The sequence below is a fragment of the Oncorhynchus mykiss genome, chromosome 7 (assembly GCF_057628025.1).
Source record: "Oncorhynchus mykiss isolate SJ-2025 chromosome 7, ASM5762802v1, whole genome shotgun sequence".
Lineage (NCBI taxonomy): Eukaryota > Metazoa > Chordata > Actinopteri > Salmoniformes > Salmonidae > Oncorhynchus > Oncorhynchus mykiss.
In genome coordinates, this window is record NC_143028.1 from 32,878,554 (window position 1) to 33,166,911 (window position 288,358).

A 288,358-nucleotide genomic window follows, 5' to 3' on the forward strand; every position below is an offset into this window, starting at 1 on the left:
ACAGTGGTCCAGTGTTTTTTCAACGTGAGTGCGGCAGTCGATATGCTGATAGAATATAGGTAGTATTGTTTTCAAATGTGCTTTGTTAAAATCCACAGCTACAATAAATGCAGCCTCAAGATATATGGTTTCCAGTTTGCATGAAGTCCAGTGTAGTTCCTTGAGGGCCGTTGTGGTATCGCCTTGAGGGGGATATACATGGCTGTGACAATAACTAAAGAGAATTCTCTTGAGAGATAATACGGTCAGCATTTGATTGTGAGGAATTCTAGCTCAGGTGAACAAAAGGATTTGAGTTCCTGTATGTTGTTACCAATTACACCATCGATAATCATGAAACATGGCGCGATACACTGAGAATCCAGGTGGCTGTACCGACTCCGACAGCATATCCCGAGAGAACCATGTTTCCGTGAAACAGAGTATGTTATGATCCCTGATGGTTCTCTGGAAAGCAACCCTTGCCCTGATTTCGTCCTCCTTTGTAATCTAGGCACTGGACATTAGCGAGTAATATACTCTAAAGAGGTGTGTGATGTGCGCTCCTCCAAAGTCTGACCAGAAGACCGCTCCGTCTCCCTTTTCTCCAGCGGCGTTGTTTTGGGTGAACCTGTAAAATCAGTTAAAATGCCCTGGGTGGTGCGGACAAAGGACCTGCTTCGGGAAAGTCGGATTCCTGGTCGTAGTGCTAGTTGACGTTGCTCTGATATCCAATAGTTTTTCCCGGCTGTATGTAATAACATTTCCTTAAGAGTTTCTGGGTTAACAACGTAAGATTTTTTTTTTAAATAAGGAAATACATTTTTTTAAATACTGCAAAGTTTCCTAAGGACTAGAAGCGAGGCACCCTCTCTGCCGGCGCCATTTAACTTCAGTGTAATTGCAGTGGACATTGCTGCAATTCTGCTAAGACAGAGAAACTATAGCTAGTATTGCAAGGCTGCTGTAAGACAGAGACAGTATTGTGTGTTCTAATCATATAATTAGAACTCTTCTAACCATGGAGGAGTTGGTTTATTGGAATGTACCTCAGCAGTACACACACACACACACAGTACAATGATTGGTTGGCTGCCACAGCCTTGATGAGGCTCAAAGGGACCTTGATGGCAGGCAAACAGAGGCTGTGAGAAATAGAGAGAGAGATAAAGAGTGATTTTCAGTGTGGTATATTTTCAGGCTCAGTATACTGTCAGTGACTCAACTGTATCAAATAGAACAAGAACTAAAAACCCTTGAATGAGTAGGTGTGTCCAAACTTTTGACTGGTACAGTCAGGGTTTTTCTTTATTTTTCCTATTAATCTACATTGTAGAATAATAGTGAAGACATCAAAACTATGAAATAACAAATATGGAATCATGTAGTAACCAAAAAAGTGTTAAACAAATCAAAATACATTTTATATTTTATATTCGTAGCCACCCTTTGCCTTGATGACAGCTTTGCACACTCTAGGCATTTTCTCAACCAGATTCACGAGGTAGTCGCCTGGAATGCATTTCAATTAACAGCTGTGCCTTGTTAAAAGTTCATTTGTGGAATTTTGTTCCTTCTTAATACGTTGGAGCCAATCACTTGTGTTGTGACAAGGTAGGGGTGGTATACAGAAGATAGCCCTATTTGGTAAAAGACCAAGTCCATATTATTGCAAGAACAGCTCAAATAAGCAAAGAGAAACGGCAGTCCATCATTACTTTAACACATGAAGGTCAGTCAACACGGAAAATGTCAAGAACTTTGGTAGGGGTGGTATACGGTAGGGGTGGTATACGGTAGTGGTATACGGTATACGGTAGGGGTGGTATACGGAACTTTGAAAGTTTCTTCAAGTGCAGTTGCAAAAAACATCAAGCTCTGTAATGAAACTGGCTCACATGAGGACCGCCACAGGAAAGGAAGACAGAGATTTACCTCTGCTGCAGAGGATAAGTTCATTAGAGTTACCAGCCTCAAGAAATTCAAGTAACAGACACATCTCAACATCAACTGTTCCCGAGGAGACTGCGTGAATCAGGCCTTCATGGTTTAATTGCTGTAAAGAAACCACTACTAAAAGAGACTAATAATAATAAGAGACTTGCTTGGGCCAAGAAACATAAGCAATGGACATTAGACCGGTGGAAATCTGTCCTTTGGGCTGATGAGTCCAACCGGCGTGTCATTGTGAAATGCAAAGTAGGTGAACGGATGATCTCCGCATGTGTGGTTTCCACCTTGAAGCATGGAGGAGGAGGTGTGATGGTGCTTTGCTGGTGACACTGATTTATTTAGAATTCAAGACATACTTAACCAGCATGGCTATCACAGCATTCTGCAGCGATACGCCATCCCATCTGGTTTGCGCTTAGTGGGACTATCATTAGTTTTTCAACAGGACAATGACCTTCAGGTTGTGTAAGGGCTATTTGACAAAGAAGGAGAGTGATGGAGTGCAGATGACCTGGCCCCCACAATCACCCGACCTCAATCCAATTGAGATGGTTTGGGATGAGTTGGACTGCAGAGTGAAGGAAAAGCAGCCAACAAGTGCTCTGCATACATGGGAACTACTTCAGGACTGTTGGAGAAGCATTCCAGGTGAATCTGGATGAGAGAATGCCATGAGTGTGCAAAGCTGTCATCAAGACAAAGGGTGGCTACTTTGAAGAATCTCAAATATAAAATACATTTTCATTTGTTTAACACTTTTTTGGTTACTATATGATTCCATATGTGTTATTTCAAAGTATTGATATCTTCACTATTATTCTGCAATGTAGAAAATAGTCAAAATAAAGAAAAACACTTAAATGAGTAGGTGTGTCCAAAATGTGCACTGGTACTGTATATATATATTTTTTTTAAACTCAAATACACATACAGTGCATTCGGAAAGTATTCAGACCCCTTTCATTTTTCCACATTTTGTTACGTTACAGCCTTATTTTAAAAATGTATTTAAAAAATGTTTGCCTCATTAATCTACACACAATACCTCATAATGACAAAGGAAAAACAGTTTAAAAAAATCTTTGCAAATTTATAAATAAAAACTGAAATATGACATTTACATAAGTCTTCTGACCCTTTACTCGGTACTTTGTTGAAGCACCTTTGGCAGCGATTATAGTCTCGAGTCTTCTTGGGTATGACGCTACAAGCCTGGTCCCCCATGTATTTGGGGAGTTTCCCCCATTCTTCACTGCAGATCCTCTCAAGCTCTGTCAGGTTGGATGGGGAGCGTCGCTGCACAGCTATTTTCAGGTCTCTCCTGAGATGTTCCATCGGGTTCATGTCCGGGCTCTGGCTGGGCCACTCAAGGACAATCAGAGACTTGTCCCGAAGCCACTTCTGTGTTGTCTTGGTTGTGTGCTTAGGGTTGTTGTCCTGTTGGAAGGTGAACATTCGCCCCAGTCTGAGGTCCTGAGCACTCTGGAGCAGGTTTTCATCAAGGATCTCTGTACTTTGCTCATTTCATCTTTCCCTCGATCCTGACTAGTCTCTCAGTCCCTGCCACTGTCAATTTAGGGCCAGATAGCACTGCATTTTGCTTTGTGTTTCCCAATAAGCAATGTCGTTTTTTTTTGACTGTGTTGTAATTTGGTTTATTCTGATTGATTCGATGTTCTGGTCCTGAGGCTTCAGTGTGTCAGTAGAACAGGTTTGTGAACTCAGCCCCAGGACCAGCTGGATGAGGGGACTCTTTGCTCAGCTCTTGGCATTGCAGGGCTTGGTAATGATATGAGAGGGGGTCACTGTATTTTAGATGTTTTCAACTTAATTGGTCTTTTTTGAGTTTTTATTATTAGTGGACATTGGCCTAAATCTCCCCTGCATGCATTGTTTGTAGTTTTCCTCTGGACCTGTAGGAGAATCTTACAGAATTCTGCATGCAGAGTTTCAATGGGGTGTTTGTCCCATTTGATGAAATCTTGTTTTGTAAGAGGACCCCACACCTCGCTGCCATAAAGTGCAATTGGTTCAATGACATTTTCAATTAGTTTTAGCCACATTTTAATGGGTACTTCAATTTGAATGAGCTTTTTAATGGCGTAGAATGCCCTGCGTTCTCTCAGTTCATTCACTGACTCATTAAGGTGTCCAGTTGAGCTTATTTTAAACCTAAGTAATTGTAGTGTGTGCAGTACTCTATATATTTTGTACCAATTGAGAACTTTGGTCAAAATCCCTGAGATCTGGATCTTCTCTGGAAAATCATTATTTGAGTATTTTTGGGGTTTACTGCCAGGGCCCAGGTCTGGCAGTACTGCTATAGCAGGTCCAGGCTCTGCTGCATCTCCCTGACTAAGGCCCTTCTCCCCGATTGCTTAGTTTGGCCCAAGCGGCCAGCTCTAGGAATAGTCTTGGTGGATCCAAACTTTTTCCATTTACTGTGTACTTGGGGACCTTCAATGCTGCAGACATTTTGTGGTTCCCTTCACTAGATCTGTGCCTGTCTCGGAGCTCTATAGACAATTATGTCGACCTCATGGCTTGGTGTGGGCGCCTTTCCAAATCATGTCCAATCAATGGAATGTACCACAGGTGGACTCCAATCTCAAGGAGGATCAATGGAAACAGGATGCACCGGAGTTCAATTTAGAGTCTCATAGAAAAACGGTCTGAATACTTATAGTAAGGTATTTCTAAAAACCTGTTTTCGCTTTGTCATTCGGGGGTATTGTGTGCAGTTTGATGAGTGAACAAAAATATTTCATCCATTTAAAATAAGGCCGTGACGTAGCAAAACGTTGAAAAGGTCAAAGGGGTCTGAATACTTTCCGAATGCACTGGAAGTATACTAAAGTATATTAAAATACATGCTTATTTAAGTATTTGTATTTGAACCCAGGTCTGATCATTATGACTGCATGAAGATAACGTCTGATCCTCAGTACTTGAAACATGAAATCAAGTTTTCACAGTGCCGTAAAAGAGTTTACTTTGGACCTTTTCTGATCAACAGTTAATTCCCAGGTATCCTTCCATTTGGCTCATTGTGTGAACACACAATGTGTAAACCACACGCATACAGAGTAATTAAGCCACAATTCAAAGAGAGGAAGTGCTGTAGGACACGCCCATGTTATTCTGCGGATATGCTCGGCCTTTGTTCTCTGCATAAACCCATGCAGATGTACGGTATGTGCCTATAAGACTGATTGTGTTTGATGACGTATTAAAGTCCCTCTGTGAACTCTCACTGTCCTTCTGCTCTAAATCAATCTTTATCTGCCATGGTTTGGCTCCCTCTGTCTCTTTAGACTCTCTCTCGCGCGCTCTTTCTCGCTTTCTGCCTTTCGCTCCCTCTCTCTCTCTCTCTTTCACTCTATTTTTCTCCCACCCCTGCCCTCCCATCTCTGTGGTTGTCCATGTGGCTTACAGGACTAATCAGTACAGTGGTGGCAGTGGTGGTTGTACAGAGAGTTCCCGTGGTTCTCTCTGTTTCTACTTCTCTCTCGCTTTATAGTTCCCTTCTGCTTTCAAATTAACTCCCTTCACTCCACCACAGAGCACTGCCTGCCTCCTCTCAAGGCTAAGGTGTCTCCAGTACTATCTCAGTTCTCCTCTTCCTCTCCATCTTCCATTCCATCAACCCTTCCCCTCCACCCCCCTGTTCTATTACTCTCCCCGTAACCCTCTCTATCCTCCTCTACCCCCTTTCAACTCATCATTTAGTTATACCACCCTTGTATCTCTTTATCTCTCTATCCCCCTTTTTTTAAATTCCGTATTCCATCCCATTATCCCTTTTCCATCCCCCTTTCTGCATCATAAAACTACCAGTCTTTATCATCCATCTCCAAACCCCTCAGACCCAGGGGAGGAGGACAGGACAGGAAGTCAGCTGAGAGAGAAAGGCACTGAGAGCTTTCTTACTACTCCAACAAGCTATCTCCTGCTGTTACCTGCTCAAAAAGGGCAACACTTCCAGGGAGAATTGGGATGTATAGCCTACTAGTCAAGGACCAATGCGATGTTCAAGGTAGCTGATCTGTAATTCATCTGCTCTATGCATTATATTTCTATGCCTGGCTTCGTAAGAGGTTAACAGGAGAAACGTGCGAGTGCAAACAATAGACCTGGGGCTCCATTCAATCCGACGTTCAGCGTTACAGGGTGATTGAAATGTAAAGGAAAAGTTTCCGCGTTAGCGGAGACCGCATTCATGGGAAGCACCTTTTGAATGTATTATTGATGGAAGGGAAGAGAGACAAAGAGGGAGTGTGTGTGGCGCGTCTATTTACGAGCACGCGTGTGTCTGTTTGTGGGGGCATCTGAAACAGCATAAAGTGGTTTCCTCCTACTCTCCAGCTGTAATGGCTGCGACAGACCCTCCAGTGGAGCACCCTCGACCAGCTCTACCCAAACCAGTTAACGGTCACAATCTGCACAGGAAATGAAGATGCTGCCGCCGCCTCCAAGATGCGACTGCAGAGGGATGGGAGAGGAGAAGAGTGATCTCTCTCTCTCTCTCTATATATATATATATATATATATATATATATATATATATATATATATATATATATATATATATATATATATATATATATATATATATATATATATATATATATATATATATATATATACACATATATATATATATATATATAAAGTAATAGTGTTCTCATCCACCCACATCTGTTGTATTTCACCGCAGAGCTGCTTTGTTTCCACAAACTGACAGCTGACTGCATGAATAAACAATTAGTCATTCAACTGAAGTCCAATTGAAGTTTACTTCAAAAAGACAACTTTCAAGACTGAAGATTTGAGTACTTTTGAGACCACCGATTTTATTCTTTGAAGTTGTTTTTTTTAATTGAAGGAACATTTTATTGATCCATCATTAAATAATAAATCTACTTACAGTTTTTAAATGTCAAGGTATTTTACATGGTATTTGGTCACATGCACATTGTAAGAAAAAGAAACACAATGTTATCTGTACAAACACTTACAGTAGTCCGTAGGGGGAGGAGCCTGTGAAAGAAAAAAAAAGGCACCTGGTATGACATTTGACCCTGGTTCACAGATACCACCAGATACACGTTACTGTCCACTTTGCCTGTGAAACAGAAATAGAGAGAAACAGAGCTGACAACGGGACGCCATCCCTCCGTGTGACCTCTAATTGTGTGCACTTCTGAGCAGCAACTCAAAATACACAAAATACACAAATGACACATACCAGTTATGGTCAGTGTTTGAATTAGGCCTAGATATCAGAACATATTAGATACATTTCTTACAATGTATCTTTAGTAGACAAGGTGTTTCCCAGAGCCTTCGTGAGCAACATGGCTCTTAACAATCTTAGCACATCTACAGTACGAGTGATCCAGACCACTAGTAGAGCAGCCAAAGTGCACCGTTAGACGCTTTTGTTGTTTGTTGCCATTCCGCGTCACGTCACTTTATTCACAGACCATTTCCGCCCCCAAAAAAATAGAATCACTGGTGTTTAGAGCCAAAGCAGAGGCAAGCGGCAGAGACGTGGAGCTGATAGGCTGAGTGGTTCATTTTCTAATTAGGTGAACGTTTAATCTCGGGTAGATATACAGACGGTCATATCTGCACACTGGGTAGGAAAGTCAGTCGACTTTTTGTGGGGGCGCCAGATAACCAGGAAGTCAATAACTGTGCCCAAATCTCACCTCCGATACACAGCATAATACACCTGTATACAGGTGATCCAGCCAACTGAGAGGTACCGATGGAGACGAGAGAAGAAGCCTAGGAATCTATAGCGAGTGGACATGGCTGTCAGACATGCTTGGTCAGTAGCAGCTCTTCCAACTGGAGAGGAGAGGGGTTCTAATTTGGCTGTGTGGTTAACCCTTTGCGACTACGAGGTGAGCATTTTGATTGTTCTCATCGGCGTCCTGTTCCGGAATTAAAACAGCACCTTTGTGACGTCATCAATTAGAACATTCGGTAACACATTATTTCGGATAGGCCATCTGTAGATGATCAGTAACTATCTAGTAGCTGTCTAGTAGCCCTAACCCTTAACCTAACCCAAAAATGAACCCTTACCCTTATTCTAAACCTAACCTTAGCAAGGAGTTGCCGGTCAACAGATTATTTGTTGATGGTATGACCACAGACGGACTATCCGCACTATCCAAATACAGTGTGACTGAACATTCGGTTGGAATATTAATTCTGCTCATGGTTCTGAGGCTTCCTCCTCTCCTACCATCACAACCGCTATGCTCGCGCAGCTCTGTTCTACAGCAAATGCACAAGCAGGGGCACCTTTAAGGTACCACAGAGCTTCCTCGAACAGCTACTGCGAAACACACTGAGCGGAGAAGTAGAAAGGCTGATCCTGGAACAGTGAACAGAGTAGAGCACCACATAGTTAGCTAGCTATAGGTGATTGGCACAGCTGTGGGTGTTCAACATCCTTCATGTTAAGCCGGGTCCTCCAAGGGACATAATAGAGGATTTGGAAAATACAATATTAAAAAGGGAGTCGACAACAACAACAACAAAAAATGCATGATAGTTTGACGTTATTAAAGAAGTCCTAAAAGTCGATGGAGATTACATAGATATTCCATAGATATTCCTCTATGACAAAGGAACATCGATTGTACCTTAAACACATTCAAATGGCTTGAAAAACAAGGCGTTATGGGCTACATACAGAGACTGTAAAACTGAATCTGTGTATAGTATAAACTCCCTCTACCTTCAACTCAAACCTAAACCTAGGCTCAGAGTAACGTGATTGTGTCATCTTATGTCTTGTGTGTTTCTCTTTATCAAACTATTTACATCATGTTAGCAGCATCCGCATGTCTCGTAAGAGAGACACCATTGATTCAGTCTTCAAAGATAGCTCTACAAAAGACATGATTTGAGATTCTCATTGCAGTAGATTTCATTTGGGATACTTTTCTTTTGCTCTATTGGACTCTAACGGCATCAATTTGATCACAGTGCAGTGCACACGTTTCTAAGTCTTTACCAGATAAAGTGCACTCAATAACGACTAGATATATTCACGGGAGAAGAAATGCTGTGAGTTACACGTGGCTCAGTCGCTCACTAGGCATCTAAAGATATTTCCGATCCTCAGGGAGGAGTGTGAGAATTTCACAATTTCTTGGGAATGTTCTACGTTGTGACATTGTCAGTGGGAATTGATTAGAATGTCCCCTTCTAAAAGGGTTAGGAGGGAAGATTCTCTGATCACCGGTGCCTGGAGATAGTGGTTAGCCACATGAGTGTGTGTGTGTGTGTGTGTGTGTGTGTGTGTGTGTGTGCGCGGGAGGGCTAGAGGACAAATATGTTTAACTTAGCAGACAGTAAATCTCAGAGCTGAAGGAAGCCAAGCCCTGCCAGGCAAGATGGATAACCTAAAAGCATGTGTGTGTGTGTGTGTGAAGCCAGGCGTCGCCCCCACACTACCCCAAAGGCACACACACAGCAGGGAAGGGTTCCTTCTTTAAAACTACTGAACGGAAGAAATAAAGATCTGGTAAAGTGTGCGTCCCAAATGGCACCCCATTCCTTATATAGTGCACTACGTTTGACGAGGGCCCATAGGACTCTGGTCAAATGTAGTGCACTATGCAGGGAATAGGGTGCCAATAGGGACGCAAATGCTCTTCTTCTGTCCTGACCTACTTAATCAGACTTTTGCCCATCATGCAGCATAACTCATCACCACCTGCTAACACAGCAGCCAATTAGCCTGGCTAGCATCACCATCCCTCCCACCACTGTCTCTGTGGCGCAGAACTAGAGCTATATCTGTGTCTGCAGTTACAGTTATCATCAGTTCAGACCTGGGCTCAAATACTATTTGAAATTCCAAATACTTTATCGGTGCTTGATTGAGCTTGCCTGGCATCATGGGCCACGTCTGGCAAATCCAGGCAGGCTAGAAAAAATGCTGACAAATATTTGAAAGATTTCAAATTGTACTCAAACCAGTGGAGGCTGCTGAGGGGAGAACGGCTCATGACGGCTGGATCGGTACGAATGGAATGGCATCAAACCATGTGGCTTGATGTGTTTTATACCATTCCACTTATTCCGCTCCAGCCATTACCACAAGCCCGTCCCCCACAATCACAGTGCCACCAACCTCCTGTGATTCAAACCCCGTTTTGCAGAAGTTACAACAGCTAATAAGCTCAGAATGGAGTCGCACAGCATACCAGACTCACAGGGTGAGAGGAGAGGAGCGGTTGAGATGGTGACTTCCAGGGGGGCACTTATTGAAGCGCTTGAGAGCCTCAGTGAGAGAGAGAGAGAGAGAGAGAGAGAGAGAGAGAGAGAGAGAGAGAGAGAGAGAGAGAGAGAGAGAGAGAGAGAGAGAGAGAGAGAGAGAGAGAGAGAGAGAGAGAGAGAGAGAGAGAGAGAGAGAGAGAGAGAGAGAGAGAGAGAGAGAGAGAGAGAGAGCGAGTCCCAACTGGCACCCTAATCCCTGGTCAAAAGTAGTGCACTTCATAGGACGTAGGGTGCCAGTCTCCGGCCGCATAGAGACAGGAGAGATAACGATCTGGAACTTTGGCACCTGTGGAGATACCACTGTCCGGTGGGGTTGGTGTGTCTGTGCGAGTGTGAATAATACTATTATTCCTGCACTCCCACCCTGATAAGACAGCAGTGTGTGTGTGTGTGTGCGTGTGTATGCGTGTGTCTGTGTGTGTGTTCCTCCAGGACTGGTGTTAGTAGTGATGTTATTATTGCTAGGCTCTCTCAGTGCAGACTCAGCAGCCTGCAGCCAAGTTAGAGGCCACAGAAAACCCATCCATGGAGATGAAGAGACAGGGAATCACAAAGGGCTGAAAATGAACTCTCAGCAAACTGTCGAGTGGTTTCAACATACATACTGCATGTATACTGAACAACTCGCTCTCTCAGCCCCCTTTGCTATACATAAATTCCAGTTGGTTCATCTCAGCCCGTAGACAATCAAACACAGACAGCCCTGAAGATAGAAACATAGTCTTTAGTTGGCTCAGAAATTGTGTTCTCCAAGGGTCAGTTCACCTCTGGGAGACCTTGTTTTCATTGAATGACTAATAAATAGGAGAGTAGATGAATCAGTCAGTAGCTGTGTCTATGAACGTCCCATGGGCATTCTGATTTTTGTCCTCACACAGCCATTATCTGGCACAATAAAGGTTTTGTCTTGTCCAAATACCACCTCAATTGCACTTCCAGTTGGATTGGCAGTAGAAACAAGAAAAGGCTAAAACTCTCAAGCTTCCCGTTTTGCCTTTCAGTTGAAGACATACTCCTCATCAGGATCTTTCCGGAGGAGACTGAACTTTGCGACGACGTGTCATCCACACTGGTCGTCCCGGTTATGGTTGGTAACCGTGAAGTCCTGCCGCGTCACACCTGATTGGTTGAGGTGGTTGAGGTGAGAGGGTCAGAGGTCAGGGGTGAAGGCCCTCAGTAAAGATGGCCGCAGATAATGATGTCACAATAACGCTCCGACCGAACGTCACCTCTTCTTCCCCACCTTTGCTGACCAGATCTTCACTGTCATATCACTAGAAAGAGAGGGAGGGAGAGATGAAGCAAGACAGAGAGAAATAGAGTGGGGGTGGGGAGATGAAGGGGGAGAAAGAGAGCGAGAGGACCAGGGGGACACAGAGAATGAGAGCGAGAGAAACATTGAGAGGGAAGGAGAGCAGAAGGAGAAGACCAAGAGAGATAGGGAGAGACCGAGGAATACAAGGGGGGAGGAAAAGAACAAGAGCAAGAGGCGGAGAGAGAGGAGAGAGGGAGAAGAAAAGAGTGACTCAATTGCCAGCATCTTCAAACAGTTCCATTGTGACTCCCACACAGCACCAGAGAGACAAGACATCAAAACCTACAGTTCACAGAATGACACACACACACACACACACACACACACACACACACACACAAATGCTACCCCCTACTCCTTCACCAATTACGGAGCACAAAGGAATCAGCTCCAAAATAGACATCAAACATCGTCCTCCTCTGTGACACACAACCTCCCCTCAAGATAGAGCAAACACCAAAACCCTCATCCCTCTGTCCCTCTTTATGTCTCGCTCTATAATTCTCTGTTTTTCTCTCCCCTCTATCAAACACCACATGGCCCCTGTTATACCCAACAGAGCTCCAATTGAAGTTTGTAAAATACTATAATTGCATTAGGAAGTTAAGAAGAGAATCAACGTATCTTCTCTGCTGTTCTGTTCTCTTTTCCCCGTTTAGAAACTCCCAGCTCAGTTGACAATTTACTCTTAATCTCCTCTCCATTCATGACCTGCCGAGCACTACCTCCTAACTGCTGTCATATAAGCGTGTGTCTGCCGAGCTAACTGCGGTCTTAATACCCAGGATAACACTCCCTCTCCCTCCTCAATCCCTCCTAACATCAGGCTGCTAGCTGGGCTCACTGAAGTGTGTTGCAGAGGCACCATGTTACTGTAACATTAGTGGAAAATAGTAGGATGATTGACATGGATGATGTTGGTGAGGAAGGGTGTGTGTGTGTGTGTGTGCATGCGCGCGCTCGTGTGTGTTTGTGTCTGCTTGTGTGTGTGTGTGTGTGTGCACATGTATGTGTGTGTACTGTAGGTAGGACCCAATTAAAATAATTATTATTGTTAGTGTTACGTGCACTCTTACAAATAAAGGTGCAAGTTGGAACCAAATAAGATTCTTGAGAGCGATGCCATAAGGGAACCATTTTAGGGTCTATGAAGAACCATAAATTGGGATGGTTCTTTGAAGAACAATATAAAAATCCAAAACCAGAATGTTTCGTCCTTCCAGGCCAGGAAATGTTAAGTCCTGGTGTAGGGCTATAAGCCTTTTCCCAGGGTATTTACCAGTACCACACATGACTGTGTTTGCTATTGACAGAGACATGGTTGTTGCATTTGTTAATTTTCAGCCCAATGGACTGCACCAAGTGAGATCCTAAGCGGATATGTGATCATAAAATATATATATATATATATATATATATATATTTAACACAATACCATACGTAGTTCATCAGGCCTTATTTTGAGGGCCTAGTTTTACCCCAATACAGGGGCCTGAAACTCATATACATCACTTTGACCCAAAACCACACCCATCAATATCAAATTTCCCAGCATGCTCTACTGCAGGCAGATTTTTTGAATTGTTTGTTTCAATTTCTATGTTTGTCCATGTACATTGAGCGATTACTATACTGCTACACAAATCAGTTGGTACATTTTTTTGCACCTGTTACTGAAATGTTTGTTCCAGTTTAAATGCCGGTCAGAGGGTAAGGAACTAGATTTGGCCGTGGGAAGATTTTTGCCAGAGTGGATGGTCTAGGGGCCGGAAATTCATTTGAGTAATTATTAACACAGAAAAATGACCACCACTAAGCCCAAAAATAGATTATATTTAAAATATGCCATATAGCATATGCTTTTATCCAAAGCAATTTAGTTGTGCATGCATACATTTTACGAATTGGGTGGTCCTGAGAATCTATCCCACTATCAGGACCATCCACTACCAACTGAGCTACAGAGGACCAACTGTTGGATATTTGAAAATAATAATAAGTTCATACCTTGATGACATTGAGATACGATCACATAATGTCGTTGCCGACCCCTGCCTTAGGTAGTTTCCTCATAATGTGACTTTGCAGGTAAGGTTGCAAAATGTTGGTAACTTTCCGAAAAATTCCCAGGTTCTCCAGAAATCCTGGTTGAAAGTTTCCTAGAAACGGAACCAGGATTTTTGGAAAATCTGTGAATTTTGCAACCCTACTAGCAGGCCTGACATGGCCTGAGGTATGAACTGGGCTACAATTATGCACTTATAAATAAAAAGTTACAAAGGATGACCTTACAAGGGACCATTATAATGACAAGTGCTTGTACCCCTTTAGGACAAATCAAAACCTATTTTTCTGAAAGTGCAATATAATGGCCTGAAACGCATGGTTTTACAGGCCACATCAGGTGTGCAAGTCACATTATACTGGCTTGCAAAGTGATGTGTAATTCCTATTGGAAGTCAGCCAGAGTTAGGATGTACAACAGTTAGGATATTTATTCACCTGCAACCTGCCTGGGGTTGGAACATTGTAAAGAGACTACCTAAGGCGTTTAAACTGGAACAAACATTTCAGTAAGGGTGCAATTGGATACAATTGTATTTTCTCATCAATCTACACACAATACCCCATAATGCCAAGCAAAATATATAAAAACTGAAATATCACATATACATAAGTCTTCAGACCCTTTACGCAGAAGTTTGTTGAAGCACCTTTGGCAGCGATTACATCCTTGAGTCTTCTTGGGTATGATGCTACCAAGCTTGGCACACCTGTATTTGGGGAGTTTCTCCCATTCTTCTCTGCATAACCTCTCATATCCTGTCAGATTGAATGGGGAGCGTCGCTGCACAGCTATTTTCAGGTCTCTCCAGAGATGTTCAAGGACATTCAGAGAGTTGTCCCAAAGCCGCCACTCCGTTTTCTTGGCTGTGTGCTTAGGTTCGTTGTCCTGTTGGAAGGTGAACCTTCGCCCTAGTATGAGGTGCTGAGTGCTGTGGAGCAGGTTCGGTCTGGCCACTCTACCATAAATGCCTGATTGGTGGAGTGCTGCAGAAATAGTTGTCCTTCTGGAAGGTTCTCCCATCTCCACAGAAACACTCTAGAGCTCTGTCAGATTGACCATCGGGTTCTTGGTCACATCCCTGACCATAGCCCTTCTCCCCCGATTGCTCAGTTTGGCCAGGCGGCCAGCCAGCTCCAGGGGGAGTCTTAGTGGTTCCAAACCTCTTCCATTTAAGATTGATGGAGGCCACTGTGTTCTTGGGAACCTTCAATGCTGCAGAAATGTTTTGGTACCCTTCCCCAGATCTGTGCCTCGACACAATCCTGTTTCGGAGCTCTACGGACAATTCCTTCTACCTCATGGCTTGGTTTTTGTTCTGACATGCACTGTCAACTGGGGGACGCTATCATTTCCAATCAATTGAATTTACCACCGGTGGACTCCAATCAAGTTATAGATACATCTCAAGGATGATCAATGGAAACAAGATGCATCGGAGCTGAATTTCGAGTCGTATAGCAAAAGGTCTGAATACTTATGAAAATAAGGTATTTCTGTATTGTATTTTTAATACATCGGTCTTTGCTTTGTCATTCTGGGTTATTGTGAGTAGATTGATGAGGGAAAAAAGCTATTTAATCAATTTTAGAATGAGGCTGTAACATAACAAAATGTGGAAAAAGTCAAGGGATCTGAATCCTTTCCGAATGCACTCTACATATACACATAAATATTCTAACAAACATTTTTTGAAATGTACCTGCAATAGAGCATGCTGGTAAATATGATAATGATGGGCGTGGTTTTGGTTCAATGTGACATATACGAGTCTCAGGCCCCTGTATTAGGTTAAAACTAGGACCACAAAATAAGCCCTTATGAACTATGTATGGTATTGTGTTGATTACTCTTATTGTGTAACTGCTAAACTGCTTTCTGACTGTACACTGTACTGCATGATTGTAGATAGCGGGTTTACTAACGTGTTAGTTCTAGCAGCTACAGTGCCTTGCGAAAGTATTCGGCCCCCTTGAACTTTGCGACCTTTTGCCACATTTCAGGCTTCAAACATTTTTTTGTGAAGAATCAACAACAAGTGGGACACAATCATGAAGTGGAACGACATTTATTGGATATTTAAAACTTTTTTAACAAATCAAAAACTGAAAAATTGGGCATGCAAAATTATTCAGCCCCTTTACTTTCAGGGCAGCAAACTCTCTCCAGAAGTTCAGTGAGGATCTCTGAATGATCCAATGTTGACCTAAATGACTAATGATGATAAATACAATCCACCTGTGTGTAATCAAGTCTCCGTATAAATGCACCTGCACTGTGATAGTCTCAGAGGTCCGTTAAAAGCGCAGAGAGCATCATGAAGAACAAGGAACACACCAGGCAGGTCCGAGATACTGTTGTGAAGAAGTTTAAAGCCGGATTTGGATACAAAAATATTTCCCAAGCTTTAAACATCCCAAGGTGCACTGTGCAAGCGATAATATTGAAATGGAAGGAGTATCAGACCACTGCAAATCTACCAAGACCTGGCCGTCCCTCTAAACTTTCAGCTCATACAAGGAGAAGACTGATCAGAGATGCAGCCAAGAGGCCCATGATCACTCTGGATGAACTGCAGAGATCTACAGCTGAGGTGGGAGACTCTGTCCATAGGACAACAATCAGTCTGTCGTATATTGCACAAATCTGGCCTTTATGGAAGAGTGGCAAGAAGAAAGCCATTTCTTAAAGATATCCATAAAAAGTGTCGTTTAACGTTTGCCACAAGCCACCTGGGAGACACACCAAACATGTGGAAGAAGGTGCTCTGGCCAGATTAAACCAAAATTGAACTTTTTGGCAACAATGCAAAACGTTATGTTTGGCGTAAAAGCAACACAGCTGAACACACCATCCCCACTGTCAAACATGGTGGTGGCAGCATCATGGTTTGGGCCTGCTTTTCTTCAGCAGGGACAGGGAAGATGGTTAAAATTGATGGGAAGATGGATGGAGCCAAATACAGGACCATTCTGGAAGAAAACCTGATGGAGTCTGCAAAAGACCTGAGACTGGGACGGAGATTTGTCTTCCAACAAGACAATGATCCAAAACATAAAGCAAAATCTACAATGGAATGGTTCAAAAATAAACATACCCAGGTGTTAGAATGGCCAAGTCAAAGTCCAGACCTGAATCCAATCGAGAATCTGTGGAAAGAACTGAAAACTGCTGTTCACAAATGCTCTCCATCCAACCTCACTGAGCTCAAGCTGTTTTGCAAGGAGGAGTGGGAAAAAATTTTGGTCTCACGATGTGCAAAACTGATAGAGACATACCCCAAGCGACTTACAGTTGTAATCGCAGCAAAAGGTGGCGCTACAAAGTATTAACTTAAGGGGGCTGAATAATTTTGCACGCCCAATTTTTCAGTTTTTGATTTGTTAAAAATGTTTGAAATATCCAATAAATGTTGTTCCACTTCATGATTGTGTCCCACTTGTTGTTGATTCTTCACAAAAAAATACAGTTTTATATCTTTATGTTTGAAGCCTGAAATGTGGCAAAAGGTCGCAAAGTTCAAGGGGGCCGAGTACTTTCGCAAGGCACTGTATGTTGACTATGACGTGACAACGATGTAGGCTGTGTGTAGCGGTTAGCGATCATGATATGAAGGTTTGGCTTGGAGAGCTTTTTTCGCCTGGTCAGAGACAGCTGATTTGTTGTGCACTGAAGTCCACAAGTGAAGGAAATAGGTGAGAGGAGGAGAGCGCATAGATAGATGCGAGAAGGAATTATATATACATTGAGCAAAGTGATCACGCTGTTTTCATGTGGTTTCTTCAACGGAAGCAACCGGAATGACACGGGGATAAAAAACACCTAAATATGTCCAACAGAAATTCACATTTGCAACTGTTGCACTAATGATTACTCCCTAGATCAGCTAGATGCAGGCAAGAGTGTGCCAGGCGGTATTGAATGTGTCACTGTCTGTCACCTTGATTACTCAAAATTCTCTACGTTGTAAACTTTCATTCATAAGCTCGGTTGTAGCAACCTCATGATGGATACAGGGAAAATACAAGTATCATGTAGTAGCCTAAACCTATCGCTGTTAAATTGAACTGGGTGAATGGAATATGAATGATAGTCATCCAATATACTGTAATAGAAATAAGGCCATGCTCATGAAAAAAAAAAAATCCTCCCTCATCTTACATGGCACCGACTGCCAATGGGGCAACGGCATTAGCGAGATAAAGAGAGGGAGAGGAAGAGAGAGGGAGAAAATTTAAAAAAGAGCAAGAGAAAGAGGGCTCTAGAGAGATGACAGGGGACGGAGAGAAGAAGACAGGGGACGGAGAGATGAAGAGAATCAGAAAGAGAAAGCAACACGAATGAGTGAAAGTACCAGAGGAGAGCGGAAGCGGGGTTGTGAGTCGGAGTGAAGGCTCATGGGAGGCTTGTGGCACGACCCTTGATAGCCAGAACCCGTCGAGGTAGACAGGGGGTCAGACCTGGGACATAACTCCATAACTTCACCCTGCAGTCACTGTGGCAGGGCAGGATGAGGAGGAGAGGAGAGGAGAAGCGGACATTGTACAGAAGGCGAAAGAGAGAGAGAGAGAGGTAGGAGAAGGAAGAGAGGGGAAAAGGAGAGGTTAAAGTGGGTTAAGTACAAGATGAAGACAAGGTACTAGTTTAGTGAAGGTGTATTCAGATGGATCAGGAAGTGCATTAAAGCATGAAAAGTGAAAGGCGTTGGTGAAAAGAGGTAGGTATAGGGAGGACAGAGATTATTGGCCGTGCGAAGCAGATCCATGCCAACCCCTCTCAATCTACAATCCTAGTGATGTAGTACGTGCACTTCACCGCCGTACCATATGGTCCTGTCAGTCTGCTAAAGTTTTCCATGCCATGCCGGGAAGAAGAAAGACATCCTGCACATGCCAATGATACGCCTGGTCGCGTGCATCAAGCTGAGCTCTACCAAGCAAGTGACTAGTTGTGTACAGCTGAGTGATATCCGAAATATTTATCCTTGACAAGGAAAATGAATGCCTCATGCACCAGTCAATGTTTTGTGTTGCAGTCCACAACATTTTCTTGTTAGTCATACATAGCATCTTCTCAGAAAGAATGTACTGTTCCAGAGTAACTTTTTCTAATAGATTTGCTGCAATAAGTTCTATCATTAATGTGACAAACTCTCTAGCAGAGTGATGCCAAACAACAAGTATATTAACAGTCATCTAACAATAACCCATGTAATTAAATATATTTGTGAAATATGCCCCTGATAGTGCAGTTACATCCACTGAAAGCCCCCCATGTTTACTTTAGCCTTCCAGTGGTGTAACGTCATACCTGGATATGAAGTGAAAAATACATCTCGGAGAAAAGTTATAATAAGTTAGAATATGGTTCTAATCATGTGTTAGTCGTGTTTTACCTGGAAGCGGTGAAGATGTGCCGGGAGTTGGTGCAGATGGCATTGATGGGGCTCTCATGACCCTTGACCTCTCCTATGGGGGTGAAGTTATCAACGTTCCACACCTTCAGCATGCCTCCCCGACAGGCACTCAGCAACATGGGTCGCCCAGGAACGTATGCCAGAGCACACACCCAGTCCTTATGGGCGTTGGGGATTTGCTGTGGAGGGGGGTTCAGTTTAGTTTAAATATACAATTTCACCTGCACACAGTCACAGAAGTAGTGTCTTCAGTGCACATGATCCTCTATGGCTAAACTAGGCACAGATATCCTTTCCACGGAGGCTTACTGTGGGTGTTTGACTAAGATTACCCACTATTCAAGAGGATTTAAAAAGCATTACCGGATACTTACATGAATGCACGCACGCCCACACGGGCACATACCAGACCTGGGTTTAAATACTATTTAGGGTACTTCAATTACTTTCAAAGACAATGTTGGAAGTAAGTATTTTGATTAACACAAGTAGTTGAATATGGGAATGCATTTGGAATTACACTCAGAAAGTATTGCCATGTATTTAAAAATACTCAAATACACAGGCAAGTGTATATTCCAATACAAATATTGAAATAATCCAATGCATTTGAACCCAGGTCTGTTGGGTCATTGAAATAATGTTTTTCCAATAGAAGTAGTTGATTCGGGAAACATGATTTGAAAATACTGAAATACACTGAAGTTATTTCAATAAACAAAGGATCAAAGTAAGTATTCCCTAGCCCTACTCAGTAGCTATCGATATACTTGTCCACCCTGCTCTACAATGTTGACTATTCTCTCATGGCAAATAAAAAAACATTGGGATGACACAGTACTAACTTGTCCCTCAGAGCTAACACTTTGGCTGCCTCATAATCCTTATATAGTGCACTACTATGGCCTCTGGCCCCTAGTAGGATATCGATTGGGTTGTAGACCTTTGAGCTGAGCCGGTAAAGACATGGCCTATATTTTTAAAAAGGCAGCTTTTTACCTCACAGGATTCACTCCTGCCGCTATAGGCTGACCACATTGTAGACAGATAAGCATTCATCAACACGCATGCACTGTAGCAGTACGTTCCTTTTTCCCCAATACCGTCAGTATTGCTATCAATGACATTCAATTACCGCTGACACACAGTGCCATGACACACGCACAGTCCCCCTCCCTCCCTCCCTCCCTCTACACTCATAGAAAAAAGGCTATTCTGTGGAAAGGGTTCTACATGGAACCAAAAAGGTTCCTTCAAATGGTTCTCCTATGGTGAGGGCGGGAGGACCCTTTTTTTCCCCCCTAAGAGCGTACCTGTGTGAGTTCTTGGTTCTCCAGGTCCCACTTCTTGATGCCGTTGTCTCGTGATGCGCTGAACAGAACGTCTCCCTGGATGGCCAGACACTCGATGCCGTCATAGTGCGGAGGCTCAAAGTTGTGGGCGGGGCCTAAATTACCCAGCATGCCCTCTGCCACGTCAAACACCTGGCACAAAAAAAAACAGGACAGTAGACAGAAAACATGACCAAACAGCAGACAAACATGGTTGCTAACTCCAACAGGAATCCACAACAGGAAGTATGCCAGTTCACACCTCAGGAGAAGGGTAGATAATCAGGATATAGCCTGCGTAACGGGGTACAATGGAAATGCTTGTGTGTGTGTGTGTGTGCCACTGCACATAGCAGTGTGTCCAGTACCTTGACATAGTGGTCCTTGGAGCCAGTGATGACCTGGTCTTTGCCCAGTAGAGACTGACCTACAGTGAGACACATCACTGAGCCTATATGACCTGTCAGCTTCCCTAATGCCATCATCCTAGAGAAAGGAAGGGCAGAGGGAGAGAGAAAGAAGGGAGGGAGAGAGAGAAAAAGACAGCGAGAGAGAGAGAGAGAGTTTTTGTATTGCTAGAAAACTTTTATAGGCTCAGCTAATGTACGTACATACAAAGCTAAATCAACGCCAAAAGTAAAAATATATTGCTGCATAGCAGTGGTTACAATGCTAAAAACCAGTGTCCTTCTGTTACCTGTTGAGGTCCCAGGTGCGTACAGTGTTACCAGCAGCAGCATAGAGAACAGAGCCAGAGGGGTTGAGAGCTATCTGGTTGATCTGGTATTCACCCTGTGCCACCGTGATGGTACGGGTGGTGGTGCCCACACACGCATCCCCCGATACCACCTGGCCTGAAGACCTGGAGAGGGGACACACACAGAGACAGAGACAGAGACAGAGAGAGAGAGAGAGAGAGACCGAGAGAGAACGAGAGCGCGCGAGAGAGAGAGAGCGAGAGCGATGTGGGGGTTGGGGGGTAGAGTGAGAGAAAGAGAGAGAGAGGGATAGCGGGAGAGAAAGAGAGAGAGATCTTGATCTATGGTAAACATTGGTTCGTTCAGCTTGGCCGTAAACATGTCTGGACTGTTACAGAGTAGCACTGACTGATCAGTGAGGGTGGTTAAGGTGAGCTGTGATTGGTGGAAAGACACACAGCGAGCTACTCACGTGAGGGTGCGGACACACTTGGCAGAGTCTCGTATGTCCCAGACCTTGATGTAGGAGGTGGAGACAGAGAAGACGAGGCAGGAGGAGGAACAGTATTTGACTGAGACCACGTTATTGGGGTGCCCTTTCAGCGTGACGATTTCCTGTCCCGTCACCAGGTTCCACATCTTACACGTCCGGTCTGACGAGAAACGAGAGAGAGAGAGAAGAGACGGGTCAAAAACATCTAAAAACTGGCAGCACCACTTGCTTTTTCTATAAAGGGATGGGACTGGAGCTATGGATGCAAGGACTGATAGTCCATAAGGTTAAACATGATCGCTTTCACCAATTTATGTTTGTTTCCAAAGACAAAAGGCATCCCATGGTCCGAGTTAGGACATTGTTGTTGTACCTTTGGATCCAGTGAAGAGCAGTTCATCTGTAGCGTCCACACAGAGGACAGGTTTAGAGTGTCCCTCTGCTATGGCTGAACACTGGAGGGGCGCCGTCCGTCCCCCCTTCACTCCCCCCGTGGGAGTGATCACACCCCTGAGGGAGACGCACACACACACCGTCACACACACACACAAACACTAACACACAGACCACTAACCCCGCACAGATACAAAACAGCTCATACACACTTCATCAAATATGAAAAGATCGGCTCCACACCTCAATGAATGAACACACAGAACACACACAAATGTGCAACACACACACTTAGAAACTACAGCCAGGTCAAAAGGAGCACAGCTCTATCATGCCCCCTGCTGGAGATAAACAGGTATAACCACTCCCTCCCATTCTCTCCCTCTCTGTACCCACCCGTTCCTCTCTATCCCTCTCTTTTGTGGAAGCTCAATTAGAGAGCCTGGTCTAAAACCATCCATCTCCTGGCTGGCAGTGAAGAAAAAAAAAACTCTCAGAGATAAGGAGCCTCTTCCTCCCTTTTCCCTTTGTCTCTCCATCCCTCTCTCTTTAGCCTGGTCCTTTCTTGCCATCCTCTCCCTCTACCCCTATCCCTCTTTTTCTTTCCTTCATCATCCCTCTCTCTACCTCTGTCTCTCTCTCCCCCTTTCTCTCTATCCCTCCACATCTCCCTCTCTCTCTCTCTCTCTCTCCTTTATTCCTTTCTCTCCCTCTAATTTCTCACTGCCAGAGCACTCGGGGAGAGCCGGCCAAGTGAGACACAGGGATGGATGGAAAGAGAGAGGGGGGAGGGACTAGAGAGAGAGAGCGACAGGAGTGAGTGGGGATAAAGGGACCAGTGATTAAAGGCAAAACTGGGACAGATCTGTCTCCCTGGACCCCCCCCCCACACACACACACACACACACTTCCCTTTGTCCCATAGGGATATATTTCCCCTCTCTCCCTATGTATAGTAGTGGCGTGATTTGTGCGGGTAAAGCAGTTGAACAGCATGTCACGGCTGCTAGACCAGCCTAGGCCAATCACAGTGATGCGAGAAAGAGAAGCTGCATGCATGTCAGCTATAGTCTCGAAAACGCAAATGTATTGAAACACAAAACAACCCCCAAAAATGACAAATTCTACAGAAACACAGTGCAGCTCATTCAAATGATGATAGAGAATGGCGGCGGTTCACGGCGCCAAAGAAGAAGCAGAACTCAACGACAGCCCGGCAACAGCCAACTCAAAAAACAAAAACATCAACTTGTGGCATCTACAGTACATGCAGCATCTCCACCAATCAAGAGTGAGCTAGCTCGTGGTCCTTGCCCTTGCCCCTTTTGAGCCAATCCCAGTTCAGTGTTCAGGCGAAGGCAGAGGCAGAGGCTTCTGGGACAGGTGAGTGAGTGAGAGAATGGGGGAGGGGGGGGGCTGTCACATCAGACCCCCTCTCCTTCTCTGTCTGTGGCCTAGATCCATTCCAAATGGACTGTGAGTGGTTGATTGGAACCAGGCCTTTGTCTTGTCACAGAGGAGGGAGGGGGTAAAGGTAGGATGGAGGTTAGGTGTGACAGGGCTAGTATATCAACCCAATTCCAAATCAAAATCTGTTGGTTTGGAACTGGACACTGGGTTTATGGATAAGAGGGCTGTCTTCTGAATGAACCTTATGTCCAGGGAGAGCAGGGGAACTTTCACAAGTGAGCCAATAGGCTCTGAAAGAGTGCTTCTATTCACTATTCCCTTTGGTTAGATAGTTGTGTGGACACTCTGCCCAATCAATCAACCAGTGTCTTTTTCTGATCGCTCATTCCAAGGAGAGAACAGAGGATCTGACCTCAAAAGCCTCAAAAGCCTTTCCAAACAGGGTCCTTACATTAGTTATTCCATTTCTGCTATCCTGAAATAATAGAATGTAATGGAAGGTATTGCCTGTGTGGTTCTGAACGTTCCAAAACTGGCTTCCCATATAATGAGATAAGATGGAGATCCGTCTATGATAATGCCATTATCTATGTATAAATGTGATGAAAACCAGAGAGGTGTAATAAGACTGTCAGTACGATGATTAGAGCTGTGATAAGTGAGATTGATCTATTACGTCTATTTCTTTATCTCTACAATCTCTACGTCTGTTAGATTATCAGAGAGAGAGAGAGAGAGAGAGAGAGAGAGAGAGAGAGACACCGAGAGAGTTGACGGCGACAACCGGGTAAGAATAGCCTAGAGGGTTTTCAGGTTCGAAATATCCACATACCTCTTTTCCTTCTTTCCTCTCTCCCGTCATCTACTTGTATTATTGGAGACTTTCACCCTTTACAGACAGACTTTACGAATTGTCGCCTTTAAAATAAAGTAAAAATTAAAAATTGGGCAATGTGTATAAGAACCCAATTCAAACAGTCCCATCTTTACCACATTCTTCTTTACCACAGATTTTTTTGTTATAGGCAGCATATACCGTAGTCTGTCTGTAAAGGGTATTATACACATGTTGTGCGCAGCCGGCAATTTTGATCCTGTTGTTGTGTTCTGTTCACATATATTTAAAGATACTATTTATACAGAACATGTGTATAAAACTGTATAATAATTATATGACAATATTTTAGGTTGACAATAATTCTATTACACAATTTCTGATACATCACATGCACTACTTTTATTTTCTTGCATAATTAAAATCAGGATTATGCCTCTACTGACTTTCATTCCAATTAGACTGGTTCGGATTTCTCCCAGACCAATTACGCCTGCCACTTTCACCCCATTCTGGAACGTTGAACGGAGATAGCCCCTCTTGTAATTGAATAGGATCTTTATGCGTCAAAAAGGTGGACAGAATGGACTGTCTTGTTTTTTCCCCTCACATTCACAACCATAAGCTATTTTTTTAGCTCGCCATTCCTTGTAAACAATGACCATGTTATGACGAATAAGACGTTGGCTACAGTCAAACTCCAGGCTGCTGACGTCGTTTTTGTGTGTAATGTAACGTGTACAATGTGTATGATTTAATGCTTGCCAAAGCCGGAACGAAAGGTGATCTTTATTACTGAGGGGATTGGCGGGACTTTTAAAACACATTACCGCTATTATGATTAAAAGTACAGGCTTTGTTGCCGACAATAGAAAAGTCGGCAAAAATTTGTCGTCATTCTAAAGTTGCCGGATTTTCATCCTGGTTTGCAATGGGCAGGTTATTACAGGTTGAAATAGCTGTGAGGCTCAGGGCAAGTTGTGTGGTCCCATAACAAATCAAGGGCACTGCAATAACCACTGAACATATCAACTAGAGCACCCCCACAAGGGTTGAATTATTCATTGTGGGCGCAGCCCACTGTTTTAGGGCATTTCCAAGTGTCCGTATGTCATTCTGAACTTTCTGAAAGGGTTATTAAAAACAGTGATTGATTATGTCGGCGCGGAAATGCAATTCCGATTTTACAGTCTGGGGAAAGAGAGTTTAAACAGTGGCACTACACAGCAGTCAGAGCAGATCGTTGTTTTTAGCCATCCATGAGAGTAAATGTCATTCCTGTTTATCTGTTCTGTTGTATAGTTATCACATTTTTAGGTTGAACATTGACATTTACGTAGCTTCAATGAGGCCCACAGAAGTATGAGTTCCATAAAACACACAAAACATATTTTGGGATAGATACCACCTTCTTATAATATGTAATAAATAATGTTAATATTCTACAAGAAGGTGTAAAATGCAACAACAACAAAAATGTAAAGAAACGTTTTTATTTACAGTATGTGAATGTAACATGATGAACAGGAATGGCATTTACTCTCACGGGTGGACAATAAGATCTCTGAAAGCCACACCCCTAAAAAGCCATGGCTCCCGAAAATAACCTAAGGATAACCGTTGCAAAAGGCAGGTGAACCTTTATTCTCATGAATCTTGCCCTGGAGGCAGAACTGAGCGATATCCTCTAGATGGGCCAGCTGCAAAGTTAACATTGGTTATGATTTAAGATTAGGTTTAAGGCGTCCGCATGCTTCCCATCTAAAACAGTTCGTACGTATATTACAACGTTATTTTGTCACATTTTGTTTGATTTGTCCTTCGTAAGGTTCTTTTCAGCTGTTTTTAACACATCATTTTTTAAGATGTTAACAAGGTCTATTTATCTGCTGTCAATGCTTCATAGATGCTATCCTCTCAGAATCATTATCCTCTGTAGCCTTAGCTTGAATGAATGTAACTGGCCTCACCCAAAAGGGTTATTACTTAACCCAAGCTCTCCAGACGAAAAAGGTTCATTCAGATCCCATGAGTAGTGGGGAGGGGCACCACAGAAATAGAACACCACATAGGTGGAAGGGGATTGGAGGAAGGTGAGAGGGGACCGATGAGGTTAAAGCATGCTCCACATCGACTCTGCCCACCCCAGAAAAGGAGGAGTGGCCAACTGAGTGACTGGCCAAACAGGCAAGAGAAGAGACAGAATGACAGAGACAGACAGATATCTCTACCTGAGCACCTCCGAGAGAGAGGAGTCGCTGTCATCCGACCTGAAGACAGAACAGGAGCACGGTTAGGAGCAGGACAGGAAAGGAAAGGAGGTTAGGAGCAACGTCAACAGAGTTAGGAGCAGGGAGAGGAGAGGAGAGGAGAGGAGAGGAGAGGAGAGGAGAGGAGAGGAGAGGAGAGGAGAGGAGAGGAGAGGAGAGGTGTTTAGCTCTATGGCTAGAGGAGGAAGGGTTATACAGGTAAGGTTAAGATGCAGGTTAGGGTTAGGCTTGGGGATAGGGGTGGGTAAGGGTATACAGCGATTTGCCACCTAGACTATGGCTAGCCTGAGTGACAGCCTGTTTTAGAATGTGACAAGACAAAGTAGTAGAGATGGCATGGCACTCACACGGGGTTAGGATTAGGGTGGGGGAGATAAAAAAAAGTTGCTACAATAGGAGGGTTTAGCAGTTTGGGTCTGGATTAAAGAAGGAAGGGATAAAACTGAAGTGCAATAAGAGTGGGAGGGGTTACTGGGATAACCAGGAAGTAAAGGAGGAGGAAGGGGCAGGCCAGAGAGAGGGGATTGCGTTATCAGCAGGGAGAAGGCAGTTGATTGGAGGACAGGGTTGTCTTTCAGACTGGACGTCACAGGAGAACCCACCACTCTTGGCTGTCTCTGTGGGAAAGATCTGCTCTGGCGTACCGCCTATTCCCGGAGTTGTAAACTAGGGAAAACACTGCAAGCGCTGCAATAAAAGGCAGTTTTACACTATCATCCTGTCCCAAATGGCACCCTATTCCATTTGTAGGCCGTCATTGTAAATAATAATTTGTTCTTAACTGACTTGCCTAGTTAAATAAAGGTTAAATTAAAAAATGAAAAAAGGGCCCTGGTCAAAAGTAGTGCACTATAAAGGGAATAGGGTGCCATTTGGACGCACATTATAAATATTTTATTGCTCATTTCGCTGGATTGTTACTATGAGAGAGCAGGCTTTGTAATGCCAGTTGGGCATTAAAGAATGTCTGTAGGGAGCAAAGCTGTTGGAAGGCAACATAACAAAACCTTCATAAATTCAGCCATAGTATTTGATTTGTAATACTGTAAAAGGTTTATTGGGGTATGGTTATTAGTGGCCAGCATATTGATGCATGGCTTTTGTAAGTGCAAATGTGCAACTGTACTCCATATGAAAATCAGGCTGTCAGCAACGTCGGCATCCTTCCATCTCTGAGAAACGATTTTAAGAAGGTTTGTGTGTCATGGGTTTGAAATCAGACTACACCTATTCAGATTCAGAACCTGTTATCATACAGATGTCATTGTTTTGTGAGGACAGGAGCAGATCAGGAATATTGAGGAATATTCCTAATGAGGAAGATATCAGTAGTGCAATAAGATACAGTTGAAGTCGGGAAGTTTACATTCACTTAGGCTGTAGTCATTAAAACTCGTTTTTTAACCACTCCACAAATTTCTTCTTAACAAACTATAGTTTTGGCAAGTCGGTTAGGACATCTACTTTGTGCATGACACAAGTCATTATTCCAACAATTGTTTACAGAGATTATTTAACTTATAATTCACTATATCACAATTCAAGTGGGTCAGAAGTTTACACACACTAAGTTGACTGTGCCTTTAAACATCTTGGAAGATTCCAGAAAATGATGTCATGGCTTTAGAAGCTTCTGATAGGATAATTGACATAATTTGAGTAAATTGGAGGTGTACCTGTGGATGTATTTCAAGGCCTACCTGCAAATGGGTCTTCCAAATGGACAATGATCCCAAGCACACTTCCAAAGTTGTGGCAAAATGCTTAAGGACAACAAAGACAAGGTATAAGAGTGGCCATCACAAAGCCCTGACCTCAATCCTATAGAGCATTTGTGGGCAGAACTGAAAAAGCGTGTGCGAGCAAGGAGGCCTTCAAACCTGACTCAGTTACACCAGCTCTGTCAGGAAGAATGGGCCAAAATTAACCCAACTTATTGTGGGAAGCTTGTGGAAGGCTACCTGAAACGTTTGACCCAAGTTAAACTATTTAAAGGCAATGCTACCAAATACTAATTGAGTGTATGTAAACTTCTGACCCACTGGGAATGTGATGAAAGAAATAAAAGCTTAAATAAATAATTATTTCTACAATTATTCTGACATTTCACATTCTTAAAATAAAGTGGTGATCCTAACTGACCTAAGACAGGCAATTTTTACTTGGAATTAAATGTTAGGAATTGTGAAAAACTGAGTTGAAATGTATTTGGCTAAGGTGTATGTAAACTTCCCGACTTCAACCTTATGTGAAGAGGAAGACTTGGATAAATGAATAAACATAAGAAAACCCAAAGCAAAGTGAACCCACTCAGTGTGAAAAGAAACGTAATAACTTGGATCGATTCTTGTCAAAACATCCCAGATGGATGTAAAACTGTTCCAAAAACACGTTGATGTGAAAACCATGCTAAACATCATACTCCAATTGAAAAAAAATGCCCTTTAACTAAAACTCATGATAAACCCAACTTTCCAGCCTACACCTCATCCTCTACTGTCAAACACTCTGGGCCAAATTAGATCAACCTCCCAGTCTCGGCAAACATCAAACCAACAATAACAATAAACCATGTAACGTAACACATTTGTGAAACATGCCCCTGATGGTGCAGCTACACGCCTAAAACTGTATCCTATCCACCAGCACTCAACTCAAATCAGAACAAAATGACTGCCTGCTGACAACATCCCAGAGAGGAATCTAAACAAGTTCCTCTGCGCTCAATGGACTACTCCTGGGTGAAGATCGAGAGAATCCACAGGCGTTATCAGCCAGCCGTAGACCAACCTCCCTAGTACACACACGCACAAATGTGCACGCACTCTTGTTACCCGCCACTTACTACACCGGATCAATAAACTCAACAACCTATAGCAGGATTAATAAAGATGTGAAATTACACAAACAATTCAGAGGCTGAGAATTAACGGATGCCATTTCCAGGGCTGAGAATTAGAATTGATTGGAAAAAGAACGGAACACTACACTGTAAAGGGGTTGCCGGGAATTTGACAGTCATTTACAGGCAGCTCATTGGCAAGTGAACATTTTCCATTTCATATTACAGCACTATGTACTACAATGTAAATATGGTATCAAAGCGAGTACGGTGTACAATACCCATAACATTTCACGTATTATACAGTAAAAGCAAATGCTACCATAATCAGAATGAATTAATAAATGAATGGATGAATGACATTTATTAAGGGGAGGGGTTTTGGATTTCACAATATTTTACTGTAATTACAAGGGACTGGTGCAAGCAGGTTGGCTGGCACTTCTAGGCAAAGGCTTCCAAACTGACAGTGACCACAGACCTTCATGGACATGGTGAAATGCTCAACCATTTAAGACTTGCTGCCACTCTAATCTGTCCCCTGTACATTTTAAGTATTTTACTGTTAATAATATCCCAAATTACAGTATAATTTAGTTTTCTGTTACAGTGTAGAAGAAAATGGAATTTGCTCTTGGGGCTTATTTTGATCTAGGAGGAAAAAGTCTAACACTTAGATTGAACAAATAGAGCATATATTTGAATTATTTTCATAACAGCACTCTCAACATCATATATTTGAGTCATGTAGCAGACACTCAGTGTATACAAAACAACTTACAGTCAATGCATTCAAGGATGTAAGTCGACTTCCACAGCTGACTCGAGACTGCCTGAAGACTGTTATGAAATCAAAAGACATAGGGTGCGTTCCAAATGGCACCCTATTCCCTATGTTGAGGCGTCTCGAACTGACAGTGTGCGTGTGCGCGTTTGTGTGTGTGTGTACTTACTTGTCCAGTGCTGAGCCTTGGCTCTGGTTGCTGGTGAGCCTTGAAAATACATTGCGGTCGTTTCTGGTTCTGAGAGGGGGGGAGGATGGGGGAGTATGCCCATCAGCATTTCTGTGAGAGAGCGATAGGTGGGAAGGGTGCGGGGGAGAGGGGAGGGGGGGGGGGGGGGGGGGGGGTGGAGAGATGTGGGAGATGATGAGAACAGCTTGTTTTCCAGTTTTTGACTTTGTGTCTCATATTCAACAGATATATTGATTGATCATGTCAGATCTATTTAATGTGCATTTCACATGGGCCACATAATTAAAAAGGAATACAATAATGCAGGAACACTGGTAAAGGGATCTGTGGAGAGCGATTCAACTAAACAATGTATTGGTTACTGATTAGTTGAGGGGGAGAGTTAGCTACCTGTAAGACTGGCCTCGGTCATAAGACTTCCTCCTTGTTAGAGGGGAGGTGTCACCCCCCCGAGACTGCCGAGGACTGATAAACACACACAGAGCGAGAGAGAGCACGAGATAGAGCAAAAATAAGCATTAGCATACAGTAGCAGATTGTTAGAATTAGCATGTGACACTGCCATGTATAGCCATAGCAAGCTAGCATTGGCAAGTATTGCGACAATAGAAACAGATTCCCTAGATGGTTGACAAGTGGCGCTGTTCTGAAGCCACCATCTGCCATATTGGAACTCCTCATAAGGAACAGTGCACCATAGCATAAGACTCACAAGGTGTGTCCCCGGACAGGCAGGCTGATGGTCCTGGACACCCTGTCTCTAAAGATGGGGAGAGTGAGGCTCAGGCCACCTGAGCCGCCGTTCTCCTGGATGTCTGTTAGGGAGGCCAGGGACTTGGTGATGTTCTTAGTGGACGGGTCTAACATGGGACCCAGGTACTCTGCCGATACCGCTTTCATCTGGGCTGACAGACGGGGCTCAGTCTGGGGAGAGGCGGAAAGAGTAGGAAGAAAAATGTCCAATTACTCATTCAATAGAACAAACTATACCTTGGGATCACAAGTGGTTGGTGGAACCTTCATTCGGGAGGACGGGCTGGTGGTAATGGCTGGAGTGGAATAAGTGGAACGGTATCAAACACACGGTTTCCATGTTTGATACCATTCCATTCGCTCCGTTCCAGCCATTATTATGAGCCATCCTCCCCTCTGCAGCCTCCACTGCTTGGGATAGAGTAGTTTAGTTATCTTGGGGTTCTGTGAAGGCAACTATCATAGCCATAACGACTCATGTGCAGAGGCTGCCATCTCCTGGCAGCTGAGTACAACTACAGATATGATTTCACTGACAACAACCTCGACTTTGTTCAGTCGACGGAATCTCCTCCAGTGCTGTAACTGTATCCACAAACATGTCATACGAGTCAGCGTGAAATAAACAACAACAACAAATAACGGCTGACCAGAGGAGACAGACGCCATGCAGCCTACACCTGAAACACACGTTCACCTACCTGAACCTTCAGCTTGCAGTCATCCTGACTAGCTGAGGACTTCATCCGAGACACACTGAAGAGAGAGAGAGAGAGAGAGAGAGAGAGAGAGAGAGAGAGAGAGAGAGAGAGAGAGAGAGAACAAGAAATGTAACCGCACACGGAAAATGAGTGACGATGAGTATGTGGTGTGGGGGTTCAAGGGGGCCTCCTTTATAAAACGTTGCGAATGAACCACATATGCTCCAGAACATGGGTGCGCGCCAGTTGTCACGCAACAGTTGGCCATTTCTAAAGAACTGAACTTGACTTGAGAACGTGCTTATCCTCCCACAAACTGTAGACTGCGCGTACGCCCGGTTTCTAGTCGTTGGAAGGACTGCGTCGCATATGTAGCATTTTTTTTTTACGGTAATGTCCAAAATACATCAACATTTTCCCGTCCATTGAATTTCTTCCCACAATGTAAGATTACGGTAATCTACTGTATTCAGTTCATACAGTATGAATGAAGTCTGTTGATTATACAGCAATTTACCATGACAATTACAATATTGTTTTTAACAGTGTAGGAGATAGGTTCCAGTGTGTTTTTGTTAAACAGTTGATATAAACACAACTTTTTAAAAACTTTCTTCTGTTTCATAGTTTTGTGTTGGTTGTTTTATATTGTGTTTCAGTTGAATTATAACTTGGTCTTATAATGTACAATTACTTGTTGAAGAAAAGTTTAAAAAATATCTTTCTCTGACTCTCTCTCCCTTTAACTCTCTCTCTCTCTCAGGACCACCTCAACCAAAGTGAATGCAAACATTACTGCATTCAAACGACCGGTTTACAGGTCACCAACAATTTGAAAGGGTCAGATGAAGCAAATGTAACTGCAACAGAAGACATTTGATCAAGTTCACCGTTGCCATTTGCTTTAGATACTGTCTCGGCCTAATTCCAATACTTCCAAAGTGTAGAGCAAATAAGGGTGTTATTGTCACCATAAAAAGGTGATTTATGGGTGTTTTCAGGCGGAGTTATGATTGCTTGTTCACACGTGCACTAACGTCAGGTCTGATTTAGAACAGGAAATATGCCCATGTATGGTGTGCGCCAAATTAATAAATCTCCAGATTTTTGTGCGTGCACAGTCTTTTCAGAAATGGCGCACGTAGACATTTAGTGTTACATTTACGCAACTGCTATAAATGAGGCCCCAGAAGCGGATCACGTAGTCTTACCTGCCGTCAGAGGCCTGGCTAAACTCTGAAGGCTCCTCGTCGGTGCTGACATAACCATTCTCTGTGAACACAGATAGAAACATGAAGAAACAGTGGGTGAGTGAGTGAGTGAGTGAGTGAGTGAGTGAGTGAGTGAGTGAGTGAGTGAGTGAGTGTGCATGCTAGGTGCGCGTCCTCACCCTGCTGTACGTTGTGTATGAGTGCCTGTAGCTCGGGGATACACTCAGCCTTTTCTCTCAGCGCGTCCAGGATGATGTGGTTATGGGCAGAGCCAATCATATCTGTCTGTCTCAGCTGGCCCTCCAACAGACGGATCTGAGACTCCTTTTGAGCCACCTGTAAACCCTACACACATGCGCACACACACACGCACACACACAATAGTTACTAACACCATTACTACAAGTGATCTGAGCTTCCTGCAGTTCCTGGAAAGACCAGCAGAGGGGGGCATATATCAACTATATATCATCTATACAGCTATTAACTACTTCTGGCTAACCTTGTTTAACCCAGAACTTAATCGAGCAGCTGACCAATCACGCGAGACTTTAGTTCTGGGTCCATACATGTTAAGAGAAGAAATCAGGAAATACTAGAACGAGGAGCGGAACCAGAATGAGGAGCTCCACCCATCTCTTTTTTGCAAGTTACCAAGTTTTGCAAGAATGTCCCCTCCCCTTCAAAATCAAAAGATGCTAACACCTGCGAAATGGTGATTATTTGTCCAAATAACCAGTGACTGAAAAACCAAACACCGGAACTAATGCTGCTCATTCAGTCCTGACTGATTCTCTCAGCTTACATGCAGAATCTTTCCACGAGAGATAAACTACTGGCCAACCCTCCCTGAAACAGGTGTCCACTTGCACAACATTTGCCAAAATAATTGTAAACTGATGAGGAGCTGATAGAGACTATTTCCAAGTTGAGAACGTTCAGTAGACATTACTTTGGAGTGTGTGTTATGGTATATCTAGACTCTAAACTATGAACTACTGTAGCCACCAGATGGTCCTGGGTCGTGGCCCATGTTAGTTACCTTGTCAATGGAGGCCTTGAGGAAGTGGTCCAGGAGGTGTCGGGCCTCAGCCAGAGAGCAGGAGCTGATGACCACTGAGGTGTCCACCGAGTCCAGCTCATCCTGCAGGAAACACCCAGGCTTCAGTAGGCCGCACAGAGCTCCGTACACCAGAACTAGGACATTTTACACTAATGTGTGTGCGTGTGTTCTCACCTTGGTCTCCTCTATCTGAACGATGGTTGCCTGGCAGTCTGATAGGCTGTCGTTGATGTAGTCTATGTTTGCATTCAGAACCTCAATGTCCTCGTTCATTTCCTGGACTAGGCGGTCCTCCCCGTCAGGCCCCTCCCCCTCGGCCATAAGCACCTGCCTTTTACGCAACAGTGCCTCCTGCTGCACAGACAGCTCCTCTCGCTTCTGTCTCACACACAAGAGAGAGAAAGAAAAAAACATGTTAGCCAGATCATTAACAGACGGGGAGGAATGATGCATGTTGTGAAGGAAGTCAGCAATAATGAGTTCGCAAGTGCATCGCAATGCACTAAAAGTTAAGAGGAAGTCTCCCTAGAGTGCAAAGGAAGTGACATCACAGTACCTTGATGAGTCGGTCCATGTCGGCCTCGACGTTGGTGATGGTCATCCTCTGCATGACGATGTCCAGGATCCTCCTCTCTAGAGTCTGCCACTTCTGACGGGCCGCCTTGGAGAAACTACTGCTGCCCACGAGAACACCCTTGCGCTGCTGGACACGCGTCCTACTGCTGCACAGACAGAGAAAGATACAGTTTTGGACGTTACAATACAGGTCAACTGTCAATCATTTCACAGCTATATCAATCCTTAGTGCTGCTGCTGGAGTAGGGGAAGAGAGAGGAGGGGAGCAGGGAGTGAGGAAGGAAAAAGGAGAGGGGGCGGGAAAGAGAGGGAGAAGGTAGAGGAGCGAGGGAAGGAGAGGGAGGAAGAGGAGGAAGGAGAGAGATGATCAGACTAAGTAAGTCACTCCTGTCAATTCATTTTGAAGGGAATTCGATAAATGGCTTTGTAAAATTGAATAAAACTTTATTGAAGCTGATGAAAGCCTTGGCTAAGTAAATGTCAACAGAGTCATACCTAATCTCAATCTGACCTTGCAGGCTCGCAGGCACACACACACACACACACACACACACGTCTCACATTGACACTCTCACACACATCCTTTCTCTCACCTGGCGATGCATCAAAAACATGTACACACACCAGATACACACACACACCAGTCCCTGCTCTGCATCTGACCTGACAATCTACGGCACACACACTCCCTGCCATGACTTACCCAACAACCTGTGTCCCGTTGGTAGTAATCCCCTCGCTCTCTCCCAGGTAGCCATTCATCTTGGTGTTCCACTGTCTCACTATGTTAGACACTTTGGTTGAGGTCCTGAGAGAGAGAGAGAGAGAGAGAGAGAGAGGAGAGAGGAGAGAGGAGAGAGGAGAGAGGAGAGAGAGAGAGAGAGAGAGAGAGAGAGAGAGAGAGAGAGAGAGAGAGAGAGAGAGAGGAGTTATTTTTTACTTTATTTTGTAATTGTACATTATAAAACCAAGTTATAATTCAACTGAAACACAATATAAAACAACCAACACAAAACTATGAAGCGGAAGAAAGTTGTGTTTATATCAACTGTTTAACAAAAACACACTGGAACCTATTTCCTACACTGTTAAAAACAATCTTGTAATTGTCATGGTAAATTGCTGTATAGTCAACAGACTTCATTCATACTGTATGAACTGAATACAGTAGATTACCGTAAATTACATTGTGGGAAGAAATTCAATGGACGGGAAATATTTGATGTATTTTGGACATTACCGTAAAAAGAAAATGCTACATAAAACCCAGTAGCAGTTCACTTACTGTATTTGCCAATATTCAAAGCAGAACGCGACACTTAAAGCAAACGAGCAACCAAAACAAAGCACATACTCCGAAGCAAGATACTTTTTTTTTTTTGCTAATTATTATAATAAATGTAATATCTTAGTTAATTGCTGCCTGTTTGGTTATTTTATCTGCATTCATTTGTTTGTAGCACTTCATTTATATTATAAATGTACAGTCAGAAAGGCAAGTCATACAAATAAATCATTTTCACTTAGTGAAGGCCACAGAACTGAAAAATGAAGGAAGCCAACAACCATGTCTCTGTCACTAACAAATACAGTCATGGGTGGAAAGAAATGTAAACCGTCCCTGCTGCAAAAACAAGGTCCTATCTCGGAGCTTGAGTAAATGACGTTAATAAGCTGCTCCCGAATGTACTACGTCGGGACATAGAATTGATTTCCATCATAGTCCATGTGGGTTTTAATGACATGATGAAGGGCAGCTCTGAACAGTTTAAACTGGATTTTAAAGAGCTGATTGACTCTCTGCTAGACACTAATAGAAGACCCATCATATCTGACCCTGTGCCCTCTCTGAATCGTGGCATTGAACCCTTTAGCAGGATTCTTTCTCTTCACAACTGGCTACGTGATTATTGCAGCTCAATGGCTGTTGACAATTTCGATACCTTTTGGAAACAAAACACTTTTTACAAGGAGGACAGGATCCAACACAAATACTTTGGGTTCCTGATCCAATATTCGGCTGCGTTGTGACAATGACTTATCAATGACCCAAGCCCAGCTCAGCTAATCCCTACTATTGTGACGCAGAATTGTCATAATGCTTCAGCAAATGTACATTACACCAGGGGCATTGGTAGACACAATGTAAGTAACTTCATTTATGTCCATCTAACTGCTTTGAATGCCTCTGCTGATCCTACAGCTATTGTATGCAGTAATCATATGCCTACGAACCAGATCTCTACTATTGGCACTGAGGCGGTGTGGCCTAGGAGGATGTCCACTGTCTGCAGCTCACCCTGCACTAACATAAATAACATGAGCATATCTACTTCTACTAAGCTTCCCAGTAAAGAATGAAAATGAAAACAAGGAAGCACCCCAGTAGCATACCACCCAGCATACCACTGCTGGCTTGCTTCTGAAGCTAAGCAGGGTTGGTCCTGGTCAGTTCCTGGATGGGAGACCAGATGCTGCTGGAAGTGGTGTTGGAGGGCCAGTAGGAGGCACTCTTTCCTCTGGTCTAAAAAAATATCCCAATACCCCAGGGCAGTGATTGGGGACACTGCCCTGTGTAGGGTGCCGTCTTTCAGATGGGATGTTAAAAGGGTGTCCTGACTCTCTGAGGTCATTAAATATCCCACGGCACTTATCGTAAGAGTAGGGGTGTTAACCCCGGTGTCCTGGCTAAATTCCCAATCTGGCCCTCAAACCATCACGGTCACCTAATATTCCCCAGTTTACAATTGTCTCATTCATCCCGCTCCTCTCCCCTGTAACTATTCCCCAGGTTGTTGCTGCAAATGAGAACATGTTCTCAGTCAACTTACCTGGTAAAATAACGGATAAATAAAAGAAAAGTGCTCAAAATAGCCCATGTAAACATATGTAGGTTCATGAAATCAATAATTTGCTAGTAACAGATGACATTCATAAGGGGCGGCAGGGTAGCCTAGTGGTTGGACTATTAACCGGAAGGTTGCAAGTTCAAACCCCCGAGCTGACAAGGTACAAATCTGTCGTTCTGCCCCAACCCACTGTTCCTAGGCCGTCATTGAAAATAAGAATTTGTTCTTAACTGACTTGCCTTGTTAAATAAATAAAATATTCTGACAATCTCTGAAACTCACTTGGATAATATCTTTGATGATACAGTGGTAAAAATACAAGGTTATAACATTTATAGAAAATACAGAAATGCCAATAGTGTTGCTGTTCATATTCAGAACCACATTCCTGTAAAGAATGAAAGAGGATCTCATGTTAAATACTGTTGAAGTAATATGGCTACAGATTGATCTGCCTCACCTAAAGCTCATTCTGGTGGGAAGCTGCTATAGACCACCAAGTGTTAACAGACAGTATCTGGATAACATGTGTGAAATGCTTAATAATGTATGTGACACCAACAGAGACTTTATTTTCTGGGTGATTTAAATATTGACTGGCTTTCATCAAGCTGCCCACTCAAGAAAAAGCTTCAAACTGTAACCAGAGCCTGCTACCTGGTTCAGGTTAATAGTCAACCTACCAAGGTAGTTACAGACAGCACAGGAATGAAATCAACATGTATTGATCACATCTTTACTAATGCTGCAGAAATTAGCTTGAAAGCAGTATTCAGATCCATCGGATGTAGTGATCACAATATTGTAGCCATATCTAGGAAAAACAACGTTCCAAAGGCTGGGCCTAATATAGTGTACAAGAGGTCATACAATAAGTTGTAGTGATTCCTATGTTGTTGATGTAAAGAATATTTGTTGGTCGGTGGTGTGTAATGAGGATCAAACAGAAGCTGCACTTGACACATTTATGATTTTTTTTAAATTACATTTTAATTAACCTTTATTTAACTAGGCAAGTCAGTTAAGAACAAATTCATATTTACAATGATGGTCTACCCCGGTCCAAACCCAGACGACGCTGGGCCAATTGTGTGCCGCCAATCACAGCCAGATGTGATGCAACCAGATACTGCAGTGAAGCCTCTTGCACTGAGATGCAGTGTCTTAGACCATTGCTTATTCCAGTTACTAATAAGCATGCACATATTAAGAAAATTACTGTTAATTCCCTGTGGATTGCTGAGGAATTGAAAAATAAAATAAAAATGCAAATAAGGCTTTACAGTAAGAGTATTTGTTACCATAAAATGACTACAGTAGCATTATTGGTACTGTAAATCAATTACGGTAACAGTATTAGTATACCATAAAATATTATACCATAAAAATACTAACAGTATACTGTAAAATATGGTACAGTAACATACAGGTTTTTTTTTTTTACAGTAACTTACAGGTAAGTTAGTTGAAAAATAACAGGCCATTTTTACAGTGTATGTTAACACTATAGAGAATGGGGTGCCATTTGGGATACAACCTCTGTATAGCGGCACTACCTACCGGTTGGACTCTGGTTCAGAGGAGGTGGTGCTGGCAGACAGTTCTGCTCCGGAGTCTAGGGGCTGTAGTCGTCTAGCCATACGTCCAGACATGGGTTTAGCCAAACGTCGTAAGGCTGTCACCTCCTGGCTCTTTCTCCTCAGTACCAGCTCCTGCTGACGCTTCTGACTCTCCAACGAACGAATCTGGTACTGATAGGGGAGAGGTCAGTCAATATATGGGTGACTCTGTATATTAACCATACATGTCTCAAAGTCAGTAACCTGGAAATGGGTAACAGATAAACAGAGAGAGAGCGATACATTAACAATAGACAAAAATGTAGATCCGAGGGCAGCCTATGGATTAGAGAAGCAGGCTAATAGCTGAAAAGTTGCAGGTTCCATTCCCAGGGCGGTTGATAAGAAAGTTGGAGATCAACTGGTAACCAGAAGAGTGATGGCTTTAGAAACTGCAGTCTACTAGGGGGGTGATCATGTGAAGCAGGTACTTTCTTTCAGCACAAAAACACACACACACACACACACACATACTTCCTGTCGTCGCTGCTCCTTCTTGAGCTGAGCGATCTCTCTGTTCCTCTTGGCCTCCATCATCCTCCTCCTCAGCTGCTCCTCCTTCATCTGCTTCATCAGTGCCACCTGGAGACCGGGAGGACACACTGCACTTAGCTGGAGAGTACCATCAGTGCCCGGAGCGTTATTGAGGTGCAAGGAACAAATGTTGACCCGGATCTTCACGTCAGCATTTCCTAGATTTGACTCCTTTGTCTCACTTATTGGGTAGGGGACGGGCAAAGGTCTCAACATTGCATATAATAGAAATGCACTTAATGTAGCCTACAGAGCTAACATCCTTCCCTGCTCCTCCTTCTCCTCCTCCTCCTCCTCCTCACCTTGGCTTTCTTCATCTCGTTGACCTCCTGCTGCAGTTTCTTTAGTTCCTGTTCATAGCGTCCCTGGTTCTTCAGTAGCCTCGTGTGTTCCTTCTGTGCTGCCTGCAGTTTCAGCAGGTCTCTGTTCATCTCCTTCAGCCTCTTCTCATACTCGGATTTAATCCTGCTAGCCTTCTCCTCCGTGTAGTTCTCCATAGACACTGAAGGAGGAGAGAGGGAAGGAAGATAGATAAAGTGTGTCTGAAAGAGGTACAATCGAGACAGAGAGCAGCGTGTCTATTCAGCATCTATGCGTCGCTCCACTCACTGAGGGGATCCTGTGTGCCTACATTACCCATAGTTCTACTCACAGAGGTTGTGCAGTACTCTATCTCTCTCAAGCTGTGTGTCTCTGATCTTGTTCTGCAGCAGGATGAGTTTCTCTTCATACTGTAGCTTGAGCTGCAGCAGTCTCTTCTGACTGTTCTCCAGCTCATCTATCAACTTCTGCTTGATCTCAATCTCACTCGTCAGGTCTGCCAGATCCACCTGGAAATTAGCTGCAGGGGGTTAGAGGGCAGAGAGCAAAGAGAGGTCAAGGGTCAAGAGGTGAACACTGTGGCTCTAAGACAGACATGTTACAGTAGAGTGGGGCAGTTGCACATTTCAAATCAACTCCTAGCCCTAATGCTAATTAGGTACTCCTTGTAGATCTGAAAGGATTGGACAGGTTAAGCAATATGGTGAAAGTACCATACAGCCAAACAGAGGACAAAATTGTCCTTTCACCATATTGCTGATGCGCATCAATCCTGTCAAAGCGACAGTACACAACGGCAATAGGTTGAATTGGAATGGAGACACTTCTGCCGCTGCCATTGTTGTCATCCACTAACCTTTCTCATCAGAGTCCGAGTCGGAGTCCACCAGACTCTCATCACTGTCAAACTCCTCTTCGTCCCTCCCCTCCTCCTCTTCCTCGTCACACCCGCTCTCCTCCTCCTGCAGAGGTGACATCACGTCCTCTGTGTAGTTGTCATCCGAGTCCATCTGGCCGTTTTCTCCATTATGTCCGTTCTCATGAGAATGAAGCTTCGCTCGTTTCTTCAACCCTTTCTCTTTCTCTGGGCTGCAAGTAGAACATATTGACCCGGGATCAGAGTAGGACACACACACACACACACACAAAGTAGAGAGAGAAGGCACAGCTCATAACAGCTGTGACCCAATAAGCAGTTTATTATTTATTTACCATATTAATCTATTACTAATATTGTTTACATACCATGTGCCTTTGATTTGATTTGTCTGATTTAGTTTGGGACTCTTCCAAAAAAAAAAAAAATCTGCCATTGTGTTTTGGGACTGTTGCCAAGTGAACACGGAGAGCTCAGTTATTAGCAGAGACCTCTCACACTCCCTTTCTTGATCTCCCTCTATCCGTCCATCTCTCTCGCTCTCCCTCCCTCGCTCGCTCTCCCTCCCTCCCTCCAGTGGCAGTGAGAGCTGCTTGTCACTGTGCGATCATTACTCCACTACCATCCTTGTCCCATTCCTCCCCTCTTCCTCTCCTCTTACCTCATCCTCCTCTGTCTCCTCTCCTTCTTCTTCAGCCTCTCGATGTCCGTCTTGGCTCGACGAATCACGTCCGTCATCTCCGCCTCCATGGAAAGGGAAGGGGAGGAGCCTAAGGGGTGTGGCCCTGGGGTGGAGCTATGAGAGGAGGAGGTGGTGAACGGGGAGCGGGAGGAGAGACGGGTTACACTGCGACGAAGACACTCGTTCATCGACTCGCTCTCCAGGAGCTTTGATCTGGGGGGGGGGGTGTTGTAGAGAGAACAAGAAGACAAACAGATGTCATCAGTCAAACTTAACTCTTACGGTATATACAGAACATAATCTGAAAGTTCCTCAAACTACAAAAAGATACAAACTCCATGAACAGTGCAGTAACGGCAAAACACAGTGAGCTGCAACTCCGTGAACTGCTTTCCCCCCCGCTCAGTCTAAAGCTCATTACAGACTCTTACCTGAGCTCCTCGATCTCTCTGATATAGTTCTGTATCAGAGCACCAATCTCCTCATTGCCCTCACCTAGAGGTCAAAAGGTCAGAGTTCACAGTCAGGTCACCGTGAGGTCACATTGAGACACAAGAGATTAACACTTCTTAATTAACTACATGATATGGTCTGTGTCTGAAAGCCTTTTTAGTGGTCAAATCCTAGTCTCCTCAATTCCTCTCAAAGCTCATTGGAGGAGAAGGTCTAAGGGATGGATGGACCTTGGGTCCTCTCCTCCAATTCACCTTGAGAGGGATGTGTAGGAATTGATTAAACAAGGAAGGAGAGAAAAAGGATTTAATAGCTATCAATGTTTTCAGACAGCCACAATCTTCAACAATCAGCCAATCCCATTGGAGAGTCTCTCTCGGTCTTACCCGACTTGGCCAGCAGCGTGCTGACCTCGTTGGCGAGGAGCGTGGTTACCCGTGTGTTGAGGTGGTCGATGGTCTCCTGCATGGCTTTGACTCGCATGCGTAGCGTGTCGTTCTCTCTCTGTAACATCGAGTTCTCCTGGAACAGATCACTGAAGCCCTCCGAGCCGTCCTCACCTGCCACACGCTTACCCTGGGGAGGGGGACAATACACATACAGGAATATTTTATCTCCTCCAATGAACATACAGAACAATGACATTTCATTCAACCAACAAAGAGAATATTGATTTTTATATCACTTGTTGGTAAAAATTCCCATTTTCCATTTTATTTCTTTACATACTGGTTAACACCTCAGCCAATCATAAATGAGACAACATTATTTCAGCCAATCACATGCTCCATTACTCTCCAACTCCGAACGAATCTTTCCTACAACTCAACACGGTCATCCATTGGTTATGCACCATTAACTCTCTCTTAATAACATTATTGCTCTAAACCATCCCTATGCTTCCTGTAATCTTCTAGGCCAAAGGTTAAAGTTGCTTAACAAGAGGGAAGGGATATTTTTCCATTCCTTCTTTCCATCCCTCCATCCTCACTTCCTTTTGTCTCTCCCAAGTCCCGACATCCCTTCCTCTCTCCATTGGTCCCTCCTCCCACTTCTCCATCCTCCAACCTCTCCGCCCTCCTATATCTCTATCCATTTCCCTTCTTCTCTCCCTTTATCCATCGCTCCCTGACTCCATCCCTCCCTCATTCTCTCTACCCCCCCTTACCCCATCCCTCCCTCCCTCCCCCAATCCCAAACCTCTGTCCCTCCTGCTATCCCTCCATCTCTCCTCACCGCTTTATACTCCATAAGTTCCATTTGTAGCCTGGCAATCTCAGCCCTCAGGACAGACATCTGTTGGCTGGTCTTGTCTTGGTTCACCACCACCTTGTTCTTGATGTTCCTGGCTCTGTTGGCGTACTTCAGTGTGTTCAGGGTCTCCATGAAGTCCCGATCCGACGGACTCACACACGCGATCATCAAAGTACGACTGGAGAGAGGAAAGGAATACGACATGCTAGTGTGTGTGTGTGTGTGTGTGTGTGTGTGTGTGTAAGCGCATGCATGTACAGTACCAGTCAAAAGTTTGGACACCACATCTACTCAGTCAAGGGTTTTTCTTTATTTTTACTATTTTCTACATTGCAGAATAATAGTGAAGACATCAAAACTATGAAATAACACATATGGAATCATGTAGTAACCAAAAAAAGTGAAACAAATCCAAATGTATTTTATATTTGAGATTCTTCAAAGTAGCCAAACTTTGCCTTGATGACAGCTTTGCACACTCTTGGCATTCTCTCAACCAACTTCATGAGGTAGTCACCTGGAATGCCTTTCAATTAAAACTTCTTAGTTTCAGGCGAATAACTTCAAAAACTAATAAGAAATAACAGTTTTAGGAGAAGGACACAGTCTTGGAAATTCGTATTTGCACACACCATGAAGACATTTCGCACCTGCTTAAATTGGTTTCCTATCGAACATACTTCTTTCTGAAATAAATAATATAGTTTGATTACATTTTAGGGTATCTGAGGAGTAAATAGAAAAGTATTTTGACTTGTTGAAACAAAGTTTAGGGGTAGATTTTTGGATTCCTTTTCTGCAAGTTGAACGAGTGGATTACTCAAATCGATGGTGCCAACTAAACAGACTTTTTGGGATATAAAGAAGGATTTTATCTAACAAAACAACACTACATGTTATAGATGGGACCCTTTGGATGACAAATCAGAGGAAGATTTTCAAAAAGTAAGTTAATATTTAATTGTTATATGTGCTGGTGGAAAAAAACCTGTGCCGGTGGAAAAATATTTAGATGTGGGGTGCCGTCCTCAAACAATCGCATGGCATGTTTTAGCTGTAATAGCTACTGTAAATCGGACAGTGCAGTTATATTAACATGAATTTAAGATTTCAGCCGATATAAGACATTTATATGTACCTAAATGTTTAAAATCCATAATATTTATGATTATTTATTTGAATTGCACGCCCTCCAGTTTCACTGGAAGTTGTCTCGCTAGCGGGACACCGATTCTTGAGAAGTTTTAACAGGTGTGCCTTGTTAAAAGTTAACTTGTGGAATTTCTTTCCTTCTTGATGCGTTTGAGCCAATCAGTTGTGTTGTGACAAGGTAGGGGTGATATACAGAAGAACTTTGAAAGTTTCTTCAAGTGCAGCCTCAAAAACCATCAAGTGCTGTGATGAAACTTTCCACAGGAAAGAAATACACAAAATTACCTCTGCTGCAGAGGATAAGTTCATAAGAGTTACCAGCCTCAGAAATTGCAGCCCACATTAATGGTTCAGAGTTGAAGTAACAGATATATCTCAACACCAACTGTTCAGAAGAGACTGCACGAATCAGGCCTTTGTGGTCGAATAGCTGCAAAGAAACCACTACTAAAGGACACCAATAATAAGAAGAGACTTGCTTGGGATTATGAAACACGAGCAATGGACATTAGACCGGTGGAAATCTGTCCTTTGCCCTGATGAATCCAAATTTGAGATTTTTGGTTCCAGCCACCGTGCCTTTGTGAGACGCAGAGTAGGTGAACGGATCATCTCCACATGTGTAGCTCTCACCGTGAAGCATGTGTAAGGGCTATTTGACCAAGAAGGAGAGTGATGGAGTGCTGCATCAGATGGCTTGGCCTCCACAAACATCTGACCTCAACCGAACTGAGATGGTTTGGGATGAGTTGGACTGCAGAGTGAAGGAATATCAGCCAACAAGTGCTCAGCGTATGTGGGAACTCCTTCAAGACTGGCGGAAAAGCATTCCAGGTGAAGCTGGTTGAGAGAATGCCAAGAGTGTGCAAAGCTGTCATCAAGGCAAAGGGTGGCTACTTTGAAGAATCTAAAATGTAACACTTTTTTGGTTACTACATGATGTAGTATGTGTTATTTCATAGTTTTGATGTCTTCATTATTATTTTACATTGTATAAAATAAAGAAAAACCAATGAATGAGTAGGTGCGTGTGTGTGTTACCTGTTTCCTCCCAGTGAGTCCTGTAGTAGGCGCGTTAGTTTAGAGTCTCTGTAGGGAACATGTCCTCCTTTCTTAGCCTGGTCCCCCAGAGCACTGATCACATTCCCCAAAGCCAGCTAGAACACATACTCATAACCATCATCATCACGTTTCTCAGCACCAATTAAAACACAAACACAACATCATCACACACACACACACACACACACAGATTAATGAAGGGGCCCACATGGGGACAGAGGCAAAACAAATATTATTAAAAAACATATCCAGTCACAGGAGCCCACTCTCAACGTCCAAAATACACCAGAGAGCACAATTCAGGCCCAGGGGATCAATAATTTCAAAAGAATGACTGGATTAAAGGGATACTTCAGGATTTTGACAATGGTGCTCTCAATGGTGTAGCTGTAGAATGTTTTGAGGATCTGAGAGCCCATGACAAATTCTCAGTGTCCTGAGGGGGAAGAGTCGTTTTCATGCCCTTTTCACAGCTGTGTTGGGACTGACCACGATAGATCCTTAGTGATGTGGACACCAAGAAACTTGATCGTCAGTGATCAAGCCTACCACTGTAGTGTCGTTGGCAAACTTAATGATGGGTGTTGGAGTCATGCGCGGCCACGCTGTCGTGGGTAAACAGGGAGTACAGGAGGGGACTAAGCACGCAACCCGGCACGGGACCCCGTGTTGAGGCTCAGCGTGGCGGATGTGTTGCTGTCGACCTACACCAACACCTGTCTACCTACACCACCCGTCAAGAAGTCCAGGATCCAATTGCAGGGGAAGGTGTCCCAGGGTCCTGAGCTTAGTGATGAGCTTGGAGGACACTATGGTGTTGAATGCTGAGCTGTCGTCAAGGAACAGCATTCTGACGTAGGTGTTCCTATTGTCTGAGTGAGAAAGGGCAGTGTGGAGTACAATAGAGATTGCGTCATCTGTGGATCTGTTGGGGCAGTATACGAATTGGAGTGGGTGCAGGGTGTCTGGGATGATGGTGTTGATGTGAGCCATGACCAGCTTTTCTAAGCATTTCATCAAATCAAATTTTATTGGTCACATACACATGGTGAGCAGATGTTAATGTGAGTGTAGCGAAGGGCTTGTGCTTCTAGTTCCGACAGTGCTGTAATATCTAACACGTAATCTAACAATTTCCCAACAACTACCTAATACACACACATATAAAGGGGTGAATGAGAATATGTACATATAAGTATATGAATGAGCGATGGCCGAGCAGCATAGGCAAGGTGCAGTAGATGGTATAAAATACAGTATATACATGTGATATGAGTAATGTAAGATATGTAAACATTACTAACGTGGCATTATTTAAAGTAGCATTGTTCAAAATGTCTAGTGATCCATTGATTTTATTTCACTTTATTTAACCAGGTAGGCCAGTTGAGAACAAGTTCTCATTTACAACTGCGACCTGGCCAAGATAAAGCATAGCAGTGCGACAAAAACAACAACAGAGTTACACACAAACAAACATACAGTCAATAACACAAAATAAAATATAGAAAGAGCCATGTACAGTGTGAGCAAATGCAGAAGAGCAGGGAGGTAGGCAATAAATAGGCCATAGAGGCGAAAATAATTACAATTTAGCATTAATATTGGTGTGATATACAGTTGAAGTCGGACGTTTACATACACTTAGGTTGGAGTCATTAAAACTCGTTTTTCAACCACTCCACAAAAATCTTGTTAACAAACTATATTTTTGGCAAGTCGGTTAGGACATCTACTTTGTGCATGACACAAGTCATTTTCCAAAAATTGTTTACAGGCAGATTATTTCACTTATAATTCACTGTATCACAATTCCAGTGGGACAGAAGTTTCCATACACTAAATTGACTGTGCCTTTAAACAGATTGGAAAGTTCCAGAAAATTATGTCATGGCTTTAGAAGCTTCTGAAAGGCTAATTGAAATCATTTGAGTCAATTGGAGGTGTACCTGTGGATGTATTTCAAGGTCTACCTTCAAACTCAGTGCCTCTTTGCTTTACTTCATAGGAAACCAAAAGAAATCAGCGAAGACCTCAAAAAATAATTGAAGGCCTCCACAAGACTGGTTCATGCTTGGGAGCAATTTCCAAAAGCCTGAAGGTACCACGTTCATCTGTACAAACAATAGTACGCAAGTATAAACACCATGGGACCACGCAGCCGTCATACCGCTCAGGAAGGTTCTGTCTCCTAGAGATGAACGTACTTTGGTGCGAAAAGTTCAAATCAATCCCAACAGCAAAGGACCTTGTGAAGATGCTGGAGGAAACAGGTACAAAATAATCTATATCCACAGTAAAATGAGTCCTATATCGACCAATCCTGAAAGGCCGCTCAGCAAGGACGAAACCACTGCTCCAAAACCGCCGTAGAAAAGCCAGACTACGGTTTGCAACTGCACATGGGGACAAAGATCGTACTTTATGGAGAAATGTCCTCTGGTCTGATGAAAAAAATATATATAACTATTTGGCCATAATGACCATCGTTATGTTTGGAGGAAAAAGGGGGAGGCTTGCAAGCTGAAGAACACCATCCCAACCGTGAAGCACGGGGGTGTCAGCATCATGTTGTGGGGGTGCTTTGCTTGCAGGAGGGACTGGTGCACTTCACAAAATAGATGGCATCATGAGGTAGGACAATTATGTGGATATATTGAAGCAACATCTCAAGACATCAGTCAGGAAGTTAAAGCTTGGTCGCAAACGGGTCTTCCAAATGGACAATGACCCCAAGCATACTTCCAAAGTTGTAGCAAAATGGCTTTAGGACAACTAAGTCAATGTATTGAAGTGGCCATCACAAAGCCCTGACCTCAATCATATAGAAAATTTGTGGGCAGAACTAAAAAAGTGTGTGCGAGCAAGGAGGCCTACAAAGCTGACTCAGTTACACCAGCTCTGTTAGAAGGAATGCGGCAAAATTCACCCAACCTATTGTGGGAAGCTTGTGGAAGGCTACCCGAAATGTTTGACCCAAGTTAAACAATTTAAAAGGCAATGCTACTATGTACTAATTGAATGTATGTAAACTTCTGAGCAACTGGGAATGTGATTAAATAAATAAAAGATGAATTAATAATTCGCTCTACTATTATTCTGATATTTCACATTCTTAAAATAAAGTGGTAATCCTAATTGACCTAAAACATGGAATTTTTACTTGGATTAAATGGCGGGGCTTTACCTTGCAAAGACTTAAGGATGACCTGGAGCCAGTGGGTTTGGCGAAGGATATGTAGTGAGGGCCAGCCAACGAGAGCATACAGGTCGCAGTGGTGGGTAGTATATGGGGCTTTGGTTATAAAACGGATGGCACAGTGATAGACTACATCCAGTTTGCTGAGTAGTGTTGGGGGCTATTTTGTAAATGACATCGCCAAAGTCAAGGATCGGTAGGATAGTCAGTTTTATGAGGGTATGTTGGCGGCATGAGTGAAGGAGTCTTTGTTACGAAATAGGAAGCCGATTCTAGATTTAACTTTGGATTGGAGATTGTTAATGTGAGTCTGGAAGGAGTGTTTACAGTCTAACCAGGCACCTAGGTATTTGTAGTTGTCCACATATTCTAGATCAGAACCATCCAGGGTAGTGATGCTAGTCGGGCAGGGGGGTGCGGGCAGCGATCGGTTGAAGAGCATGTACTAGCATTTAAAAGCAGTTGGAGGCAATGGAAGGAGTGTTGAATGGCATTGAAGCTCGTTTGGAGGTTTGTTAGCACAGTGTCCAAAGAAGGGCCAGATGTATACAGAATGGTGTCGCCTGCGTAGAGGTGGATCAGAGAATCAACAGCAGCAAGAGCGACATCATTGATGTATACAGAGAAAAAAGTCGGCCGGAAAAGAGCCGGCCTGTTTATTAAAGTGTCCTGTGATTGTGTCTCAATACAGTATATACATCAGATATGAGCAATGTAAGATATGTAAACATTGTTAAAGTGACATTAAAGAACGCGAAGCAAGGCGACCATCTCTGTCGGCGTCATCTTAAATCATGGCTACAGATGTGAGTGCTATGGGGCGATAGTCATTTAGACAAGTCACTTTGGCAGTCTTGGGCACAGGAACTATTGTGGTCTGCTTGAAAAGTGTAGCTAATATAGACTGGGTCAGGGATAGGTTGACAATGTCAGTGAAGACACTTTACAGCTGGTCAGCACATGCTCTGAGTGTGCGTCCTGGTAGTCCATCAGGCCATGCAGCCTTGTGAATGTCCCTTTCTAGGGAGTTTTTCCTAGCCACCGTGCTTCTACACCTGCATTGCTTGCTGTTTGGGGTTTTAGGCTGGGTTTCTGTACAGCACTTTGAGATATCAGCTGATGTACGAAGGGCTATATAAATACATTTGATTTGATTTGATTTGATTTAATCTGTTTAAAGGTCTAACTCACATCAGCTACAGAGAGCGTGATCACACAGTCGTCCGGAACAGCTGGTGCTCTCATGCATTGTTCAGTTTTGCTTGCCTTGAAGCGAGCATAGAATAGGCATTTAGCTTGTCTGGTAGGCTCTAGTCACTAAGCAGCTCACGGCTTGGCTTCCCTTTGTAATCCGTGATAGTTTGCAAGCCCTACCACATCAGACGAGAGTCAGAGGCAGTATTGTAGGATTCAATCTTATTAATGCTTTGCCTGTTTGATGATTTGTCGGAGGGCCTAGTGGGATTTCTTATAAGCGTACGTACGGGTTAGTGTCCTGCTCCTTGGAAGTGGCAGCACACGCACACACACAAACACACTCCTCACCAGTCCACAGTTGATGGATATGCCCTCCCGAGCCCGTTCTCCCGTTGCTCCGGTGCGTTTGAGTCTCTCTGATCCAGCTAGGTCCACAAAGTGAAACTTGGCCATCAGAGTCTCATACTCAGGCTTGATAATTGACCCTCCATCTCCGACAACACCATTCACCTCTCCGTTCACCTCCCCAATCACACCTCCATTTTCATCACCGTTCACCTCCCCAATCACACCTCCATTTACACCTCCGTTCACCTCACCATTCTCCTGGAGAGAGAGAGAGAGAGAGAGACGGATAGAGAGACCACAATTAGTGAACAATTATCAACAAACACTAATTCAAACGTTTTAATTATTTGTATTACTGTCATTACTTTACTTGTCACTCGGTCTGATACGTTCATCTTTCTCCTCTTCACTCCTCTTTTCCCCTCTTCTACCTTTATTTATTCTCTTTGAGTCTCTCCCTAAGTCAATACATCAACAGTGCCTTTAGAAAGTCTACACTACCTTTCAAAATGTTCCCCTTTTGTTGCCTTATAGCCTGGAATTAAAATTCATTAAAATAGTTTTTCCCCATTGATCTACACATCCTACTCCACAACTTCCAAGTGAAAAAAAGAGTCCAGGTTTTCTTTAGAAAATCAAAACAGAAATATCTTGGTTGGATAAGTGTCCAGCTCCCGTGTAATAGTAATCCCAAATTAGCTCAAGTGTAACCAATTACCTTCAAAATCACACACCAAGTTAATTGGCCTCCACCTGTGTTAAATTGTAGTGATTCACATGATTTCGGGATAAATTCAGCAGTTCCTGTAGGTTCCCTCTGCTGGGTAGTGAATTGCAAAGCAAAAACTCAACCTTGAGCACAAAGGAGCTTTCAAAGGAAATCCGGAACCAAGTTCTGGAAAGGCACAGATCAGTGGATGGGTATAAAAAGATTTCAAAGGCCTTGAATATCTCTTAGAGCACGGTCAAGACAATTGCTAAGAAGTGGAAAGTGTATGGCACCACCGATACCCTGCGGAGCTCAGGCCGTCCCTCCAAACTGGATGACCGAGCAAGCAGGAGACTGATTAGAGTGGTTACCAAGAGTCAAATGGAAACTTTCAAAGAGCTCCAGGCTTTTAAGGCGAAGACTGGTCAAAGTGTGCATGTGATAACAATATTTCAAGCACTCCACAAATGTTGCATGTATGGTAGCGTGGCAAGAAGGAAGCCATTACTCAAGAAAGCCCACTTGGAATCGCATTTGAAGTATGTAAAAAAAAACACTTGATTCTGTAGCCTCGTGGCAAAAAGTGTAGTGTTCTGACGAAACAGAAATGTAACTGTTTGACCTGAATGTAAAGCGATATGTTTGGAGCAAACACAACACCTCACCCAAAGAACACTCATCCCTACTGTGAAGCATGGAGGTAGCAGCATCATGTAATGGGGATGTTTCTCATCGCCAGGGAATTATCAGGATAGAAGTGGAAATGAATGGAGCAATGTACAGAAAAGTCCTAGAGGAAAACCTGCTGTGCTCTGCAAGAAAGCTGTAACTGGGACAGCATTTCACCTTTCAGCATGACAACAACCCAATGCACACGGCCAAAGCTACAGTGGAGTGGCTAAGGAATAAAAAGGTAAATGTGACCCGTTTCAGGAAACTAGGTGTATGTTGCAAGTCACGACTTCACAGGAGAGCCATTTGAACGTTTAACAAATAATGCTTTTTTGGGCAGAAATGCCTTCTGGAACATGTGGACTTTTATGTGCCTTAATAACAAAATTCTATGCCATCTGTAAATACGAATAAAGTTGTTAAATTACGAGCATAGTTGGTTAAGCCAAAACCTGCTAGCCATGATTGGCTGTGATAATGAGTGTGTTGGACATGCAGAGAGATGAGTTTCAGATTGGTCTGCAGTGTAGCATCTTGTGTCTTTAAATGAGCTGCTCATTATACATACATAATCCTTTCTACTGCATTTTTTTTTCGAAAGATATAAAGTTAGCCATGGAGAACTGCAAATATGCTGCTGAATTTATCAGGCGCTATCGACAAAGTTCAGTGGGAAAAAGTTGTGATGGACTACTTTCTGGAGGACGTTTGTGCCATGCTGGCTCTCTCGGACTCTGAAAAATGAATCAGACGATGAGGAAATCCCTGATTTAGGCAAAAACATTTTCATTGAAGACATTGTAGTGTCTTCTGATGACAGTGATGGGGAAGAAACGGCAATCGACGTGTATCAACTGTGTGTAACGTTAGTGATGTTTTCTCAGAATGACATTTCGCATTGCTATCACTGTTAATACAGCATTATTTTCACCCAAAAAAATGCATAAATCATATGGTGTGTAGATACGTAGAAAAACAAAACGCATTTAAATGCATGAAACTGAGGCACTGACACAACAAAATGTGAAAAAGGTTCAAGGGGGTGTAGATTTTCTATAAGCACTGTATCTACCCTCTCTGATCCATAACTCCCTCCCTCGCCCTCCTCTCTCCCTCCCTCCAACCCTACCTCAGTTTGTTGACAGACTCTCATCTGACAGAGGTTGATGGTGAAGATGGCGTGAGATCTGGAACTAGATGCGTTCATCTGGGTACTGGCCGTGGTACGAGACAACGCTCCCAGCTTCAGACACTGTAACAGCTGTAATACACAAACTGTTAGTACTGTACACACTAGGGCTGGGCAATACATCACATTTGAATGTATGTTTTAGCGCAGTTTTCCAAATGCCTGTTTCGCAATACCCTAGTTTTTATTAAATGTTTTGTTTTTTTACGAGCATGAGTATTACGAGTATGTCCGCTTGTTGTCATGTTATCTTTTTGATCTCCTTCGCTCCTTCTGCTGTGACTGTGTACCTTCCCGTTTACACACACACACACACACATACACCAAGCCGCTCCCCCTGCCACTCGCAATAACAAAGATGAGAGATCACTTTTTTCCTCTCTCGCTATTTGCAATTTAAGTTTGGTCCAGAATCGGTCATATGGAAACCGAAACACATTATTATTTTACTGTGCTAGAGAAGTGAACCTTTCTAATGAGACCCTTTTTATGTCTCAACTCCTCATATTGTGAGCAGAGAAGACAATACTACAAAAAGGAGTATCAATGAACATTGAATCTGACAAATGTGTGCTCAGTTTGTTTCACGCGGCACTATGTACCGCTAGCAGCACTATGTACCGCTAGCAGCACTATGTACCGCTAGCAGCATTTAAGCCAAAGACTGTTATACTAGCTGTCTAGTCTGTGTTTTCTAAATGTGCAATAAGCATAAAACACAATTATATAAGGAATTGACAACTCGTTCTCATTCTGAGAAATAAGTTAGCAAATAGCAAATAGATCCAAGATAGAAAAACTTGAAATATAAAGATTAGCTGGCTACTCACTAGTATGTGGGCTTGTGCTTGAGATATTGTTTGAAACCTGTGTTCATTTTATATAATGCCGGCTGCAAGATTTTTCTCATTATTAGTGAATGTGCATTATGCATGGTTCTGGTGAAATGTGTAACAAAAAGGGCATTCTCATAGACAGACTTGAAAGCCAGATCAGTGATTACTGCAACAACAACAAAATCAGGTAAAACAATTTTGATAAAATCAGTGGGTCTTATGGTTCTGGAAGGCTTATATTTATCCTAGGTATAATTTCACAAGCCCTGAATTCATTAGGAAATTGCTGACTGTTAGAAATGAGGTGTATTTCACCTTTAACTGTACAACAAAGATTATTTTGAGAATATTCTTTTTGAAATCAAGATATACAGTGTATCGTGAATCTCCCATATCGTGAAGTTGTCCATATCGCCCAGTCATAGCGCATGCACACACACACACACACACACACACACACACACACACACCTCTTCCTCTGAGTTGACAAGTCGTGAGGTGACTCCGGTGGTGTAGATGGAGCCGCTGCCATCCTCATGGATCTTGATATTAGACTTCCTGCTCTTACAGTCTGGGTCTCTGGCTCCGTCAAACAGATCTAGGATCTCCTCATTGTACAGCTGGAATACACACACACATACATTAAATACACACAGTAGACAGTGAGCGATGAAAGGGCAAGGATCAAATGGTGTACTACATAACCTCTGACCTTTAGGAAGCAATAAGGTTAAAGGTTGTGAGAGGTCAAGAATCAACTCAGAAGTTCCCACTTCACAGGACACACACACACACACACACAGACACACAGACACACACACATTAACCCTGGCCAACGTCTTTTTATCATCAGTACTGATAACCCAATGACCGGACAAACAGCCTACACCTGAACTAACGACAGGCACACTTAACAAGGATGGCTACCACAGCATTCTGCAGTGATACGTCATCCCATCTGGTTTGTGCTTAGTGGGACTATCATTTGTTTTTCAACAGGACAATGACCCAAAACACACCTCCAAGCAGTGTAAGGGCTATTTGACCAAGAAGGAGAGTGATGGAGTGCTGCATCAGATGACCTGGCCTCCACAATCACCCGACCTCAACCCAATTGAGATGGTTTGGGATGAGTTGGACCGCAGAGTGAAGGAAAAGCAGCCAACAAATGCTCAGCATATGTGAGAACTCCTTCAAGAATGTTGGAAAAGCATTCCAGGTGACTACCTCATGAAGCTGGTTGAGAGAATGCCAAGAGTGTGCAAAGCTGTCATCAAGTATAAAATATATTTTGATTTGTTTAACTTTATTGGTTCCTACATGATTCCATATGTGTTATTTCATAGTTTCGATGTCTTCACTATTATTCTACAATGTAGGAAAAAAGTCAAAATAAAGAAAAACCCTTGAATGAGTAGGTGTCCAAACCTTTGACTGGTATTATACATATACTGTATATCAAATATTACTTCACTACAAGCCAGACACCTGAGTGTGTACCAGGCACCTCTTGCTACAGCCAGTTAATGTCAATGACACATATAAATAAGCTCATGTCTCCCAAACGTCTGTCTGTTCATATTCTCATTCTGGGTAACATCACAGCTGATGACCAACATCAGATCAGTCGTCAGGATCCTGTTTCAGCTGTCATCACAATGTCACGTCCTGTAGCTTCACCAGGGCTGATCCCTGCATCCCCTTCACATCTGGTTAAAGTTCATATTACCCTCACACACACACACACACACACACACACACACACACACACACACACACACACACACACACACACACACACACACACACACACACACACAATCAAAGGCAAGAATGACAAATGACAACATACAACGCATCCCTGGACGACAATATTTTATACTAAAGAGATTTTCATCTCCTCTGAACTGGGTGGGTGGCCCAAATAACTGGGTGGTATTTGTGTGTGTGTCTGTGCATGTCTGTGTGTGTATATGTTTGAGTGTGTATGTGTGAGCACATCTGTGTGTGTGTGTCTGTGTTGTGTGTACGTGTTTGTGCGTTTGTGTCTGTGTGTGCGTTCATGTGTCTGTGTGTGTGTGCGCGCGCGTCTGTCTGTGTCTGTGTGTGCGTGCATGATACAATATCCCACTCTAGGGGCTACTGCTGCTACTGCGTGTGTTTGAGGGTGCCTGCCTACTGTATGTGTGTGGGTTCTTACCTCTAGGAACTGTGCACTGACTTTAAACTCTGGAGGGTGTGTGCCCTGCTGCTGGGCCTGTGTCTTCCTCTCCTGGATGCCCAGGAACAGCTGACGAACAGCCCGCGGGATGATACCCTGGTCCTTCTCCTGCACGTTCATGTCAAACCCTGTCCCCATGGTATGGGTCTTCCCTGAGCCTGTCTGAAACAGAGAGAGAGAGACACACACACATTATTTATAACACACACACACAATTTGGTCACTTCAAGTCAGTGCATTCAAATCAAATCAATGCTTGTGTTCCTAGCTCCAACAGTGCAGTAGAATCTAACAATTCACAACAACACACACATCTAAAAGTAAAAGAATGGAATTAAGTAATACAGTTGAAGTGGGAAGTTTACATACACTTAGGTTGGAGTCATTAAAACTCGCTTTTCAACCACTCCATAAATTTCTTGTTAACAAACTATAGTTTTGGCAAGTCAGTTAGGACATCTACTTTGTGCATGACACAAGTCATTTTTCCAACAACTGTTTACAGACAGATTATTTCACTTATAATTCACTGTATCACAATTCCAGTGGGTCAGAAGATTACATACACTAAGTTGACTGTGTCTTTAAACAGCTTGGAAAATTCCAGAAAATTATGTCATGGCTTTAGAAGTTCTGATAGACTAATTAACATCATTTGAGTCAATTGGAGGTGTACCTGTGGATGTATTTCAAGGTCTACCTTCAAACTCAGTGCCTCTTTGCTTTACTTCATGGGAAAATCAAAAGAAATCAGCCAAGACCTCAGAAAAGGGTCGTTGTTCATCCTTGGGAGCAATTTCCAAACGCCTAGGTAGCACGCTCATCCACATTCATCTGTACAAACAATTGTACGCAAGTATAAACACCATGGAACCACGCAGCCGCTCAGGAAAGAGACACTGAGTTCTGTCTCCTAGAGATAAATGTACTTTGGTGCGAAAAGTGCAAATCAATCCCAGAACAACAGCAAAGGACCTTGTGAAGATGCTGGAGGAAAGAGGTACAAAAGTATCTATATCCACAGTAAAACAAGTCCTATATCGACATAACCTGAAAGGCCGCTCAGCAAGGAAGAATCCACTGCTCCAAAACAGCCATAAAAAAGCCAGACTGCGGTTTGCAACTGCACATGGGGGAAAAGATTGTACTTTTTGGGAGAATGTCCTCTGGTCTGATGAAGCAAAAATAGAACTGTTTGGCAACAATGAACATCGTTATGTTTGGAGGTAAAAGGGGGAGGCTTGCAGGCCGAAGAACACCATCCCAAACGTGAAGCACGGTTGTGGCAGCATCATGTTGTGGGGGTGCTTTGCTACAGGAGGGACTGGTGCACTTCACAAAATAAATGACATCATGAGGTAGGAAAATTATGTGGATATATTGAAGCAACATCTCAAGACATTAGTCAGGAAGTTTAAGCTTGGTCGCAAATGGGTCTTCCAAATGGGTCTTCCAAATGGACAATGACCCCAAGCACACTTCCAAAGTTGTGGCAAAATACTTAAGGACAACAAAGACAAGGTATAAGAGTGGCCATCACAAAGCCCTGACCTCAATCTTATAGAAAATGTGTGGGCAGAACTGAAAAAGCGTGTGCGAACAAGGTGGCCTACAAACCTGACTTAGTTACACCAGTTCTGTCAGGAGGAATGGGAAGCTTGTGGAAGGCTACCCGAAACCCGAAACATTTGATCCAAGTTAAACAATTTAAAGGCAATGCTACCAAATACTAATTGAGTGTATGTAAACTTCTGACCCACTGGAAATGTGATGAAAGAAATAAAAGCTGAAATAAATCATTCTCTCTACGATTATTCTGACATATCACGTTCTTAAAATAAAGTAGTGATCCTAACTGACTGAAGACAGGGAATTCTTCTGAGTTTAAATGTATTTGCCTAAGGTGTATGTAAACTTCCAACTTCAACTGTACATACATTTTTAGGACAATCAATGTCGGAGTGAAATTGACTAAATACAGTAGAATAAAATGCAAACATTATTAAAGTGGCCAGTGATTCCATGTCTTTGTATATAGTGCAGCCGCCTTTAAGGTGCAGGGTTGAGCAGCCGGGTCTAAGTATAGTAGTGGAAAAAACAACCACATATCACAGTTATAGACCTTTCTTTGAAATGGCCGCTCTCAGCAGTGTGTGTGTGCGTATTTATATTCGTCAAAAATGTGTCGTAAGATCTTTATTTCTTCAACATCAGATTTGCAACTTTTCTGTTTACACTATCCTTACTTTAGCCTTAGATGTGGTAGGTCCAAAGCTATATTCCTGCTTCATGTAGGTGAACAGATATTAGCATATAGTAAACACCATAGTATATAGACAAACAAAATAAGGCTAGCTATTCGAACTACACAGGAGCTTCTCATCTAAACCATATTGCACATAAAGTTGCACACTTGATCAATGCAACAATTCACAAACAAATATTTTAAAAGCCTTTCATTTTCAATATGGCTAACAGAGAAAAAAAGCTGTCTACTCCCTTTAATATTGCGGATAGACTGTAGCTTCCATCAATGTAACTGTACATTCTATATACATACAAGCATATGTAACGGATGTGAAACGGCTAGCTAGTCAGCGGTGGTGCGCGCTAAATAGCGTTTCAATCGGTGACGTCACTTGCTCTGAAACCTTGGAAGTGGTGGTTCCCCTTGCTCTGCAAGGGCCGTGGCTTTTGCTGCAGCGATGGGTAACGATGCATCGTGGGTGACGGTTGTTGATGTGTGCAGAGGGTCCCTGGTTCGCGCCCGGGTATGGGCGAGGGGACTGTCTAAAGTTATACTGTTACACATACATAAACTCTGCAAAAAAAAAAATCCTCTCACTGTCAACTGCATTTATTTTCAGCAAACTTAACATGTGTAAATATTTGTATGAACATAACCAGATTCAACAACTGAGACATAAACTGAACAAGTTCCACAGGCATGTGACTAACAGAAATTAATAATGTGTCCTTGAACAAAGGGAGGGGGGGGGGTCAAAATCAAAAGTAACAGTTAGTATCTCCTCATGGACTCCACCAGATTTGCCAGTTCTTGCTGTGAGATGTTACCCCACTCTTCCACCAAGGCACCTGCTAGTTCCGGGACATTTCTGGGGGGAATGGCCCTAGCCCTCACCCTCCGATCCTACAGGTCCCAGACATGCTCGATGGGATTGAGATCCGGGCTCTTCGCTGGCCATGGCAGAACACTGACGAACAGGGACGTTTCTTTTTTTTGCTGAGTTTACACTAGAGGTCGACAAATTATGATTTTTCAGCGCCGATACCGATACCAATATTGGAGGACCAAAAAGCTGATACCGATTAATTGGGCGATTTTTTTATGTATTTATTTGTAATAATGACAATTACAACAATACTGAATGAACACTTATTTTACATCAATAAAAATCAATTTAGCCTCAAATAAACAATGAAACATGTTCAATTTGGTTTAAATAATGCAAAAACTAAGTGAGAAGAGAAGTGAGAAGAAAGTAAAAGTGCAATATGTGCCATGTAAAAAAGCTTTTGTTCCTTGCTCAGAACATGAGAACATATGAAAGTTGGTGGTTCCTTTTAACATGAGACATCAATATTCCAAGGTAAGAGGTTTTAGGTTGTAGTTAATATAGTATTTATAGGACTATTTCTCTCTATACCATTTGTATTTCATATACCTTTGCCTATTGGATGCTCTTACAGGCACTATAGTATTGCCAGTGTAACTGTGTAGCTTCCATCCCTCTCCTTGCTCCTTCCTGGGCTCGAACCAGGAACACATCGACAAAAGCATCGACAAAAGCCACACCTTGCAGAGCAAGGGGAATAACTACTCCAAGTCTCAGAGCGAGTGACATTTGAAACACTATTAGCGCACACCCAGCTAACTAGATTGCCATTTCACATTGGTTACACCAGCCATTAGGCTGATAGGCTTGAAGTCATAAACATCGCTGTGCTTGCAAAGAGCTGCTGGCAATACGCACAAAAGTGCTGTTTGAATGAACGCTTACGAGCCCGCTGCTGCCTACCATCGCTCAGTCAGACTGCTCTATCAAATCATAGACTTAATAATAGCATAATAACACACAGAAATACGAGCCTTTGGCCATTAACATGGTCGAATCTGGAAACTATCATTTCGAAAACAAAACGTTTATTCTTTCAGTGAAATACGGAACCGTTCGGTATTTTATCTAATGGGTGGCATCCCTAAGTCTAAATATTATTGTTACATTGCACAACCTTCAATGTTATGTCATAATTACGTGAAATTCTGGCAAATTAGTTCGCAATGAGCCAGGCTGCCCAAACTGTTGCATATACCCTGACTCTGCGTGCAATGAACGCAAGAGAAATGACACAATTTCACCTGGTTAATATTGCCTGCTAACCTGGATTACTTTTAGCTAAATATGCAGTTTTAAAAATATATACTTCTGTGTGTTGATTTTAAGAAAGGCATTGGTGTTTATGGTTAGGTACAGTCGTCCAACGATTGTGCTTTTTTCGCAAATGCGCTTTTGTTAAATCATCCCCCAGCGTTGCATCGATTATATGCAACCCAGGACACGCTAGATAAACGAGTAATATCATCAACAATGCGTAGTTATAACTAGTGATTATGATTGATTGATTGTTTTTTATAAGATAAGTTTAATGCTACCTAGCAACTTACCTTGGCTTCTGCTGCATTCGCGTAACAGGCAGGCTCCTCGTGGAGTGCAATGAGAGACAGGTGGTTAGAGCGTTGGACTCGTTAACTGTAAGGTTGCAAGTTTGGATCCCCCGAGCTGACAATGTGAAAATCTGTCGTTCTGCCCCTGAACAAGGCAGTTAACCCACCGTTCCTAGGCCGTCATTGAAAATAAGAATGTGTTCTTAACTGACTTGCCTAGTTAAATAAAGGTATAAAAAAATCTAAAATCGGCGCCCGAAAATACCAATTTCCGATTGTTATGAAAACTAATTAAATCGGCCATTCCGATTAAATCGGTCGACCTCTAGTTTACACACACACACACACACACACACACACACACACACACACACACACACACACACACACACACGCACACGCACACGCACACGCGTTCAAAAGTTTGGAGTCACTCAGAAATGTCAATTGTTTTGTCCTTTAAAATAACATCAAATTGATCAGAAATACAGTGTAGACATTGATAATGTTGTAAAAAAAATGTTTTATTTAACTAGGCAAGTCAGTTAAGAACAAACTCTTATTTACAACCTAGGAACAGTGGGTTAACTGCCTTGTTCAGGGGAAGAATGGCAGATTTTTACCCTGTCAGCTTGGGGATTTGATCCACCAACCTTTCGTTTACTGGCCCAATAATCTAACCACTAGGCTACCTGCAAAACACCGGTCTCGACGTCAACAATGAAGAGGCGAGATGCTGGTCTTCTAGGCAGAGTTGCAAAGAAAAAGCCATATCTCAGACTGGCCAATAAAAAGAAAAGATTAAGATGTCCAAAAGAACACAGACACTGGACAGAGGAACTCTGCTAAGAAGCCCAGCATCCCGGAGTCGCCTCTTCACTGTTGACGTTGAGACTGGTGTTTTGCAGGTACTATTTAATAAAGCTGCCAGTTGAGGACTTGTGAGGAGTCTGTTTCTCAATCTAGACACTCTAATGTACTTGTCCTCTTGCTCAGTTGTGCACCGGGGCCTCCCACTCCTGGCATGGAATAGCCTTCATTTCTCTGAACAAGAATAGACTGACGAGTTTCAGAAGAAAGGTCTTTGTTTCTGGCCATTTTGAGGCTGTAATTGAACACACAAATGCTGATGCTCCAGATACTCAACTAGTCTAATGAAGGCCAGTTTTATTGCTTCTTTAATCAGAACAACAGTTTTCAGCTGTGCAAACATAATTCCAATTGATTTCTAATGATCAATTAGCCTTTTAAAATTATAAACTTGAATAAGCTAACACAACGTGCCATTGGAACGCAGGAGTGATGGTTGCTGACAATGGGCCTATGTAGATATTCCATAAAAAAATACATCTGCCATTTCCAGCTACAGTAGTCATTTACAACATTAACAATGTCTACACTGTATTTCTGATCAACTTGATGTTATTTTAATGACAAAAAATGTGCTTTTCTTTCAAAAACAAGGACATTTCTATGTGACCCCAAACTTTTGAACGGTAGTGTTTTTATAAAATATACGTACACACACACACGTCTTTAAAAAATATATTTCCTTTATTTTCCGTCCAACCCTACCACCCCTCCTCCAATTAAGGGATTAAGTTACCATCTCTGAAAAAAATAATCTAGAGCCATCTCTTTACACTACAAACATATATTTCCTGGGACTAGTATGTGTCATCAAAGTAGTGTAAAGAGGCCTGTGTGTATGCACATGTGAGAGTGTGTGTCTGTGTGTGTGTCTCTCTCACAGTACCTGTCCATAGGCAAACACCGTAGCGTTGTATCCGTCGAAACAGCCCTCGATGAGTTTGTGGACGCAGGCAGCATAGATCTGCTGCTGGGCTGAGTCGATGTCGAACACAAAGTCGTACGTGAAGGCCTTGTCTTTACCCAGCAACATCTGGGGCTCCCCGGGCGTGACCAGCGTACACACGTGACAGCCCTCAATCTTCTCCTTCGCCATCTGGGGACGGATCCTTCAAACGCAGGAGAGAAGAGAGACACGGGGTCAACGAGGGGTTAAAACAGTCATGGTCAATCTACAGTTAAAAGTTTCAAATGTTGTTCCAAAACAATCAGGGATTCAAACTGCTGAGGGCTCAAAAAGATGACACTGAAACATGCAAAAGAAAATCCCTGCTAGGGGTAAATGCAGGTTTTAACTAATTCAACAACAAAGAATATGATCTGCATGATCAGTCAGTGTGTGTAAAATAAAAAGTGGGTAACGTGAACCTAACTCACAGCTAAAAAATGTCAAGAAAGCAATCCAGTGTTATTTCTTGCCTAGACTTTACTGCAAATGACACTCAAGTTTTGGGAGAAAAAAAACAATACACTAATATTGCAGTTAGCCATTACAGCCTTTATAATAGAACGCTTGTGACCACACACTAAATACTGCACTTAAAGTAGAAAAACATGTTAAAGTAGAAACAGGCATTCTGTTTTTGCTCTACAGTGGCCACTATAGTAGACGTCGATCAAGTGCACAAGGCTACATGTGTGCAAAAATAACGTTCAGAGTAAAACATGTAATAATCCCCCCTCACTCACACAAGTGGTATAGGAAACATAAAAGCAATATCTTTGGGCTACACTGCACATTAGTACACTTTCTGCCTGTGGACATCTGTTCTACAATGTGCCAGCAGAGCATGATACCTTTGTTAGCATAATTGATCTCTTTCAGTATGAGAGTAACACCTGGCATACCCCTTTTAATCCACTATTGAAAAGTGAGAAAGGGGGAAAGTGTGTGGTGTTCCTTTCACCTCTATTGGCATCCAGCTAAAGTATTGCTCCAAAGTATTGCTCCAAAGTATTGAATCCAGTATTGCTCCAAACCCACATCACTCGTTCGCTTACAGCCATTTGTGATTCAAAGCCCCCACCCAAACTTGTCTCATCGGATTTACACAAGTCGCATAGGTCACATATTTTGGAGTTCAAAACAGCGAATTTCACAGAAAGGTGACTAGTTTGCATCCCTGAACAATTCAGGTGAGACACATTGTCAACTCGGGGTTCAAATAATGTCGTTATTCAAATACAGAAGAGGTATGGTCAATGAAATGGTAAGATGTGGGTACTTTGTTATATAAAACACATTTGGGAGCATTCCAACAAGCTATTACTGAAGATGAGCCTAAAACAAATAGATGAAGAACTTGAACTGAACTAGATAATGTGGAGTGCAGATCATTAGCTAATCATTTTAAATCTGGTCAAATCCATGGCCAAGCAAAATCAGTAGTGTATCTCCCCCACTAACCTCCTAACCCCCCCTTCGGGAGGTAATCCCCCCCCCCACACACACACAGAAACTCCCCCCTATAGAGATAAGCCCCCCCACTTGAGACCACACCAGTGTCTCTCTCCCATGTTCTCTCCATATGAGCAGCTGCACACACTTCAATTCACACGTGCCCCCACACACACACACACACACACACACACACACACACACACACCTTCCCCCAGTGCTGACTGCAGCAGTTTGTTGAGACTGAGGGCTCAGAAGACTGGCCTACAGACCTGCATTAGGGAGAGAGGATTAGAAAGTACAGTACCAGTCTAAATGAATCATACGGAACCGTTCGGTATTTAGAATAATAGTGAAGAGTGTGCAAAGCTGTCATCAAGGCAAAGGGTGGCTACTTTGAAGAGTCTCAAACATAAAATCTATTTTGATTTGTTCAACCCTTTTTTGGTTGTTACATGATTCCATATGTGTTCGAATAACAATGCAGACAACAGTAAAAATTAAGAAAAACTCTGGAATGAGTAGGTGTGTCCAAATGTTTGACTGGTACTCTAGTTGCATTAACAAACATTAAAATACACATCACATTCAAAAACACTACCGCCAATATATTTACATACATTAGCAGGCCTATTGGGAAGAACTCTTGAGAAGACAAAGAGGAAGCTGCACAATCAGAGACTGAACAGCGCGGCTCTTACGGCCATGCTGCCATTGGAACCCATCCTGTGTCTGTCTAGAGTATCTCGTTCTGAAACAGTATCTGGTTGAGTTTGAAGCCGACTACACAAAGTACTGCATGGATGTAGATGTGTTACCGTCATCACAACGTAATAGAAAACCAGGAGCGTTGATGATACAGCTGTGGACGTGAACGGACTGAGGGTCGTTCATTCTCCTCTCCTTGCGTTCTCTCTCGCTCACGTTATTTTTCCAGTTCTCTCTCTCCTTCCATCTCTGTCCCTCTCCTCCTGCTTTTATCTGCCCTTGGAGACACCCATCTGATAATACTCATAACATTCTGCGGTACTTACTGAGCACTCAACCACAATGGTTTTGGATTTGGTTGTAAAATGAGAATATTTTTAATTAACTTCTGAAAGTCAAAGCAGCAGTAGGTCAGAGAACACAATAGACAAGACGCTGGAGAGTTTAGTCACTAGACCAGACACGCCCCTATTCTCTCTCCATTCCATCTCTCCTGTATGACTGCATCTCTCTCTCTCTCCATTCCATCTCTCCTGTATGACTGCATCTCTCTCTCTCCATTTCATCTCTCCTGTATGACTGCATCTCTTTCTCTCTCCATTCCATCTCTCCTGTATGACTGCATCTCTTTCTCTCTCCATTCCATCTCTCCTGTATGACTGCATCTCTCTCTCTCTCCATTCCATCTCTCCTGTATGACTGCATCTCTTTCTCTCTCCATTCCATCTCACCTGTATGACTGCATCTCTCTCTCCATTCCATATCTCCTGTATGACAGCATCTCTCTCTCTCTCTCTCCATTCCATATCTACTGTATGACTGCATATCTCACTCTCTCCATTCCATCTCTCCTGTATGACTGCATCTCTCTCTCTCTCCATTCCATCTCTCCTGTATGACTGCATCTCTCTCTCTCTCCATTCCATCTCCCCTGTATGACTGCATCTCTCTCTCTCTCCATTCCATCTCTCCTGTATGACTGCAACTCTCTCTCTCTCTCTCTATTCCATATCTCCTGTATGACTGCATCTCTCTCTCTCTCCATTCCATCTCTCCTGTATGACTGCATCTCTGTCTCTCTCCATTCCATCTCTCATGTATGACTGCATCTCTCTCTCCATTTCATCTCTACTGTATGACTGCATCTCTCTCTCTCCATTCCATATCTCCTGTATGACTGCATCTCTGTCTCTCTCCATTCCATCTCTCATGTATGACTGCATCTCTCTCTCCATTTCATCTCTCCTGTATGACTGCATCTCTCTCTCTCCATTCCATATCTCCTGTATGACTGTATCTCTCTCTCCATTCCATCTCTCATGTATGACTGCATCTCTCTCTCCATTTCATCTCTCCTGTATGACTGCATCTCTCTCTCTCCATTCCATATCTCCTGTATGACTGCATCTCTCTCTCCATTCCATCTCTCCTGTATGACTGCTTCTCTCTCTCTCTCTCTCTATTCCATCTCTCCTGTATGACTGCATCTCTCTCTCTCCATACCATCTCTCCTGTATGACTGCATCTCTGTCTCTCTCCATTCCATCTCTCCTGTATGACTGCATCTCTGTCTCTCTCCATTCCATCTCTCCTGAATGACTGCATCTCTCTCTCTCTCTCTCTATTCCATCTCTCCTGTATGACTGCATCTCTCTCTCTCTCTCCATTCCATCTCTCCTGTATGACTGCATCTCTGTCTCTCTCCATTCCATCTCTCCTGTATGACTGCATCTCTCTCTCTCTCTATTCCATCTCTCCTGTATGACTGCATCTCTCTCTCTCTCCATTCCATCTCTCCTTTATGACTACATCTCACTCTCTGTCCATTCCATCTCTCCTGCATGACTGCATCTCTATCTCTCAATTCCATCTCTCCTGTATGACTGCATCTCTGTCTCTCCATTCCATCTCTCCTGTATGACTGCATCTCACTCTCTCTCAATTCCATCTCTCCTGTATGACTGCATCTCACTCTCTCTCTCAATTCCATCTCTCCTGTATGACTGCATCTCACTCTCGCTCAATTCCATCTCTCCTGTATGACTGCATCTCTGTCTCTGTCCATTCCATCTCTCCTGTATGACTGCATCTCTGTCTCTCTCCATTCCATCTCTCCTGAATGACTGCATCTCTCTCTCTCTCTCTCTCTATTCCATCTCTCCTGTATGACTGCATCTCTCTCTCTCTCCATTCCATCTCTCCTGTATGACTGCATCTCTGTCTCTCTCCATTCCATCTCTCCTGTATGACTGCATCTCTCTCTCTCTCTATTCCATCTCTCCTGTATGACTGCATCTCTTTCTCTCTCCATTCCATCTCACCTGTATGACTGCATCTCTCTCTCTCTCTCTCCATTCCATATCTCCTGTATGACAGCATCTCTCTCTCTCTCTCTCCATTCCATATCTACTGTATGACTGCATATCTCACTCTCTCCATTCCATCTCTCCTGTATGACTGCATCTCTGTCTCTCTCCATTCCATCTCTCCTGAATGACTGCATCTCTCTCTCTCTCTCTCTATTCCATCTCTCCTGTATGACTGCATCTCTCTCTCTCTCCATTCCATCTCTCCTGTATGACTGCATATCTGTCTCTCTCCATTCCATCTCTCCTGTATGACTGCATCTCACTCTCTCTCAATTCCATCTCTCCTGTATGACTGCATCTCACTCTCGCTCAATTCCATCTCTCCTGTATGACTGCATCTCTGTCTCTCCATGCCATCTCTCCTGTATGACTGCATCTCTGTCTCTCCATTCCATCTCTCCTGTATGACTGCATCTCTGTCTCTCTCCATTCCATCTCTCTTGTATGACTGCATCTCTCTCTCCATTCCATCTCTCCTGTATGACTGCATCTCTCTCTCCATTCCATATCTCCTGTATGACTGCATCTCTGTCTCTCTCCATTCCATCTCTCCTGTATGACTGCATCTCTGTCTCCCTCCATTCCATCTCTCCTGTATGACTGCATCTCTCTCCCTCTCTCTCTATTCCATCTCTCCTGTATGACTGCATCTCTCTCTCTCTCCATTCCATCTCTCCTGTATGACTGCATCTCTCTCTCCATTCCATCTCTCCTGTATGACTGCATCTCTCTCTCTCTCTATTCCATCTCTCCTGTATGACTGCATCTCTCTCTCTCTCCATTCCATCTCTCCTGTATGACTGCATCTCTGTCTCTCTCCATTCCATCTCCCCTGTATGACTGCATCTCTGTCTCCCTCCATTCCATCTCTCCTGTATGACTGCATCTCTCCCTCCATTCCATCTCCCCTGTATGACTGCATCCCTCTTTCTCCATTCCATCTCTCCTGTATGACTGCATCTCACTCTCTCCATTCCATCTCCCCTGTATGACTGCATCTCTATCTCTCTCTCTCTCTATTCCATCTCTCCTGTATGACTGCATCTCTGTCTCTCCATTCCATCTCTCCTGTATGACTGCATCTCTGTCTCCCTCCATTCCATCTCTCCTGTATGACTGCATCTCTGTCTCTCTCCATTCCATCTCTCTTGTATGACTGCATCTCTCTCTCCATTCCATCTCTCCTGTATGACTGCATCTCTCTCTCCATTCCATATCTCCTGTATGACTGCATCTCTGTCTCTCTCCATTCCATCTCTCCTGTATGACTGCATCTCTGTCTCTCTCCATTCCATCTCTCCTGTATGACTGCATCTCTCTCTCTCTCTCTCTCTATTCCATCTCTCCTGTATGACTGCATCTCTCTCTCTCTCCATTCCATCTCTCCTGTATGACTGCATCTCTCTCTCCATTCCATCTCTCCTGTATGACTGCATCTCTGTCTCTCTCCATTCCATCTCTCCTGTATGACTGCATCTCTGACTCTCTCCATTCCATCTCTCCTGTATGACTGCATCTCTCTCTCTCTCTCTCCCTCTCTCTCTCTCTCTCTCATCGGAGTGCATGCTGGGAGTGAGTCGTCAAGCAGAGTGTTTGCGAGAGCGAATGGAATTTCTTTTCACTCTATTGGGTTTTGGTATGTACATATATATATATTGATTAGTTTAGTTGTTTTAAGGGTATATTGTTTAATTATCACTAAGCACGTATAAGGGTGGTGGGATCTTTGAGGTTGGTTTTTCGCGAGGGCACAACCAGCGGGTGGGGCTGGTTGCAATGGCCACTCGCGGAAATGTAGAGTTTGAAAAACTTAGTCGGAGGCATGGAGTAAAAATTCCTGCTGCGGCTGGGTGTTCAGTGGAAGAATGTAGCTTGGCTGTGGGTGCTATCATTGGGTATGATAGCATCAAATCAGCCTCAAGGATGAATAGCGCTGTAGTGATATTCTTAGATTCAATTGAAAAGGTGAATAAGATAGTTGAGAGGGGTGTTGTGTTGCGGGAGACACAGATGCCGGTATTTCCGCTTATGAATCCTGCGAAGAAAGTTATGCTTTCTAACGTGCCACCATTTGTTAGAGATGAAGTGTTAGAGCGAGAGTTATCTCGCCATGGTCAAATCGTATCTACAATAAAGAAGGTTCTTTTTGGATGCAAATCTCCGTTGTTGAAACATGTCGTGTCTCATAGGAGACAAGTGCATATGATTTTAAAAAAGGAAGGAGATGAACTGAATTTAGCGTTTAGTTTTAATATTGATGGATTTGATTATGTCTTCTATGCATCTACTGAATCAATGAAATGTTTTGGATGTGGAAGAGAGGGGCATTTGGTGCGTAATTGTTCCGAGAATGAGCGCGCTGAGCCTGGTAGTAGCTTTAGTGCGGGTGCAACTGACGTACCACAGCGAAGGGATGAAAATACTACAGGTGTAGGGGAAGAGAGAAGGTGGGCAGATGTGGTTGGAAAAGTAGGAGAGGAAGGCATTGTGGATACGGGAGCAATTGTGGTAGATCAGAACAAAGAGGGAGGGGAAACAGTAGGTGAGATTGCGACTGCCGTCGCTGAGGTGGTGCTGGAAAATGAAATTGAAGGTCAAGAGGAGATTGAAATAACGGAAAAGGAAGCGGATGTTTTCAAAATACCGAGGAGTAAAAGGAAGAATTTAAGGGGTGGTGAAGGGTCTAATTCTAAGAGAAAGGTAGAGATGGATAAATCAGGTGAAGATGAACAGGTTGTAGAGATGGGGTTTTCTTCTGGGGAGGATAGCGAGAGTGAGTCATCTGACGCGTCACAACAATATAGTGAGATAGATGGGGTGGAAGGGAGGTATGGGATCGAGAAGATACGTCAATTTCTGAAGTTGACAAAAGGGAAGAAATATATGCAGGATTACAATGTAACTGATTTTTTCCCTGAACGTGAATTGTTTATTGAATCAGCAAAGTTTCTGATGTCAAAAATTACAGGGGGAGGTTTGAAAAGCCCTGAAATTGCTAGACTCAAGAAAGTGGTCACGAGAGTAATAAGTGATGTAAATTCTAAAGAAAATGAAAGAGTTCAGTTGCAGTTTTAACTCTGTAAAGAGATGTGGTGGCTGTATCTTCCTCTGTTTTTTTTTTCTTATCCATGAGCAGTTTTAAGATCTCTTCTTTAAACGTAAATGGGGCAAGAGATGTTAAAAAAAGAGCCATGGTGTATGAGTTAATGAGGGGAAAGGGAAGTGACATAATTTTTCTGCAAGAAACGCATAGTAATTTGGAAAATTAAGTTATGTGGCAACAGGAGTGGGGGGGGGACAGTGGTGTGTAGTCATAAAAACTCAAAAAGTGGGGGTGTGGTTATCTTGTTCTCAAAAGGGTTTTTGCCTTTGTCATACGAGGTTGAAGAGGTAGTTGAGGGGAGGTTATTAAAAGTTAGAGCAAGGTATGAAAATATCAATATGTGTCTGATAAATGTATATGCCCCAGTGGTGACAGTTGAGAGGGTATGTTTTTTAGAGACATTATCAAATACCATTGAGAAATGTAACAAAGAAGATTATTTGTTTATTGCTGGGGATTTTAACTGCACAGTTAGCGATTTAGATAGAAATCACCAAGAACCTCATATAGCCTCAAGGACGTTTTTAAAACGCCTTATTGTAACAAATGAACTGTGTGATATTTGGCGGAGTCAACATGAAGGAACAAGGCAGTACACCTGGGCGCATGTGAGAGAGAACATCATCTCTATGGCCAGGTTAGATAGGTTTTATGTTTTTGAGCATCAATCTCAGGTCTGTAAATCAAGTGTGATAACTCCAGTGGGATTTTCTGATCATTGTTTAATAACAGAGGTGGTGTTCATTAACGATGTAAAACCTAAAAGCGCATATTGGCATTTTAATATAACTTTATTGAGTGATGCTCACTTCAGGAACTGTTTCAGTTTTTTTTGGGAGAGGTGGAGGTCTCAAAAGGCCAGTTTTGTATCCCTTCAACAATGGTGGGATATAGGGAAAATCCAGATTCAACAATTTTGTAATCAATACACGAGGAATGTCACCAAGGATATCACCAGATCAATGAAAGCCCTAGAGATTGAAATAGTGGAACTCATGACGTTGGTTGAGACCACAGGAGATCGAGGCCATACTCAGGCCCTCAAGAGGAGAAAAGCTGCATTGGCAGATCTGCTGGGTATCAGAGCACAGGGGGCACTGGTGAGAAGTAAATTTCAGGGCATATCTGAAATGGATGCCTCATCCAAATTTTTCTTTGGTTTAGAGAAAAAGAATGGACAAAGAAAAATTATTCATTGTCTCAAATCAGCTGTTGGACAAGAGCTCACTAGCCCTAGTGAAATTAGAAAGAGGGCAGTAGAGTTCTATGCTGAGCTCTACAAGTGTGAGTACAAAGAGGACAAAACAGTGACACAGCAGTTCTTTGATGGGCTCCCAAAGGTGCCTGCAGAAGCTCAGGTTGAGCTTGAGCAACCATTGTCTTTGCAGGATTTATACACTGCATTAAAAGGCATGGAAAATGGAAGGGCACCAGGCATTGATGGGCTTCCCGTTGACTTTTTTAAGTCTTTTTGGGCTATGTTGGGAGAGGATTGGTTAGAAGTAGCTAATGATAGTTTAACCGGAGGGTTACTACCAATAAGCTGCAGAAGGGCTGTCCTCACCCTACTGCCCAAAAAGGGTGACCCGAGGGAGGTGAAGAACTGGAGGCCGGTGGCTTTATTGTGTACTGATTATAAGATATTGTCAAAGGCTTTGTCCAACAGGCTGAGGGAGGTGATGGGGCAAATCATACATACGGATCAGTCCTACTGTGTTCCTGGCAGGCAGATAGGGGATAACATTTCTCTGATTCGTGATTTTTTGGACGTCCCTAGGGCTATTGGGTTGGATGGTGGTCTAATTTCAATTGATCAGGAAAAGGAATTTGACCGAGTTGAACATCAATATTTATGGCACACGTTTGAGGCGTTTGGGTTCAGCTCTGGTTTTATTGCCATGATAAAGGTGATATATGGTGACATTGAAAGTGTATTGAAAGTTAACGGTGGTTTGAGTGCTCCTTTTAAAGTGTGTAGAGGTATTAGGCAGGGATGTTCTATGTCTGGGATGTTATATGCTATTGCTATAGAGCCACTACTAAATAGCATTAGAAGTCGCATTGCAGGGGTGTGCCTTTCAGAGGATATTCCTCCTATTCGTCTTTCAGCCTATGCTGATGATGTAGTTGTGCTAGTGAAAAATCAAGCGGAGGTGGATAGCTTGAGTCTAATGGTTGATCATTTTAGGGGAATATCCTCTGCAAAGGTAAATTGGGAAAAGAGTTGTGCTTTACAGATTGGAGAATGGTCTGGAGGGATCATGGCTTTGCCAAGGGGGCTAGAATGGTGTAAGGGAGGTTTTAAGTATCTTGGAGTGTATCTAGGAGATGAGGGGACTATGGAAAAAAATTGGAGTGGGGTGGTTGAAATGGTGGAAGGGAGGATGAGGAGATGGCGTTTGTTACTATCTCGTATGTCATATAGAGGGCGCACTATTATAGTTAACAATGTGATTGCCTCTGCACTGTGGCATCGGTTGTCAGTTTTAGAACCACCATCTGGCCTTCTGGCTAAGATACAGGCAATTATTGTGGATTTCTTTTGGGATAAATATCACTGGGTTCCACAAAGTGTTTTGTATTTGTCAAAAGAGGAGGGGGGACAAGGTCTTGTACATCTTGCTAGTAGGGCTGCTGCTTTCCGGTTTCAGTTTATTCAAAGGCTGCTTTATGGACCGGAAAATGTGGTGTGGAGAGGGGTGGCAGGTCTTATATTACAGCGGGTTGGAGGATTAGGTTTAAAGAAGGCTTTGTTTCTGGTTGATAGTAGCCAGATTTCTAGGGAGGGAGTACCTCCGTTTTATAGAGGCCTTCTCAGAGTGTGTCCAGAAGAACTTCAGCGGAGTCAGTGCATTGGCTGTTGGAGGAACCTCTGGTGTATGGGGCAAGACTGGATTGTACAACTGCAGCTGTTCCACATTTCTCCAAGATTCTGGTGAAGGGGAAAATCATCACCTTAAAACAGTTAATGGCCATGGCTGGGCCCGCCTTAATGGATGGAAGAAGGGTGGCAGAACATTTGGGGATGAGGTCGGAAAGGATTGTCGGACAAATGCTGGGGAGCTGTAGGAAGGCTCTGTCAGCGGAAGAATGGGATATGCTTAGTAGCCACAAGAAGAAGGTGCAAGATGAAGACGTCTCATTTCCAAAACTAGGGATTACACCAAATATCCCAGAGTCAGAAAGAAAGGCGTTATTGCTGGATTTGAGAGGGTTGGAGGAGGTGGGTTTGGATGAGGTGAATGGGAAGGAATTGTATAGGGGGTGTGTCAAGGTGTTGAATAAAGATAAATTTAAAAATAGAAAAGATACTCCATGGAGGGTAAAATTGGGCATTGATGACAAGGTAAAGCCAGCATGGAGAGCACTGTACAAGCCACCGTTACAAAAGGGTACTGGTGATATGCAATGGAGGGTTTTACATGGCATCATTGCAGTTAATGCTTTTGTATCTGTTATTAACTCAGATGTTAGAGATGGATGTCCTTTTTGTAATATAAGAGAAACCATTTTTCACTGTTTTATGGAGTGTGAGAGGATAAAACCGCTATTGGAAATGTTGGAATCTTTGTTTAAAGCTGTAGGGGAGTTTTTCAATAACACTGTTTTTATTTTGGGGTTTCAATATAGTAAACAACAGAAAAGAAAATGTCAAATGTTAAATTTTATTTTGGGACAAGCTAAGATGTCAATTTTTCTGAGTAGGAAACATAAGATAGAAACGGGATATGGGCAGGATGTAAGATGTGTTTTTAAAGGTTTAGTGAAAGCAAGAATAAAAGTAGATTTTGAGTTATTTTCAGCTGTAAAAGATCTCCTATTATTTGAGGAGAAGTGGGCTTACGAAGGAGCGCTTTGTTTTGTAGAGGAGGGGAAATTATTTTTTGCTGCTGAAATAAGTTGAATGTTTATGTTATGTATTTATTTTTGTTTAGGAATTACATTTGTTATTTCATTTCTGAAAAGGCAGTGTGTCATTATTTATGTTAACACTTGAGTAAAAAATAAAGGTTTTATAAAAACGCAACTCTATTCCATCTCTCCTGTATGACTGCATCCCTCTCTCTCCATTCCATCTCTCCTGTATGACTGCATCTCACTCTCTCCATTCCATCTCTCCTGTATGACTGCATCTCTCACTCTCTCCATTCCATCTCTCCTGTATGACTGCATCTCTGTCTCTCTCCATTCCATCTCTCCTGTATGACTGCATCTCTGTCTCTCTCCATTCCATCTCTCCTGTATGACTGCATCTCACTCTCTCCATTCCATCTCTCCTGTATGACTGCATCTCTGTCTCTCTCCATTCCATCTCTCCTGTATGACTGCATCTCTGTCTCTCTCCATTCCATCTCTCCTGTATGACTGCATCTCTCTCTCCATTCCATCTCTCCTGTATGACTGCATCTCTCTCTCTCTCTCTCTATTCCATCTCTCCTGTATGACTGCATCTCTGTCTCCCTCCATTCCATCTCTCCTGTATGACTGCATCTCTCTCCCTCTCTCTCTCTCTATTCCATCTCTCCTGTATGACTGCATCTCTCTCTCTCTCCATTCCATCTCTCCTGTATGACTGCATCTCTCTCTCCATTCCATCTCTCCTGTATGACTGCATCTCTGTCTCTCTCCATTCCATCTCTCCTGTATGACTGCATCTCTCCCTCCATTCCATCTCCCCTGTATGACTGCATCTCTCTCTCTCTCTCTCTCTCTCTCTCTCTCTCGTCGGAGTGCATGCTGGGAGTGAGTCGTCAAGCAGAGTGTTTGTGAGCGCGAATGAAATTTCTTTTCACTCTATTGGGTTTTGGTATGTACATATATATATATTGATTAGTTTAGTTGTTTTAAGGGTATATTGTTTAACTATCACTAAGCACGTATAGGGGTGGTGGGATCTTTGAGGTTGGTTTTTCGCGAGGGCACAACCAGCGGGTGGGGCTGGTTGCAATGGCCACTCGCGGAAATGTAGAGTTTGAAAAACTTAGTCGGAGGCATGGAGTAAAAATTCCTGCTGCGGCTGGGTGTTCAGTGGAAGAATGTAGCTTGGCTGTGGGTGCTATCATTGGGTATGATAGCATCAAATCAGCCTCAAGGATGAATAGCGCTGTAGTGATATTCTTAGATTCAATTGAAAAGGTGAATAAGATAGTTGAGAGGGGTGTTGTGTTGCGGGAGACACAGACGCCGGTATTTCCGCTTATGAATCCGGCGAAGAAAGTTATGCTTTCTAACGTGCCACCATTTGTTAGAGATGAAGTGTTAGAGCGAGAGTTATCTCGTCATGGTCAAATCGTATCTACAATAAAGAAGGTTCTTTTTGGATGCAAATCTCCGTTGTTGAAACATGTCGTGTCTCATAGGAGACAAGTGCATATGATTTTAAAAAAGGAAGGAGATGAACTGAATTTAGCGTTTAGTTTTAAGATTGATGGATTTGATTATGTCTTCTATGCATCTACTGAATCAATGAAATGTTTTGGATGTGGAAGAGAGGGGCATTTGGTGCGTAATTGTCCCGAGAATGAACGCGCTGAGCCTGGTAGTAGCTTTAGTGCGGGTGCAACTAACGTACCACAGCGAAGGGATGAAAATACTACAGGTGTAGGGGAAGAGAGAAGGTGGGCAGATGTGGTTGGAAAAGTAGGAGAGGAAGGCATTGTGGATACGGGGGCAATTGTGGTAGATCAGAACAAAGAGGGAGGGGAAACACTAGGTGAGATTGCGACTGCCGTCGCTGAGGTGGTGCTGGAAAATGAAATTGGAGGTCAAGAGGAGATTGAAATAACGGAAAAGGAAGCGGATGTTTTCAAAATACCGAGGAGTAAAAGGAAGAATTTAAGGGGTGGTGAAGGGTCTAATTCTAAGAGAAAGGTAGAGATGGATAAATCAGGTGAAGATGAACAGGTTGTAGAGATGGGGTTTTCTTCTGGGGAGGATAGCGAGAGTGAGTCATCTGACGCGTCACAACAATATAGTGAGATAGATGGGGTGGAAGGGAGGTATGGGATTGAGAAGATACGTCAATTTCTGAAGTTGACAAAAGGGAAGAAATATATGCAGGATTACAATGTAACTGATTTTTTCCCTGAACGTGAATTGTTTATTGAATCAGCAAAGTTTCTGATGTCAAAAATTACAGGGGGAGGTTTGAAAAGCCCTGAAATTGCTAGACTCAAGAAAGTGGTCACGAGAGTAATAAGTGATGCAAATTCTAAAGAAAATGAAAGAGTTCAGTTGCAGTTTTAACTCTGTAAAGAGATGTGGTGGCTGTATCTTCCTCTGTATTTTTTTCTTATCCATGAGCAGTTTTAAGATCTCTTCTTTAAACGTAAATGGGGCAAGAGATGTTAAAAAAAGAGCCATGGTGTATGAGTTAATGAGGGGAAAGGGAAGTGACATAATTTTTCTACAAGAAACGCATAGTAATTTGGAAAATGAAGTTATGTGGCAACAGGAGTGGGGGGGGACAGTGGTGTGTAGTCATAAAAACTCAAAAAGTGGGGGTGTGGTTATCTTGTTCTCAAAAGGGTTTTTGCCTTTGTCATATGAGGTTGAAGAGGTAGTTGAGGGGAGGTTATTAAAAGTTAGAGCAAAGTATGAAAACATCAATATGTGTCTGATAAATGTATATGCCCCAGTGGTGACAGTTGAGAGGGTATGTTTTTTAGAGACATTATCAAATACCATTGAGAAATGTAACAAAGAAGATTATTTGTTTATTGCTGGGGATTTTAACTGCACAGTTAGTGATTTAGATAGAAATCACCAAGAACCTCATATAGCCTCAAGGACGTTTTTAAAACGCCTTATTGTAACAAATGAACTGTGTGATATTTGGAGGAGTCAACATGGAGGAACAAGGCAGTACACCTGGGCGCATGTGAGAGAGAACATCATCTCTATGGCCAGGTTAGATAGGTTTTATGTTTTTGAGCATCAATCTCAGGTCTGTAAATCAAGTGTGATAACTCCAGTGGGATTTTCTGATCATTGTTTAATAACAGAGGTGGTGTTCATTAACGATGTAAAACCTAAAAGCGCATACTGGCATTTTAATATAACTTTATTGAGTGATGCTCACTTCAGGAATTGTTTCAGTTTTTTTTGGGAGAGGTGGAGGTCTCAAAAGGCCAGTTTTGTATCCCTTCAACAATGGTGGGATATAGGGAAAATCCAGATTCAACAATTTTGTAATCAATACACGAGGAATGTCACCAAGGATATCACCAGATCAATGAAAGCCCTAGAGATTGAAATAGTGGAACTCATGACGTTGGTTGAGACCACAGGAGATCGAGGCCATACTCAGGCCCTCAAGAGGAGAAAAGCTGCATTGGCAGATCTGCTGGGTATCAGAGCACAGGGGGCATTGGTGAGAAGTAAATTTCAGGGCATATCTGAAATGGATGCCTCATCCAAATTTTTCTTTGGTTTAGAGAAAAAGAATGGACAAAGAAAAATTATTCATTGTCTCAAATCAGCTGTTGGACAAGAGCTCACTAGCCCTAGTGAAATTAGAAAGAGGGCAGTAGAGTTCTATGCTGAGCTCTACAAGTGTGAGTACAAAGAGGACAAAACAGTGACACAGCAGTTCTTTGATGGGCTCCCAAAGGTGCCTGCAGAAGCTCAGGTTGAGCTTGAGCAACCATTGTCTTTGCAGGATTTATACACTGCATTAAAAGGAATGGAAAATGGAAGGGCACCAGGCATTGATGGGCTTCCCGTTGACTTTTTTAAGTCTTTTTGGGCTATGTTGGGAGAGGATTGGTTAGAAGTAGCTAATGATAGTTTAACCGGAGGGTTACTACCAATAAGCTGCAGAAGGGCTGTCCTCACCCTACTGCCTAAAAAGGGTGACCCGAGGGAGGTGAAGAACTGGAGGCCGGTGGCTTTATTGTGTACTGATTATAAAATATTGTCAAAGGCTTTGTCCAACAGGCTGAGGGAGGTGATGGGGCAAATCATACATACGGATCAGTCCTACTGTGTTCCTGGCAGGCAGATAGGGGATAACATTTCTCTGATTCGTGATTTTTTGGACGTCTCTAGGGCTATTGGGTTGGATGCTGGTCTAATTTCAATTGATCAGGAAAAGGCATTTGACCGAGTTGAACATCAATATTTATGGCACACGTTTGAAGCGTTTGGGTTCAGCTCTGGTTTTATTGCCATGATAAAGGTGATATATGGTGACATTGAAAGTGTATTGAAAGTTAACGGTGGTTTGAGTGCTCCTTTTAAAGTGTGTAGAGGTATTAGGCAGGGATGTTCTATGTCAGGGATGTTATATGCTATTGCTATAGAGCCACTACTAAATAGCATTAGAAGTCGTATTGCAGGGGTGTGCCTTTCAGAGGATATTCCTCCTATTCGTCTTTCAGCCTATGCTGATGATGTAGTTGTGCTAGTGAAAAATCAAGCGGAGGTGGATAGTTTGAGTCTAATGGTTGATCGTTTTAGGGGAATATCCTCTGCAAAGGTAAATTGGGAAAAGAGTTGTGCTTTACAGATTGGAGAATGGTCTGGGGGGATCATGGCTTTGCCAGGGGGGCTAGAATGGTGTAAGGGAGGTTTTAAGTATCTTGGAGTGTACCTAGGAGATGAGGGGACTATGGAAAAAAATTGGAGTGGGGTGGTTGAAATGGTGGAAGGGAGGATGAGGAGATGGCGTTGGTTACTATCTCGTATGTCATATAGGGGGCGTACTATTATAGTTAACAATGTGATTGCATCTGCACTGTGGCATCGGTTGTCAGTTTTAGAACCACCATCTGGCCTTCTGGCTAAGATACAGGCAATTATTGTGGATTTCTTTTGGGATAAATATCACTGGGTTCCACAAAGTGTTTTGTATTTGTCAAAAGAGGAGGGGGGACAAGGTCTTGTACATCTTGCTAGTAGGGCTGCTGCTTTCCGGTTTCAGTTTATTCAAAGGTTGCTTTATGGACCGGAAAATGTGGTGTGGAGAGGGGTGGCAGGTCTTATATTACAGCGGGTTGGAGGATTAGGTTTAAAGAAGGCTTTATTTCTGGTTGATAGTAGCCAGATTTCTAGGGAGGGAGTACCTCCGTTTTACAGAGGCCTTCTCAGAGTGTGGAGCGTAATGAAGGTGTCCAGAAGAACTTCAGCGGAGTCAGTGCATTGGCTGTTGGAGGAACCTCTGGTGTATGGGGCAAGACTGGACTGTACAACTGCAGCTGTTCCACATTTCTCCAAGATTCTGGTGAAGGGGAAAATCATCACCTTAAAACAGTTAATGGCCATGGCTGGGCCCGCCTTAATGGATGGAAGAAGGGTGGCAGAACATTTGGGGATGAGGTCGGAAAGGATTGTCGGACAAATGCTGGGGAGCTGTAGGAAGGCTCTGTCAGCGGAAGAATGGGGTATGCTTAGTAGCCACAAGAAGATTGTGCAAGATGAAGACGTCTCATTTCCAAAACTAGGGATTACACCAAATATCCCAGAGTCAGAAAGAAAGGCGTTATTGCTGGATTTGAGAGGGTTGGAGGAGGTGGGTTTGGATGAGGTGAATGGGAAGGAATTGTATAGAGGGTGTGTCAAGGTGTTGAATAAAGATAAATTGAAAAATAGAAAAGATACTCCATGGAGGGTAAAATTGGGCATTGATGACAAGGTAAAGCCAGCATGGAGAGCACTGTACAAACCACTGTTACAAAAGGGTACTGGTGATATGCAATGGAGGGTTTTACATGGCATCATTGCAGTTAATGCTTTTGTATCTGTTATTAACTCAGATGTTAGAGATGGATGTCCTTTTTGTAATATAAGAGAAACCATTTTTCACTGTTTTATGGAGTGTGAGAGGATAAAACCTCTATTCGAAATGCTGGAATCTTTGTTTAAAGCTGTAGGGGAGTTTTTCAATAACACTGTTTTTATTTTGGGGTTTCATTATAGTAAACAACAGAAAAGAAAATGTCAAATGTTAAATTTTGTTTTGGGACAAGCTAAGATGTCAATTTTTCTGAGTAGGAAACATAAGATAGAAACGGGATATGGGCAGGATGTAAGATGTGTTTTTAAAGGTTTAGTGAAAGCAAGAATAAAAGTAGATTTTGAGTTCTTTTCAGCTGTAAAAGATCTCCTATTATTTGAGGAGAAGTGGGCCTACGAAGGAGCGCTTTGTTTTGTAGAGGAGGGGAAATTATTTTTTGCTGCTGAAATAAGTTGAATGTATATGTTATGTATTTATTTTTGTTTAGGAATTACATTTGTTGTTTTATTTCTGAAAAGGCAGTGTGTCATTATTTTATGTTAACATTTGAGTAAAAAATAAAGGTTTTATAAAAATTCAAACTCCATTTCATCTCTCCTGTATGACTGCATCTCTCTCTCTCTCCATTCCATCTCTCCTGTATGACTGCATCTCTGTCTCTCTCCATTCCATCTCTCCTGTATGACTGCATCTCTGTCTCTCTCCATTCCATCTCCCCTGTATGACTGCATCTCACTCTCTCCATTCCATCTCTCCTGTATGACTGCATCTCTGTCTCTCTCCATTCCATCTCTACTGTATGACTGCATCTCTCTCTCCATTCCATCTCTCCTGTATGACTGCATCTCTCTCTCCATTCCATCTCTCCTGTATGACTGCAACTCTCTCTCTCTCTCTATTCCATCTCTCCTGTATGACTGCATCTCTGTCTCCCTCCATTCCATCTCTCCTGTATGACTGCATCTCTCTCCCTCTCTCTCTCTCTATTCCATCTCTCCTGTATGACTGCATCTCTCTCCCTCTCTCTCTCTCATTCCATCTCTCCTGTATGACTGCATCTCTCTCTCTCTCTATTCCATCTCTCCTGTATGACTGCATCTCTCTCTCCATTCCATCTCTCCTGTATGACTGCATCTCTCTCTCTCTCTATTCCATCTCTCCTGTATGACTGCATCTCTCCCTCCATTCCATCTCCCCTGTATGACTGCATCTCTCTCTCTCTCTCTATTCCATCTCTCCTGTATGACTGCATCTCTGTCTCCCTCCATTCCATCTCTCCTGTATGACTGCATCTCTGTCTCTCCATTCCATCTCTCCTGTATGAGTGCATCTGTCTCTCTGGATTTATGGCATAGGAAACATGAGAAGGAACACATTTTACGTAAACCAAAGAAAATAGAAATGAATAGTAAATATTGCACTCTAAAAGGTTTTTTAAAAAGTTAGACATTTCAAGTGTTGAGCAAATAGTTGTTGTATAAATAGTGTGGGAAGATAAATAAACAGATAAATATTGGTGGTATTTACAATGTTATTTGTGTTCCACTGGTTGCCCTTTTCTCATGACTCAACTGTCCACAAAAGTTGCTCAGCATTGTCCAGAGAAACCTATTGTTACACTCCAGAGGGGTGCATGGTTAATTCACGTTAATTAATTCATTTTGCGAGATGGTGGATATGGAGTTTGAACCTCATGGGAAGTGGACATAAGGATGAATGGACTTTGGTCCAGAAGAATGGAAAAATTGTGCAAAATGAGTGTGGGGAAAATGAAAGGAGAAAGCTTTGGGTAAAGTCAAATCAGTGAAGATCGTGATAAAAATGGGCTAGTTCTGATATCTTGTTTTTTGGTTGATGGATAATATGCATCATGCTTTGAGCTACGGGGCAGGGCACCTGCCAAGGGAGTCTCGGAGGATGTTGACACTGCTCTATTTACGGAAATTCCAGGAGTGGTTGATGCACGGAGGATGAATCGTGGGGTTAATGGCCGGAAGGAGAAAAGTTACTATTTTCTAATGTGGAGTCTCTCCCTACTCGAGTACAGCTGGAATATGTGTACTATCAAATCCAAATCAAAGTGTATTTGTCACGTGCGCCGAATACAACAGGTGTAGGTAGACCTTACAGTGAAATGCTTACTTACAAGCCCTTAACCAACAACGCAGTTTAAGGGCTTGTAAATAAGCATTTCACAGTTGTATTCGGCGCATGTGACAAATACAATTTAATTTGATTTGATAGTACACATATTCCAGCTGCACTCCTGTTAGAGCTTTTGCAAACCGGCATGTACTATGTTTGGACATATAACGTGTCTGCAGATGGGAGAAGCTGAGATGTGGGATGTGTGGGAAAGACCACTATAAAGGAGATTTCACATATTTAGTACAAGACAATGGCCAAGGAGAAAAATTATGTCATTTCTGAAGAGCTTCATGGAGTACTGTCTCCTGCGGTCCCACCCTTTCAGGTCCCAGAGCCTGAGCAGGGTATTTGAGTGCTTGAAGAACTGAAGGAGTGGGAATGTACATATGTTTGTTAATCATTTTTTGTAGTGTATGGGGATTCATGTTAATTTTCCCTTCCCTGCAGGGAATGCATTTTTCTTTTGTAAATGTTTAACCTCCGTCCAGTTGGTGGCGACACTACACCTTTTGAGTGTAGTTCGCCATTAAACCCAAAGAAGAAGTAGGCAACGCGCATTCCCCCTATCTGTGCATGTCCGTTGCTTGCAGCAGTGGCGGCTGGTGGGAGAAGCTATAGGAGGACAGGCTCAGTGTAATGACTGGAAGGGAATAAATGGAACGGTATCAAGCACATGGAAACCACGTTTGACTCCGTTCCATTTCAATGTGCCCATTCCTCCTTGTCAGCTAGTCATCAAGCCCTCAGTGAGCGGAACGAGGTGTATTTGTCCAGGGCAACAACAAATATGAGTACTGTTGAGGGGAACTCGAGGACCAGGGTTGGGAAACACAGCTCTAGGGCAACGGTGTCTAGTTCTCTCTCCTTTTCTGCCTTCCTTCTGTTTCTCTTATAGACAGATACAGAGTAGGATTCATGTGAGGGTTGACCCGCTGTAAATCAGATGAAAATGGACCCTGAGTGAACACACACACACACTGTCACGTTCGTCATAACGAGGAGACCAAGGTGCAGAGTGATATGAATACATTCTTCTTTAATGAAAGAGAACACTGAACAAATTATACTAAACAACAAAACGAACGTGAAGCTATATATAACGAGTGCTGACATAGAACTAACCATAGACAATACAACAACTAAACCAACAACCCTTGTCCAACCAAAATAATAAAGAAAACAAAGATAACTAAGGTCAGGGCGTGAAACACACACACGTTTTGTTCATCCATCCTCGTGGGGACCTAATATTAATTTCCATTCAATATTTTCCTTAAACCTTAACCTCTAACACTAAACCTAAACATCTTACCGTAATTCTAACCCTAACTCCTAACCCGAATCCTAACCCTTTACCCTAATTGTAACCCTAACCTTAAACCTAACCCCTAAACTTAAAATAGCCTTTGTCTTCATGGGGACGTGGGAAATGTCCCCGCGAGGGAAGAAGAACTAACCCACGATCACACACAAACTCTGATCCCCGGACAGGAAATGCCACACCCATAAATAATCAACACTCAAGCACATCTTACCGTGACTGAATGCTCAGGGGTCTAGTAAAACGGACACCCCTTATACAACACACACAAACACACACAGGGCTCAGCTGGACCCGTGTAACAGTGTCAGCTCAACCCTGCTGCTCCAGTCGAAAGGCCTGATCCATAACATTGATTACTACTGAAAATGTCACACCCTTAAAGACACAGACAAACAAGCACACACCCGAAGGTATGCTCTGCAGCTAATAGAATAACCTATGATAAAAAATATTTTAAAAATAAAGATTAACTGTGAGGGGTGGTAGGAGGCAGAGAAAGATAATTCAATCTCTGTCTATCCTATCTGAGTCATGATGTGGATGCCTGATATAGACTAACTAATCCATCTATCGCTTCATCTAGTGAGTCTATATCCCCAAGCCAACACCACTCTGGCACTTAACAAACTGTATGGGGCCATAAACAAACAAGAAACCGCTCACCCAAGGGCAGTGTTTCTGGTGGGTGGAGACTTTTTACGCGGGGAGACATAAAACCGTCCTACCTCACTTCTACCAACAAGTCTCCTGTGCCACTAAGGGAGCTAAAAACTCTACACCACTTTTATTCTACTCACAGAAACACATTCAATGCCCTCCCTCTGCCCCCCTTCTGCAAATCTGACCACGACTCCTGCTTCCTGTTTACAAACAAAACAAAAGCTCAAAACAGATGAGTACCAGTGATGCCCTCAATACAGAAGCGGTCAGATGAAGCAGACGCGAAGCTACAAGACTGTTTTGCTAGCACAGACTGGGATATGTTCCGGGATACATCTGATAGTATCAAGGAGTTTACCACGATAGTCACGGGCTTCATCAATAAGTGCATAGAATATGTAGTCCCCACAGTGACTATAAGAACGTATCCAAACCAAAAACCATGGATTACAGGCAACATCCACTCTGGGATAAAGGCTAGAGCTACCGCTTAGGAATGGGACACGGACTGATAAAAGAAACCACACTACGGGCCCTCAAAAAGTTATACAGCTGCACCATCGAGAACATCTCGACTGACTGCATCACCGACTATTGCTTCCAGACAAACTAAACACCTTCTTTGCCCGCTTTGAGGACATTACAGTGCAACCGATGCGGCCCGCTAAAAAGGACTGCGGGCTCTCCTCTCCTTTTCCATGGCTGACGTGAGTAAGACATTTAAATGTGTTAACCCTCGCAAGGCTGCCAGCCCAGACGGCATCCCTAGCAGCGTCCTCAGAGCATGTGCAGAGCAGACGGCTGGTGTGTTTAAGGACATATTCAATCTCTCCCTATGCCAGTCTGTTGTCCCCACATGCTTCAATATGGTCACCATTGTTTCTGTACCCAAGAAGGCAAAGATAACTGAACATAATGACTATCGCCTCGTAGCACTCACATCTGTCATCATGAAGTGCTTTGAGAGACTCGTCAAGGATCATATCACCTCCACTTTACCTGCCACCATAGACCCACTTCAGTTTGCATACTGCCCAAATAGGTCCACAGATGATGCAATCGCCATCACACTGCCCTATCCCTTCTGGACAAGAGGAATACCTATAAAAGAATGCTGTTCATTGACTACAGCTCAGCATTCAACACCATAGTACCCTCGAAGCTCATCAAGCTGGAGGCCCTGGGTCTCAACCCCACCCTGTGCAATTGGGTCCTGGACTTTGACGGGCCGCCCCCCAGGTGGTGAAGGTAGGAAACAACATCTCCACTTCGCTGATCCTCAACACTGGGGCCACCACAAGGGTTTGTGCTCAGCCCCCTCCTGTACTCTCTGTTCACCCATGACTGCTTGGCCATGCACGCCTCCAACGCAATCATCAAGTTTGATAACGACACAACTGTAGTGGGCTTGATTACCAACAACGACAGGGAGGTGGTGAGGGCACTGTGTGGTGTCAGGAAAACAACCTCTCACTCAATGTCAACAAAACAAAGGAGATAGTCGTAGACTTCAGGAAACAGCAGAGGGAGAAGGTGGAAAGTTTTAAGTTCCTCTGCGTACACATCACAGACAAACTGAAATGGTCCACCCACACAGACAGTGTGGTGAAGGCGGCGCAACAGCACCTCTTCAATCTCAGGAGGCTGAAGAAATCTGGCTTGGCACCTAAAACCCTGACACACTTTTACAGATTCACAGTTGAGAGCTTCCGATCGGGCTGTATCACCACCTGGTACGGCAAATGCAACGCCCTCAACCGCAAGGGTGGTGGGGTCTGCACAACTACCTGCCCTCCATGACACCTACAGCACCCGATGTCACAGGAAGGTCAAAAATATAATCAAGGACAACAACCACCCGAGCCACTACCTGTTCACCCCGCTACCATCCAGAAGGCGAGGTCAGTACAGGTGCATCAAAGCTGAGCCCGAGAGACTGAAAAACAGCTTCTATCTCAAGGCCATCAGACTGCTAAACAGCAATCACTAACTCAGAGAGGCTGCTGCCTACATAGAGACTCACTAGTCACATTAAACAATGCCATTTTAATAAATGTTTACATATCTTACAATGTATACATATGAGATGAGTAATGTATCTTGCCTATGCCGCTTGGCCATTGCTCATCCATATGTACATATTCTTGTACCATCCCTTTAAATTTGTGTGTATTAGGTATGTGGGGAATTGTTAGATTATTTGTTAGATCCTACTGCACTGTTGGAACTAGAAGCACAAGCATTTCACTTCACTCGCAATAACATCTGCTAACCATGTGTATGTGACCAATAACTGTTATTTGATTTGAAATGCACCGCCCTTGCAAATGCGCCAACCTATTTATAGAGACTGCTAAATAGTAAATTAATTGTACCCAAACTACCTGCATTGACTATCTTGCACTGACCCTACGCACACTCACTAGACTATATATATATACACAAACCATATACACACTCTCACCAGACAGTTGAAGTCGGAAGTTTACATACACTTAGGTTAGTGTCATTAAAACTCATTTTTCAACCACTCCACAAATTTCTTGCTAACAAACTATTGTTTTGGCAAGTCGGTTAGGACATCTACTTTGTGCATGACACAAGCACTTTTCCAACAATTGTTTACAGACAGATTATGTCACTTATAATTCACTGTATCACAATTCCAGTGGGTCAGAAGTTTACACACACTAAGTTGACTGTGCCTTTAAACAGATTGGAAAATTCCAGAAAATTATGCCACAGCTTTAGAAGCTTCTGTTAGGCTAATTGACATCATTTGAAGTGTACCTGTGGATGTATTTCAAGACCTACCTTCAAACTCAGTGCCTCTTTGCTTGACATCAAGGGAAAATCAGAAGAAATCAGCCAAGACGTCAGAAAACAAATTGTAGACCACAAGTCTGGCTCATCCTTGGGAGCAATTTCTAAACGCCTGAAGGTACCACGTTCATCTGTACAAACAATAGTATGCAAGTATAAACACCATGGGACCACGCAGCCATCATACCGCTCAGGAAGGAGATGCATTCTGCCCCCTAGAGATGAGCGTACTTTGGTGCGAAAAGTGCAAATCAATCCCACAACAACAGCAAAGGACCTTGTGAAGATGCTGGAGGAAACGGGTACAAAAATATCTATATTCACAATAAAACAAGACCTACAGTGGGGAGAACAAGTATTTGATAACCTGCAAAATCGGCAATGTTTCCTACTTACAAAGCATGTAGAGGTCTGTAATTTGTATCATAGGTACACTTCAACTGTGAGAGACGGAATCAAAAACAAAAATCCAGAAAATCATATTGTATGATTTTTAAGTAATTAATTAGTATTTTATTGCATGACATAAGTATTTCATCACCTACCAACCAGTAAGAATTCCGGCTCTCACAGACCTGTTAGTTTTTCTTTAAGAAGCCCTCCTGTTCTCCACTCACCTGTATTAACTGCACCTGTTTGAACTCGTTATCTGTATAAAAGACACCAGTCCACACACTCAATCAAACAGACACCAACCTCTCCACAATTGCCAAGACCAGAGAGCTGTGTAAGGACATCAGGGATAAAATTGTACACCTGCACAAGGCTGGGATGGGCTACAGGACAATAGGCAAGCAGCTTGGTGAGAAGGCAACAACTGTTGGCGCAATTATTAGAAAATGGAAGAAGTTCAAGATGACGGTCACTCACCCTCGGTCTGGGGCTCCATGCAAGATCTCACCTCATGGGGCATCAATGATCATGAGGAAGGTGAGGGATCAGCCCAGAACTACACGGCAGGACCTGGTCAATGACCTGAAGAAAGTCCAGGCCTGTCTGAAGTTTGCCAATGACCATCTGGATGATCCAGAGGAGGAATGGGAGAAGATCATGTGGTCTGATGAGACAAAAATAGAGCTTTTTGGTCTAAACTCCACTTGCCGTGTTTGGAGGAAGAAGGATGAGTACAATTCCAACTGTGAAGCATGGAGGTGGAAACATCATTTTTTGGGGATGCTTTTCTGCAAAGGGGACAGGACGACTGCACCGTATTGAGGGGAGGATGGATGGGGCCATGTATCACGAGATCTTGGCCAACAACCTCCTTCCCTCAGTAAGAGCATTGAAGATGACAACGACCTGAAACACACAGCCAGGGCAACTAAGGAGTGACTCAGTAAGAAGCATCTCAAGGTCCTGGAGTGGCCTAGCCAGTCTCCAGACCTGAACCCAATAGAAAATCTTTGGAGGGAGCTGAAAGTCCGTATTGCCCAGCGACAGCCCCGAAACCTGAAGGATCTGGAGAAGGTCTGTATGGAGGAGTGGGACAAAATCCCTTCTGCAGTGTGTGCAAACCTGGTCTAGAACTACAGGAAACGTATGATCTCTGTAATTGCAAACAAAGGTTTCTGTAGCAAATATTAAGATCTGCTTTTCTGATGTCTCAAATACTTATGTCATGCAATAAAATGCAAATTAATGACTTAAAAATTATACAATGTGATTTTCTGGATTTTTGTTATAGATTCCGTCTCTCACAGTTGAAGTGTACCTATGCTAAAAATGACAGACCTCTACATGCTTTGTAAGTAGGAAAACCTGCAAAATCGGCAGTGTGTCAAATACTTGTTCTCCCCACTGTATATATCTCAAATAGCTTTATTATTATTATATATCCTGATGCCTAGTCACTTTACCCTGCCTTCATGTACATATCTACCTCAAATACCTTATTATCTATCCTGATGCCTAGTCACTTTACCCTGTCTTCATGTACATATCTACCTCAAATACCTTATTATTATTATATATCCTGATGCCTAGTCACTTTACCCTGTCTTGAAGTACATATTTACCTCAAATACCTCTTCACATTGACCTGGTATTGGTACTCCCTGCATATAGCTCCATTCTCATGCATTTTGTTATTCTTCTTGTGTTACTATTTTATTTTTCAACTCTGCATTGTTGGGGAGGTCTCATAAGCATTTCACAGTAAAGTTTACACCAGTTGTATTTGGAGCATGTGACAAGATTTGATTTATATAGAAGAATGTTTAAACAACCACAGAGCCTCAGCTCTCCCCAACACCACAGTAGGACGAGGACACACTTAGAAACTGATCCAAGGTCAGTTTTGATTTCCCTCCCTTAATAATTATGGTTGGGATTTGGCAGGTGTTGCCTAAAGGCAACTTCTACCCCAAACACCCACCAGTCTGCATTCATTACCCAGTGATTTGTTAAACTAAAATCCCAGCAGACACACGTCGAGGGAGTTTGGAACTCATTACAAACTAGCTGTGGGGGGATTTTTCTATCAGTATAATTATCAAAACGCGCACACACACACGCAGCGTTATCTAAAATCCTCTCTAATCCCCCAATCGAGAAGATTAATCATCATCAAGTAATGGGTTTAGGGCTGAGATGAGACTGAAACACTAAATCTAAACCCATATAAAACAGTTTGGGCCTATGCATAAGGACTCTGAGTGCAACTGCGTCAGAACGTTTAGTCAGTTACTCCACTGCTCCACCGCGCAGAAGGGAATATGAGGGCAACTGTGAACCATGTGTGTCTTCCATTTGCCATTGTGGTTGAAATCAAATCTAATTGTGGATTACAACAGGTGTACCTTCCAGTGAAATGCTTACTTACGAGCACCTAACCAACAATGCAGTTTCCAAAAGAATACGGATAAGAATAAGAGAATAATAAATAAAAAGGTTCTGCCAGTAGCACTTCTGTTTCCACTGTGTAAAAGGCAACTGTGAGCCATGTGGGTCCCTCGTCATTGTGTAGTAATGTCAGGAGGTAACGTCACTGATAAGTTAAAATGGTGGTCACATATAATCACCTCTAGTTGTCCTGATCAGAGAGACATATGAGGGTCAACCACATCCTCTACAGGACTGGGCAGGACAAGGTCAACAAGCACACACACACACACCGTGACATGCCGTTGTTATATTCACAAACAACAACATTTATTAAATCAGGGTATTTACCATGAGAGAGAGAGAGAGAGAGAGAGAGAGAGAGAGAGAGAGAGAGTGTGTGTGTGTGTGTGAGCGCAATGTCCTGTGTGTCCTCTTTAAAAACAGCCAATGAATCCTAACTACATTGGTATAGAGACTGTCTGTCGGCAACGATGGAACGGGGCCAAGCCTAACACAACGACACAGTGTCGACCACTGGATCAAGCCAGAGTGCACAAGACACAACCAGTGAAGACTTCAGAGGACAAACTACTGACTGAAAGAAAGGGGGGGGGGGGGGGGGAAGAGAGAGAGAGCGAGTCAAACAAGGGCCACTGGTTTCCTCGGTTCTCTCTTCCGTTGTCAGAACTCCAAACTGTTTCGAGTCAACAGTCAAAGGGTCAGGAAGGTTCTGTTTCCCTAGCAACAGAACCCACTTGTGAGGCCCTACGACTGGACAGCCCTGGCCAAATATGCAAATGTCCCAGCCATAGCACAGCCTATCATGACTCTGGTCTGACACGCAAACCCAGACAGCTAGCCAATCACAAGGCAGCATTCAGCGTTTAGATCAAGGATGCCAAGTCCATCTCAATCGAGCCCAGAGTTGTAGTAAAGTCAGCATTGTGCCAACAGCAGTGTGTGGGGAGTCTGTTTGCCAACAGGAGTGTGTGAGTGTGTGCCATCTTGGCCAACACGTGTGTGTGTGTGCGTGTGCGTGTGTGTGTGTGTGCGCGTGTGTGTGTGAATGCTCACGTTAACCCGAGCCATCATTAAAGTAAGCTCATTCACTCTCAATAAGTAAAGACAGAAGCTAGAATCAGTCCTCATTGAAAACCTTATTTCCATACTGTAAAACTGCTCCATAAAGTCTGATTTAAGACTCAAATACGCCCACTTCTGTGAACCAGCGGAAAGAGTAGAATGAAGAAAGAGAGAGAGATGGAGAGAGAGGGAAGACATGCCTGTCTTAATCCTATACCCTTCACCTGTGAACACCCTATAGAAAACTATTGTTCCTCTCCCTTTCCATCTTCTCCGACGAGTCCTTGTTTTCTTTTACAGTCAGTCCATCACAGACTGTGGCAGGAAAACAACAGTGCTCTTTTCTCCCTTCACCTCCTCTTCCCCACTACTCCCTGTCTCTCTCTACTCCCTCCCTCTCTTCTCCTCTCTCTCCCTCCTTAACCTCTCTCCTCCTCCTCCACTCTCACTCTCTCCCCCCCGGGGCCAGTAAAGACAGATCAGTAGGTCAGAAGAGGGGTGGAGAAAAAGAGGAGGGGTGGAAGGGAAGAGGAGAGGAAATAGGCCCATTTCCCCTTAGAATATGTGTGATAACAGAAGCCGACTGGACGATCTCTGTCACTCAATATCGGTCTGTGTCCACTGGTACAATGCAGTCAGCCTCGGTGGCTTATCACCAGCCAATGCACTAGCTTATATTGTCTACCTGTTAACGGTGAACAATCAGGAAGTCAACTAGCATAGTGTACCTTCAGTATATTATACGGCCCCTTCTCTTACTGCATCATGACACCATGACAGACAAACACACATATCGGTTTTCTCTTGTACACTTGTCCAATGGAAATTACTTCAATGGAGGTGAGGAGAGGTGAACGGCAAGGAACAGACAATTCCCCACCTCTAGCCTGGCACGGTGTCGGTGTGGCCCACATTGGCTTTCATTAGGGCCACAAAAAGAGAGAGGGAGAGCCAGAGGGAGGAAAGAAGAGCGAGAGAGATAAGCCTCATCCACTCTCAAGGCGTTCGCATGCTTCCCAGGCCAAAAACAGTTTGGAAAAGTTTGTGCTGTCCGGGCACACACAAAACAATTATTGAGGCAATGCCGAAGTTTTACGCCCCTTCGTCTGTGATTGGTCAACAGTAAGGATTCTTCAAAAATGTCTTTGTTGTCATTCAACGAGAGACGACTTGTTTTCACGCACATGTTTTCATTGAGAAATACTACACCAAACATCTTAGTTCGATGTAACATTGCGCGACTAAGATCTCCTCTGCAAAAATATCAAAATTAATGACAGATTTTTTTTGTTATTTTAAATTATTTCTGACTATTTTGAGGAAGTGTATACTGGCTAAGGCATCTCAAAATGAAGGTATTTAAGGGAGTACACCAGCATACTCATTCGGTTCGGTTAGCCAAATTCGTCTAGGCACCAGCCAAACTGAAGCATGCTAAAGCCTTTACTTGCTCGCTTGCCATCCTCTCCAACTATCCCTCACTCCTTCACGGTCTCGGTCTGTCTCTGTGTCCCTCTCTGTGTCCCTTGCCCCAACCAGGGCTCAAACCAGGGCCCTTCTGAACACGTCGACAAGTCACCCACAAAGCATCATTACCTATCGCTCCACAAAAGCCGCAGCTCTTGCAGAGCAAGGGAAACTACTTCCAAGGTCTCAGAGCGAGTGACGTCACCGATGAAATGTTTTGTCTGTGTGCAGGCGTATGGGGGTGAGAGAGAGAGAGAGAGAGAGGCAGGCATGCAGTTTCTTTGCATGCAGATGAAGAGAATTTGTATACTTTATCTGTGGACAACAGCCTCTCTCTTTAGAGGAAGTCACAACTGTAAGCTCTCCTTTACACTAACACACACGCACACGCGCACTCACACGTGCTGGCAGAGGCACAGAGGGAGGGAGTTAAGAGTCATGTTACAGGATAGTTAATATCCCCCCAGTGTCATCTTTCTCTCATTAATAACTACTCAGTAGATGGAGAGTTGTGGTGCCTGTCATCCTGTTTTGGCATGGTGCCCGTTTGGGACAGTAAGCGTCAGTCTCACTGAGCCAGTAGTGAGTTCTGGCTCCATCTTAACTAGTGACAGAGGGGAAAAATGTATACAGTTACATATCACAATATTATTTACAGTTCAAGTCGGAGGTTTACAGACACTTATGTTGGAGTCATTAAAACTCGTTTTGCAACCACTCCACACATTTCTTGTTGACATACTAGTTTTGGCAAGTCGGTTAGGACATCTACTTTGTGCATGACACAAGTCATTTTTCCAACAACTGTTTACAGACAGATTATTTCACTTATAATTCACTGTATCACAATTCCATTGGGTCAGATGTTTACATACACTAAGTTGACTGTGCCTTTAAATAGCTTGGAATATTCCAGAAAATGATGTCATGTCTTTAGAAGCTTCTGTTAGGCTAATTGACATAATTTGAGTCAATTGGAGGTGTACCTGTGGATGTATTTCAAGGCCTACCTTCAAACTCAGTGCCTCTTTGCTTGACATCATGGGAAAATCTAAATAAATCAGCCTCCACAAGTCTGGTTCTTCCTTGGGAGCAATTTCTAAAAGACTAAAGGTACCACGTTAATCTGAACAAACAATAGTACGCAGTTATAAACACCGTCGGACCACGCAGGCATCATACCGCTCAGGAAGGAGACGCGTTCTGTCTCCTAGAGATGAAGGTACTTTGGTGCGAAAATCAATCCCAGAACAACAGCAAAGGACCTTGTGAAGATGCTGGAGGAAACAGGTACAAAAGTATCTATATCCACCGTAAAACGAGTCCTATATCGACATAACCTGAAAGGCCACTCAGCAAGGAGCGGCCTTTGCCATTACTCCAAAACCGTCATAAAAGGGCCAGACTACGGTTTGCAACTGCACATGGGGACAAAAATTGTACTTTATGGAGAAATGTCCTCTGGTCTGACGTAACAAAAATATAACTATTTGGCCACAATGATGTTATGTTTGGAGGAAAAAGGGGGAGGCTTGCAAGCCGAAGAACACCATCCCAACCGTGAAGCACGAGGGTGGTAGCATCATGTTGTGGGGGTGCTTTGCTGCAGGAGGGACTGGTGCACTTCACAAAATAGATGGCACCATGAGGGAGGAAAATTATGTGGATATATTGAAACAACATCTCAAGACATCAGTCAGGAAGTTAAAGCTTGGTCGTAAATGGGTCTTCCAAATGGACAATGACCCCAAGCATAATTCCAAAGTTGTGGCAAAATTGCTTAAGGACAACAAAGTCAAGGTATTGGAGTGGCCTTCACAGAGCCCTGACCTCAATCATATAGAACATTTGTGTGTGTAAAAAGCATGTGCGAGTAAGGAGGCCTACAAACCTGACTCAGTTACACCAGCTCTGTCAGGAGGAATGGGCCAAAATTAACCCAACTTATTGTGGGAAGCTTGTTGAAGGCTACCTGAAACATTTGACCCAAGTTAAAAGGCAATGCTACCAAATACTAATTGAGTGTATGTAAACTTCTGACCCACTGGGAATGTGATCAAAGAAATAAAAGCTTAAATAAATCATTCTCTCAACTATTATTCTGACATTTCACATTCTTAAAATAAAAGTGGTGATCTAACTGACCTAAAACAGACAATTTTTACTTGGATTAAATGTCAGGAATTGCGAAAAATTGAGTTTAAATGTAGTTGGCTAAGGTGTATGTAAACTTCCGACTTCAACTGTACATATAGAAAATTGTGAGAGACGTAAGACATAACGTATCGGCACCTAAGTATCGTGGTAGTATCGTATTGTGAGGCCCCCTGGCAATTCCCAGCCCTAATCTTAATTCAGACAGTCTGATGGCATCAATACATCATTAAAGAGTCAGGTAGGATCAGGAAGCCATCAGTACATTGGTGCTACTGAGGAGATGAGGCTTGATTACCTAACCTGTGACATTGCATAGCAACCCACCTGACCCTCTCAATCCATCTGCTCTATAGCTCTGTGTCGCTCTGTCTTGCTCCCTCTCTCGCTCTTCCACCCTTTCTAATCTGAGTCAGTAACTCAGTTTAGTTGTGATGGGGGTAAAAATACATAGTTACATATCAGGATATTCAGGATATCAGGACTTAACTTGTTTTCCATCTTTTAAAAAAGTAAAAAAGTACATTTGTTTTCAGAAATTTATTTCCACGACTGATCAAAACTCGTTCTCATGGCTCTCTCTCTTGTCCCTCTGCAGCAGAAATATGCTGAGCAATATGTTTGGAACATCGAATCGCAATAAAATCACAGTATCAAATTGCAATACACGTAGAATTGTGAGAATCGCAATACATGTCGTGTCGCCACCGAAGTATCATGATAATATCATATCGTGAGTTCCCTGGCAATACCCAGCCCTACTAGTTTAGTCATCATCATTGGGATGGAATCACATTAGGATTAGCCTGTGCTGACACAAACAGAACACACACACAAACAGAACACACACACACACACACACACACAGAGAGACACCACTCCAGCACTTAAAATCCCCAGGCATTTCAGTATAATGAGCTTTGAATGGATGGGAATAGAGTCAAAACAAACACAAAATCTATTTATTTTCATCCGAAGTGATTTACACAATCGTTGTATTATTATTTTTTTAAGATTTTGAATTCGACAACCAACCAAAGGAAAGTATTTTCAGAGTTTTTGTTGTTATTGTGATTTCCCCAACTAGCCCTTTAGATTGTATCTTTATTATCAAACTGCACAGAGAACTGCAGTAGTGGCGTACGCCATTTAAATAAAACAAAATGACATTCAGCATCACTCCGTCAAGGCAAATATCGTATTTTTTCTAACAAAGTAATCTACATATATTTCAGGATGTTGTGTATCCCTGGAAATAAATCAGAATTCATGTAAACATTACAGTTTCGAGAACATAGCTTATCTTCTGGCACAAGATAAGCCGCCTACAAACGTCTGTACCGAATTAAAATATTACCACTACTTTTATAAATCTTTATTTCCCCAAACACAATTCAACACAATCGCAAATCGCTTGTATGTCTTTTAATCATTTGAAGCATATGTTAACACAGGCTTAACTCCTAACAAACACTTTGAACTTTTTAAACTCTTAAAAAATAGACCTCGTATCCCAGCAATAATGCCTGTGTTAAAAGCATGCTATCACAGAACACAAAGAGAAGACTTGATAAGAAAAGTGAACATGGGATCCTCTGTCTGTCAAAACTGCTTTGTCACGCTAGCTTCACCTGATATGATGGAGTACTTGATAGTCTACTTAGAAACTCTGTGGTGATGCACCTTTGAAAAGTCTCTCTCTAAGAAAGAGAATAATAACTGAATTCATTAAGCCTCCATCAGATGTTTGGATGAAAAGGCCCGAGAGTTGACTTGTCCCGGTTGGTGGTTCGTGTATTCTCATGGTGGGAGCTGAGGGCATATCAGTAACAGTGCGAAGGGATGAAACCGAAGAAGCCTTCAGTAGATAGATCACAATAGAAGCAGGACAGAACACTGACTGGTTGACTATAGAGGTCATTGTAACATTCATACCACACATGAACAGGAAGGAAGGACGGTTTCAGGTTTGGCAACAACAACAAAAAAAGCTTTGCTCTTACCCTAAGGTGTAGAAAAGTTCTTGTTCGCCCTGCCTTCTAATCGACATACCCTCAGCCTCAAATGATCCATCGTATTACTCAAACTGTCTATGGTAAACAGATGGACGGACAGAGAGAGACAGACGGTCATAGGGAGCCCCCATATATCCTGTGGAGAAAGCTGGCTACCTGTATTCAACATAGCTCCAGAGAGGCTGGCTAGAGAGACCGGTTAGAACTGCAACAGACAGACTGGCAGCCCAGCTAGCCATGGACAGGACAGACCCTTATTCATAGAAGTGGAATTGATAGAATGTTTATAGTGGTTCTATTAGAGCATGTAAGAGGGACCACAGCTGGGAGGCGGAGAAGGTGACGAAGGTAGGTGTGGAGAGGGACGCAAGTGTAGGTAACAAGGGTCAGAGAGGGACAGGTGCATGTGGGGGACAGGGATGCAATTGGGAGTTACAAGGGGAGGAGGTATGGGCACAGAATGTGTTGGGGACACAGGGGCACACATAGGGACAGGTGCAAGAGTCATGTGAGGAAATAGGGGCATAGTAGTGGAGCAGGGGGAGATACAACACGGGGGTACATGCGATAGATAGAAAATGGGGCAGTAGGTCAAGGGCAATGGGACAGTTGGGAGGGGGGGGGGGGCAGAATGAGGTAAAATGGCCCAATTGGGGGTTTATTTATTCATTACATTTTTTATTTAACCTTACACTAGGCAAGTCAAGGGTGACATTTTTAAAAAGAGGGTAGTAGAAAAGAAGAGGGGAGGAGAGAGTAAGACACAGAGGGGACATTTAGGATGACCATCTGGTACGGGGGAGCACCCTGGAGAGGTGACCTGCTGTCTCGTCTGCCACCATGGCACACTGCTGCCCCGTCTGCCCACTGCACCACAGACCTGCCAACGCCATTATTGGGTCAGTAGCCCCAGCCCATTCTTGGTATAGATAGAGAATATGCAGTGTGATGACACTGGGCTGTGGCTGTGCAAGGCTGTGCTGGGCTGGATAGGTTTGCACTTCTATCAGAGCATTTCGCTATGGCGTCCCCTTCTTAGGGGTTAGGTTGTCTAGGACTTTCTGTCAATATCAGAACTGCTTTATAGCCATACAGTCTGTGTTTTTCTACTGTACTCCACCCATGGCTTTGATTAAATGGAAGTTTATTCACACACACACACACACACACACACACACACCAGTCACTCTGATAGATACATGGCACTGCAATCTACAAAAGACTGACTTATGAACCCGATACACTACACACACACACACCAGTCAGTCACTCTGGTAGATTACACTGCCATTTATCTATCAAAAGACTGATTTATGAACACACACACGCACGCACACACACGCGCACACACACGCACACACGCGCGCGCACACACACACACACACGCGCGCGCACGCGGGCGGCAGGGTAGCCTAGTGGTTAGAGCGTTGGACTAGTAACCGAAAGGTTGCAAGTTCATATCCCCGAGCTGACAAGGTACAAATCTGTCGTTCTACCCCTGAACAGGCAGTTAACCCACTGTTCCTAGGCCGTCATTGAAAATAAGAATTTGTTCTTAACTGACTTGCCAAGTTAAATAAAAGGTCAAATAAAAAAATATATAAAAAAACACACCCACACACACGGTCCTGTGGGTCATTGTCTTGTTGAAAAACAAATGATACCCCCACTAAGCGCAAACCAGATGGGATGGCGTATCTCTGCAGAATGCTGTGGTAGCCATGCTGGTTAAGTGTGCCTTGAATTCTAAATAAATCCAACTGTCACCAGCAAAGCACCCCCACACCATCACACCTCCTCCTCTATGCTTTACGGGGGGAACCACACCTGCAGAGATCATCCGTTCACCTCCTCTGCGTCTCACACAGACACAGCGTCTGGAATCAAAAATATCAAATTTGGACTCACCAGACCAAAGGACAGATTTCCACTGGTCTAATGTCCATTGCTTGTGTTTCTTGGCAGAATAAAGTATCCTATTCTTATTGGTGTCATTTAGTACCTCTACAGCAGAGGTAACTCTCATTCCTGTGGCGCTCCTCATGAGAGCCAGTTTCATCAATGCACTTGATGGTTTTTGAGACTGCACATTTTCCGCATTGACTGACCTTCGTGTCTTAAAGTAATGCTTATTTGCGCTGTTCTTGCCATAACATGGACTTGGTCTTTTACCAAATAGGGCTATCTTCTGTACACCACCCCTACATTGTCACAACACAACTGATTGGCCCAAACGCATTAAGAAGGAAAGAAATTCCACAATTTCACTTTTAATAAGGCACACCTAATTGAAATGCATTCCAGGTAACTACCGCTTAAAGCTGGTTGAGAGAATGCCAAGAGTGTGCAAAGCTGTCATCAAGGCAAAGGATTGAACAATCTCAAATATAAAATATATTTTGATTTGCTGAACACTTTTCTGGTTACTACATGATTCCATATGTTATTTCATAGTTTTGATGTCCTCACTATTATTCTACAATGTAGAAAATAGTACAATTAAAGAGAGAACCCTGGAGCCTTTGACTGGTACCGCACACACGTACCCACCAAACTAATCTGGCTCTATGGACTGCAGTAAAAGCTATGTACTTTCTACACGCTTCATGTATGACACAAGGAATGCTTCACACACACACACTCCAGACACCCCATAATCTCCCGATCAATTTTCAGACCCTTCACACAACCGCTAGCTAACTAGTCTCTCAGAGACCACAGCCACACTACATCTTAGCGATTAGCACTGCTCACGCATTTCACTGTCGCCGTTAGGCCGCCACTGTCACTCTACATACAATACAGCGATTAGCCTGCATCCACCTACACTGGAATCACATAGAAGAGATCATGTGACCTCCCTTAGGAATGCATGAATAGACAGGCATGGAAAGAGATGGGGGCAGTGAGGGTTTGTCACTCTAAAGGACAGACAATAAGACAAGAAAATCAAAGAGAATCGTGCCAAAAACAAGAGAGAATCCCAGAGTTCAGAATCAGGCTAAACCCTCTGGGATAGTGGAGGTCTCTCTCACAGGTCTATGGTGACAGACAGACCGGGATGGGTGGGCGAGAGCAGGTTGGAATGCGGGCTGGGTAGAGTTCACACATACAGAGTAGACTGAACAGAAAACATGTGCGGATGGGAGGGAAAGGTGTGTGTCTGGTTATAATCGCTCTCACTAGGGGACTGAAAGAAGAAGAGATGGAATCACAAAAGGAGGTCGTCATCAATTTACTCCCTCGGTCTCTCCCATTTGCATTATCTATGCTCCCCCCCCCCCCCCCCCCCCCCCCTCTAAGTAAATGCTCAAACCACTGATCTGTAAATTAGCCAGCTCGACTGTCTGTCTAACAGCACTGATTAGGTAGACAGATGTCCAGGTCATCACTATCATACAGAAACCAGTGAAGCTGTGTATACAGCTGTAGCCCTCTTCACTCTTAACCCTATTAAGCCAAGTAGCATCCCAGCATCCAGGGAAGAGGATTTTATTCACATCATTAAGAGAGCTCTATGTGGGTTCCAAAAGCTGATGGCAACAAGCCATAGTTTTACTGTAGTGGATTCTAGAACTGCTGGTTCTATTCTATTCTCGACAGCTGGTTCTCTCTTTAGTCTCCAGCACTGATTTTGATCCATTAGGTGTCAATGACTTGATGGTGTAGCTGGGCCCATATTCAAGAAGCATCTCACGTAGGAGTGCTAATTTAGGATATTTTTTGTTGTTGTTTGTCGTCATAATGATTAAGACTACACAGACATGAGGGACCTGATCCTAGATCAGCACTCCTACGGTGAGACTGACTATGATTTTGGGCCCTGGTTTCCCTGGTGATAAATTCAACCCCGGTTTGAAAGAAAGAAAGACACACTCAAGCCCCCTGAGGAGCGGAAGGAGTAGCCCAACTGATCTACTGGTCTGTAGAGCCACAAAGCAACATCAGCAGATTCAGCCAGGATTCTGGGTCAACCCTTACACACACACACACACACAGTCACACTCCTCCGCCCACCCCCCTAGCCTCAGTCTATTACTCCTATAGGGGGAAGTGGGGAAGGGAGAGGGGGAGGAAGGGCAGTGGAGGGAGGGACGTTAAATGAGCAATCCTTCTACACAGTAGACAGACAGGAAGACCAAGTCTGAGTCTATGGCTGGGTCTCAAAAGACACCATACTCCCTGTGTAGTGCAATACAATTCAGGTGCGCAAAGCTCTTAAGAGTCTTACCCAGAAAGACTCACAGTTGTAAGCGCAGCCAAATGTTGATTGACTCAGGGGTGTGAATACTTACCGTAAAACTTCCAATGATAGCCCGGGTTTATATTTGCTTAAATCACCGAACACAACAGGCATTTGTATCCTTAATGCACACATCATTTGCATAGTTAATCGTTTAATTCCATCCGAAGTTGACTGTTTTTGTGCTTGCCAGTTATCTAGCAGTTCTCAGCTGTTAGCAGTCAATGGCTAGCAGTTTCTTACTGGCGATAAAAACGGATGATTGCAAAAAACATTTGAGTCATTACGGAATTATTTAATGTAACAAATCAAACTTGAACCCCCTAAACAGTTCATGGTTACCTCGTAAACAATTCATTTATAACCAGCGTTTATTTTAAACAGCCGTTAACTTGCTGAAATGTGTGCCTTTGTCCGGCTATTAAAAAAGGACAGGCGGCTATTTAAGACTCTGCGATTAATTGAAGAGTTACTAAATGCGCACACACACATCTAAATGAGATATCTGTGTGTGTGTGTGTAACAGAAGGCATATCGCTAAGATAGATGGAACACACACAGAGATCATACATTGCCCTATAAACTGTATGCCCTATAATGATCAGTGAATGTGAACAGTTAGGCACATTACATTCGGAAACTATTCAGACTCCTTGACTTTTTCCACATTTTGTTACATTACAGCCTTGTTCTAAAATGGATTAAATTGTTTTTTTTCCCATCAATCTACACACAATACCCCATAATGACAAAGCAAAAACATATTTTTTTATTTATTTTAGCAAATTAAATATAACTTTTACATAAGTATTCAGACCCTTTATTCAGTACTTTGTTTAAACACCATTGGCAGCGATTACAGCCTCGAGTCTTCTTGGGAATGACGGTACAAGCTTGGCACACCTGTATTTGGGGAGTTTCTTCCATTCTTCTATGCAGATCCTCTCTAGCTCTGTCAGGTTGGATGGGGAGCATTGCTGCAAAGTTATTTTCAGGTCTCCAGAGCAGTTCGATCGGGTACAAGTCCGGGCTCTGACTAGGCCACTAAAGAACATTCAGAGACTTGTTCCGAAGCCAATCCTGCATTGTCTTGGCTGTGTGCGTCGGGTCGTTGTCCTGTTGGAAGGTGAACCTTCGCCCCAGTCTGAGGTTCTGAGCGCTCTGGAGCAGGTTTTCATCAAGGATCTGTACTTTGCTCCGTTCATCTTTCCCTCAATCCTGACTAGTCACCCAGTCACTGCCTCTGAAAAGCATCCCAACAGCATGATGCTGCCACCACCATGCTTCACCGTAGGGATGGTGCCAGGTTTCCTCCAGACGTGATGCTTGGCATTCAGGCCAAAGATTTGAATCTTGGTTTCATCAGACCAGAGAATCTTGTTTGACATGGTCTGAGTCCTTTATGTGCCTTTTGGCAAATTTTAAAGCGGTCTGTCATGTGCCTTTTACTGAGGAGTGGCTTATGTCTGGACGCTACAAGTGCTGCAGAGATGGTTGTCCTTCTGGAAGGTTCTCCTATCTCCACAGAGGAACTGGAGCTCTGTCAGAGTGACCATCGGGTTCTTGGTCACCTCCCTGATCAAGTCTCACCGATTGCTCAGTTTGGCCGGGTGGCGAGCTCTCGGAAGAGTCTTGGTGGTTGCAAACTTCTTCAATTTAAAAATGATGGGATCCCACTGTGTTCTTAGGGACCTTCAATGCTGCAGAAATGTTTTGGTACCCTTCCCCAGATCTGTGCCTCGAACACAATCATGTTTCGGAGCTCTAAGGACAATTGCTTCAACCGCGTGGCTTGGTTTTTGCTCTGACATGCACAATCTACTGTGGGACCTTACATAGACAAGTGTGTGCCGTTCTAAATCATGTCCAATCAAATCAATTTACCACACGTAGACTATAAGTTGTAGTAACATCAAGGATGATCAATGGAAGCAGGATGCTCAATTCTGAGTCTCATAGCAAAAGTGCTGAATTCTTATGCAAATGTGATTCCATTTTTTATTTGTAATACATTTGCAAAAATGTCTAAAAACCTGGTTTTGCTTAGTCATTATGGGGTATAGAGTGTAGAATGATGAGGGGGAAAAAACAATTTAATCAATTTTAGAATAAGGCTGTAATGTAACAAAAATGTGGAATACTTTCCGAATGCACAGTATAACTATGATTGGCTTCATTAAAACTATCCATTGCCCTCATTGACTGGCTTCCATAACAGACACACACACACAAAGAGAGATACACACCGACACAAACGCTCAAATACATAGACACACACACACACACACACCGGCATGGCTGGAGGGCTGGTTGGCTGAGCAAGAGAATATCTCTCATCTCTAACAAACGCAATCACACTTATCTGCCTGAAAGCCCATCTGTGCGATAGTCACACACGCAGTAGTGTTTGTGCAGCTGTCTAGCCTGCAGTGACCCTTCGTAGCTTGAAACTCCGCTTGTTTGAACTCCACTTACTCTACCCCCTCTCCAGGGGGTAGAGTAAGTGCTAGCCTTCCTGTATATCTGCTTGTCTGGAGATTTAGCGTAGCCTCCCTCCCGGTCAGTGCCTAAAGCTGCATCGAACAGCACACACACACCTCCAAATTCAGCCCCTCAGCTTAAAATACTCACTGTCACACTCATCCGAACAGACATACACACAACTGTGTGTAATACAAACGTCACAGTCTGTCATAGCAAATGTGATGTCACATGTGCCGAATACAACAGGTATTGCACCTTGCAGTGAAATGCTTACTTACAAGCCCTTAACCAACAATTCAGTTCAAGAAATGGAGTTAAGAAAATATTTACTAAATAAACTGAATAAAAAAATTAAATAAAAAGTAACAATAAAATAACGAGGCTATATACAGGGGGTACCGGTACCGAGTCAATCTGCGGGGGTACAGGTTAATTGAGGTAATAGTCTGAGTGGCCATTTGATTAATTGTTCAGCAGTCTTATGGTTTGGGGGTAGAAGCTGTTAAGGAGCCTTTTGGGCCTAGACTTGGCGCTCCGGTACCGCTTGTCGTGCGGTAGCAGAGAGAACAGTCTATGAATACGGTGGCTGGAGTCTCTGACAATTTTTAGGGCTTTTTTCTGACACCACCTGATATATAGGTTCTGGATGGCAGAAACCTTGGCCCCAGTGATGTACTGGGCCGTACGCACTACCCTCTGTAGCGCCTTAGATGCTGAGCAGTTGCCATACCAGGCGGTGATGCAACCGGTCAGGATGCTCTCGATGGTGCAGCTGTAGAACTTTTTGAGGATCTGGGGACCCATGTCAAATCTTTCCAGTCTACTGAGGGATAAAAGGTGTTGTCGACTGTCTTGGTTTATTTGGACCATGATAGTTTGTTGGTGATGTGGAAACCAAAACTTGAAACTCTCACTACAGCCACGTCGACGTGAATGGGGGCCTGTTCGACCCTCCTTTTCCCATAGTCCACAATCAGCTCCTTTTCTTGCTCACGTTGAAGGAGAGGTTGTGGTCCTGGCACCACACTGACAGGTCTCTGACCTCTCCCCTATAGGCTGTCTCATCGTTGTCAGTGATCAGGTCTATAGCTGTTGTCGTCAAAAAACGTAATGATGGTGTTGGGAGTCATGCTTCGCCACACAGTCGTGGGTGAACAGGGAGTACAGGAGGGGACTAAGCACGCACCCTTGAGGGGCCCCAGTGTTGAGGATCAGTGTGGCAGATGTGTTGTTGCCTACCTTTACCACCTGGGGGCGGGCCGTCATTCTCACATAGGTGTTCCTTTTGTCCAGGTGGGAAAGGGCAGTGTGGAGTTTGATTGAAATTGTGTCATCTGTGGAGCTTTTCAAAGCACTTCATGGCTACCGACATGAGTGCTACGGGGCGGTAGTCATTTAGGCAAGTTACCTTGGCTTTCTTAGGCACAGAGACTATGGTGGTCTGCTTGAAAACATGTAGGTATTACAGACTCGGTCAGGGAGAGGTTGAAAATGTCAGTGAAGACACTTTCCAGTTGGTCAGCGCATACTCGGAGTACATGTCCTGGTAATCCGTCTGGCCCCGCAGACTTGTGAATGTTGACCTGTTTAAAAGGTCTTGCTCACATCGGCTATGGAGAGCGTGATCACACAGTCGTCCAGAACAGCTGGTACTCTCATTCATGCTTCAGTGTCACTTGCCTCGAAGCGAGCATAAAAAGCATTTAGCTCGTCTGGTAGGCTGGGCAGCTCGCGGCTGGGTTTCCTTTTGTAGTCCATAAGAGTTTGAAAGACGTCCCACATGTGACGAGCATCCGAGCTGGTGTAGTAGGATTCAATCTTAGTCCTTTATTTGATGGTTCGTCTGAGTGCATAGCAAGATTTCATATAAGCATCCGGATTAATGTCCCGCTCCTAGAAGGCGGCAACTCTAGCCTTTAGCTTGGTGCAGATGTTGCCTGTAATACATGGCTTCTGGTTGGGATATGTAGGTAGAGTCACTGTGGGGATGACGTCGTCAATGCACTTATTAATGAAGCCGGTGACTGAGGTGGTATACTCCTCAATGCCATTGGATGAATCCCGGAATATATTTCTAGTTTGTGCTAGAAAAATAGTCCTCTAGCGTACCATCCATATCATCTGAAAACTTCCGTATTAAGCGAGTCACTGGTACTTCCTGCTTTAGTTTTTTCTTGTAAGCACGAGGATAGAATTATGGTCAGATTTGCCAAATGGAGAGTGAGGGAGAGCTTTGTATGCATCTCTGTGTGTGGAGTAACCGCTTCTGGATGAGCATTTTCTTGTTTTCTTATGGTCTTATACAGCTTGTTGAGTGCGTTCTGTTTGTGGTGGTGATAGACGGCTACTAAAAATAGAGATGAGAACTCTCTTGGTAGATAGTGTGGTCTACAGCTTATAATGAGGTACTCTACCACAGGCGAGTAATGCCTCGAGACTTCCTTAATATTAGACATCATGCACCAGTTGTTATTGACAAATAGACCCCCCCCCCCCACCTTAAAATCTAATTTTATTTGTCACATACACATGGTTAGCAGATGTTAATGCGAGTGTAGCGAAATGCTTACCAGACGTAGCTGTTCTGTCCTGCCGATGCACGGAAAACCCAGTCAACTGTATATATTATCCGTGTCGCCACGACTCGGTGAAACATAAGATATTAGTTTGTAATGTCCCGTTGGGAGGATAGTCTCGAACGGAGATCGTCCAGTTTATTATCCAGTGATTGCACGTTGGCCAAAAGAACAGATGGTAGAGGCGAGTTATCCCCTTGCCGACGAATTCTCACAAGGCACCTCGATCTCTGCCCCCTGTATTTCTGTCTTTTCTTCTCATTAAAGAAAAAAATATTTGTCCAAGTCGAGTTGAGTAATCGCTGTTCTGATATCCAGAATATCTTTTTGGTCATAAGAGACGGTAGCAGCAACATTATGTACAAAATAAGTTTCAAACAATGCAAAAAAATAACACAGTTGGTTAGGAGCCCGTAAAAAGGAATCCATCCCCTCCGGCGCCACATCAGCATGGAAAAGGGACATATGAGCCATATCCAAAGCAAACAAGCAATTCAAAACCTACATGTAGGTATTGGCTACAAGCACCAGTATTGCAGTACTATTTCGGATCAGATGCTGGGTTTTAATCCCGTGTGTACTACAATGGCACAGACAGGATTTTCTGCTGAAATCAGTATTTTTCAAGCTTTGCTATAATATACACAAATATCTCTATCCCTCTCTATCACACACAATATCTCTGTCAGCTTAATACACAACAATCTGGAAAAAAACGCAGCACACTCAAAACCACACAGATACACAATAACTAAAAAACTAGCAAATACTCAAACACACAATAACAAAGAAAATGCACACACACACACACACAAATCCACATGCTCTAGCAAACAAGTAAGCTACTTAGCGCTGGAGGTGCTTATGGACCAGCTGGCCTCATCCTAACACCATGGTTGTGCTCAATTCTGCATTTTTGAAATGACAGGAACAATAATTGAATTCAGTGCAATTCAAATAAATTCCACTCAGTCATAGAGTTAGTTAGTTTGAATTGAATCTGACAAGTCACACTTCCAGATACCAAATAATATTTCACTTTTCTCTGGAAACAATGTTCATATACTCTTTTAACCTCAGTTGGTTAAAATAATCAGAATAGCTGATTATATTTCCACCAACCATTTGTTCAGCTTCTTTTTGAAGGCTTTAGGGTCAACTCAAGGGTTAAACTGATGCATTCTGGAAAATGCATTCTTCCCCATAACTTAGCATATTCACATATAGTTTTTATTTTCCTTGATCATTCATTTTAAGAGTTTGTCCTGAAAATCTAATTGTTTCATCAATATTTTATTTGCATTTACAGTATATAACATCATGTCTGATGCTTTATGTACAAGATGGAGATTTGTATAGGCTACACTCAATATATATTTGAAGAGGCATTTGAATTTCATTGGATCCAATTATATTTCATTTCATTCAAATTGCAACTCTGTGCCCTGTTGACTACTTCAATTCAAATTCAAGAATTGAAATGGAATTAATGAGGCATTCTCAATTAAATTCTGAATTGAGCACAACCTTGCCCCGCACACATTTTGTTAAAGTGTTTGTTACAGCCAGAGAGCCAGCTCATTCAGCCTACTGTCACACTGCTGTCAGACTACAGCTCTACATAAGAAACCAGTAGAAGATTAGAGGGGAGGGAGCAGTGGAGAGAATGGGGGAGGAGGAAGGGATGGAAGGGGAACTCGGGGTCTGCCTGTCTGGGTCAGGGTTGAGTTGGGGGAGGAGTTCAGTGGAGTGGAAAAAAATGCAGGCATACATACAGTTATTGCATGTGGTGTGTGTGTGTGCGTGCGTGCATGTGTGTGTGAAGATAGGCCAGAGAACAAGGGTGTGTGTGTGTGTGTGCGCGTGTGAGGCCAGGTCCTGCTGGGCCAAAAAAGTCCTGGTCAGTCCGGCGCAGTGCCAGAGTCACCCGCTCGAGCATGAAGGAGAGGTGTGTGTGTCTCTTTGAGAGTAAGAGAGAGACAGAGAGACAGAGAGAGAGAGAGACAGAAAGTGAGAGGGGGAGATAGGAGAAAGAGAGAGACTGCATTTAAATAAAAGGAGGGTAGGCCATTCAATCCTGTCCTGTCCTAGCAGCCCCACACCCTGTGAAAGTAACCCCTTACGTGTACTTCCTGGTCATGTCCCTTAATCTTTTAAATGGGCTTGACAATTATATCACCACCTTTTTCTTTCTTCTAAAAAAAGATAAGGATACAAATGATTGCCACCCCTGTTTTCAATACCTTTCAATACCTCACCATGTGAGGATAATGGCACTGAACCTTTTCCTAAACTGTTTCATGAGGTTGATCGTAGACCATTCCTCCATGCAGAGGATATCCTTTGTCTGCGCTTATGGATTGCCCTCTTACATTTTTACCCCTATCTTTTTTAGAAAAACAAATATTACTTGTTAAAGCTGCAATATGTAACTTTTGGGGTGACCAAATCAAATTCATTTAGAAATGTGATTTATAGAGCTGTCATTCTCATTGAAAGCAAGTCTAAGAAGCAGTAGATCTGTTCTACAATATATTCAAATCATGATTAACATATTTTCATTAAAAACATTATTTTGATACATTTATTCATACTATTTGATCCTTCAGCAAGATACAGTCCCGACACAAATCTAGGATTGCTACCCAACTCAGCTGGTCATTCGGTTCAGTTGCCAGAGACACAACCCAGTCGTTCAGTCTTTTTGTTCTGTATCTATGGACGCGACCCAGTAGTTTGTTCTAAAATGTTCCATTGCCATACTGGTAGGCAACGTTCGTATCCTTGCTTGCTAGCTAGCCAACTACGGCTAATTTACAGTTACGTCAAATAGTGCAGTCAGAATAACAGTAGCTGCATTTGCATTTGTTTCAGCTGTTTTCTAGTGACATTTATTTGGATACATCCATAACAAATGAGCCAATGAGGTGCGATTTTGCCTGGCATAGAAAATGTGCTCTCTCGTCAGGACACTGTTGTTCAGAGGAGCTAGCCAACAACATAGCTAACACAATCACTTCAAACTGAAGCTGGAAAGACAGCAAACTAGCTGCACTTTGTTTCGTTTGACTTGCTTACAAGTTAAATTTCTATGTATATACACACACACACAAAGTGAGAGAGGGAGATAGGAGAAAGAGAGAGAATTAATTTAAATAAAGGAGGGTAGGCCATTCCATCCTGTCCTGTCCTAGCAGCCCTATACCCTGGGAAAGTAACCTCCCCTTATGTTTACTTCCGGGTCATGTCCCTTAATCTTTTGAATGGGCTTGATGATTATATCACCACCTTTTACACTGCTCAAAAAAATAAAGGGAACACTAAAATAACACATCCTAGATCTGAATGAATGAAATATTCTTATTAAATACTTTTTTCTTTACATAGTTGAATGTGCTGACAACAAAATCACACAAAAATGATCAATGGAAATCAAATTTATCAACCCATGGAGGTCTGGATCTGGAGTCACACTCAAAATTAAAGTGGAAAACCACACTACAGGCTGATCCAACTTTGACGTAATGTCCTTAAAACAAGTCAAAATGAGGCTCAGTAGTGTGTGTGGCCTCCACGTGCCTGTATGACCTCCCTACAACACCTGGCCTGATGAGGTGGCGGATGGTCTCCTGAGGGATCTCCTCCCAGACCTGGACTAAAGCATCCGCCAACTCCTGGAAAGTCTGTGGTGCAACGTGGCGTTCGTGGATGGAGCGAGACATGATGTCCCAGATGTGCTCAATTGGATTCAGGTCTGGGGAACGGGCGGGCCAGTCCATAGCATCAATGCTTTCTTCTTGCAGGAACTGCTGACACACTCCAGCCACATGAGGTCTAGCATTGTCTTGCATTAGGAGGAACCCAGGGCCAACCGCACCAGCATATGGTCTCACAAGGGGTCTGAGGATCTCATCTCGATACTTAATGGCAGTCAGGCTACCTCTGGCGAGCACATGGAAATGCCACCCCACACCATGACTGACCTACCGCCAAATCGGTCATGCTGGAGGATGTTGCAGGCAGCAGAACGTTCTCCACGGCGTCTCCAGACTCTGTCACATGTGCTCAGTGTGAACCTGCTTTCATCTGTGAAGAGCACAGGGCGCCAGTGGCCAATTTGCCAATCTTGGTGTTCTCTGGCAAATGCCAAACGTCCTGCACAGTGTTGGTCTGTAAGCCCAACCCCCACCTGTGGACGTCGGGCCCTCATACCACCCTGATGGAGTCTGTTTCTGACCGTTTGAGCAGACACATGCACATTTGTGGCCTGCTGGAGGTCATTTTGCAGGGCTCTGGCAGTGCTCCTCCTGCTCCTCCTTGCACAAAGGCGGAGGTAGCAGTCCTGCTACTGGGTTGTTGCCCTCCTACGGCCTCCTCCACGTCTCCTGATGTACTGGCCTGTCTCCTGGTAGCGCCTCTATGCTCTGGACACTACGCTGACAGACACAGCAAACCTTCTTGCCACAGCTCGCATTGATGTGCCATCCTAGATAGGCTACACTACCTGAGCCAGTTGTGTGGGTTGTAGACTCCGTCTCATGCTACCACTAGAGTGAAAGCACCGCCAGCATTCAAAAGTGACCAAAACATCAGCCAGGAAGCATAGGAACTGAGAAGTGGTCTGTGGTCACCACCTGCAGAACCACTCCTTTATTGGGGGTGTCTTGCTAATTGCCTATAATTTCCACCTGTTGTCGATTCCATTTGCACAACAGCACGTAAAATGTATTGTCAATCAGTGTTGCTTCCTAAGTGGACAGTTTGATTTCACAGAAGTGTGATTGACTTGGAGTTACACATATACATATATATATATATATATATATACATATATATATATATATATATATATATATATATACATATATACATATATATATATATATATACATATATACATATATATATATATATATATATATACATATATACATATATATACACATATACACATATATACATATATACATACATACATACATATACACATATATACATACATACATACATACATACATACATACATACACACTGATAAACTTCAGTGTATATATACACGATAAACTTCCGTCTTCAACTGTGTGTGTGTATATATATATATATATATATATATATATATATATATATATATATATATATACACATACATATACACACACACACACACACACAGGTGAAGTCGGAAGTTTACATACACCTTAGCCAAATACATTTAAACTCAGTTTTTCACAATTCCTGATATTTAATCCTGGTAAAAATGCCCTGTCTTAGGTCAGTTAGGATCACCACTTTATTTTAAGAATGTGAAATGTCCAAAAAAATAGTAGAGAGAATGATTTATTTCAGTTTAATTTCTTTCATCACATTCCCAGTGGGTCAGAAGTTTACATACACTCAATTAGTATATGGTAGCATTGCCTTAAAATTGTTTAACTTGGGTCAAACGTTTTGGGTAGCCTTCCACAAGCTTCCCACAATTAGTTGGGTGAATTTTGGCCCATTCCTCCTAACAGAGCTGGTGTAAATTGAGTCAGGTTTGTAGGCCTCATTGCTCGATCACGCTTTTTCAGTTTTGCCCACACATTTTCTATAGGATTGAGGTCAGGGCTTTGTGATGGCCACTCCAATACCTTGACTTTGTTGTCCTTAAGCCATTTTGACAAAACTTTGGAAGTATGCTTTGGGTGATTGTCCATTTGGAAGACCCATTTGTGACCAAGCTTTAACTTCCTGACTGATGTCTTGAGATGTTGCTTCAATAAATCCACATAATTTTCCTACCTCATGATGCCATCTATTTTGTTAAGTGCACCAGTCCCTCCTGCAGCAAAGCTCCTCCACAACATGATGCTGCCACACCTGTGCTTTACGGTTGGGGTGGTGTTCTTCGGCTTGCAAGCTTCCCCCTTTCTCCTCCAAACATAACGATGGTCATTGTGGCCAAACAATTCCATTTTTGTTTAATCAAATCAGAGTAAATTTCTCCAAAAAGTACGATCTTTGTCCCCATGTGCAGTTGCAAACCGTAGTCTGGCTATTTTATGGCGGTTTTGGAGCAGTGGCTTCTTCCTTGCTTAGTGGCCTTTCAGGTTATGTCTATATATGACTCCTTTTACTGTGGCTATAGATACTTTTGTACCTGTTTCCTCCAGCATCTTCACAGGGTCCTTTGCTGTTGTTCTGGGATTGATTTGCACTTTTCGCACCAAAGTACATTCATCTCTAAGAGACAGAAAGCGTCTCATTCCTAAGCGTTATGGCGGCTACCTGGTCCCATGGTGTTTATACTTGCGTACTATTGTTTGTACAGATGAACGTGGTACCTTCAGACATTTGGAAATTGCTGCCAAGGATGAACCAGACTTGTGGAGGTCTACAAATTTTTTTCTGAGGTCTTGGCTGATTTCTTTTGATTTTCCCATGATGTCAAGCAAGAGGCTCTAAGTTTGAAGGCAGGCCTTGAAATACATCCACAGGTACACCTCCAATTGACTCAAATGATGTCAATTAGCCTAATAGAAGCTTCTAAAGCCATGACATAATTTTCTGGAATTTTCCAAGCTGTTTAAAGGCACAGTCAACTTAGTGTATGTAAACTTCTGACACACTGGAATTTTTGATGTATAAAAAAATATATTTGCGTTTGTGGATTAATTTACTTCTGCAAGTGCCCAACCTGAAGTATTTGGCTTGAAAACCGTTATGTTTTTGTCCATTGAAAAACATTCAAAAAGCCTACAAAGTTCAAAAACTACAAGGCTACTTCTTGGTAAATGGCTTGTCACTTTTATAGCATATAACAGAGTGACAGTCAGACACAGTAAAATAGAACAGAGGAGAAAATCATGAACCCATCTCTGGAAAATCATGAACCCATTTAAGTCTCCTGATACTTCTGTGGTTCTAGATTAGACTCTACACCTGAGGCCTAGACCCTCAAGAGGCAACTGTCTTTAATCTTTCTCTAAGTAGGTTCTCTGTTTGGAAGAACCAGCGATTGGGTGCAGCTGCGAGCCTCAAAATTATACACGCAACACATTGACGCTCATTCAATTGGCCGACACACGTACAACGTTAGCACACGTTGGATACAGAATGCGACACGCAAAGCACACCAAAAAAAAAAAAAAAACTGAGGACTGATGTTTACTTTCTACACTGTCCCCTTTGTGGAGGACACTTCCTTCTTTCTATCACTCTTCTATATTTCCCATTTCAAAAAAAAAATCTGTGACAACCAATCCTTTCTTCCTAACAGGGACTCGCAACCAAGAGAGCAGCAACAGTTACACAAAAGAGGACATCCACAATTGACTCTCTCTCCCTCTAACCTCCCTGCCCCGCTCTGTCTATTCTTTAAACACACAGTGCTCACTCTCCTCTTTATTTTTATTTCCTCTTAAACTAGGCAAGTCAGTTAAGAACAAATGCTTATTTACAATGACGGCCTACCGAAAGGCAAAAAGGCCTCCAGCGAGAATGGGGGCTGGGATTAAAAATGTAAAATATATATTTTAAAAAATATAGGACAAAACACATATCACGACAAGAGAGACACCACAACACTACATAAAGAGAGACAACATAGCATGGCGGCAACACATGACAACACAGCATAGTAGCAACACAACATGGCAGCAGCACAAAGCCTGGTACAAACATTATTGGGCACAGACAACAGCACAAAGGGCAAGAAGGTAAACACGAAGCAGCCACAACTGTCAGTAAGAGTGTCCATGATTAAGTCTTTGAATAAAGAGATGGAGATAAAACTGTCCAGTTTGAGTGTTTTTTACAGCTCGTTCCAGTCGCTAGCTGCAGCAAACTGAATAGAGGAGCGACCCAGGGACGTGTGTGCTTTGGGGACCTTTAACAGAATGCGACAGGCAGAACGGGTGTTGTATGTGGAGGATGAGAGCTGCAGTTGGTATCTCAAATAGGGGGGAGTGAGGCCTGAGAGGGTTTTATAAATAAGCATCAACTTGCAGCGTGTATACTGAGATGACCAGTTTACAGAGGAGCATAGAGTGCGGTGATGTGTCCTATAAGGAGCATTGGTGGCAAATCTGATGGCCGATTGATAAAGAACATCTAGCCGCTCGAGAGCAACCTTACCTACCGATCTATAAATTACATCTCCGTAATTTAGCATGGGTTGGATGGTCATCTGAATCAGGGTTAGTTTGGCAGCTGGGGTGAAAGAGAAGCAATTACGATAGAGGAAACCATGTCTAGATTTAACCTTTGCCTGCAGCTTTGATATGTGCTGATGGAAGGACAGTGCACCATCTAGCCATACTCCCAAGTACATGTATGAGGTGACTATCTCAAGCTAGTAATCACACTGGTGGGAAGAGGGGCATTCTTCTTACCAAACCACATTACCTTTATTTTGGAGGTGTTCAGAACAAGGTTAAGGGCAGAGAAAGCTTTTTGGAAACTAAGAAAGCTTTGTTGTAGAGCGTTTAACACAAAATCCAGGGAGGGGCCAGCTGAGTATAAGACTATCATCTCCATATAAATGGATGAGAGAGCTTCCTACTGCCTGAGCTATGTTGTTGATGTAAATTGAGAAGAGTGTGGGGTCAGGATCAAGCCTTGGGGTACTCCCTTGGTGACAGGCAGTGGCTGAGACAGCAGATGTTCTGACTTTATACACTGCACTCTTTGAGAGAGTTGAACAGAGCACCTCCCCACATTTTCACTCCCCCCGCTCACCTATTCTATTTCCTTCCCTTTATCACCCCCTCTCTCCTTCTTTTCAGGCCAGAGGGACCACAGCAGACAGTGAATGGCTCTGATGTCATTAACTAGCTGCAGTTCTTTGTGCTGAGCTAGCCAATCCACAGATAACGGTCTTCTGTCCTAAAGAACTGCCCCACCACCACCACCACCACCATGCTACACAGCTGGGTGTAACCTCACACTCATCAACAGGTCATTCAAATGCATACATCCTCTCGACAATATAAGTGATTCTCTTACATTCTGATAAGTGAGTCTACAGGGCATTTGGAAACTATTCAGACCCGTTGACTTTCTCAACATTTAGTTACGTTACGGCCTTGTTCTAAAAATGGATTGAATAGTTTCTCTCTCATCAACACACAATACCCCGTAATGACAAAGCAAAAACAGTTTTTTTTTTTCAATTTGACACACAAAAAAAATTAACCAACTGAAATATCACATTTACATAACTATTCGGACACTTTACTCAGTATTTTGTTGAAGCACTTTTGGCAGCGATTACAGCCTCAAGTCTTCTTGGGAATGGCGCTTCAAGCTTGGCACACCTGTATTTGGGGGGTTTCTCCCATTATTCTCTGCATATCCTCTCAAGCTCTGTCAGGTTCAATGGGGAGTGCCAACCAGCTAGTTTCAGGTCTCTCCATAGATGTTCGATCGGGTTCAAGTCCGGGCTCTGGCTGGGCCACTCAAGGACATTCAGAGACTTGTCTCAAAGCCACTCCTGCATTGTCTTGGCTGTGTGCTTAGGGTCATTGTCCTGTTGGAAGGTGAACCCTCGCTCTGGAGCAGATTGTCATCAAGGATCTCGCTGTACTTTGCTCCGTTTACCTTTCCCCTCGATCCTGACAAGTCTCCCAGTCCCTGCCACTGAAAAACATCCCCACAGCATGATGCTGCTACCACCATGCTTCACCGTAGGGATGGTGCCAGTTTTCCTCCAGACATGACGCTTGGCATTCAGCAGTTCACTCTTGGTTTCAATAAACCAAAGAATCTTGTTTCTCGTGTTCTGAGTCCTTTAGGTGCCTTTTGGCAAACTCCAAGTGGGCTGTCATGTGCCTTTTACTGAGGAGTGGATTCCGTCTGGCCACTCTACCATAAAGGCCTGATTGGTGGAGTACTGCATAGATGGTTGTCCTTCTGGAAGGTTCTCCCATCTCCACAGAGGAACTCTGGAGCTCTGTCAGAGTGACCATCAGGTTCTTGATCACCTCCCTGACCAAGGCCCTTCTCCCCCGATTGCTCAGTTTGGCCATACGGCCAGCTCTAGGAAGAGTCTTGGTGGTTCCAAACTTCTTCTATTTAAGAATTATGGAGGCCACTGTGTTCTTGGGGACCTTCCATGCTGCAGACATTTCTTGGTAATCTTCCTCAGATCGGTGCCTAGACACAATTGTGTCTGGGAGCTCTATGGACAATTCCTCCAACCTCATGGCTTGGTTTTTGCTCTGACATGCACTGTCAACGGTGGGATCTTATATAGACAGGTGTTTCCCTTTCCAAATCATGTCCAATCAAATGAATTTACCACAGGTGGACTCCAATCAAGTTGTAGAAACATCTCAAGGATGATCAATGGAAACAGGATGCGCCTGAGCTCAATTTTGAGTCTCATAGCAAAGTTTCTGAATAATTATGTAAATACATTTTTTTATTATTTTTTTTAATAATACATTTACAAACATTTCAAAAAACCTGTTGTCACTTTGTCATTATGGGGTATTGTGTGTAGATGTTAAATGTATTTTTTTAAACATGTTAATAAATACATGTTTTTCTCATCAATTTTAGAATCAGGCTGTAACATAAACTCTGGAAAAAGTCAAGGGGTATATATATATATATATAAACCAGGTAGTTTGGGTCTTCGATGCCGATTGGCTGAAACAGCATTTCAGTAGTGAGTATCTTAGACAATATATGAAGAGATGGAGACCCGCACGCTGTTCAAAACTGAGGCTTGAATGCAAAATAAAGATATTTATTAAAACATCATGGTGCCCCAAAATGCATAGTGCAAGAAAGTGCATAAATGAAAGGTGAAAACAAAACACAAATGTTTCACACAATTTACCATGGGTATGACGCAAAACTACTTGTTTACTGTTATATGTACAGTATATCACAAAAGTGAGTACACCCCTCACATTTTTGTAAATATTTGAGTATATCTTTTCATGTGACAACACTGGAGAAATGACACTTTGCTACAATGTAAAGCAGTGAGTGTACAGCTTGTATAACAGTGTAAATTTGCTGTCCCCTCAAAATAACTCAACACACAGCCATTAATGTCTAAACCGCTGGCTACAAAAGTGAGTACACCCCTAAGTGAAAATGTCCAAATTGGGCCCAAAGTGTCAATATTTTGTGTGGCCACCATCATTTTCCAGCACTACCTTATCCCTCTTGGGCATGGAGTTCACCAGAGCTTCACAGGTTGCCACAAATGCAAATGCAGCTACTGTTATTCTGACTGCACTATTTGACGTAACTGTAAATTAGCCGTAGTTGGCTAGCTAGCAAGCAAGGATACGAACGTTGCCTACCAGTATGGCAATGGAACATTTTAGAACAAACTACTGGGTCGCGTCCATAGATACAGAACAAAGACTGAACGACTGGGTTGTGTCTCTGGCAACTGAACCGATAGAACGAATGACCAGCTGAGTTGGGTAGCAATCCTAGATTTGTGTCAGGACTGTATCTTGCTGAAGGATGAAATAGTATGAATAAATGTATCAAAATAATGTTTTGAATAAAAATATGTTAATCAGTGAAAATGTCAAAATTGGGCCCAAAGTGTCAATATTTTGTGTGGCCACCATCATTTTCCAGCACTGCCTTAACCCTCTTGAGCATGGAGTTCCCCAGAGCTTCACAGGTTGCCACTGGAGTCCTCTTCCACTCCTCCATGACAACATCACGGAGCTGGTGGATGTTAGAGACCTTGCACTCCTCCACCTTCCGTTTGAGGATGCCCCACAGATGCTCAATAGGGTTTCGGTCTGGAGACATGCTTGGCCAGTCCATCACCTTTACCCTCAGCTTCTTTAGCAAGGCAGTGGTCGTCTTGGAGGTGTGTTTGGGGTCGTTATCATGTTGGGATACTGCCCTGAAGCTGAGTCTCCGAAAGGAGGTGATCAAGCTCTGCTTCAGTATGTCACAGTACATGTTGGCATTCATGGTTCCCTCAATGAACTGTAGCTCCCCAGTGCCGGCAGCACTCATGCAGCCCCAGACCATGACACTCCCACCACCATGCTTGACTGTAGACAAGACACACTTGTCTTTGTACTCCTCACCTGGTTGCCGCCACACACGCTTGACACCATCTGAACCAAATAAGTTTATCTTGGTCTCATCAGACCACAGGACATGGTTCCAGTAATCAATGTCCTTAGTCTGCTTGTCTTCAGCAAACTGTTTGCGGGCTTTCTTGAGCATCATCTTTAGAAGTGGCTTCCTTCTGGGACGACAGCCATGCAGACCAATTTGATGCAGTGTACGACGTATGGTCTGAGCACTGACAGGCTGACCCCCCCACCCCTTCAACCTCTGCAGCAATGCTGGCAGCACTCATACGTCTATTTCCCAATAGATATGGATATGACGCTGAGCACGTGCACTCAACTTCTTTGGTCAACCATGGTGAGGCCTGTTCTGAGTGGAACCTGTCCAGTTAAACAGCTGTATGGTCTTGGCCACCATGCTGCAGCTCAGTTTCAGGGTCTTGGCAATCTTCTTATAGCCCAGGCCATCTTTATGTAGAGCAACAATTCTTTTTTTCAGATCCTCAGAGAGTTCTTTGCCATGAGGTGCCATGTTGAACTTCCAGTGACCAGTCAGTATGAGGGAGTGTGAGAGGGATGACACCAAATTTAACACACCTGCTCCCCAGTCACACCTGAGACCTTGTAACACTAACGAGTCACATGACACCGGGGAGGGAAAATGGCTAATTGGGCCCAATTTGGACATTTTCACTTAGGGGTGTACTCACTTTTGTTGCCAGCGGTTTAGACATTAATGGCGGTGTGTTGAGTTATTTTGAGGGGACAGCAAATTTACACTGTTATACAAGCTGTACAGTCACTGCTTTACATTGGAACAAAGTGTAATTTCTTCAGTGTTGTCACATGAAAAGATATACTCAAATATTTACAAAAATGTGAGGGGTGTACTCACTTTTGTGATATACTGTATGTTGGTAACCGGTTTATAATTGCAATAAGGCAAGACACCTCAGGGGTTTGTGCTATATGACCAATATACCACTGCTAAAGGCTGTATCCAGGCAGTCTGCTTTGCGTCATGCATAAGAACAGCCGTTAGGCGTGGTATATTGGCCATTATAAACTGGGTGGTTTGAGCACTGAATGCTGACTGGCTGACAACAGTGGTATATCAGAACGTATACCACGGGTATGACAAAACATTTATTTTTACTGCTCTAATTACGTTGGTACCCAGTATATGGCCAATATACCGGGCTGACAAGGTACAAATCTGTCGTTCTGCCCCTGAACAGGCAGTTAACCCACTGTTCCTAGGCCGTCATTGTAAATAAGAATTTGTTCTTAACTGACTTGCCTAGTTAAATAAAGGTAAAAAATAAATACCACGGCTAAGGCCTGTATCCAGACACTCCGCGATGCGTTGTGCGTAAGAACAGCCCTTAGGCGTGATATATTGACCATATACCACAAAACCCGAGGTGCCTTATTGCTTAAATATACCACACCAGCTCGGACCTTATTGCTCAAATATCTAGGCCTGGGCTACATATATCGTGATCTGAAAGGCTACATTCCACATAACCTAATGACAACTGAGTCTGTGTGAATCAATGTAAAAGTCAGATCTGAATGTGAGATGGTCTGTAAACTGTATCTTTTAAGAAATTAAATGGCTTTGAAAAAGCCCTCTCTTTTTAGGTAACCTGATTGACTGGGATGACATCTGATATCAATAGGATGCAAATGATCCAACTGACTCTCAACAGACGGTCTTTCAAAACCTGTGAACATTCAAATAATGCTCTGACTGTGTGCGCACTGTTGCATGCGCTGACAACAGAGAGTTGCTCAGCAGCTTCAGAAACAGGAAGAGAACAGGAAGTGTGAGGGAGGCCCACGCGGCCTGACAGGAAGTTATTCTGCAACAGAAACATTGTCTGATGAACCCAGAGGAGTTCATTAACAACTACACTAACATAACACCTTGAGGGACACACACTAACAGAGAAATAAACACACACACACACACACACACATATATATAGAAACACACACGCAGAGAACCAAACGCAGAAAAATAAACTCACAGACACAAACACACAACACCTCCACTACACACTGAAACACACGGGTCATGTGGAATCTACAGGGAGGGGGAATTTGTTATCCAAACTGCTCACGGAGGATATTAAAATCAGACACATTACCACAGAAGTACGATAATCAACATCTCACACAGTATAGTTTCGGAATTGGCTAGTAAGCTGTCGTCCACAGTCCCTGGGCAGGCTATATATAGATCAAAACATACTGCATAAAATCAAACTAAATCAAACATTGACACATCTCCATATTCATAATCTCCATATTCATCTGATTTGAAATCATAGAAATATAGATAATATAATATACATTCCCATTGACCTTTGACAGTGGGTGGACCGGCGGCCATCATTGTGGTAGTAGTTGGAAGTAAAAATGTCAATTCAATTTAACATGTCAATGGCGTACCAGCTAAATCGCAGTGCTCTGAACGGATAGGTCCATTCTATGAACTATATTGAAATTACACCCACCCTGTATTTAAGAGTATGCTGTGTCTCAACAGTTGGCGGGCACAACACACGTACCTCAAATTATGTAAATTAGCGTTTTTAAAAAATTATGCAGTTTACACGTTTTTGGGGGGATAATTTAAGGTTAAAAGGTTTTTTAACTACCAAATGCAACCGTTAATCTTTTCCAGTGATGAAGACAGAAGTCTCATGGTATAGTAGGGTACGCATTAGACTTGGGCGGTATAATGTATATACCGTATACCAGGGTATTTTTAAATACCCACAGTAGGATTTTCAATAGCTCAAACAATGTTTAGCTTATTTTTTCATGAATGTGAATATATTGAATATTTTCAAATGAATCCCTGCAGTCAACTTGTGCCCTAGGTGAAAAGACAAAGCAGATCATGTTCCTCATTTCAGCTGTTGTGTCATTTTTTTTTAACTGTTCCCCAAAGCAGCTGATTGAGCCAGTCACATAGTAGGAGAGAAAGAGCACACGGTGCAAACGGAAGCTTTCATGACGTGATGACCCACTGTTGCGCAGCGCTAGAGAGCGGATCAAGTTACACTTGAAATTCACTACTAACGTTCGCCAGCTAAATATCTTATAACTATACCAAACAAAAACATAATTGCAACATGTAAAGTGTTGGTCCCCTGTTTCATGAGCTGAAATAAAAGATCCCAGAAACGTTCCAAATGCACAAAAAGCCAATTTCTCTCAAATTCTGTGCACAAATTTGTATACATCCCTGTTAGTGAGCATTTCTCATTTGACAAGATAATACATCCTGACAGGTGTGGTATATCAAGAAGCTGATTAAACATTACACAGGTGCACCTTATGCTGGGGACAATAAAAGGCCAGTAAAATGTGCAGTTTGTCACACAGCATAATGCCACAGATGTCTCAAGTTTTGAGAATGCATGCAATTAGCATGCTGACTGCAGGAATGTCTACCAGAGCTGTTTCCAGAGAGTGTAATGTTCATTTCTCTACCATAAGCCTCCTCCAACGTTGGTTTAGAGAATTTGGCAGTACGTCCATCTGGCCTCACACCCGCAGACCATGTGTAACCACACCAGCCCAGGACCTCCACATCCGGCTTCGTCACCTGCGGGATTGTCTGAGACAAGCCACCAGGACAGCTGATGAAACTGAGGAGTATTTCTATCTGTAAAAAAAGCCCTCCCAGAGTTTTTTTTTTTTAGGCGCCCACCCAAGGCGGCGCCCCTGCTCAGTCATGTGAAATCCATAGATCCATAGATTCATAATCCATAGATAATTTTTTTATTGTTGAAAATGCAAAATGGTTGAAAATGCTGCAAGTTCTGTTTATATTTTTGTTCAATATGTAAGTTTCACTATCTAAGATGTGCCAACAAAAAAAAGGTCTCCAGCAATGCATTTGGTTTGCTAACTTGCAAGATAAATCACGAGCTTAAAAGATAAAGCTTCTTGGTTACAGCAAGAGACAGCCAATCCACTCCTGGATTAAGTTCCCTGCTGTCTGATATTTGTTTTGTGAGTGCAGCAAACCATTTGAGATAGTTATACAACTTCATGAGCTGGGGTGTCTTTAGTCATTGCAATTTGTTTAATGTTCGCTTGCACTTGCTACCATTTAGCTAGCGTCTGCTATGGGAATTCAGTAGTACTTTGTTAGCATGCATATTTAAAAATAATAATAATAATAAATTTGAAAAGAAATACACTATTTATACAGAAGTATGTGGACACCCCTTCAAACACCCCTTCACCCCTTCAAAGCTATTTCAGCCACACCCATTGCTGACAGGTGTACAAAATCGAGCACACTGCCATGCAATCTCCATAGACAAACATTGGCAGTAAAATGGCCTTAATGAAGAGCTAGCTCAGTGACTTTCAATGTGGCACCGTCATAGGATGCCGCCTTTCCAACAAGTCAGGTCGCCAAATGTCTGCCCTGCTAGAGCTGCCCTGGTCAACTGGAAGTGCTATTATTGTGAGGTGGAAACATCTAGGAGCAACAACGGCTCAACCGCGAAGTGGTAGGCCACAAAAGCTCACAGAACAGGGCCGCCGAGATCTGAAGTGCGTAGCGCATATAAATCGTCTGTCCTCGGTTGCAACACCACCGAATTCCAAACTTCCTCTGGAAGCAACATAAGCACAAGAACTGTTGGGCGGTAGCTTCATAAAATGGGCTTCCTTGGCCGAGCAGCCGCACACAAGCCTAAGATTGCCATGCGCAATGCCAAGCATCAGCTGGAGTGGTGTAAAGCTTGCCACAATTGGACTCTGGGGCAGTGGAAACGCGTTCTCTGGAATGAAGAATCACACTTTACCATCTGGCAGTCTGACGTACAAATCGGGGTTTGGCGGATGCCAGGAGAATGCCTGCCCCAATGCATAGTGCCAACTGTAAAGTTTGGTGGAGAGGGAATAATGGTCTGGGGCTGTTTTTCATGGTTTGGATTAGGCCCCTTAGTTCCAGTGAAGGGAAATCTTAATGCTACAGCATACAATTATGTTCTAGACTATTTTGTGCTTCCAACTTTGTGGCAACAGTTTGGGGAAGGCCCATTCCTGTTTCAGCATGACAATGCCCCTGTGCACAAAGCGAGGTCCATACAGAAATGGTTTGTCGAGATAGGTGTGGAAGAACTTTACTGGCCTGCACAGAGCCCTAACCTTAACCCTATCGAAACACCTTTGGGAGGAATTGGAACACCGACCTCGAGCCAGGCCAAATCGCCCAACATCATTGCCCGACTTCCCTAATGCTCTTGTGTCTGAATGGAAGCAAGTCCCCGCAGCAATGTTCCAACATCTAGTGGAAAGCCTTCCCAGAAGAGTGGAGGCTGTTACAGCAGCAAAGGGGGGACCAACTCCATATTAATGCCCGTGATTTTGGAATGAGATGTCCACATACTTTTGGTAATGTAGTGTAGTGTGTGCACTGCCGCGAATACCGTATACCCCGGTAAGGTACAGAAACGGTATGAAGGTATGAAAATCTGGATGCCGCCCAACCCTAGTATGCATAATGGTTCAATTTTGAGCACCTCTATCTCCTGAATGTTTTGGCATTCTGATACCAAAAATGTCACTTCTGACCATTTCTACCGTGGGCAAATATGTATGGGAAGGTTTCGTTCAAACAAAAAGGGGTGCGGTCAAAAAGTGATTGAAATCAAATGGAACGACCTTCTTATAAAACAGCCAGGCAGTGAACAGGGCACCTACAGTCCTACTGTAATCCCCCAGGACTTATAATAACAAAATAATACTGTTGATTCCTGATAAATGCTACAGCTTCTGTACTGCCATGAGTTTGCACTTATCGATTCGACTGTATACCGTGGCATTGCATTTTTCCCTCGTCCTAATCACTGATCTAACACAGTAGGGATCCCTACTATATCCAATAGAGCCATGATAGATCAAAATAAGGATTCCACAATAAAGCTTTCACTATCCTGACAGATAAGTGGTTAGTGATCAGTGGTTACTTCTAGTAATGGAGGGTTAATGGGTAATAAACCCTGTATTCATATCAGCCAATATAAATGTGCCAATTGGGCCAGTAGTATACAGTATTAAGTAAGTCTGCGTTGAGCTAAGGCTTTTCTGTACATTACTGATCTTAACGGCACCGTGCTTTGTTGACTCTTCCATGCTTCGGTCTCTGCAACCTTCCCAGTTCCATTCGGGAAAGTCTTTCGTTCAGCACTCCCTGACAAATTACTTTCTCTAATGACTAGAGGTCAGAGACCATGTGACCAAGGTGAAGAGGCTAGAGGGTGTGTGTGTCTGTGTGTGTCTGGAGAGGGACCTCTATGAAGGTGTTGTTGGCAGATCTGGTGTCCTGGTTGAATGCCCTGGTAACACTTTCAGTTGCTGTTATACCGGTGTTGTAACACTGTAATTAGCTACACGAGTAACGACATTGTATTGCGTCCTCCCCTGCATCCAATCCCAGAAAGCGATATAGTTGAACACTTGCTTTCACTTATCCTATTATGTTCGATTGCTCATGCAATCCAGCTTTACTTCAGGGAAGGGTGGAGAGAGGGATGCATTTTATAGGCTACAGTAAGTATCTGTAGCCTTGAACAGCTCTTAACAGGAGATAACCATTAGGCACTGAAGCCTTATGAGGGGACAATGAGGGCAGGGGGCCAGTCACCCATTTGTGGTCGGTTCGGTTAGATTATTTTGGGGAGAATTCTCCACTTAAATGTTGCTTGCGTACAACATACAGCAACATATTTCATCCGAAATGAAGTGAAAACTATTTGAAAGAACAGCACAGTGCTCTCCAAAAAATCAGCCTAATGCTCGATGAGGCTACTACTGTAGCATCAGACTTCGGCTGGCAGATATGGATGTACCGGCAAACATTTTTGTTGATCTTGTGGAACTGGAGGACTTGTCAGCTGGGGGAATTGTCCGTAATCTGCATTAGAGGGTGTAAAGTTTACTGAGGACTTTCTCTCCAAAACCCTCATTGGAATTACGTGTGGTGGTGCGTCTGTCATGCTGGGACACAAGAGCGGAGTAGCAACAAAGCTCCAGGCCCTCTTCCCTAATATAACTGCTCGGCACACAGGCTTGAGCTCACATTCGGCGATGTGGTAAAAGAGATGGGAGCCATCAATCCTTTGAAAATACTTATGGACAAGATATATGTGCTTCATACCATATCCAATCCAAAAAAACGAATGGAGCTGAGGGAGTGCATAGAGAGTTTAGACATTTAGCTGTACTACAATCGACAGGATATTGGACACTAAGATGGGTGGCATCCAGTTTTAGAACTGTCGAGTCCGTGTGGAAAAATGACCCGGCTCGTCACAAGCATTTCACCACAGCAGCTGAGGAGGCCTCCTGCGACGGTGTGACCCGTCCGAGCTAGTGGCCTTACCATGAGCATATCCTCGCATGCGTTTGTCAACGATCTAGGCCTTATGTGTGATGCACATCAGGAACTATCCGAATTGTCACTCGAGCTCCGAAAGAGAGACTGCACAATTATTACTGCATGCGGGGCAGTCACCGGGGGAAGCGAGGGTGTTCAGTGCAAATGGCAGAGCAGCCAGGCTGACACACACAACTCAGCCACACAGGGATTCAGGAGAACTCTTTCTAAGGCGTCAAACTGAATGGTTGAAGACCCAGCGGCAGAGTCCTTAATCAGAGGGAGTTTTTCTCGAGCTCGGCGAGGAACCACGGAGGCTAGAATGATCTCTTAAGGAGGACAGACGGTGGACAATACAGGACACTGAGGAGCTGAAGATGCTTTACGCGCAATACTGGCCTGGCCGGAGGACGTAGGAGCAATGTATGGAGAAACAGAGGTAGAATTTCTCGAGCTGCGGTTCGGCATCGACAGTCCATGTACGGTCATACGGACCTACAAGGACACGAATGGTAATGATAAAGGACACATTCCAGGTGGACATAAAGTGCTGGTGATCAGCGGTCAGCACCGTCCCCATCTCCGGGGATTTTCTCAAAACAAATCTGATTTGCACCTCGACCCGCGCCTCTCCGCATACCTCCACCATATCAGGGCTACTCTTTCTGAACCTTGTTGGCCCACCCCCTTGACCAAATTCAACCCAGTCCCCCTGTGGGAGGTCATGGGATTGCTAAAGGACACAGATGTTGTCACAGACACCAGGAGCAAGACAAGAAATAGGGAGGAGACGCACAAGGAAAGGGCTGTGTTATGGGAGGTTTTGGAAATCTAAAAGGGGCACCGTGAAGTTAATCGGAATAAGCGTTTCATATCATCGCATAGGTACGAGGCCTGTAAATTATAATAGGTGTTCTGCTGTAGCCTACATCGATGTATTTTATTGGAAGTATATTCTGATATCACAATCATTTGACTTGATAGGTTTGTTTGACTGCTACATTGACATCCTGAAAAGCATACGAAATGCACGTCTTGTAAGCCCCACAGCTATGTGTGCATATGCATATGGCAGGTGTTTTGCAATGGCGCCTAAAAATGTTGCTGTACATTGATGTCTAGAAAATGAGGTTATAAGAAAGTCAGACTTGTAAGCGCCACAGCTATACCAGAGCACGTGGGTGGGTATATTATACATGTTTGGGACGGTGGCTGTGAGAGAAACGCGCCAGTATCTCTCACGTAACTAGCATGACATTCACTGTCTATGATCTCTCTCCCGCTCTGCTCCGAAAGACACAAACATCTCTTGAGTGTTGCACTGAATAATTTAATTTAGACTCTGTGCGGTAGGCCACCAAAATATTTGATCAACTTCCAAATATTGTTTTGAGAGAGAGAGACTGACTTTTGGCACAAGTGCACCGCCCATCACCAGTGAGTGAGCTGTGCATCATTGTGTGTTAGTCAGTGAAACTGAAAAGCATTTTTTATGACTACAATTTCCTCCTCACATTGTAGCCTACAACATGTCTCCACACACCTAGGCCTAGGCTATTGATGGAATCAAGACCAGGTGGTTTTTTATTGATATCAGATTCTCAGTTTTGTAAGTGTCAAAGTAGCTTGCCATTCCGATCATTTGTGTGGTATTAACAAAGATTCAGCCAATGTCTCCAGTCACGTAAAATGACGTGCATAGAATTGCATGAAATGCTTTTATTAAAAGGCCAACATTTTCCATTTTTTTTACCCACAAAAAATGTACCCCATGTATAAAACTTCTATACGTGTGTAACGGATGTGAAACGGCTAGCTTAGTTAGCGGTGGTCGCGCTAAATAGCGTTTCAATCGGTGACGTCACTTGCTCTGAGGCCTTGAAGTAGTAGTTCCCCTTGCTCTGCAAGGGCCGCGGCTTTTGTGGAGCGATGGGTAACGATGCTTCGTGGGTGACTGTTGTTGATGTGTGCAGAGGGTCCCTGGTTCGCGCCCGGGTATGGGCGAGGGGACGGTCTAAAGTTATACTGTTACACGTGCCTCTACGCCACTACACAAATGGAATGAAATGAATGCAATGCTTTATAATAAAATTTGTTTTTTTCCCTTCTCTTGTGCTCACTGCTTGTTCCGGCACAACCCGATTTACAAATGAAGCACTGGATACCTCGCAAAGAAACTGCTTTCTATCCCTTTCAATTGCTCATTCTTCTGTCACACATTCTTCTGTCACGCATTATTCTGTCACGCATTATTCTGTCACGCATTCCTCTCTCTCTCTCTTCTCTCCCAACACTAACCTAACGTAGCAGGTGTAAAAGAAACACACCGGCATGCAATGGATTACGGTCGTTGTTGTTAATAACCAAGTTTTCTGCGCTAAACTATGTCGAATGTCTCCCTACTACAGTTTGGCCTTGATCTGATTAATCTCTAGAGAAACTATGCAATGTGTGCGCATTGAGCTCACAGAAGAGAAAAAAACAGAAGGAAATGGAATTCAAAATAATTGAACCAATGATTTTGGTTAAATCTCTCAGCATCACACACACACACACACACACACACAGACGTTCTGACCAAAGGCTAGTTCCCACCAGAGCCAGGCCTGTAAAGCAGACCCCCTAGGGAGGCTGTAGACCCAGTGAACGGGTCACAGTGTCAACAGGAAACAGACGCGACACACACACATCCTACACAGGACATAAGTTCAACAACCAAAACAAACCCTTTTTAAAAATGTATATTTATTCTACACCCCCTGGCTTCTGTCGTTGTATTCTAGGCTACTCACTGTTGTGTCAAGAGCAGACTGTCAATATCGTGGCCTGTAACAGTCTGAATGCAGACCAAAGCAGCAACGAAAAGTTGGTAGCAGAAAATCATTTCACACAAGTCAAAGTCAAAATTGTAAGCCATGGCGGTAACCACTGTGGTAAAACTTGTCTGCGATGATCACAAAAGACAAAGATCTCTCCTGCATGGGAACAGTGAACAAAGTACATCCTTGTATCTCTTTCCCTGTTCAATAATAACATATTCATCACAATAAAGTATTCATAATCATCTATTTCCAGCCTCATCATCACAAGAGGAGCAGAACAGAACATCAGACAATCTCAGCCCCCCCCCCCCCCGGGAGCTTGACGGGTAATGTTGTTTAAGAGCACCCTGAGGAGGCGGCTGGCTGCTTGTCTGGTCAACTCTATTTAGAGCACATCTGTTGACCAGTGCTCTGATTTAAAAGTAGTGCACTGCATAGGGAATAGGGTGCCATTCGGGATGCCGGCCCTGTGTCATCTCCTCCAGTTTCGTCCAGTCGTCACAGGAGACATGCAGTCAACAGCCTCTCTCTGTCTTCTTTGTGTCTATTTATAACAAGATTGGCTGTTGACTCAACACCTTCACGTAAGACCTCTCTCTGGACTGCAATGAGGGGGGGGGGGGGGGGGGGTGGAAAGAGGAGGGGAGAGGAGGATGGAGCATGGAGGGGGACGCAGAGAGGGGCAAACATGGCCTGCAGATGAAATACTCAACAAATATACCCACACACCCAAAAGCACATGTTCACAAATGAGCTTGCACACACAGAGAAATACATGAAAAGCACGTATGCTTTCCCACACACACAGATTAAACAAAAATAAACACACACATGGCTTAGACCAAGCCATCAGCAACATAAATCTGTCAACCTCAAGCAAACACCAGCCCTCAAGATGGCATCGACAGCACTGGAAGTGTGTGATCTACTGTTTGGACGCAGGATTCTGGGTCATTGTGTAACAGGCTATCTGTATGTTGGCTGTATGTTCTCGGAATGTTGTTTAGTGAAGGCTTCCCAGACAGACAGGAAATTAACGGCTTCTCTGTCGTGACACAGACTGTGGAGGGGCGGGGGTATGGGGTCCAGCCTCTAGGTCAGGGTGGTGAATGACCTGACTTTGTTTGGCCATCAACACCTCACTTCGCCGGCTCACACACGCATGAGCGTGCACACGCACGAGCGTGCACACGCACTAGTCAAACCCAGACTTCTCTAAACGCAGTCCTTGAACTGACGTTCCTCTGCTGCAGAACAGAATTCCGATTATAAATGTGGGAGCAATTACACAGCCATCCATCTAGTGTCTGTTATCAGTGGCCTGGCGTTCCCTGGAATAGTCTTCCCTGTCGTTACGAAGACAGTCCATCTCAAGGTGCATCCCACATGGCTCCCTATTTCCCAATATAGTGCACTATTTTTTACCAGGGCCCATTGAGATCAGTTCAAAAGTAGTGTATTGGGTGTGCTATTTGGGATGCATCCCTAGATCCACGGGAAGTCCTCTAGATCCGTGTGTTTGTATGCGTCCCTACTTCCTGTCACTACTAACGCTGCTTTCAGTGCCACCTATTAGGAACAGAGCAAATACACACACACACACACACTCACACACACATTTTAGATCACACACGAAGAAGAGAACAGAGCATGCTTTTAAAATTCCTATTACAACAGTGGCACTATGGTTATTACATACCTCTGTGTGCTTATTTCGTGTTTGTTACTGAATTAACATTGGTTAGTATTGTTCAACTTTGTATGCTTACAGTAGGCCTATACCTAGCGCAGGGTAACTAATACTAATTACGTAAGTTGTACTTCCATAGTTACAAAATAATCTGTTTGAAAAATACAGATTTGAATAGAGAGACAGCTAACCATATATGGACAGTAGGCCTTGTCTCCTGCTGCTGTGTTGACAGGTCATGTCAGGCTCCGTCCGTCCGTCCGTCTGTCTGTGAACTATAACTGATACCGTTCACCTTCACTCATCCTCACATACCATCCCATCCCCGGCCAGTTAAATAAATCAATAGTAGGGCCTAGGCCTTTAACCCCACCTTACAGCACATCCAACTTCCTCATTTTTATTTTATTTATTTAACTAGGCAAGTCAGTTAAGAACAAATTCTTATTTACAATGATGGCCTAGGAACAGTGGGTTAACTGCCTTGTTCAGGGGCAGAACGACAGATTTTTACCTTGTCGGCTCGGGGATTCGTTCTACTAAGGCTACCTGTCGCCCTAATACAAACAACAGATGAACAACAATGAACAAGCAGCATCGCTTTCTGCTTTTCACTCTTTTTGAAAAGGCTCAGCAAAATACTGGCTAAACCACTTCCTCTTTTTGACATTGTGACAAAGCGCAAAGGAACTAACTGACAGGCTGACTCTAATGCCAGGTTCTGCCCCGTGGTTTCGGCCCATTGTCTAACGGTCTCGTGCCACACCGGGGGGAGGGGGGGAATCAGGACCTCTAGAAGCCAACCGTAATAATATTGATCGCCCCATTTTCCAATTTTCCCGTGCAGTGGCCCATGTGTGGTTGGGAGACTAAATGGTTACAAGGCTCGTAGCCTATAGCCAGTCAGCTGGATGCGTCCTTAAAATGCACCGTATTCTTTACTTATGGACCCTGGTAAAAAAATAAGTGCACTATATAGGGAATAGGGTACCATTTGGGACGCATACAGCTGACAGACTATAGGCTACGAGCCTTATAACCATTTAGCCTCCCAACCACACATGGGCCACTGCACGGGAAAATGGGGCCATCAATATTACGGTTGACTTCAAAAAGGCCCTGATTCCGACCACCTTGCCACGGGGCAAAACCGTCTGGCTGCGACAAGGTTACCACTCGCGCACGCACACACAGAGAAAGAGAAACACACGCGCGCACATGACTGCAGATATACTATCCAATATACTAGCCCAATTAAGTCATGCCTTCTCACATTACTCGTCTATGTAGTCTACATCCAGTGAAGTACATTACGGAGTTCTAACCAAGCTGGGTGGTGATTAGGGCTGTGGCGGTGACCGGAGTCATGAAGGCAGTCAAATTCCACGTGACCGTTTAGTCACCGTAATTATGCTTCTCGAAGCTCTGATGCTGCCGATTATCATTAGTAGCCTACCAAACTAGCTACCAACTGGTACTCGGCACTCTACTGTCCCCCTAATCACTCTGACAATGTAAATGTAAAAAAATATATATAACACTTCACTTCATGTGGCACAGCATTTCTATAAGCTATGCGATCGCGGGAGAAAACCGAGTGATGGCCGCTAATAAAAAGAGGAGGATCTCATGAGTTTTCTATAGGCTAGGCCTACTGTATTTATTTCTCATCTTTCCTAATATTATGCACATTGCGTATAATTTACAAAAGGAGTATAGTTTGCCTGACTGGCATGAAAATAAACCACGGGGAAAAGCGTCCTCCATTCGCTATTTCAGTGCATAGATTACATATTCTTTTCCCGCTGCCCCTGTTTCGATACAGGTGCATGAGAATGGTCCATTCTCAATCGAAACAAATGTTACACATTTTATTTTGTATATGTAAAGAGAAGATTCAATCAAGAAGTCTGATGGGTGACAATATTCGCCTATCAATTATTTATTAGTCGGTCGGCATGGCTACCACAGCATTATGCTTAGTGGGACTATCATTTGTTTTTCAACAGGACAATGACGCAACACACCTCCAGGCAGTGTAAGGGCTATTTGACCAAGAAGGAGAGTGATGGAGTGCTGCATCAGATGACCTGGCCACCACAATCACCTGACCTCAACCCATTTGAGATGGTTTTGGATGAATTGGACCACTGAGTGAAGGATAAGGAGCCAACAAGTGCTCAGCATATGTGGGAACTTCTTCAATACTGTTGGAAAAGCATTCCAGGTGAAGCTGGTTGAGAGAATGTCAAGAGTGTGCAAAGATGTCATCAAGGTAAAGGGTGGCTACTTTGAAGAATTTCAATTATAAAATATATTTTGATTTCAATAACACTTTTTTGATTACTATATGATTCCATATGTGTTATTTCACAGTTTTGTTGTCTTCACTATTATTCTACACTGTAGAAAATAGTACAAATAAAGAAAAACTCTGAAATGAGTAGGTGTGTCCAAACGTTTGACTTGTACTGTACACATTGGAATTGGATGAGGATGCGCGCAGTTGCATCCCGGATGAGCCGGTCTTCACTTGTATGTAGCCTGTGAGAAAGACCTGATCACGTGAAGGAGAGCCATGTGAGTGCGAGACGCTTCGGATTGCGCAGCACACTCAGGGAGAAGGGCACAGTGCAGCAAGCCGGGCCCAAAGAGCATGTTTTTTTTTAGGGCGCATTATAGCCACAAAGGGGATGCTACTGTGAAATTCAAGGCATTATCAAGTGCTTATCAAATTGTGAATGAGAGACTATTGGTGTGTTCAGCCTGAGCAAAAAAACTAAGCAGAGCTCATGCCTTTCAAGCGACTTTTTTTCAAATCATTAGTCTAATCATGTATTAAAAATCTAAACATATAGCCCAACATTTGTAGAACAACTAAAGTTACATTAATAACTCTAAATTAAGCATATGAGTGAGTACCTGTTTCTTTGTTAAACGCTCAACACAGAATAGCCGCGCTCCCTCAAATAGTTTGGAGAAAATATTTATATATTTGTTCAACTGTATTCTTCATACTATGGAATAATATAAAATAATGCCACGGAATCATAAGCTAATCTTGTCTGCTAAATGAACTAGTTAGCCCACAGCCATTTGGCATAACCACATCAGGACCTAGCATAAGGAGAACTCAGAGTATGTTATTCTGTTCTTCTGAAATAGACTGCATTTTCTTCATATCATGTTTCTTTAGACCTGTCTAAAATAAATAATGCATTTATTGTAAAGGTGTAGGCGATATTACACTAGACTTAGACTTTTTGTTATGTGTGGAAGCCAGGAGATGCTAAATGGGTTTATGTTAATTAATGGTCAATTACCGTGAGACCGACAGTTATTTGTTTGACAATCACCGGCTGACGAAATTTCACGACCGCCACAGCCCTAGCGGTGATAGCCTACTGTGATATATATCATCCCCTTATGGCACGCAAATTAAACAGCGATTATGTCCAATATTCATCGATAACCTCACAACCCAGTCCCATGCATTCAGGGTTTGTTCTCAACAAAGGCAGTGAATAAATGTGAAGGACATGTCATCGCTTTGGGGAACAGTATCTTCATCTCGTTGTGATGCTCGACTCAAATGCAAAAACACATTTCAGCAAGGTCCAAAGCAAAAAAATTCTAACACTGAGTCATTGAGGGAAAGCAATTATGTTGTAACGATGAAAAGACACCCTATTGCAACAGCAACAACACATGGCATGGAGAGCTCACATGAAGAGAATTTGATATTATTGTGACTGGCAGAAATGCCCAACCTGATCTCAGAGCATTTCGTATTATTCTCTACGTAAATCTGAGGCACTCCATTTAGTATATGTATGGTATGTAATTACATTTTGAATGTCCATCATCGATCTCATATGATATGTTACGATTTACAATTCAAATTGTTTTAGGAATTTTCTAAATGTGCAATGTTATGAATTTTCAAAACGTATGATATGTTATGAATTCTAGCTAGGTATCTAACATTAGCTGGCTGGCTACCGTTAGTTAGGCTAGAGGTTAAGGCCAGGGTAAAGTTTAGGAGTTAGGTTAAGGGTTAAGGGCATAGGAAGGGTTAGTTAACATGCCAAGTAGTTGCAATGTAGCAAAAAAGTAGTATGTAGTTGAAAAGTTGCTATTTAGCTAAAATGCTGTCACTGATGATATTCAAATTTTGCAACCTTCATTTGCATTATACACCCACCTGTCCAACCAAACTACTTTCGTTTTTGCATTAAGTAACCGTCTGTCTTATGTAACCATACCAAACGTGACATATCATACTTACTTGCAGTTCAGCTTTACATTTACAATGCTACATCTAGTCTATGAGACCAGGCTGCAACGCCCCATGGATATGCTACCCCGCCAGCACCTGGGCTGAGGACTTTCAGAATCACACAACACTCATGATTTCAACCAACAGATCATTCAGCCTATCAGCATAATAGCACTGATCTCCTTAATCTTCTGCACCTATATGAAGGCATGCTCGCGCATGCTTTGCCTTATCTGCTCTGTGTACAGTAGCTAGAAGAACACCACCCATATGTTGCAACAGCAAGCCAAATTCTAACTGTACTAATGCAATTATTGCTCTACATATGGACAGCTAAATAACATCACCAGAGAATGCTTCTAGGACTCACATGTGAGCGAATCAATTAATTGATTGCCCGGTAACAGAGACACAGTGACTGACAGACACACAATGCGCTCTGCAAAGGTCGGCAGAAATCTTTTAGTGGGCTTTCAGGGACCGCGAAGGGGCATACCTCAAAGAGACCTTCACACAGCAGTCGTTCTGGCTCGCCATCCTGTCCTCTTTCTTTCAGTGCTCCCCTCTGTTACAAAAGTATCTGAACTGTGCCAGTCAGAGTCCGTTTAGTGCGTAAAAATCCAGTGCTGCGTCAAACAAAAGCGCATGGAGCGGTACTTCAGGTTAGAAGCTCGGGCCGCGGTGCTGTCATCATAACCTGCCGTGGGTAATCCTGCTACCGTCGGCTTCTGCTTCTGTCCACGCTCACAATCTACACCTCCGATCTTCGCACGCGCTTTTCTTCTCCTTTCTTATTTATTTCGCCGCTGCTACATCCTGTTGTGTATGTGCGAAGTCTACAAACCGTTTCGGCGCTCATCCAAAACCACACATTAACAGCCTTCTCTGCCTATTTATTGTCTGTCTCACATTGAATGTGCACAGCGGAGGCAGAGAGAGAAAACCATAGGGGGCGGGTGTGAATCGCATTTGATTGACAAGCTCTTAGCCACACATATCAAATGCTCCCGCCCCCGTCCTACCTAATAGGCCAATTAGGGCGCTCAGAGCCTCAAAGTCTCAGAGGCGCCCAATGGTGTGCGCGCGCGTGGGCGCGCGTGTGCGTGCGTATGCGTGTGTTAGGTTGTGGGCAGGAGCACAGGGAACATCTAAGGCCCGTTAACCAGTCATAAAGAGAGTCAATGTTCCCATGTTTGAGAGGGGGGTTCAAGGGTCACAGATTTAACATCATGGGGGTCAAAGTTAACATACCAAGTTAGGGATGTAGTTGTATGACGACTAGTGCATGGTAAAGTAAAAAAAGAGTGAGTGAGTCTATCCACTACAGATAACATATAACAAGCACAGAACAAGCTGTGATAGGCCGATTGTGACTAGCGGCAGATAGGTAAGGGTTTTCAGGAAGAGTGAGTCCATCCACCACTGATAGGCCTTCATCCCGCAACGAGCCAACATTTCCCGTCAACAGAGGCATATCCAATATCTCTATTAACAATACTTGTGATTCATCAGGTTGAATGTGTCCTTCGGTATCAAATAAGCATTTAAAACACGTTTTTATCTCAGGGTCTACCATTTTCCGCCTGTATAAGTGGGAAATCACGTGTTAGTTTACGCTCTCGTATCTGCGTGGTCTAGAATGGACTACAATGGCAGCCCACGTGCAGAAAATGGGAGACCCTGGGTAAAAACTTTTTTAAACGCTATTTGATGGCGAAGGACATATTTATTGATAGCGAAGGACAGTGTTGTTCCTAGAGACATTGGATGTTGTTGGGAAACATTATTTTGGTGAAACAGCATAGTTTATGTTTGGTTGATCAAGGATGCCAGGCTACGGAAGCTTCCACTATCGAGCCATCTGTAAAGAATGGCTCCTTGCGGGATGAGTCCTATAGTGACTAATGGCAGATAGATCATGGTTTTGAGTAAAAATAGTGAGTCTATCCACTACTAGTAAAATAGCAGAAGCAACATAACTCATTACAAGCACCTAACAAGTTATATTAGACCTATGGATTTGATGTTAAGAGAGGAAGGTTTTATCAACTGTTATTGCAATGGTGTTATGGTAGAATGTGTTTCTGGTGGGGAGGAGCAACCATGCGAAGGAAGTGGCTCAGTACCGTGTTTCTTTCCTGCTTTCAGTCACAATCTTCAAAAGAGGAAATGTAAGTTCTCACTTCCGTTTTTTTTTTCCGTAATTTTGTTCTGACACCATTATCTGGGATGAATTAGATGCATGTCACAGAAACAGGGCAGATTTCCAATCCAACATGTTATGAGAGCTGCACAGACAGTATGATCCGTCGTTTCAATTCCATACAACTTTAACGTTTTTTACAAAAAAAATTCCCATTGGTTTTTCCAAAACACACAAGAAGACAAATTAGGGTCCACACTTTTGAGTCGTTATAGAACATAATTGAAGAGAATGTATGATATCCGGTGCTATATAACAGCACTTTGTAAGATGCTGAAATTCCCCTTTTAAAATGTAAAAACAAAACAAGGGGAAGGATCCTCATTCTTATGAGGAGCTTATGTTCGTTGGTTTGCTGATATCTAGGCGTTGTAAGAGCTGGCATGTGTCAGCAATGCATTGGGCAGAAGAACGCCCCATGGTTAAAGGTCCAATGCATTGGGCAGAGGAACGCCTGATGGTTAAAGGTCCAATGCATGGGCAGAGGAACGCCCCATGGTTAAAGGTCCAATGCATTGGGCAGAGGAACGCCCCATGGTTAAAGGTCCAATGCATTGGGCAGAGGAACGCCCCATGGTTAAAGGTCCAATGCAGCCGTTTTATCTCAATATTAAATCATTTCTGTGTAGCAATTAAGTACCCTACTGTGATTGTTTTCAATTAAAATTTGCTGCTTAGCAAAGAGCAATTTCTAAAGCAAGAATTTTGCTGGGAGTGTCTGGGACTGGTCTGAGTGGGGAGGGGGAAACTGAAAACTAGCTGTTATTTGCAGAGAGGTTTGGAACTCTCTTAACTCATTTACTGTCTGGTTATGTCACCAGGCAGGCCAAAATGCCATCCCACCAAACAGGCAGACATTTCAGGTGGTCTTTTCAAACAGCTCTTACACTAAAGGGGTATAATCATCATTTTCACAGTGTTATTCCAAATCTGTAACGAGTGCACTGAGAGTCAGGAAGCAAGTTCAGGGAGTGAGTGTTTTAATAAATAAAATAAACAACGAACACGAAACACAAACAACGTATCGACATGAAAACAGAGTCAATAACACCTGAGGAAAGAACAAAAGGGGAGTGACAGATGTAGGGAAGATAATCAAGGAGGGGATGGAGTCCAGGTGATTGTCATGAGGCGCAGGTGCGCGAGACGATGGTGACCGGGGTGCGGGATAATCAGCAGCCTGAAGACCTAGAGGCCGCAGAGGGAGTATACGTGACAAAGTCCAACTCAAGGTGTCATAATTGTTTTTTACCCCCCTCTCTAACATTTTAAATATTTTCACATGACCCTTCCCTTGTTCTGTAAAATATACTGAACAAAAATATAAACGCAACGTGAAACAATTTCAAAGATTTTACTGAGTTACAGTTCATATAAGGAAATCAGTCAATTGAAATAAATTAATTAGGCCCTAATCTATGGATTTCAAATGACTGGGAATACAGATATGCATCTGTTGGTCACAGATTCCTTAAAAAAGGTAGGAGCTTGGATCAGAAAACCCGTTAGTATCTGCTACGACCACCATTTGCCACGACACATCTCCTTCACATAGAGTTGATCAGGCTGTTGATTGTGGCCTGTGTAATGGTGTCCCACTCATCTTCAATGGCTGTGCAAAGTTGCTGGATATTGGCGGGAACTGGAACATGCTGTCCTACACATTGATCCAGAGCATCCCAAATGTGCTTATCGGGTGACATGTCTGGTGAGTGTGCTGGACATTTTCAGCTTCCAGGAACTGTGTACAAATCCTTACGACATTGGGCTGTGCATTATCGTGCTGAAACATGATGTGATGGTGGCGGATGAATGACACGACAATGAGCATCATGATCTTGTCACAGTATCTCTATGCATTTAAATTGCCATCGATAAAATGCAATTGTGTTCGCTGTCCATAGCTTATGCCCATACCATCCCCCCACCGCCACCATGGGGCACATTGTTAACAACGCTGACATCATCAAACCGCTCGCCTACACAACGCCATACACGCACACGTCTGCCATCTGCCCGGTACAATTGAAACTGGGATTCATCTGTGAAGAGCACACTTTTCCAGCATTCCAGTAGCCTTCGAAGGTGATAATTTGCCCACTGAAGTCATTTACGACGCTGAACTGCAGTCCGATCAAGACCCTGATGAGGACGACAAGCATGCAGATGAGCTTCCCTGAAATGGTTTCTGACAGTTTGTGCCTCCCTACCTTGTAGGTTTACCGGGTATCGAAGGTTTGGCTTGATAATCTCAGAATGTCATTCAAGTGTGTTTGGTGTTTTGAAACAGATGTCTATTTCCATTCGTCAATTGGCCGCTGCACAGTTTGGGTTGATTGATTGTGTCAGGGCATTGTATGCATAGGCCTATAGACTTAGGCGTCCACTGTATGATATTCATATTTTAATATGTATATAGAGCCTATATAAAGGAAGAGAAGTTTGGGCCTAACCCCATAGAGAGAGATATGCCGGTGGCAAGCTACGACACCAACATGCATTTCTTTATGCCAGATGGCTACTGCGTCTGCTATACAGATATAGACGTACAGAATTAGTTAATTTTCGATCCAAATATTTTGTATAAAGATAAGCACTATATTGTTAGATTATAGGAGTAACTTTGGTAGGCCTGAAAAATACTTCCTCACCTCAAGTTCAACTGTCGGCGTCAGTTGGAGCACTAGGGTGCACTGCCTTCATATCATACGCCTGCATTAGCTAAAGCTTAATAATAGCGACACCATATCAAACCTTCACAAACGTTTCTAAACTTTATTAGGGTAATTCTTTATAAGGAAAATACAAGCAGAAGAGAGAATGTAAACCAGGGGGTAAATCAGGGGGTAAAAACGCACTACCCTCCCCTGTGCCCAATAAAAAAAATCACACAACCCTCCCCCCAAAAAAGTTTAACAACCCTCTCCTATTTTGGACCCCCTCTTCCGCAGCAAATTTCATTCTGTCGCTAAGCAATCAGAGCCCAACTCCCACCCAATGCTCATCTTTAGGTGGCTTTTTGCCTGTCTGGCGTGCTGGGATGTCGGGGTTTGTACATTTGATTGCATCCTATTAGTCATAAGTTGTGTGAACTCCTCCATCCCAAACCCAGCACGACAGCTGAGCTAAATCAAGCAAATCTAAACCTTATGTGACCCTATTCATCCAGTGTCCCCCTTGTGCATAAAGTGTTTTATTATTGTGTATAAACTAATGTTACCAGTGAATAGAGTAAGTTTAAATAAAACTGCTCTGGTGAATATCAACTGGTCATACATAGGCCTAATTGTTATCGAGCACGTACTATGTTGATTGATTGTTGGAGTTCAATACATGCATTTACAAGTGAGTAATGTGCATGTGATGGCTATTTATGGAAGAAAACAATTTACTGAAAATAAATAATTGCTATTTCAGCCTCACAAAATGAATGATATTCCATGCCATATGGTCTCAATGCTGTACCTCCTCATGAATTACTGCTAGATAGCTATCTTGGTGAAGCATTTAGTGTTGTGTGCATTGCGCTGCACATACCACCCCATTCGTTTCATGTGAAGTGTGTGTGACTTCCTGGCTCTGTTAGCAAGCTAATGGTAGCTAGCTACCTAACTAATAAGCAGATGCACATTATCAAACCTAACCTAACAAAAAAACACTTATTCAAGCACAAAACTCATTTGCCAGATGTAAAATATGTAAAGACTTGCTCTAGAAAAAAAAATGCTGCATGTATTTTGCAACTTTATTGATTTAGTTAGAACAATTCTAATGAAAAAGGGGGGTGGATTACACCGGGAAAAGTGCCCTCTTGTTCCCCTTGTCTTGTCACGTCTGTCGGCTCCCCCGCGTGGAGGTTTATGCTCTCGGATTGGTATTTTTGGGCATTTTATTAGGATCCCCATTCCATTAGCTGTTGCAAAAGCTGCAGCTAGTCTTCCTGGGGTCCACACAGAACATGAGACATGACATAATATAGAACATTAGTAGACAAGAACAGCTCAAGGACAGAACTACATACGTTTAAAAAAAAATGACACACATACTGTAGTCCACATATCAATACATACACACAAAGTATCTATGTCAAACAGGGGAGAGGCGTTGTGCCTTGAGTTGCTTTATATGTTTTTTTTAAACAGGTTTGCTGTTAATTTGAGGAATATGAGATGGGAGTTCCATGCAATAATGGAGCTATATAATTCTGTGCACCTTCTTGAATTAGTTCTGGATTTGGGGACTATGAAAAGACCCCTGGTGGCATGTCTGGTGGGGTAAGTGTGTGGGTCAGAGCTGTGCGTAAGTTGACTATGCAAACGATTTGGAATTTTCCTCACATTTCTTATTAAAAAAACAACATGTTTGATGTGTTTGCTACCATTCCACTTATTCTGCTCCAGCCATTACCACAAGCTCGTCCTCCCCAACTAGGATGCCACCAACCTCCTGTGATAGATGTTATATCCATATATTGCTACTGCTGTATCATCCAAATAATTATCTTAGTGAGTCTCAGAAATGGCTGATACAGTTTGTTATATTTTGTTACATTACAGCCTTATTCTGAAATTTCCATGATTCTTAAATGGAAGAAGTTTGGAACCACCAAGACTCTGCCTAGAGCTGGCCACCCGGCCAAACTGAGCAATCGGGGGAGAAGGGCCTTGGTCAGGGAGGTGACCACTCTCTGACAGTGCTCTAGAGTTCCTCTGTGGGGATGGGAAAAGCTTCCAGAAGGACAACCATCTCTGCAGCACACCAATCAGGCATTTATGGTAGAGTGACCAGACGGAAGCCACTCCTCAGTAAAAGGCACATGACAGCCCACTTGGAGTTTGCCAAAAGGCACCTAAAGGACTCAAGATTCAAGATTCTCTGGTCTGATGAAACCAAGATTTAACTATTTGGCCTGAATGCCAAGCGTCATGTCTGGAGGAAACCTGGCACCATCCCTACGGTGAAGCATGCTGGTGGCAGCATCATGGCGTGGGGATGTTTTTCAGCGGCAGGGACTGAGGAACTTGTCAGGATTGAGGGAGAGATGAACGGAGCAAAGTACAGAAAACCTGCTCCAGAGCACTCAGGACCTCAGACTGAGGCAGAGGTTCGCCTTCCAACAGGACAATAACCCTAAGCACACAGCCAAGACAATGCAGGAGTGGCTTCGAGACAAGTCTATGAATGTCCTTGAGTGGCCTAGCCAGAGCCCAGACTTGAACCCGAACAAACATCTCTGGAGACACCTGAAAACAGCTGTGCAGCAATGCTCCCCATCCAACTTGACAGAGCTTGAGAGGAGAAGAATGGGAGAAACTCAAAAAATACAGGTGTGCCAAGCTTGAAGCGCCATTCCCAAAAAGACATGAGGCTGTAATCGCTGCCAAAGGTGCTTCAACAAAATACTGAGTAAAGGGTCTGAATGCTTATGTAAATGTAATATTTCAGCTCTTTATTTATTTTTTGCAAAAATATCTAAAAACCTGTTTTTGCTTTGTCATTATGTTTTTTTTTTGTGTAGATTGATGAGAGAGAAAAAAACAATTGTAATCAATTAGAATGAGGCTGTAACTTAACAAAAAGGTGGAAAAAGTCAAGGGGTCTGAATACTTTCCTACGGCACGCTATCTGATGTTAGCAAGTTGTTGATTTCATAAACCTTATTTCTAAAGCTACATACAGTATATTAATATAGGCTATTTTCAGCCCTTTCCTGGGTAGCTTCTCAGAGAAAGACATAATATGTAAAAGAACAAATAAAGCAAGAGAAAAATAAAAATAATCAGTTGGTGTGTGTTAGTGTGTGCGTGTGCTGCAGGGTTAAATCTACAAATCCATGGGCTTGGCTCTCTCATCCCTTCCAGGCTTCTGGGAGGGAGGGTGGACAATGAGCCTGTCAAATCGGATGTAAGCAATGTCCACATGCGCAGCAGCTTTCTTGGCCAGGATAAGTTATTTTAAAGTTATTTTCCCTTCTGGCTCACAGATTCAGGATAGTCCTTGTTTAAGAAGATGTACGTTCCCCTCAAGTTCTTGGCTCTTTCCAGAACCGCTACCTTGTAATTGAACCTCAGGAACTATCGGCCTGGGCCTGTCACCGGGGCCGGTGGTGGGCTTTTCAGTCCTGTGGGTCAGCTCCAACTAAATCCTCCTGTGGTCCATCTTCAGTTTCCCTCACTTTGTCCTCAGACTCCATCCAGGTCTCATGTGGAGATTCTGAAATTTCGTCTACCACAATGTTGTTCCACCTTGATTGCACCGCGACATAATTAGATTTCTTTGTCCTCATGGATTCACATACAGAACTAATGTCCTCTCAATGACTTTCAGATTGTTGTCATCTTGCCATTGTCCTGTTTAAATTCATCGAGCTGACCCTAGGATAACTGTAAATTGTTCTGCAGGTCCTGGACCTCTCTGTTCAGGTCGTCCATTCTTCTATTAATTGACTCCACCAGTATTTGGACGCAACAGTTGAAGCTATTTTCTTGTTGTCGTAACAACTACTTGTAGAACCATTTTTGTTTGTTTAAAAGATCCTTCACCTGTGATAGAGAGACACCACTGTTTTTAACTGTACTCCCATCAGCTTTGGCCTTTGTCATGCTAGCAACGTAGGCTATACTGTTAATCCCGGCAATTACAGACAGCGCAGGGTGTAGGGAAGATGGAAATAGCAACAAACAGTAGGGATCTAGACAGCCACAAGCCCGGGACAATCCGGGGACCCATCCACATGGGCTAACCACGTTGCGGGCTGCGTTCAAGCCGTCAAGGAAATCGCACTAACAGTGGCAGCTAGGCTAGCTGCTATGCCAAGCAGCTTATCATCAGACCTTCGATCGGCAGGAACCCTGGACAGATAGCAGCGATTCCAGCAACTGATGCCAACCCCGTTGATCCAAAATCAAAAAGTAGCTAGCTAGTAACCAAACTTTTCCAATAGAACACTCTTTCAGACACTTTCAAAAGCTTTCAAACCAACAAACCGAGCGCTGCCTCATTCCACATTCAGGAAGAAGGGACTGGATCAAAGTCAGGTTCTCGGCCACTGTTGAGCATTGCGATTCTACAATTGGAATCGGCTGGTTCACCGGTAACCGGTCATTACACAGCAGAGACGTCTTTTGTTCTAGTAAGAGAAGGAATGGCCCCTTCTACTGTGCTAAGTACCTATCGGCAGTCAGATTTCTCAGTGTGTCTGTACCTTTAGAAGGGCTATTATGGGGCTATTCAACTATATTCTCATGTAGGCCAAATTGCGGTTTTTGTGACTCTCCCTTCTAACGTTTCCTACGTGGCCTGTGATCATCATAGAGGGGAACAAACGGCACATCCGTGTTCCAGAGAGTCTTAGTTTTCAGCTTATAGCTAAAATGGTTTAAATGCTGGAGCCAAATTCATAGAGAAGAGAAAATATATTCAACATGCCACATTGGCTTCAGAAACTGCCAGAAGCTTTTGTTTTTCCACAGAGAGCATGTGATTCTGTTCTTTCCTGACTGGCAAAGTACCCGGATGTTGTCTCTGGTTTTGAATGCAGCGATTTAGAGCGATGGGACAAGACTGTAACTACCAATTGGGGAGAAAAAGGGGTAAAACATTTGTTTTAAATTAAAATAGATCCCAGACATTTTCCATATGCACAAAAACTTTATTTCTCGCAAATGTTGTGCACTCATTTGTTTACATCCCTGTTATGAAACAATTCTCGGGATCTCCTACAATTTTGCTTACAACAAGATCTCCGACTTAACGGAGTTAAGTTGCCAAATTAAAATGGTAAAGTGTGCTTGTGAGGCAGAAGAACCTGGTTCGAGCTGTTGTACAGACTGTGTACCCTGGGTAGTACACAGAGAGGGAGGAAGCTATGCTGGCACAGTGCGGTCCATCACAGTTGTGCACTCGAGCCGAATATGTAGTTGCGCTCAGCTCAACAGCTGGAGTCGCTGTGGTGTGAGTTTAGAGATGAGTGAAACAGAATTAAGATCTTATCCTAAAGTTCACTCCACAGCTAGAAGTGTCTCCACTCGCATCAGCTAGCTTTTCGGTGAAGTAACGGGCTAATACTTTATCAAGCAGGCGATCACAAGTGTTCGACCTGTTGTACAGACAGTATACCCTGGTCCGTATGCAGAGAGGGAGCGAGCTATTCTGCTAAGCCGGCACACAGTGGTCCGTCAAAGTGTTCGGACTAACCCTAACCTCTCCTGAAGTACACATCCTATGGAGCATCATTGAATCCTCTGGTCTCTGTAACTCAATCAGTACTATCTGGAGGGATCTGATTGGCAGCTACTAGATGGGAGGTTCTCCAGAGGAGAGCATCAGGGAGCAGATGGCCAGTGATGAGGTTTGTAAGAAAAACATCAAGTGCAGCAGACTCTGACACATTAGATATCGGCCTGTGGTCACACATTATCCGGATAGTCCATCTGTAGATGCTACACAGATGGTCAGACTATCAACAAACAACCTGTCGATAAGCAACTGACTATCTGTCGATAAGCAACTGCTTGCTAAGGTTACGGTTAGGGTAAGAATTAGAATAAGGGTTATGGGTTAGCGATAGGGCTAGGGTTACGTTTGGGGTTAGGAGAAGTGTTAGGGTTAGGGCTAGTATATAGTTTAGTTGCAATGTTACTGATTGTCTGTAGAGCATCTACAGGTGTTTTATCCAAATAAAGTGTTGCCCGGACTGTTTTCATCAAACTCCAGTGGCAGTTGGCCCTCATCCAGGCCGTCAAGGATGGAGAAATTTTGGGGGAGTTATTTTAATCTTGTTTCTGATGAGAAGGATATCTTTAAAAAAGAGCAACAAAAAAGTTCAACAGCAAATGTGTTATTTTGGGTGAAATTATGGTCTCTTTTCCACTGGGATAACAACTGAATTTGACTTTCTCCTTGCTGCACTGCGCCTGTTTCTTCCACTCAGAAAGATATTTTTTACTTTTAGGCCAGCTACTTTAGGTTAGATACTTTGTAAAAGAGTCAAATAATTTAGTCAGTCAGCTCTGCAGCATGCTTAGTCAGCCTAACCGAGCTAAATAGGATGACTAAAGACAGTACAGTATGGGGAGCAGAGAGAACATTGTCTGGCTGTTTGGCCTGAGCGGAGATGAGATGATGACTTTAAAAAAAGTTTTTTATTTTACCCCTTTTTCTCCCCAATTTTGTGGTATCCAATTGTTTTTTAGTAGCTCTTAGTAGATCTTGTTAGTTGATCTTAGTTGATCGCTACAACTCTCGGGAGAGACGAAGGTCACGCGTCCTCTGATACACAACCCAACCAAGCCAAGCCGCCCAACCAGGCACTGCTTCTTAACACAGCGCGCATCCAACCCAGAAGCCAGCCGCACCAATGTGTCGGAGGAAACAGCGTGCACCTGGCAACCTTGGTTACCAGCCCGCCACAGGAGTCGCTGGTGCGCGGTGAGACAAGGACATCCCTACCGGCAAAGCCCTTCCTAACCCGGACGACGCTAGGCCAATTGTGCATCGCCCCACGGACCTCCCGGTCACGGACGGTTACAGCAGAGCCTGGGCGCGAACCCAGAGTCTCTGATGGCACAGCTGGTGCTGCAGTACAGCACCCTTAACCACTGCGCCACCCGGGAGGCCCAATGACTTTTAATTAAGGAATCAAAAATAAAAAGTCATCCAATTAAAAATAAGTAATACACACAACTGAAATATTGTATTATTTCATATTCATTTCGTATTTTTCTATTGATGTCTAGCCAATGTGAATATTTTCAAGGTTTGCCTGTTCATTATTTTTGGCTTTGGAATTTCCAATAAAAAGCTCTGAAATCATTTGAATGTCATTATTTCATGAAGCATTTTGTAATTAAGAAAATCATCTAAACTGAAATTGAAAACCGTGATTATTTTTTTAAATAATCCAAACAAAATCGTACCGACCTCAAAAAAAGAAGAATTGCTCAACACTAGATCCTGACAAACTCCCCAGTCCCTGCCGGTGACAAGCATACCCATAACATGAGGCTGCCACCACAATACTTTAAAATACATAGGGGCCATACTTGCGAACGTTCGAAAAAGTTACAGTTTTAGTTTAAGCATCAGGCAATTCAAATCGTTGACGTAGTTGCACGTAGTCAAAGGCTACATATTAGCTGTTCCCATTACATAACTTGGCCCATTTAGCCATTTGCTATACTCACCAGGTGGCTGTGATTATATCCGATTATATCCGGGGGGGGGGGGGGGGTCTGATCCCAGATCAGCACTCATCCTCTGAGACGTTTGGTAAATATAAGCCTTGAGTAGCTTGGTTGCAGCAGGGACCAGGGGACCAAGAGGTTGTTGGGGTCCGGCTGAAGCATGCATATATACATGCATAGTTTCACAACAGCGCAGGATTCCTGGTAAGATTAACATCCAGTAACAAGGATCAGCCTCAATCCTCCAGCCTGAGGAACCAAGTTGCTACTGACACAACTGGGACCTGAACACACAAAACAATGAATACACACACGCATACACTCACATATGCACACACACACTATGGTACACACAGATATGCACGCACAGACTGTTCTTATGGACTGCACACACAGATTCCCACACACAGGCAAATACAGACAAACATGGATACACATACTGTACTTACAGACAGATAAACATGCATAACCCCACACATATGTACATATATCGTACTTGTTAAGGCACACTCCATGCGCACGCAGACACATGCATGTACACATTCGCAGTGCTCTTGACCCAAAGCTGTTTTGATTTTCCCCTTGTTCTCTCAGCCACAGCGACAGAAGCGCATGTTAGTGTACGGCCCCCACTTCACGTCAACTGCAGGTGACTACCTAAGCCCTTTACACCGACAGACAGACCATTTCATAACAGTCTGTGCGTTATGAAAGATTCTTAAGTAATGATGCACGAGAAGCCGGTGTTTGGAGGATATATTGGCACGGGTGTTGTTAGGCCCGGCCAATATATCCTCCAAATATCCTCCAAACACTGGCTTCGAGGGCTTACCAACATATTTGGGTTACCAACATTACGGGTCACCAACATATTCAAATAATGATTTACATCTTTTCATTAAAAACATATTCATACTATTTCATCCTCTCTACCCTAGCCGGCTGGTCGTTTGTTCTATCAGTTCAGTTGCCAGAGACGACCCAGTTGTTCAGTCTTTTTGTTCTGTATCTATGGACTTGACCCAGTCGTTCGTTCTAAATGTTCCATTGCCGTACTGGCTGGCAACGTTCTTATCCCTTGCTTGCTAGCTAGACAACTATGGCTAACTTACACATTCGCGTCAAACGGTGCAGCCAGGGGGCCTCCCGAGTGGTGCAGCGGTCTAAGGCACTGCATTGCAATGCTAGAGGCGTCACTACAGACCTGGGTTCGATGTGTCGCAGCCAGCCACAACCAGGAGACCCATGAGGTGGCGCACAATTGGCCCAGCGTCATCCGTGTTAGGGGGGATTTGGCCGGCTGAGATGTCCTTGTCCCATCACGCTCTAGCGACTCCCTGTGACAGGCCTGGCGCATGCACGCTGACTTCGGTCGTTAGGTGTACGATGTTTCCTCCGACACATTGGTGCGGCTGGCTTCTGGTTTAAGCGAGCATTGTGTCAAGAAGCAGTGCAGCTTGCTAGGGTCATGTTTTCGGAGGACGTATGGCTTTCAACCTTCGACCCTCCCTGAGTCCGTATGGGAATTACAGCGATTGGACAAGACTTTTACCTACCAATTGGGGAGAAAAAGGGGTAAAAAGTACACACACAAAAATTGTGCCGTCAGAATAACAGCAGAGTTGCTGCATTTGTCCAAACTGTTTTCTAGTGACATTTATTTGGATACATCCAAAATGATGCGCGATTTTGCCTGGCATAGAAAATGTGCTCTCTCGTCAGGGCACTGTTGTTCAGAGGAGCTAGCCAACAACACAGCTAACACAATCACTTCAAACTGAAGCTGGAAAGACAGCAAACTGTCTGCACTTCGATATGTTTTTTCTATTGATAGTACTTTGTATACATCCATATAAATGATGCTGATTCACGATTTCGACTGACTTAGAAAAGCTGCCTGCCTGTCTCATCCTGACTCCTGACACGTTCATTCAGGGGCGCAACTTAGGCTTTAGAAGTTGGGGGCATCATATATATATATATATATATATATATATATATATATATATATATTTATCCAGTAAGATAAAGACTTCAAACAGCCTACCCGACCGCTCAGAGGCGTCCGCATGGTCCTAAAGCAAACCGTTGCCTCGTTTTGTATCACATTCTAATGATAAAACTTGGGGGGGGGACAAAAATGCCATTTCAGAAAGTGGGGGGGAAGGACCCAAATGAAAGTTCTGCCACTGAGTTCATTACCATGGAACAGCTGGTTATCGAATTTGAATATTGAAACCATGTTGCAAATGTCGTTAGAGACAGACAGCAACGTTTATGCAAATCTCTGCTGTTGAAAACTAAATGCTAGTCTAAAATAATGTGAGATAATGTATTTTTATAGTGGTGATCAAGTCCATACATTGCATTGCTGGGCTGATGAGACAGTGGATTGTCCAGTCATATGGAACAGAGTAAATAGGCATTTTAACGTCGTAGATTTAGCCCGTGGTTACTTGTGGAATGGACATCAGCTGGAACGCGGTTTTCACCAATCAGCATTCAGGATTAGACCCACCTGTTGTATAAAGTATAACAACAACAACAAAAGACAGCAGTTTATGTATGTTGCAATTGCATATACCAATAGTGGTGGAAATTCACAGGGTTTTAAACGCTCAATGTTGTAATAATGGCTCGACAATAATGCAATGTGAAGCTGTACGGTTACACTCAAAACACCACACTGCTTGCTTGAGGTTGTTGGCCTGGACATGATAATAAAGCACCAACTTCCCATTTATTTTGGTCAGTGACACATTTGCTAAATAGACAATTTACTATAAACCATTAGTATTTACTGTAAACTTCCTGTGACCGAGCTCTTTACGGATTGCCTTCCTGTAACAATCGACCTGTGTATCATCAACACTGTCTGCTGATCCGAGAGCAACCCAGATGCATCCACCCTGCAGGGAGGAGCGGGAGTAAGGAATGCAGCCTCCAGACGTCACACAGAGACACAGTATTCAGTGACTGCGTGGAGGCCTAAGCCCCGTCTGTCTGTTACATGATGACAGGGAGATAGAGGAGCACACACACACACACACACACACACACACAACGCCCAACATTTGGGTCGGTTACAGAAGTGACAGCGATGTCAAGAAGAGGAAGAAGTTGTAGCCTAATATATTCTCATTCTTTGACGTCTCTCCTCCCTCCACACACATAGATACAGCTTCTATCAGTAGCTTTGAAGTCTCTCAGCTGATTCCTATTCTTTAATAAAACCCTGTTCTCTCCACTTCCTCTCTTTGCCACCGTTTGAATTGAGCACGTCAGAGTCTTTAGCTCACTGATTGGTTAGGAGGGAGGGAAGGGAGGGAATAGTAAGACATCTTGACAATACTGACACACACACACACAGCCTTTTAGTTGCACTGCTATATTTGTATACACTGCAGTTACTATCTATAGTCTTTTTCTCTTTTTTATCTATCTATCTCTGTTCTCAGTAATAGAAGCCCCTCTGTGGTTCTACAGACAAAGGATTGTTCACAGCAGCCAGGATTGTGTGTGTGTGTGTGTGTGTGTGTGTGTGTGTGTGTGTGTGTGTGTATATCCACGTGGGTTTGTGTCTGTCATAACGAGGAGGGTAGACAGTCTCAACCCATCCACTGAACATAGAGAGAGAGGAAGAGAGGAGGTGAAAGAATAATGGGACATAGATATACTGTACACTGGGAGCCAATTATTGTTTTGCAGTGTGTTGGTTTGGCAACAGTGAATCACTCCTGTCATGCCAATAAACCTAGCCTTAATTTGAAGTTGGCAGAGAGAGGGACTGAGATAAAGAAAGAGAAGAATAGAGAGTGAGAGGGGATCAGAAAGAGAAGGAAGAGAGAGCAACCAAGCAGAGAGTCAGCTGGTTGTGACTTCATCTAAGTCAGACTGTGTGTTTGTGTGTATACCCTTGGGCCATGCAGACACAGACAAACCACTCCCAGTCTCCATCCTACTCCTCCCTTCTCTTCATACACTGAGAGAGAGAGAGAGAGAGAGAGAGAGAGAGAGAGAGAGAGAGAGAGAATTAACAGGATCGGTCTCTCTTTGTTTGCTTTTTGTTTACAGAACAGTGACACAAAGTACACTACAGACCCTCACACACACACAAATCTTCACAACAAACAGTTATTATAGTTATCATTATAGACAACATCACATTGTCTACTGTAGTAACTGTATGAGTGATTACGGGGTGGACTGTGACTGCACTGCAAGGTCAAGTAAGAACAGTAGTAGTGACACACAGTAGAGTACAATTACATCCCTCTCTGCCCCCGGGCTCCTGGTGACCCAAACACACTCTGACTCTGTCCCTGCCACAGCTGTGGGTTGCGTGCCCAGACTCCCTGCCTCCCTCTACCCAGGTCTGCATGCTTCACACTGGGCTGGGAGTGGGGAGAGGGTGTAGGGGCGCTAGTCTAGCCTCTGGCTGTCAGGGAGAGGGAGAAGGCTGGCTGGCCAACTGACACTGGCAAGGGGGCTACGGGAGGACAGGAGGACGGGAGGGTGGAGTGGGAAGGGAAAGGCGGGGGTGTATGGTTGTGTGAGTAGCAGGCTAGGGGATGGTAACAGCTATAGGTCAAATAAGAACACTAAAATTGCATTTTGACTCCCCTCCCCCATCTCTGACACACGCACACACACACACCAGAGAGCCCCGTCCATCAAAGAGCTATAAGTGAAGCCACATGTAGTAGCTGAACGGAGAGAGGAGACAGACAACACAGTTCTATGTGTTGTGATAATTGCGTTGTTTGCTCTATAACTTTTTCATTCATATTCCTTGCGACCGTGATATGTAGGCCTAAAGGCCGAGACAATAAGAAGACACAGTGGCAGAATAAATTCAACCAAACCTTTGTTTTATCACAAAACCGGATACTAACCTCTGTCCAGTGAAGTCCACAAAGCATATTGCCTGTAACAGACAGTTACATGACCTACAGCATGGTCAAGCAAGTTCATGTTTCCCACATTTTCGGCTCCCCTAAACTATTGATATAGAACCCTAGAGAGTTAACGCAAATCGCAAAGAAAACAGCTGCCTTCATCATTCCAGCACCATTTCAACGTCAACATTTCAACATCATCATGCTTAGTCTAATACAGTAGATACCAAACACAATTTAGTCCAATCAACGTAAGCTAAATATGATGTGGCTGTCCATGGTTCTGATGTCTGTGTGCGCGTGTGTGCACATTCGTGCAAGTAGAAAAACATGTTGACTCACCCTACTTGTAGAGAAATGCCAATGCCATCCTCCTCTCTTTCATGTTGACGAAACGGTCTATCACTCTGTCATACAGTACACACTTTTATTTTTTGATTTCCTGGCTACCTGGCTAAAATGCTTGCTCACTAGCCTAACTTCCATTCATAGGCAACGTTAGCTAGTTAACATTAGCCTTCTATGTCTAGTTACATATTGAACTTCCATCCTCTCAGGCCAGGAGCACAATAATGTATGAATTAATGGTTGGATCAGATTTGCTGTTATAATCATTGGCCAGTATGGAGAATTAAGTAAAACCACAAGTCCAAATCCCCATCTCCATCAATGGATAATTTAGGAAAGGGCCCATTTTAGCTAGCTAGCAACACAACAACACAACGAGATGCAACAATTCAAGTTTTTCTGTCAATGACGTATGCTCTCAATGGCATTTGATAGGACGCCAAAATCCAAGCTGGCTACCCTTGACACTTTTTTTTTGGTGCGCCAGGACCATTCACAGATGAGCTCACTCAGTTTAGCTCAACGCTGATTGGCAAATGTTTTATACTTTTTTTTATCAAGGGAGGCCAAATGCTCGCTGGCTTCCCTTGCCCTCAATGCTACGGGCGGCAACAATGCTATACTTGTTTGGACCAGACAGCATCAGATAGATGGCCTACATGTAGATCGCTCAGATGCTTTCTCCTGTGAGACACATTTAGCCTCTTGCGAATTGAAGGAAAATTACGAAACACGAAAGACAAATTATTTCATGTTTATTTTTATTTTTTTAATCTGTCAATTTTATGGGGAAGCCTGGCTTTCCTTGGCATCCGTTAATACATGCCATTGGTAGGATACATCCAGAGGTCTGATCGGATCACCAACAGATACACCAGTCAGTCATACATCCCACTGGGCTATTCTAGCTACACCTTGGGGGTGTTAGCTGTGCCTGTCATCATTGTCTTTGTTACCGCAGTACATTCATCCAGGACGAGTTTTCATTTTCAGTGGTGACAACAACACGTTGACATATTAGTTAAATATGACGTAATTAACAATAGGATGAGAACAGTTATTGGGTGATAGTTGAGTCGCATGGTGAAAATAGACAGTTTGCGTGTTTCGATTTGGGCGTGGACGTCTCTCTCTGCTTTTCTTAAGGGCATCCTGCACCTCGTTTCTATGGAAACACACTAAAAAAAAGGCTGAGAGAGAGAGCGAGAGAGAGAGAGAGAGAGGAACGGGAAAAGATTGAGGGGGTGCCTCTTAGGACAGGGTAAACACTAACCAGCACCCACCCACACCCAGATACACACCCACACAACCACACACATGTGCACACACACCCACCCACAGATACACACACACACACACCACTGCTGGAAGAGAGCAGCATCACCGGATCATAGGACCCTGGTCTGCCTGTCTCTACACCCCAGAGCCCAGGACACCAGCAGACCTTTAGAAATGGCTGCAGAGTTGGCTCCGCACAGGGGGCTGATCCTCGCCAATAAGCCATAAGCCATAAAACCTGAGAGACAAGAATAATTCTCACTAACTCATCACAGTACACCAGTAATTTAAGTAAGTAAGGTTATGGTAGAGAGCCCAGGGTTTAGACCAGGGTTTAGACAGTCGATGCAGAGAGTGCAGAGGGCTCTGTGACTGTGGTGGCAGGGTGTATTGGCCTGCACAGCACACACACACACACACACACAGTCACACTCATGAATACACTCACAAGACACACACACACACCTACTCTCTCTCTCCATTATGTGGATGAAAATTGGATTGCTGCTGCTGGATTTGAAATAACTTGATTATAAACAGCCTAACTGTAGTGCTGGGATAAAAATCACTTAATAAAGCTGAGTGCATTGACATGAGAACAAACAGTATACACATACACAAATACGTAGCTACCGTTATACACCGAGTATACAAAACATTAAGAACACCTGCTCTTTCCATGACATAGACTGACCAGGTGAATCCAGGTGAAAGCTATGATCCCTTACTGATGTCACTTGTTAAATCCACTTCTATCAGTGTAGATGAAGGGGAAGAAACCGGTTGAAGAAGGATTTTTAAGCCTTGAGACATGGATTGTGTATGTGCCATTCAGAGGGTTAATGGACAAGACAAAAAATGTAAGTGCCTTTTGAACGGGGTACGGTAGTAGCTGCCAGGACCCCCGGTTTGTGTTAAGAACTGTAACGCTGCTGGGTTTTTCACACTCAACAGTTTCCTGTATGTATCAAGAATGGTCCACCACCCAAAGGACATCCTGACAACTTGACACAACTGTAGGAAGCATAGGAGTCAACATGGGCCAGCATCACTGTGGAACACTTGAAACCTTGTGGAGTCCATGCCCCTACGAATTGAGGCTGTTCTGAGGCCAAAAAGGGGGAGGTGTTCATAATGTTTGGTTTACTCAGTGCAAGGATGCACAATGTCCTGCTGTTTTTTACCATCAATGTATGTCATTGATTGGCCCAGAGAGTGAGCACATCTGCTTTCCCTGGTTGAAAATCAAATGAATCACTGACTATGACGTACATGAATGAATGGAACCCACAAGGCAACAAATGAAAGATCAGGCAGGAACCACTTGGAAAGAACTAAAGAAAATTGCCCAGAACGGGGTCCATTGGAGATGCACTGTTGAGGCCCACTAGAAGCTAAAAAGGTACAAGTAAGTCAACACATACAGAAAATACAAGAAAGACAGGACTTTAAGGGGAAGTTCTGCCCACATACACACACAATACACACCAACCAGGGAAAGCTGAATGGTTGGGTTAACAATCAGCCAAGGTTCTAAAGTAAAACAATCTAAATACTTAAATGGACCTAAGTCAAAGTACCCTTTCGTCCACACAGCTACAGTGTGTCGTGTTTCTCCATAACTATGTTGCCTTAAGATATGGGGGGGGGATTAAGATTGAGGGTAATTTGGAGTTACCAGGGGTCAGGAAGGTCACCATGTTTATGTATACAGAGTCTGTACAGATGAACAACTGAAAAGGCACACAGAAGGTCGACGCAGCACAGAAAACACTGCGCGTTTGGATTTTACAACCTGGCTCATAGTTCGTAACAACAAATGGAGACCACACATAACTTACACGTAAAAAGGAATACATTTAATACAAACATGTAAAATAAGCTGTTGACGTCTGCAGGATCAGTAGTGTATGGTGTGTTGTATGGTGAAAACAAACCAAAAAACTAAAGGTGGTGGAAGCCAGCCAGCCTGCCAGTTAGGTGGGAGAGAGAGAGTGTGTTGGCTCGTGTGGCCACCCTTTATAGCCTGCAGGCCAAGCCTGCCCAGGTGCGTCAAATCAGCTGACCATCGTCCCAGCAACGCCCACTGGCCTCCTGCAACAAGCAGACTACCAAACAGAAGATCCCAGCAGACAGAGCGGGAGGGACGTCACAGTAGGGAAATCATTATAGACTCTTGACAGCAGGGCTGCCCAAGCCTCTTCCTGGAGATCTACTGTCCTGTAGGTTTTCAGTCCAACCCCAATTTAGCGTATCTGATTCAGCTTGTTAAAGTCTTGTTGAGCAGCTAATTAGTAGAATCAGGTGCGTTAAATTAGGGTTGGACTGAAAACCCTGTAGATCTCCAGGAAGAGGGTTGGGCAGCCCTTCTCTGCAGCATATAATATAACTGGTGACTTTGTCATGAGAGATGATGTAGGCTAAGCATAATTACGCTAAAAAGTTTGCTATAAGATAGGCATATTACAGTCCTATTTCCAATCATTTTTAAAAATATAAGTTCAACTCTCAGGGAAAACCTTGACTTCCAGTTATTTCAAATGTGAAACAGTATCCTGTATCAAATAGGTCCACTGAGACAGTTCACTAACTGCAGGTCAGCTTTGTTTGTGACCTCACAATCATGAAGGGGTTATCTGATACACTGAATCTCACAGGGTAAATAGGCTACTTATCCAAAAACACAGGGCCTCCCTTGTCCTTAGTTGCCAAAACACAACTTTCCCCTGAAGGAGAGAAGGACAGTTGCTGACGACAGCTGCTGATGGCTATCATCGTTGATGTTGATCTCTCCTCCTCTCGCTCTCTTTCTCTGAGTGCCTCTTACACTGTCCCTCTCTCTCTCTCCAAGGTTTTTTTTTTTTTTAAATAACCATTTTTGGTGCAATTTTCACAAGTATGTGATCGATTTTCACAACTCTAAGCACAAAAATCGAAACAGATCATGGAAATGACTCATGTTTCAAAACTCGAAGGACATTTTCAATTGACTGAGTACAACAATTTCACCAAGTCAGTTGTTCAATATATCAAATTAGATACAGAGATGTAGTATGTATCTGCTTTTCAAAATGCAATATTCATTTTACTTTGATATGATATTCTTGTCAATGGTTAACAATACAATTACCTATCACTTAATCAAACTTCTCAAAACTGATAACTAATAAAACAAAAGTATCTAGTGTCTAGTAAACATATATAGTTTGATAACTGCTGAACACTGTACATTTCTATATTTTTACCTCACAAATGTATCAATTTCATATCAATTTATGTTGGAAGGTAAAAACGAATCATATATGGATGTGGCTGTGAACACTACATAATCATTCTCCATCAACCGGTGTGCTTCAGTAGGACAGAGTCTAAGTAGTCATTTGGTACCATTTGAAATGATATTGTACAATGCACTGATGAAATACCTGGGTTGTATATAACAATATATTCCACTCATTATCTGAATTTCATTGATACACTGTACGCTGAAGAATTTCCAGCAGAGAGTCTCTGGGGAGTAGCTAAGGGGTAACTTAGGGGCTAAGGGGTAGCTAAGGGGTAGCTTGGTCCTTGCATAGGGGTGCTTGTAATATGCGGTGTACATCTGTGCATATAATAACAAATTCTTTCTTGGGGATGTTAGGACTATTCTAGAGGGGGCTTCAGCACTGTGTTGCCCCTCCCTGGAGCCTCCCATGTCTATATCTATGTACTGTATCAGGATAATGAAACTGTAAGACTGACATTTTTCTCAATATGCTCACAACCTGCCATTGGATACAAATGAATGAAAAAAAAATGGTGCATGTCAAGTTATAGTCAAATACTGTATGGAAAATTATATTTACCATCTACTACTATTTATATACAGCACATTGAAAATAACAGTTTTGACATTTGTATATTGTGTGTTTTGCTATTGGATTAAATGGTAGTTAATGATAGACTCACCATTTAGTCATTTTATCTAATATATTGGTTACTAATCAAAATATTCCCCTGAAAACTTTGATTTGGTTTGAATGACTCAGGGGTGAAAGATGCGTGAAACCCCCATGAGTGCTTAATCAAAGGTTCTGAACATAAGCTAGGCGGCATTACAAGCGTTATCAGTTTAGTTCTGTATTTAAGAGTTTTGAAAATATCTTACATCTGAAACATTTGTCAAGGTGATTGAAAAAAACGGTACCACGACAGTTGTTATCGTTCCCGTAGCCTTCTAGTAGGTCTATAAATGTATGCTTCATGGAAAGGATTCGTCTAGTTGTTGTGGTAGAAATAGCCGTGTTCCAATATAGTTATCATCATCACATTTAATAATATCATCGCATTTATATTAGTCAGCCCATTTCCTTAACATTAAAATGAATTGACATTTAATGTTTGGCTACCTGCTATTCCAAAAAAAAAAAACATAGTATCTTCAACCTCCCCCTATCAACGGAAGCAGATGGTCGTTTCCGTTCATCTGGGTGGTCTATTCATGAGACTTGGCTCCGGCGGGGATGAACCGCGGAGCAGATGAGTATTTTATTTAATTGATTGATTGATTTACCGGCCCGCCCCTCCCACGAGAACTGCATTGTTCGATTGTCTCACGCACCGTTAATTTGTTTCAGCACAATAGTCATCAGATTATATCGTGAAATTATGCAACGAGACAGGTGGCAGTTACTATTCTTGACCTATTATCCTTCAATGTCATGATCATTTAGGCGTTGTCTAGTTTTCATGAGAGCATCATCTGGACGTGTCATTCTGAGAGTTGACAGTGATAATGGAAAACAAATACAATATCCAAATTAGGTTTGTAAATACAATTGACATTGCAATTAGGGTAATTGCATGGGCATTGGGTAGGCAGGCCTAATAAACATTGGGGGCAGAAAGATGGATTGCTCCATTTAAAAAAAAAATAGTTAAAAGAAAATAACAATCCATCTGTTTCTGTTTTTATGATGGTTAACATTTTAAGAAAAAAAGATGGAGGAAAGCTTTGCTATTGTTTACCTTATTACTCACATAGCTGACATCTGTCAACTTCTCGATAAATTGTCATAAAATTGGGCCCAGTGAAGCATTTTAGAGCTGAACCCTTATCCTAGCCTACACATATCAGTGGTAGAATATGCTTTAAAAAATTTCCCAACGCCTCTGATAAAATTCAGGAATAAATCCCTATTTTAGTTTGACTCTTTTCACTTGTGTGGTGATGTTGATGACCTTGTAAAAACTAATGCTATTTCAATTCTAACATTATAGTGACACCTACTGGTGAGCCTCTGTAGCCTATGGCCCTGAGCTAAACTTCAAACATCAAATAACATTACAAACATTAGACATTGTCATGCAGTGTACATTTCTTCCGTGTACGTTTCGTTATTTTGTCAAAATGGAGTGTGGCTTGTTTTCCCATTAATTGTGTCAAAATTGGACATGGAATAACGGAATATAAATAACGTATCAAATGTATAATTTATTATATTACTTGTTAAGCACATTTTTACTCCTGAACTTATTTAGGCTTGCCATAACAAAGGGGTTAAATACTTCTTGACTTAAGACGTTTCAGCTTTACATTTTTTATTAATTTGTAAAAACGAAAATGAAAATCATAATTCCACTTTCACATTATGGACTATTGGGTGTAGGCCAGCGACACAAAATCTCAATTTAATACATTTAAATGCAGGCTCTAACAAAACAAAATGTGGAAAAGTCACTCAGTTAAAATAAGCCTTTTTATTGGTATACTTCATGGGTATACCCACTTTTATGGGTATACTTCACCAACATCCTTTCCTGCTCATTGAAAGGCAGACGTAAGCTGTACCGTTTAGTTGTGAACACGCCTATTGCTGTGACAATTGACCACTGTGTAGGATCATAATTTGATCACCCTGTTGTTGAAGGAAATTTCAGAAAATGCAAACATACCATATTCAAGGTTTAAAAATGCTGCTGAAGTTTGTAATTTCCACTTCGAAAAGTCAAACTTGATTTGCCCTAACTAAATATTTATCAACCCTTACAAAAATGTGAATTAATTATAATCCACACAATAATTCATATTTCCTGTTGCTGCATAATTATTTTCCTGCTGTGAGAAAATGATCAAAGGAAGATCCTACATCTGTACATACCCCCTGTGGGGGGGTTGATGATCAATGATACAGAACCTGTCTAATATTACTGATTCACTCCACACAAACACATTTTCTCACACATACACACACACACACACACACACACACAGGACCATTCATACAGTTCAGTGACTCAGCCCTATCAAGTGGACATGATGCTCTCAAAGTCTTGCACTACCGCCTCCTACTACATCCTGATGAGAAGCAATAATCCTGGCCCTGTAAGTCTGGATATCTCGCTAACCCTGCTGCACCCTACTTTGCTGAGACAACATGACTCTAGAACAGTTTTACACAATTTTAAATGGAATGTACAACAGTGATTCTCTCTCTCTCTCTCACACAGTTCAAATACAATTCTAAGGGGCTTTATTGGCATGGGAAACATATGTTAACATTACCAAAGCAAGTGAATTAACTCAACCTCTCTCGCTCTCCCTCGACAATCAGTTTAATTCAATGTTTAAATTCACTTCGTGTTGTTTTTACTGAAATTTGACATACGGCATTTGTATGGAGGGATGTGGGTGTGTGGGGAGAGAGTGGATAGATTGGTGTGCATGGGTTTGGTTGAAGAAACTTCTTCACCCTTATCTCCCCTCCTCTTCTTGATATGTAAATAAAGTGAATGTAATTGCTGTCTTTAAACATCTATTCACTACTCGCCAAATGCCTGTTTTTAGGCCTGTTTTAAAAGGTAAAGCACTTTGGATGAAGTCAATATTATTATGCTTATATATGTTGGTACTATATGTACAATAAGGTATCCAATATTCTTAAATCTGACATGGGTTGAAGTTAGTATCATTAATTCTGAATTGTAGTGTATTTACAGAATAACCTGTTGTAAAAGGTAACATCCACTAGATGGAAGTAATGTGCTACCACCTTCAGGGGTCTGATGTGAACATTTTTCTATTCACCCTTCAGGTACTGAGCACATGTCCAAATTAATGAATTTCCCTACATTTTTCAATGCTTCAATGTTGCTTTGATGGTATGACTGGTTGTGAACCAGACACACTGACATGTAAGGTTCAAGTGTCATAAAGTGGGTAACATGGAGCCCCCAAATCCTGTCTGTCAATTCAATTCAATTCAAGGGGCTTTATTGGCATGGGAAACATGTGTTAACATTGCCAATGTAAGTGAGGTAGATAATATACTGTCACTCACTCCATTAAATATCTCAAACCACCCTTTGCCTTGATGACAGCTCTGCATACTCTTGGCATTCTCTCAACCAGCTTCACCTAGAATGCTTTTCCATCAGTCTTGGAGTTCCCACGTAGATGGGGGATTTATCAATAAATGGGTGGGAAACAGAAGTTTACATGTTAAATAAAAATAAAAACCCCTGGAAAGGAGGGTCTAAACTGGTAACCAAATTTACAATCTGATGCCGCGTTCAAGACAACTGGGAACTCAGATTTTTTTTTGCTCTGACAGGGAAAAAATCATTTTGACCGGTCATCCAACTCGGGAACATAGCCCCTTTCTAGAGCTCAGACTTCCCGACCTGAAAACCACTGACATCCTGATTTGACCTAGTATTTTTCAGAGTTCCCAGTTGTCTTGAAAGCACTATAAGTCAGTTGAGTGAACTATCCCTTGTTATAAAATCTTTGGTCTGACAGACGCTTACATGACAACCGGAATGCATTGTATGATGTCAACATCATGGGCTCCCGAATGGCGCAGTGGTCTAAGGCACTACAGTCCCTGGTTTGAATCCAGACTGTTTCACATCCGGCCGTGATTGGGAGTCCCATAGGAAGGAGCACAATTGGCCCAGCGTCGTCTGGGTTTGGCCGACATTGTAAATAACAATTTGTTCTTAACCTGTTTGGGATAGGGGGCAGCATTTTCATGTTTGAATGAAAAGCGTGCCGAGAGTAAACTGGCTGCTACTCAGTCCCAGTTGCTAATATAGGCATATTATTAGTAGATTTGGATAGAAAACACTGAAGTTTCTAAAACTGTTTGAATGATGTCTATGATTATAACAGAACTCATATGGCAGGCGAAAAAAAGAGAAAAATCCAACCAGGAAGTGGGAAATCTGAGGTTTGTAGTTTTTCAACTCTTTGCCTATCGAATACACAGTGTCTATGGAGTCAAAATGCACTTCCTATGTCAACAGTCTTTAGAACCTTGTTTGATGCTTCTACTGTGAAGTGGGGCGAATGAGAGGGGATTGAGTCAGAGGTCTGCCAGAGAGGCACGAGCTGGCCATGCGCATTCACGTGAGAGTTAGCTTGAGTTCCATTGCATTTCTGAAGACAAAGGAATTCTCCGGTTGTAACATTGTTGAAGATTTATGATTAAAAAATCCTAAAGATTTATTCTATACTTCATTTGACATGTTTCTACGAACTGTAATATAACTTTTGACTTTTCGTCTGAACTAAGCGATCGCGCATTAAGCATTTGGATTACCGGGCTAAACGCACAAACAAAAAGGAGGTATTTGGACATAAAGATGAACTTTATCAAACAAATCAAACATTTAATGTGGAACTGGGATTACTGGGAGTGCATTCTGATGAAGATCATCAAAGGTAAGTGAATATTTATAATGCTATTTCTGACTTCTGTTGACTCCAACATGGCGGATATCTGTATTGCTTGATTTGTTGTCTGAGCGCTGTACTCAGATTATTGCATGGTTTGCTTTTCCTGTAAAGTTTTTTTGAAATCTGACACAGCGGTTGCATTAAGGAGAAGTATATCTCTAATTCTGTGAATAACACTTGTATCTTATATTAAAGTTTATGATGACTATTTCTGTAAATTGATGTGGCTCTCTGCAAAATCACCGGATGTTTTGGAAGCAAAACATTACTGAACGTAACGCGCCAATGTAAACTGAGATTTTTGGATATAAATATGCACTTTATCGAACAAAACATACATGTATTGTGTAACATGAAGTCCTATGAGTGTCATCTGTTGAAGATCATCAAAGGTTAGTGATTAATTTCTGCTTTTTGTGACGACTCTCTTTGGCTGGGAAATGGCTGTGTGTGTTTTTGTGACTAGGCTCTGACCTAACAATCATATGTTGTGCTTTCACTGTGAAGCCTATTTGAAATCGGACACGATTGGAGGATTAACAAGAAGTTTATCTTTCATTTGGTGTATTGCACTTGTTAATGTATGAAAGCTACATATTTAAAAAATTTATTTTTGAATTTCGCTAGCTGCCTTTTCAGCGGAATGTTGTCGAGGGTTGCCACTAGCGGAACCCCTAGCCATAAGAAGTTTTAACTGACTTGCCTAGTTAAAAAGGTAACTTTTTTTTATATAAAAACAAACAGGGCACAACACATAGCCGGCAAATATCTTAGCATTAGCTCATCATAAATCAGTACAACCTTCAAAAAAGTATTTTACACACATCATATGTGTCCATTACAATCTATGCAAGGATCGGAATGCATGATTTGTCACCAGTACTTGAAAACATGTGACTAAAACAGTAAATACATTATGATCCATAAATACACACGGTGTGCTACAGTAGAAACAACAACACAATATACATAAAATAAGCCACTTACTTTGATAGGAACGCACACATATCCAAAGTCCAATTTGTAAGGAAAACAACAATGAAAGCAATGCGGGTGCCATCCAGAAAATGTGCCGGGGGAAAAAAAAGTGTGCAAGGCCTGTTCTGATTAGAGATGCGCAATGTCTTCATACTGGATCTGAGGAAACACTGGGGAAGTGCTTGGGCTCTCGTTGAAGAGAGATGTTTGTCCAGCTCAGTAAAGGCTATGCAACTTCTTATGTGAATTAATGAGGAGGCGGAACACACCTCAATTCAAACTGTTGTTAGAATATAAAACTTGGTATAAAATCATTGTTATAATTGACAAGCCTTGGTTTGAGGGCAGCACGGGTTAACTGTCTTGTTGCATAACAATCACATTTTGGAACAGTGTGTGTATTCTGACATCACACTAAAATTCAAGTGGGGCGACCATTAGAAATAGTTGGAACTCACACATGAAAAGGTTAGTTGGCCCAAACGTACACAGACCGTTATTTATTTTTCCTTTATTCCATGTCCAATGTTGACACAATGAGTAAACAAGTAGATTTGCGATTTTCGTTATTCAAATTCAGAAAACGAAAAAGGAAAAATACAGTTTTGACTCAGAAATCAAAATAACAAAACTTATGCTGACCATGCAGGATACCCATTTGGTACACCATGTAATTTCAATGTCGATAATTGAGTAACATTTGGCTGATATTGATCAATGAGATTACAACATAAATCCACACACTCAAAAAGACAGACAATGCATTCAACCATCTAAATGCACGACCAAATTAAAATGGAAAAACAATGTCAGATTTTTGGTTTAGTTGTCTATCACTGCTCTTTCAACCATTTAAAAGCACACAAATTCAAGTGGGAATACAATGTCCAATATTTTGGTTATTTTACAATACATTTAGAAAGTATTCAGACCCCTTCACTTTTTCTACATTTTGATACGTTAGTCTTATTCTAAAATTGATTAAATAAAATATTTTCCTCATGAATCTACACACAATACCCCATAATAGCAAAGCGAAAACAGGTTGAGCTCAGGTGCATCCTGTTTCCGTTCGTCATCCTATTTCTTCAACTTGGAGTCCACCTGTGGTAAATTCAATTGATTGGACACGATTTGGAAAGGCACACACCTGTCTATATAAGGTCCCACAGTTGACAGTGCATGTTGACAGTGCAGAGAAAAACACCAAGCCATAAGGTCGAAGGAATTGCCCATAGAACGGAGGTAGGATTGTGTCAAGGCACAGACCAGGGGAAGGGTACCAAGAAATGTCTGCAGCATTGAACGTCCCCAAGAACACCAAGAAGGCAATACCTATTAAGATCAGCAAACAAAGAATATGTGCTTAACTCTAAATTCCCCTTCTGTAACCAATTAAAAAGGGTGCTTGGAACCAAAAATAGATTTTAGTTTTGTATGACATCCATCGAGGACGAGACTAGCGAGGCCACCTCCAAGGCGATAGTGGACTATCTTCAGCACCCACGGTTCTCTCGAGGTCAACTTGAGTGACCGAGGTCATGAATACTGGAACATGGTACGAATGTTATAGGTTATATGTTTTTTTTCATTTATTTCATACAATGTGTTTTTCCATGGTACATAAGACATATTTCAATATCTTACATTGTCAATAGATATCGCTTTCCTACCCCCTCCTCCAGGTTTGTGTTCGAGATTCTGCGCAGATTATTACAGAAATGGTGAAGATTTCCACATAGCGTGCATATGTCGTCGCAGGTATCTTGAACACGCACACTTTATATGATTCCACCTGCGGCTTTGAATATTGACCTGTTTAAAGTTCTTACATCGGCTACGGAGAGCATGATCACACAGTCGTCCAGAACAGCTGATGCTCTCATGCATGCTTCAAAGTTGCTTGCCTCGAAGCGAGCATAGAAGTAATTTAGCCTTTCTGTTAGGCTCGTGTTACTGGGCAGCTCGCGGCTGTGCTTCCCTTTGTAGTCTGTAATAGTTTGCAAGCCCTGCCACATCCGACGAGCGTCGGAGCCGGTGTAGTACAATTCGATCTTAGTCCTGTATTGATGCTTTGCTTGTTTGATGGTTCGTCTGAGGGTATAGCGGGATTTCTTATAAGCTTCCAGGTTAGAGTCCCACTCCTTGAAAGCGGCAGCTCTGCCCTTTAGCTCAGTGCGAATGTTGCCTGTAATCCATGGCTTCTGGTTGGTGTATGTACATGCAGTCACTGTGGGAAGACATCATCAATGCACTTATTGATGAAGCCAGTGATTGATGTGGTGTACTCCTCAATGCCATCGGAAGAATCCCGGAACATATTCCAGGCTGTGCTAGCAAAAAGATTCTGTAGCTTAGCATCTGTGTCATCTGACCACTTCTTTATTGACCGAGTCACTGGTGCTTCCTGCTTTAGTTTTTGCTTGCAAGCAGGAATCAGGAGGATAGAATTATGGTCAGATTTGCCAAATGGAGGGCGAGGAAGAGCTTTGTACGTGGAGTAACGGTGGTCAAGAGTTGTTTTTTCCCCCTCAGTTGTGCAACATGTGCAACCATGTTAAATGTGTAAATCCTTAACGTCTGACTCGTTAAAGAAAAAATCTTTGTCCAGTACGAGGTGAGTAAATCGCTGTCTGATATCTAGAAGCTCTTTTCGGTCATAACAGATGGCAGAAACACGACATACAAAATAATTTACAAATGACACGAAAAAAAACACAAAATAGCACAATTGGTTAGGAGATTGGTTAGGATCTCCTCCGATGTCATTATCATGAAAAGACTCCTCTGGAGCCATTACCCTGTTAGACTACATTCGTTTGTAAAATAGTCTTAACTTTAGGCTATTGACTGTATTGCAAAAGTAATATTGAATGCAACCAAATATCAACATTTGAAGGAGATTTATCTTCTGCTTGTATAGTATAAATTATGAATTTATTGACAAACTAGAATTAAAGCCAGACTAAGTCAATGGCACAGATGGAACTAAGTGGATATAACGTTGGAGATCTGAGATCTTTTAAATGTTCAAAATATTTTATACAAATTTGGTTATCATGGTGACATAATCCTGTGGTTGATATTTTCCACATCACAACACATTGACCATTTTGTGCCCAGTGGGTAGGCCTTCATAGAGGCTATAAAACACACTGACGAAGTGTTGAAAACTCTGCTGCGACACCAGTTTTCAGATGCCTGAGTAGGGCTGTGTAGCCTATAGCCTACGTTGTCTTTTCTCTGTAGACAACAAAAGGCTCAGTGTCTTCCTCACCAAATTACTCTCACTATCCACGTAAGAGCCCGTTTATCCGTCCATCAATAAATTAAAATTGTCTAGAACTTTCCTCGTTTCCCACCATCAATGAATCATTCATTGGAATCCTGAGAAACACGGGGAATCACCCACTAGGCCTACCCTGCACTGCATGCCTCATTTATGAACCAACTGCTTCAACAGGTGGTATTCTGACTGGGTGCCCTGCACAACTGCCCACTCATCGGTCTGTTCCGTGTGGGGTCCGTGTTGGTTGTTACATTCAGTGTGTGAGAGATACTGTATGTCAGTAAGTGACGCCTTCAGCACCGGGAGCTGTCCATGGTTTTGAATTTCCGAGCAGCAGTGTTCATCAGGACAGACGAGGCAGAGTGGATACATACCTCTATAGCTACGGACGTCTGAGTGAGTGAGTGTAGAAAAAAGGAACTAAACGGGTTTTTTTATAAATATTTTTTTTCCCCCTCTCTCGACTTGGAAACCATAAAAAGTAATCATCTAGAAATAGTTTCTTCAACCGTCGCCATGCTCCCCGCGCAGGAAGCGGCTAAGATCTACCACACCAACTACGTGCGTAACGCGCGCGCCGTGGGTGTCTTGTGGACCATCTTTACCATCTGCTTCGCCATCTTGGTGATGGTGGTGTTCATACAGGTCAGTAGACAGTTATTTCTTCTCAGAAACTATTTCTAGATAACATTGCTGTGTGTCATATCCTGAGGACCACATTGGAAATAAGTGTGGCCCCACTTTATTTGGATATAACCATCTGTATGTGTCTGCTATCAACAACTGCTTGCTAAGATTAGGGGTAGGTTTGAATAAGGATTAAGATTAGGTTTTCGTGATATCCAAATTGGTAGTTACAGTCTTGTCCCATCGCTGCAATTCCCGTACGGACTCGGGTGTGAGCCATGCGTCCTCCGAAACACGACCCTGACAAGCCGCACTGCTTCTTGACACACTGCTTGCTTAACCCAGAAGCCAGCAGCACCAATGTGTCAGAGGAAACAACGTCCAACTGGCGACCTTGTCAGCGTGCATGCGGTCGGTCCGCCACAGGAGTCGCTAGAGTGCGATGGGACAAGAACATCCCGGCCAAACTCTCCCCTAACCCGGACGACGCTGGTCCAATTGTGCACCGCCTCATTGGTCTCAAATGAGCCCGGTCCCAAACCCGGATCTTTAGTGATGCCTCTAGCACTGCGATGCAGTGCCTTAGACCGCTGCACCACTTGGGAGGCCACCATAAGTGTTAACATTTTCCTGTGTCATCCTCTGGTGTTTTTTTGTTAATTTGTACACAGCCCCCGATGATGCTGTAAGTAACCAAAACCCTTGTGTGCATATTTCTTGTTCTTGATGTCCCTCTTGTCCAGCCCTACTGGATCGGTGACAGCGTCAACACCCCGCAGGCGGGCTACTTTGGCCTGTTCCACTACTGTATCGGGAACGCGCTCACCGGCGAGCTCATCTGCAAAGGGAGCGCGCTGGACTTCGGCTCCATCCCATCCGGGGCCTTCAAGACAGCCATGTTCTTCGTTGGCATATCCATGCTGCTGGTGGTGGGCAGCATTGTTTGCTTCAGCCTCTTCTTCTTCTGTAATGCCGGCAGCGTCTACAAGATATGTGCATGGATGCAGCTGGCCTCCTGTGAGTAGAAGAAGAAGCTACACACTGAAACATTTCCTTTAATTTGTACAGTAAATTACCAGCATCACAGTAGTCAGTAGGTTACTGTACATTTACAATAAATTCCTGGCAGCATCTAGTGCCAATGATGGATAGTGTATTTGATCGAGGTATTTCAATACCTTTTCTGTATTTCACTAGCCTGCAATTGAAGACGTTTGAGGGCGGAGATCAGCAGTGTGCTTTGCATTTTTACATTTTGGTAATTTAGCAGACTCTTGCTACTGTAATTGTAATATTTTACTGTAATTACATGGGATTGGTGTAAATTTATGGGAAAATGTTTTTAATAAAAATCAAATATGTTATGGTACTGTATTCTGTGGGATACAGCATTTTTATTAATGGTTGCAACAAATATAGCCTCTCACAAGGCATGCCTCAATGTTAATGAGCCAGAGATTATTTTGCCGTCCACAACATTTTCCCACAACACACCATTATTCACAGTATACCGCTGTAAATATACAGCAAAACAGCTTATACAGTACTTTACTGTAATATTGTATTGTAAAAATACAACAATTGCTGTAATTTTACAGCAGTGTAGAAGAATATTGATCCCCCTTCATGTGTTGCTCTTTACAGTACTGTAATATAGAAATACAGTAGTTTTTTTTTTTTATCTGTAAATTTCCAGCAATTTTTACTGTGTATGATTAGGATAGTGTGTGTGCAGTGCTGTTTACTTGTTTGTAGGCTAAGTATTGAGTCTGATTAGTGGTATTGTTTCACTTAAAGTAGCAATTCTCTTCTTCCTCCTCCACCAATCCCCCACCTGTGCCTGTGAGTAATGCGACACTGAGGCTTTTCTCCATGGCAACACAGTCAGTCTATTTGTGCTTGTGGTGAAAACGGCCTTTAATCTACTTCTGAAAAGCAGGCTGCAACATCACTGAGTGAACACCTCAACGGGAAATGAACAAAATGAGTTCAACTGAGTATTTCAGCACCAAGGACAGCTACCTTGAGGGAAGAGGAAATCCAGAGTGGTCACCAACTTTGGTCCTGGAAAGCTATGTGGTGCAGGCTTTTGTTCTGGCTCAACACTGGCACATTGATTCAACTAATTAAATAAGTTAATGCTGGGCTTGAACAAAACATACCCATAAACTCCAGGACCATGAGCGAGTTTTAAGAGAGCAAGGCAAACTGTTGCCAAATGTAACTCAGGAAGCTGAGTCTGAATTTAAAAGGGAGCTCAGAGAATAGAAAGTGAATTTGTATGTGCCAGGTTAGAAAGTGAGTGTGTAATGTTTCAGAACAGGTAATGTGATATCACACGTAGCGTAGCGTGTCGAGGTGAGATGGCTGAGCTTAGGGGTGAATTATGGATGAAGTCTATCTTACTCATCAGACTGGAGTTGCCAAGCAACTACTGCTGTAGCTTTCATTGCTGTGTGGGTCTTGTCCATCTACCTAACTGATTGTTGGTCCGTCCATCGGTCTTGCTCCCGCCCCCTCCAGAGTCACCTGTACTACAATTAGCTTTTTAACAGGTCCATCACTTTCTCTCTGTCTCACTCCCCTTCCTAGCCACTTGCATGGTGATAGGCTGTATGATCTACCCTGACGGCTGGGACAGTGAGGAGGTGAAGAGGATGTGTGGACAGAGAACAGATAAGTACACCCTGGGTAACTGCACGGTGCGCTGGGCCTACATCCTGGCTATCATCAGCATCATGGACTCCCTCATCCTCTCCTTCCTAGCTTTCTCCCTGGGGAACAGGCAGGACCAGCTACTGCCTGACAACTTTCAGGTGGATGGGAAAGAAAAAGACAAAGGTATGGAGGGAGGAGGGGGAAGAAGAGGAAAGGGGTGAGAGGTAGGGGAGTGGGATGGAGGTACATGGAAAAGTTGAATTATAGAATTATTAAATGTTACCTCAACTCTTCCATTTCCAGACGTCCTATTAAAAAGAAAACTGGAAATCAAAACAGTGGTGGAGAGAGAGACAAAAGAGAGAGGGAAAAGATGAAGTCTATAACATCATTTCTAGCACTGATGTTGATGTGTGTGAGCAGACTCTTCCTCCGAAACAAGGCATTCCTCCAAAGAATGTTCCTCTCTGACTGTTGTCCTTGTCCTCATATAAGTCATTAGTGCTGGAATCAGATCACCCAGAGAGTTTATATCATATCACAGACGGCCTAATGAGAAACCGAGACGACTTCAAACGCACCATTATTAAAAATACATTTAGGCAAAGCAACCTCTCGAAACACTATTGGCAGTTAGTGAGAGGAATTCATTGGGAGAGCAGAGAACTTGTGTAGATCTTCAATAAGTGGTGCTGTGACACCACTTTACAGGTCTTGCATGTGCCGTTTAGAAACGCAGAGGAAGACTAGTGTAACCAACAGTGTTTAGCCACAATGTAATACAGCAATTACTGTTAAGGTTCATCGCTGCCCTTTAAGATCTCATTAGGAAGTTTCAAACATCCCAACCCACTTTACCACAACTTTCCTCCTCAGTCTCTAAGGAATATTATGAAACTCTTAGTCACGTCCTTTCTTCAGCGCAATATAATAAGTACATTAAAATGTCACCATTTTGTAATACTTAATAATATCTGGGTATCTTTTATAGGAATAGGTAATACCTTTCATTAAATCGCCAAAAACGAATTATTCAGTCGACATCCATACCAGTTAAAGACTATGGCGATATTGTCGATATGAGTGAAGCAGTCAGTGTGTTGAAGCCATTGGGCGCTGTTTATCATAGCGCACTACACTTTATTATGGGCGACAGGTTCAGTACGCATCACTGCATTCTGTATCAGAAAGTAGGCTGGCCCTCTTTAAAGGCTCGTAGATTTATGCATTGCACTTTTTTATTTATTTTTAAAGCCCTCCTGAATAAACTTCAGCCGTACCTTACTTCGTTGTTAACTTAGACTTCCGAGATAACAGACCTGGTCTAAGGGATGGCTAACTCTGGACATCCCTTCCATCTCTACTGAGTTAGGTATATCTGCTTTTAGTTTATTTGCACCGTACTTGTGGAATGATCTCCAAAGCTGTCTAAAAAAATGGATGAATTGGCGCTTCTAAGGAAATTCAAAAGGCTGATTGAGGACCTTTGTGTTTTGCTTTTTGTGTATTGAGGTGAATATTGATGTGAATATTGGGCTCATCTGTGAACGAGACATTGGTCTCTGTGTGACTTAAATAACCCCTTATACCAGTATGTATTAACAACTGTATACCACTCCTAGGGATGTGCATATTTTTGCCTTTCAAGACGATTCGATACGTATCTAGATACATGGGCTTCGATACGATACAGGGCGATACGTTTTAGTTTGAAATGAGTTGGTGCGATTCGGTTCGAAGCACTAACATTTGTTGTTTAAACACATTTATTTTCCATTCTAAATGAAAATCTGGTGCTGATGGATATCATGAGCTGGATCTGTCTGAGCTGACTGTGTGTGTGTGTGTATAAATTATGTACTGTAAGGTGTGTGTGTGTGTGTGTGTAAATGATGTAATGTAGGGTGTGTGTGCGTAAATTATGTACTTTAAGGTGTGTGTGTGTGCAAATGATGTATGTCTACTATGTAGGCACCTGATCTGAGCCATAAGGGAGACTAGGCATCTACCACCCCACTACCATTATCAGATTAAGGGGGAGGTAGTGTAGTTTTGGAGGTAGCGTAGACTTTGGTTCTCACCCTCTAATTAACTGAAATGTATGAATATTTATAATTTACAAATGAGCTATGACATAGCCAATGAATATATAGCCCACCCTTGGATTTCACCCATCTTAAAATCAAATGGTTTTGACCAATTGGAAGTTTAGTGAGCTTATTTGTACCTCCCTCTTTGGCGATGCAGTAATCCTCGCAAAATTTGGAAACGATTCGGTTGGATTACGATTCGATGCACTAACATTAGCTGAATAAACATACATTTTCCATTCTAAATTAAAAGATGCTGCTGATGGCTCTGAGCTGGATCTGTCAGAGCTGACTTCTCTGTGTGTGTGTGTAACGGATGTGAAACGGCTAGCTTAGTTAGCGTGGGCGCTAAATAGCGTTTCAATCAGTGACGTCACTTGCTTTGAGACCTTGAAGTAGTAGTTCCCCTTGCTCTGCAAGGGCCGCGGCTTTTGTGGAGCGATGGGTAACGACGCTTCGTAGGAGTCAGTTGTTGATGTGTGCAGAAGGTCCCTAGTTCGCGCCCGGGTATGGGCGAGGGGACGGTTTAAATTTATACTGTTACATTGGTGCCGTGACCCGGATTACTGGTTGCTGCGGAAAAAAGGAGGAAGGTCAAAAGGGATGTGAAACGGCTAGCTTAGTTAGCGTGGGCGCTAAATAGCGTTTCAATCAGTGACGTCACTTGCTTTGAGACCTTGAAGTAGTAGTTCCCCTTGCTCTGCAAGGGCCGCGGCTTTTGTGGAGCAATGGGTAACGACGCTTCGTAGGAGTCAGTTGTTGATGTGTGCAGAAGGTCCCTAGTTCGCGCCCGGGTATGGGCGAGGGGACGGTTTAAATTTATACTGTTACATTGGTGCCGTGACCCGGATTACTGGTTGCTGCGGAAAAAAGGAGGAAGGTCAAAAGGGGGGTGAGTGTAACGGATGTGAAACGGCTAGCTTAGTTAGCGTGGGCGCTAAATAGCGTTTCAATCAGTGACGTCACTTGCTCTGAGACCTTGAAGTAGTAGTTCCCCTTGCTCTGCAAGGGCCGCGGCTTTTGTGGAGCGATGGGTAACGACGCTTCGTAGGAGTCAGTTGTTGATGTGTGCAGAAGGTCCCTGGTTCGCGCCCGGGTATGGGCGAGGGGACGGTTTAAATTTATACTGTTACATGTGTAAATTATGTCTATGGTCTATTTGAGAAGGACTGGTAACACACATTTCCTAGGTGGCAAAAGGTTGCAACGCATGCATCTTCAAACTGTTCACAACCCTGTTGTTTACAGGTAAGATCGCACAATTCAGTGTGCCACCTAGGAAATGTGTGTGACTGGACTACAAAAACCAGCCACATCGCGTCCTCAGAACATACGCAGGACCAGCTGGCATATTCAATCTCTCCATATCCCAGTCAGCTGTCCCCACATGTTCCTGTACCCAAGAAAGCAAAGGTAACTGAACGAAATTACTATTGCCCCATAGCACTGGGAGTGTGGTGCCAGGAAAATAACCTCTCACTCAACGTCAACAAAACAGCGTGGAGTGGGAGCACCCCCCACTCCACGGGACCGCAGTGGAGAAGGTGGAAAGCGTCAAGTTCCTTGACGTACACATCACAAACTGAAATGGTCTATCTACCAACACAGACACTTTGGTGAAGAAAGTGCAACAGCGCCTCTTCAACCTCAGGAGGCTGAAGAAATTTGGCTTGACACCTAAAACCCTCACAAACTTTTACAGATGCACAATTGAGAGCATCCTGTCGGGCTGTATCACCACCTGGTACGGCAACTGCACTGCCCAGGGCTCTCCAGAGGGTAGCGAGGTCTGCACAACGCATCATCGGGGGCAAACTACCTACCCTCCAGGACACCTACAGCACCCGATGTCACCCAAAGGCCAAAAAGATCATCAAGAACAACAACCACCCAAGCCACTGCCTGTTCATCCCACTTACCATCCAGAAGGCGAGGTCAGTACAGGTGCATCAAAGCTGGGACAGAGAGACTGAAAAACAGCTTCTATCTCAAGGTCATCAGACTGCTAAACAGCCATAACTAGCACAGAGACTGCAGCCTACATACATATACTTCAAATCACTGGCTACTTTAATAAATGGCACACTAGTCACTTTAATCATGTTTACATATCTTGCATTACTCATCTCATATGTGTATACTGTATTATATTCTACTGTATCTTAGTCAATGCTGCTGTGACATTGCTCATCCATATATTTACATATTCTTAATTCCATTCCTTTACTTAGATGTGTGTATTGGGTACATGTTGTGAAATTGTTAGATATTGTCAGAGATAAAAACACAAGTATTATGCTACACCTGCAATATCTGCTAAACACGTATGTGACCAATAAAATTTGATTTGGGAATTCTACACATTTTGCATAGTAACTAACTACTTACATTTAGAAAGTAACCTACCCAACCCTGATAAACAGCGACGCAATTTTCAAAGCGCAATATCGGTTACAGAAATAAACTGTTTTACACCTGAGTTGAAAGTCATTCATGTTAGAAGCCAGTACAGTATACACTCACCGGCCAGTTTATTAGGTATACCACTTGGTTCACGAAAATTGATTGCTCCTACAGCCAGTGAGTCACGTAGCCGTGAATTGCTATATAAAGCAGGCAAACGGGCATCAAGGCATTCAATTACTGTTTGATTGAATGGGCAAAATGAGTGACCTAAGCGACATTGAGCGTTGTATGATCGTTGGTGCCAGGCGTGCCGGATCCAGTATCTCAGAGATGGCCGCCCTCCCAGATTTTCACGCAAGACAGTGTCTTGGTGCGACAAACAAAAAAACACACAGTCGGCAGCAGTCCTGTGGGTGAAAACAGCTCGTTGATGGGAGAGGACGAATGAGACTGGAAAGAATCATACAAGCTAACAGCAAGTTGCTGCAGAGGGTGCTGAGATGTTGGCCGGGGTACGGGTAGCCAGGTGGAAAGCATGGCCAGCAGTGGAAAAATGCTTATTGAAATGATCGATTATCGTAGATTTAATCGGTGGTGACAGCGTTTCCTATCCTCAGCTGGGAGGAGGTGCTCTTATTCTCCATGGACTTTACAATGTCCCAAAACGTTTTGGAATTAGTGCTACAGGAAGCAAATTTCTGTTAGGAAAGCTAAGGCTAGCTTTTTCAAACTGACTGAGTATATTGGTTCCTGACTTCCCTGAAAAGTTGCAAGTCGCGGGGACTATTCAATGGTAATGCAGAACACCACAGGATGTTTTTGTGCTGGTCAAGGGCAGTCAAGTCTGGGGTGAACCAAGGGCTATATCTGTTCTTAGTTGTTCATTTTTGAATGGGGCATGCTTATTTAAGATGGAGAGGAAAGCACTTTTGTCGAGCAACCAGGCATCCTCTACTGACGAGATGAGGTCAACAACCTTCCAGGATACCCAGGCCAGGTCAATTAGAAAGGCCTGCTCGCTGAAGTTATTTAGGGAGCGTTTGACAGTGAGGGGTGGACGTTTGACCGCGGACCCATTACGCACGCAGACAATGAGGCAGTGATCACTGAGATCCTGATTGAAGACAGCAGAGGTGTATTTAGAGGGCAAGTTGGTCAGGATGATATCTATGAGGGTGCCCATGGTTACGGATTTTAGGGTTGTACCTGTTAGGTTCCTTGATCATTTTTTAAAGATTGAGGGCATCTAGCTTAGATTGTAGGACGGCCGGGGTGTTAAGCATGTCCCCGTTTAGGTCACCTAACAGAACTCTGAAGATAGATGGGGGGCGATCAATTCACATATGGTGTCCAGGGCACAGCTGGGGGCTGAAGGGAGTCTATAACAAGCGGCAACGGTGAGAGACTTGTTTCTGGAAAGGTAGGTTTTTAGAAGTAGAAGCTCGAATTGTTTGGGCACAGACCTGGATAGTATGACAGAACTCTGCAGGCTGCAGTAGATTGCAACTCCGCCCCCTTTGGCAGTTCTATCTTGTCGGAAAATGTTATGGTTAGGGATGGAAATTTCAGGATTTTTGGTGACCTTCCTCAGCCAGGATTCAACATCCTTGTGGAACGTTTCCCGAGAACTTGTAGAATGTCCCAAATAATTCAGGCTGTTCTGGAGGCAATGGTGTCCTACCTGGTACTAGATGGGTGTACCTAATAAACTGTGTATCATGCCACTTCACTGGAGTCCAGATAAAGCAAAATAATACGGCCTACTTGTAGAGGCAGTTGCCAGATCGGATGGAAAGCATGCTCTATCTTTAGTGTACCATTACTTTGGAGGTCAGCCTGCCTGCAATGTGCTCAAATATCGTAATAAATTGGCCAGAATGTTACATCTTCATCCCATAATATTGAAGGCAGTGAAATGTTACAGCTGCTTAAGACATAGCTAGTAGCCACCGAAACTAGGCCAATTTGAAATATGAAAATGATCAATCAAATCGCCAGGTAGCCTATTATGGTTCGGGCAAAGATGAGCCGGTAGTAGATTGCTAGATTGTATTTTATATGGATGATAAATGTAGGCCTACTTTGTTTTTGCCAGGCAAAACTGGATGAAATGAAACAAGTTATTTCTGGTCACTAATCTGGATATGTGTGGCTGCCTTTGCACGCCATTGACTGGTCATTGAATAACAATCAAGACTTGCAACTTTATGGTTCTGAAGCATAGAAGAGGATTTAATGACTTGCGGGGCAGTGGGTTCAGAACTACAAAACATTTATAAAAACTGTGTTTTTATGGGGGAAATTGCCACCACCGAAAAGGAGACTGGAAGGGTAAAGTGGCATGTGCTCTGCATGTGCCTGGTACTGAGCAATATGTTTGATGTTATTGTGGTTTGATTATTAAAAAAAAAAATACCACGTTTTTTTATTATTTTCTTAAACATTAAACCTGCAGTATGTAACTTTTTTGGCTAATTCACGAAGAAACATGAGTTATAGATCTGTCATTCTCATTGAAAGCAAGTCTAAAAAGCGGTAGATCTGTTCTATGTGCACTATTCCTAGAATTCCCGTTCTTAAGTTTCATTTTTGCATATTTTACTTTCGGTTTTGTACACCAACTTCAAACAGCTGAAAATACAATATTTTTGGTTTTGGAAAATATATTTTACAGCGGTTTAGATAGTACAATGATTCTCTACACTATACTTGCTGGTTTTGTAGCAAACTGAAATATTAAAATTTTAGCAATCAGTAAAATATTTAATTGTGCATATTTTTTTGTGCATATTACATTTTGTTTGATTACTTTTATTTCAGTCCATGTCATCCTCTCATCTCTAGAGCTGCTGCCTAAATAACTATTTCAGTAGTTCTTCAAAGTAAATAAGTAATACTGGTAGAGATACACTTCATGACCAAAAGTATGTGGATACCTGCTCGTCAAACACATAATTCCGAAATCATGGGCATTAATATGTAGTTGGTCCCCCCTTTGCTGCTAATAACAGCTTCCACTCTTCTGGGAAGGCTTTCAACTAGATGTTGAAACATTGCTGCGGGAACTTGCTTCCATTCAGCCTCGAGCATTAGTGAGGTCGGCACAGATGTTGGGCGATTAGGCCTGGCTCGCAGTCGGCATTCCCAATCATCCCAAAGGTGTTCAATGGGGTTGAGGTCAGGGCTCTGTGCAGGCCAGGCAAGTTCTTCCACACCAATCTCGACAAACCATTTCTTTATGGATCTCGTTTTGTGCATGGGGCATTGTCATGCTGAAAAAGTAAAGGGCCTTCCCCAGACTTTTACCTTAGTTGGAAGCACAGAATCCCATTTCATAACGCTCCCGACAAACAGTTCTTGTTGCTTCCAGGGGCAGTTTGGAACTAGTTAGTGAGTGTCACAAACAATTTTTACGCACAACTCGCTTCAGCGTTCCCATTCTGTGAGCTTGTGTGGCCTACCACTTCACGGCTGAGCCGTTGTTGCTCCTAGATGTTTCTACTTCACAATAACAGCACTTACAGTTGACCGGGGCAGCTCCAGCAGGGCAGACATTTTACAAACTGACTTTTGTAAAGGTGGCATCTTAGGATAGTGCCACGTTGAAAGTCACTGACCTCTTCAGTAAGGCCATTCTACTGCCAATGTTTGTCTATGGAGATTGCATGTCTGTATACGCCTGTCAGCAAAGGGTGTGGCTGAAATGGCCGAATCTACTCATTTGAAAGGGTGTCCACAAACTTTTGTATATACAGTGCATTCAGAAAGTATTCAGACCCCTTGACTTTTTCCACATTTTACATTACAGCCTTATTCTAAAATTGATTAAATAGTTTTTCCCCCTCAATCTACACACAATACCCCATAATGACAGAGCAAAAACTGGTCTTTAGAAATGTTTGCAAATTTATACAAAAAAATTAAAACAATGAAATATCACATTTACATAAGTATTCATACCCTTTACTCAGTACGCTGTTGAAGCACCATCGGCAGCGATTACAGCCTCGAGTCTTCTTGGGTATGATGCTACAAGCATAGCATACCTGTATTTGGAGTTTCTCCCATTCTTCTCTGCAGATCCTCTCAAGCTCTGTCAGGTTCGATGGGTAGCGTCTCTGCACAGCTATCCCCACACCATGCTTCACCGTAGGGATGGTGCCACGTTTCTTACAGATGTGACGCTTGGCATTCAGGCCAAAGAGTTAAATCTTCGTTTCATCATGGACAGTCATGTAGGTGCCATTTGGCAAACTCCAAGCTGGCTGTCATACCTCTTGATCCTGTATTCTTCAGTCTCTTCTCTCCCTCTCCATGTCTGCCCCATAGTAACCTAATTTAGCAGGTGTAAAATAAAAACTGCAATGTGCTCCCAGAATAAACCCAAATGAAATGAATAATCCAAAGTCCTCAATTAGCTGTTTAAAAACCTAACGTTGGTTAATCGCTCAGCGCTACATTTTATAGATAAGGATAAGTAGCATATCATTTAAATGTTTTCATGCTTTTCTCCTTCAAGAAAACAATATCTGATTCAATGGGGGGGGGGGGTATGGAAGATTTCAAAACTCTTCCACGAAGGACTCACTAGTGCTTCCTTGCCAAAAGGAGGCTAGAGGGTAGGACCATCTTCCATTTACTTACTAACAACTCAACACACTCCTCGACCACTTATCGGTTTCCGGTCATGGAGGAGAGAGGGCGGAGGACAGACTTTTGCCCAAATGAGGAAAAGGCATTAGATAGTGTGAAGATTCCGCATGCACCTTCTGTCAGTTGAGGGATTTTTATTTATTTTACCTTTATTTAACCAGGTAGGCCAGTTGAGAACCAAGTTCTCATTTACAACTGCGACCTGGCCAAGATAAAGCAAAGCAGTGCGACAAACAAACATACAGTCAATAACACAATAGAAAAATCTATGTACAGTGTGTGCAAATGTAGTAAGATTAGGGAGGTAAGGCAATAAATAGGCCATAGTGGCGAAATAATTACAATTTAGCTATTAAACACTGGAGTGATGTGTAGAAGATGAATGTGCAAGTAGAGCTACTGGGGTATAAAGGAGCAAAAAATAACAATGTGGGGATGTTGTTGGGTGGGCTATTTACAGATGGGCTGTGTACAGGTGCAATGATCGGTAAGCTGCTCTGACAGCTGATGCCTAAAGTTAGTGAGGGAGATATAAGGCTTAAGTGATTTTGCAATTAGTTCCAGTCATCAAACTCAGAGAACTGGAAGGAAAGGCGGCCAAAGGAGGTGTTGGCTTTGGGGATGACCAGTGAAATATACCTGCTGGAGCATGTGCTGGAGCATGAGTGAATGAGGCTTTGTTGCGAAATAGGAAGCCGATTCTAGATTTCATTTTGGAATGGAGATGCTTAATGTGAGTCTGGAAGGAGAGTTTAGTCTAACCAGACACCTAGGTATTTGTAGTTACCCACATATTCACACACATAAGTCATAACCGTCCAGAGTAGTGATGCTAGACGGGAGGGCAGGTGCAGGCAGCGATCGGTTGAAGAGCATGCATTTAGTTTGGAAAATAATGCTCCCATAGTACAAGAGTCTTACCTCTTTCCCTCTCTGTTTCAGAGGAAGCCTGAGCTCATTATCAACCACAGAAGACAGATGTACTACATACAACACGAAAGACGGACCTGTGAGGTGGTGGTGTTGTGGAAATAAAGCCCAGCTAGTTAAAAGGCAATATCAACTCCACTTTAGTGCATCACTTTACAATAATACATGTACCTGGTAGAACGCTGATAAGTGATAATAAAATGTTGCATATTAATATACCCTGACCTTGCTTTACTTGAATATAGAATATACTGCACTGCCTCCTAACAAGTACAAGTCAGCCATTTTCAAAATCTAAATGTTTATTCAACTACAGAAAATGCTTAGTTTAGCAGTGAACAATTAAATGCAGAGAGGGAGGTCAGGAGAGGGGGAGGCAGATGAGGAAGAAAGGCAATGAGAGGTCAGGGGAAGAGCGCATTGAGAACGAGGGCGGGAGGAGAGGGGCTTGTAGAAAAAGAGCAACCAGGGGGGAGGGCACCCTTCAAAGCATTATAACAGTGTCATCATTCTTTATTACAATCCACGATTATACATTTCTCTCTCTTTGATGCATTTAAAACAGTCCTACACTGCAAGAGGGGCAACGTCAGTATGAAAATAAGCTTTAAAAATGCAGCAAAAAAAACTAGCAAATGCGTCTCAAGGCATCAATCGACCTCATAACGACTCATTCAAACATTTGCACCTTAGCAGAGTGTGTATTCCAAAAGGCATCCGATTCCCTATATAGTGCATTACTTTTGACCAGAGCCTAAATGGGCTCTAGTCATAAATAGGGCACAAAATACGTAATAGGGTGCCATTTGGGACACAGGCAGAGCTTCCGCTCCTTCATAATATACACAGTTCAAACAGAAGCTCCAAACACAAGTTCAGAGAGACAAGGCCAACTCTTTGGTACAGATATGTACAAGATAGGGGTTCAGATATGGGTTGTGCCTAAAATGGCACCCTGTTCCAACTATATAAAGAATGAGTAATTTTTTTTTGGTAAATCTGCTCTGGAATCGAATACAGAATTCTGATAATGTTTCTGAAACGGGAAAATTCTTACGCTCTTGTATCACACCATCTAGCAAAAAAAAAAAACAGTATTTTCTCAGAGGCAAACCTTATCTAGAACCTTAAACACCACAGGAGAGGTATGAAACTAGCCAGCAGATTCTGACCCTATGTTACGCTTGTTTACACTGAGCTGCACTGGGGTCAGAACACAATCATGGTTAGATTAATACACCACAGAGCCGCAGCGAGATATGGGCTGGAAAACTTCTCAATGCAGGGATGGGATGTGCCCAATGATTTATATACACACACACACTAGATGACTTACAGGGTCACTGTTTTGAAGCCAACACGTCGTCATCTTGGCACTCCACCATTGTAAAAAAATGTTTGGGAAGCTGTACAAATGCATTTATTAATGTCTACATTGACGTCTGTTTTTACCAAGTTTATTCTGTTAGACACCTTAATGCATACTTTTAAATTGTTACTGTCCCCACTACAAAAATATTTAAAAACAGGTCATTTTGTCCTTTAATTTAATTGAAATACTGTGGAATTCCATTAAGTCCTATGAAGGACTGCCTCTTCTAGGGAGTGCCAATATGGTCGACCGGTTGCTTCAAAGCCACTCATTGGCCAATACATAGCATCAGCAATCCAGGTTTGATATACATCCTTGGATATAACACTGTACTGAAAAGTTTACCTATATCCAAACTGATACATCAAGAAGATTGAAATACTGCTAGTTTTACTAGAAAAATGCCCTTTCATCCTCATGCTAGCGAGCAATAGCCACCACCACCATTTTGGAATGGCAGTGTCAGCCAATCAGCCTCTGTTGTTCAACGCGATGTGCCATTCCATAATGGCTGCTGTGCCTACTGCTAGCTTGGATGAGAAGGAAAAGGGCAGTTTGAATTGAAGTACAATTTGGGGTACAGTGGCACATCCCATCGCTGCATTGAGGAACGTTTTCGACAGTGCGCCGGCTCCACGGTGTCAAAATCTAACCATGATTGCGTTCCGACCCCAGCTTAGTGTAAACAAACGTAACGGTAAGGTCAGAATCTGCTGGCTAGTTTGAAACATGGCTATTCAGTAGCATTGGTCTAGTCATGGTCTGTGGATCAATGCAGGTAACAGAAGGTAGTAAATGAAACGCGGGACAGAGTATGATGGTACCATCTCCACACTGTGGTAAGTGCCATTCCAAAACGGCTGCTTGGAATGAGACAAGGAAGGATAGGACAGGGATGATGTCATAGAAGAGAAACAGAACAAGTTCCATTGCATTCAGTCAATTCCAGTTCAGGAATACTTCATGGAGAATCCTTCGATTACTTTCTAGGTAGCTACTCTTCCCCACAATCCTACACACATTGTAAATATGCTTTGCTATTGAAGGAAAAGACTCAAACTAACCTCTATCAACACTGTATATAAAATAACAACCATTCGGATGTGCTAGTATAGTGGTACAGTGGGTGTTCTGTAGATATGATTGGATTGGTCTGGAAATTGTCCAGTGGAGGTCTGTGAGGTTTGATCTTAACTCTGAACATGCACATCTGTTAAAGGAACAAAAACAAAAGAGAAACTCTGAATGAAACTTGTTAGAGGTGTCATCATTGGCACAGAGAAAAACAAGAGTAAATAAAGAAAAAGAGATCAGATACTCAAGTCATATCCAGTCAGTACCAAAAAGAAACAAAGTAAAATAGAGAGACATAAATAGATATAGTGCTGCTGGATCGGGCTTCCTTGTGTTTATTTATCTGGAACCAGTGTTTTCTATGAAGGCCACCAGTAGGGCTTCAGTAGCCAGTCTAGCATGGTTTGTGCGTGTGTTGAGCCACTAGGGAGGCAATGCAGGCATGGTGCTGGCAACGGCTTCCTCTTAGTGTGTATCTATATGTGTGTGTGTGAATGCTTGTGAGTACGTATGCATGTTTGTGTGTGTGTGTGTGTGGGTATGTACATATGTTCATGTATGTATGCATGTGTGTCCTGTATGAGCTGCTTGTTGACTGTAGTAGCGCTGTGGCTCCTCTAGGGGGCGATCCATGCGTGTCGGAGGCACTCTGCAGCCGTAGCTCTCTTCTCTGGTACCAGGTCCAACATTGGGAAAAGGAAGCTAGCGAAGGTAGCTGCCTCCTCTTTAGACCACTCATACTTCTCCACCAGCACCTCCAACAGACCCCATGGCTTCAGCTTGGTAATGTGCCTCAGGTCACCTAGGGGGGGGGGAGAGAAAGTTAACTACACACACATTCCCAAGACAGTTTAGTTTACATGTGAAAAAAACTAAACTAAACACACCAGCACTTTTAGACAAGGCTCAACTTGAACCTTTTCACACGTGAGTAACACATATCTCTCTAATGGTCGCCCCCAGCGTGTTTTGTTTTATGCAGACAATGTCAGAATGCACTCACTGTTCCAAAATGGGATTATTACGCAACATTTAACAGTTAAACAAGACCGTTTGAACTTGTCAATTTCAAATGATTCTCTAGCAGTCTGAATTTAGGTGTGTTCCGCCTCCTCATTACTTCACATAGAAGTAGCCCATTTCAGCATTGTGGACAATTTATGTTTGAGGCTTTACTGAGCCGGACAAACTGCTCTCTTCGAGGAGAGCCCAAGCACTTCACCAATGTTTCCGCAGATCAATGCAGACATTTGCACAGTCTTGCACGAATTGGCACATTCAGACTTTGGACATGCGTGCGTTCCTATCAAAGTAATTGCCTTATTTTCTGTATATCATGTTGGCGTTTCAACTGTAGCATGTATGTATGAAACAATGTATTTACAGTTTTATTTGCGTTTTCAAGTACTGGTGAAAGATAATGCATTCCGATTATTGCATATTGCATAATGGACACCGTGTACTGATTTGAATGAGCTAATGCTAAACTATTTGCCAGCTATGTGTGGCGCCATGTTTGTTGACATTATACAATGCATTCTGGGTGTCACGTTAACGTCTGTCAGACCAAAGATGTTATAATGAGGAGGTTAAAATTCTGGAAGTGAATGATCGTACACGACACACCCCCTTTAACACGCCTACTGCAAACGGACCAAACTCATCTTGTCTCCTCTTATCATCTTTGGTTGACGTGAAGAAAAAAAAACATGGCGGAGCGCACAAACTACCCGTCTTCGGATTACATTCGATTTCTAGAAAGCGTTTTACTCAAATATTTAGATCAATGATCAGCTCCCCCATGATGAAATATAAATAGTCATTAGCTAATTCATAGTGTTTTCTGACAGCCGAGAGTTATCGAAATATGACCGCTGTATTACGTCAGTTAGCGCTAGGACTAATGTAGCCCATATTTCCCGATTTGGATGATTGTGTATGATGTCTCTACTCCTGTGAATGCCTGAACATTGCATCCAAAAAGAAAACTTGACATCATTTTGTAAGGACTTTGTTTTTGAGAAAACAGTGCGGCCAGCTCAAATGCTGATTGTTGCGTCAATAGCAACTGGATGTTCTAAATAAGCGTTCTAATCACACCGGTTTGAGCGTACGCTGCAGGGAACACTGTAGAATGATCACACCCGTTTGTTGGTACGTGTGAAAAGGTTAAACCTGCTATGACACACACACACTGATAACTATGAAAACACACACACAGCAGAGGGATAAACTACAAAGCTGAATCAATGCGTTATCCAGCTAACTTTGATAAACAACTAGAAATAACTATTGATTTTGTCTTTCATTAACAAAGCTAAACTCCGATATGTTTTTGTTTGTTGAGTTAATTTGACCATTTCCATTTCAAGCATACCCTTCTAAAAAAAAGTTTGCTGGCTAACTTATTGATCCTGGTTTGTTGTACAACACTCTAGTGTGGCGTTTCCTTACCTTTCTTGGTGAAGAACTCCTTGGAGTATTTTCCGGCCAGGATCAGCTTCTTAGGAACTTTACCCAACAACTCAATGATCAAAGCTATGTGATCTACACAAGAGAGGACGACAAACAAATTAGACGGTGCCAATCATCATTTGCGATGAAGGTCTGCAGAATCCTCAGACACGGATCTACACAACAGGATGTGAGTGAGTGCGTCTTCAGGTCTAAAATATTGTAGATACTATAAAAAGGCCTTACAGGGAGGGGAACACACCTTCATCTCTAGAGTAGTCCTCCCCAGAGTGAGGCTCAAACAGGTAGTCTCCTGTAGCCAGCTCAAAAGCCTAGAAGGGACGGTCACATACACAGCACTAGATAACTGTTTGGACACAACTACTCATTCAATGGCTTTCATTTTTTTTTTTATTACTCTTTTCTACATTGTAGAATAATAGCGAAGACATCGAAACTGTGAAACAACACACATGGAATCATGTAGTAACCAAAGAAAAAGTGTTAAATCAATTTATATTTTATATTTGAGATTCTTGAATGTAGCCACCCTTTGCCTTGATGACAGCTTTGCACACTCTTGGCATTATCTCAACCAGCTTCATGAGGTAGTCACCTGGATTTATTTTCCAACAGCCTTGAAGGAGTTCCCACATATGCTGAGCACTTATTGGCTGCCTTTCCTTCACGCTGCGGTCCAACTCATCCCAAACCATCTCAATTTGGTTTCACAGAACACAGTAAGGACTCTGCATTTGAACCTTTTCACACCTACCAACAAACGGGTGTGCTCATTCTACAGTGGTCCCTTACAGAACACAGTAAGGACAGCGTGAGCAGCCCAAACGCTGACTGTTGCATCAATCGAAACTGGACGTTCCAAATAAGTTTTCTAATCCCACCGGTTTGAGGGTACGCTCCAGAGTCCACTGTAGAATGAGCACACCGGTTTGTTGGTATGTGTGAAAAGGGTAAAATGCAGAGTTGTACCAGACAGGGGATAGACTGATGACTAGTAAGCCCCGCAGCTTAATACAAAAACATATCAGAGCACTGTCTGCTGGGCTAGTTAGCTCAAGATTTTCTGAGGCTAGTTATACATTGACTAAATTGTTTCACATTCTTGCGGGACCTCCTTGGGAAACTAAACTATTTATTAAATGTGGTTGTACTTGTGAGATGTAACCCACATTTTTCTTTACATGACCAAGTCAACATACAGCCAGACGTGACCTGTGGTAGTTGGTAAGGGCAGAGACGTTCCTTCCTACTGACAGGAACACGGAGGCAGACAGGCAAGGCCATGTTTTGGGTCGATCTGACAAGCGTGAGGAGTGTGTGTCGGGGTGTGTGCGTGTGTGTGTGTGTGTGAGTGTTCTCTATCCTATCGCTACCCACCATTGCGGCAGTGCTCCAGATATCAGCAGGCGTCCCGTAGCCGGCTCCCATCAGCACCTCCAGAGAACGGTACTGACGAGTTTGAATGTCGTCTGTAAAGTGCTTGTGCTGAGGAGGAGAGGATGGAGAGAGAGGGATAGAGGAGGGGGTAGAGAAAGAGAGAAAGAAATAGAGAGGGAGAAAGAGAGTGGGATAGATGGAGAGAGAAAGAGAAGGCATCACTGATCTGACATGACTCGTATTGGTGTACGCCTTTTAAGTCAAATCAAATTTTATTGGTCACATCACATGGTTAGCAGAGGTTATTGCGAGTGTAGCGAAATGCTTGTGCTTCTAGTTCCGACAGCGCAGCAGTATCTAATATAGACTAATATAGACTAATATATTTATTTAATAATCTGGTCATTTCGAGTCGACGGGATGAGAAGTGGGTCTTCCACAACATCCGGCCCTGATTAACGATCAAGCTAACGAGCAATGAAGGATGATTTGGGCCCCAATTTTTTTCCCAAAAATAAAAAAAATGGCTGTACTATACTCACCACCCAGCAGGCATTCCCCAGGTCAGCAATTTTGATCTGGATCTTGTCTGCATTGAGAGGTTCCAGAGGGTTGACCAACAGACTGCCTGCTGCTATTTTATCTAAAAAGAGAGAAGAGGGTAGAAAGTGGAGAGAGAAAAAGGAGAGGAACAAAACAATATTTATCTACAATGTGAGCGTTGTGTGATGCCGCACCATCCGGAAAAAGTCAGTTCTGCCGAGTCAACTGGAAAATACGATGGAAAAGATTGAAAGAGAAGTACTGAGGTGGTGATATTATAAGGAGCCCTCAGAAAGATGACAGAGAGTAGAGAAAGAGAGACATTACAGCTATTGACACTTACAAATAACACTCACGCCATCAACGCGAGTGTCTTCAGTGAGGTGAACCGTTCAGAACATTGCAACCAGAAATGTGAGGAATAGAGCTGAAATGATACTTGAATCTACATTTCAAAGAGACATGTCTGAACTCTGTGATCTTTATTCTATCCAAATATTATTTTAGGTTTCCCCTCCTGATGAGGTGTGCAGCAAAGTGCCACCTCTCCCCCTCCACTAACCGTTCCTCTCGCCCTCCTCCTCTTCATCCTCTCTTCCAGGCACCACATCAGTTTCCATCTCCTCGTCTTTTCTCTCTTCCTCATCCTTCTCTGGTCGTTTACACTCCTCCGTCTTGCCCTCCTTTCCTCTCCCTTCTTTATCGTGTGTTCCGGAGTCGCCGGGCACTCTGCCGTTGCATTCTCGGTAAACTGCGTTGGCCGGCGAGTCCCGTCCCTGTATACTGGCGTTGTTGGGGGCTACGGCGTCAAGTTTGTTGGCGTTCTGTTGGTCCTCCTCTTCTTCTTCGCTGGTCCTCTGTACCTCATGGCTCTCCGAGAGGGCGTGGCCATTGCAGTTCACCTCCATCCTGCTCTCCTCCTCCGTTTTATCTGGAGCTGGGTCTAGGGGACAGTGATAGGACAGTCAGTCACATAACCATATGCAAACACACCACTGATCAGCAACCCTGGTCCAATGACATTTGGTCCAAATATTGTTTGAAATCCACTACATGGCAGCCGGGCTGCCAAAATCACTGTTCTACAAATCACCTTGCATGCCATAACACTACTTCCTATGTAATCAAGAGGAGCGATTCTGCGCCTCCAATTGAACTCCCCAAACACGTGTTTTGCCTTTCAGTTTCTTTTAAAAAGGTGAACAGGAACAGAATCTAATGGTGGTCGATAATTTAACACAGGATCATTTTAATATGGATTAAATGTGTTCTGTAAAACCATGGTGTTTACCTGCTGTGACACCATTAGCAATGTCCTGTAGCGTGTCGGAGGTGGGCGGGGGAGCGTCTGTGGTTACCCCTTCAGTCTCCTCTTCCCCCTCCTCCTCTCCTCCCTCCGGCGCTCCCTCCATCTCCTGAATCCTCTTCTCTAACATCTCTGCCTGCTTCCGCTGTTTCTTCTTCATCTTCTTCTTCTTGTTCTTTGACATCTTCACCGTCTGAGGGGAGGGGTAAGGAGAGGGGGGTGAAGGGAGGAGTGAAGGGAAGAGAGTTCAAGCCTTAGACTACTATACAATTTGTAGAACTGCTTTTCCATTGATAGGTGTGAACAGAGAGACACCCACTCCCATGCATTACCTGGTAGCAGCAACCACACTCAATAAAAACATCATGCTTTTATAAATAACGCATAAAAACAGAGACTTACTGGTTTGGGCGCAGGGGCTGTGCTCACTAGGCAGAAAGAAGAGAAAGAGAACATTCGACTGTCATATCCTCAGCTAGATAATGACTAAACCAGCATAGGATTATGTCAAATCTGCCTCAGTAATTAGCATACAGTACCAGTAGCATGGTGTCTGTCTGTATTGTATTGTCCCTAGAATTTCTAAGCAAACAGCCGGAGGCAGGGCTTTCTCCTATAGATATACATTTTTATGGAATGGTCGGCAGACCATTGTATCCATGTGAGAGACGCAGACTCTGGCTCAACCTTTCAGTCTTTACTGAAGACTTGTCTTTTCAGTAGGTCCTACAATTGAGTGTTGTCTGGCACAAATCAAATGTTTTGTCACATGCGCCGAATACAACAGGTAGACCTTACAGTGAAATGCTTACTTACAGGCCCTTAACCAACAGTGCAGTTCAAATAATCTACCGAAATAAAAGTAACAAATAATTAAAGAGCAGCAGTAAAATAACAATTGCGAGGCTATATACAGGGGGTTACCGGTACATCAATGTGCGGGGGCACCATTTAGTCGAGGTAAGATGTACATGTGGGTAGAATTATTAAGGTGACTATACATAGATAACAGAGCAGCAGCAGCATCAAAGAGGGGGGGAGGGGCAATAAAAATAGACTGGGTAGCCATTTGATTAGAGGTTCAGGAATCTTATGGCTTGGGGGTAGAAGCTGTTTAGAAGCCTTATGGACCTAGACTTGGCGCTCCGGTACTGCTTGCCGTGCGGTAGCAGAGAGAACAGTCTATGACTAGGGTGGCTGGAGTCCTTGACAATTTTTAGGGCCTTCCTCTGACACTGCCTGGGTATAGAGGTCCTGGATGACAGGAAGCTTGGCCCCAGTGACGTACTGGTCCGTACACACTACCCTCTGTGGTGCCTTGCGGTTAGAGGCCAAGCAGTTGCCATACCAAGCAGTGATGCAACTCAATGGTGCAGCTGTAGAAATCTGAGGATCTGAGGACCATGCCAAATCTTTTCAGCCTCCTGAGGGGGAATAGGTTTTGTCATGCCCTCTTCCTGACTGTCTTGGTGTGCTTGGACCATGTTAGTTTTTTGGGGATGTCGACTCCAAGGAACTTGGAAGCTCTCAACCTGCTCCACCACAGCCCTGTCAATGAGAACAGGGGAGTGCTCGGTCCTGCTTTTCCTGTAGTCCACAATCATCTCCTTTGTCTTGATCACATTGAAGGAGAGGTTGTTGTCCTGGCACCACACGGTCAGGTCTCTGACCTCCTCCCTATAGGCTGTCTCATCGTTGTCGGTGAACAGGCCTAACACTGTTGTGTCTTCGGCATACTTAATGTTGTTGGAGTCGTGCCTGGCCGTGCAGTCATGACTGAACAGGGAGTACAGGAGGGGATTGAGCACGCACCCCTGAGGGGCCCCCGTGTTGGATGTGTTGTTACCTACCTTTACCACCTGGGGGTGGCCTGTCAGGAAGTCCAGGATCCAGTTGCAGAGGGAGGTGTTTAGTCCCGAGGTGTTTAGTCCCCTGCTTTGAGGGCACTATGGTGTTGAACGTTGAGCAGTAGTCAATAAACACATTCTCACATAGGTGTTCCTTTTATCCAGGTGGGAAAGGGCAATGTGGGGTGCAATAGAGATGGCATCATCTGTGGATCTGTTGGGGTGGTATGCAAATTGGAGTGGGTCTAGTTTTTCTGGGATAATGGTGTTGATGTGCCATGACCAACCTTTCAAAGCACTTCATGGCTATAGATGTGAGTGCTACGGGTCGGTAGTCATTTAGGCAGGTTACCTTAGTGTTCTTGGGCACAGGGACTATGGTGGTCTGCTTGAAACATGTTTGTAATTCAGACTCAGACAGGGAAAGGTTGAAAATGTCAGTGAAGTTCGTCAGTGTATGCTCGGAGTACACGTCCTGGTAAACCGTCTGGCTCGGAGGCCTTCTGATTGTTGACTTTCTTAAAAGGTCTTACTCACATCGGCTGCGGAGAGCGTGATCACACAGTCATCCGGAACAGCTTAAGCTCATGCATGCTTCAGTGTTGCTAGCCTCGAAGCGAGCATAGAAGTAATTTAGCTTGTCTGGTATGCTCGAGTCACTGAGCAGCTCTTGGCTGTGCTTCCCTTTGTAGTTTGTAATGGTTTGCAAGCTCTGCCACATCTGATGAGCATCGGAGCCGGTGTATTACGATTCGATCTTAGTCCTGTATTGATGCTTTGCCTGTTTGATGGTTCGTTGGAGGGCATAGCAGGAGTTATTATACGCTACCGAAAGTCGCGCTCCTTGAAAGCGGCAGCTCTTCCCTTTAGCTCAGTGCAGATGCTGCATGTAATCCATGGTTTCTGGTTGGGGTATGTACTTACAGTCACTGTGGGGACGACGTCATCGATGCACTTATTGATGTACTCCTCAATGCCATCGGAAGAATCTCGGAACATATTCCAGTCTGTGCAGGCAAAACAGTCATGTAGCTTAGCATCTGCTTCATCTGACCACGTCACTGGTGCTTCCTGCTTTAGTTTTTGTTTGTAAGCAGGAATCAGGATAGAATTGTCATCAGATTTGCCAAATGGAGGGCGAGGGAGAGCTTTGTACACGTCTCTGTGTGTGGAGTAAAGGTGGTCTAGAGTTTGTTTCCCTCTGGTCACACATTTAACATGCAGGTAGAAATTAGGTAAAACAGATTTAAGCTTGCCTGCATTAAAGTCCCCAGCCACTAGGAGCACTGCCTCTGGATGAGCGTTTTCCTGTTTGCTTAATACTGTATACAGCTCACTGAGTGTGGTGTTAGTGCCAGCATCGGGGTTGTGGTGGTAAATAGACAGCTATGAAGAATATAAACTCTCTTGGTAGATAGTGTGGTCTACAGCTTGTCATGAGATACTCTACCTCAGGCGAGCAAAACCTTGAGACATCATTAGATATCGTGCACCAGTTGTTTACAGATACACATAGACCGACACCCCTTGTCTTACCAGAGGGCCAGCTGTACGTTATTCATGTCGTCGTTCAGCCACGACTCGATGAAACATAAGATATTACAGCATTTATTGTCCCATTGGTAGGATATACGTGCTTGTAGTTCGTCCACTTTATTATCCAGTGATTGCCATCGGTACTATTGGCCAACGTACAAAGGCAGAATAGCCACTCGTCGACGGATCCTTACAAGGCACCTTGATCTCCTTCACGATATCTCCGTCTTTCTCCTGCGAATGAAGGGGATGAGGGACTCGTCGGGTGTCTGGAGTAAATCCCTCTCATTACACTCATTACAGAAAAAGTCTTCATCCAGTTCAAGGTGAGTAATCGCTGTTCTGATGTCCAGAAGCTGTTTTCGGGTCTTAAGAGACATTAGCAGCAATATTATGTACAAAATAAGTTACAAGAAATGCAACAAAAAAAACAAAACAAAATAGCACGGTTGGTTAAGAGCACATAAAAGGGCAGCCATCCCCTCTAGCGCCATTACTATCGCCCAGGGGTGCGAAGGTGAACAGCAAGGCACTGGAGTGAAGAACCACCAATGCTGTCGCTGCCTGGCCAGCTCCCCTATCCACTAGGATTCTCTGCCTCAGACCCTATTATGTGGGCTGAGTCACTGTCTTACTAGTGCTCTCCCATGGGCATTAATATTGAATTGGTGCCACCATTGCTGCTATAACAGCCTCCAATCTTCTGGGAAACTTTCCACTAGATATTGGAATATTCCTGCGGGGACTTCCTTCCATTCAGCCACAAGAACATTATTGAGGTCGGGTACTGATGTTGGACAATTAGGCCTGGCTCGCAGTCGGTGTTCCAATTGATCCCAGTGGTGTTCGATGTGTTGAGCTCAGGTTGAAAGTCACTGAGCTCTTCAGTTAGGCCATTCTAATGCCAATGTTTGTCTATGGAGATCGCATGGCTGTGTGCTTGATATTATACACCTGTCAACAGTGGGTGTGGCTGAAATAGCCGAATCCACTAATTTGAAGGGGTACATACTTTTGTATATAGTGTTAATGTTTGTTTTTGACTTAGTTATACATTTGTTATAGTATTTGTTATACTTTGTTATACAATTGAGGATCCACATGTCAGCAACTCCATTGTAAATCCAGCGCATATTGAATGTTGAGATTGGCAAAAGGCCAGTCTTTTGCAGTGGAATGTTAGCTAAAGAGACTGGTACTCAGACTAGAAGGCAGTTGGGAGGAGTCAAGATCTAGTGGGACCATTCTAGCCAAGGAGAGTGCAGACTCGTGTGTGTGAACAGGTACAACTCCCGATATACAGTGCATTCGGAAAGTATTCAGACCCCTTGACTTTTTCCACATTGTGTTACATTACAGCCTTATTCTAAAATGGATTAAATATTGTTTTTTCCCCCACAGCAATCTACACACAATACACCATAATGACAAAGTGAAAACAGGTTTTTAGAATTTTTACAAATGTATTTTAGATTAAAAAAACATAACTTATTTACATAAGTACTCAGACCCTTTGCTATGAGACCCGAAATAGAGCTCAGGTGCATCCAACTTCAATTGGTAATCCTTTTAGATGTTTCTACAACTTGGAGTCCACCTGTGGTAAATTCAATTGATTGTTTTCTACTCCGCTAGCCAGCACCTCGCCTAAATAGCTGTGCGTTTCTTTTTCTTCTAAATTCAATTGATTGGACATGATTTGGTAAGGCACACACCTGTCTATATAAGGTCACACAGTTGACAGTGCACATCAGAGCAAAAACCAAGCAATGAGGTCGAAGGAATTGTCCATAGAGCTCCGAGACAGGATTGTGTCGAGGCACAGATCTGGGGAAGGGTACCAAAGAATGTCTGCAGCATTGAAGGTACTCAAGAACACAGTGGCCTCCATCATTCCTAAATGGAAGAAGTTTGGAACCACCAAGACTCTTTCTAGAGCTGGGCACCCGGCCAAACTGAGCAATCGGGGGAGAAGGGCCTTGGTCAGAGAGGTGACCAAGAACCCAATGGTCACTCTGACAGAGCTCAAGTTCCACTGTGGAGATGGGAGAACCTTCCAGATGGGCAACCATCGTTTCAGTACTCCACCAATCAGGCTTTTATGGTAGATTGGCCAGATGGAAGCCACTCCTTAGTAAAAGGCACATGACAGCCCGCTTGGAGTTTGCCAAAAGGAAACAAGATTCTCTGGTCTGATAAAACCAAGATCAAACTCTTTGGCCTGAATGCCAAGCGACACATCTGGAGGAAACCTGGTACCATCCCTACAGTGAAGCATGGTGTTGGCAGCATCATACTGTGGGGATGTTTTTCAGCTGCAGAATGCTTATGTAAATAAGGTATCTGCTTATTTTTAATACATACAAATAAATCCAAAACCTGTTTTTGCTTTGTCATTATGGGGTATCATGTGTAGATTGATGAGGAAATAAACAATACATTTTATTTTAGAATAAGGCTGTAATGGAAGGGGTCTGAATACATTCCGAATGAACCGTATACACACTGATTCTTAAAGAATATAACGTATAACTTATGAGCCCTGATGGTAACGTTATGTTCTTGTTGATAAAACCTTCCTAAACTGTTCACTATGTTAATTCAGTGTGCCAATTGGTTGAGAGAAGTGTCAGTCATCTGTGGATACGGAGGAGGCTGGCACTGCTGTCCTCTGTCACTCTGTAACCTCATCAGCCATCTTCCTATCGTAGGATGTATATATGTGTCTACTTCTTTGTGGTGTGTCTGTACCTGCAGATCCAGAGGGGGGTGGAGCTCCTGTCCTCTGCCACTCCGTAGCTTCAGCAGCCATATTCCTAATGTAGGGCTCGTTAACAGTCAACAAGATGTTCTCTGGCTTGATGTCCGTGTGGATGATCTTACACTTTGAGTGGAGGTAGTCCAGCCCCTGGAGAACCTATAGGAGGGTAGAGCATCAGTAAGACCACTGCTGCATAGGGTTTCAACATTAAGGAGAATTCCGGTTGGAGGATTCCAAGAATCAGGGAAACTTTTGGGATAGTGTCTGGAATTTTCAACCCTCTCCATTTTTTTATGTTTTAAAAATGAATTACTGTTTCGACGTGAAAGTTATGTAGAATGTTTGTTTTTGCTAAAGATAATGCACCCAACCTGGAACACATCCAATGTTGTGTGAGGAATAAGGTGTTGTTTTACCTGTCGAATGATGCTTTTGACACAGGGCAGAGGAAGGCCCTGGTAGTTAGACTTGATGATCCACTTCAGCAGGTGATGACCCAGTACCTCAAACACCATACAGACATCTGATGGGGAACTGGGTCAAGGACTCAAAAACACACACACGTCATTCACGCCTATGCATTTGGCATACACCTACCCAATATAAAAAAATGTGAACACCTAAGGTTCTGCCAAGAACCATGATGAAAGTGGGCCAACGAACCCAGAAATCATTACGACCTCTTCCAGAAGCCGGGCATGCTGGGACGGAGGAAGTCTGGACACGTTGCCCAGACACCCAGCTGTGACTAGGATGTAAGCATTGCTGGGACAGACAGACAAACTGTCACTACATCTGTGGCTCTGTGCGTGTCATCTAGCTGGAGTGTATTGTGCTGCCAACAGCTGTACAACACCGGCCAAACATCAGTGCAACATCTCTGAACCACTGATAGATAGTACCAGGACTTGGGCAATAAAGATTTTAAGGCTCATAATATTGACTATTACTAATGCACTGATCTTAGGGAGTACTGAGTAGATGGAATATGCCTGTGTCCTTTGACTGTCTGTTTCAGGGTTATTATAGTAAACTACAACTGAAACTAAAAAAATATATTATTATGTAAACTTTCAGCAAAAAAATCAAATGGGACCTAAGCTTTTTTTCATTTTTTTTTCTTCAAGCTTCCGTATCTGGCAGGTAAATGCTGAGAGGAGATAGTGATGTTTCAAATTGGCCTAGCTTGTGCATTATTATCACTAACGATCAACGTTGAATTGCTGTGGGAGCATCGAGCACCAGTGCAGTCACACACACACACACACACACATATACACAAAGGTATGATGATTTGATTTGATTTGAAAGGTATGTGGACACCAATTCAAATTAGCGGATTCGGCTATTTCAGCAGGTTTCCACATATTTTATAGACTGCTGCTACTCGCTGTTAATTATCTATGTATAGTCACTTAACCCATATTTGCATGTACAAATTACCTCAACTAACCTGTACCCCGGCACATTGACTCGGTACCGGTACCCCCTGTATACAGCCTTTTCCCCCTGTTAATTTAGCAAATATTTTCATTTCTTGAACTGCATTGTTGGTTAAAGGGCAAGTAAGTGTAAGGTCCACACCTGTTGTAATCGGCGTATGTGACAAATAAAATTTGATTTGAGGTTGGAATAATACTGTGAAATTGTGAAAACTATGATAATGCCATTTTAATGTAAGAGCTGTTTGAAAGACCACTTGAAATTTCAGCCTGTTTTGGTGGGATGGAGTTTTGGCCTTCCATGGTGACATCACCATGTGGTAAATTAGTTAATTGACCAATAACAGAGTTCCAAACATCTCTGCCAATAACAGCGCATTTTCATTGTTCCCCTTCCCACTCAGACCACTTCCATACACTCAGACAAAAATTATTGCTTGAGAAAATGCACTTTGCAAGAAGCAATTTTTGTTTATTTTAGATCATTCTAATTGAAAACCACAGTAACACTCGCTATATGCATCGCGTTGCTATGCCATCAGCGTTGGGTCAATGTGATATTTGAACTGCTACAGAGTGTGTAGTTTTGACAGCAGAAGAGAGCAGAGGGGAAGGGGGTCTTTATTCTATTTTCCTATACTGTACCATATTAATCTACTACGCACAAGTACAATAGTGTTGGTCCTGTTTTTCGTAAGTACTCATTAAAATTGTTGCTAGTGGTTGTACTAAATTATCCTCTGATTACAAAAGCAACGTGTGTGCATTGTAAACATAGTCAATGTAGCTAACTAGAGTTTCTGCTAGCTAGTAGCTTCTTGACTTAAGAAATCTTAGTAAAATAACCAGTGGTGTATAGTCGAGGCCATTTGCAACCAAAAAAACTCTCATTATTTCAATTCACAAGACAGAATCAATATGCACGTCAGCCACCGACAAATGAACCACATCGATTCTTGAGCTTGTATGCTGCCAGTGGACGCGAGCGCAACACGGGCAGTATAGTAGCTTGCATTCCTTTCAAAAGGAAGCATTCCCTCGATGGCTGATGGCAATGCAAGACACTCGATTGCCGTAGTGTAGCAGGGCAGTTAGGTACTTAATTGTTATCCACAAACTAATTGACAAAAATCGGCTTAATGTCTTTTCCACGGGTGCATGTTCATTAATTGTTTATAGTTCATCGAACAAGCATAGGAAAAAGTGTTAAAACCCTTTACAATGAAGATCTGTGAAGTTATTTACATTTTAACTAATTATCTTTGAAAGACAGGGTCCTGAAAAGGGCCCCCCCCCCCGAGTTTATACACACACACACACACACACACACACACACACACACACACACACACACACACACACACACACACACACACACACACACACACAACCAGGGATCTCTTCACAGTCATAGTCCAGAACAGACTGAGAAACGTGCAGTACTACATAGACACCATGACTACATGGAACTCTTCCACATCAAGTAACTCAAGCGAGCAGTGAAATCAGATTTTAAAAACAGATAAAACACCTTACGGCACAACACGGACTGTGAAGAGACGTATGCGCACACACATGCTGGCTGCATCTCTGCTTCATACAGCAACTGCAAGGCACAAGACTGCAAGGCGCCATAGAGTGGTGAGTACGACCCAGTACATCCATACCATGTTTACGAAGGACGTGACCAAACATTTGATTCTAACAGAAATACAACCTACAACACATAAATCGCCCCTCCCATAGGCTACTTAGAAATGTTTTCATCAAACTGGATAAGTAAATCAAGGTCACAAAACTGAAATTCAAATAAAAACCGAAAAACTCGTAAAAACACAAAACTATAATAACCTTGGTCTGTTTTCATACTTTGTTGAACACGCATGTGGTGTATAAAAGTTGATAAAGCATTGTGTTACTGAGGATACGACTTCCGTTCATGCCAGAGATCTTGAAGTCGTCTAGTAGCTGAACCACCTTCTCTCTGCTGGGGTCGTTCTGGTCCGTGTTCCTCACCGATCTCAGCAGCTTGATCTCATCCAGGGCCGTCTCAGTGTAGTGCTCTGCACTCTTCACCACCTTCATGGCCACAAAACGCTTCCCCCTGGAAATACAGGACAACTTACACAGTGTACCAACATTAGGAACACCATACTAATTATCAGACCTGACAACCCTGTCCAACTTTTTAGAGTACCACACGCATGCAGCAAATTGGAGATTCACGTGCTTTGACAAACATTATGGCTCGCACCTGGTTCAGTTCAGTCCTCTGAAAAGGTATTTACAAAACCTAAATAAAAAGTACAGAACATATAAAAAATATATATATATGTTTGGTGGAATTAGCACAGATTGTATGTTTATTCCATTCCATGTAGAATGGAGATAATTATCTATAATGTTTTTCTTAGCACCTGAATTCCAAGTTTAGTCTCTATAGTAGAAGAACGCTTGTCGCCTCTCAAAACAGGGCCAATCACGAGGGCCGGCTCACAAGTATTGGCTTTTTAGAAACGGTTCCGAAATCAACACTAAAAGCAAAATCATTTAAAACATAAAAACAAAAATGATCGCGTCGACAGACCGCAAACTGGCTACACAAATCTTAAGTAAGGCTACCACAAAAAGGCATCTGAACACTGTTCGCTAGAATAGTCTGGTGTTTCAGCCTATGTAAAAGTGCCCATTGGATTTCTTTGCAGCGCACACATTTCAGAGTTTTGAATTTGATAAAATCTCAAATCTAGTGCAAAGGCTTTTTTGAAGCATTGCCTCTATTGCTAATACCGGACACTCATTCATTCTTCCTCACGCAGTCTTCTAAACTCCCGACTCCATTTAATGCCAATATGTTCATTTTTATTTTGGACTATACATTTGTAACGCTTTTGTGACGTGGATCATAATTACCGTTACAGTCTATCCGGTTGAGCGATCCTCGTAATGTTACGTGGAAAATACAACTAATGGGACGCAGAATTAAATGTCTCTCGCACAAATGCGACCAGTCATTTTTCGTATTTGCATGTAATTTCTTTCGCTAACTTTAGAGCCCGCTAACGTTAGTTTGAAACAATTAGTGTTTACCTTTCCCCAACATACGGAGTCGAAAAGGGATTTGTCCATGTATTTACAGCTGACAGTCGGCAAACTCAGCATCATAACAAACAGGAGGGGCAGACACGGGGTAGCTACGTCAAATAATGATGTATTAATTTCCATGTCTGTTGACAAACTCAGTACATGTCTGTGTTGCAGCTCGAGAAATGGGATGTTAGATTTCCTCAGTGGATTTATTTTTTATTTAAATTGTTTAACACGCACATATACAGTGCGCCTCCAACCCGGAAGCCAGCCGCACCAAAGTGTCGGAGGAAACACCGTGCACTACCCTGGTTAGCGCGCACTGTGCCCGGCCTGCCATGGTGCGCTACCGGCCAAACCCTCCCTAACCCGGACGACGCGAGGCCAATTGTGCGTGGGCGCGAACCCAGAGTCTCTGGTGGCACAGCTAGTGCTGCGATACAGTGCCCTAGACCACTGCGCCACCCGGGAGGCTCATTTCTTGCATACTTTTTAAAAATGTCTTATGCAAAACATGTGCATGTTGGCAGGTCTGTAATATTGAGTTGCACCCCTTTTGTCGAAAGCGTTCCACAGGGATGCTGGCCCATGTTGACTCCAATGCTTCCCACAGTTGTGTCAAGTTGGCCGGATGTCCTTTAGGTGATGGACCATTTTTGATACACATGGGAAACTGTTGAGCGTGAAAACCCCAGCAGCTTTGCAGTTCTTGACACACACAAACTGGTGCGCATGGCACCTACTACCATACCACGTTCAAAGGCACTTAAATATATTTTTAGTATTTCATTTTTTACATTTACAGCAAAAGTACCACAAACAGGTAATTCAACCCTCCCCACCAGCCAAAATAATACAGCACAAAAATATAAAACACAACATAGAACAATTTCTACGATTATACTGCGTTACAGTTCATAAAAGGAAATCAGTCAATTGAAATGAATTCATTAGACACTAATCTATGGATTTCATATGACTGGGCATAGGCCCATCCACTGGAGAGCCAAGCAATCAGAAGTTTTTATCCACAAAAGGGCTTTATTACAGACAGAAATACTCCTCCGTTTCATCAGCTGTCGTGGTGGCTTGTCTCAGACGATTGCGAAGATGAAGAAGCTGGATGTGGAGGTCCTGGTCTGGAGTGGTTATTATTGCACATTTAGTTAATATTGCCTGCTAACACAAATTTATTTTAACTAGGGAAATTGTGTCACTTCTCTTGCGTTCTGTGCAACAGAGTCAGAGTATAAGCAGCAGTTTGGGCAGCCTGGCTCGTTGCGAACTGTGAAGACTATTTCTTCCTAACAAAGACAGCCAACTTCGCCAAACGGGGGATGATTTAAAAAAAGTGCATTTGCGAAAAAAGCATAATCGTTGCATGAATGTACCTAACCATAAACATCAATGCCTTTCTTAAAATCAATACACGTAAGTATATATTTTTAAGCCTGCATATTTAGTTAAAAGAAATTAATGTTAGCAGGCAATATTAAACTACGGAAATTGTGTCACTTCTCTTGCGTTAATTGCACGCAGAGTCAGGGTATATGCAACAGTTTGGGCCGCCTGGCTCATTGCAAACTAATTTGCCAGAATGTTACGTAATTATGACATAACATTGAAGGTTGTGCAATGTAACAGGAATATTTTGACTTATGGATGCCATCCATTATATAAAATACAGAACGGTTCCGTATTTCACTGAAAGAATAAACGTTTTATTTTCGAAATGATAGTTTCCGGATTTGACCATATTAATGACCCAAGGCTCGTATTTCTGTGTGTTATTATGTTATAATTAAGTCTATGATTTGATATTTGATAGAGCAGTCTGACTGAGCGGTGGTAGGCAGCAGCAGGCTCGTAAGCATTCATTCAAACAGCACTTTTGTGCGTTTGCCAGCAGCTCTTCGCAATGCATTGCGCTGTTTATGACTTCAAGCCTATCAACTCCCGAGATTAGGCTGGTGTAACGAATGGGAAATGGCTAGCTAGTTAGCGGGGTACGCGCTAATAGCGTTTCAAACGTCACTCACTCTGAGACTTGGAGTAGTTGTTCCCCTTGCTCTGCAAGGGCCGCGGCTTTTGTGAAGAGATGGGTAACGATGCTTCGAGGGTGGCTGTTGTCGATGTGTTCCTGGTTCGAGCCCAGGTAGGGGCGAGGAGAGGGACGGAAGCTATACTGTTACACTGGCAATACTAAAGTGCCTATAAGAACATCCAATAGTCAAAAGTATATGAAATACAAATGGTATAGAGAGAAATAGTCCTATAATTCCAATAATAACCTCAACCTAAAACTTCTTACCTGGGAATATTGAAGACTCATGTTAAAAAGGAACTACCAGCCTTCATATGTTCTCATGTTCTGAGCAAGAAACTTAAAAGTTAGCTTTTTTACATGGCACATATTGCACTTTTACTTTCTTCTCCAACACTTTGATTTTGCATTATTTAAACCAAATTTAACATGTTTCATTATATATTTGAGGCTAAATTGATTTGATTGATGTATTATATTAAGTTAAAATAAGCGTTCATTCAGTATTGTTGTAATTGTCATTATTACAAATACATTTAAAAAATAATATATTTATAAAAAAATCATAAAATCGGTCGACCTCTAGTCTGCAGTTGTGAGGCCAGTTGGATGTAATGGCAAATTCTCTAAAACCATGTGTCTTTCAAATTTAAGTCTGTCACAAATGATAAAGTACATTTGGCCAACTCAGTCGATGAGGTTAATTTAGTTGAGGAGCCAGCATCGGATCCAGACAATTTAAGTCGACCCTGACTAAATGTGTTCCCTGAAATTATGAATAAAAATTTTATTAGGTGCATATACATTTAGCACGGTTCAAGACGCAGTACACATTCTTCCATGGACCACTACATAATGTCCCAGTGGATCAATAACTGTTTTCGTTCTTATTGATCAACGCAGCTACTGCCAGTGTCGTTGTGTTAAATGAAGAGGCAAAGACCTGTCCCACCCATTCGTGCTAAAGTTTTATGGTCTGCCTGTTCGATGTTTTTCTTGTATAAAAACGCAAACATGGGTCTTGATCTTTTTCAGGTACATAAGCACTCATTTTCGTTTAACAGGTCCATTCAGTCCATTAACTTTCGATGATGTACGATTTACCATCTTAGCCATATTGTTCACTCAGGACATTAATGAAAATGTCAGGAATATGTCCATGCTCTGGTGACAACAAATAGCTTGTTTACATGGATAGTGGGAGCTTACATCACTGGTGTCTCCTTAGCAAGTAATTCTCTGTCCACCATGGACGATTCTCATCGTTGCAGGTTGAAGCAGTGCAAAGGGGATATTCTTGGAGGTACGTTCTTTTTTCACCTAATATAATTACTTCCTACATTTGACCATCCTGGGACTCACTTCTGGAAAGAATCCGTTGTGTAGGATCACTCCCATCTCCTTGAAATGTTGGGCCGCGGTGCTGAAAACTCTCTCGTCCTGGTACACTATTTAGTTGAAGTCGGAAGTTTAAAATCACTTAGGTTGGAGTCATTAAAACTAGTATTTCAACCACTCCACAAATGTCTTGTTAAACTATTGTTTTGGCAAGTCGGTTAGGACATCTACTTTGTGCATGATACACGTCATTTTTCCAACAATTGTTTACAGATTTCACTTATTTCACTTATAATTCACTGTATCACAATTCCAGTGGGCCAGAAGTTTACAGACACTAAGTTGACTGTGCCTTTAAACAGCTTGGAAAATCCCAGAAAATGACCTCATGGCTTTAGAAGCTTCTGATTGACTCAAATGATGTCAATAAGCCTATTGGAGGTATACCTGTGGATGTATTTCAAGGACTACCTTCAAACTCAGTGCCTCTTTGCTTGACATCATGGGAAAAATCTAAAGAAATCAGCCAAGACCTCAGAAATTGTAGACCTCCACAAGTCTGGTTCATTCTTGGGAGCAATTTCCAAACACCTGAAGGTACCACATTCATCGGTACAAACAATAGTACGCAAGTATAAACACCATGGGACCACGCAGCCGTCATAACACGCAGGAAGGAGAAGCGTTGTGTCTCCTAGAGATAAAGGTACTTTGGTGCGAAAAGTGCAAATCAATCCCAGAACAACAGCAAAGGACCTTGCGAAGATGCTGGAGGAAACGGGTACAAAATGATCTATATCTACCGTGAAACAAGTCCCATATCGACATAACTTGAAAGCCCGCTCAGCAAGGAAGAAGCCACTGCTCCAAAACCACCATAAAAAAGCCAGACTACGGTTTGCAACTGCACATGGGGACAAAGATCATGCTTTTTGGAGAAATGTCCTGTGGTCTGATGAAAAAAAAAATAGAACTGTTAACTGCCATAATGACCGTTGTTATGTTTGGAGGAAAAAGGGGGAGGCTTGCAAGCCGAAGAACACCATCCCAACCGTGAAGCAGGGAGGGGGGAGCATCATGTTGTGGGGGTGCTTTGCTGCAGGAGGGACTGGTGCATTTCATTTGTGTGGATATAGTGAAGCAACATCTCAAGACATCGGTCAGGAAGTTAAAGTTTGGTCACAAATGAGTCTTCCAAATGGACAATGACCCCAAGCATACTTCCAAAGTTATGGCAAAAGAGCTTAAGGACAACAAAGTCAAGGAATTTGAGTGGCCATCGCAAAGCTCTGACCTCAATCCTATAGAAAAGTTGTGGACAGAACTGAAAAAGCGTGTGCAAGCAAGGAGGCCTACAAACCTGACTCAGTTACACCAGCTGTCAGGAGGAATGGGCCAATATTCACTCAACTTACTGTGGGAAGCTTGTGGAAGGCTACCCGAAACATTTGACCGAAGTTAAACAATTTTAAGGCAATGCTACCAAATACTAATTGTATGTATGTAAACTTCTGACCCACTAGGAATCTGATGAAATAAATAAAAGCTGAAATAAATCACTCTCTACTATTATTCTGATATTTCACTATCTTAAAATAAAGTGGTGATCCTAAAAGACCTAAGACAGGGAATTTTTACGAGGATTAAATGTCAGGAATTGTGAAAAACAGAGTAAATGTATTTGGCTAAAGTGTAGGTAAACTTTCGACTTCAACTGTATATACACAAAAGTATGTGGACACCCCTTCAAATTACTAGATTCTGCTATTTCAGCCACACCCGTTGCTGACACGTATATAAAATCGAGCACACAGCCATGCAATCTCCATAGACAAACACTAATTGTTTGTGTGTTATTTGTTTAAGCAGACGTCTATTGTTGTGACTTAGATGAAGCTCGGATCAAAATTCATGTTCAATTTATGCAGAAATCCAGGTAATTCCAAGGTCCACTGTATGTTAGACAGATATTATAGATACTGTACACCGTCAGCACTTACTGTATGTCCCAGGCCAGCCATACAGTGGAGAAATGTCCCCAGCCCAGCTTCCTGATCACATGGTATCTTCCATTGAACAGGTCTCCTATCTTCACATGGTGGTAACCTCCTGCAATAGTAACATATGGTAGTTGGTGTGTGTGACTGTGTATGGACGTGTTTAACTTTAACCAGAAGTCCCCACAAGAATAGTAAGCAAACATTTCACCAACTGGGAACACTGACCTGTTCATCGGACGTGCTACCTTGTCCCAGACCTGCTGTTTTCGACTCTCTCGCTTTCGCACCTGCTGTCTCTAACTGAATGATTGGCTATGAAAAGCCAACTGACTTTTACTCCGGAGGTGCTGACCTGTTGCACCCTCTACAACCACTGTGATTATTCTTATTTGACCCTGCTGGTCACCTACAAATGTTTGAACATCTTGTCCATGTACTGTTATAATCTCCAGCCGGCACAGCCAGAAGAGGACTGGCCACCCCTCAGAGCCTGGTTCCTCTCTAGGTTTCTTCCTCGGTTCCTGCCTTTGTAGGGAGTTTTTCCTCGCCACCATGCTGTTACATCTGCATTGCTTGCTGTTTGGGGTTTTAGGCTGGGTTTTTCTAAAGTAATTTGTGACATCGGCTGATGTAAAAAGGGCTTCATAAATCAATTTGATTGATAGATTATTAGTCACCACGAGGTCAAATGCTACTTTTAGGGGGTTAAGGTTAGAATTAGGTTAGGTTATGGTTCGGTTTTTGGGTTAAGGTTAGGTTAGGTTAAGAGTACAGGTTAGGGAAAAATTGGATTTTGAATGGGACTGAATTGTGTTTCCCCCCAAGCTCTGTACAAGAGTGTGTGTGTGGGTACACAGTGTATCATACCTCTACAGTAGTCGTTGGGATCCTCCTGCTCCTCGTCATCAGAGCCCAGTATCTCCTCATCCTGGTCTGGGATAGGAGAGTCATTCTGCTTGGACGCACCTCCCCGCGGCGCAGGGTCTGGTCTGGAGAGAGAGAGAGAGAGAGAGAGAGAGAGAGGGTAGGGTTATTGTAAATGAGCCTTTTCCGTTAACTTGGGATTGAGGCGTATAGCTGCTGGATCTACACAACCGATGTCATGGGACGTGGTTTCATTTTGACATTCTACTTTTAAAGTCGGAAAACGTGACATACTTTAATATATATGTCCCTTTGGTGCTCCCTGAAGCTGGGAGGTCAGGCCTCTAAATAGTACCCCATCGACAGCTGTGATGCCTTTGTACATTCAATCAAATCGGCCTAAATGGCAATAGGCCAAAGTGATAGAGGAATCTGTGTATGCATCCCAAATGGCACCCACGGCACCCATTTATAGTAAACATCTTTTGACCAGGGCTCATATACAGTAACAGTCTAAAGTTTGGACACACCTACACATTCCAGGGTTTTTCTTAAATGTTTTGCTATTTTCTACATGGATTCACACATGGATTCATGAAGTAACCAAAAAAGTGATAAACAAATCAAAATATTTTATATTTGAGATTCTTCAAAGCCACCCTTTGCCTTGATGACAGCTTTGCACAATTTATTTTCTTCTTAATGCATTTGAGCCAATCAGTTGTGTTGTGACAAGGTAGGGTTGGTATACAGAAGATAGCCCTATTTGGTAAAAGACCAAGTCCATATTATGGCAAGAACTGCTCAAATAAGCAAAGAGAAACAACAGTCCATCATTACTTTAAGACATGAAGGTCAGTCAATTTCAAGAACTTTGAAAGTTTCTTCAAGTGCAGTCGCAAAAACCATCAAGCGCTATGATGAAACTGGCTCTCATGAGGACCGCCACAGGAAAGGAAGACCCAGAGTTACCTCTGCTGCAGAAGATAAGTTCATTAGTTACCAGCCTCAGAAATTGCAGCCCAAATAAATGTCTGACGGTTCACGTAACAGACATCTCAACATCAACTGTTCAGAGGAGACTGAGTGAATCAGGCCTTTGTGGTTGAATTGCTGCAAAGAAACCACTGCTAAAGGACACCAATAATAAGAAGAGACTTGCTTCGGCCAAGAAACACGAGCAATGGACATTAGACAGGTGAAAATCTGTCCTTTGGTCTAATGAGTCCAAATTTTAGATTTTTGGTTCCAGACGCTGTGTCTTTGTGAGACGCAGAGTAGATGAACGGATGATCTCCACATGTGTGGTTCCCACCATGAAGCATGGAGGTGGTGGTGTGCTAGTGCTTCGCTGGTGAAACTGTCTGTAATTTATTTACAACTCAAGGCACACTTAACCAGCATGGTTACCACAGTATTCTGCAGCGACACATCACCTATCGAGTTTGAGCTTATTGGGACTATCATTTGTTTTTCAACAGGACATTGACCCAACACACCTCCAGGCTGTGTAAGGGCTATTTGACCAGGAAGGAGAGTGCTGCATCAGATGACCTGGCCTCCACAACCCAATTGAAACGGTTTGGTATGAGTTGGACCGCAGAGTAAAGGAAAAGCATCCAACAAGTGCTCAGCATATGTAGGAACTCCTTCAAGACTGTTGGAAAAGCCTTCCAGGTGAATATGGTTGAGAGAATGCAAGAGTGTGCAAAGCTGTCATCAAGGCAAAGAGTCACTAGTTTGAAGAATCTAAAATATATTTCATTGTTTAACACTTTTTTGGTTACAACACTATTACTACACTACTAGAAAATGTAAAAAAAAGAAAATAAAAACCCTTTAATGAGTAGGTGTGTCCAAACTTTAGACTGGTTTTCTATGTTTGGTGTTGTCGATGTTTGATGCTGTGAAACTTGGGGAATTGCTCTCAGATGATCAAGTCCTGTCATGATAACTTAGTTGGTACAGGCGAGCACTTCAGGAGTGGAGCTCAAATGATTGCTCTCGGTCTCATGGAAATAGTTGGTTTTTAGCTGTATATAGTAAACTAAACTAGTTGTTTTGTCTTGTTCCTACCGAGTTTATTCATATGTTAACGACCCAAGCAAAAACAGTTGTGTGTAGCGGTAAATTTGGGCTGCGCTCAAGAAGCGTCAACTTCAGCTGTCACTTTCACTAGTTAGCCATACAGACAAGACCAGTTTTAATGTCACATGGACAAGTACAGTGAAATGCCTTTCTTGCAAACTCAAAACCCAACAATGAAATAATCAATAACAATGTATTACAAAAAACAAAGCGAGAAATAAGAATAAGGAAAATTAAATGCATAATAAAGTAAGTAAGCATACTCTATACAGGAACTGCGGTGGTCATAGCGGGCATTCTTGTACTTATTCCTGTCTGTCTTCGGCCGTAGCACGAGGGTTGTCTACGATAGTTCTGTGTGTGGGAGCCCTCCTCTTCAGTTTAGCGCCAACCTCTGTGTTAATCCAGAGCTTTTGATTGGGGAAACAGTGAACCCACACTGTGGGTACCACATCGCCAATGCATTTTCTAATGAAGCCGGTGACGGAAGTGGTTAGCTCGTCAATGTTATCGGCGGAGTCTCTAAACATATTCTAATCAGCGCTAGCAAAGCAGTCCTGTAATTTCTCAACATAGAAAATTGCGGGTACTTGCTGTTTCAAATTCTGCTTGTAAACAGGAAGCATGAGTACATAGTCTTGATCTGATTTGCCAAATGGCGGACGAGGGAAGGTCTTGTATGCATGCTTGAGGGTAGAATAGCAGTGGTCTAGGACTTTGTCGCACTTAGTGGCGTTGGAGACGTGTTGATTGAAGTTGGGCATCATGTGTCTATAATCGCGTGCAGCCTCCGCGTGTAGGGTTTCCTGCTTGTTTATAGCCTTGTACAATTTGTTAAGCGCCAGCTTGCTATTTCTATTGTCCTGGGGTGAAAAGTATACAGCAGTCACAATACAGTTGAAAACTCCCTCGGGAGATAGAAGGGTAGGCATTTGACCATCAGGTATTGCATGACAGAATAATAGAATTAGCACACCAGTTGGTGTAGATGAAGAGGCAACCCCCCCCCCCTAATTTCCCTGACTCCATTGTACTCTCCACCCATCTAGTTGGATAGCCGTGGGGGGTATCTTGTCCGAGAGCCATGTTTCTGAAAAGCAAAGAATATTGCAGTTGGTAGCAAATCCTGGATCGGAGGTCATTCATCGTATTATCAAGTGACTGTACATTAGCCAGTAGACTGGAGGGAAGAGGTGGCCAGTTTTCCCTTCGCATTAATCTCATTATCCCCATCGCTTGCCTCTGTAACGCCGGCATTTCCGCTTGGGCAGCCCAAAAATTTGGTCAGAATTGGTCAGAATTAGAGCCCAGGGGAGATGAGTCGAAGTAGAAGCCGGAATTGGGGTAAGTAACTGCCGATCTGATGTTCAAAAGTAACAATAACGGATATATTGTGAAAATATAGTTAAAATAAACAAAATAGCAATGTTGGGTCGGAGCTTGCAAAACTGTGGCCATCCAGTATGGCGTCATCTTGGACTTCTAACCACTGAAATCAAGGCTAGAGTAATTTGTGTTTATCTGTTTGGCATAAGTTAGGGTTTGTCATGTTTGCTATGTGCAGAAATTCATAGGCTATACATTGCCTCGTTTTCACATTATTTTACAGCTTAGCTGTGTAAGGTAGATGCCCGTGCAGTGGAGCTCATAGCCACCATGGTTCTACACCTGCATTGCTTGCTGTTTGGGGTTTTAGGCTGGGTTTCTGTACAGCACTTTGAGATATCAGCTGATGTAAGAAGGGCTTTATAAATACATTTGATTTGATGAGTTGGATATTTGTTTACATTATAACATAGTTTACATAATTAACACATTAACATTTGTTTACATAATTAACATAAGTCTTCAGACCCTTTAATCAGTCCTTTGTTGAAGCTACTTTGGCAGCGACTAAAGCCTAGACTCTTCTTCGGTATGATGCTATAAGCTTGGCACACCTGTATTTGGGGAGATTCTCCCATTCTTCTCTGCAGATCCTCTCTAGCTCTGTCAGGTTGGATAGGGAGCAACGCTGCACAGCAGACGTGACGCTTGGCATTCAGGCAATCTTGCAGAGAATCTTGTTTCTCATGGTCTGAGTCCTTTAAGTGCCTTTTAGCAAACTCCAAGCGGGCTGTCATGTGTCTTTTACTGGGGAGTGGCTTCTGTCTGGCCACTCTAGTATAAAGGTCTGATTGGTGGAGTGCTACAGAGATGGGAGAACCTTCCGGAAGGACAACCATCTCCACAGAAGAACTCTGGAGCTCTGTCAGAGTGACCATCGAGTTCTTGGTCACCTCCCTGACCAATGCCCTTCCCCCTTGATTGCGCAGTTTGGCTGGGCCGCCAGCTCTAGGAAAAGTCTTGGTGGTTCCAAACTTATTCCATTTAAGAATGATGGAGGCCATTGTGTTCTTGGGGACCTTCAATGCTGCAGACATTTTTTGGTACACTTCCCCAGATCTGTGCCTCGAATCCTTTCTTGGAGCTCTATGAACAATTCCTTCAAGCTCATGGCTTGGTTTTTGCTCTGGTGTGGACCTTACATAGACAGCTGTGTGCTTTTCCAAATCACGTCCAAATCAATTGAATTGACCACAGGTGGACTCAAAGTCGTACAAAACATCAAGGATGATCAATGGGAACAAGATACACCTTAACTCAATTCTCATAGCACAGGGTCTGAATACTTAAAACCTGTTGCGTGTAGGGGGCAGTATTTGATGTTTGGATGAAAAACGTACCGAAATGAAACTGCCTATTTCTCAGGCCCAGAATCTAGAATATCAGATCAGATTAGGATAGAAAACACTCTAAAGTTTCTGAAACTGTCAAAATATTGTCTGTGAGTATAACAGAACTGATATTACAGGCGAAAACCTGTTCCTTTGCCTGCCTTCGCTCCATTTAAAGGGATATCAACCAGATTCCGTTTCCTATGGCTTCCCCATGGTGTGAACAGTCTTTAGACATAGTTTCAGGCTTTTATTTTGAAAAATGAGCAAGAAAGATCAAATTGCGTCATTGTATGGCTGGGTGCCAGCAGCGTTTTGCATGCGCAACAGTTTGGAGCAGACATTTTCTCTCTCCCGCCTATTGAAGAAGCTCTGGTTGAAATATTATCGATTATATATTGTAAAAACAACCTGAGGATTGATTATAAAAAACGTTTGACATGTTTCTACGAACTTTACGGATACTATTTGGAATTTGTCTGCCTGGTCGTGACCGCTCGATCCTGTGGATTTCTGAACATAACGCGCCAACCAAATGGAGGTATTTTGGATATAAAAATAATCTTTATGGAACAAAAGGAACATTTATTATGTAACTGGGAGTCTCGTGAGTGCAAACATCCAAAGATCATCAAAGGTAAGCAATTCATTTTATTGCTTTTCTGTCTTTCGTGACCAATCTACTTGGCTGCTAGCTGTTTGTAATGTTTTGTCTACTGAGAGAGATGTCCTTACATAAACGCTTGGTATGCTTTCGCCGAAAAGCTTTTTTGAAATCTGACTAGCCAGGTGGATTAACAACAAGCTAAACTGTGTTTTGCTATATTGCACTTGTGATTTCATGAAAATTAAATATTTTTAGTAATTTAATTTGAATTTGTTGATGAAAATTATCCCACTAAAGGGATGGGTGCGTCAAGAAGTTAAGGGCTTGTAAGCAAGCATTTTGTTGGCGCATGTGACAAATAAAATGTGATTTGATTTATTTTAGTTTAAACCCATTTTCTCTGTCATTATGGAGTATTGTGTGTAGATTGATGTGGGGAAAAATGTATTAAATCCCATTTTAGAATAAGGCTGTAACGTAACAAATGATGAAAAAGTCAATTGGTCTGAATACTTTCCGAATGCACTGTACCTAGACGTATCGAATCGTCTTGGAAGGGAACGAACCCTAATGATTTCCCCACTACACGTGCAAACCTGCCCAGAAGAATATAGCATGACTCTGACCTGATTGTGCCACCAGCTGAATTTACTATATATGGTTACAAGTTCAATACGATTTGGCTTGACTGAATAGTTAAATGTGAGAAGTTCTCTGGTTAGAGTCTGTAGACTGGGCAAAAATCGTGTAGTGTACTTCCGCCTTCAGACGCATGGGACCTCAGCCCATATAACTATATTTCATTCTATATCTAAGCCACAGCCTCAGCGGGTGTGCAAGTTCTCCAGTCAGCTTGAGAGGCTGATGTTCGCCATGGGGTAATCAGTGGGTGAAAACAGAGCAGCACATCTCAATTTAATTTTTTATTTTTTTTACTAAGACACTGTCTGGTGTTTTTCTGTTCAACACTGGAAGTCTACTGAGGAAAACTCAGTGAGGAAAATGAGTATTGACTTGCTCTCTCCCCATTTCCTTCTTCGAGCGTGCGCGCGCACACACACACAGACACACACAGAGACCTCAAACCCACCTCTACCACCAACTAACCAACTCCTGTCAGCTGACAAACTCAATGTCAGCTGACTGGGATCAAGTATAGCAACACTATTCTGAACCTCAGGGACAACTACAAATTCACCCGTCCTTGATAACCATCTCATAGCGTTTTGAAAAGGAGGTGAAGTGAAGATTGATACAAGGAATCAAGGAAAGATTAATAGCGAAAGAGCCAAGTACCTCATCCATGACAGCTGTAGGCTACATGGATCCATCATCCTACACAACAAAACACACACCAGGAATAAACAAGCAACATTCTCACAGTCACTGTCAATTAAAATCCACCTTACAAGGTTTGCATTTATTTAGCCACTCCCTCATTTAAACCAAATGTCGCCGCAGTCACTTCCCTGTCTCACCGTCTGACATTCTCCCAACTGTTAATGCGGAGAGCTTTATATCCACTGCAAATCATTCCAAAGATGCACATCTCCTCCTACTAACGTTATAGCATTGTTGCGTTAGGCATTTTGAAAATGAAAATGTTCCGATGATGATGATCCGTTCCTTTTAGTGGTAGTTGTGTGATAACTACACAGATTTTAATTTTGTAAAAATGAAAAATAAAATAAAAAAATATTTGGTTCGGGATCGTCTCAACGTTAACGATCCCCATGTCGTTTAAAAGTTCACAACCCTAGTTGGGAGAGAGGGGTGGAGAATGAGATGGAGCGAGAGAGGGTGCCAGACAATTATGAACAGGAAGGACGTGTAGACGATGTCACCAACATTATCCCGTCTCCATTGATGAGCAACCGTCACAGCTGCTGTTGCATTCATTCCTGACACACATGCACCACACTCGCGAAAACACACGGCTCGACATTAATTGTCCTCTTGTCCAAGACAAGTAAAAATATATATATATATATATATATATAAAATCAGACAAGAATATAGATTTAAACTGTCTGAATGGACAATAAATATATATATAAAATGTAATCACAATATCAATGACTTCGATCAGAAGAGGCCAACATTGGCACAATATTAAAATATATTTTTCATGTACATAAATAAAAATGTCAAATTATAGGTGATATGCATATTGGCTACAGCTTCATGTCCAAACCGATGCTGACATGAGGCAGGAACCAGAAAATGTAGCCAGACTTTAACCCATTACAGTCAAAGCCCTGTCAAAGCCGAGGGAGGAGTTTCTACTAAGCTATATGGAATTGTTTTAAGAAGGTCATACCAAGGATCCTTTAGCTATTTGATTTGGAATTCCCCTTGAAGTATCAAATATATATATATAAATATAAAATGTATCTTATTTGATGAAAAATTGTATTTGGCCTTACTGCTTTTAGCCCATACAAACACATTGAATAACAGATTCACTACATGGTACAACAGATAGTTGTCGTCCCCGTCCCCCCCAAAAAAGGAACTTTGTTCTGAAGTGTCTGTCCTATATCTGAGAGATAAGAAAGATACAGGAAACTTACCCTATATGACCAAAAGTATGTGGACACCTGCTCGTCAAACATTCCAAAAACATGGGCATTAATACGGGGTAGGTCCCCCTTTGCTGCTATAACAGCATCCACTCTTCTGGGAAGGCCTTCCACTAGATGTTGGAACATTGGAAGCAAGTCCCTACAGCATTCAACCACAAGAGCATTAGTGAAGTCGGGCAATGGTGTTGGGCGATTAGGCCTGGCTCGCCGTCAGCGTTTCAATGAATCCCAAAGGTGTTCGATGGGGTTGAGGTCAGGGCTCTGTGCAGGCCGGTCAAGTTCTACCACACCGATCTCGACAAACCATTTCTGTATGGACCTCGCTTTGTGCACAGGGGCATTGTCATGCTGAAACAGGAAAGGGCCTTCCCCAAACAGTTGCACAAAGTTAAAAACACATGATAATCTAGAACATCATTGTATGCTTTAGCATTAAGATTTCCCTTCACAGGAGTTAAGGGGCCTAACCCAAAACGGTAGTGTTTACCTGGAATCCACCAAACCCAGATTTGTCCATCTGACCGCTATATGGTGAAGCGTAATTCATCACCCCAGAGAAGGTGTTTCCACTGCTCCAGAGATCAAGGGCAGCGAGCTTTACACCACTCCGGCCGATGCTTGACATAGTGCATGGTGATCTTAGGCTTGTGTGGGCCAGCTTGGTCAAGGAAACCCAATTCATGAAGTTCCAGATGAACAGTTCTTGTGCTGACGTTGCGTCCAGAGGCAGTGTGAATGTTGCAGAGGACAGATTATTTTTACGCCCTACACGCTTCAGCGGTCACCTTTCTGCGAGCTCTTCTGTATGGCCATTCTACTGCCAATGTTTGTCTATGGAGATTGCATGGTGGTGTGTTCGACTTCATACACCAGTCAGCAACGGTGTAGCTGAAATAGCCAAATCCACTCATTTGAAGGGTTGTCCACATACACAAAAGTATTTAACCCCTTATTTGTGTCACTAAACAGTCTCCATATATACTTCCTAGAGCAAAACAACAGACATAAATGTGTTAGTGAGAATTGCCTTTCCATAGAGGGGTCAAAAATGTTTGTAGGCCAAATCGTTTGGACGCTAGACGATTTTGGTCTTATGGTCTGACAAACACTGCTCTAACTCCTTTACCTTTCGCCACAGATGCAGAAGTGCAATATTTTTATGGGGATTGCTTTATTATGCCAATTCTATTAATTTGTCTTTATAAAAGTACTTGGTTGTATGCAAAGAAGCTAATAGGCAGAGTGTAGCCTACATTTTCGCAGATTCTCTATAGTAAAAAAAATAGTAATGCATTATATTTTGTAAAGTGGTTCCTTGCGTCATACAATGATGTAAAATGGTGTTAGACCATTTTATATTTCTTTGACAAGTAAATCAAATCTGTCCTACCTGTCCAAAGGACACGTGGCTAAAAAAGTAAATGTCACGCCCTGACACACACGCAAACACACACTTCCTTTCTCTATTAACCCGCTTCTCCTTCATTCACTACTTCGCTAATCTAACCCTAATCTGACCAGGGTCAAACATCAGAAAAGACTCACAGACCTCCCTGACCACTGTTGAATTCTCAGTTAGGCTATAGCACCAGACGGACAGGCAGAAAGACCAGTGTTTTCGGTCAGACTTATCCCTAAAATCACTCAAGTGTCTTTTCTGCTTCCTCAATCCTCAAAACCACTGCAGAGGACAAAGTCCAGCTGTTACAGCTCTCTCACACACACATACACACACGCAGGCGCACATATCATGGGTACTTCAAGGACATGCAAGTGCAGAGATCCTGACACACACACGCGCACGCACCTCCTCTCCCCCTGCTCTTACCTGCAGGATGCTCGGATGCCCATGGAGGGAGGTGTAGAGAGGATGGGTGCAGGCAGGACCGGAGATCCTCACTCCATACACCACAATACGACAGGATGAGGAGATGAGTGAAGAGGAGATGGGATCAGCGTGGAGATGAACAGAGTTCAGAAAACAGAGGGGAAAAGTACAAAGCGAGGAAGAGAGCGGGAGAGGAAGAGAGCAGTGCAGAGAAGGAGAGGAGGATAAGAATGAAGAGGAAAAATCTGTGAGCCCCAGTCTCGCTGCAGGCTCAGGCAAAGGAGCTAGACACTGCTGTTACTGCCCCCCCTCTCTCCCCCGCTCATTCCCTCTCGCCCTCTCGCTGACCGAGAACTCTCCTTGGCTGTCGTCAGCGCCTGGCCCAACCTCCTCCCCTCTCTGCTCAGCTATGATTGGCTGACTCAGCCCAGCACTGCATTGCAGGTGATGAATGCTTACACCTCCTCCACCTCAGACCAAAACAACCTCCCCCTCTCATTTAGTCTTTCTTCTCGTTCCCTCCCGATGCTTCCTTCTCTCATTATCATTACAACGCACCACAATCTGCATCTGTACCATCTCTCACCCTATTCACTCTTTGTGTTCACTACTGTTAGCAATGCTGCACAGCGTGGTCGTCTGTCTCTGTGTCCATCTCCCTCTCTTTATGTAAAGTGGCAGAGAGTTTATTCATAAATTACTCAGTCCATTAATCTACATTACCGTGTTCCTCTCAATGTTTCCCCACTTATTACTGTTACTATGGAGCCAGGGGTACATCTGCACACACTGAACACTGTCCTGTCACCTCAAAACATGTACAGCATAGTCTCCAAGAATCTAGGCTTAACAAAGATGATATTTGACCGTAATACATTTGCTTTTATTTTTTTTATTTTACTCAGATGGCTGTTAGCAATGACTTGAGCAACAGACAGAGTAATGTAAATCCATATTCAACTGGCCACGGTCTTTACACCCCAGAGTATTATTGAAGTATTGTGGTGGCAGCATAATGTTATGTGTACGCCTGTCACCGGAAGGGACTGGGGAGTTTGTCACACCGTAGTCTTTGGAAAAGCTAACCCTGGGATTCAGGGGAACAATTACACAAAATAGTAATGCCAAAGACACATCAGAATGACTGTCCAAGAGGTGCTGAGTGTTCCTGAATGGTCCAGTCTCAGTACTAACTTAAATCTGCTTGAAAATCAGAGACACGGTTTGAATACTGCTGTCCATCCATGATTCCCAACCAAATCTACTGAGCTTGAACAATTTTGCTAAAAACAAGGGATATGTTGCCCTAAGAGTTGTGCAAGGTTGGCAGAATCTTAAAATTATTCACAGCTGTTATGGCTGTCCTTTAGAGAAACTTAAATAGGCGAGGCCTATGTGTTGCAGTATGCCTTTGTAGAATAACCCAAAACATATCCTTGCCTATCTAGGCCTTTTTTAATATAATGTTTCATGGAAATATTTTCATGAATATTTCCCTATGCAATATTTTCACCAATATTTCTTTATGTAATGCATCTTTTACAAATGTTTATGCACGGTTTATCAAACGTTGGTGCTTGCCTTTACTGCAGATTTTTACTAATCAAATCTACAAATGAAATGTATCAAATGTAATACGCTTTTTTTTGTAAGAGAAATGAAATACAAAATATATCCTTTTTATATTTTTACGAATATATATTTGTGGGCGGTCTAATTATTTTATTATGAAAAGGCTGGAAATGGTATATAATCTCCCCTCAGAGTCAAATCAGACACAGTTTACAATGTGTGTAGTTCACAATGGAAAGCCGAACCAAACTAATGGACGGACTGACAGCACAGTAGAATTTAGATGAGCTGGAATCTGATTGCATTTTTAGCTTGATATCGACGTTGATACACTCCACATTAGTGATGGAGAGCGCTAAAGCAACACTCATGGTGGACAGATGTCAAATAAATAAGTGTTTGCATCCTCAGCACCTCATGCATCCCACTGTTGCCATCGGCTGTGACCATAAAAAGAAACCGGAGACGGTGACAGACCACAATTGCACAAAGGTATGAAGCTGTGTGCGGACTGTGGACCCGAAGCATAAAGAATCGATTGATTGCGCAAAGGAATAAGGGCACAACACACTGTCAAATACAATCAACAAATGACTCTTTTCATATATTGTCATGGATATAACGAGCCTTCCGAAAGCACTTTTTCCACATTTTTTTTTTGTGTGTGTGAATTTTACACCTTTTTCTCCCCAATTTTGTGGTATCCAATTGTTTTAATAGCTACTATCTTGTCTCATCGCTACAACTCCCGTACGGGCTCGGGATAGACGAAGGTTGAAAGTTATGCGTCCTCCGATACACAACCCAAGCCCTCACTAACCTGGGCGACGCTAGGCCAATTGTGCTTCGCCCCACGGACCTCCCGGTCGCGGCCGGTTACGACAGAGCCTGGGTGCAAACCCAGTCTCTGATGGCACAGCTGGCGCTGCAGTACAGTGCCCTTAACCACTGCGCCACCCGGGAGCCCCCCCCCTTTCCACATTTTGTTGTGCTACAGCCGGAATTTAAAATGGATTAAATTGAGATTGTGTCACTGACCTACACACATTACCCCTTAATGTCAAAGTGGAATTGTTTTTAGAAATGTATACAAATTAATAAAAACATGCAAAAATAAGTCAACCTTTTTCTTATGGCAAGCCTAAATAAGTCCTGAAGTTAATAAAGTCTGCTTAACATTCATAATAAATTGCACGGACTCACTGTATGCAAGTGTTTAGCATCATTTTTGAATAACTACCCCATCTCTGTACCCCACACATACAATAATGATCTGTGAGGTCCCTCAGTCGAGCAGTGAATTTCAAGCAGAGAGTTCTTCAAATGGTTCGCAAAGAAGGGCACCTATTAGTAGATGTTTTTTTTCTTTTTTTCTTAAGTAACCGTTGACTGTCCCTTTGAGCATGGTGCAGTTAATAATTACACTTTGGATGGTGTATCACAAAGCCCAGTCACCACAAAGATACAGGCGCCCTTCCTAACTCAGTTGCCGGAGAGGAAGGAAAACGCTCAGGGATTTCACCAATGGTGATTTTAAAACAGTTAAGGAGTTTAATGTCTGTGATAGGAGATGACTGATGATGGATCAACATTGTATTTACTCCACAATACTAACGTAAATGACAGAGTGAAAGAAAGCCTGTACAGAATAAACATATTCCAAAACGTGCATCCTCTTTGCAACAAGGTACTAAAGTATACTGCAAACTTTTGTCATGAATACAAAATGTTATGTTTGGAGCAAATCCAACACATCACGGAGTACCACTTCATATTTTGAAGCATGGTGGTGGCTGCATCATGTTATGGGTATTCTTGTCATCGGCAAGGACTAGGTTTTTTTAAATGATTTTTTAAATAAACAGAACAGAGCTAAGCACAGGCAAAATCCTAGAGTAAAACTTGGTTCAGTCTGCTTTCCAACAGATACTGGGTGTTAGCTTAGCTACCTGACTGCCATTCCAAGTTAAACCACCAGAAATATGCTAACATTCCACCAACCTTGCACATAATGCAACAATTTGTCAGGTCAACAAACGTGACGTCTAGATCTCCCTGTGCGGTGTACACTGCGTAAAATTGCCTGTTTTTGTGTGTCTACATGTACAGTGCCTTGCGAAAGTATTCGCCCCCCTTGAACTTTGCGACCTTTTGCCACATTTCAGGCTTCAAACATAAAGATATAAAACTGTATTTTTTTGTGAAGAATCAACAACAAGTGGGACACAATCATGAAGTGGAACGACATTTATTGGATATTTCAAACTTTTTTAACAAATCAAAAACTGAAAATTGGGCGTGCAAAATGATTCTGCCCCTTTACTTTCAGTGCAGCAAACTCTCTCCAGAAGTTCAGTGAGGATCTCTGAATGATCCAATGTTGACCTAAATGACTAATGATGATAAATACAATCCACCTGTGTATAATCAAGTCTCCGTATAAATGCACCTGCACTGTGATAGTCTCAGAGGTCCGTTAAAAGCGCAGAGAGCATCATGAAGAACAAGGAACACACCAGGCAGGTCCGAGATACTGTTGTGAAGAAGTTTAAAGCCGGGTTTGGATACAAAAAGATTTCCCAAGCTTTAAACATCCCAAGGAGCACTGTGCAAGCGATAATATTGAAATGGAAGGAGTATCAGACCACTGCAAATCTACCAAGACCTGGCCGTCCCTCTAAACTTTCAGCTCATACAAGGAGAAGACTGATCAGAGATGCAGCCAAGAGGCCCATGATCACTCTGGATGAACTGCAGAGATCTACAGCTGAGGTGGGAGACTCTATCCATAGGACAACAATCAGTCGTATATTGCACAAATCTGGCCTTTATGGAAGAGTGGCAAGAAGAAAGCCATTTCTTAAAGATATCCATAAAAAGTGTCGTTTAAAGTTTGCCACAAGCCACCTGGGAAACACACCAAACATGTGGAAGAAGGTGCTCTGGTCAGATGAAACCAAAATTGAACTTTTTGGCAACAATGCAAAACGTTATGTTTGGCATAAAAGCAACACAGCTCATCACCCTGAACACACCATACCCACTGTCAAACATGGTGGTGGCAGCTTCATGGTTTGGGCCTGCTTTTCTTCAGCAGGGACAGGGAAGATGGTTAAAATTGATGGGAAGATGGATGGAGCCAAATACAGGACCATTCTGGAAGAAAACCTGATGGAGTCTGCAAAAGACCTGAGACTGGGACGGAGATTTGTCTTCCAACAAGACAATGATCCAAAACATAAAGCAAAATCTACAATGGAATGGTTCAAAAATAAACATATCCAGGTGTTAGAATGGCCAAGTCAAAGTCCAGACATGAATCCAATCGAGAATCTGTGGAAAGAACTGAAAACTGCTGTTCACAAATGCTCTCCATCCAACCTCACTGAGCTCGAGCTGTTTTGCAAGGAGCAATGGGAAAAAATGTCAGTCTCTCGATGTGCAAAACTGATAGAGACATACCCCAAGCGACTTACAGCTGTAATCGCAGCAAAAGGTATTAACTTAAGGGGGCTGAATAATTTTGCACGGCCAATTTTTCAGTTTTTGATTTGTTAAAAAAAGTTTGAAATATCCAATAAATGTCGTTCCACTTCATGATTGTGTCCCACTTGTTGTTGATTCTTCACAAAAAAATACAGTTTTATATCTTTATGTTTGAAGCCTGAAATGTGGCAAAAGGTCGCAAAGTTCAAGGGGGCCGAATACTTTCGCAAGGCACTGTAAGTCAGAATGTCTTTAGTCTTTAATGATCAGTAAAAACTCTGTATTGAGAAGTAATGATAAAAACCACACATACACACACTGCCTCTGGAAGCAATGTCACCACAATAGCTGTTCATCGGGAGCTTCATGAAATGGGTTTACATGGCTGAGTAGCTGCACACAAGCCTAAGATCACCATGGGCAATGCCAAGTGTCAGCTGGAGTGGTGTGAATCACACTTCACCATCTGGCAGTACAACAGACAAATCTTGGTTTGTTGGATGCTAGGAGAACGCTACCTTCCCCAATTCAGTGCCAACTGTAAAGTTTGGTGGAGGAGGAATAATGGTCTGGGCCTGTTTTTCATGCTCCCTTAGCTCCACTGAAGGGACATCTTAATGTTACAGCATACACTGATATTCTAGATGATTCTGTGCTTCCACCTTTGTGGCAACAGTTTGGGGAAGGCCCTTTCCTGTTTCAGCATGACAATGCCCCCATGCACAAACCGAGGTCCATATAGAAATGGTTTGTCGAGATTGGTGTGGAAGAACTTGACTGGGCTGCACAGAGCCCTGACCTCAACCCACCGAACAACTTTGGAATGAACTGGAACGCCGACTGCGAGCCAGGCCTAATCGCCCAACATCAGTGCCCGACCTCACAAACGCTCGAGGCTGAATGGAAGCAAGTCCCCGCAGCAATGTTACAATATCTAGTGGAAAACCTTCACAGAAGAGTGGAGGCTGTTATAGCAGCAAAGGGGGGACCAACTACATATTAATGCCCATGATTTTGGAATGAGATGTTCGACGAGCAGGTGTCCACATACACTACATGACAAAAAGTATCTCTACCAGTATGCCTTATTTACATTGAAGAACCACTAAAATAGTTATTTAGGCAGCAGCTCTAGATGAGAGGATGACATGGAATGAAATGATAGTAATCAAACAAAATGTAATATGCACAACTGAAATATTTTACTTAAGTAATGTGAATAAATTATTGTTAATAAGTGATAAGCAGTAATGGGCAGTCACTACCATCATGGGACTTAATTGTCCCATGATTCATTGTTTTATTCTGTGTTACAGCATTCAACCCACATAATAACGCATAGTGCATTTAAAGATGCACTATGCAGAAATAGCTCTGCCATTTCCTGATTGCTAAAATTCAAATATTTCAGTTTGCTACAAAACCAGCAAGTATAGTGTAGAGAATCATTGTACTAGCTAAACCGCTGTGAAATATATTTCTGATCTACATGACCAAAAGTATTTCCACACTATGAAGTTGGAATAAGTGTGAAATTATGAAAATGATAATGCCCTTTTAGTGTAAGTTCTTTGAAAAGACAGCTTGAAATAACAGCCTGCTTTGATGGGATGGAGTTGTAGCATGCCTGGTGACATCACTAGGCAGTAAATTAGTTAATACACCAATAAGAGAGATCCAAACCTTTCTGCCAATAACAGCAAGTTTTCAGATTTCCCCTCCACACTCAGACAACTCCCATAGTCCCAGCAAACTTCTAGCTTGAGAAATGACTTTAAGCTAAAAAGCCATTTTTGTTTCTTTTCGACAACTTAAATTGAAAACAATCACAATATGGTACTTAATTGTAAAAACAGCTACATTGGACCTTTAACTTCAGGCAGGAAAAACATCAGAACGTGACTTGCCAGCTAGACTAAGAGGTGGCCTTTTCTTAATTTCCTACGTCTGCCTAGTCCACTCATTATCAGCTAGTTAGTCAGTGAGCGACAATCAGTCAGTCAGGGAGAGTGTCAATCAGTGAGGCAGTCGGTACAAAACAGTTCATTTACAACAGTAGTTCTGTAACCTATCTGCACACACACACATAAAGTCTGCAGTGCTCCTTCCCCACCCCCTACCGCCCCTTCTCCTCATGTCCTAACTAACTCAGTCTCACTGCTGGGGGGCTCTCTGCAGTCCAACACACACATACTCACTGCAGGAAGAAATGGGTTACATAAAGAGCAGGAGCAACGGCTATGCAGGCAGAGCGAGATCGAGGATGAAAATGTAGCAGAGAATTATAGTGCCTTAGAAAAGCACTACAGTAACATACAGTCCATTGCCCTGGATAATACAACTGGAAGTGACTGGCCTTCCCTTTCTAAATCTGTGGAACAATGGTTAGGATTGGCAGGAAAGGAATAAACTAGATCAGGGGTTCCCAACCTAGGGGCCGCGGCCCCCATAGTGGGTGCCAACATTTTGAGGACCTTGACTTGAGAGGTTAAAAACAAATATATCACACGCACACACACACACACACGATGCACCGATATTACATTTTTGGCCAATACCGATATCCATTATTTTCCTTGCAACAAAAAAACCCCGATACAGATATGAAAACATTTTTTGCAGCCTTTTAAGCATTCCAGTACAGTTAAATAGTTAACACACACACACACACACACGGACGCAGTGGTCCAAGGCACTGCATATCACTACAGTCCCTGGTTCGAATCCAGGCTGTATCACATCCGGCCGTGATTGGGAGTCCTATAGGGCGGCACACAATTGGACCAGCGTAGTCCAGGTTTGGCCGTCATTGTAAATAAGAATTTGTTCTGAACCGACTTGCCAGGTTAAATAAAAGGTTACACACACACCAAAAGGTAATTTTGTTGGCATTTACGTGTCCCCATTACCAGTAAAACATAATCAAAACCTATTTTTTTCTCTTACTTGCTGTGCTGTTTCGTTGTTAATTTGTTCAGTTGTTTCATTCTCAACCAGGATTTCTATGGAACATCGTTTGCGGCTTTGCATCTCAAAAAAGATACACGTCAAATCACACCATTTGACGTGTCAAATCACACTATTTGACGTGTCAAAAAAGCTTGTTGACCAATCAGGACCCGAAATGACTGCACGTCACATAATAATGTAACGCGTTAATAAATATTTTACGTAGATATTACACATTGATTACATTATCACTCCTATTTCATATACGATACATCGATGTGTATGCTACGATGCTGGTAAAGTTGTCTCGCGCAACTACAGTGCTTGTCATTTAAAAAAGCTAGCTAGCTCATGGATGCAATGTTCTTCCCCAAAAACATAGCAAAACGACAATCTGTTTCAGTAGCTATAGCTAGCTCGCTAACCAAATAGCTAGGTAGCTAACTATACAGCTAGGTGTCATCTAAAATAACCCTAGTTTATAAGACAGTTCTTATTTGATTAATGGTGGTCGGACCCATCTACAGTGGGGAAAAACAGTATTTAGTCAGCCACCAATTGTGCAAGTTCTCCCACTTAAAAAGATGAGAGAGGCCTGTAATTTTCATCATAGGTACACTTCAACTATGACAGACAAAATGAGAAAAAAATCCAGAAAATCACATTGTAGGATTTTTAATGAATTTATTAGGAAATTATGGCCATATATTTTCATGAATTTTCCATTTATTTTCAATTTCAATAAGCAAACAAGTGGCAACATAGCAAATACTTACTCACAAGGATTCCTAAATCATCGCTAAGAAAAATGAAAATGACTGCAGTTTCTACTGGTCAATGTTCTCCGGCTGGTTGTATTGGTGCTAGCTAGGTCCAAAGCTAATGCTAGCTACCCCAGAAGTTGCGGTCGAACAAATTATGCTTTATTACCAATGAGGTATTGTAAACACATCGCTCGTGGCCTGTGTTTGCAGACTTTTTTGTACAGCTTTGACAGCGCTACTGTATCTTTCTCTAGCAGTGCCGCCATTACTGTGTAACTCCGGTAGGGCAACATCTGAAAAATAGCGCACTTGGTTGTGTGTACCGGTGCCCGACCAATCGACGAAAGCCAACATCACCCACAACAGAGAACGGTTGATTGTCAAGGGAAATGAATTCCATCATCTTGGTTTTAATGGATTTTGCCTTTAAGTTTTCTTGCTCTTTCAAATGACTGCTTGTTCCACACAGCAGACATTGTGGGCTAGGTTAGGAATGCTGTGTTGCACGTATAACGCAACATTACATCATGTACCTACGTTATATAGGTATGCACGTCAGCTTTGACATCGGTTTTGCACATCGGCGTAAAAACTAAACAGACATCAAGCCGATACCGATGTCATTTTTAGCTAATGTCAGCCAATAAACACGACCAATGGACATTAGACCGGTGGAAATCTGTAATTTGGTCTGATGAGTCCAAATTGGAGATTTTTGGTTCCAACCGCTGTGTCTTTGTGAGGATGATCTGCGCATGTGTATTTCCCACCATAAAGCATGGAGGAGGAGTGGTTATGGTGTGGGGGTGCTTTGCTGCTGACATTGTCTGTGACTTACTTAGAATTCAAGACACACTTAACCAGCATGGCTACCGCAGCAATACGCCATCCCATCTGGTTTGCACTTAGTGGGACTATCCTTTGTTTTTCAACAGGACAATGACCCAACGCCAAGAGTGTGCAAAGCTGTCATCAAGGCAAACGGTGGCTACTTTCAAGAATCTCAAATATAAAATCTATTTTGATTTGAGACTTTTTTGGTTACTACATGATTCCATGTGTGTTATTTCATAGTTTTGATGTCTTCACTATTATTCTACAATGTAGAAAATTGTCAAAATAAAGAAAAACACTTGAACGATTAGGTGTTTTAAAACTTTTGACCGGTAGTATATATAAATAAAGAACTTTTGGTACAAGTCACACTTGTTTTTACCTATTTAAAATTACGCATAAATCCACAATGCTTTAGGCTAGAAATTTAGATGTAAAATGCTAGAGGAAGACACGACTGATGCACATTGGTTTGTCTCCATGACAAAGAAATTGTATCAGATTACTTCCCAAGCAATGTCCAATGTGACTCTGTCACTATCAATTGATCTATTCACTTTCTGTAAGAGAATATGTATAATTTAATTGAAAACATAACATTTGGTGATCCATTATTATTAAAAGGTGCACTATGCAGAAAACGCTACTCCATTTCCTGGTTGCTAAAATTGTAATAATTGCCTAAATTCAGTTTGTGACAAAATAAGCATTGTAGAGAATCATTGTACCATCTAAACCACTGTGAAATATATTTTCAATAACCCAAAATATTGTATTTTCAGCCGTTTGAAGCTGGTGTTCAAAACCACAATTAAAAGAGGCAAAAAACAAACTTCAGAGTGGGAACCATAGAAATAGCACACATAGAACATATCTACTGCTTGCTGATGTTTCTGTTGCTCTCATGTTATTGTAGTTTGCAAAAGAAATTGACACTGAATTGATGCAAATAATCATGATATCATTCAGCCAAGGAAAGATCCACCCATAATGTTATTATTATATGACGCAAAACAAATCATACTGGCTTAATTTCTGTGTAGACGTACCCCCGCAATCTCTCTCTCTCTCTCTCACACACACACAATGGGCATTCCTGTTTCCTTTCAAAAAGTTCCAGGAAAATATGAATCACTGATGCATTTTTATTAAAGTCTTATGATTACCTTTGGGCAAATTAAGGAATTCCTAAGTTCAATACATTTAGTTGATTTCCTACTGTTCAATACATTTTTGAATATTGTTAAATTCCGTTTATAATGTCTGGATTCCGTGATTCGGTCCGGGTTCTCCACAACACAGATTTTATAGGGCATTAGGATAGGCCAATAAAGGCTTAAATGAGAACAGAGCAGCAGGATACAGTCACCAGGGGCATAGCCAGGGACGCTGAGACATCAATCTGACACATACACTAGGGTTGGGCGATATTACAATAGTATCAGATATCGAAGATGATTGACCTCCATTGTCGATGGTGACGACACTGTGATGTGACAGACAATGTAGAACCAATTCCAACTCGACACCACGCAGTAGAGCGGACCGGGCAGCCCACGGCAAGGGGCCATTTCTTCGCTATAGTCTGCATAACCTATTTCAATTGATATGTTATAAACAATTTACAGAATGCAAGAGAACAATGTAGAGAGCTAATATTTTCACCAAAGCAGTGCAAAATGTCAAGTTGAAAAATATGCGTCTCTCCCACCGTGCTACTTCATGGTAAAACAATGAATTTACACAGAATTTTTTTTCAAAAATTAAAGTTCTGAACATTCACACCTGTAGAGCTAAAGGACGATGGCCAGAGCTTACCCATGATGCTGCACAACGATTTAAGTCAATAAGTCATTGTTTTATTCAAAGTATGATATATTTGGGCTTGTAGTAACAAATCCAACCTGCCCGCATAAATGCTTTGTCTTTTCCTATGAGATGACGTGGAAATTACTTTTTGCCTGTTTCGTTTCATGCCTAGGTTTTATTTCAACCTACCACCCACCAGCAATGCATTGTTTATTAAATTAAACTCCTTCGAAGTTGTTCCTCTTCGAGTCATGACTGAGCCAAACGGCTTTTTGCCATAACCATGGAGAAAATTAAAAAAGGGGCGCAAATTTATGCTTTATCCCCCCCCCCCCCTTTTCTTTGCAGAAAATTAACAATCTGTTGGATAGTTTATACATTTTCTATATCAATTTTATAACTGGTATAATTGTATCGTATGACTGTAACAGTATAGCTTCTGTCCCTCTCCTCGCCCCTACCTGGGCTCGAACCAGGGACCCTCTGCACACATCGTCAACAAGCATCGTTACCCATCGCTCCACAAAAGCCGCGGGGGGGAACAACTACGTCAAGGTCTCAGAGTGAGCGACGTCACCGAGCGACGTCACCGATTGAACCGCTATTAGCACGCACCCCGCTAACTAGCTAGCCATTTCACATCGGTTACACCAGCCTACCCTGCTCCCCCCGTCAACCCAAGATGAATGGTTTTGACCACTTCACTACACGCTTTCCTGCTTTGATTGGTGCAGCCCCTGTGAGAACGATGAGCAAGGGTTGACTTGGCTTTGCTGTACCGCAGCCTGCCAGTAGCCTACCTACCCAAGATTGCACCATGTCCATTACAATGTAGAAAAAGCGCATGTCTCTGGTGGAAGATACCAAAAACTTTGTGGATAACGAAGTCAAAGAAACTGTTTTACATCTGTGGAAACGTTTACCTTATTATGTGAATGACAAACCCAGCTCCAGAACTATTAGCCAGCTGGCTACTCTTTTGAGAACGGTGTAGTTAAAAAAAATCTGCAACAGATAACATTAGCTAGCAAGATAAGGTTAGCAAGATACACTAACAGCTGTCATTTCACTATTTGTTGGCATTCATGCCGAGGCCAGGCCGCAATGTTCAGGCCCTACATTACCCAGGTCTGATTGCGTCTGCCAAAATGAAGGCCCGGCCCAAAATAACTTACTCCATTAGAAAATCCATTAGCTGGTCCTCTCTGTCTGTCACTTGCTCCCTGCATGAAGCGCACGCGGCATGAGCTCTGCTCTTGGCAGCTTAGTCCGAGTATCCATAGCAACGGCTCTGCTTGGGCTGCTCTGCTCAATTGAAGACACATGAGAACAGTTTGCCGTTAGCTACTTTTTGTCACACTAGACTCCGACAAAACTCAAGCAACATTATTTTCTGTGAAATAATCTCTCGTGTCTTAAAACAGGCCCTACCCGACCCTAACCCATATGATGTCGGGGCCTGTCGGACTCGGGTAGCAGGGCTCTAACGTGGATATCACCAGGAGATTCTTTCCCACCCCAAATTCGTGAATATACTAGCCTGTGTCAGTAGCTTGCGTCATCCTTCGGAGGTGGAACCTAAACAAGCATTTCCCCTGGGCAGGGATTGCACACCCTCCAACCAGGTTCTCTGGAAATCCAGGAACCTTCAATACATTTTGCAACCCTACTCACACGTCTCCATACGCGCCACACACAATTCTGCACACACCTCAGGTACACATGTAATACACCATGCACACACACACCACTTCCTCCTTCCTCCTCATTCTCATCGAATCTGGTGCCCAGTGGAGTGATGTCAGTCAACATCTGCTGCGTAGTAAAAAATAATAATTGATCAAGCCACCAATAAGTCAGGTGTGCTGCACACACACAGATCAGGGATTGACATTAACTTTTTTGGCCAGACAGATTTTTTTACTTGTCCAAAAGCTTAAGCCACTTGTGGTCTAACACTTTCGGCCAAAAGGGTGCTTGTTCATTGACAATGTTATCGCCCCCTAGCGGCCCTCCCCCAAACGTGTTTTTAAAAGTAAAAAAAAAAGAAGACTGCTACGCATTTGGCTTGAGAGGGAGAGAGATAGAGAGAGAGACACACGAGAGGAATTATGACATTGACAAAATATATTGAGCGGAGCCAAATCTTTTCAAATAGCCCATTCCACTCCGGTGGAGCTGTTTCTCCTAAGAGATGTGTTGTAGCCTAACCCTATCTGGCTATCTGTGTGTGCCGAAGCGCACAGATGGAGTGAGTGACAGTCAACAAGCCTTGCTGGCTGTGTGTCTGTGATGGGTTGTAAATCATCATGGTCTGCAGAGCAAATCTGCTGTCCTCAGAACTGGATAAATATAAACTGATTTGCTTTTTTTTGTGCCTCATTCTAGTCTCTTATTAGGACTAGGCTACAATATGTGTTGTAGGTAGGTTGCACATTGCTAGAATAATATGGCAATAGGCCTAGGCCAACTACGCATCATTTCTTTCATAAGTTTTCCTCAGCTGTAGCACAAGTTCTTTTGACTCATTAGATTTGACCATCTGAGGATCGTTTGCACCATTTCACTCACTGTGGCCTAAAATATGTCATTAAAAATACATCTGTGAATGAGAATAGCATAGACTCCTACTTTCATATTTAATTCCAATTTAAAAGCTGCAACTTTAGGACAATAAACACTTTATTGGAGTAGTTTGGAAAATACTCTTCATAACTTTAATTTGTCTTCATGATTTAATGACATTTCAGGTCTGTTGAAATGTATCATTGGATTTGTACATGCTGCAATTGTTTCTTCAAATCGCTCTCATTATTACCTTAGGCCTCCCATGTTTTTGGGTTATTCAAAAACTACTTTGAGGTAGCCGAGAACACCGTTCGATTCATTCATTGTTTGATCATGAAATAGCGCAGCAGAAGAAATCTAGCATGCATGAAACTGAAGGAGTGGCTTAATAGGGACGTCACATTCATATCAAGTGGAGAGAACATTGAACATTTGGCCTTCTTTAACAATAACACACGAGTGTCTATTGGCCTAGATCATCTGACATTTGAGAGAGAAAAAATATATATTTTGCACTGCTTTGGTGAAACTCTTAGCTCGGTCCACATTGTTCTCTTGCTTTGTGTAAATATAACATTAATTGAAGCAGGATTTAGGAATATAGGCAATTTACTCAATGTCAACCATGCACTGCCTGATCCAAATCTGATCGGAGTAATAGATAGATTTTTTTTACATGTTCATAAGGACGACTGAAATCTATATTCTGGTTGTCTGACCAATAATTTTTTTTTCTACTTGCCCGGACAAGCAGACAAGCCTTAATGTAGAGCCCTACACACACACACAGCATCCGACCTGCCACTCACTTGCACCTCAGGCCGGTGGCCAGCTTGACAACAGCGGTGTTGAGAGAGACAATCCAGTCGAGAAGCCACATGGCCCAGAGGCAGGGGAAGGCTCGGCCAGGCTAACCCAGGAACGGTGCTCTGATCTGGGGCTCGCTCGCAACACCGCTCCCCAGCTCTCCTCTGTACCACACCAGAACTGAACACACTGCGCAACTAATGCTAGTGAGCTACTGAGGCGAGAGAGAAAGAGGAAGTGAGAGAGGAAGAAAGGGAAGGTGTGGAGGGATGAAGACTGGAAAGAGAAGAGGGAGGGAAGGAAGGAGAGATGAGATCAAGACTGAGACAGGAGAATGGAAGGAAAGTGCGCAAGAGCGCTGCAACGGAATTCAAAAACTGGAAAATTCTTCCCCAGTGTTGTGTAGATTGAGACTAGCACTGTTAGGCCATTATAGGACAACCAGAGTCAGAGCCGGAGGATTGGAGGTGTGTGTGTGTGTGTGTGTCTGGGTTTCCTTTAGCCGGTCATTTAAACGGCAATTAAACAAAATTGCAGCTGAGCCAATTGTCCAGGAGAAGAAATGAAATCCCATTGCGAAATAATGCTTCTGTGCCTATTCATTGATGGAAATACCAGTCTAATCAAATTTTATTGGTCACATACAGATGTTAATGCGAGTGTAGCGAAAAGCTTGTGCTTCTAGTTCCGACAGTGCAGTAATATATAACAAGTAATCTAACAATTTCACAACAACTACCTTATACACACACAAGTGTAAAGGAATGAATAAGAAAATGTACATATAAATATATGGATGAGCGATGGCCGAACGGCATAGGCAAGATTCAGTAGATGGTATAGAGTACAGTATATACATATGGGATGAGTAATGTAGAGTAAGTAAACATTATATAAAGTGGCATTGTCTAAAGTGACTAGTGATACATTTATTACATCCAATTATTCATTATTAAAGTGGCTTGACATTTGAGTCAGTATGTTGGCAGCAGCCACTTAATGTTAGTGATGGCTGTTTAACGGTCTGATGGACTTGAGATAGAAGCTGTTTTTCAGTCTCTCGGTCCCAGCTTTGATGCACCTGTACTGACCTCGCCTTCTGGATGATAACGGGGTGAACAGGAAGTGGCTCAGGTGGTTGTTCTCCTTGATGGTCTTTTTGGCCTTCCAGTGACACTGGGTGGCGTAGGTGTCCTGGAGGGCAGGTAGTTTGCCCCCGATGATGCGTTGTGCAGACCTCGCTACCCTCTGGAGAGCTCTGGGCAGTGCAGTTGCCAGGTGGTGATACAGCCCGACAGGATGCTCTCAATTGTGCATCTGTAAAAGTTTGTGAGTGTTTCTGGTGACAAGCCAAATTTCTTCAGCCTCCTGAGGTTGAAGAGTAGCTGTTGCACCTTCATCACCGCGCTGTCTGTATGGGTGGACCATTTCAGTTTATCTGTGATGTGTATGCCGAGGAACTTAAACTTTCCACCTTCTCCACTACTGTCCCATCGATGTGGATAGGGGGGTGCTCCCTCTGCTGTTTCCTGAAGTCCAAGATCATCTCCATTGTTTTCTTGACGTTGAGTGTGGGGTTATTTTCCTGACACCACACTCCGAGGGCCCTCACCTCCTCCCTGTAGACCATCTCGTAGTTGTTGGTAATCAAGCCTACCACTGCAGTCAATGTAATTCATTTGACCGGTCATGCTTATCGGTCTATTCGGTTAATTTGCATAATTTTGTGGAATTAAATTGACACGTGTATATTCGTTCTGTATCTTACAGCATTTCCTGCCTTTGAGCAGAAAATCTGTCAGACAGCACGAGAGCTGATGCTACAGCTCCTCAAACAGCTCTTTCGTTGCTGCTGGAGTGAAACCTACTTTTATTTGCCCAACAATTCTAAATGTAATTGTGTGTTAAAAACAGTTTTGATGACCACGATTAAAAAGAGCAACTATTTTTATTTCTCAACTGGTAATTGAAGTGCGCTTCCCATTCACCATTCAAATGCATAGGCAACAGAAGGCAGGCTTCACTTTGCAATGAGCTTATGCATTTTGAAAACATATGCTTAATTTGAAACCTTAATGTTTTACTACGTATTATGAGGCATGTCTTAACTTGCTTCAAAGTAGCCTAGCCAAAATCCAACCACATCCGGATGTCATTTTTTAATAAAGACTTCCATTTTCGTTTTCAAATCAACTTTCTTTCATTGTCCAGTATATTGATGAGGGAAAACATTTGATCAATTTCAGAATAAGGCTGTAATGTAACAAAATGTGGAAAAAGTTAAAGGGTCTGAATACTTTCCGAATGCACTGTATATTATCAGCATTTTTTGAAATTACAATGCAAAAAATCGTGTGTAGCACCTTCAAACTATTTTTATAAAATTTTTAGTGGGACTTATGGTTGTGCAAGGCTTATATTTAGCCTAGGTATCATTTTACATGCCCTGAATTCATTATGATTTTGTCTAAAAAAATGTACTCAAAAGTAATCAAATACTAACGTCCGTTCGGGTATTTAAATAACCTTGCCCGTCCACATCTAGGACCACTAAATTATCTTCCAAGGTGTGTTACTCCATGCTCTATATCTAATGATTCCTGCAGGGCAGACACAATCCATCTCCATCAGTCAGTATACATGCAACAACCCTACAGGTCTTCGGCCCTACGAGCACTGCTATGGTATCACACTTACAGCCCAAAGCATGAGAGCAGCATATGAGTGTGTGTGTGTGTGTGTGTGAGAAAGAGTGTCAGTGTTTGTGTGCTCAGAGGAGAGAAGGCGAATTGAACACATCAATAATTGGCAGAGCTTTGGCTCGAGCATCATCTCCCCAAATCTCCACCACACATAGGTACTCCGTGAAAGCATAAAATGGACCATACTGTCATAGGAGCACCACTGTCAACAGGAATAATGTTAACTGTCCTTTCATTTATTTGTTCATTCATTCATGAGTAGTAACAGCACGGGTTCCTTCTCCATTAAATCCTGAGGTAGTAAAAGGAGAGGAGGGAACCCCATTGACACGATTGAGATGCAGCCCTGGACAAAACAATGGCATCAGGGCAACTTTCACTTCTCATGTCAGTTCAGTGAATGAGTCAACCACACAAACCAGGATAAGGAACGCACCGAATGGACGACAGCAAAATGTGGATTATGTGGCATAATGAAAACCTAAATACCAACAGAAAGATTCCAATCAGACTTATCTAGCCGATAACCAGGATCTAAGACCATAAAGTCAATTCGGCCATGCAGAGGAGCGCTCTCGACAGTCCAAATGACTAACTAATACAAAAAAAAGTGACTGGGCACTCACTTTTTGCCGGGTTTTTTCGTCTTTGTCCTTTTCTTCCTCGCCTGGAGTGCAAGAACTGCCACGGGGGTAGACGACAAAAAAATAACGTTACCATCGTTTCATTTGGCAGACCTTTCATAACAGTACGTATTAACTTCGTTTGATACCAAACCTGGTAGCTAACGTTAGCTATTTAATTATACCATTGGTAGCTGGTTATAACGTGAACACCACGGTGTTCCATAGTGATTAGGAGGGCGAAAGTATATGCGCACAAAGTTGCAATATGGAACTAACATTACCTAGCCAGATAACGTTAGCCGCTAAGATAGCTAGCGGGCAGGTGTTAGATGCTGAAATGGCCAGACTTAGTTAAGTTAGCTAGCTACAAAAATACAGGTGTTCCCCACACGTTTGTTTTTTATTTTATTCAATTGCACAAACGAGTTTTAATCATTTTTATCAAATCATATCAGGATTGTGCAACTGTGAAAACCTCCACCGCTAACTAGCTTTACAGCTCACGATAGCTAGCATTTCGTGCCTAGCTAGCTACAACGCGTGGTTGGCTATTGTCTAGTTCCACACAACAAACAACAAAAATCCACGGCCTTGACAATTCCTTCTATAACAGTCACATGTCCAACATCAACGGCCTCAGCTTGTTGGATCATGGATGTGCGCATTCACTGATACTGTTCATTTATCGTCCTTCTTCTTTAAGCAGATTTACCTTTCCTTTCCATGCTGTAAACGGGCCCGGGGGATGGGGTTCAAGCTGGAGTTGAGCGATGTTTTCAGTATAGTAGTCAGAGCGCAGGCGTCCCTTGGTCATTGCAATCTGGAATTCTTGGGACGTCCATAACCCCAACCTGTACCAGAGTATGTGAACGGAGTTGAGCGCTCATCCGTCCATGCCATTTCCTATCGCTTCACGCTCACAGGAAGGGGGAAAAAAAACGGTCGCTCCATTAATTAAAATCACAATTTAACCAACACACTCAACTATTTTTGTGACTACTAGGCCCTCCTTGGGTGGGGGGACGTCCCAACGATCCCAGATAGCACGGACCCGGCGTCCCATCACAGGCAAAACTTCACAAACGTTCCCTCTTGACCATGGCCACTTAACGTTACTTTCGGTGTCCCTTTGCTAGGCCTACATGAAAAAAATTATACTTTTTGCTACATGTCCTCTTAAATAACAAATATGTTTACGGATCATATTGATATGATTATATTGAATCGTTTTAACTGAATAAACAGTAGTCCTGGTTCACTTGCCCCAAAAATCTATCATCATGCAGATGTGGCCCAGGCCAAATCTAGGCCCACTTTATTGATAATAGGAGTTTGCCATGTATTTAATCGATTACTACCTTTTCCAGAACTTCACTGTCAAGAGCCAACGTGTTCAACCCAACACCAGTGTAGTGGTGCCACCTAGTGGTAGCAGTGTGCACAACACCATACCTGGGTCGTATTCATTATGCCCATTCTGTTGCAAACATTTCTTAAACGGAAGCAAACGGAAGCTACCCGAATTTGTAAAATAGAAACTCTCGTTTTAGTTGGAAAACGAAACGTTTTGCAACTGTTTTGACTAATGATTATACCCTTATCATGGGTACAGTAAAATCAAATAAAAGTGTATTGGTTGTGTACACAGTTTTTCAGATGTTATCACAGGTGCAGCAAAATTATTGTGTTTGTATTTCCAACAATGCAGCAATATTTATCAATACAATAACAATACACACATAATAACAAGAAAAAAAATAACAAGAAATTAATGTGCAATATGCAGAAATCGCTCCGCCACCTGGTTGCTAAAATTAGAATAGTTCACCTAATTTCAGTTTATGTGACAACACAAGGAAGTGTAGGGAATAATTTTACATTTTACACAATCATTTAGCAGACACTCTTATCCAGAGCGATGTACAGGAGTAATTAGGGTTAAGTGCCTTGCTCAAGGGCACATAGACAGATTTTTCACCCAGTTGGCTCAGGGATTCGAAACCAGCGACCTTTCAGTAATAAACTATAGGACTGTTTCGCTAGCACAGACTGGAATATGTTCCAGGATTAATCTGATGGGCTTGAGTACGTACGTACATATCCCAACTAGAAGCCATGGATTACAGGCAACATCTCCATTGAGCAAAAGACTAGAGCTGCTACTTTCAATGAGCAGGACACTAATCCGGAAGATTATAAGAAATCCCCGCTACGCCCTCTGACGAACCATCAAACAGGCAAAGAGTCAATACTGGACCAAGATTGAATCCTACTACACCGTCTCTGATGCTCGTCGGATGTGGCAGGGCTTGCAAACTATCACGGATTACAAAGGGAAACCTAGCCGTGAGCTGTCCAGTGACGTGAGCCTACCAGACGAGCTAAATACGTTCTATGCATGCTGCGATACCAGCAGCACTGAACTATGCATGAGAGCACCAGCTGTTCCGGACGACTGTGTGATCATGCTCTCCGTAGCCGATGTGAGTAAAACCATTAAACCGGTTAACATTTACAAGGCCGCAGGGTCAGACTGATTACCAGGACACCTACACAGCGCATGCAGTGACCAGCTGGCAAGTGTCTTCACTTTTCAACCAATTCCTGTACCACCCCAACAGATCCAGAGATGATGAAATCTCTATTGCACTCCACACTGCCCTTCCCACCTGGACAAAAGGAACACCTATGTGAGAATGCTGTTCATTGACTACAGCTCAGCGTTCAACACCAATGTGCCCGCAAAGCTCATCACTAAGCTGAGGACCCTTGAATTAAACACCTCCCTCTGCAACCGGATCCTGGACTTCCTGACGTGCCGTAGGCAACAACACATCCGCCACGCTGATCCTCAACACGGGGGCCCCTCAGGGGTGCATGCTTAGTCCTCTCCTATACTCCCTGTTCACCCACGACTGCGTGGCCACACACGACTCCAACAACATCATTAAGTTTGCAGACGACACGATGGTGGTAGACCAAATCACCAACGACGATGTGACAGCCTACAGGGATGATGCCAGAGTCCTGGCAGTGAGGTGCCAGGACAACAACCTCTCCATCAACATCAGCAAGTTGAAGGAGCTGATCATGTATTACAGGAAATGTAGGTCCGAGCACGCCCCCATCCACATCAACGGGCTGTTGTGGAACAGGTCGGGAGCTTCAAGTTTTTCGGTGTCCACATCCCTATGGAACTATCATAGTCCACACACATCAACACAGTCGTGAAGAGGGCACGACAATGCCTCTTCCCTCTCAGGAGGCTGTAAAGATTCGGGCATGGGCCCTCAGATCCTCAAAAAGTTCTACAGCTGACTATTGAGAGCATCTTGACTGACTGCATCACTGCTTGGCATGGCAACTGTTTGGCATCTGACTGCAAGGTGCTACATATGGTAGTGCATATGGCCCAGTACATCACTTGGGCTGAGCTACCTGCCATCCAGGACCTCAATACCAGGTGGTGTCAGAGGAAGTTGTCCAAAACTCCAGCCACTCAAGTCATAGACTGTCCTCTCTGCTGCCGCACGGCAAGTTTGGAACAAACAGGACCCTGAACAGCTTCTACCCCCAAGATATAAGACTGCTAAATGATTAGTTAAATGGTTAACCAATAGCTACCCTGAATATCCCTTTTTTGCACTAATCTCTTTTGACTCATCACATACTGTATGCTGCTGTTACTATTTATTATTTATCCTGTTGCCTAGTCACTTTATCCTTACCTAAATGTACATACCTATCTCAACTACCTTGTAACCCTGCACATCAACTCAGTACTGGTACCTGGTGTATATAGCCAAGTTATTCATTGTGTATTTATTCCTTGTGTTATTATTTTTCTGTTTGTTCCTCGTGTTATTATTTTTCTCAGTTTTAGATTATTTTTCTACTATTTCTAAGAAAAAATATCTTTGCATTTTTGGGAAAAGGGCCCGTAAGTAAGTATTTCCCTGTTAGTCTACACCTGTTGTTTGCGAAGAATGTGACAAATAAAATGTGATTTGATTATAGGAGTGTAGGCCTAATATCATTGCAATTCACAGTGCGTAGATGTGTTGATTGCTTTAGTACATTCAATTAAAGTGTGTTTAGTGCACTGTGAATGCATTGTATTGATAGGCCAGTAGGCCTACCACATGCAAGATCTTCTTTGGTAAGCATGTACTGTTACACCAACCCAGTTCAGTAGATGGCAGTGCTTTTAGCTTTTACTTTCGTACTACAAACCAAGGGGACTTTAACAAATTCTATGACTGATTTAGCTAATTGTCACGTTCAGACCATAGTTCTTTTGTGTTTTCCTTGTTTTAGTCTTGGTCAGGACGTGAGCTGGGTGGGCATTCTATGTTGTGTGTCTAGTTTGTCTATTTCTATGTTTGGCCTGATATGGTTCTCAATCAGAGGCAGGTGTTAGTCATTGTCTCTGATTGGGGACCATATTTAGGTAGCCTGTTTAGTGTTGGGTTTTGTGGGTGTTTGTTTCCTGTCTTTGTGTTTTCTGCACCAGTTAGGACTGTTTTGGTTTTGCCACGTTTATTGTTTTATGTTCATATTTAGTTTTCTTATTAAAAAACATGAACTATAACCATGATGCGTTTTGGTCCGCCTCTCCTTCGCAGGAAGAAAGCTGTTACAGAACCACCCACCACAACAGGACCAAGCGGTGTGGTGAAAAGCAGCTACAGCAAGAGAGGCCGAACTATTTGGAAAAATGGACTTGGGAGGAGATCCTAGACGGGAAAGGACCCTGGGCACAGGCAGGAGAATATCGCCGCCCCAAGGAAGAGCTGGAGGCAGCGACGGCGGAGAGGCGCTGGTATGAGGAGGCAGCATGGCGGCGCGGATGGAAGCCCGAGAGTCAGCCCCAAAAATGTATTGGAGGGGGCACACAGGAAGTGTGGCAAAGCCAGGTAGGAGACCTGCGTCAACTTCCTGTGCTTACCGGAGGGCGAGAGAGACTGGGCAGGCACCACGTTATGCTGTGGAGCACACGGTGTTCCCAGTGCGGGTGCATAGCCCGGTGCGGTACATACCAGCTCCTCATATCGGCAGGGCTAGAGTGGGCATCGAGCCAGGTGCCATGAAGCCGGCTCTACGCATCTGGTCTCCAGTGCGTCTCCTTGGGCCGGCATACATGGCACCAGCCTTACGCATGGTGTCCCCGGTTCGCCTGCACAGCCCAGTGCGGGCTATTCCACCTCACCGCACTGGCAGGGCGACCGGGAGCATTCAACCAGGTAAGGTTGGGCAGGCTCAAGAGCTCCAGTGCGCCTGTCCGGTCTATCCAGTACCACCTCCACGCATCAGCCCTCCGGTGGCAGCTCCCCGCACTCGCCCTGAGGTGCGTGTCCTCGGCCCAGTACCACCAGTGCCAGCATCACGCACCAGGCCTACAGTGCGCCCCGCCTGTCCGGCGCTGCCAGAGCCTCCCGCCTGTCCGGCGCTGCCAGAGCCTCCCGCCTGTCCGGCGCTGCCAGAGCCTCCCGGCGCTGCCAGAGCCTCCCGCCTCTCTGGAGCCGCCCCTTATTAAAAAACTAACTATAACCACGCTGCGTTTGTCTGCCTCTCCTTCCCAGGAAGAAAGCTGTTACACTAATAGCCTTCCCGTGTGGAAACTTTGCATTTATCAATACAAAAAATTCACCTGGATGTGACTTGTATTTACACTATTTCCCAATGTTCAACACTGTGTTAACACCATTTTACAATAATGTTATGCTGATTAAACCATTTGGTGTGATGAACCAACAACAAAGGGAGAAATGCAGAGAACAAGGTAAAGAAATTTTACCAGTTGTATTTCAAATCAATTTTCATTGGTCACATACACATGGTTAGCAGATGTTAATGCGAGTATAGCGAAATGCTTGTGCTTCTAGTTCCGACCTTGCAGTAGTATCTAACAATTTCACAACTACCTTATACACAAGTGTAAAGGGATGAATATGTACATATAAATATATGGATGAGCGATGGCTGTGCGGCATAGGCAAGATGCAGTAGATGGTATAGAGTACAGTGTATATACATATGAGCAATGTAGGGTATGTAAACATATAAAGTGGCATTGTTTAAAGTGGTACATTTATCACATCTTATTAAAGTGGCAATAGATTTGAGTCTGTATGTAACTTTGGACCACACACCCTCTCCACTGAACAGCACCACTGATTCCTTCCAAACCACTCATTGTTTACATTTCCAATTTGTGTGTAATGTTAATGTCCAACGGCTGATGAGCACCGATACGTTTTATCTAGAATTTGTCTTCATGTGACAAGGATTGAAAAGGATTTGCCAGTAGTCTGTCGACTTCATTCATGATGACGACAGCTTGTCTAGCTTGCTAGCTAAGATTTTGAAAGTACTGTAAGATGTTGACATGATACGCCCAATCAATGCTACGGTAGACATAACCGTAGCATTTTATCTGTGTCCAATGATCTTGAGCTTTCTTGGATGGGCACTTATCAGGAAAATCTGTGGCAGCACCCAAGGGTCTTGAATTTTCAAGCTCTCCCTGTAGATTTTGCGGTGATATAGTGTCCCCATGAGTGACAGAACACTGAGACAATCACGGCGCAACTAGAGAACATTACCAACCCCTACGCTCTGTATACACCTGGAATTTGGAGCTGCCTTACTCAAGAAAGCAAAAAAAGACCTTGTTTATATGCTGTTTTATTAACTCAAAGATTTTGTTTTACATTGTTTGCAAACTGATATGACACATATTGATGCGGAAATAACATACAAAAACAGGCAACAAAATTTGTTAACGTTTTTTTTAAAGCTAAACAGGTGTTTCCCCACCTGCCCTGAATGACGGGTCGCCACTGATGTTTAGAGAGAGTTTGACAAGTTTTTGCGGTTTGCGCAAAAAAAACAATAACTGATTCGATAAATTGAACCAAGTGCTGTGCATAGCCTATATATGAAGGGCCTACATGTATCAATTTTCACAGTGAATGCTTTCATTTATACGTTTTGTGCGAATGAGTTGAACAAACGCCAAATACGTCATAAAAAAATATTGAGCCTATTTAATTCAACCCTTGCTGTTAATTGATCCAAAAGCAGCATACAACTGAGCTAAACGTTTGGAAATGACAAGTTCACTTTCTGATCCATAGCCTAAAAACGCATATCAAGCGCAAGTGCGCTGTTTGGCTCACATCATCTGAAGGCTGTGGAGCATTTGGGACATCTACTGCGGATCGCTAAAATATCCTAATGATTATGATCGCACTTCCTCAATTTAATTATCATGGCAACACTATACAAAATAGGGCTTGGTATGGTTTAGAAACTTGGGAACCAAGCTCGAGTTATCAGTGTAGCCTGTTATCGCCTGGACTTGTTGAAATACTGTATTTGTCTCATCAGAACACAACATCTTTTGCCTTATGCTCTCAGAGTCTTTCACGTCTTTCACTTTTTGCAAACTCCAGGAGTGCTGTCATATGCCTTTTTCTCATGAGTGGCTTCCATCTGGCCACTCTCCCATAAAGCCCTGATTGGTGAAGTGATGTAGAGACTATTGTCCTTCTGGCAGTTTTTCCCATCTCAGCCAAGGAACTCTGTAGTTCTGTCAGAGTGGTCATTGGGTTCTTGGTCACCTCCCTGACCAAGGTCCTTCTTGCCTGGTTGCTCGGTTTGGTCGGAAGGCCAGCTCTAGCCAGAGTCTGGGTAGTTCCATATTTTTTAAATTTCCCAGTGATGGAGAACACTGTGCTCTTGGAAACTTTCAACACTCTAAAAATAGTAGTATACCGTTCCCCAGATATATGCCTCATCACAATTCTATCACGGAGATCTATGGACAGTTTCTTGGACTTCATGGTATAGTTTCTGATATGCACTGTCAACTGTGGGACATTATACAGACACGTGTGTTTCTTTCTAAATCATGTCCTGTCACGGATCCCCCAGTACTGTTGCTCATTCTGTGCACCAGTACCAGGGGTCTACGTCACCGGCCACTAGGCGTTGCTGAACTGTCTCATTACGCACACCTGGTTCCCATTCCCCCCTGATTAGTAATTGTATATATGTGCTCTCTTTTCACCATTGTCTTGGTCAGTTATTGTTCCCATATCCGTTGGTCTTGTGAGTACCTGTGCTTTGTTTCGGCTTTCGTGTACATGTTATTACTAGTCTCGTCCTGTGTATTGTTGTGCTCTTGTTATTACGGGTCTTGTCCATGTGTATTTATTAGAGGTTTAACCTCTTTGGGTTTCATCCCTCTGCTTTTGTATACTTTTTGGGGGGCTTCGTTCCCGTGCCTTTTCATGGCATGTTGTATATTTGGGTGGAGTATTAAAAAAGCCCTATTTTGTATTCCTGTGCCTGTCTTCAATCATTTATACAATGTAACATGTCCAAACAATTGAATTGGCCACAGGTGGACTCCAAGTTGTAGTGACATCTCAAGGGTGATCAAAGGAAATTGGATGCACCTGAGGTCAATTTGAAGTATTAAAGCAAAGGGCTGTGAATACTTATGTAAATTAGATATTTCTTTAACTTTCAATACATTTGCAGAACATTCTACAAACCTGTTTCCACTTCGTCATTATGGGTTATTATGTGTAGATGGGTCAGGAAGAAAAATATTTATTTCATTTTGAATTCGGGCTGTAACACAACCAAATGTGGAATAAATCAAGCGTTATGAATACTTTCTGAAGGCACTGTAAATTGTCTTCAGTAAATGTACTGACGCTGAAGAGTAGCCTCGCCGTGGGCATAATTTGGCAAAGTAATTGTCTGCAAATAAACATGTTATCTAAATAGACACAGGCTACATTTCCAGTCAAATTATAAATGGTGTAGTTCCAACTTCCGGCTTGACACTAACAGCGTCAGATCAGCTGGTCTGCAATTTAGCCTTTTTTTTCACTGCAAGAGCCGTTATTTTAGCTAGGAGTGCTGCGTTACCTCCCATTAATAGAGAAATCCAGCGGTAACTTGCAGGCAACCTGTGTCTTGTCTTCATGGATGCCAAGGGAAGCCAGGCTTCCCCAAATATTTGACTTTTTTTTTATTACTATTAAATAATTGAGCTTTCGCCTGTTTTCATACTTTTCCTCAGTGGCTGAATCTCACCGGAGAAATCAGAGCGAGGGTAATAACCCTTCTTTCTCAATATGTGTAGCCCATGTATCTGATGCTCCCTTTTATATATTCTTTAAATAAAATAAGCTGAACTCAGCTGTGGGTTGTCCTGGTGCAGCAAAATGCCTTCCAAGGGAGGCCAGTTTGGATTCGGCTTCACACAAATTAAATCACATCCTAAACACATTTTCATTTCTTGTCCACTTGTGTTGATGTCCTGCAGTAGCTAGCTTGCTAAATCAGTCCATTCCTACTCCATAGATAGAGATGTAGATTTGTCTTATGGTGTTGACAGGCCAATGATTATGACGGCGATTCGAATTTATCAATAAATCAGTATGTTGTGCCACTGGCCGGAGAAGATTGAAGTTCTATATCTAGCCTAGCCCTTTAAGACTCACTAACAAGCTATTAATAAGAAATTATACTAGTCACTCAAAACAATTTATAAAGTATAAATGGATGAGGCACCACAAATACTTTGATAAGTAAATAGTTAAACATCTAATGAAATGGAGTAGCTTAATGAGAAATTATGAATAACAATTTACTAATCCATTATAAGTGCTAGCTAAAGTTAATGTGCAACTTTGTTTTCTATTATGTTTGTGTGTAATTGTGTCTTTATGGTTTTAATAAAAAAAAAATAGATGCATTGTGAAACAGCTGGACTGTCTCAGTGTTTTGGTGTGTTAATGATTACCGGTATTTGTAATCTGTCTTCTGTATTTGGTTCAGTCTGTACGACTCAAACGGCTTGTTCAATTCTATGAAAGACATTTCAATCAGGGAGTTCAAACAACATGCCTTTACAGCTTCTTCTTTTGCAAGCTGTAGGCCGGACGCCTTGACACTCTACCTGGCTGGTACGAGTCTACCAAACTTGATCTTGTCTCCCTAGGCAGATGGGTTGCCTCCTACATTATCACATGAGCTCAACGTGATCTGTTTGCTTCTCATCGGAGAGAGGTGGTGATGTAGTTCTAACTTCTGACCACTAGAGAACAGCGTCTTACTTATTTTCACTAGCAAGTACTCCCTCCTAATGATGTCATTACACACCATTTGATGACAATAGGATCACAGAAGGATTGACCATACTCAGCAATATGTTTTATATTAGGATGTGTATTGGTGACCAGGCATCACGCTGTCTTCTGTTGCAAATTTTTTTTGTCATGTTTTGTGGCAAGTGAGAGAAGCATGCATCCTCACACAAACACATCTTCACAAAATGTACCTACATGTCAGACTTATCGGATTGTACACTGAGTAGGGTGTTTGTAGAAACTACTGTGTTTAAAAAAAAATGTTAAGACATTTGTATACACAACAAAAAGCCAAGAATATCACGTTGGCAACTAAATATTTTCACATACTTCGGCTGAAGCAAAAAAAAAAATCTGCTTGAACGGTTCCTGTCTGAAACCAGAGGTGAGTTGGCTGTTAAGTGTCAGAGGTCACCACAGTTCACACCAAGATGAGGCTTGAGTCTATACTCCTTGTACTGTGAAAAGATACTGTAGGGTCCAGAAGAGGTGTCAGCTTTTCTATGCTGCTGCCAGTCAGTAGGAAATAACAACTGGAATGAAATAACACTGCAGTCAAATATAATAGTTCAAAACACATTTGCTGATGGAAAGGGCTAATAATGTTTTTAGTGTTCATAGAGATTAACCTACTACAGTGCCTTCGGAATGTATTTATACCCCTTGACTTATTCCACGTTTTGTTGTGTTACAGCCTGAAATCTCAACCATCTACACACAATGCCCCATTACGACACATTTATTTAACATGAAATACAATATCTCATTTGCATAAGTATTCAAGCCCTTACAGTTTCTAAGAGCTATGCACATCTGGATTGTACAATATTTGCACATTCTTTTTTTACAATTCTTAGCTTTATTGTGTGTTTTGTTTGCTGTTTCTATCAATTCCCCATTACATACAGTACAGTGGGGCAAAAAAGTATTTAGTCAGCCACCAATTGTGCAAATTCTCCCACTTAAGATGAGAGGCCTGTAATCTTCATCATAGGTACACTTTAACTATGACAGACAATGAGAATTTTTTTCTCCAGAAAATCGCATTGTAGGATTTTTAATGAATTTAATGATTATTAATGATCAATTATTATTAATGATCACAAGAACGGTGAGCAAAAATCCCAGAACCACACAGGGTGACCTAGTGAATGACCTGCAGAGAGCTGGGACCAAAGTAACAAAGCCTAACATCAATAACACACTATGCCGCCAGGGACTCAAATCCTGCAGTGCTAGACGTGTCCCCCTGCTTAAGCCAGTACATGTCCAGGCCCGTCTGAAGTTTGCTAGAGAGCATTTGGATGATCCAGAAGAAGAGTGGGAGAATATCATATGGTCAGATGAAACCAAAATATAACTTTTTGGTAAAAACTCAACTCGTGTTTGGAGGACAAAGAACACCATACCTACTGTGAAGCATGGGGGTGGAAACATCATGCTTTGGGGCTGTTTTTCTGCAAAGGGACCAGGACGACTGATCCGTGTAAAGGGAAAGAATGAATGGGGCCATGTATCGTGAGATTTTGAGTGAAAACCTCCTTCCATCAGCAAGGGCATTGAAGATGAAACGTGGCTGGGTCTTTCAGCATAACAATGATCCCAAACACACCGCCCAGTCAACGAAGGAGTGGCTTCGTAAGAAGCATTTCAAGGTCCTGGAGTGGCCTAGCCAGTCTCCAGATCTCAACCCCATAGAAAATCTTTCGAGGGAGTTGAAAGTAAGTCCGTGTTGCCCAGCAACAGCCCCAAAACATCACTGCTCTAGAGGAGATCTGCCTGGAGGAATGGGCCAAAATACCAGCAACAGTGTGTGAAAACCTTGTGAAGACTTAGAGAAAACGTTTGACCTCTGTCATTGCCAACAAAGGGTATATAAAGTATTGAGAGAAACTTTTGTTATTGACCAAATACTTATTTTCCACCATAATTTGCAAATAAATTAATTAAAAATCCTACAATGTGATTTTCTGGATTTTTTTTTCTAATTTTGTCTGTCATAGTTGACGTGTACCTATGATGAAAATTACAGGCATCTCATCTTTTTAAGTAAGAGAACTTGCACAATTGGTGGCTGACTAAATACTTCTTTACCCCACTGTATATAACTAGCTGTAGCCTACATTTACCGTTAATTCCCATAATTTCTCATCTGCAATGTTGGTTTGGTTGCAGTCAATATATTTTATTACAGTCATTTACCTTTCTCATTGTCAGAGTGAACATGTGTTTTGAAAAACTCACAACCTATGCTACACCTGTAAGAAACAAGTTCTTGTTTATTTCAATCCATTTGCGAGTTTTGTCAATGTATTCATCGTCTTCTGTTTGAAATGCTTCTGTCAGTGTTGAGTAAGGATGCGCACCTGATTTCGCATATAGAAGTAGCACTAGATGTACGCCTATACAGTGCATTCGGAAATAATTCAGACAGCTTGACTTTTTGTTACATTACAGCCTTTTTCTAAAATAAATTTAAAACACTCCTCATCAATCTACACCCAATACCCCATAATGACAAAGCAAAAACAGGTTTTTAGGCATTTTTGCACAAAAAAACTGAAATATCACATTTACATAAGTATTCAGACACTTCACTCAGTACTTTGTTGAAGCACCTTTGTCAGTGATTACAGCCTCGAGTCTTCTTGAGTATGAGGCTACAAGCTTGGCTCACCTGTATTTGCGATGTGAAGTAAGGTTTTCATCGAGCATCTCTCTGTACTTTTGCTCTTTTCATCTGTCTGTGAAGGATGTGTAGGTGACTAGCATGATACTACTTAATAGTAATAATAATACATGTAATGTTTATCTGACCACAGTTGAACTAATTGACAGTTATACACTTTGTGGTTGTTTCTGTCAGTGGTGGAAAAAGTATCCAATTGTCATACTTGAGTAAAAGTAAAGATACCTTAATTGAAAATGACTCAAGTGAAAGTCACCCAGTAAATGAGGTAAAGTTTAAAAGTATTTGGTTTTAAAAATACTTAAGTATCAACAGTAAAAGTTTAAATCATTTCACATTCCTTATATTAAGCAAACCAGAATGCAACGTTCTCTTGTTTTAAATTTTTTTTACGGCTAACCCGGGACACACTCCAATACTCACTAAACACAAACAAAGCATGTGTTTAGTGAGTCCGACAGATCAGAGCCAGTAGGGATGACCAGGGATGTTGTCTTGATAAGTGTGTGAATTAGACCATTTTCCTGTCCTGCTAAGCATTCAAAATGTAACGAATACTTTTGGGTGTCAGGGAAAATGTATGGAGTAAAAAGTATATTAGTTTCTTTAGGAATGTAGTGAAGTAAAAGTAGTTACAAATATAAATAGTAAAGTACAGATAACCCCCAAAACTACTTATGTAGTACTTTAAAGTACTTTTACTTAAGTACTTTACACCATTTATTCACTTGTTGAGAAACTCAGCACGATAAATGTACATTTCAGGCTGAATTACAATAGTTAATGTTGGTCTTGTGTTATATAGATGATGTTTGATTTTGTAGGGGAGGATGATGCCTCGAGCAAGGTTTTTACCCTCCAGGTGGCAGCGGGCTTTGCAGCCCTGAAGAGCACGATTAACGGGTCATTGGAGGAGAATGAAAGTCAGGATTCCTGTCATTTCAGACACAGCCATAGTGTGCTACTAATAGTTCAACAGGTTCCTATTGGTACATGCCGGATACCCCCTTCACCCGTTACACATCATCGTTCCCTAAGCCGATGGGAGATGGTTGAAGTCATTGTTAGTAGTTCTGCCTTCCTTCTAATTCGGAATCCTAAATCACCATTCTGACCTGACCTCTCCATTGGTCTGTTCTGTTCTGTTGTCTTGCATCAGGTCAGACAGTACAACCTGTCTTGTCAGTCGATGGACCTTAGTGATGTATTAGGAGTGACGCCATTCTGCTGCATTCTAGAATGTAGAGAGATTAAATCACCCACGGTTACGGTATGGGAACCCAGCCACCTGTGGATAGTTAGTTCAGCCTGTGTGAGGTAACATTTCAACCCTCATTTAGGAACATTCCTTGACAGAACTTCCTCACTGTGTGGGGTCAAACTGAGGTTAGGGTCCCCCTCGATTCTGCCAAGGGTTAGGGATAGGGTCCCTTCTCCAAACCCTCCTTCAGTTCAATCACTGAAGGGTTAGGATCCCTCCCACCACCTCCACCTCTTTATCCAATCATAATTCTCTAACCAGCAGGCGAATCAACAGAGAAACCATTGTCATGTTCATCCTTCTGCTCTTATAATCCAGTATTCCCGACATCTTCACTTACTTACTTACTTACTTACTTTATTGTCCCCGTGGGGAAATGTTGCTGCAGTATCATGTACATGTTTAACGTGGTGTTTAAACATGTACATGACAATACCACTAATTGACAGCACAATATTCATAACAGTTACATCCAAATAAAAAAAGACTAGCTAGCCTGCTGGCCTTACTTTGTCGATAGGAACATCAGCCTGAACTGTTTAGGAGGGATATCACACCTGGCACAAATTATTGTCTAGTTTGGTTTTCATGCCAGGGGGTGCCCTAGACCTGCACCCAGAGGGGAGTAGTTCAAAGTCCGGGTACAGGGGGTGGCTTGGGTGTAAAATAATTTTATGAGCCTTGCTGAGGGCCTGTCTGTTTAACTAAGTACCTTGCTTGCTGTGGTGATAATCCTTCTCGGGATCTTTCTCTGGCTGACACAGGAATTGCCAAACCAACAAACAATACAAAAAGTTTAAATACTCTCAACATTAAAATATCCCAGCTTTTTTAGAAAGTACAGTCTCTGTTGACTCTTTTAGTAGATCAGGTCTGTACATTTACTCCACTGAAGCTTATTGTCCAAGAGGACACCCAGGTATTTGTATTCCTCTATCTCTATGTTCTGACCTCTGACAGATGATGCAGAGGTAGGTGTTGTACGCTTCTTGAAGTCTATGCACATCTCACAGCGAATTTAACTAGGTGTCTGTCAGGATGTGAACTAGTACAACTATTGGTGTACAAAATGTACAGGAGTGGGGACAAAACACATCCCTGTGGGGAGCCTGTGTTGGTGGTGCATATGTCCGACACCCAACTTGACCCGCTGTGACATCTGGCTCAGGAAGTCCAACAGCCACAAAACCAGCCCCCCATCTCAGGAGAAGTCCCTTATGAGTCTGTGCCAGAATATAAGGCTGGATTGTGTTGAAGGCAGAAGAAAAGTCAACAACAGAACACTGACATGGGATTTGGCGCCCTCTTGATGTCTGTAGATCATGTCGAGGAGAGTGAGGCAAACTGAAACGGGTGGTGCTGAGAATATGACCTTTCACAACTTTCTCAAAGCATTTCCTTCCTAAGGATGTCAAGGCGACAGGGTCATGCAGCAAAGAGGGCTAAGATGCTTTAGGAATGGGTATAATTATTGAGTTTTTCCACAATACTGGCATGTGTTGTGTTGGAGCAAAACCCATGACTATTGATTACATATCCATTATTAGCAGCATCTAAGCTGTTCATGTTGGAGAGCTAAGACAGAATGGCCATATAAGGAAATGGAACATATAGGACCAGGGCCCTGCTACCATTATAACATATACAGCTGTCAGATGTGGGTGTTAACAAGCAAGAACTGAGATGGAAAAATTATGATAAAGAAAGGTCAAGGGAAGCTATTTTCATATAGAGGGAGGGGACTTTATACGTTATGCAAAGACAGAATCCTATAAAGGCAGGACTCTGTAATATGATAATTTAGTATTTTCCATGGAGGGGCTCGGCTCTGTTACGTTTGTAAAATAGTCTTTACGTGGAAGGGCTCGGCTTTGCTACCTTGTATTAAAGTCTAATTTGAATTCACAAGTTCTAGAAAATGTGTTATATTTCTGAGTCAATATTCCACCACAGTTCCCGGTCGAGCGAGGATTGGAAAATGTCTGTAAAAACACCAACTATTTGTTCATCACAGTGCTTCAATGTCCACTTATTTTGTCCAGGCCTGGGCTTTTTTTGTGCATTACATCCACTGAACAACTTCAAAACATCAGCCTGTTTAACAACAACCCTCTCAAACACGTGTAATGATGCTTCCATTTGTTTGTTTGCTTCCTAAGTCGTCTGATTCAAATCTTGAGAAGAAAACATTCAGTTCATTAGCCTTGTTCTGGCCCTCATGTCTCCCAAGGTCAGCATTGTTTTTTCCCCTGCCTATGTGGGTGGCACGAGCCATGTATTTAATCTTTTGCCAGGCCACCCTTGAGTTTCCTGAGGAGAGGGTCCTCTCCACCCTTTGCATGCATGCCTCCTTGTCCACTAGTATCTGTCTTTTTATCTCACGTTGTGCATCTCTTAAAGCCTGTCTATCACCCTCAGCATAAACTGCCTTCTTCCTATCAAGTAGTGATTTTAGATGTTTTGATACCCAAGGCTTATTGTTAGGGAATTCTTTACTGGTTTTAATAGGCACAACTGACTCAACACAGAAGTTGACACGGTCTGAAACAACATCTGTGAGTTTGTTAAGATCAGAGCTGCTGTCTTCAAATACCTCCCACATAGTACAGTCAAAACACCCTTGGAGAGGAGTGATACTGTTGTCGTTCCAGATCTGGACAGTTTTAACTGTAGGTTTCTCCCTCTCCAAGAGCTAACAGTCGGTTGGCTGGAGGTAGACAACATTGTGGTCAGATGTCCCCAGGGGAGGTCCGTTGGTGGCAGAGAAAGCATTTGGTATGGTCCCATAGCACAGGTCAAGAGTCTTGTTTTTCCTAGTGTGACATTTCACATACTGGTGGTACGTGTGCAGGACCTTGTGCAAAGTGCTGTTGTTAAAATCCCTTAAAATAAATGTGGGTGCGTCGGGGGAGATGGTACCCAGTTTCTGTGACAGATTATAAATAATATCTGATGCCTTTGCTATATTATCTTTCGGTTGAATGTACACAACGGTAACAAACAATTGGGGGAACTCACAGGGCAGATAGTAGGGTCGCAGTGACACAGAAAGCAGTTCAATATTGTGGGTACAGAGTCTCTCTCTTACGGGGATCCATTTACACTACTAGTCCCTGTGACGGTCAGATCACGATCTGGCCAGTGTGAAGCCAGCCGACTCCACTTCCATGTCTGGGACTCATCCAGCCAAGTCTCAGTAAATGCCAACAAACAGGCCTCCAAGTAGTTTCCCCTTCAGTGACTGGGCGTTGATCAGCAAGGTGGTAGGTAAGGGATGTTTTTTATTTATACTGTCTACTATCCTGTCATACTTCTCTGTCTGATTCCCCTGCGTTTTCCACATTTACATTTGGGTTTGTAATCCACTCGCAGACAATCAGGGATTAGATTGGCCCTTGGGATATCCATTACGTTCGTGGTTTGAGTTGCATTGTAGTAGAAACTCTGCTTTATTGGATTCCGCTACCGGCAGCGTTTCCATAAGTCAATTTAGTACCGAGTATGTTCATGATCAACACGATCAGTCCAACACCCCACCACTGAAAAGCCATCATTGACAGATGGTTAACAAACAAAGTGTACAAATTTAAAAAGCGTAAAAGAACGCCACACCAAACAACATACACATTGTGGGATGCGACAGACCCGTGCCCCCCTATGACCTTCATCACCAGATCAGACATAACTGTTATCATCGTTCGCCCTCAACATCCTCTCCAATCTGCTCTGGCACCTCTGACTCCCTCTCTGGGGCAGCTTGCCTTCCGGGTCCCTACACAGCACATATTGCTTCCAGATCTTCCGGAACGCATTCTGGAACTTCTTGATCTGGAATGCGTAGACAATGGGGTTCACAGCGGAGTTGCCGTGTGTGAGCAGGATGGCAATGTAGATGAGAAGCGTGGGCTTGTCACCATTTGGGCTAAACAGCGTGATGCAGTTGAGGATGTTTAGAGGAAGCCAGCTGATGGCAAACAGGAAGAGGACCAGAGCCAATGACTTGGCTAGTTTCAGCTCCTTACTGTAGTAATGGCTGCGGTCTATGTGGCTCTCCGTCACCTGGGGTAGGAGGGAGGGAGAAGAGGATTTAGACTTTAGATTCAGAGGCTGTACATTTCTGTAATGCATACTTACAAGTTAACTGATGTTTTAACTGACGTTACATTTTTTGGTTATTCTATTCCAAGTGTGTTTGATTTGCACAGCATTGTGTCCTGGGTGGAGTGAGTTGACACCTGATTTAGAAACAAACCAACATCTCTGCTCATTATGCTTGTCTAAGCTTTCATCCCTGAGGGGAATAACCTGTTATGCCAAAGTACAGCGAATTTCAACACCCCTTTATCTCCTTCCACCTCCCTGCTGTGCTCATCACATGTACCCACTTCATTCACCTGACTCTAGTCTAGTCAGTGACCTTCATGTAACCTGGTCTGTTTGTGCAGTCTTGCCAACTCCTAGGATCATTGTCAGGCCATGTGAGAATGACCATAGGAGTTGGCAAGATCAAGCTAACTTTGGCAAGACCAGCTCAAGCTAACCTTGATTAGACATTGGAAAGACTAGCTCAAGCCAACCTTGACAAGACATTGGAAAGACTAGCTCAAGCCAACCTTGGCAAGACATTGGAAAGACTAGCTCAAGCCAACCTTGGCAAGACATTGGGAAGACTAGCTCAAGCTAACCTTGGCAAGACATTGGAAAGACTAGCTCAAGCCAACCTTGGCAAGACATTGGGAAGACTAGCTCAAGCTAACCTTGACAAGACATTGGAAAGACTAGCTCAAGCCAACCTTGGCAAGACATTGGTAAGACTAAATCTTACCGAGCTGGCGTTGGATCATATAATACCTCAGCATAGATAATTATTGCACATATAATAGAGACAATGCACATAGCTCATGGTAAAGAAGGTAGGGTTACCCTGTTCTAGTCATCTGATTCTCAAGACAGGTACTTCTCTACAGACAGTGAGCTACCTTCTTGTTGAGCTGGTGGTGTATCTTGTAGAATATCTCAGCATATATTAGCAGCATGAGGACGAGGGGCGGCAGCACCCAGCCGAAGAAGTTGAAGTAGACCATGTAGTCCATGCTGATGACTTTCTCAAACGTACACATCACCTGGGAGACGTTGTCATGGAGACACTGCCGGTTGTTCCAGCCCAGCATGGGCGTCATGCCAACCACTATGGCAACCATCCAACACACCACCACCGCCGTGCCTGCACGCCGCCGTGTCACCACATGTTTGTAGCTATGGAGATGGGGGATAAGACAAGAATGAGGAGTTAGAGTATACTGGGTTGGTGCGTGTGCGTGTGAGTATTGAGCAACAATTGCTGGAGTTTTAGTGCATACTTTTCTGTTTTTCCTGTTGAAATGCTTCCAAGTGCTTTTTTTGTGTCACGCCCTGATCTATTTCACCTGTCCTTGTGCTTGTCTCCACCCCAGTCCAGGTGTCGCCCATCTTCCCCACTTATCCCCTGGGTATATATACCTGTGTTTTCTGTCTGTCTGTGCCAGTTCGTCTTGTTTGTTCAAGTCTACCAGCGGTTTGTGTCTCAGCTTCTGCTTTTTCCAGTCTCTCTTTTCTCACCCTCCTGGTTTTGACGCCTGCCAGTCCTGACTCCGAGCTCGCCTGCCTGACTACTCTGCCTGAGCCTGCCTGCCGTCCTGTACCTTGGCCCCACCACTCTGGATTATCGACCCCTGCCTGCCTTGAGCTGTTGTTTGCCTGCCCCTGTTACAATAAACATTGTTACTTCTACACAGTCTGCACTTGGGTATAACCTGAAACCTGATACTTTCTTGACTTTGAATCAATAGAAGAAATGTGTGTCCTGCACTACAAATCGTTTTCAAGGCAAAGGGTTTTGATTTGTTTATCACTTATGGTTAGTACTTTTTTGGTTACTACATGATTCCATATGTGTTATTTCATAGTTTTGATGTCTACACTATTCTACAATATAGAAAATAGTAAACAATTAAGAAAAACCCTTGAATGAGTAGGTGTGTCCAAACGTTTGACTGGTACTGTATTTGTGGCTGGAGGCAAGGTACATACCGGGCCTGTGTTAAAAACAGAATGTTTGCATAAGGGTGTTAGTTGCAGAGTTTGGCAGGACCGACATCAGTGCATTCTATGGAGTCCCAAAAACCAAGGATTTAATGTTACAGGCAATTGGGAGAGCAGAATGGAATGTGACTGGGGCAGAGATCTGTGTGGCTCATAAATTAAGGAAGTAGGTAATAGAGTCTCTGGGGAACGATACCCCTCCTCTGTGTATAGTGATACAGGAGATTTCTCGTAGTAGAGGAAGGACAGCTAATTGTGCACGATATGTATGCATGCATGTTAACATTAGAAGCCTCCTCCCTAAGTTTGTTTTATTCACTGCTTTAGCACACTCTGCCAACCCGGATGTCCTAGCTGTGTCTGAATCCTGGCTTAGGATTTCCATCCCTAACTACATCTTCCGACAAGATAGAACAGCCAAAGGGGACGGTGTTGCAATCTACTGCAGAGATAGCCTGCAGAGTTCTGCCTTACTATCCAGGTCTGTACCCAAACAATTCCAGCTTCTACTTCTAAAAATCCATCTTTCCAGAAACAAGTCTCTCACTGTTGTCACTTGCTATAGACCACCCTCTGCCCCCAGCTGTGCCCTGGACACCATATGTGAATTGATTGCCCCCTATTTATCTACAGAGCTTGTGCTGCTAGGTGACCAAAACTGGGACATGCTTAACACAATCTAAGCTTGATGCCCTCAATCTCACACAATTATCAATGAACCCACCAGGTACAACCCCAAATCTGTAAACATGGGCACCCTCATAAATATCATCCTAACCAACTTGCCCTCCAAATAATCCTCTGCTGTTTTCAACCAAGATCTCAGCGATCACTGCCTCATTGCCTGCATCTGTAATGGGTCTGCGGTCAAACGACCACCCCTCATCACTGTCAAACGCTCCCTAAAACACTTCAGAGAGCAGGCCTTTCTAATCGACCTGACCCGGGTATCCTGGAAGGATATTGACCTCATCCCGTCAGTAGAGGATGCCTGGTTATTATTTAAAAGTAACTTCCTCACCATCTTAGATAAGCACGCTTCCCCGAGGGGAACTCCACCCCCCCCCCCCCCCATTCAGCTGAAAAGGTGGCGCAGGGAATTCAAAAATATTCTTTAGAAATATTTAACTTTCACACATTAACAAGTCCAATACCTCACATGAAAGATAAACATCTTGTTCATCTACCCATCATGTCTGATTTTTAAAATATTTTACAGCGAAAACACAACATATATTTATGTTAGACCACCACCAAATCAAAGGAAAAACGCAGCAATTTTTTCCAGCCAAAGATAGTCACAAAAGCAGGATTAGAGATAAAATGAATCACTAACCTTTTGAAAATCTTCATCAGATGACACTCATATGACATGTTACATTTATGTTTTGTTCGATAATATGCATATTTATATCCACAAATCTCGGTTTACATTGACGCCATGTTCAGATGCCAGAAATGCAGATATATCCGGAGGAATTATAGAAAGCTAAGCCAGATAACAGAAATACTCATCATAAACTTTGACTAAAGATACACTGGTTCTTAAAGCAACTGCTGTGTCAGATTTTTTTAAAACGTTACGGAAAAGCCTACCATGCAATAATCTGAGACTGCGCTCAGACGTAAAAGTATTTCTCCGCCATGTTGGAGTCAACAGAAATACGAAATAACATCATAAATATTCCCTTACCTTTGATGATCTTTCATCAGAATGCAGTGCAAGGAGTCCTAGTTCCACAATAAATCGTTGTTTTGTTCCATAATGTCCAATACTAGTGTCCAATTAGCTGCATTTGCTACCACTTTCAGCTCACGTACCCAAAAACTGACGCTGGTCCAGGACAACTCGCACGAAAACTTCAAAAATATATATTCCAGGTCGAATAAACTGGTCAAACTAAGTAGAGAATCAATCTTCAGGATGTTATTTTCATATATATCCAATAACGTTCCAACCGGATCATATGTTTTCAGCTGCAGCCAAATGGAACGACGGTGGCACCCACAGAGAAATGCGCCACAGGAAAATGGCATTCTGTCGGGACAGTGACTATTTCCCCTCCCATTCGGTCAAAGTTCACACCAAAAGCTCCATTCCACTTTCTACTGAATGAGGACATCTAGTGGAAGGGGTAGGAAGTGCTACCAGATCCATATCATGGGAATGGAAGGGGCGATGACGTCAAAGTTGACCCACATTTAGAATTTCCCTTCTTGTTTGGAAGATTGCCTGCCCTATGAGTTCTGTTATACTCACAGACATAATTCAAACAGTTTTAGAAACTTCAGAGTGTTTTCTATCCAATAGTAATAATAATATGCATATATTAGCAATCTAGGACAGAGTAGGATGCAGTTCACTATGGGCACGCAATTCATCCAAAGTGAAAATACTGCCCCCTATCCTCAACAAGTTTTAAATAAGCATGCCCCATTCAAAAAAATGTAGAACCAGGAACAGATAAAGCCCTTGGTTCTCTCCAGACCTGACTGCCCTTGACCAGCACAAAAACATCCTATGGCGTTCTGCATTAGCATCGAAAACCCCCATGATATGCAACTTTTCAGGGAAGTTAGGAACCAATATACACAGGCAGTTAGGAAAGCTAAGGCTAGCTTTTTCAAGCAGAATTATTTTTCATCCTGTAGCATGAACTCAAAAAATTCTGGGACACTGTAAAGTCCATGGAGAATAAGAGCACCTCCTCCCAGCTGCCCACTGCACTGAGGCTAGGAAATACTGTCACCACTATAATTGAGAATTTCAATAAGCATTTTTCTACAGCTGGCCATGCTTTCCACCTGGCTACCCCTACCCCGATCAACAGCCCTGCACACCCCACAGCAACTTGCCCAAGCCTCCCTCATTTCTCCTTCACCCAAATCCAGATAGCTGATGTTCTGAAAGAGTTGCAAAATCTGGACCCCTACAAATCAGATGGGCTAGACAATCTGGACCCTCTTTGTAAAATGATCTGCCGAAATTGTTGCAACCCCTATTACCAGCCTGTTCAACCTCTCTTTCATATCGTCTGAGATCCCCAAGGATTGGAAAGCTGCCGCAGTCATCCCCCTCTTCAAAGGGGGAGACATCCTGGACCCAAACTGCTACAGACCTATATCCATCCTGCCCTGCCTATCTAAGGTCTTCGAAAGCCAAGTCAACAAACAGATCACTGACCATCTCGAATCCCACCGTACCTTCTCCGCTGTGCAATCTGGTTTCCGAGCCGGTCACGGGTGCACCTCAGCCACGCTCAAGGTACTAAACGATATCATAACCGCCATCGATAAAAGACAGTACTGTGCAGCCGTCTTCATCGACCTGGCCAAGGCTTTCGACTCTGTCAATCACCATATTCTTATTGGCAGACTCAGTAGCCTCGGTTTTTCTAATGACTGCCTTGCCTGGTTCACCAACTACTTTGCAGACAGAGTTCAGTGTGTCAAATCGGAGGGCATGTTGTCTGGTCCTCTAGCAGTCTCTATGGGGGTGCCACAGGGTTCAATTCTCGGGCCGACTCTTTTCTCTGTATATATCAATGATGTTGCTCTTGCTGCGGGCGATTTCCTGATCCACCTCTACGCAGATGACACCATTCTGTATACTTTCTGGCCCTTCCTTGGACACTGTGCTATCTAACCTCCAAACGAGCTTCAATGCCATACAAGACTCCTTCCGTGGCCTCCAACTGCTCTTAAACGCTAGTAAAACCAAATGCATGCTTTTCAACCGTTCGCTGCCTGCACCCGCACGCCCGACTAGCATCACCACCCTGGATGGTCCCGACCTAGAATATGTGGACATCTCTAAGTACCTAGGTGTCTGGCTAGACTGTAAACTCTCCTTCCAGACTCATATCAAACATCTCCAATCTAAAATCAAATCTAGAGTCAGCCTTCTATTCCGCAACAAAGCCTCCTTCACTCACGCCGCCAAACTTACCGTAGTAAAACTGACTATCCTACCGATCCTCAACTTCGGCGATGTCATCTACAAAATAGCTTCCAATACTCTACTCAGCAAACTGGATGCAGTTTATCACAGTGCCATCCGTTTTGTTACTAAAGCACCTTATACCACCCACCACTGCGACCTGTATGCTCTAGTCGGCTGGCCCTCGCTACATAGTCATCGCCAGACCCACTGGCTCCAGGTCATCTACAAGTCCATGCTAGGTAAAGCTCCGCCTTATCTCAGTTCACTGGTCACGATGGCAACACCCACCCGTAGCACGCGCTCCAGAAGGTGTATCTCACTGATCATCCCTAAAGCCAACACCTCATTTGGCCGCCTTTCCTTCCAGTTCTCTGCTGCCTGTGACTGGAACGAATTGCAAAAATCGCTGAAGTTGGAGACTTATCTCCCTCACCAACTTCAAACATCTGTTATCTGAGCAGCTAACCGATCGCTGCAGCTGTACACAGTCCATCGGTAAATAGCCCACCCAATTTACCTACCTCATCCCCATACTGTTTATATTTATTTACTTTTCTGCTCTTTTGAACATCAGTATCTCTACCTGCACATGACCATCTGATCATTTATCACTCCAGTGTTAATCTGCAAAATTGTAATTATTTGCCTCATCTCCTCATGCCTTTTGCACACAATGTGTATATAGACTATTTTTTTTCTTTCTACTGTGTTATTGACTTGTTTATTGTTTACTCCATGTGTAACTATGTGTTGTCTGTTCACACTGCTATGCTTTATCTTGGTCAGGTCGCAGTTGTAAATGATAACTTGTTCTCAACTAGCCTACCTGGTTAAATAAAGGTGAAATAAAAATAGTTGGCTGGCCCTCGCTTCATACTTGCCGCCAAACCCACTGGCTCCAGGTCATCTACAAGTCTCTGCTAGGTAAGGTCCCGCCTTATCTCAGCTCACTGGTCACCATAGCAGCACCCACCCGTAGCACACGCTCCAGCAGGTATATCTCACTGGTCACCCCCAAAGCCAATTCTTCCTTTGGCCGACTTTCCTTCCAGTTCTCTGCTGCCAATGACAGGAACGAACTGCAAAAATCACTGAAGCTGGAGACTCATATCTCTCTCACTAGCTTTAAGCACCAGCTGTCAGAGCAGCTCATGGATCACTGCACCTGTACATAGCCCATCTGTAAATAGCCCATCCAACTACCTCATCCCCATACTGTATTTATGTATTTATCTTGTTCCTTTTGAACCCCAGTATCTCTACTTGCACATTCATCTTCTGCACATCTACCATTCCAGTGTTTAATTGCTATATTGTAATTACTTCGCCACCATGGCCTATTTATTGCCTTACCTCCCTTATCCTACCTCATTTGCACACACTGTATATAGACTTTTTCTACTGTATTATTGACTGTATGTTTGTTTATTCCATGTGTAACTCTGTGTTGTTGTATGTGTCAAACTGCTGTGCTTTATCTTGGCCAGGTCGCAGTTGTAAATGAGAACTTGTTCTCAATTAGCCTACCTGGTTAAATAAAGGTTAAATAAATCAAATAAATAAATATAGAGACTACTATGAAGATAAGTTGAATGTCACACATACTCAGATCATGGTGGAGCAGAGATAGTGATAACATTTCAGACACTGTTGGCAACTTTTAGTGAGAAGTTAATTCAAAGAAGGTACAGCTCCTGGAAGACTAGCTACAGGAGGCCACCTCACTGGAAGGGAAGTTCGCTGTAATAATAGCATCACATCCGCTGCAAAGCGTGATTAAGAAACATGTGACTGAGTTTTGTAAGGTTGTATTTCAGGTGGCCATGGAGGAAGAAGGCGATAGGGAGGATAGTGATTATCTGGGTTGGGAACACCTTTTGTAACCTGTGTCTAACGGGGGAAGACTGGATGAAAGCATGAGGTGGTTTTTTTAAGGCAGAAAAGTATCCCAAAGGTATAGAGTGAGAATCGTTGTTATCCAACTTCGTTTTTTCTTTGCATATATAATTATGCGTAGCTTAACGCATTATTAATACTTGTTGTGTTTTGCGTTTCCTTTGCTTTTGAAGTCGTGTGCTACCACTCTCTTAGGAACCCAAAGCAAGAAATGGAGAAAGTCAAAAACTCCAGCTGAAATGTCATTATCAGTTGTCTGACAAGAGATGGACATAAGGGTGTGCATAGTGTAACTCTAGATCAAAGGACGTAAATATTTTCTTAACTCTAGTGTAACTCTAGATCAAAGGACGTAAATATTTTCTTAACTCTTCTTGAACTGCACTGTTGGTTAAGAGCTTGTAAGTAAGCATTTCAGGTGTAAATATACAAATCAACTGTGAATGTTATTGTTTTATTTTTGTGTTCATTTATAAGTAATTTCCAAGTTTATATGTGTATGGAGTTACTGTTAAATATGGGGGACTGTTCAAATCAAACTTTATTTGTCACGGTAAGGTCAATAAGTGTAGACCTTACCGTGAAATGCTTACTTACAAGCTCTTAACCAACAGTGCAGTTCAAGAAGAGTTAAGAAAATATTTAACAAATAAAGTAAAAAATAGTAGAGTAACACAATAAAATAACAATAACGAGGCTATATACAGCGGGTACCGGTACCGAGTCAGTGTACGGGGGTACAGGTTAGTTGAGGTAATTTGTATGGTCAATTTATTAATTGTTCAGCAGTCTTATGGCTTGGGGTATATGCTGTTAATGAGCCTTTTGGTCCTAGACTTGGCGCTCCAGTACCGCTTGCCGTGTGGTAGCAGAGAAAAGTCTATGACTTGGGTGACTGGAGTCTCTGACAATTTTATGGGCTTTCATTTGACACCACCAATTATATAGGTCCTGGATGGCAGGAAGCTTGGCCCCAGTGATGGTCACGGTCAGAAGCCGAGCAGATGCCATACCAGATGGTGATGCAACCGGTCAGGATGCTCTCGATGGTGCAGCTGTAGAACTTTTGGAAGATCTGGGGACCCATGCCAAATCTTTTCAGTCTCCTGAGGGGGGGAAGGATTTGCCGTGTCCTCTTCACGATTGTCTTGGTGTGTTTGAACCATGACAGTTTGTTGGTGATGTGGACACCAAGGAACTTGAAACTCTCGACCCGTTCCACTACAGCCCTGCCGATGTTAATGGGGGCCTGTTCGGCCCGCCTTTTCCTGTAGTCCACAATCAGCTCCTTTGTCTTGCTCACATTGAGGGAGAGATTGTTGTCATGACACCACATGGCCAGGTCTCTGACCTCCTCCCTATAGGCTGTCTCATTGTTGTTGGTGATCAGGCCTACCACTGTTGTGTCGTCAGCAAACGTAATGATGGTGTTGGGAGTCGTGTTTGGCCACGCAGTTGTGGGTGAACAGGAAGTACAGGAGGGGACTAAGTACACACCCCCGAGGGGCCCCCGTGTTGAGAATCAGCGTGGCAAACGTGTTGTTGCCTACCCTTACCACCTGAGGACGGCCCATCAGGAAGTCCAGGAACCAGATGCAGAGGGAGGTGTTTAGTCCCAGGGTCCTTAGCTTAGTGATGAGCTTCGTGGGCACTATGGTGCTGAATGCTGAGCTGTAGTCAATGAATAGCATTCTCACATAGGTGTTCCTTTTGTCCAGGTGGGAAAGGGCAGTGTGGAGTGCAATTGAGATTGCGTCATCTGTGGATCTGTTGGGGCAGTATGCGAATTGGAGTGGGTCTCGGGTATCCGTGAGGATGCTGTTGATGTGAGCCATGACCAGCCTTTCAAAGCACTTCATGGCTACCGATGTGAGTACTATGGGCGGCAGTCATTTAGGCAGGTTACCCTCGCTTCCTTGGGAACAGGGAAAATGGTGGTCTGCTTGAAACATGTTGGTATTACAGACTCGATCTAGAAGAAAAAGAAACGCACACCTATTTAGGCGAGGTGCTGGCTAGCGGAGTAGAAAACTTGAAAATAAAAGAGAGCCGCACACTCTAGGAGCTCAGATGCAAAAATGTAATTACCAACGTTTCGACAGCCAAGCTGTCTTCATCAGGGTATAATCACAAACACTGCGAGATGACTCGTTTATGTAGTGTCAAAAGACAAAGGTGTCTGTAATCATGGCCAAGAGTGGCCTAATATCATTGGTTAATTATCAAATATTAAAATGGCATACAAAGAACAGCATACAAACAACAAATGGATAGCATACGATCATAGACAAATTTGACTACACAAGCTTACAAACAATTACAATGGCAAAGTCACAATAATCACAAGAATGGCTTCAGATCATTGCATTGCATTGCATTGAGCACAGCCATTACATTTGTAATTTCCATCCAGTAGGGGCGCAAATAGATGTTGTTCAGAAATATCTTGGGGTGGTAAATCAGAGTTTACCAATTGGTCTCTGAGATTTGCTCTATTGACTTAATGACATTAATTGTTGACCAGTTGAAGAAGGATTTTATTGAAATGGATAACACGATTAGAGACAAACGCACAACTCTACAAACAGTTGTTAATGATGATGGCATATTCAATGAACTGATGAAAACTAACCAAGCGCTCCAGGACAAGTTGTCTACAGAAATAAAGGAACTTAAAATCAAGAAATTCAACCAAGATAAAAGACAAGGCCGATGGTAAAGTCTACTTCTGGAGAAACCCTGACAAAAGAGGTCCTGCTCCCCCTCTCCATGACAGACGCAGGAGGGATGCCGCTTACTTCGATCCACCCTTGTCTGATCAACGCTCCACAACCAGCGCCTCATCGGCTTCCAGTGGTAGTTTTTTATTCAACGAGAGACTGGACAGACGGAAGGGCGGAGGAGTCCGCAGGCACGCGCATCGACGAGGTGTCGCACCCGACGGGGTAAGAGGAAACGACTATCAGAGGCAGAGGAGACCGTTCACACGGTACCAGAACCCACGGGACTGAGTGTCTTTAATTTATCAAGTAAGATATTGAGCCCTGCCCATGTCTCTTTGCTTAATAAATGAATAAATTATATTTTGTGCCTACAACCCAGTGCAACGATTTTGATGTTAAGGTAGACATGTTTAAGTTTTTTCGAAATATCCGTTTAAGGGAATACTTTAGCTCCCCTAATTCTGACACTTCTATTGAACCAGTAGGTTGCTCTCCTGCACATACTCCGACTCCTTTTAGAAGCAAGAGTTATTTTATACCTCCAGCCAATCGCAATCACTCTATCGAGACATATTGCAGACTTGTGGAAAATGATGTTGGAAATCTCCTTAAGAATAAACAGGGGTCCAAATCTTTCCATAATTTACCAAGGATGAAAAACAAGCTTTGCTTGATTTACAATCCGATACATCAGTCCTTATTCGTCCTGCTGATAAGGGTGGGTCAGTTGTACTCATGGATAGGACAGTTTATGTACATGAGTGTCATGTAAAAAAAATTACACAAGAATGTTACACAACCTCCAGGGCGCCCTATTGTAGCGGGCATTGATGCAGTAACGGCCCCTCTATCTACTTTTGTTGACTTTTTTATTAGACCATTCGCAGAACAGCTCCCCTCCTTTGTAAAGGACACCAGCAGTATGATCTCTATCATTGAATCTCTTGATCCTCTCCCTGAGAATACCTTGTTAGTTACTTTTGATGTTGAGTCGTTATACACAAATATTCCACACGAGGGCGGTATTGAAGCTATGGAACATTTTCTTCTGCAACGTGACCCTAATGAACTACCTTCCAGTGCCTGCATTATAACATTGGCTGAAATAGTACTCACACATAACTATTTCATGTTCCTAAATGATTTCTTTATTCAGACGAAAGGTACTGCTATGGGATCCCCCATGGCTCCTAACTATGCTAATTTGTATGTGGGTTACATGGAGAAACAGTCTATTTTCAATCCTCTCAAAAATGTTTTCTTGCCTCACATCATTATTTGGAAATGGTATATTGATGATATTGTTGTTCTATGGAGGGGTGATGCAAAACAGCTCCAGGCGTTCCATGCTTTTCTTAACTCCTGTTCTGAGCATCTGAGATTTACTATGCAATCTGACACACGTCAAATCAGTTTTCTTGATCTTCTGATCTTGTGTGAAGATAATGTTCTATACACTGATCTTTACAGGAAGCCTACTGATCGTAACAGTTTGTTGAGGGCTGATAGTTGTCACCCACTTCCCTTCAAAATAGTTTGCAAACTGTTGTTCACAAACATTGGCACATCCTAAAATCCGATGATCGTCTCGGTAATGTGTTTTCGGACCTTCCCTTGGTCGTATTCGCGCGGGGCAGAAAACTCAGAGAACAATTGGTACACTCTGATTTACCACCCCAAGATATTTCTGAACAACGTCTATTTGCGCCCCTACAGGATGGAAATTACAAATGTAATGGCTGTGCTCAATGCAATGGCACTTACAAATGTACATCCTTCAAACACCCACAAACAGGGAAATCGATCCCAATCAAAGGTGTTATTACGTGCTCCACTAAGGCAGTTATTTACCTTATAACTTGTCCTTGTGGTAAAAATTATGTAGGTAAAACAAAGCACGAATTAAAAGTACGTATCTCAGAGCATCGTAGCACCATTAGGTGTTAAAACTTGACTTATCCAGTTGCGGCCCACTTCTTGGAGGCAGGCCCCTCGATTTCGTCTCTGCGTTATATTGGCATCGAACATGTCACCCTCCCTAGGAGAGGGGGTGACCTTGATAATTTATTGTTAAAACGAGAGGCTGCCTGGATCTTTAACTTAAAGACCCTTGCTCCCTTCGGTCTCAACGTAGACTTTGATCTGAAGCCATTCTTGTGATTATTGTGACTTTGCCATTGTAATTGTTTGTAAGCTTGTGTAGTCATATTTGTCTATGATCGTATGCTATCCATTTGTTGTTTGTATGCTGTTCTAATATTTGATAATTAACCAATGATATTATAGGCCCCTCTTGGCCATGATTACAGACACCGGTGTCTTTTGACACTACAAAAACGAGTCATACCGCAGTGTTTGTGATTATACCCTGATAAAGACAGCTTGGCTGTCGAAACATTGGTAATTACATTTTTGCATCTGAGCTCCTAGAGTGTGCGGCTCTCTTTTATTACAGACTCGGTCAGGGAGAGGTTGAAGATGTCAGTGAAGACACTTGCCAGTTGTTCCGCGCATGCTTTGAGTACACGTCCTGGTAATCCGTCTGGCCCACGGTTTTGTGAATGTTCACCTGTTTAAAGGTCTTGCTCACATCGGCTACCGAGAGTGTTATCACATAGTCGTCCAGAACAGCTGGTGCTCTTGTGCATGCTTCAGTCCTTGCCTCGAAGTGAGTATAAAAGGCATTTAGCTTGTCTGGTAGGCTCGCGTAACTGGGCAGCTCACATCTGGGTTTCCCTTTGTAGTCCTTAATAGTTTTCAAGCCCTGCCACATTTGATGAGAGTCAGAGACGGTGTAGTAGGATTCAATCTTAATCCTGTATTGACGCTTTGATTGTTTGATGGTTCGTTTGAGGGTATAGCAGGATTTTTTATAAGGGTCCGGATTAGTGAGCCGCTCCTTGAAAGTGGCAGCTTTAGCTCAATGCAGATTTTGCCTGTAATCCATGGCTTCTGGTTTGGATATGTACGTACTGTCACTGTGGGGACGACGTCTTTTATGCACTTATTGATGAAGCCGATGACTGAGGTGGTGTACTCCTCAATGTCATTGGATGAATCCCGGAACATAATCCAGTCTGTGCTAGCAAAACAGTCCTGTAGCTGTCAACGGAATTTCATAATTCCTATATGTGTTCATTAATTAAAATCACTGTCTGTTTCTAAGAATTTGTAAGATTCTTATTTGTATAAAATAGACAGCGAACAGTCTTATCAAAATTAGATAATTGTATTTATTCTCGGAGCGCGCTGCCATAGAACCACGAACAACAGTTTATATACAAAATATGACATCATTGGTTATAGAATGAATCTCCTCCTCTCGACCAAGACAAAGCAGGTTCAAAAGTTTATTCCAACCCACTAGCACACACTCCTGACTCACACTATATCAGGATTAACTTCTGAAGTCTCACCATTATCTATCACTATTTAGCAGACAGTTCCAGATAACAGAAAACCTAGGAGAGGCTCTCGCTGTCTTGTTTAATCGCCACAGAGTTATAGCTGAGTGGGTTCAAACATAGGTTAATGACCCTCTTTGCTTTCTTCAAACACACAACACATTCCTCTCCAACCTAGTTGGAATGGTGTTTATTATGTTTAATTACTCCTTGTTCATGCTACATAATCTCTTCCATATGAACTAAATTTATATCTATAATAAAACAGGGTAGAGTTTAATTAGTTATAGTTCTATTTAAATGTAGATATTGTTTAGTCATTATTCATAAAATTCCTATCAGTAGCGCAGCATACACATCAGTTACAGGGTGTCCACATCTCCAACAAACTAACATGGTCCAAGCACACCAAGACAGTCGTGAAGAGGGCACGACAAAACCTATTTCCCCTCAGGAGACTGAAAATATTTGGCATGGGTCCTCATGTCCTCAAAAGGCTCTCGAGCTGCACCATCGAGAGCATCCTGACCGGTTGCATCACTGCATGGTATGGCAACTGCCCAGCCTCAGACCGCAAGGCACTACAGAGGGTAGTGTGTACAGCCCAGTACATCACTGGGGCCAAGCTTCCTGCCATCCAGGACCTCTATACCAGGCAGTGTCAGCGGAAGGCCCTAAAAATTGTCAAAGCCTCCCGCCACCCTTGTCATAGACTGTTCTCTCTGCTATCACACGGTAAGCGATACCAGAGCACCAAGTCTAGGTCCAAGAGGCTTCTAAAATAGCTTCTACCCCCAATCCATAAAACTCCTGAACATCTAATCAAATGGCCACCCAGACTACTTGTATTACTATTTGCTTTGCTCCCCCTCTTTTACACCGCTGCTACTCTCTATTGTTGTCATCTATGCATAGTCACTTTAATAACTCTACCTACATGTACATATTACCTCAACTAACCGGTGCCCATTCACATTGACTCTGTACCGGTACTCCCCTGTATATAGTCTCGCTATTGTTATTTTACTGCTGCTCTTTAATTACTTGTTACTTTTATTTCTTATTCATATATTTTTTTAAACTGCATTGTTGGTTAGGGGCTCGTAAGTAAGCATTTCACTGTCACCTGTTGTTTTGAGGCGCATGTGACTAATGAAATGTGATTTGATCTTACCACTTCCGTATCGAGTGAGTCACTGGTACTTCCTGCTTAAGTTTTTGCTTGTAAGCAGGAATCAGGAGGATAGAATTATGGTCAGATTTGCCAAATGGAGGGTGGGGGAGAGCTTTGTATGCATCTGTGTGTGTGGAGTAAAGGTGGTCTACAGTTTTTTCCCTCTGGTTGCACATGTGACATGCTGGTAAAAAAAATGTGGTAAAACTGATTTAAGTTTGCCTGCATTAATGTCCCACGCCACTAGGAGCGCCACTTCTGGATGAGCATTTTTTTGGTTTGCTTATGGCCTTGGTTTTATTTGGTTTTATTAAGGTCTTTAGTGCCAGCATTGGTCTGTGGTGGTAAATAGACGGCTACGAATAATATAGATGAGAACTCTCTTGGTAGCAATACCTTGAGACTTTTTTAATATTAGACATCGCGCACCAGCTGCTATTGACAAATAGACACACACCACCAAACCCTCGTCTTTCCAGACGTAGCTTCTATGTCCTGCCGGTGCATGGAAAATCCGGCCAGCTCTATGTTATCCATGTCGTCGTTCAGCCATGACTCAGTGAAACATAAGATATTACAGTTTTTAATGTCCCGTTGGTAGGATAATCATAATCATAGGTCCCCAATTTTATTTTCCAATGATTGCATGCTAGCCAGTAGAATGGGTGGGAGTTTGGAAAGCAGTATATCCTTCTCGTCAGAAAAAGCTTCATCCAGTTCAAGGTGAGTAATCGCTGTTCTGATGTCCAGAAGTTATTTCCGGTCATAAGAGATGGCAGCAGCAACATTATGTACAGGATACGTTTTTTAAAATAATGCAAACAACGCAAAAAACAACAACAACAAAAAATGGCACAGTAGGTTAGGAGCATGCTCTAACTTGAAATGTCCTTATTCATGTTAACATATTAGAACTGGGTGTGGAGTGCAGTAAGCACATCTACCTAAGTCCATATGTAGCAGTTCATTGTAAGTGAAATATATAATGATTTTCTCTACACATCACTACCCAGTCGGTCAACAGATGGAGAGGGTTACAGTCTCACTAGGAGAGCATTCCTCACAGCTGGTGTGGAATTCAAATGGAGCGGGTACACACATCTCATCTTGACTATGGACTTGACCCCAACTGATACTGGCTATGTATACACAGTCTGTCTGCAGTCTGTTGTGGTTGGGGACTATCCGTTGTAAATTAATTCATTCTACATTTTATATACAATGTGATATAAAATACAGTTAATGCTTCTCCAGCTGGAAGCAACATCATGTTGACATGTAGCTCTGTCTAAGAGCTGTTTGTGGGAGATTCTCATTTGGGAAAATGACTGTCATCCATCCTCTCTCCTCTGCAACCCGGAACTGAGTGGTCGAGGAGTGTCAATTCGTTAGTAGGCATACGCAAGAGTGTCCTCCCCTCCTCGATAGCCCACTCCTCCTTTCGTCAAAGATATTCATGTGTATCCTACCACGGAAGAGTTTTGAAATCTGTCACACCCCCTTTGAATCAGCTTTTGTTTAGCCAGAGGAGAAAAACATGCACACGTTTAAAAACAATATGCTACTTATTGTTTTATCTATAAAATGTCTTGCACAACTAACTTCATTTGTTTTGAACACTTTACACATTTATTTTGGGGCAAGTGCAGAGGCGCCGTCTTATTTCAAGCCTGCGCATTTCCAATAATGTGTACACTCTCCTTGCCGACCCGAGAGTGAGAGAGGACGCAGGAGATGAGCAAATCGAATTGATAAAAAGGTTTGTGCATGTCTGGCAAAACTGCCAATGGGCTGTGTAGTTGCAGCTACAGTGAGCTCCAAAAGTAGTGGGACAATGACAAATGTTTTGTTGTTTTGGCTCTGTACTCCAGCACGTTGGATTTAAAAATGATACAATGACTATGAGGTTCAAGTTAAAGCTTTAATTTGAGTCTATTTTTATCCATATCAGGTGAACCGTTTAGAAATTACAGCACTTATACATAGTCCCCCCATTTAAGGGAACCAAAAGTATTAGGAAAAATGTACTTAACGTTTTACTACTTTAATACACATTTAAGTATTAGCACGCAATGACTACATCAAGCTTGTGACTTACAAATTTGTCGGGTGCATTTGCTGTTTGTTTTGGTTGTGTATCAGATTATTTTGTAACCAATAGAAATTAATGGTAAATAATGTATTGTGTATTTTGTTTTTGTCACATTCAGGATTATACATAATCATAGCAGTGTCCACATTATTGTAGAAATGTTTGGAAACATATTCTATTCTTATTTACAATTAAAGTGACTCCAAAATGATGCAATACATTATTTACAATTTATTTCTTTATACCCTAAAATGAAAGCTGACAGTCTGCACTTTAACCTAATAGTCATTGTACCATTTCAAATACATAGTTCTGGAGTACAGAGCAAAAAAATAAGAAAGAAAAAAGTTACTGTCCAAATAGATTTGGAGCTTACTGTAAAATAGGCTGAGTAGCCTATTCAGGCAATCTGCAACAAAATAGCCTGTACTGCACAATATCTCAAATCCCACTACCAACACACAAACGAGACAAATGTTTGACCTACTGACCTTGGCAAAGAAAGCATGCAAACAGAGACCAAAGAAAACTCAGCAAAGCACAATATTTCCCCTTTCTCTCTCTCTTATTATTACCTCATGGGTATTTTCACCCTCAGGTAACGGTCGATAGCGATGGCCAGCAACGCGAAGATGGAACTCTGCGTGAGCACCAGCACGATGCACGTGACCAGCAGGCAGCTGTAGAAGTGCATCTCAAAACCGATGTTGATGGTGATGGCCAGCGGGATGACCAGAGCCCCCACCGCAATGTCCGCCAGAGCCAGAGACACAATGAAACAGAAGGTGGTGTCTCGCATCGAACGGTTGATCCGCACCGCCCAGATAACCATCACGTTTCCGAACACCGAAGTCACTGCGATGATCACCTCCATCACGATGTAGATGGCTTCAACGGGCATCGTGCCGTTAGCCTGGTCGGTCCTGTTGTCTGGTGCTGCTAGCATCTCAGAAAGACAGAGTGGAGAAGTCCTCATATTCCCTTGTGGAATTCGGAGAGGCATTGGAACTCTTCTTTAAGCCTGCGCATGGTGTTCTGTTGTTCGATCCATAGGAAGTTATGCATCTAGATATATTGGTTGAAAAGTCATTTTTGAGCCTGCATTACTGGGCAGAATGTGGACCCTGGTTTGGACACATCATGCATATTGTGGTTTTAGTGAAAGTCTGGTGTCCCACTCCCCAAAAAATGAGGAGGAACAATTTTCCCAGAGAATGTGTAATTGAGTCACACTGGCCACCTCAATTCAGTTCGCACCACCACTAGTCGTCATCATTAATAAGAATAGAAAATTGAAAAAAAAAATCGTTCGTTATATTCCGGTTCTTTTTACAAAGGTGTTCCGCGTAGAATCCAGTCTTCTTTGCCAAAACCAAAGTTTGCTCACAAACGCAGAGCAGAGTGTTTTTTAAAGGCTACAGTGGCAACTGTCCCTGGCGGTACGATCAGCTCCAATACAATCTCTAGTAATTGCGGCGAGGGAATTGTCTTTTCCCCGTTCTCTGTACTTTCTGGTAAGTCACATGCGCCAGCGGACATCTATGCAGAGAGAGAGAGTGCACCCTGTCCACAAAATTAGGTGGAAACTGAGTTGCACTTCCTGGCCGCCTGCCAAATGTATGACCATATTAGCGGCACACATTTCCCTCAGATTACACAGATCCACAAAGAACTCGAAAACAACCCCAATTTTTAAATCTATCTCCCATATCTATTGAGTGAAATACCACAGTGTGACATAACAGCAGCAAGGCGTGTGACCTGTTTCCACAAGAAAAGGGCAACCAGTGAAGAACAAAAACCATTGTAAATTACAACCCATTTTTATGTTTTTCTTTTCCCTTTTGTATTTTAACTACCTTCTGTTGTGCCTTTTGTACTACTTGCACATAGTATGACATTTGACATGTCTTTATTCATTTGGAACTTTTGTGAGTGTAATGTTAATTTGTATTGTTTATTTCACTTTTGTTTATTATCTACTTCACTTGCTTTGGCAAGGTTAACATATGTTTCCCATGCCAATAAAGCCCTTAAATTGAAAATGAAATGAGAGAGCGAGAGAGCGCGAGGACACATGGTACCGCCAATCTATCCCAGCATTGGCCAGTGAGCATGAATGTGACATGCGCATTCTCATGAAAAACAGAAAAAAGCTATGTTATTTGTTTATGAAATAGATATTGTGTAGCCCTTACCTGCAGTCAATGACCAAACGCTCCCTCATTGGCATCATAAGTGGAAAGTTATTCATATTTTTCATAACTTCATAGGCTAAATAATCATGGGTTTTTGACAAATGACGAAAATCCAGTGTTTCTATGTCAAACAGTTTAATTATATTTCAATCTGGTATGTGTGTAATGTGTAATATTGGGATGCAAACTCAATTAAACAAATGTCAACTCTATATCTGACATGGTACAGGTGTCTTCTTCATTTTTAAGCCCATAACCATGTGAGTGAGGTGTTTCAAAGTAGATTTGTTTAACTACCAAGAATCACTCTGTCTGACCCTGATTTAGCACACTGCAGAAAAAGTTTATGTGAGCAGGTGAGAGACGGAGAAATGTTGAACACAATCAAGGCCTAGCCTATGCTTTATTTACTAGATGCCATTGTCAAGGTCATTGAAGTGTAAAAGGCCATTTGGTGTGATTGTGAAATCCACCTTTTTCTAATGCAAGAAGGGGTGCAATATAATGACACAAAGCGCAAAGAATACACAATAACGTCATTGTCCTGTAAATGTAGCCTGTGACTTAAGGATGCCCATGTATGTAAATCAAATATCTGCTTCTCATGTAAATGTGTGCATTCATTTTCAAACCTTTTGGTAGTTTCCATAACTTTGTCCACCCCCTGTGTTAACGAGAGAATCACTGACATGATGTCAGCTGGTCCTTTTGTGGCAGGGCTGAAATGCAGTGGAAATGTTTTTGGGGGATTCAGTTCATTTGCATGGCAAAGAGGGACTTTGCAACTCATCTGATCACTCTTCATAACATTCTGGAGTATATGCAAATTGCATCATACAAACCGAGGCAGTAGACTTTGAAACTGAATATTTTGGCCACGACTGTACACGCACACGCACAAGCAGGCACACACACACGCACACACACTCTGTTGACGCTTGTGTATGTCAGTGGAGGCTCCTCAGAGGAGGAAGGGAAGGACACTCCTCCGCAGTGAATTTCATTTTAAAAACAATTGTGAAGCATTAAAAAAGTTATCCTTTTTAGATAAAAACACACTATTTTGTAATGAAGGTTTACAGTAGCTTCAACAGTACTCTGTAGGGTAGCACCATGCTGTAGACGGAGGACAGTTAGTTTCCGTCCTCCTCTAGCTACATTGACTTAAATACAAAACTTAGGAAGCTCGTTGTTCTCATCCCTTTCCAGAGACTCAAATCAAACCAAATTGTATTGGTCACATACGCATGGTTAGCAGAAAGTAAAGCGAGTGTAGCGAAATGCTTGTGCTTCGAGTTCCAGCAGTGCTGTAACATCTAACAAGTAATCAAACAAATCCCCAACTACCTAATACACACAAATCTAAAGGGGTGAACGAGAATATGTACATATAAGTACATGGATGAGCGATGGCCGAGCGGCATAGGCAAGGTGCAGTAGAAGGTATAAAATACAGTATACACATGTGATATGAGTAATGTAAGATATGTAAACATTATTAAAGTTACATTATTTAAAGTGGCATTGTTTAAAGTGACTAGTGATCCATTTATTAAAGTGTTCAGTGATTGGGTCTCAATGTAGGCAGCAGCCTCTCTAGTGATTGCTGTTTAGCAGTCTGATAGCCTTGAGATAGAAGCTGTTTTCAATCTCTCGGTTCCAGCTTTGATGCACCTGTACTGACCTCGCCTTCTGGATGATAGCGGTGTGAACAGGCAGTGGCTCGGGTGGTTGTTGTACTTGATAATCTTTTTGGCCTTCCTGTGACATCAGTGGATGTAGGTGTCATGGAGGGCAGGTAGTTTGCCCCGGTGATGCTTTGTGCAGACCGCACCACCAGGCGGTGATACAGCCTGACAGCATGCTCTTGATTGTGTATCTGAAAAAGTTTGTCATAGTTTTAGGTGACAAGACACATTTCTTCAGACTCCTGTGTTCGAAGAGGTGCTGTTGCGCCTTCTTCACCACACTGTGTGGGTGGACCATTTCAGTTTGTCTGTGATGTGTTCGCCGAGGAACTTAAAACATTCCACATTCTCCACTGCTGTCCCTTCGATGTGGATAGTGGGGTGCTCCCTCTGCTGTTTCTTGAAATCCACAATCATTACCTTTGTTTTGTTGATGTTGAGTGAGAGGTTGTTTTCCTGACACCACACTCCGAATGCTCTCACCTCCTCCCTGTAGGCTGTCTCGTCGTTGTTGGTGATCAGGCCCACTACTGTTGTGTCATCTGCAAAGATGATGATTGAGTTGGAAGCGTGTATGGCCATGCAGTCGTGGGTGAACAGGGGAGTGCAGGAGAGGGCTGAGCACACACCGTTGTGGGGCCCCAGTGTTGAGGGTCAACGAAGTGGAGATGTTTCCAATCTTCACCATCTGGGGGTCGGCCCATCAGAAAGTCCAGGACCCAGTTGCACAGGGTGTGGTTGAGACCCAGGGCCTCCAGCTTGATGATGAGCTTGGAGGGTACTATGGTGTTGAATGCTGAGCTGTAGTCAATGAACAGCATTCTTACATAGGTATTATATATGTCCAGATGGGGTATGGCAGTGTACAGTGTGATAGCGATTGCATCAACTGTGGACCTGTTGGGGCGGTATGCAAACTGAAGTAGGTCTAGGGTAGCCGGTAAGGTGGCGGTAATATTAGCCTCTCAAAGCACTTCATGATGACAGAATGTGCTATGGGGTGATAATAATTTAGTTCAGTTATCTTTGCCTTCTTGGGTACAGGAACAATGGTAGCCATCTTGAAGCCCGTGCTCCTGCTTTTCTATTCTCTTCTACTAGTCCTCCTGGTTTTGACCTTTGCCTGTTTTCTGGACTCCATTCCCACCTGCCTGACCATTCTGCCTGCCCTGACCTCGAGCCTGCCTGCTATTCTGTACCTCTGGAAGTCTGAACTGGTTTTGACCTTTTGCCTGTCCACGACCATTGTCTTGCCTACCCCTTTTGGATTGTTAATAAACATCTTGGGCTCTAACCATCTGCCTCCTGTGTCCGATCTGGGTCTCTCCTTGTGCCCTTATAGCGGCTAGGGATGCCGTCTGGGCCAGCAGCTCCGGTTTCAGTTTCTACCTATAAGAAGGGACGAGCAAGATGGCGTCGTGGTTGGATTTTCCGAAGGGAGGGCGGGGGAGGGCTTTGTATGTATCACGGAAGATAGAGTAGCAGTGGTGAAAAGTATTAGCAATCAATATGTTGATATAATTTAGGTAACCTTGTTATAACTTAGGGATCAAATCCAGTTAACGGGATCGATTTGACAACAGCCAGTGAAAGTCCAGGGCGCCAAATTCAAACAACAGAAATCTCATAATTAAATTCCTCAAACAAGTTTAAAACACCATTTTAAAGATAAACTTCTTGTTAATCTCACCACAGTGTCCAATTTAAAAAAGGCTTTATGGTGAAAGCATACCATGCAATTATGTTAGGTCAGCGCCTAGTCACAAAAAAAATACAGCCATTTTCCAGCCAAAGAGAGGAGTCACAAAAAGCAGAAATAGAGATAAAATGAATCACTAACCTTTGATGATCTTCATCAGATGGCACTCATAGGACTTCATGTTACACGATACATGTGTGTTTTGTTCGATAAAGTTCATATTTATATCCAAAAATCTCAGTTTACATTGGCGCGTTATGTTCAGTAATGTTTTGCTTCCAAAACATCCAGTGATTTTGCAGAGAGCCACATCAATTTACAGAAATACTCATCATAAATGTTGATGAAAGATACAAGTGTTATGCATAGAATGTCACGCCCTGGCCATAGAGAGGCTTTTATTCTCTTTTTCGGTTAGACCAAGGTGTGACTATGGTGGGCATTCTAGTTTCTTTATTTCTATTTCTTAGTATTTTTGCAGAGTGTGGTTCCCAATCAGAGGCAGCTATTTATCGTTGTCTCTGATTGGGGATCACATATGTTGTCATTCTCCTTTTGGTGTTTGTGGGATCTTGTTTTTTGTTAGCTCTGTGAAGCCTGCAGAACGTGACGTTCGTTATTCTTTTGTTGTTTTTGTTTGGTGTTCTGAGTAATTAAAGTATCATGAACACTTACCACGCTGCAACTTGATCTCCTTCCGACGACAATCGTTACATAGAATTAAAGATATACTTCTCCTTAATGCAACCACTGTGTCAGATTTCAATAAAGCTTGGTCTTGGTGTTCGCTTGAGGGGGAATGTACACAGCTGTGACTATAACTGACAAGAATTCTCTTGGTAGGTAAAATGGCTGACATTTGATTGTAAGAAATTCTAGGTTGGGTGAGCAGAAGGACATGAGTTCCTATATGTTGTTATGATTACACCATGAGTCATTAATCACGGGGCGGCAGGTAGCCTAGTGGTTAGAACGTTGGACTAGTAACCGAAAGGTTGCAAGATCGAATCCCTGAGCTGACAAGGTAAAAGTATGTTGTTCTGCCCCTGAACAACACTGTTCCTAGGCAGTCATTGAAAATATGAATTTGTTCTTTTATCTGACTTGCTTAGTTAAATAAAGGTCAAATATATCAATTGTACACTCTTCCCAGAGAGGTGTTTATCTCTGTTGGCACAATGCATGGAGAACCTGTTGGTTGAACCAATTCTGACAACATAACCTGAGAGAGCCATGTTTCTGTGAAACAGAGCATGTTACAGTCTCTCTGGAAGGCAACCCTTGCTGAAATTTCATCTACCTTGTTATGAAGAGAGCAATGTGCACATCTACGGAGCCTGACCAGAAGGTCGCTCCTTTTGTGGTGCTGTTGTTTTGGATTGGCTGCTGGGATCAGAACCATTGTCCTGGGTGGTGGTCCGAACAGAGGATCCACTTCGGGAAAGTCGTATTCCTGGTTGTAATGTTGGGAAATTGACGTTGCTCTTATATCCAATAGTTCTTTCCGGCTGTATGTAATAAGACTTAAGATTTCCTGTGGTAACAATGTAAGAAATAATACATAAAAAAACAAAATACTGAATAGTTTCCTAAGAACACGAAGCAAGGTGACCATCTCTGTCGGCGCCATCATACACAGTAATTATGACAACTTCCGGAGGAAGTCCTCCAACCTATCAGAGCTCTTGCAGCATGAACTGACATGTTGTCCACCCAATCAAAGAATCAGAGAATTAATCTATTACTGAAAGCATAAATTACAGCTAGCTAGCACTGCAGTGCATAAAATGTGGGGAATAGTTGACACAAAGAGAGAGAAAGACAATAGTTATTAAATGAATTTCTGAAAAATTGAAGGAGACTCAAGAAAGAGAAATCACTAGCTATATTTTATATTTTTTTCATGTTCACTTACTTAGCTAGCAAACTCAGCTAGCTAGTTTAGCCTACTCAAACACCAGACTCAAACAGAGAGGGGTGCTATGTCACCTAGCTGGCTATGGCTATCCAACACTGGAACTCTTCCAAGTCAAGCTAAGCTTTTGGTTTTATACATTTATTGTCACGGGGCACGGCAGTGTAACTGCTAAACTGCACTGCATGATTGTAGGGGGTTTACTAACACATTAGATGTAGTAGCTATGTTGATTATGACGTTAGCTAATATGGTGGCAACGATGTAGGCTGTGTAGAGGTTAGCGGTTATGATATGAAGGTTTGGTTTGGAAAGATTATTTTTGCCCGGTCACAGACAGCTGATGTGTTGTGCACTGAAGTCCACAAGCTGAGAGAAAAGGTGAGAGGAGGAGAGTGCGTAGATGCTTGAAGGAATTATGCAACAATCAAAGTGTCACGCCCTGACCTTAGAGATCATTTTTATGTCTCTATTTTGGTTTGGTCAGGGCGTGAGTTGGGGTGGGCATTCTATGTTTTTGTGTTCTATGTTTTCTATTTCTGTGTGTTTGGCTGGGTGTGGTTCTCAATCAGAGGCAGCTGTCTATCGTTGTCTCTGATTGAGAATACCATACTTAGGAAGCCTTTTCCCACGTGTGTCTTGTGGGTAGTTGTTTTCTGTTTTGTGTCTTTCTGCACCTGACAGGACTGTTTCGGTTTTCATTCATTCTCTTTGTTATTTTTGTTATTTCAGTGTTCAGTTCAAATCAAGTATGAACACGTACCACGCTGAGCTTTGGTCCTCTCCTTCCAACAGCCGTTACACAAAGGGATCATGCTGTTTGTATGTGGCTGCTATAAAAGTGCTCTGTTTGCGTGTGATCGGGTGTATTCATTCCGTCAATTCTGTTGAAAAACATTTCTTAAACAGAAGCAAACAGAATGAAATGGGGATAAACATACCTGAATTTGTCCAATAGAAACTCTTGTTTGGAACAGTTTGACTAATGATTACACCCTAGATCAGCTAAATGCAGGCAAGAGTGTGCAAGGCGGTATTGAATATGTTAATGTCTGTCACCTTGAATACTCAAATTTCTCTCGACGTTGTAAACGTTCATTCATAGGCTAGGTTGATAGGTAAAAGGAAAATTTAGGATCATGTAGTTGCTTAAACCTACCAATGTTACATTGAGCTGGGTGAATGGAATATGAATGACAGTCATCCAAAATGCTGCAATAGAAAAAAGTCCATGCTCATAAAAAAAAGAATCGTCCTAGCTCTTAAACGGCACCGACAACCACTGTTGTGTGCGTGTGTGGCCAGCACCTTTTATAATACTTACCAGCTATTTTTCATCTAAGTCATCCTCTCCCACAGCCTCCCAAGGCCGTATACAATCTTACAGAACACATTGATATTTACTGAGCTTGTCCTTGACTCCACCTTATTCACACTGTTTGTCGGCACACTTTACGCTCTTACTCACACAGGAAAACACATTCCAAAAACAATACCATGGTGCAGTTATAGAGCAGCCACCCAAATTGTTTGTAAGGAGAAGAGTCACAAGTAGTGTGTATGTATTGTGTTTAGAGGCCTGGCTAAATGTGAATATAAAATGTTGCTGCCATCATATAACATGGTATTACTCAGGCTATGACCAGTGGTGTAGTGGAGTTTACCCATCTATTTGCATTGAAAGTATTGGGAGTGTTTCTGTTTTCACTGCGACCGTCAGTTGGAGTTTACCCACCTATTTTCTTATCACTACATCACTGGCTATGACCCATCTGGCCAGACAAGGAATAGCGGAAATACGGCGCTTCCTAACCACAACTTCCCTGTTTACAGTTTAAGAAAGAGCAAGTGGTATGTGTTGAGGTCAGAGAGACTCAAGCTAAATATGGCAATGTTGGTTGGAATGTAGAGCAAGATGGCGAAAGTGTTGTTTTGTCTTTGTATTGGGTTCAGGGGGCTAAATGCAGTCCTAGGTCTACTGTTCACCAACTACAATGACATGACTCAAGGTATATGTTGGAGTGCTTGTTCAGTCTCAGAGCCAATACAAACACAGTGCCAAAATAAGCTCTGAATCCACTTTTTGGAAAGAGTATTTATTAATGCGGTGACAGGTGGTTAGAGCGTTGGGGCAGCAACCGAAAGGTTGCCGGATCACGTCCTCATTCTGAACAAGGCAGTTAACCCACTGTTCCTCGGTAGCATGTCATTGTAAATAAGAATTTGTTCTTAACTGACTTGCCTAGTTAAGAAATTGCACTGATTGCAGGCAGTGTTTTGAAAAGAGAGAGCTTAAAGTAACTGTCCAGTGAAATTCTCGCTTTAAAAAGTTCATTTTCTGTAAACTCATTATCAAATAATTATTTGTGAATTGTAGAAAAAAAAAACACTTCAAAAACAAAACCTTGGCAGATAAACTGGCCAATCAGCGGTTTACTCGCATTAGTATTTTGTTATGACCGGTATACGCCCACACCATTCCGTTGTTGGGTTACGCCCACGCCATTCCGTTGTTGGGTTACGCCCACGCCATTCCGTTGTTGGGTTACGCCCACGCCATTCCGTTGTTGGGTTACGCCCACGCCATTCCGTTGTTGGGTTACGCCCACACCATTCCGTTTTTGGGTTACGCCCACGCCATTCCGTTGTTGGGTTACGCCCACACCATTCCGTTGTTGAGTTACGCCCACACCATTCCGTTGTTGGGTTACGCCCACACCATTCCGTTGTTGGGTTACGCCCACACCATTCCGTTGTTGAGTTACACCCACACCATTCCGTTGTTGGGTTACGCCCACACCATTCCGTTGTTGGGTTACGCCCACACCATTCCGTTGTTGGGTTACACCCACACCATTCCGTTGTTGGGTTACGCCCACGCCATTCCAACACAGAAAAGCTGCTTTTTAACATACTTCTTAAAAAAAAAAATGAATTTGGAAGGGAAACTAATTCACTCATATTGTAATGAATTATAGTTCATATTTCATAGAAATTTGCAAAACACTGGAAAGTTACTTTAAGACATAGCCTATATCATTTTAAGGAGAGAGCAAGTATGGACATCATTTTTCTATTCAGACAAAGTTTAATATGCCCATAATTATGTGTTTTCATGTGTTTTCCAGATGTGTTTCATTTTCAAACCCATTGTGTATATGCTGTGTATAAACCTTTATAGATCTGCAAACTGAAATGTCGGTGTTGGAAGGCTGATTATGAGATTACGAGTCCCCAACAAGTGGATGTTCCAGGTTTAGAAAGAGAGCTTCCGCTTTTGGACGTTAACAAGACGACACTCCATCTTAACTCCTCCTCCACATTTACTGGATCGGATGAACAGTGCGGAAGAGAACCTCACTGACAGTTATTTTTCTTCTCATCAAGACCAGAATGTAAGGGCATCTAGTTTCAGGCATTTCTTTTTAAGCCTGCTACATTAGGTTTGGCCAGAGAGAGAGAACGTTAAGTGAGAGAGACCCCATTGCCCTTCTCTGGCTTGTGTTGAATAGAAAGGTTTGTTTGACCCCGCGGTGAACGGACGGTGGGAGCGTCTCCTCACATGCACACCCTGTTGGTGATGTGTTACATGGAAAGGTCTGGGCTAAAAGCTTCTGTAGACTCACTGTATGTAAATGTAACAAGTCACAGACAGAGATAAATAATATAATTTTATTTATTTAACCTTTATTTAACTAGGCAAGCCAGTTAAGAACAAATTCTTATTTACATTGACGGCCTACCCTGGCCAAACCCTAACCCGGACGACGCTGGGACAATATTGTGCCACCTTATGCGACTCCCAATCACGGCCGGATGTGATACAGCCTGGATTCAAACCAGGGACTGCAGTGACACCTCTTGCACTGAGATGCAGTGCTTTAGACCACTGTGCCACTCGGGAGCCCAATATCTGTAAACTAATAGAATTTTACATTTTTTAGAGGGGGTAGATCAGCTTGAATATTGAAGATAAATTGTGGCTTCTATCAATGTAGTTGTCTGCATCATTTCCAATACCCCATATATATTTTTGGGTAAATATATTTTATTTAAAAAATATATTTTCCTTCTTTATTATTCGGAGCTAGTAATTGGTTGCAGAGCCTTAGGCCAAGATGACTGCCAACAAATTATTATTATTATTATATACATGGACACTAATAATTTGATATTAATCTGATTATGGCAGAAGGCAGAGTATGGCATTATTCACGCAAACACCTTACTCTGCTTATCTTAGTCGGCGTAAGGTCATAATTAATGTAAGCCTATGACGATTTCTGAGCAATCTTTTGAATACTAAATGAATGTAAACAGCTTCGGCGTTGCAGCGGTGTGTATTTGATCTGTGCATGTGCCAGCAAGAGTGTTCGGTGAGTTCGGAAAGCTTAGCTTAGAAATAGTTTTCACATACAAAAGTTATATTTCCGAACTCAGAACTAAATAGTCTTTGCAAAATTAACATGGCCATTGTGGTAGAATGTTTATTTTGATTAGCGATTTTCTGCATCAAATGTCACATCAGGTGGCCTGATTTTCAATGAGTGTTTCTTCCTGTAATCAAAGACGGGGGAGCTTTGATAAGGCTGTGGGGTTACTTTGCTGCCTCTGGTACTGGGGGCCTTGAACGATCATCAGGTGTTTTTTTAAGTCCAATGTTCAACACAGTGTCTAAAAACTGGGTCTCCATTGAAGGTTGTGGGTCTTCGAGCAGGACAACGATCAAAAAGCCTAACACAAATCAAAAAGCAGCCAGGAATAGTGTTTTTGATCATGAGATGCTGTACGGTTCTGGAGTGACCAGTGAAGATTCCAGATCTAAATCACATCCAAAACCTATGGCGAGATCTCAAAACATCAGTTGGTGGAGGGCACCCCTCAAATATTAAAGACTTAGAGCAGTTTGCTTCCGAAAAGGGGGCCAAATTGTCAGTTGAAAGGTGCAGCAAGCTACAGGAAGTGTTTGTCTGCAGTTATCTTTGCAAAGGCTGTGAAACCAAGTCCTTGCTCCGGGGTGCCAATAATTTTCTCCATGTCATTTGTCTTTATTTTCTAAATTCAAATTGTAAACTCATGTTTACAAAAATAAAATTGGTTCTGCAATGTGTGGTGATCAAAAGTATATTTTCAATTTCAAGTTATTTTAAAGGCTGTTATTTATGAAAAGTGCAAGGGTGCCAATATATTTGGCGGTCTCTGAATCATATCTTAGGCATCATCTAGGTCTCTTCAACTCATTTTCTGTCTGTTCTCGATCACTACACTATTCCTACAATTATAGTTTTAGCAGGACTGAAGCCTCTGTGGTTCCCACAATTGACTGTCATGTTTTGTCATCTTCACTCTTAATCTCACATTTCTGGTATCGCTGTAAACGACTTCCTGACTGACAGTATATGTATGTGCATGTGTGGGAAGCTGGTATCGCTGTAAACAACTTCCTGACTGACAGTATATGTATGTGCATGTGTGGGAAGCTGGTATCGCTGTAAACGACTTCCTGACTGACAGTATATGTATGTGCATGTGTGGGAAGCTGGTATCGCTGTAAACAACTTCCTGACTGACAGTATATGTATGTGCATGTGTGGGAAGCTGGTATCACTGTAAACGACTTCCTGACTGACAGTATATGTGAAGGGATAGTTGATTTAAGTCATAATGCCTGAGAAGCCGGTGTTGGGTGGATATATTGGCACGGGTGTTGTTAGGCCCGAGACGAAGTCGCTGACCCAGTCAATCAGTAAATAGAACCTATATATTCTAAGGAAGGTCCAATAAACCTCCTTGTAATTCAGAAGAGGCGGTACTAACAATTAGTTATGCGCTATGACAGCGAGACAGTGGCTACATTCCAAACACTTAAAAGACACACCCTATCCCCTCAGCCCTCAATTTAAGTGGACACTTCTAATGACATATCATGACGTCTGACACTTGCAGGGCAAGGGAGGAAGGATTTTTTATTTTTAATTCATCCCGCGATGATTGTGTTTTCAGCCACTGGTAGCTTGTGGGTGCTTTATATGCGCTATAGTCAATTATGATTGCATGTCTACTTATATTAACTATATAATTATTAATATATGCCTACTGTATGATAGCTAGCAAATTAATTAGCTAACTAATGTTAGCCTGCCTAGCTACTTCTGAAGAAGGAACATGTTATATTTCTCCAATTTCCAAAAGCTAACCTAACAAAAACATAATTACTTTTATGAGACATATTTGTGCATTAGTAGCACAATTTCTAACTTATTTACATTTGTTTTTACTTACACTTGTATGTTGACTCCATATTGACGTTGAGGTTTTAAGTTTTGGCTGACTTTTCTTAGAAATAGACCAAAAACCCCCAATACATTTTTTTCCAATTTGCTATAAAACCGTGAACATGGCAACACTGGCTATTTATTCAATTTGCGATGATTAAAAATCCACTGAGTTGCACCGCGGCCACCATGGCATTCATAAAAATATATATTTCACTATGACCTGCTGCTGACTGTCAGGCAGTGAGGCAGGCTGTTGCTGAGTGAGTGGTGGGGAGAACCGAAGGGGTGGGTGTGTGTGTTGAGCAGTGGTGGAAAAATTACCCAATTGTCATACTTAATTAAACGTATAGATACCTTAATAGAAAATTACTCAAGTAACTCAAGTTACTACTGGGAAGTCACCCAGTAAAATACAAAGGGATTTTATTTTTACAATTATAAACCTGGTTTGAACCCTGAATGTGGTTTTGGCTGAAAGCTGTGGAATATCAGACCATGTACCACAGGCATGACAATACTTTTTACTGTTCTAATTATTCTAGTAACCAATTTATAATAGCAATAAGGCACCCCGGGGGATTTTGGTTCTCCCACATAGCTGGAAGAACCCATTCAAGTAAGTAAATACATTTAGAAGATGTAAAAAAAATATATATATATATATATATATATATAAACTAACTATAGTAGCTACAGTGCAGGCTAACTCAAATGAGCTGCTAAATGAGCTAGCTAGCTATCTAGCCGACCTTACATACTGTATAGATAGCTAGCTAAGTGAATTAAATATCACCAGCTACCTAACATCATATTAGCTAGCTATCGTGATGTATTTATCACTGTAAAAAACAAACACCAAATGCATTTGTAGGTAGCTAGATAACAGACATGGAGGAGGGTGAAAGGAGAGCAGCCCCAACTGTCAAAGTGAGAGAGTAGGCTATTTTGGATAAGGCAGGTACTTTTATGTAGTTCTTGTCCCTAGAAGTGAGGACGGAGATAATAGTAACATAATATTCAGTGTGGTGTAATTTGACTATAATGAAGTCTGTTTCTTGTGAGGTTTTCTGTACTCGGATAAAGAGAGCTATGAAAGCCTGTCTACAGATGAAGAGGTCCCAATGAAGAGCAGTCAGTCTCAGTCCTGGTCCTGGGAACTTAAAGGGGTGCACATTTTTGTTTTGGCATTAGCACTGCACAGCTGATTCAAATGACCAACTCATCATCAAGCTTCAAGTGGTATTTATGTATTCATTTGTGACGCTTCCTTGATATGATTCTGTTACTGTCACATGCATCTATCAATCCAATGTTATCATGATTTGTTATAAGGGATATTATACTTCAATAATCCACAATGACCTGGTGATGCAAAAGTCTAATAATGACATTATCTTCCATATCCCTACAGATACCTTGTATGTGGAGATTCCTTCAAAACAATTGCCTACAGTTAACATGTAAGGCACTGCAAGGTTGGGTGACCAGGGCCATCTGGGACTGCCTCCTGGTGGAATTCAGGCGTGTGAAGGCTACCTATGTCCTGCATAAGTTCATGAGGATGGACACTAGGACAGACACGAGGACCAGGAGGGGATCTGCAGCTTGCCGACGTGTGCCAGGGGAGAAGTCTGCTGCTCTGCAGGATGTTTCAAGGATGGGGTCCAACAATGCAGCAAGAGAGGCTATGTCATGTATTGTCATGTTGTGTCTTGTTTCTGTCCTTTCCCTTCACCCTGTCTCCCTCTGCTGGTCGTTATTAGGTTACCTTTTCTCCCCCTCTTTCCCCCAGCTGTTCCTTGTCTCCTCCTAACTACCTCGTCACCCCTTTTCCCACCTGTTCCCTTTTTCCCTCTGATTAGTCCTCTATATCTCTCTCTGTTTTTGTTCCTGTCTTTGTCGGATTCTTGTTTGTGTTATTCATGCCTGAACCAGACTATCGTCATGTTTGCTGCAACCTTGTCCTGTCCTGTCGGAATCTGCCGGTCCATCTGAGCCTACCTATGTTTTGTCATTAAAGAAGCTCTGTTTACGTTAATTCGCTTTTGGGTCCTCATTCACGCACCGTAACAGAAGAATCCGACCAAGAATGGACCCAGCGACTTCGGATCCTCTCCACTCAGCCGTCGAGATCCAGGGAGCGATGCTAGGCAGACACGAGCAGGAATTGTCTGCTGCTCGACATGCCGTTGAGACCCTGGCCACCCAAGTCTCCAACCTCACAGAACAGGTTCACCATCTCCGCCTCGATCCACCGGCCACTTCCAGGGCTTTCGAATCTCCGGAGCCCAGAATCAATAACCCGCCGTGTTACTCTGGGGAGCCCACTGAATGCCGCTCGTTCCTCACCCAGTGTGATATTGTGTTTTCTCTCCAGCCCAACACTTACTCCAGGAGCACTGCTCGTGTCGCCTACGTCATATCTCTCCTTACTGGACGGGCTCGTGAGTGGGGCACGGCAATCTGGGAGGCAAGGGCTGAGTGTACTAACCAGTATCAGGACTTTAAGGAGGAGATGATACGGGTTTTTGATCGATCTGTTTTTGGGGAGGAGGCTTCCAGGGCCCTGTCTTCCCTATGTCAAGGTAATCGATCCATAACAGACTACTCTATTGAGTTTCGCACTCTTGCTGCCTCCAGTGGCTGGAACGAGCCGGCTTTGCTCGCTCGTTTTCTGGAGGGTCTCCGCGCAGAGGTAAAGGATGAGATTCTCTCCCGGGAGGTTCCTTCCAGCGTGGATTCCTTGATTGAACTCGCTATTCGCATTGAGCGACGGGTTGATCTTCGTCACCGAGCTCGTGGAAAGGAGCTCGCGTTCTCCGTTGCCCCCCTCTCCGCATCACTACCATCTTCCTCTGCCGGCTCGGGTGCTGAGCCTATGCAGCTGGGAGGTATCCGCATCTCGACTAAGGAGAGGGAACGGAGAATCACCAACCGCCTCTGTCTCTATTGCGGTTCTGCTGGTCATTTTGTCACTTCATGTCCAGTAAAAGCCAGAGCTCATCAGTAAGCGGAGGGCTACTGGTGAGCGCTACTACTCCTGTCTCTCCTTCAAGATCCTGCACTACCTTGTCGGTCCATCTACGCTGGACCGGTTCGTCAGCTTCCTGCAGTGCCTTAATAGACTCTGGGGCGGAGGGCTGTTTTATGGACGAGACCTGGGCTCGGGAACATGACACTCCTCTCAGACAGTTAAGGGAGTCCACGGCCTTGTTCGCCCTGGATGGTAGTCCTCTCCCCAGGATTCAGCGTGAGACGCTACCTTTAACCCTCACTGTTTCTGGTAATCATAGCGAAACCATTTCTTTTTAAATTTTTCGTTCACCTTTTACTCCTGTTGTTTTGGGCCATCCCTGGCTAGTTTGTCATAATCCTTCCATTAATTGGTCTAGTAATTCTATCCTCTCCTGGAACGTCTCTTGTCATGTGAAATGTTTAATGTCTGCTATCCCTCCTGTTTCCTCTGTCTCTTCTTCACAGGAGGAGCCTGGTGATTTGACAGGGGTGCCGGAGGAATATCACGATCTGCGCACGGTGTTCAGTCGGTCCAGGGCCACCTCTCTTCCTCCACACCGGTCGTATGATTGTAGTATTGATCTCCTTCCGGGAACCACTCCCCCCCGGGGTAGACTATACTCTCTGTCGGCTCCCGAACGTAAGGCTCTCGAAGATTATTTGTCTGTAGCTCTTGCCGCCGGTACCATAGTCCCCTCCTCCTCTCCCGCCGGAGCGGGGTTTTTTTTTGTTAAGAAGAAGGACGGGTCCCTGCGCCCCTGCATAGATTATCGAGGGCTGAATGACATAACAGTGAAGAATCGTTATCCGCTTCCTCTTATGTCTTCAGCCTTCGAGATCCTGCAGGGAGCCAGGTTTTTCACTAAGTTGGACCTTCGTAACGCTTACCATCTCGTGCGCATCAGGGAGGGGGACGAGTGGAAGACGGCGTTTAACACTCCGTTAGGGCACTTTGAATACCGGGTTCTTCCTTTCGGCCTCGCTAACGCTCCAGCTGTCTTTCAGGCATTAGTCAATGATGTCCTGAGAGACATGCTGAACATCTTTGTTTTCGTTTACCTTGACGATATCCTGATTTTTTCACCGTCACTCCAGATTCATGTTCAGCACGTTCGACGTGTCCTCCAGCGCCTTTTAGAGAATTGTCTTTTTGTGAAGGCTGAGAAGTGCTCTTTTCATGCCTCCTCCGTCACATTTCTCGGTTCTGTTATTTCCGCTGAAGGCATTAAGATGGATCCCGCTAAGGTCCAAGCTGTCATTGATTGGCCCGTCCCTAAGTCACGCGTCGAGCTGCAGCGCTTTCTCGGCTTCGCGAACTTCTATCGTCGTTTCATCCGTAATTTCGGTCAGGTGGCAGCTCCTCTCACAGCCCTTACTTCTGTCAAGACGTGCTTTAAGTGGTCCGTTTCCGCCCAGGGAGCTTTTGATCTCCTCAAGAATCGTTTTACATCCGCACCTATCCTTGTTACACCTGACGTCACTAGACAGTTCGTTGTCGAGGTTGACGCGTCAGAGGTGGGCGTGGGAGCCATTCTTTCTCAGCGCTCCCTCTCTGACGACAAGGTCCACCCTTGCGCGTATTTTTCTCATCGCCTGTCGCCGTCGGAACGTAACTATGATGTGGGAAACCGCGAACTGCTCGCCATCCGCTTAGCCCTAGGCGAATGGCGACAGTGGTTGGAGGGGGCGACCGTTCCTTTTGTCGTTTGGACTGACCATAGGAACCTTGAGTACATCCGTTCTGCCAAACGACTTAATGCGCGTCAGGCGCGCTGGGCGCTGTTTTTCGCTCGTTTCGAGTTCGTGATTTCTTATCGTCCGGGCTCTAAGAACACCAAGCCTGATGCTTTATCTCGTCTCTTCAGTTCTTCAGTAGCCTCCACTGACCCCGAGGGGATTCTCCCTGAGGGGCGTGTTGTCGGGTTGACTGTCTGGGGAATTGAGAGGCAGGTAAAGCAAGCACTCACTCAAACTCCGTCGCCGCGCGCTTGTCCTAGGAACCTTCTTTTCGTTCCCGTTCCTACTCGTCTGGCCGTTCTTCAGTGGGCTCACTCTGCCAAGTTAGCCGGCCACCCTGGCGTTCGGGGTACGCTTGCTTCCATTCGCCAGCGTTTTTGGTGGCCCACCCGGGAGCATGACACGCGTCGCTTCGTGGCTGCTTGTTCGGTCTGCGCGCAGACTAAGTCCGGTAACTCCCCTCCTGCCGGCCGTCTCAGGCCGCTTCCCATTCCCTCTCGACCGTGGTCTCACATCGCCTTAGATTTTGTCACCGGACTGCCTTCGTCAGCGGGGAAGACTGTTATTCTTACGGTTGTCGACAGGTTCTCTAAGGCGGCTCATTTTATTCCCCTTGCTAAGCTTCCTTCTGCTAAAGAGACGGCACAAATCATCATCGAGAATGTTTTCAGAATTCATGGCCTTCCGTCAGACGTCGTTTCGGACAGAGGTCCGCAATTCACGTCTCAATTTTGGAGGGAGTTTTGCCGTTTGATTGGGGCTTCCGTCAGTCTCTCTTCCGGCTTTCACCCCCAGTCTAACGGTCAAGCAGAACGGGCCAATCAGACTATTGGTCGCATCTTACGCAGTCTTTCTTTTCGCAACCCTGCGTCTTGGTCAGAACAGCTCCCCTGGGCAGAATACGCCCACAACTCGCTTCCTTCGTCTGCGACCGGGCTATCTCCTTTTCAGAGTAGCCTCGGGTACCAGCCTCCGCTGTTCTCATCTCAGTTCGCCGAGTCCAGCGTCCCCTCCGCTCAGGCTTTTGTCCAACGTTGCGAGCGCACCTGGAAGAGGGTCAGGTCTGCACTTTGCCGTTATAGGGCGCAGACTGTGAGAGCTGCTAATAAGCGTAGAACTAAGAGTCCTAGATATTGTCGCGGTCAGAGAGTTTGGCTCTCCACTCAGAACCTTCCCCTTAAGACCGCTTCTCGCAAGTTGACCCCGCGGTTCATTGGTCCGTTCCGTATTTCTCAGATCATTAATCCTGTCGCAGTTCGACTTCTTCTTCCGCGATATCTTCGTCGCGTCCACCCGGTCTTCCATGTCTCCTGTATCAAGCCCGTTCTTCGCGCCCCCGCTCGTCTTCCCCCCCCCCCCCCCCATCCTTGTCGAGGGCGCACCCATCTACAGGGTCCGTAGGATTCTGGACATGCGTCCTCGGGGCCGTGGTCATCAGTACCTAGTTGATTGGGAGGGGTACGGTCCTGAGGAGAGGAGTTGGGTTCCCTCTCGGGACGTGCTGGACCGTGCGCTGATCGAGGATTTCCTCCGTTGCCGCCAGGTTTCCTCCTCGAGTGCGCCAGGAGGCGCTCGGTGAGTGGGGGGGTACTGTCATGTATTGTCATGTTGTGTCTTGTTTCTGTCCTTTCCCTTCACCCTGTCTCCCTCTGCTGGTCGTTATTAGGTTACCTTTTCTCCCCCTCTTTCCCCCAGCTGTTCCTTGTCTCCTCCTAACTACCTCGTCACCCCTTTTCCCACCTGTTCCCTTTTTCCCTCTGATTAGTCCTCTATATCTCTCTCTGTTTTTGTTCCTGTCTTTGTCAGATTCTTGTTTGTGTTATTCATGCCTGAACCAGACTATCGTCATGTTTGCTGCAACCTTGTCCTGTCCTGTCGGAATCTGCCGGTCCATCTGAGCCTACCTATGTTTTGTCATTAAAGAAGCTCTGTTTACGTTAATTCGCTTTTGGGTCCTCATTCACGCACCGTAACAGGCTATCCGTGTACGGGAGATCTTCACCTCCTACTTGTTCGAAGAGGGTTCTGTTCCCTGGCAACACCATAGACTACACTATGCACAACCAAAGGCTCTTTTAAGAGCCATTCACATTGCAATAAGAGTATTCTTCCATTTACTTAGCTATGTCAACTGCAGTTATTCAATTCCCCGTTTCTCTCCCTTTGATTTCTACTTCTCAGGTGAGGGTGCTGTTTAGGTAAGGATGAGAACAAAAAACAAAACAGGCTATATTAAATCACCCATATTGAAAGACTGACACCCTATAACCCACACCTACACACTCATGTATCAATCTGATTGATGGATTGTGTTGTGTAGTAAGCAGGCTCACCTTCAAAGAATAGGCAAGAGGGCCAACCATGGAGAATAGTAAGACACTTCTTTATTTCTATAACTACGCAATATTGTTTGTCCTCGTGTATCATTCGTGGTTTTCAGCA

The 288,358-nt window shown here is 43.0% G+C and overlaps 4 protein-coding genes and 1 long non-coding RNA gene across 13 annotated transcripts; 2 read left to right on the forward strand and 3 right to left on the reverse strand.

The window, feature by feature from the left end:
* Positions 1–6,765: 6,765 nt before the first annotated feature.
* LOC110527715 (kinesin-like protein KIF21B) lies at positions 6,766–134,644 on the reverse strand. Of its 8 annotated transcripts, XM_036983208.2 has the most exons (35): positions 134,176–134,644; positions 62,203–62,425; positions 55,739–55,921; positions 54,009–54,158; positions 52,643–52,774; positions 50,133–50,390; positions 45,368–45,483; positions 43,157–43,352; positions 42,307–42,496; positions 41,899–41,962; positions 41,447–41,680; positions 40,765–40,997; positions 40,240–40,428; positions 39,890–40,089; positions 39,528–39,635; positions 38,995–39,185; positions 35,289–35,393; positions 34,566–34,731; positions 34,184–34,387; positions 33,989–34,090; positions 33,126–33,291; positions 32,947–33,007; positions 31,736–31,790; positions 30,994–31,205; positions 30,672–30,746; positions 30,261–30,371; positions 26,427–26,465; positions 21,931–22,067; positions 21,537–21,717; positions 21,064–21,228; positions 20,735–20,852; positions 20,349–20,519; positions 19,015–19,214; positions 17,974–18,114; positions 6,766–11,513 (listed from the first exon to the last, which is right to left on the reverse strand). In XM_036983208.2, the coding sequence occupies exons 1-34, from the start codon at positions 134,214–134,216 to the stop codon at positions 18,015–18,017; spliced, it is 5,076 nt and encodes a 1,691-aa protein (XP_036839103.1). In that variant the 5' UTR covers positions 134,217–134,644; the 3' UTR covers positions 6,766–11,513; positions 17,974–18,014. The 8 variants fall into 8 exon arrangements, with proteins under 8 accessions (XP_036839103.1, XP_036839106.1, XP_036839104.1 ...); XM_036983211.2 differs by lacking the exon at positions 30,672–30,746; XM_036983209.2 differs by lacking the exon at positions 26,427–26,465.
* Positions 134,645–165,822: 31,178 nt separating this feature from the next.
* Positions 165,823–179,157, forward strand: lhfpl5a (LHFPL tetraspan subfamily member 5a). Its single transcript, XM_021609174.3, has 4 exons — positions 165,823–166,224; positions 166,950–167,223; positions 168,799–169,047; positions 178,956–179,157. The coding sequence occupies exons 1-4, from the start codon at positions 166,096–166,098 to the stop codon at positions 178,964–178,966; spliced, it is 663 nt and encodes a 220-aa protein (XP_021464849.1). The 5' UTR covers positions 165,823–166,095; the 3' UTR covers positions 178,967–179,157.
* A 70-nt stretch (positions 179,158–179,227) lies between these two features.
* Positions 179,228–233,031, reverse strand: LOC110527716 (SRSF protein kinase 1). 2 transcript variants are annotated; one of them, XM_021609171.3, is made up of 15 exons: positions 232,664–233,031; positions 231,952–232,006; positions 204,013–204,134; positions 203,146–203,254; positions 196,605–196,780; positions 193,651–193,757; positions 193,225–193,390; positions 187,493–187,518; positions 187,076–187,283; positions 186,347–186,727; positions 185,784–185,884; positions 185,242–185,349; positions 184,106–184,175; positions 183,844–183,936; positions 179,228–182,191 (listed from the first exon to the last, which is right to left on the reverse strand). In XM_021609171.3, the coding sequence occupies exons 1-15, from the start codon at positions 232,674–232,676 to the stop codon at positions 182,007–182,009; spliced, it is 1,920 nt and encodes a 639-aa protein (XP_021464846.3). In that variant the 5' UTR covers positions 232,677–233,031; the 3' UTR covers positions 179,228–182,006. The 2 variants fall into 2 exon arrangements, with proteins under 2 accessions (XP_021464846.3, XP_021464848.3); XM_021609173.3 differs by lacking the exons at positions 231,952–232,006; positions 232,664–233,031 and adding an exon at positions 213,835–214,218.
* On the forward strand, positions 231,663–240,297 carry LOC149982514 (uncharacterized). The gene is made up of 2 exons (XR_016497206.1): positions 231,663–232,073; positions 236,577–240,297. It is a non-coding gene; the product is annotated as an uncharacterized LOC149982514 (long non-coding RNA).
* An 8,259-nt stretch (positions 240,298–248,556) lies between these two features.
* Positions 248,557–268,503, reverse strand: LOC110527718 (adenosine receptor A1-like). The gene is made up of 3 exons (XM_021609175.3): positions 267,962–268,503; positions 251,053–251,329; positions 248,557–250,132 (listed from the first exon to the last, which is right to left on the reverse strand). Exons 1-3 carry the CDS (start codon positions 268,387–268,389, stop codon positions 249,749–249,751), a joined length of 1,089 nt encoding a protein of 362 aa, XP_021464850.3. The 5' UTR covers positions 268,390–268,503; the 3' UTR covers positions 248,557–249,748.
* Between the last annotated feature and the right edge of the window lie 19,855 nt (positions 268,504–288,358).

Coding starts and splice junctions, on each gene's coding strand:
- lhfpl5a (XM_021609174.3), top strand. CDS start 166,096: ATGCTCCCCGCGCAGGAAGCGGCTAAGATCTACCACACCAACTACGTG. Junction 166,225..166,949: donor TGATGGTGGTGTTCATACAG/GTCAGTAGACAG, acceptor CCTCTTGTCCAG/CCCTACTGGATCGGTGACAG. Junction 167,224..168,798: donor ATGGATGCAGCTGGCCTCCT/GTGAGTAGAAGA, acceptor TCCCCTTCCTAG/CCACTTGCATGGTGATAGGC.
- LOC110527715 (XM_036983208.2), bottom strand. CDS start 134,216: ATGGCGAGCCAGAACGACTGCTGTGTGAAGGTCTCTTTGAG. Junction 35,394..38,994: donor TCTGAACCAGAGTCCAACCG/GTAGGTAGTGCC, acceptor TCTCTCTCTCAG/GACCTCAACCAAAGTGTCTA. Junction 34,388..34,565: donor ACATGGACCGACTCATCAAG/GTACTGTGATGT, acceptor TGTGTGAGACAG/AAGCGAGAGGAGCTGTCTGT.
- LOC110527716 (XM_021609171.3), bottom strand. Junction 203,255..204,012: donor TCCCAACGACTACTGTAGAG/GTATGATACACT, acceptor TTACTATTGCAG/GAGGTTACCACCATGTGAAG. Junction 184,176..185,241: donor TCTGGAGCACTGCCGCAATG/GTGGGTAGCGAT, acceptor CGTCCCTTCTAG/GCTTTTGAGCTGGCTACAGG.
- LOC110527718 (XM_021609175.3), bottom strand. CDS start 268,389: ATGCCTCTCCGAATTCCACAAGGGAATATGAGGACTTCTCCACTCTGT. Junction 251,330..267,961: donor AGGGTGAAAATACCCATGAG/GTAATAATAAGA, acceptor CCATCTCCATAG/CTACAAACATGTGGTGACAC. Junction 250,133..251,052: donor ACCACCAGCTCAACAAGAAG/GTAGCTCACTGT, acceptor CTCCTACCCCAG/GTGACGGAGAGCCACATAGA.